Below are 278412 nucleotides of genomic sequence, written 5' to 3' on the forward strand. Positions count from 1 at the left end.
CGTCCAGGTGTACACACTGTTTAACACCCACTTATAAGTAAGAATGTGTGATATTTGTCTGTGTCTGGCTTGTTTCACTTAAGAGAATGGCCTCCAGGGCCGGGCGCGGTGGCGCACGCCTGTGATCCCAGCTACTCAGGAGGCTGAGGCAGGAGAATTGTTTGAACCCAGGAGGCGGAGGTTGCAGTGAGCCAAGATTGCGCCACTGTACTCCATGCACTCCAGCCTGGGCGACAGAGCTAGACTCTGTCTCAAAAAAAAAAAAAAAAAGGGAGAGAGAGAAAGGCCTCCAGTTCCATCCACGAAGCTGCAAAAGATATGATCTCATTCTTTTGCAAAGAATACTATACTATTTATGGCTGAAGAGTATTTTGTGGTGTATGTAAACCACATTTCCACATTTTCTTTATTCAATCATCCATTGATGGACACTTAGGTTGATTCCATAGCTTTGCTATTGTGACTAGTGCTGCAATAAACATATGAGTGCAAGTATCTTATTGATATATTGATCTCTCTTCCTTTGGGTAGATACCCGGTAGTGGGATTGCTGGATGGAATGGTAGTACTATTTTTAGAAACATTCTGTATCTTGATGGAGCCATGGTTAAAAGATGTGTATGCTATCAAGGCTCATCAAACCTTCTGCTTACAGTTTACATACACTTATTTTATGTAAATTACACCCAGTTTAAAAATAGGCCCAGTGCAGTGGCTCACACCTGTAATCCCAGCACTTTGGGAGACCAAGGAGTTCAAGATCAGCCTGGCCAACATGGTGAAACCCCATCTCTACTAAAAATGCAAAAATTAGCTAGGCGCAGTGGCGCATGCCTATGGTCCCAGATACTTGGGAGACTGAGGCAGGAAAATCGCTTGAACCCGGGAGGCAGAGGTCACAGTGAGCCGAGATCATGCCACTGCACTTCAGCCTGAGTGACAGAGTGAGACCCTGTTTCTAAAAATAAATATATAAATAAATAAAATAAGGAGTCAGAGAGCATTTTGACAGAAGAGGAGAAGGTCATGTAAAGATAGTTGCAGAGATTGGATGATTTAGCCACAAACAAAAGAATGCCAGTAGCCACCAGAAGTGAGAAGAAGCAAGAAATGCGTGTGTGTGTGTGTATGTTTGTATTTTCTTTTTTTCTTTTCTTTTTTTTTTCTTGAGACAGACTTTCACTCTTATTGCCCAGGCTGGAGTGCAATGGCGCGATCTGGGCTCACTACAACCTCCGCCTCCTGCGTTCAAGTGATTCTCGTGCCTCAGCCTCCTGAGTAGCTAAGATTACAGGCGCCCGCCACCACACCTAGCTAATTTTTTTGTATTTTGAGTACAGACAGGGTTTTACCACGTTGCCCAGGCTGGTCTCGAACTCCTGACTCAGGCAATCTGCCAGCCTTGGCCTCCAAAGTGCTGGGATTACAGATGAGAGCCACCGTGCCCGGCCTGATTCTATGTTTTATTTCTTTAAGGAACCAGCGTACCCTTTTCCGTAGCAGCGGCACCATTTTATATTCCCACCATCACTGCACAGGAATTTCGATTTTTCCACATCCTTGCCTTGTGGCATACACATCCCGCACCCCAACACCTTCTTAGTGTCTGCTTCCAGAACACCCCATTGGGCGACAGTCAAGCCCCACGGCTGGGTTCCTAACCACTGTGCTTCCCAGATTCCTTTCTGAATGCTCCATCTTCTGAATGCCTTAAAAAAGAAAAAACAGGCCGGGCGCGGTGGCTCAAGCCTGTAATCCCAGCACTTTGGGAGGCTGAGACGGGAGGATCACGAGGTCAGGAGATCGAGACCATCCTGGCTAACACGGTGAAACCCCGTCTCTACTAAAAATAAAAAATAATAATAATAAAAAAAAACTAGCCGGGCGAGGTGGCGGGCGCCTGTAGTCCCAGCTATTCAGGAGGTTGAGGCAGGAGAATGGCGTGAACCCAGGAGGCGGAGCTTGCAGTGAGCTGAGATCCGGCCACTGCACTCCAGCCTGGGGGACAGAGCAAGACTCTGTCTCAAAAAAAAAGAAAAAACAAGGTAGAAAATAAATAAGATTTTCTTCTGTGTGGGATGGTACAGACACCATTGATCTGGTGAACTGGAAGCATAGGTGAATTTTGTTAATTGTGCACTAAGAAAATAGCACCAATTGTTTGTGACAAGGATAAGAAAGCATCATTTTTGTCTGTATGTTGTTATTGGGACAAGATCTCACTCTGTCTCCTGGGCTGCAGTGCAGTGGCATGATCATGACTCACTGCATCCTTAAACGCCTGGGCTCAAGCAATCCTCCTGCCTCAGCCTCCTGAGTAGGTGGGACTATAGGCACGTGCCACCATGCCCAGCTAATTTTATTTATTTTTATTCTTTTTTTTTTTTTTTTGAGATGGAGTCTCACTGTGTCGCCAGGCTGGAGTGCAGTGGCGTGATCTCGGCTCACTGCAACCTCCGCCTCTCAGGTTCAGATGATTCTCCTGCCTCAGCCTCCCGAGTAGCTGGGATTACAGGCACCTGCCACCACGCCTGACTAAGTTTTGTATTTTTAGTAGAGACGGGGTTTCACGATGTTGCCCAGGCTGGTCTCAAACTCCTGGGCTCAAGCAATCCTCCCGCTTTGGCCTCTTAACGTGTAAGCCACTGTGCCTGGTCCCATGTTTGTTTTTTTATTCCTCATTTTACAGAAGAGGTGCATCTGTGTCTCACACAGCCGGGATGTGGCAGAGCTGGGATCTGAGAAGGCTGAGTCCACAGCCAGGGGAATGGAGCAGAGGCTCAGGAGAGACAGAATGGCTGGTGGATGCCAACCTGGAAGTTGCAAAGGGACAGGCCCAGGATAGAGGGGAAGAGCTGGTCACAGCTGGGAACAGGGAGGAAGGAAGGCCATGAGGTGGGTGCGGATGGAGTTCCGGGTAAAGATTGGGAAGGCATGTAATGGACCACGTCACTGCTCTTCCTCTTGGGAGCAAGGAGGCCACCAGCTGGTGTGTCTCAGGCAGGCGTGGGAGGTCTTGGGAGCTGAGAAGAATGGGAGGGCTTCAGTCAGGTTGTGGAAAGTGAGTGGGGATGGTTGATCAAGAATTAGGGAAAGGAGGCTGGGCGCGTTGGCTCATGCCTGTAATCCCAGCACTTTGGGAGGCCAAGGTGGGCAGATCACTTAAGGTCGGGAGTTCGAGACCAGCCTGACCAATATGAAGAAACTCCATCTCTACTAAAAAAAAAAAAGTACTAAAAAATAAAATTAGCTGGGCATGGTGGTGCATGCCTGTAATCCCAGTTATTTGGGAGGTTGAGGCGGGAGAATTGCTTGAACCTGGGAGGCGGCGGTTGCGGTGAGCAGAGATCATGCCACTGTACTCCAGACTGGGTAACAAGAGCGAAATCCGTCTCAAAAAAAAAAAATTTTTTTTGGAAAAGGATGCTCCCAGGACCTGGGTATCTGCTGTGTACACTGTACTACAGTGGCTTATGCTAGCGGAAAACCTCCTTCTCAGGCCATCTGTGGCCCAAAGGCATTCAGAAGATGGAGCATTCAGAAAGGAATCTGGGAAGCACAGTGGTTAGGAACCCAGCTGTGGGCTTGACGGTCGCCCAAAGGGGTGCTCTGGAAGCAGACACCAAGAAGGTGTTGGGGTGCGGGATGCGTAGGCCACAAGGCAAGGATGTGGAAGAATCGAAATTCCTGTGCCGTGATGGCGGGAATAAAAAATGGTGCCCCTGCTATGGAAAAGGGTACGCTGGTTCCTTAGAGCAACGAAACATAGAATCAGGTCGGGCGTCGTGGCTCACGTCTGCAATCCCAGCACTTTGGGAGACCGAGGCCGGCAGATTGCCTGAGTCAGGAGTTCGAGACCAGCCTGGGCAGCGTGGTGAAACCCTGTCTCTACTCAAAATACAAAAAAATTAGCTAGGTGTGGTGGCGGGCGCCTGTAATCTTAGCTACTCAGGAGGCTGAGGCACAAGAATTGCTTGAGCCTGGGAGGCGGAGGTTGCAGTGAGCCGAGATCACGCCATTGCAGTCCAGCCTGGGTGGCAGAACGAGACTCTGTCTCAAAAAAAAAAAAGAAAGAAAAAAAGAAATTAAACATAAAATTACTGTATGACCTAGAAATTCTGCTTCTGGGTATACACACAAGGGATTTGAAAGCAGGGACTCAAAGAGATACTTGTACACCCATGTCTATAGCAGTGCGATTCGTAACAGCCAAAAGACGGAAGCCACTCCAGTGCCCACCAAGAGACGAATGGATAAACAATATGGTCCCTCCGTAGGCTGGGATAGGATTTAGCCTTAAAAAGGAAGGACATTCGGCCGGCGCGGTGGCTCATGCCTGTAATCCCAGCACTTTGGGAGGCCGAGGCAGGTGGATCACTTGAGGTCAGCAGTTTGAGACTAGCCTGGCCAATGTGGTGAAATCCTGTCTCTACTCAAAATACAAAAATTAGCTGGGTGTGGTGGTGGGTACCTGTAATCCCTGCTACTTGGGAGGCTGAGGCAGAAGAATCACTTGAACTCGGGAGGCAGAGGTTGCCGTGAGCCGAGACCATGTCACTGCACTCCAGCCTGGGCAACAAAAGCGAAACTCCCATCTCAAAAATAAAATAAAACAAATAAATAAATAGGAAGGAAATTCTGACCAGTTGCGGTGGCTCACGCCTGTAATCCCAGCAATCCGGGAGGCCAAGGCGGGCAGATCACTTGAGGTCAGGAGTTTGAGACCACTCTGGCCAACACGGTGAAACCCCATCTCTACTAAAAATACAAAACTTAGCCAGGCGTGGTGGCATATGCCTGTAATCCAAGCTAGTTGGGAGGCTGAGGCAGGAGAATCACTTGAACTTGAGAGGCGGGGGTTGCAGTGAATCGAGATCACACCCCTGCACTCCAGCCTGGGCAAAAAGAGTGAAACTCCATTTCAAAAAAAAAAAAAAAATTCTGACATAGGGAAATTCATAGAGACAGAAAGTGAATTACCAGTTGCCAAGGATGGGGGTGGAATGGGGAATAACCGCTTAGTATATGTGAGGTTTCCCTCACATATATTTTCATCCCTTTGACGGTGATGAAAATGTTCGGGAACTTGATAGAAGTGGTGGTTGTACAACATCGTAAATGTACAAAATACCACTAAGTTATTCACTTTAAGATCCTTGATCTTATTTTATGGGAATTTCATATTAATTAAAAAATACACACATACGGCTGGGCACAGTGCCTTGTGCCTGTAATCCTAGCACTTTGAGAGGCCAAGGCAGATGGATCACCTGAGGTCAGGAGTTCGAGACTAGCCTGGCTAACATGGTGAAATCCCATCTCTCAAAAACAATTAGCCAAGCATGGTGGTACGCGCCTGTAATCCCAGTTACTCAGGAGGCTGAGTCAGGAGAATTGCTTGAACCCAGGAGGCAGGGGTTACAGTGAGCCGAGATCGTGCCATTGCACTCCAGCCGAGGCAATAAGAGTGAAAGTCTGTCTCAAAAAAAAAAAAAAGAAAAGAAAAGAAAAGAAAAGAAAATACACACACATGCAAACATTTCTTGCCTCTTCTCACTTCTGGTGACTACTGGCATTCTTTTGTTTGTGATTAAATCACTCCAATCTCTGCAACTATCTTTACATGACTTTCTCCTCTTCTGTCAAAACTCTCTGACTCCTTATTTTATTTATTTATTTTAGAGACAGGGTCTCACTCTGTCACCTAGGCTGGAGTGCAGTGGTATGATCACTGCTCACTGCACCCTTGACCTCCTGAACTCAAGTCATCCTCTTACCTCAGCCTCCCAAAATGCTGGGACTATAGGGATATACCACCATGACTGGCCAATTTGAAATCTCTTTTTAAGAGATGCGGTCTTGCTATGTTGTCCAAGTGGGTCTTGAACTCCTGGCCTCTAGAAATACTCTTGCCTTGGCTTTCCAAAGTGGTGGATTACAGGTGTGAGTCACTGCACCTGGATATGTGCATTATTATTATTATTATCATTATCATTATTGAGATAGAGTCTCACTCTGTCACCCAGGCTGGAGTGCAGTGGCATGATCTCAGCTCACTGCAACCTCCGCCTCCCAGGTTCAAGCGATTCTCCTGCCTCAGCCTCCGGAGTAGCTGGGATTACAGGCATGCACCACCATGCCTGGCTAATTGTTGTATTTTTAGTAGACATGGGGTTTCACAATGTTGGCCAGGCTGGTCTTGAACACCTGACTTCAGGTGATCCACCTGCCTTAGCCTCTCAAAGTGTTGGGATTATAGGCATGAGCCACTGCGCCTGGCTGGTGTGTTATTATTATTTTTCCCAGGACAAAGATATATTTATTTATTTATTTTAGAGACAGGGTCTCACTCTGTCACCTAGGCTGGAGTGCAGTGGTATGATCACTGCTCACTGCACCCTTGACCTCCTGAACTCAAGTCATCCTCTTACCTCAGCCTCCCAAAATGCTGGGACTATAGGGATATACCACCATGACTGGCCAATTTGAAATCTCTTTTTAAGAGATGCGGTCTTGCTATGTTGTCCAAGTGGGTCTTGAACTCCTGGCCTCTAGAAATACTCTTGCCTTGGCTTTCCAAAGTGGTGGATTACAGGTGTGAGTCACTGCACCTGGATATGTGCATTATTATTATTATTATCATTATCATTATTGAGATAGAGTCTCACTCTGTCACCCAGGCTGGAGTGCAGTGGCATGATCTCAGCTCACTGCAACCTCCGCCTCCCAGGTTCAAGCGATTCTCCTGCCTCAGCCTCCGGAGTAGCTGGGATTACAGGCATGCACCACCATGCCTGGCTAATTGTTGTATTTTTAGTAGACATGGGGTTTCACAATGTTGGCCAGGCTGGTCTTGAACACCTGACTTCAGGTGATCCACCTGCCTTAGCCTCTCAAAGTGTTGGGATTATAGGCATGAGCCACTGCGCCTGGCTGGTGTGTTATTATTATTTTTCCCAGGACAAAGATATATTTATTTATTTATTAAATTTTTATTTTTATTTCAGTAGTTTTGGGAGCACAGGTGGTTTTTGTTTACATGGATAAGCTCTTCAGTGGTGATTTCTGAGCTGTTGGTGAACCCATCACCCAAGCAGTGTACACTGTAGCTAATATGTAGTCTTCAATCCTTCACCCCGCCATTTTCCCCACCCAAGTCCCCAAAGTCCATTATATCACTATTTTTTTTTTTTTTTTTAGACAGAGTTTCACTCTTGTCACCCAGGTTGGAGTGCAGGGGCACGATCTTAGCTCACTGCAACTTCACCCTCTGGTTTCAAGCGATTCTCCTGCTTCAGCCTCCCAAGTAGCCGGGATTACAGGCACCTGCCACCACGGCCAGCTAATTTTTGTAGTTTTAGTAGACATGGGGTTTCACCATTTGGCCAGGCTGGTCTCGAACTCCTGACCTCGTGATCTGCCCGCCTCAGCCTCCCAAAGTGCTGAGATTACAGGCGTGAGCCACCGCGCCCGGCCGTTATATCACTCTTAAGCTTTGCATCCTCCTAACTTAGCTCCCACTTATAAATGAGAACATAGGATATTCTCCTTTTCATTCCTGAGTTACTTCACTTAGAATAAAGCTGGCCAGGTGCATCCTTAATAGCTGGGAAATACCTTCGTATTGCTTGCGGCTGTCCCTTTAAAAGCCGGTTGCGTTCCTATTTGGAGAGGTTCATTGGCTGGATGAAATTTGTTTTGCTCACTTTTCATCACAAATCCGTGACGCTTAATTCTGTCCTGTGAAATGCCTGGTGCAGAGTTACAATCTCTTACCTCGTCATGGTCTCCTTTGCTCGGGATGTTTACTGCCTCTTTGATTTTTTTTTTTTTTTTTGAGACAGAGTATCACTCTGTCACCCAGGCTGGAGTGCAGTGGCGCGATCTCGGCTCACTGCAACCTCTGCCTCCCGGATTCAAGCGATTCTCCTGCCTCAGCCTCCCAAGGCACGTGCCATCACGCCAGGCTAATTTTTATATTTTCAGTAGAGACGGGGGTTCACCGTGTTAGCCAGGATGGTCTCGATCTCCTGACCTCGTGATCAGCCTGCCTCGGGCTTCCAAAGTGCTGGGATTACAGGCTTGAGCCAGCACACCTGGTCTGCCTCTTTGATTCTTGCTGAGCTATTTTGTAACTAGAGATGGATGGTTTCAACTCTGCAGGTTTTTACATCAGATATGATGGGGGCAGCTTTTACAGAATTATAACCCCTTGAATGAGAGCTACTCAGTAGGAAATTCCTACCCACCACCTCCACAACAGAATACCAGGTAGCACCAACGTGTTCTGCTGTAGAGACTGGTCTCGTTGATCGTGTCCTTAAACTTCAGAGTCTGGGGAAGAGCAAACACTGTCAAAAGATCATCAGTCTGGGAGGCTGGGGATAGTGGCTCACACCTGTTAACCCCAGCACTTTGGGAGGTTGAAGTGGATGGGTTGATTGAGCGCAGGAGTTCGAGACCAGCCTAGGCAACATGACAAAAACCTTGTCTCTACAAAAAATAGAATAATTAGCCAGGTGTGGTGACGAGCAGCTGCAAGCCAAGCTACTTGGGAGGCTGAGGTGGGAGGATGGCTTGAATCCAGGCCGTCAAGGCTGCAGGGAGCTATGATTGCATCACTGTACTCCAGGCTGGGCAACAGAACCAGACCCTGTCTCAAACAAACTAACAAAATAATCACCAGTTGAAACTTGTAAAAGACAACCTTTATTGCTTAAAAAACAACTTTATTAAAGTGTAATTGACATACAAGAAAACACTCATATTTAAAGTGTACAGTAGGATACTCTTTGCTGTATGTCTACACCTGTGAAAACACCACCGCCATCAGGACAGCAACATATCCATCACCTCTGAAAGTTTCTTTTCTTTTCTTTTCTTTTTTTTTTTTTGAGATGGAGTCTTGCTCTGTTACCCAGGCTGGAGTACAAAGGTGTGATCTTGGTTTATTACAACCTCTGCCTCCTGGGTTTAAATGATTCTCCTGCCTCAGCCTCCTGAGTAGTTGGAATTACAGGCACCCACCACCACGCCTCGCCAATTTTTTTTTTTTTTTTTTGTATTTTTAATAGAGATGGAGTTTCACCATTTTGGCCAGGCTGGTCTCAAACTCCTGGCCTCAAGTGATCTGCTCACCTCTGCCTCCCAAAATGCTGGGATTACAGGTGTGAGCCACTGTGCCCAGCTGAAAGTTTCTAACACTCCTTTGGAACCCCTCCCTCTTCCCCCTCTCCTGGTAGCTTGTGATTTGCTGTCTGTCATTATAGATCAGTTTAATTTTTCTTTTCTTTTCTTTTCTTTTTTCTTTTCCTTTCCTTTCCTTTTCTTTTCTTTTCTTTCTTTTTCTTTTTCTTTTTCTTTTTGATGGAGTCTCGCTGTGTCACCCAGGGTAGAGTGCAATGATGTGATCTTGGCTCATTACAACCTCTGCCTCCTGGGTTCAAATGATTCTCCTGCCTCAGCCTCCCAAGTAGCTAGGATTACAGATGCCCACAACCACGACCACACCCCACTATTTTTTTTTTTTTTTTTTTTTAGTACAGACGGGGTTTCACCATTTCGGCCAGGCTGGTCTCGAACTCCTGACCTCAAGTGATCTGCCCATCTCTGCCTCCCAAAGTGCTGGCATTACAGGTGTGAGCCACTGTGCCCAGCTGAAAGTTTCTACATGCTTGTTTGGAATCCCTCCCTCTTACACCTCTCCTGGCAGCTATTAATTTGCTGTCTGTCATTATGGATGAGTTTGATTTTTTTTTTTTTTGAGATGGAGTCTCACTCTGTCACCCAGGCTGGAGTGTAGTGGCGCGATCTTGGCTCGCTGCAACCTCCGCCTCCCGGGTTCAAGTGATTCTTCTGCCTCAGCCTCCCTGGTAGCTGGGATTACAGGTGCCCGCCACCACACCCGGCTGATTTTTGTAGTTTTAGTAGAGATGGGGTTTCACCTTGTTGGCCAGGATAGTCTCGATCTCCCAACCTCATGATCCACCCACCTCAGCTTCCCAAAGTGCTGGGATTACAGGCATGGAAATGGAATCCTGTACCATGCATTTTTTTTTTTTTTTTTTTTTTTTTTGCCTGGCTTCTTCTAACTCAGCAGAATTTCTAAGATTTTCTGGAATCATGTACCAAGCATTTTTTTTTATGGCCTGGCTTCTTCTAATTCAGCAGAATTATTTTGAGATACATCCCTATTGTTGGATGTATCAATAGTTCCTTCCTTTTTATTGTGAAGCAGTGATTCATGGCATGGTTATATCACTGTTGGTTTATCCAGTCACCTGTTGATAAAAATCTGAGTTGTTTCTAGGTTTGAGCTACTGCACATAATGAAAGCATGGACATTTACGATTGTTTTAATGCAACTAGAGCATCTCAGAGAGGGAAGGGAGTAGAAATGTCTTCCTCTGATGGGTAATAAGGCAAGGTGATTTAAGAAGTCAGGGCCGGACGCGGTGGCTCAAGCCTGTAATCCCAGCACTTTGGGAGGCTGAGGTGGGTGGATCACCTGAGGTCAGGTATTCAAGACCATCATGGCCAACATGGTGAAACCCCATCTCTACTAAAAATACAAAAATTAGGCCAGGCGTGGTGGCTCAAGCCTGTAATCCCAGCACTTTGGGAGGCCAAGACGGGCGGATCACGAGGTCAGGAGATCGAGACCATCCCGGCTAACATGGTGAAACCCCGTCTGTACTAAAAAATACAAAAAAACTAGCCGGGCGAGGTGGCAGGCACTTGTAGTCCCAGCTACTCGGGAGGCTGAGGCAGGAGAATGGTGTAAACCCAGGAGGTGGAGCTTGCAGCGAGCCAAGATCGCACCACTGCACTCCAGCCTGGGCGACAGAGTGAGACTCCATTTCAAAAAAAAAAAAAAAATTAGCCGAGTGTGGTGGTGCACACCTGTAGTCCTAGCTACTTGGGAAGGTGAGGCAGAAGAACCGTTTGAACGCAGGAGGCAGAGGTTGCTGTGAGTTGAGCTTGTGCCGCTGCACTCCAGCCTGGGCGACAGAGTGAGATCCTGTCTTTAAAAAAATGAAAAGGAGTGTGTGCAGTGGCTCACACCTGCAATCCCAGCATTTTGGGAGGCCGAGGCAGGCAGATAACGAGATCAGGAGTTCAAGACCAGCCTGGCCAACATGGTAAAACCTCATCTCTACTAAAAATACAAAAATTAACTGGGTGTGGTGGTGCATGCTTGCAGTTCCAGCTACTCGGAAGGCTGAGTTAGGAGAAATGCTTGAACCTAGAAGGAGGAGGTTGCAGTGAGCCGAGATCGTGCCACTGCACCCCAGCCTGGGCAACATATCAATATTTCATCTCAAAAATAAATAAATAAGAAAGAACTGAAAGTGAAGGAAGCAGGTAGAGAGGTGTTCAGAGGGCAGAGTAGGCAGTGCGACTTGGTGGGGACATCCAGGGTCTGGGAGTGGTGACTCGGTTGATGGAGGCAGTTCACAGCCACAAGAGAGTTTTTGTAGAGAAAGAGCTAGTGGTTGAGATACTCTACGTGGTCTTGGCCAAACATCTTGGTTGAGCAGCAGAACTGGGGTATGAATCCATGCTCCTGGTCACTTGAGGTCAGGAGTTCGAGACCAGCCTGGCCAACATGGTGAAACTCCGTCTCTACCAAAAACACAAAAAAATTAGCCAAACTCGGTGGTGGGCACCTGTAATCCCAGCTTCTCAGAAGGCTGAGGCAGGAGAATTACTTGAACTCGGGAGGTGGAGGTTGCAGTGAGCCGAGATTGTGTCACTATAGTCCAGCCTGTGTGACAGAGCCAGACTCGGTCACTTACACAAAAACACCCCAAAAAAACAAAATACAAACATTATACAATGTGCAGGACGGACTTCCTCAACAAAGAATTATCCATGCCTCAGTGTCCATAGCCCTGAGTTTGAGAAACCCTGTACCAGATGAACTTCAGAATAATTTTTCTATACCCTTTTAGGTATAGATTTTGAATTTTTTTTTTTTTTTTGAGACAAGATCTGGTTCTGTCACCCAGGCTGGAGTGCAATGATACAATCATAGCTAACAGCAGCCTTGAACTCCTAGACTCAGGTGATCCTTCCACCTCAGCCTGTGGAGTAGCTGGGACCACAGGCAGGCACCACCACATTCAGTTAATTTTTACAATTTTTTTTGTAGAGACAGGGTCTTGCTATGTTGCTCAGTCTGGTCTTGAATTCCTGACTTCAGGTGATTCTTTCATCTGGGCCTCCTGAATAGTTGGGTCAACAGGTGGGTGCCACCATGCCTGGTTAATTTTTAAAACATTTTGTAGATTTGGGGTCTTGCTATGTTGTCCAGGCTGATCTTGAACTCCTGGCCTCAAGCAGTCCTCCTGCCTGGGCCTCCTGAGCAGCTAGGTCAACAGGTGGGTACGTAGTGGTTGGTTATATTTACAGAGTACACAAGATGTTTTGACGCAGACATGCAATGTGTAATAATCACTTCATGGAGAATGGGATCTCCATCCCCTCAAGCATTTATCCTTTGTGTGACAAACAATCCAGTTATACTCTTTTAGTTATTTTTAAATGTACAATTAAGGCAGGCGTGCTGACTCACGCCTGTAATTCCAACATTTTGGGAGGCTGAGCCTGGCAGATTACTTGAGGTTGGGAGTTGGAGACCAGCCTGGCCAACATGGTGAAACCCCATCTCTACTGAAAATACAAAAATACAAAAATTAGCCAGGTGTGGTGGCGGGCACCTGTAATCCCAGCTACTCAGGAGGCTGAGGCCGGAGAATTGCTTGAACCCGGGAGGTGGAGGATGCATGAGCCGAGATGGCACCACTGCACTCCAGCCTGGGCAACAGAGTGAGACTCTGTATAAAAAAAAAAAAATTAATAAAAAATAAACTACAATAAAGTTATTATTGACTATTGTGGTTTGCACTTTCACGTTGCAGGCTTCAAAAAGCATGGGTTTATTTGGGTACAGTGGCTCATGCCTGTAATCACAGCACTTTTGGGAGGCCAAGGCAGGAGGATCACTTGAGGTCAGGAGTTGGAGACCAGCCTGACCAACATGACAAAACCCTGTCTCTACCAAAAAAATACAAAAATTAGCTGGGCATGGTAGCGCACTCCTGTAATCCCAGCTACTTGGGAGGCTGAGGCAGAAGAATCACTTGAACCAGGGAGGTGGAGGCTGCAGTGAGCCTAGATAGCACCACTGCACTCCAGCCTGAGCAGCAAGAGACTCTGTCTCAATAAATAAATATATAAATAAATAAGCATGGGTTCAAAATAGGAGTGTGGAATGGGTCTGATCATTCGAACTCTAAGGAATGATGGAATATCATTCAGCCGTAAAAAGGAATAAAGCACTGGTTCAGGCAACGACAAGGATGAACTTTGAACACATTATGCTAAATAAAAGTAGCTAGTCCCCAAAGCTCGCCTATTACATAGCTCCTTTTATATGGAGTTTGCAGAACAGGCAAGTCCACAGAGATAGGAAGTGGATTAGTGGATGCCTGGGGCTGGGGAAGGGAGGTGGGGAATGAGTGCCGATGGGGACAGCGTTTCCATTTGGGGTGATGAAAACATTTTGGAACGAGATGGTGACAACGGTTGCATAACATCGTGAATGTACTGAATATCCCTGAGTCGTACACTTTAAAATGGTTAAAATGATAGATTCTGGCCGGGCGTGGTGGCTCACGCCTGTAACCCCAGCACTTTGGGAGGCCGAGGTGGGCGGATCACGAGGTCAGGAGATCGAGACCATCCTGGCTAACATGGTGAAACCCCGTCTCTACTAAAAATACAAAAAAGCCAGGTGTGGTGCCGGGTGCCTGTAGTCCCAGCTACTCGGGAGGCTGAGGCAGGAGAATGGCGTGAACCCGGGAGGTGGAGTTTGCAGTGAGCCGAGATCGCGCCACTGCACTCTAGCCTGGGCAACAGAGCAAGACTCTGTCTCCAAAAAAAAAAAAAAAAAAAGAGAGATTCTGTGTTACGTGTATTTTACCGTGATAAACAAAAACAAGGAGGTATATTTCAATACTCACAAAAAGCTCTTTTAGTTTTAGATTTTAAATTTCTGGGGCACAAGGTACATTAGGTAGTGGACACACCAGAAGCCCAGACTTCACCACGATGCCATATATCCGTGTAACAAAATTGCACTTGTACCACTTAAATTTGTACAAATAAAAAAAATTCTCATTTCTGACCCTTATGCTGTTTTTTTTTTTTTTTTTTTGAGACAGGGTCTTGCTTTGCTGTCCAGGCTGGAGTGCAGTGGTGCAATCATAGCTCACTGCAGCCTCGAATTCCTGGGCTCCAGCGATCCTCCCACTTCAGCCTCCCATGTAGCTGGGACGATCCGTGCACACCACCACACTCAGCTAATTTTTACATTCTTTGTAGAGACAAGGTCTTGCTATGTTGCCCAGACTGAATGCATGCCTTTTATCTGTTGCATATAATTTCCTCACTTAAAATGTCTGTCTTTTGGATGGATATCACATGTTCTCACTCCTATGTGGGAGCTAAAAAAGTGGATCTTGGACGGGTGCAGTGGCTCATGCCTGTAATCCCTGCACTTCGGGAGGCCGAGGTGGATGGATCACTTGAGGTCAGGAGTTTGAGACCAGCCTGGCCAACATGGTAAAACCCCATCTCTACTAAAAATACCAAAATTTAACTGGACATGGTGGTGGGCACCTGTAGTCCCAGTTGCTTGGGAGGCTGAGGCAGGAGAATCGCTTGAACCCAGGAGGCGGAGGTTGCGGTGAACCAAGATCACACCACTGCACTCCAGCCTGGGTGACAGAGTGAGACTCCATCTCAAAAAAAAAAAAAAGTGAATCTCATAAAGATAGACAGTAGATTGGTCGTTACCAGGAAGGGAAGGAGAAAGAGGGAGATGAAGAGAAGTTGATTACTAGGTACAAATGTACAATTTGATAGAAAAAATAAGACAGTGTTTGTTAGATCAGTAGTGTGACTATAGTTTGCAGTAGCCTATTGAATATTTCAAAATAGCTAATTTTTGTATTTTTAGCAAATATGGGGTTTTGTAATGTTGGCCAGGCTGGTCTTGAACTCCTGACCTCAAGTGATCTGCCTCCCTCGGTCTTGCAAAGTGCTTGGATTACAGGAGTGAATCACTGTGCCCAGCCTCTACACACTATAGTCTTACAATAAAGCAAGTTAGAGAAGAGAAAATGTTGTTTAAAAAAAATCCAGCTGGGCATGGTGGCACGTGCCTGTAATCCCAGCTCCCTGGGAGGCTGAGGCGGGAGGATCACCCAAGGTCAGGAGGTAGAGGCTGCAGTGAGCCCTGATGGTGCTACTGCACTCCAGCTTGAGCAGCAGAGTGAAACCCTGTCTCCAAAAAGAAAAAAAAAAAAAAAAAAAAAAGGAAGAGAAAATCACAAGGAAGAGAAAATACATTTACAATTACAGACCGCTACAATATTTATCATGCCATAAATTTGTTTATAAGATTAATTGTCTGTCTGAAATGGACAACCGCAGCTGTAGAGCTCAATTTATGTTACTTAGCAAGTACTTCAACTTTTTCTTGTCCCGTCTTGACTTTTCTTTGCTTCTTGGGGGCATTTCCAGCTCACTAGCGGCACTTCACATGGGCCTCATGATGTTATTCAATGTTTACGGTATTGCACTAAACACAGTGAAAAATACGCGGGAACCACCAAGAGATCCCTTTTTACTGGGGCACAATTTCCTGGAGAGGCGAACTGCCCGCAGGGAGATAATTAATGTAACTTGACATTTTAAGCAGATAGTTTCAACACTTGCACTCACTCCAGTAGCAACAGGAGGTGGCCATGAAATTATTACAATAACACAATATATGCTGCAGTTAATTTTATGCAGCTATGATTGAATGCTGCATAAAATTACTCTTGACTTGGAATAACACCATGTATGGTTTGTAAGTGTGTGTGTACGTTTTAATACATTTTAACGTTTTGTAACAGATTTGTGTATATTTTATGTTAGCAAATGATAAAATAGGGCTGGACATGGTGGCTTATGCCTGTAATCTCCGTGCTTTTGGAGGTAGAGGCGGGAGGATCACTTGAGTTTAGGAATTTGAGACCAGCCTGGGCAACATGGTGAGACCTCGTCTCTATAAAAAGTAAAAAAATTAGCCGGGCATGTTGGTGCTTACCAGGAGGATCGCTTGAACCCAGGAGTTGGAGTTTACAGTGAGCCATGATTGGGCCACTGCTCTCCAGCCTGGGCAACAGAGCAAGACCCTGTCTCTAAAAGAAAATAATAGCAAAAATAATAAAACAGACTAGTATCTACATTTATTTTATGTATTCATGACATACCTAACTTAATTTTTTTTTTTTTTTGATATTTCTTGGCTACCAAGTTCATCTGGAAATCTTTTCAAACTGTTGCAAATCTCTAAAAATGTTTCCAATATATTTTTTGAAAAACATTCTGTTTAAAAGATGACCTCACTTTGGGAGGCTGATCAGATCACCTGAGGTCAGGAGTTCGAGACCAGCCTGGCCAACATGGTGAAACCACATTTGTACTAAAAATACAAAAATTAACTGCGTGTGGTGGCGTGTGCCTGTAGTCCCAGATACTTGGGAAGCTGAGGCAGGAGAATCGCTTGAACCTGGGACATGGAGGTTGCAGCTGAGATTGCTCCACTGCACTCCAGCGGGGTGACAGAGCGAGACTCTGCCTCAAAAAAAAAAAAAAAAAAAAAGTGAACGGTTCAAACTCATGTTGTTGAAGAGCCCACTGCAGCTCTTACCATGGTTTCACTTTCTCCTCTTTCTTTTCTACAGTTACAGTGAGTGCCTGGTTCAGTTGCAAGAATGCCTTGTCCACTCTCCTCTGAGCCTTTGCTCATGCCTTCCCCTCTACCTGAAACGCATCCCTGTGGCTTCCCTAGGCTGGCTCCTCTTCATTTGCAGACTTAAGCTCAAACCATGTCCTCAGTCAGGTGTGGTGGCTCACGCACCTGTAATCCCAGCACTTGGGGAGGCTGAGACAGGCGGATCTCTTGAAGTCAGGAGTTTGAGACCAGCCTGTCCAATATGGTGAAACCTCGTCTCTACTAAATATACAAAAACTAGCCAGGCATGGTGGCGTGTACCTGTAGTCCCAGCTACTCGGGAGGCTGAGGCAGGAGAATTGCTTGAACCCGGGAGGCGGAGGTTGCAGTGAGCCAAGATCGTGCCACTGCACTCCAGCCTAGGCGACAGAGCAAGATCCGTCAAAAAGCAAGCAAACAAACAAATAAACAAACAAACAAACTCATGTCCTCAGCAGACTCCTCCCTATGCACCTCCCACTCCCCTCAACTCATCACACACTCAATTACTTTAAGGGCTGTCTCCCTGGCTCAGTTGTGAACTCCATAAGGAAATGGGTCATGTTTATTTTGCTCACTGAAAAATCCCCCTATTACTTATTGCTTGTTGATTCTCCCACCCAACAAATATTTATTAAGCAACAGATATGTCAGGCACTGGGTTTAAGCAGTGAAACAAGACCGAAAAGATTTTCACTTTCGGGGGAGGGGAGAAGACACAGAAAACGTTGAATAAGAATTTCAAGGCCAATCATGGTGGCTCATGCCTGTAATCCTAGCACCTTGGGAGGCCAAGGCAGGAGAATTGCTTGAGGCCAGGAGTTCAAGGCTGCAGTAAGCTAGGATTGCACCACTGCATTCCTGCCTGGGTGACAGCAAGATTCTGTCAAAAGGAAAAAAAAGAAAAGAAAAGAAAAAATAGAATTGCAGGTAGAGAGGTAAGCATGCTATGAAAATGAGAGAGAAGGGGCCGGGCACAGTGGCTCAGGCCTGTAATCCCAGCACTTTGGGAGGCCAAGGCCGGTGGATCACCTGAGGTCAGGAGTTCGAGACCAAATACAAAAATTAGCCGGGTGTGGTGGTACATGCCTGTAATCCCAGTTACTGAGAGGTTGAGGCAAGAGAATCGCTTGAACCCAGGCAGGGGAGGTTGCAGTGAACTGAGATCTGGCCATTGCACTCCGGCCTGGGCAACAGAGCAAAACTCCATGTTAAAAAAAAAAAAAAAAAGAGAGAGAGAGAGAAGGGAACAGGGAAACTGGTGGGGAGGATTTGCAAAAGTGTGGTTAGGGATGGCTCCTGGGAGCAGAGATGAAGCCATCCCGCAGTGTTACAGGCAAGGGAGACGCTGGGGCAAAGGCCTGGAGGCAGCAATAGGTTTGGCCTGTTGCATGAACAGTGGGTCCAGCTCCTAGCAAACTATTTATTTAATAAAAGAAGAATGAATGCCTTGGGTCTAGGGTTGTGCTGGGCGCTTTCTTAAGTTTTCTTTCCCCGGTACCTCCCCAGATCGGGCATGCAGGTATCATCAAACCGATTACACAAGTGAAACTGGCCCAGAGACAGTAAAGTAGCTGGTCCAAGACCATACAGGAGTGAGTGGAGGAACCCTCTTCCCATTGAGTTCTGGCTTTCCTATACTGAAAGCCCCTTCCTCTCCTTCAGTAAGGTAGGTGGAACCGCTGTCCCGCCTTGTTGGTGAATGTCGTTGCTAGACGTTCAGACACATATAGGCTGGTCTGCTGAAAATCTGAGAAGTCCACCTGCACCCTATTCGAGGTCTCCGGGGTCTTCTTTGGCCTCTTCTTTGCTCTTTCCGAAGCGTCTGTACATTTTTCCAGGTGTCATTTCTCTAACTTGAACACAGGGAGCGCACTGGGCGCGCGGGCACGTGGCTGTCCCCAGGGGCCTGGCTTGGGTCTCGCCCCTGGGCGGGGGCGCACGCGCGGGCGGGACATCTGGGGGCGCCCACGCGCTCTGGGACGAGTGTCGCTGGCCAGGCCGGGACTGGGGAAAGGCGAGTGAGACACTACTCGCTTGGGGTGCAAAATGTAAGGGAGTGAAAAAAAGAAAGAAAGAAAGAAACGAAAACCACCTCGAGTCACCAAAATAAACATTTTAATGCAGTATTTTTAAAAAAAATCAACAGGAATCCTCCAAAGCCCACTATGAACAAAATAGCAAAATGGTAGAGAAAGGACCTGTGCTGCTGGGTAGGGCCTGTGGGGCGCCTCCGGGGGTCTGAAACTGGAGGAGACTCGGGGCTGTAGGGCCAGCGGATCTGGGGCGCCCCCTCGGTCCAGGCGCGCCCAGGGCCTCCAGCGCGGGGCCCGGCACAGGAGGCGGGGAGGCAGGCGGGGCGGGGCCGTGCGGCACCTCCCTCTCCTGCTCGCTTTCCCTCCCTCTCCTGAGCCTCTCCCGGGCGCAGAGTCCCTTCCTAGGCCAGATCCACGCCGCCTTTTCCCGCGGCCCGCACCGGGCCCAGCTGACGGGCCGCGTTGTTTACGGGCCCGAGCAGCCCTCGCTCCCGCCGCCCGCCCGCCACCCGCCAGCCCAGGTGCCCTCCCGCCCGTCAGCTTGTCCGTTGGTCCGCGCGTCCCTCTGTCCCGGAGCCCGCAGATCGCGACCCAGAGCGCGCGGGGCCGAGAGCCGAGAGACAGTCTGGGGCGCAGCGCTGAGCTCCCGGCCCCGACATCGTGGGACGGGGCCCGGGCCGCAGCGGCCGGGGGTCGGGGCCGCCACTGCGAGGGCCTCCGTTCCCTATTTGTAGCGGGCGAAGCCGCGCGCCTCCTTCCCGGGGCTGCCTCTAGGGCCCTCCCGGGCAGCGAGGCTGCGGCCCGCGGGTCGCCGGCGTGGAAGAGAAGGACGCGCGGCCCCCAGCGCCTCTCGGACGGCCGCCTCAGAGCATGAACCCCGCGGGCCAGCGCCGCGCGCTCTGATCCGAGGAGACCCCGCGCTCCCGCAGCCATGGGCACCGGGGGCCGGCGGGGGACAGCTGCCGCGCCGCTGCTGGTGGCGGTGGCCGCGCTGCTATTGGGCGCCGCGGGCCACCTGTACCCCGGAGAGGGTGAGTCTAGGGGCGCGGGCGTGGACGGGGAGCGCCGCGATGGGGAGAGGACCCCACCCGAGCCAAAATCGAGCCCCGGCTTGTGGACTGAGAACCCTCCCCGGGGGCGGGGGGCGGTGGCCGGGACTGTAGCTCCTGCCTCGCGTGGTGGGGGGGTGGGCGGGAAGCCGCTGACCTTGGCCTTTGCCCGCCCGGGCTCGCGCCTCCGCGCCCCGCGTGCCCGACCTGAGCCCGAGGAACCTTGCCCCAGTGCCCGCCCCGCCGCGGTGGCCTCTCTGGAGCGCTCCTCCGACCCGTGCCCCAGCCCCTCCGAGCCCAAGTCGCTCCGGAGACACGACACGCGTCCTCTTTGGGTCGCGGCCGGGAAGTGGGGTCACTGGGTCTGGAGAGCCCCGTACAGCCCCGGACAGCCAAGTCCCCCGAGCGCATATGGTGTAGGTAGAGCCAAGCGCCCCGAGTGCCTCACCGGTGGGTGACGCTGCCTGGGGTCGGGGACTGCAGAACCCCCCTCTACCCAGCTACCTTGGATTTAGGCTGGTGGCCACCCCGGACTCTAGGTCCATGTTTACCCTTTTGGGTTCTGTTTCCAGATGTCTGGAGGCAAATTCTAAAGCCTTAGCAACAGCACCAATTGTAGCAGAAGTAGTGGCGGTTTTTTACCCTATTTATTGTAATTAGTATCACCGCAAGCCACAGGCTGGTCTATCTTATCTCTCTGGACTGTCGCAGTGGCCCCGGGAGGCGGATACAGTTCTGTACCCATTTCACAGAGGAGTAAACTAAGGCTCAGGTAGGACGCATAACTCCCTTGCCCTGAAGTCAGTGCCAGAGCCAGGACTTGAACCTCTCTGTGTCCCATTCTGCACAAGAATCTGGACTACTGTCCCTTGTCTGCTGTCTCCTTGACCCCTCCTCTCCCCTCAGCCCTGCCCTTTATGAAGGAGCCTTTGATCTTGAATGAGCCTTTCCTTCCCCCTGACCCCATGGGCCCCTCTCCCACGTGTGGGTGGCATCTTCCTTGGGCTTGACAGCAGGCACCTTTGGGGTTGTAAGATAAAGATGGCGCAATCATTTAAGAGAATATAGCCTGAGTGTCCCACTGTGGGGTCTGAGGCCGTGCTTTAAAAATATCTGTTGGGTTACTGTTTCACATTTCTCCATAAAAGGAAATCAGTCGTAATGAGGAAGGGGTCAGGGAGGGAAGGAATTGAAGCTCCTGAATTTATTGATGGGGAACCGAGTGCATGTAAAATCAGAGGTGCTAGAGTGGACCAACCGGGTTTGCTGAGTTGACTCTGTCAATTACATAATGTCTAAAAGCCCTGCGGCCACCCCGCCCCCAGGTGCCTGGTAGACAGTAGGTGCTCAATGAAGGGTGGTGGTTAATTTGGGTTTTTGTTAAGAAAATCCGGCTGACTGTTGTGACTCATGCCTGTAATCCCAGCACTTTGGGAGGCTGAGGCCGGCGGATCAGGAGGTCAGGAGATGGAGACCATACTGGCCAACATAGTGAAACTCCCTTCTCTGCTCAAAATACAAAAATTAGCGGGGTGTGGTGGAGTGCGCCTGTAATCCCAGCTACTTGGGAGGCTGAGGCAGGATAATTGCTTAAACCGGGGAGGAGGAGGTTGCAGTGAGCTGAGATGGCGCCACTGCACTCCAGCCTGGCCACAGGGCGAGACTTTGTCTTAAAAAAAAAATCCAAGACGAGTGGTTTAGAACTATGCCAGATTCTGTGTGTGCGTGTGTGTGGTTCCCTGCTCTTCTGTTCATTGTAGCTTTGGTAATTAATCGTGGATCTGTGCCTGGACTTCCAGGGTCAGTAAATGGATTTACCATTTCTTTTCCCATTTATGGCTTCCATGTGGGCAGGGGTTTATGGTTTGTTGTTGATGTTGTTCACCACTGTATTTTTAGACCCCGGAACGGTGCCTGGCACATAGTAGGTGTTCAGTAAATATTTGTTTTGCAGTGGGGCATGGAAACCCTGGGTGTACTGGGCTCCTTTATCATCTTAAGAAGTTCTTTATTCTCTGCATAATACCTTCCTAAGAATTATAAGAGCAAGCTCTCAGCAGGTGCTGTTCTATTCGCTTTGCATATATAATCTCAGTTAATCCTCACGGCAAAACCCCACGAGGTGTGGTTTAATCATCCCTTTTCACAAGTGAGAAAACTTCATTTGAGGCCAGCAGGCAGCAGGGCTGGGATTGGAATCTAGCTAGTGTGGCTGCAGAGCAATGGTTTCTTAACAAATCTTTGTTCTTTTGAGTCCGAGCCTCCATACCCCCCATGTTTGGAGTAATGGTGAACAAATCCTATCAAATAAATGGGCCGTGATGCCTCTTGAAGGCTTGGGGAGGGGCAAAGAACTTTTCAGATCATTAGATCATTAATCTCTAATGTCAACCAATATGGCCTTTTTTTTTTTTTTGAGACGGAGTCTTGCTCTGTCACCCAGGCTGGAGTGCAGTGGCACGATCTCGGCTCACTGCAACCTCCACCTCCCAGGTTCAAGGGATTCTCCTGCCTCAGCCTCCCCAGTAGCTGGGATTACAGGCGTGTTCCACGATACTGGCTAATTTTTTGTATTTTTGGTAGAGACAGGGTTTCACCGTGTTAGCCAGGACGGTCTCTATCTCCTGACCTTGTGATCCACCCGCCTCAGCCTCCCAAAGTGCTGGGATTACAGGCATGAGCCACCGCGCCTGGCCTTTTTTTTTTTGAGACAGGGTCTCACTCTGTCACCCAGGCTGGAGTGCAGTGACACGATCTTTACTCACTGCCCACTGCAACCTCCACCTTTCAGGTTCACGTGCATCTCCTGCCTCAGCCTCCTGAGTAGCTGCGATTACAGGCATCCATCACCACCCTCGGCTAATTTTTGTATTTTTGGTAGAAATGGGGTTTCGCCATATTGGTTAGGCTGGTCTTAAACTTCTGACCTCAAGTGATCTGCCTGCCTCAGCCTCCCAAAGTCCTGGGATTACAGGCGTGATCCACCACTCCTGGCCCAGTATGGCATTTTGATTGGGATGAAGGGTGGAGGAAAATCAGTGTGATTTTTGTATCTATCTACCTATCTATTCATTTTGCTGTATTTATTTTTGAGATGAGGTATTGCTCTGTTGCTTAGACTGGAGTGCAGTTGGGCAGTGACGGCTCATTGCAGCCTTGACCTGGATGCAAGCCATCCTCCTACCTCAGCCTCCCTAATAGCTGGGCCCACAGGTGCACACCACCCTGCCTGGCTAATTTTTACTTCAATTTGTAGAGGTGAAGTCTTGCTATTTTGTCTGGGCTGGTCTCAAACTCCTGGCCTCAAGCGATCTACCCGCCTTGGCCTCCCAAAGTGCTGGGATCACAGGCATGAGCCACGGTGTCTGGCCTCTGCAGTTATTCTTATTCTTTGCTTCTCTCCTGGAGACCTGCTTCTTGCCCTTCCCCATTCATGCATAGAGACCACAGTGTGTGGGCTAGTGTGTGGGCTGAGTCCCTGGGGGTCCTCACCTCACCCACTCTACCCTTGACTTCCCTTCCTCTTTGGTTCAAGCAGAGCTCTCAGTCTCTGCACTGCTGGCATTTGGGGTTGGGTCATTCTTGGTGCTGGGGTCTGTCCTGCATGTAGAGTGTTGAGCTGCAGCCCTGGTCTCCACCCACTTGGTCCTGGTAGGGCCCCCTTCCACCCAGTCATGACGGCCACAAATATCTTCAGACATTGCCAGGCACTGCACTGGAGGAGTTAACCTTTTCCCTGTCTGAGACATTTACCCATCTGGGCTCTTGCTCTTTGTCCTCTCTTTGTTCAAGAATCTTTGGCTGGGTGCAGTGGCTCACGCCTGTAATCCCAACACCTTGGGAGGCCGAGGTGGGCGGATCCCCTGAGGTCAGGAATTTGAGACCAGCTTGGCCAACATGGTGAAACCCCGTCTCTACTAAGAATACAAAAATTAGCCAGGTGTGGTGGTGGGCCCTTGTAATCCCAGCTACTAGGGGGGTTGAGGCAGGAGAATTGCTTGAACCTGAGAGGAAGAGGTTGCAGCGAGCCGAGATCACGCCACTGCACTCCAGCCTGGGCGACAGAGAGAGACTCTGTCTCAAAAAAAAAAACAAAACAAAACTTCATTTACCCACATGCTTTTTTAGCCTCTAAACACCCTGTACCCTCCGATCCCCATTACCCACCACTGACCTCCAGCCTCCACCCTGTCCAGCTTCCCCCAGCCAGTCCTCCCTGCCCTTGCCATCTCACTCTTTACTCACTATTCTGCCCCCAGCGTCTGGCTTGCATCTCCGCCACTTTACCAATGGCTGTCAAAGTTAATCTCTCATCTCCCAGTTGCGTCTCCTGCAACCTCACCTCACTTGACCCCTCTGGGTTTGATACTGCCAATCCCTCCTCCTGGAAGGCTGAGTTTCCAGTCTCACCTGAGCCTGGGTTCTTGTTTTCTACTGTTCTCTTCTCCTTCTACCTAGGCTAAGATGTTGGCTCTCTCTTCCCAGAGGGTCAGTGTTTCCTTTAATCTTCTCTCAGCTCACTTTTTTTTTTTTTCACTTCTTCGCCCCAGCTGGAGTGCAACAGCATGATCTAGGCTCACTGCAACTTCCGCCTCCCAGGTTCAAGCAATTCTCCTGCCTCAGCCTCCCCAATAGCTGGAGTTACAGGCATGTGCCACCACACCGGGCTAGTTTTTGTATTTTTAGTAGAGATGGAGTTTCACCCTGTTGGCCAGGCTGGTCCTGAGCTCCTGACCTCAAGTGACCCACCCACCTCAGCCTCCCAAAGATCTGGGATTACAGGCCTGAGCCACCGTGTCTGGCCCACTTTCTTTTTTCTTTTTTAAATGTTTATTTCTTTTTAGAGACAGGATTTTGTTCTGTCACACAGGTTGGAATGCAGAGGTTTGGTCCTAGCTTACTGCAGCCTCCAAGTCATGGCCTGGAGCAGTCCTTCCACCTAGGTTCCCCAAATAGCTGGAATCACAGGCAGGTGCCACCGTGCCCAGCTAATTTAAAAATGTGTTTGTAGAGACAGAGTCTTGCTATGTTGCCCAGGCTGGTCTTGAATTCCTGGCCTTGAGTGAGCCTCCCGCCTTGGCCTTCTGAGAAACTGGGATCACAGGCAGGCACCACCATGACTAGCTAAGTTTTAAAATTTGTTTGTAGAGACACAGTCTAGCTGTGTTGCCCAGGCTGGTCTTGAATTCCTGGCCTCAAGTGATCCTCCCGCCTTGGCCTCCTGAGAAACTGGGATCACAGGCGCAGGCACCACCATGACTCGCTAATTTTTAAAATTTTTTGTAGAGACAGAGTCTTGCTATGTTGCCCAGGCTGGTCTTGAATTCCTGGCTTCAGGCAACCTGCTCGCCTCCGCCTCCTGAGTACCTGGGACCACAGGCAGTCACCACCACGCCTGGCTAATTAAAACTTTTTTTTTTTTTTTTTCTGTAGAGACAGGGTCTTGCTATGTTGCCTAGGCTGGTCTTGAACTCCTAGCCTCAAGCAGTCTTCCCTCCTGGGCCTCCCAAGTGCTGGGATTATAGGCATGAGAAGCCATTGCACCCAGCTAAGAAATTTACATAGATCCGACTTCTTCATCTGAACAGGGGTCGGCTAACTATGGCCCTCAGGCCCAATCCCACAGATTTTGTAAATGCAGTTTTATTGGCATGCAGCCACACTCATTTGTCTACTCATCATCTATGACTGCACAAAAATGCCCAGACATGGCAGGTTGAGTAGTGAAAACAGGAATTCTATGGCCAAAATATTTACACTTTGGCCCTTTACAGAGAACGTTTGCTAACCTCTGATCTGGAACAGACACCTTGAGGTTTCATTCATGATAGCATGCCTAATGGCTTGTGTGGTCCCTGGAACAACGTGAATGAAGCGAGTGAAATGAAATGCTATGTCTTTCTCTTTACACTGCAAGACACGTTAAAGAAACGTGTATCCTTTGCTGCACTGAATACACGGATTCCAAGGATGAGAAAAATCACCGTGATGTTGCCTACTTAGCTATGTGTATGATCTTATAATTTATTTATTTAAACAGCTATATTGGTATTGAATAAGGATCTCACGCTCTCAGCCCTGTGTCTAGAACCGAAAATATAACTGGTGTATATAATGAGATTTTTTTTTTTTTTTTTCTCAAGCCTCTCTTGTGTTAATTTCTATTAAGAATACTCCCGGAGGCCGGGAGTGGTGGCTCACGTCTGTAATCCCATGCACTTTGGGAGGCCGAGGTGGGTGGATCACTTGAGGTCAGGAGTTTGAGACCAGCCTGACCAACATGGTGAAATGCCGTCTTTACTAAAAAAATGCAAAATTAGCCGGGCGTGGTGGCGCATGCCTGTAATCCCTGTCTCCTGAGGCAGGAGAATCGCTTGAATCCGGGAGGTAGAGGTTGCAGTGAGCTGTGATCGCGCCACTGCACTCCAGCTTGGGCGACAGAGCGAAACTCCATCTCAAAAAAGAAAAAAAAATACTTTTGGCCAGGTGCTGTGGTTCATGCCTGCAATCCCAGCACTCTGGGAGGCTGAGGTGGGAGGATTACATGTTTCCAGGAGTTTCATATCAGCCTGGGCATCATAGCAAGACCCTGTCTCCACTAACAATAAAACAAAAATTAGCCGGGCGTGGTGGCCTGCGTCTGTAGTCCCAGCTACTTGCGAGGCTGAGATGGGAGGATCTCTTGAGGCTGGAAGGGCAAGGCTGCAGTGAGCTGTGATTGTACTACTGCACTCCAGCCTGGGCAACAGTGAGGTCCCCTCTCTCTCTCTCAAACAAACAACAAAAAGAATACTTTTGGAGTGGCCTGGTTGATGTTTTCCATTTGCAGTGTATTTATGGTTTTTAATTAAAATAGTGACAGGTAATGCATTTTCATTGCAAAAAGAAAAATTACCAAAGTATAGAAAGGAAAAAACAAAAAACAAAAGTCCTTTTCCAAAATCTTGTGTTGGGGCGCAGTGGCTCACACCTGTAACCCCTGGACTTTTTAGGAGGCTGAGGTGGGAGGAACACTTGAAGCCAGGAGTTCGAGACCAGCCCGGGCAACATAACGAGGCATTGTCTCTAGAAACAATTTAAGAATTAACTGGGCATGGTGGTGTGTACCGGTAGTCCCAGCTACTCAGGAGGCTGAGGTGGGAGGATCGCTTGAGCCCAGAAGGTTGAGGCTACAGTGAGCTGTATTCATGCCACTGCACTCCAGCCTGGGTGATAGAGCCAGACCCTGTCTCAAAAAGAAAAGAAATAAAAAAATCTTGTCCCCCTGTCCCCCAAAGCATTCATTCATGTCCAGGGAGGTAACTGTGCCATTGGTTTATGTGTCTTTTTAATGTTTAATAATTTTTTAGGCCAGGTGTGGTGGCCCACTCCTGTAATCCCAGCACTTTGGGAGGCCAAAGCAGGTGGATCTCTTGAGCCCAGGAGTTCAAGACCAGCTTGGGTAACATAGCAAGACTCTGTCTCTACAAAAGCCTCCAAAAAAGGTATCCAGATACAGTGGTGAGCACCTGTGGTCCCAGCTACTAGGGAGGATGAGGTGGGAGGATCACCTGAGCCTGGAAGTCGAGGCTGCAGTGAGCTGTGATTGCACCACTGCACTCCAGCCTGGGTGACAGAGTGAGACTCTGTAACAACAAGAAAGTATTTAGAAAATTATCGTACAGTAAAATAGGCTTTTTAAAGGTGTACCGTTAATGAATTTTAAGCCATGTCTAGAGCTCAGCTCTCTACTGTTCCTTGGCTAAGGAAGGCTGTAAGTTGTATGGCTATTGCCACAATTAGGTTAGAGAATAGTCTCATTGTTGTCCAAACTCCCTCAATTCACCCCTTTATCACTAAACCACCTCCACCCCAACCACAGATCTGTTCTCCATCCCTATAGTTTTCTCTAGACTTTAAAATGTTTTATCTTATAATCAGATTAATATTCCTTTTTCTTTTTTTTTTTTTTTGAGACAGAGTCTTGCTCTGTCACCCAGGCTGGAGTGCAGTGGTGCGATCTTGGCTCGCTGCAAGCTCCGCCTCCTGGGTTCACGCCATTCTCCTGCCTTAGCCTCCCGAGTAGCTGGGACTACAGGCGCCCGCCACCTCGCCCGACTAATTTTTTGTATTTTTTTTAGTAGAGACGGGGTTTCACCGTGTTAGCCAGGATGGTCTCGACCTCCTGACCTCGTGATCCACCCGTCTCGGCCTCCCAAAGTGCTGGGATTACAGGCTTGAGCCACCGCGCCCGGCCTGGATTAATTTTTAAAGTTGAAATTTTAAATTTGAGTCCAGTTGATCCTCATTATTCCCAGATCCCATATTTTCTTTTTAAAATTTAAAATTAAAATTTTTATTTTGAGAGGCAGGTTCTTGCTCTGATATCCAGGCTGGAGTGCAGTGGTGTGGTCCTAACTCCCTACAGCCTCCAACTCTTGAGCACCAACGATCCTCCTGCCTCAGCCTCCTGAGTAGCTGGGACTACGGGCATACACCACCACGCTCGGCTAATTTTTATTTTTATTTTTTATTATTTATTTATTTATTTATTTATTTATTTATTTATTTTTGAGATGGAGTTTCACTCACTCTTTGCCCAGGCTGGACTGCAGTGGTCTGATCTGGGTTCACTGCATCCTCCGCCTCCTGGGTTCAAGTGATTCTCCTGCCTCAGCCTTTCTAGTAGCTGGTGTTACAGGCCTGCCACCATGCCTGGCTAGTTTTTTTATTTTTAGTAGAGATGGGATTTCACCATGTTGGTCAGGCTGGTCTCAAACTCCTGGCTTCAAGTGATCCGCCCACCTCGGCCTCCCAAAGTGCTGGGATTACAGGTGTGAGCCACCATGCCCAGCCTAATTTTTAAATTTTCAGTAGGGATAAGGGCTCGCTATGTTGCCCAGGCTGGTCTCGAACTCCTGGCCTCAAGTGATCCTCCCATCTTGATCTCCTAAAGTATTAGGATAACAGGCATGAGCCAGTGCACCTGGCCCCAGACCCTGTATTTTTCAATTCACCTACTCACTAAAATTTATTTGTAACCCTCGAACCAGCATGTTCAGTGCCTTTCTGGTCATTTTAGGACACTCATAAGTATGAATCTCAAATTTGAGGTCAAGTAAGGGGGCACTCCACCTTTTTGCTTCAGCCCTTATGCGTCAGATTCATACAATCTGTACATTGAGGATTAAAACTAGTCCTTTTTGACCAGGCGCAGTGGCTCATGCCTGTAATCCCAGCACTTTGGGAGGCCGAGGCGGGCGAATCATGAGGTCAGGAGATCGAGACCATCCTGGCTAACACGGTGACACCCTGTCTCTACTAAAAATACAAACAATTAGCCAGTGTGGTGGCGGGTGCCTGTAGCCCCAGCTACTCTGAAGGCTGAAGCAGGAGAATCCCTTGAACCCGGGAGGCGGAGGTTGCAGTGAGCCGAGATAATGCCATTGCATTCCAGCCTGGGCTACAGGGTGAGATTCCGTCTCAAAACAAAAAACAGCAAAAACACCCGAGTCCTTTTTGTGGTTATTTGGTGCCGCATTTTTAGCATTTTTGTGCTTTCAGTTGGTGATGGGCCTGTTTCAAATGCACCCCAGGGCGCTGAAGCTCAGCTCTCTACTGTTCCTTGGCTAAGGAGGGCTGTGACCACCCACCGTTGTGGAGAAAATGCTGTGTGGCCAGGCGCAGTGGCTCACATCTGCAATCCCAGCACTGTGGGAGGTTAAGGCAGGTGGATCACTTGAGGCCAGAGTTCGAGAGCAGCCTGGGCAACATGATGAAACCCTATCTCTACTGAAAATACAAAAATTAGCTGGATGTGATGGCGCATGCCTGTAATCCCAGGTACCTGGGAGGCTGAGGTATAAGAATTGCTTGAGCCCAGGAAGTGAAGGTTGCAGTGAGCCAAGGCGGTGCCACAGCACTCCAGCCTGGGCAACAGAGAACAGAGTGAGACCCTGTCTCAAAAACAAACAAACAAACAAAAAACAAAAAACCAGCACACACATACATACACATACACACACACACACACAAAGGCATGTGTTACATAAACTTTGTTCAGGCATGAGTTCTACTACTGTTGGCCGTGAGTTCAGGGTTAATGAATCAACAATATAGATTCAATAATGTCTTTCAACAGAAACACACATAAAACAAGGCTAGGTATTGAGCCGTGGATAAATGTGCTGTGGCCAGAAGTTCGCAGGTACTTACCCTTGCATTTTCCTGGGAGCAGGCGTTCGTATTTGCTAGTTCAACATTCGAGGGAATTTCACAGAGTCCACCAATAACAAGAATTGGCTGCAAGTGGTTTAAAATTGGTGAATCTGTGGCTCATGCCTGTAATCCTAGCACTTTGGGAGGCTGAGGTAGGTGGATCACCCGATGTCATGAGTTTGAGAGCAGCCTGGCCAACATGGCAAAACCCCGTCTCTACTAAAAATACAAAAATTATCCGGGCATGGTGGCTCATGCCTGTAGTCCCAGCTACTTGGGAGGCTGAGGCGGGAGAATCGCTGGAACCCGGGAGGCGGAGGTTGCAGTGAGCCGAGATTGCACCACTGCCTTCCAGCCAGGGCAACAGAGTGAGACCCCGTCTTAAAAACAAAACAAAACAAAACTGTAGGCTTGTCATTTCCCGGTTAGAATCCTTTGAATGCAAATGCTCTTTTTGTTGTATTTTCATCTGCATGGAAACCGCTGGGTTGGTTACCTTTTGGAAAGTTCATGAGATGTCTAAAAACCCCAGCCTGTGTTTCAATGAGGGGAATCTCTGCCCTCTGCCAACACTGGTGGCAGGGAGAGGCAGCAGTGGCTCTCAGGATTTTATTTATTTCATTTATTCATTTATACTTCTTTGAGAAAGGGTCTTGCTCTGTTGCTCAGGCTGGAGTGCAGTGGCACAGTCACAGCTTACTGCACCCTCAATCTCCTGGGTTCAGGTGGTCCTCCCACCTCAGTCTCCTGAGTAGCTGGGACTACAGGCGTGTGCCACCACGACTGGCTAATTTTTGTATTTTAGTAGGGATGGAGTTTCGCCATGTCGCCTATTATTATTATTATTATTTTGAGTGGAGTCTTGCTCTGTTGCCCAGGCTGGAGTGCAGTGGCACGATCTTGGCTCACTGCAACCTCTGCCTCTGGGGTTCAAGTGATTCTCCTGCCTCAGCCTCCTGAGTAGCTGGGACTGCAGATGTGTGCCACCATGACTGGCTAATTTTTGTATTTTAGTAGAGATGCGGTTTCCCCATGTTGCCCAGGTGGATCTCAAACTCCTGACCTCAAGCCATCCGCCTGCCTCGGCCTCTCAAAGGACTGGGATTACTGGTGTGAGCCACCTTGTCCGGCTGGCTTGAAGGATTATTATTATTATTTTGAGATGGAGTCTTGCTCTGTTGCCCAGGCTGGAGTGCAGTGGCATGATCTCGGCTCACTGCAACCTCTACCTTCTGGGTTCAAGCAATTCTCCTGCCTCAGCCTCCTGAGTAGCTGGGATTACAGGCATGTACCACCACACCTGGCTCTTTTTTGGATTTTTAGTAGAGACAGGATTTCACCATGTTGGTCAGGCTGGCCTCAAACTCTTGACCTCAAATGATCCACACACCTCAGCCTCCCAAAGTGCTGGGATTACTGGTGTGAGCCACCGTGCCCGGCCGGCTTGCGGGATTTTAGAAACGTATTTTGTTTCCAGCAGAACGAGGTTTGCTATTCTGCGGTGCCATGTACAGACCGGCTGTAAGTTCCTGTTGGAGTTCAAAGCGGACTTGTGAGAATGAATGTTTAATTTCACATCTGGCATTTTCTTCCAGTTCCTTAAAAGTAGGGTGTCTCAGGCCGGGCGCGGTGGCTCAAGCCTGTAATCCCAGCACTTTGGGAGGCCGAGACGGGCGGATCACGAAGTCAGGAGATTGAGACCATCCTGGCTAACACGATGAAACCCCATCTCTACTAAAAAATACAAAAAACTAGCCGGGCGAGGTGGCGGGCGTCTGTAGTCCCAGCTACTCGGGAGGCTGAGGCAGGAGAATGGCGTAAACCCAGGAGGTGGAGCTTGCAGTGAGCTGAGATCCGGCCACTGCACTCCAGCCGGGCGACAGAGCGAGACTCCGCCTCAAAAAAAAAAAAAAAAAAAAAAAAAAAAAAAAAAAAAGTAGGGTGTCTCATCAGGTTTATATAAAAGCCCCTGACGTGTGTTCAGGAAGGGCAGGATGCTATCATGAGATTCTTGTTTCCTTTGCCTTTGTGGGAATGTGGAAACCATAGGTACTTTCTAAAAATTACCCTTGTTATCAATGCAGGCAAAAGTAGTCAGACAGGAAGGGACTCAAGACAGTAGGGATGCAACTGCTTTTTTAAAATTGATTTTGAAATCTCATTTATTTTTATCATTAGAGACAGGGTCTTGCTATGTCATCCAGGTTGGAGTGCGGTGGTGCGATTATGGCTCATTGCAGCCTTGAACTCCTGGGCTCAAACAATTCTTGTGCTTCATCCTCCCAGGTAGCTGGGACTACAGGCATGCACCACCATGCCTGGAGAGTTTTATTTTTATTTTTATTTTTTGCAGAGACAAGGTCTGGCTGTGTTGCCCAGGCTGGCCTCAAACTCAAGACCTTAAGTGATTGCCCCGCCTCAGCCTCCCAAAGTACTGGGATTACAGATGTGAGCCACTGTGCCTGGTGGGATACAACTGTTTTCTGACTGCGTGTGTGTGTGTGTGTGTGTGTGTGTGTGTGTGTTGTTGCCATTCTACTCTCAAGGATGTATCCTTTTGTTTCCTTCCAGAAGATCAGAAAAGGGAGGACCTCATATGTTCTCTCCTAATTATACCCAGTTACAGGGTCTCCATACCACCTGTTACAAAGTGCCTTTCTGGTCTTGCAGGACTTCTCTCGTTTTTCCTTCTGTCTTCTGTGTGTCCTGTCTGCTCCTGTCTGTATAAATTTCAGGACTCCTGAAATTGCACAGAAGCCCCCTTCTTTTTTTTTTTTTTCTTGAGACGGAGTCTCGCTCTGTCGCCCAGGCTGGAGTGCAGTGGCCGGATCTCAGCTCACTGCAAGCTCCGCCTCCCGGGTTTACGCCACTCTCCTGCCTCAGCCTCCCCGAGTAGCTGGGACTACAGGCGCCCGCCACCTCGCCCGGCTCATTTTTTGTATTTTTAGTAGAGACGGGGTTTCACCGTGTTAGCCAGGATGGTCTCAATCTCCTGACCTCGTGATCTGCCCATCTCGGCCTCCCAAAGTGCTGGGATTACAGGCTTGAGCCACCGCGCCCGGCCAGAAGCCCCATTCTAATCCTGTGGTTTGATGTTTGATATTGTTAGGATTATAAAACTATGTGATAGACTAGAGGAGTCAGACATTCCAGAGCTCATAGAAGGTGTTGATGTTAGGGTGGCTGTGGGACAGGTGCCCCTCCTAGTCCCTGGCCTTTCATACTGTGTCCCCTGGAGCCCCTCTTTCTTTCTGTTTTTTTTTTTTTTTTTTTTTTTTTTGAGATGGAGTATCGCTCTGTCACCCAGGCTGGAGTGCAGAGGCACGATCTGGCTCACTGCAACCTCGGCCTCCCAGGTTCAAGAGATTCTCCTGCCTCAGCCTCCCGAGTAGCTGGGATTATAGGCGCCCACCACAACATCCGAATACTTTTTTTTATTATTTATTTATTTATTTATTTTGAGATGGAGTTTCGCTCTTGTTGCCCAGGGTTTCGTGCAATGGCATGATCTTGGCTCACCGCAGCCTCTGCCTCCCAGGTTCAAGCAATTCTCCTGCCTCCGCCTCCCAAGTAGCTGGGACTACAGACATGCGCCACAACGCCTAACTAATTTTGTATTCTTAGTAGAGACGGGGTTTCTCCATGTTTGTCAGGCTGGTCTTAAACTCCTGATCTCAGGTGATCCACCTGCCTTGGCCTCCCAAAGTGCTGGGATTACAGGCGTGAGCCACCGCACCCAGCCTTTGTTTTTTTTAGAGATAGGGTCTCACCCTGTCACCCAGCAGGCTGGAGTCATAGCTCACTGCAGCCTCAACCTCTTGGGCTCAAGCAGTTCTCCTCCCTAAGCCTCCTGAGTAGCTAGGAGCACAGATGCACCTCACCACGCCTGGCTATGTTTTGTATTTTTAGTAGAGACAGGGTTTTGCCAGTTGCCCAGGTTGGTCTTGAACTCCCAGGCTCAAGCAGTCCACCTGCCTAGGCCTCCCAATATGTTGGGATTACACGCGTGAGCCACTGCACCCAGCCAACATCTCTGCAATTCTTTGTTTTACTACTTTGTCCTTTAGCTCTGGTGGTAGCTTAGCACAATTCTTTAGGTGCGTCTTTCCTTTACTTGCTGTAAGAGTGCAACCTTATTTGTCTTGAGAGTCCCCCTGGGCCTGGCACAATGTCTGGCCAACTGAGATGCCCAGCAAACGTTTGTTGAGTGAATACAGGAATGATTTCCACGTGGCTGATTTGCCAGGTCTAGAACCTACAATTGATCCATGACGCCTCCATTCCTCCTCACAGAGGTAGATTTGAAAGCTATTCTTGCAGACAGGTGGAGAATCTTAACGATCTCTGACCAGTGTGTCCAAGCTCTAATTTCTGGAGGTAATAAATCTGGGAATGGATTCCATATGGCTCAGATGGGAGACAGAACAGGTATACACAGCCAGACCTCCAGAGGTGGGGATCCAGCCCTGGACCAAATCAAGGTCTAGCTACAACAGGGGTAGGGCTGGCTGGGCACAGTGGCTCACGCCTGTAATCCCAGCACTTTGGGAGGCCGAGGCAGGTGGATAACCTGAGGTCAGGAGTTCGAAACCAGCCTGGCCAATATGGTGAAACCCCATCTCTACTAAAAATACAAAATTATCTAGATGTGATGGCGCATGCCTGTATTCCCAGCTACTTGGGACGCTGAGGCAGGAGAATTGCTTGAACCCAGGTGGCAGACGTTGCAGTGAGCCGAGATCATGCCACTGCACTCCAGCCTGGGCAACAGAGTGAGACTCCATCTCCAAAAAAACAAAACAAAAAAACCAACAACAGCAGCAAAAAAAGTTGCCATCTAACACCACCAGCTCGCCCTTGAATTCTTTCCTGGGTGAAGCCAAAAACCCTCCCAGGGTAGGGTCAATTTTGGGACTTGCCTCTTCTACATCAAACCTACATTTTCAATGATACCCTTTATAAAATCTACATAGACAGATCAAATATTTCTTTCTTTTTTTTTTTTTTTGAGACGGAGTCTCGCTCTGTCGCCCAGGCTGGAGTGCAGTGGCCGGATCTCAGCTCACTGCAAGCTCCGCCTCCCGGGTTTACGCCATTCTTCTGCCTCAGCCTCCCGAGTAGCTGGGACTACAGGCACCCGCCACCTCGCCTGGCCAGTTTTTTGTATTTTTTTCGTAGAGACGGGGTTTCACCGTGTTAGCCAGGGTGGTCTCGATCTCCTGACCTTGTGATCCGCCCGTCTCGGCCTCCCAAAGTGCTGGGATTACACAGATCAAATATTTCTAATGAAAAATAAGCCTCCGTTTCAAGATAGGCTGCCAGGGTAAAGCACACACCACATCTTGTAGGCATCATGGGAAAAAAATCCTGCAGACCAGGGATCCCCAACCCTTAGGCCACAGACCAGTAGCAGTCCATGGCCTGTTAGGAGCTGGGTTGCACAGCAGAGGTGAGCGGAGGGCAGGTGAGCATTGCCGCCTGAGCTCCGCCTCCTGTCAGATGTGTGGCAGCACTGGATTCTGATAGGAGCTCCAATCCGATTGTGAACTGTTTGTACAAGGGATCTGGGTTGCCTGCTCCCTATGACAATCTAACTGATGCCTGATGATCCGAGGTGGAACAGTTTCATTCTAAAACCATCACCACCCATCCCCATCCATGGAAAAATTGTCTTCTATCATTGGTCCCTGGTGCCACAAAGTTGGGGAACACTGCTATAGACTATCTCATTAATCTTTTTTTTTTTTTTAGGATTGATTACATGATGAAATTTTTTGTTGTTGTTGTTTTTTGTTTTTTTGCTTTTTGAGACAGAGTTTTACTCTTTTTGCCCGGGCTGGAGTGCAATGGCGTGATCTCGGCTCACTGCAACCTCCGCCTCCCGCCCGCGTTCAAGCGATTCTCCTGCCTCAGCCTCCTGCGTAGCTGGGATTACAGGCATGCGCCACCACGCCCGGCCAATTTTGTATTTTTAGTAGAGACGAGGTTTCTCTATGTTGGTCAGGCTGGTCTTGAACTCCTGACCTCAGGTGATCCGCCTGCCTTGGCCTCCCAAAGTGCTGGGATTACAGGTGTGAGCCACCGCACCTGGCCTTTTTTTTTATTTTTGAGATGGAGTCTTGCTCTGTTGCCCAGGCTAGAATGCAATGGCATGATCTCAGCTCACTGCAACTTCCATCTCCCGAGTTCAAGTGATTCTCTTGCCTCAGCTTCCCAAGTAGCTGGGATTACAGGCATGAGCCACGGTACCTGACCCATTTGGCATATTTTAGTACGGAGATGGTGGTCAGGCATGGTGGCTCACGCCTGTAATCCCAGCACTTTGGGAGGCTGAGGTGGGCGGATCACCTGAGGTCAGAGTTTGAGAACAGCCTGGCCAACATGATGAAATCTGGTCTCTACTAAAAATACAAAATTAGCTGGGAGTGGTGGCAGGCACCTGTAATCCCAGCTACTCGGGAGGCTGAGGCAGGAGAATTGCTTGAATCCCGGAAGTGGAGGTTGCAGCGAGCCGAGATTGTGCCACTGCACTCCAGCCTGGGCAACAGAGTGAGACTCAGTCTCAATTAAAGAAAAAAAAAAAAAAAGAAAAAAGAAAATATTAGCTGCCACTAGCACCCTCTTCCTCATTGCCTTTCTTTACCTGTACAAAGAGTGGCCATTAACCAGGTACCCATTATGAAGAACTTGAAGCATCCTTCACTCCCACTCAGAGATGTTAAAAGCCGGCAGAAGTCCTTGCGTCTATTTCTGCCGTCATTTCTAACATCCTCTGGGTATTTTCTGTCCCAGGAGTAAATTGCTGTATTGTCTTTCACTAACAGGGACACATACGGCTTTAATGAATTAAGAGTTAGATTCATAGGAGATTTAAAAAGAAAAGCAATTCTTGATTGTTCCCTACAATTATAGCTGTTTAATCTTAACTCATAACAACTTTAGTGAGATAGAATTCACATGACATACAATTCACCCATTTTAAGTGTGCAATTAGGGTGGTTTTGAGTACATTTACAGTTGTGCAACTGTGACCACAGTCAGTTTTAGAACGTTTGCATCATCCTCAAAGAAACACTGTACCCTTTAGCTACCACTTTCCATCCCCCATTTCCCTAGCTCTTAGCAGCCACGAATCTATTTTCTGTCTCTGTGGATTTGCCTCTTCTGGATTTTTTTGTATGAATGGAGTCGGAAAACGTGGCCTTCTCTGTTCGACTTCTTTTATGGAGAAGGTTCATACCTGTAATCCCAGCACTTTGGGAGGCAAAGACTGGAGGATCGCTTGAATTCAGGAGTTTGAGGGCATTCTGGGCAACATAGCGAGACCACTGTCTCTACAAAACAAATTTTTAAATTAGCTGGGCATGGTGGTGCATGTCTGTGGTTCCAGCTACACTGGAGGCATAGTTTTGTTTTGTTTTGTTTTTGTTTGTTTGTTTTTGTTTTTGTTTTTTGTGTGTGTGTGTTTTGAGATGGAGTTTCACTCTGTCACCCAGGCTGGAGTGCAAAGGCACGATCTCAGCTCACTGCAACCTCCGCCTCCTGAGTTCAAGCCATTCTCCTGCCTCAGCCTCCTTAGTAGCTGGGATTACAGGCATGTGCCACCCCACCCAGCTAATTTTTGTAGTTTTAGTAGAGACAGGGTTTCACCGTGTTGGCCAAGCTGGTCTCGAACTCCTGACCTCAGGTGATCCCCTCGCCTCGGCCTCCCAAAGTGCTGGGATTATAGGAATGAGCCACTGTGGCTGGTCTTTTATTTACATTTATTTATTTATTTAGAGATAGAGTCTCACTCTTTCGCCAGGCTGGAGGGCAGTGGTGTGATCTCGGCTCACTGCAACCTTTGACTCCCGGGTTCACACGATTCTTCTGCCTCAGCTTCCCAAGTAGCTGGGATTATAGGCACGTGCCACCACGCCCAACTAATTTTTTTTTTCTTTTTAATTTTTAGTAGAGATGGGGTGTCACCATGTTGGCCAGGATGGTCTCGATCTCCTGACCTCATGATCCACCTGCCTCGGCCTCCCACAGTCCTGGGATTACAGGTATGAGCCACTGCGGCCGGCCTGTATTTACTTTTGAGACAAGATCTTGCTCTGTTGCCCAGGCTGGAGTATAGGGGTGCAAACACAGATCACTGCAGTCCCAGACTCCTAGGCTCAAGCGATCCTCCTGCCTCAGTCTCCCATGTGGCTGGGACCAGAGACACACACCAGCATCCCTAGCTAATGTTTTAATTTTTTATAGAGATGGAGTCTCACTATGTTGCCCAGGTTGGTCTTGAACTCCTGGACTCAAGCGATCCTTCCATCTCTACCTCCCAAAGTGCTGGGATTATAGGCGTGAACCACTGCACTCAGCCTCAGCTATTATGAATAATGCTGCTATAGACATTTGTGTACACGTCTTTGTGTGGACATAAAGTATCATTTCTCTTAGGTAGTTACCTAGGAGTGGAATTGCCGGGTCATATGGCAACTCTTGATTTAATATTTTGAGGAACTACCAGAGTGTTTTCCACAGTGGCTGCACTGTTTTACATCCCCATCAGGAATGCAAAAGGATACTAATTTCTCTACATTTTTTTTTCTTTGAGATGGAGTCTCGCTCTGTCGCCCAGACTGGAGTGCAGTGATCTTGGCTCACTGCAACCTCCACCTCCCAGGTTCAAGTGATTCTTCTGCCTCAGACTCCTAAGTATCTGGAACTACAGGCGCCTGTCACCACGCCCAGCTAATTGTTTTTTGTATTTTTAATAGAGACGGGGTTTCTCCATGTTGGCCAGGCTGGTCTTGAACTCCTGACCTCAGGTAATCTGCCCGCCTTGGCCTCCCAAAAAGCTGGGATTACAGGCGTGAGCCACGGTGCCCGGCCCATTTCTCTACATTCTTTGCACTTGTAATTGTCACTCTTTTTGGTTTTAGCTATCCTAGTGGGGATAAAGTGATACCTCTTTGTGGTTTGCATTTGTATTTCCCTAATGTCCAACAGCCAGTTAATCTTTTGTTGTTGTTGTTGTTGTTGTTGTTGTTTTTGAGACAGAGTCTTGCTCTGTCGCCCACGCTGGAGTGCAGTGGCGTGATCTTGGCTCACTGCAAGCTCCACCTCCCGGGTTCACGCCATTCTCCTGCCTCAGCCTCGTGAGTAGCTGGAACTACAGGCACCCGCCACCAGGCCCAGCTAATTTTTTTGTATTTTTTAGTAAGAGACAGGTTTCAACGTGTTAGCCAGGATGGTCTCCATCTCCTGACCTCGTGATCCACCCATCAAAGTGCTGGGATTACAGGCGTGAGCCACCACCCCCAGCTGTTGTTTTTTTTTAAATCGAGACAAGGTCTCACTCTGTTGCCCAAGCTGGAGTGCAGTGGTATGATCATAGCTTGCTGTAACCTCCTATTCCTGGACCCAAGTGATCCTCCTGTCTCAGCCTCCCAAGTAGCTGGAACTACAAGCACATGCCACCATGCCTGGATATTTATTTATTTATTTATTTGTTTATTTATTTATTTAGAGACAGAGTCTTGCTCTGTCGCCCAGGCTGGAGTGCAGTGGCACAGTCTCAGCTCACTGCAAGCTCTGCCTCCCAGGTTCATGCCATTCTCCTGCCTCAGCCTCCCGAGTAGCTGGAACTACAGGCACCCGCCACCACGCCTGGCTAATTTTTTTGTATTTTTCCTAGAGACAGGGTTTCACCACGTCAACCAGGATGGTCTCAGTCTCCTGACCTCATGATCTGCCCGCCTCAGCCTCCCAAAGTGCTGGGATTACAGGTGTGAGCCACTGTGCCTGGCCCATGCCTGGATATTTAATTATTATTATTTCTTTTTTAGAGTTGGGGTCTTGCTATGTTGCCCAGGCTGACTTTGAACGCCTGGCTTGAATTGATTCTCCCACTGTGGCCTCCCTAGACTGCTGGGATTACAGGCAGGAGCCACTGTGCCCAGCCCTAGTTAACCTTTGAATGCATATTCATGTCTGATTTTGGTTCTGCCATAGCCTGGGGAGACTGGCGGGCAAGTGTTCTTTGTACCTGCAGTGTGTGTGTGTGTGTGTATGTGTGTGTGTGTGTGAGAGAGAGAGAGAGAGAGAGAGAGAGAGAAAGAGAGAGAAAGAGAAATGAAATAATGTGGGACTCAGGGCTGAGAAGCCCAGGGCTGTGGCCCAATCTAAGACTAGGATGCCGGCCAGGCATGGTGGCTGATTGCCAGCCAGGCATGGTGGCTCATGCCTGTAATCCCAGCACTTTGGGAGGCCGAGGCGGGTGGTTCACGAGGTCAAGAGATCACGACCATCCTGGTCAACATGATGAAATCCCAGCTCTACTAAAAATACAAAAATTAGCCGGGCATGGTGTTGGATACTACTCGGGAGGCTGAAGCAGGAAAATCACTTGAACCCAGGAGGTGGAGGTTGCAGTGAGCCAAGATCATGGCACTACACTTCAGCCTGGGCAACAGAACGAGACTCCATGTCAAAACAACAACAACAACAACAACAAACCCCACAAGAATTTCGTAGAAACGAGTAATTTTTTTTTTTAGGGTAAGTATGTCCCAAACATCGCATGGGATATACTTATCCTAAAAAAAAGATTTTTATTGCTTATCTGAAATTCAAATTCAACTGGGCATCCTCCATTTTTATTTGCTAAGTCTGGCAATCCTGCCAGTCGCTGGTGAGTTGCGTGTCCTTGAGTGATGGCCTTTGCCCCTTGGAGCTTCAGTTTTCTCATCTGTGGGATGGGGACAGAGCTTGCTGGGAGGCGTCAGTGGCACACAGGGTCCTGTGACATCTCTGGATGTGGAAGCTGTTGATGTGACTGTGACTGGGAGCCTCAGACTGGGGTTGGGTCCTTGACTAGGAGGGGTAGGGGGCTAGAACTAGCATCCTTGTCCCCTTGAAGCTGCCTCTCAGCCTGAGCTTGGTCCCTGCAGGGTTCCTGCTTGGTTCAGACCCCAGGCAGCCAGTGTTGAGGGGAGGGTGGAGGTTATTCCATAGTTGTGTGCTGGGGCTTTCCTCCAACTTCCTAGCAAGCGACTGTATGTGTGTATGTGTGCGTGTGTTTTCTTGACTTAGCCTAATCCATTTGCTGCATGGAATGTGATTCAGAATTATTGCTACTTTGTTTTTCCCATTTGTTTGCTTTTGCTGTTTTTTGTTGTTGTTGTTTTTCTAATTTGTGCTTCTTTTGTGGGTAATTCTCAGGGTGGATTTTTTTTTTTTTTTGAGACGGAGTCTTGCTCTGTCGCCCGGGCTGGAGTGCAGTGGCGCCATCTCCGCTCACTGCAAGCTCCGCCTCCTGGGTTTACGCCATTCTCCTGCCTCAGCCTCCCGAGTAGCTGGGACTACAGGCGCCCACCACCTCGCCCGGCTAGTTTTTTGTATTTTTTAGTAGAGACGGGGTTTCACCATGTTAGCCAGGATGATCTCGATCTCCTGACCTCGTGATCCGCCCGTCTCGGCCTCCCAAAGTGCTGGGATTACAGGCTTGAGCCACCGCGCCCGGCCCCGGATTTTTTTTTTTTAAGAGGATTTACTATTCTTTAGAACAATCGGTTTTCCTCAAAGATATTGGTGGAAGGTTTAGTGTTTTCGAACAAAATAAGCAGGAGTTATATAGTGAGCCTTATATTCTAGGTGCTGAGGATTGTGGTGTGTGTGTTGGGGAGACGGGGTGTGTGTGTGTGTGCGCGCGTTGGCAGAGAGAAGCCACCTGAAGAGTTTGATTTTGAAAAATGTCAACTCAAGTGTAAGGGACACAAGGAGGAGAAACACCCAAATAGGTATGCTGAGGAAAGGAAATCAGGGAAGACTGTCTGGAGGAGGAGGCAAAATTTGAACTGGATATCTTGAAGCATGATAGGCTGGGTTTAGAAATAGGGAGCTAAGGTCCAAAGCACTTCCCCAGCCAAAAGATAGACTAGCCTAGAGATGCCTAGAGATGACTGTTACATGTTTGGAGGAATAGACAACAGCAGCAGCAACAACAACAAACAACAAAATAGCTGACATTAATGCAGCACTTGGTATGTTTCAGGCACTGTTAGAGTGTTTGCCCTGAGCTGTTTCACTTCTTCTTCCACATAAGCCATGTTACAGAGGAGGATAGGAGTCTTGGAGTTGTGCAAGAGTGGTGGGCAGGCCTGTTTAGTGGGTGCAGGGGATGGAGGGGCAGAATCTTGAGGGGAGTGCAGGGTGATGGGGAGCCATGGAGGGCATTGGGGCCTTGAAAGGACCACCTTCAGGAGAATGAGAACTCAGGGCATTTGTGCAATGGAGATCAGGCTCCCTGGGAAGCTCTCACCACACCCAGGTAAAAGGTAATTAGGTCTTGATCGCAGGCCAGGAGAGCAGTCCGGGAAGGAAAGTCAGCCAGCGAGGTGGGAGGATTGACAAAACAAATACATTCAGCTTTCCTTGCCCCATTTCTGACGCGGGCACCTTTATCCCCGTAAATCATCTCCTGAAGATCTTCAGTGTTGACGCACTGGAGACAGTTTCCCTTTCACCTTCTGCACCTGTCGCGTTACTCAATCCCCTGTAATCCCATTGTCCCGATTGCATCATTTCAGGGGTGATGATTTTAAGGATTTTAACAGGGCTTGCCAAAAGAATTATTTTCTTGGCCTTTTGAAAGTAATTACTTAGGCATGGGCACTTTACAGAGAAAGCCATTCATCCCGGCTGGCTGCAGGGTTTACAGGGCCCGGGATGAAAACACAGGGCCCAGGTTTCACGTCCATGAGGCCGGCTCTGCCCCTGATCCTTCTGACGCATCCACCGTGCGTCTGCTCACCTGTCTTTGCTTACTGTTCATTTTCTCTTCTAGTGTGTCCCGGCATGGATATCCGGAACAACCTCACCAGGTTACACGAGCTGGAGAATTGCTCTGTCATCGAAGGACACTTGCAGATACTCTTGATGTTCAAAACGAGGCCCGAAGATTTCCGAGACCTCAGTTTCCCCAAACTCATAATGATCACTGATTACTTGCTGCTCTTCCGGGTCTATGGGCTTGAGAGCCTGAAGGACCTGTTCCCCAACCTCACGGTCATCCGGGGATCACGACTGTTCTTTAACTACGCGCTAGTCATCTTCGAGATGGTTCACCTCAAGGAACTCGGCCTCTACAACCTAATGAACATTACCCGGGGTTCTGTCCGCATTGAGAAGAACAACGAGCTCTGTTACTTGGCCACTATCGACTGGTCCCGCATCCTGGATTCCGTGGAGGATAATTACATCGTGTTGAACAAAGATGACAACGAGGAGTGTGGAGACATCTGTCCGGGTACAGCGAAGGGCAAGACCAACTGCCCCGCCACCGTCATCAATGGGCAGTTTGTCGAACGGTGTTGGACTCATAGTCACTGCCAGAAAGGTATGCTGGGGATACAGGGTTCTAAGCAGTGTCTAGTGCCTTGTTCTAGAAAGCTTAAAATGTTTATAGCTTAAAAATGTTAAATGGACATTAGGTAGGGGCCGGGGAACAGTGGGTGGTGGCATTCACTAGCCCAGGGAGTGGCAGACTTTTTCTGTAAAGACTCAGATAGTAGATACTTCAGATTTTGCAGGCCATATGGTTTCTGATGCAATGACTCAATCCTGCCATTGTAGTGGGCAAGCAGCCACAGGCACGCATAAACGTGACTGTGGCTTTGTTTCAATAAAACTTTATTTACAAAAACAAGTCGTGGGCCGGATTTTGCTCGAGGACAGCAGTTTGCCACCTCCTGTGCTAGACAGGGAATGTTCTTCTTGCTTGGGAGAGGAAAAGGACTGGAAAACTATAGATTTGTTTTTTTTTTTTTTTAAATAGTTTAGTTCTTATCTGATTATAGAAGTGATATTGCTTATGATAGACATTTGGAAAAAGAAACGTGTAAACGAAAAAAAGCAAAACATTCATCTTATTCCACAATGCATGTCACTGAGAGTACTTTATTGGGGGTTGTTCCTTCTAGTGGTCTTCAGGAATCTGTTGTATCTGCTAAAGGTTTCCTTAACCATTCCTGTTATTGGGCATTAAGACGATTTCCAGACTGGGCGTGGTGGCTCACACCTGTAATCTCAGCATTTTGGGAGGCTGAGGAGGGTGGACCACTTGAGGTCAGGAGTTTGAGACCAGCTTGACCAACATGGTGAAACCCTGTCTGTACTAAAAATACAAAATTAGCCAGGGCGTGGTGGTGCACACCTATAGTCCCAGCTACTTGGGAGGCTGAGGCAGGAGAATCACTTGATCTCAGGAGGCGGAGGTTGCAGTGAGCCGAGATTGTGCCATTTTGCACTACCACCCTGGGCAACCAGAGCAAAACTCCATCTCAAAAAAAAGATGATTTCGGCTGGGTGCGGTGGCTCATGCCTGTAATCCCAGCACTTTGGGAGGCCGAGGCGGGTGGATCACGAGATCAGGAGTTCAAGACCAGCCTGGCCAAGATGGTGAAATCCCATCTCTACTAAAAATACAAAAAAATTAGCCGGGCATGGTGGCATGCGCCTGTCATCCCAGCTACTCCGGAGGCTGAGGCAGAGAATTGCTTAAACCTGGAGGGACGGAGGCTGCAGTGAGCCGAGACTGTGCCACTGCACTCCAGCCTGCGCGACAGAGGGAGACGCCATCTCAAAAAAAAAAAAAAAAAAAAAGATGATTTCTAGTTTTCACAAAGAGAGTGATGAACATTTTAGAGTCAAAGCTTTATCTAGCAGTTATTTCCTTTTTTTTTTTTTTTTTTTTGAGACGGAGTCTCGCTCTGTCGCCCAGGCTGGAGTGCAGTGGCCAGATCTCAGCTCACTGCAAGCTCCGCCTCCCGGGTTCACGCCATTCTCTCGCCTCAGCCTCCCGAGTCGCTGGGACTACAGGCGCCCGCCATCTCGCCCGGCTAATTTTGTATTTTTTTAGTAGAGACGGGGTTTCACCGTGTTAGCCAGGATGGTCTCGATCTCCTGACCTCGTGATCCGCCCGTCTCGGCCTCCCAAAGTGCTGGGATTACAGGCTTGAGCCACCGCGCCCGGCCGCAGTTATTTCTTTAGGCTTGCTTTCCAGAAGTGAAATTTCTGGGTCAGAGGCTCTTGGTGCCGATTGCCAAATGGTGTTCCGGAAACATTGTACCAACGGCCGCTCCTCCTAGCTTTGGAGGAGAGGGAACACCTTGGCCAGCTCTGAGTGTTAACTTGAAAGATCTTTCATAATTTACTGCGGGAGGGAGGAGCTGATGTCGTCTTGTCATTGTTTCTATTTGCATTTCTTTGATTGCTGTCGGGGCTGAACCTTTTAAAACATGTTTGTCATTTGGGTCTTCTCTTCCTGTTCATATCCTCTGGCCATTTGTCTTTTAGTACCTCAGTAGCTTTTGCAAAGTTAATCTGTGTGTGGTTTTCATCAGTGAAGGCTACTAACCCTTTGCCAGTTGTTGTTCAGTGGTTTAAATGCCCTGGGATTTGTTTTGCTGGAGAAGCTTAAAATGTTTATGGAGTTCAGAGCTGGATTTCTGTGTGCCACTTCTGTACTTTACACTTAGAAAGTCTTCCTCTACCCATGAAAGGTTTTTTTTTCCTCTACATTTTATATTTTAATTTAGTTTTTTTTTTTTGAGACAGTTTCACTCTTGTTGTTCAGACTGGAGCGTGATGGTGCGATCTCGGCTCACTGCAACCTCCGCCTCCCGGGTTCAAGTGATTCTCCTGCCTCAGCCTCCCGAGTAGCTGGGATTACAGGCACCCACCACCCTGCCCAGCTAATTTTTGTATTGTTAGGAGAGATGAGGTTTCACTACGTTGACCAGGCTGGTCTCGAACTCTCAGGTGATCCACCCACTTCGGCCTCCCAAAGTGCTGGGATTACAGGCGTGAGCCACCATGCCCAGCCTATATTTTAATAATTATCATTTAAAAAAATTCAGCCTCACTGCTTGAGATCTGTTTGTGTGATTCAACGGGTGTTTCTTTTCTCTTCCAAATAGCTAACTGGGGGCCTCAGACAGCTATTGATTATAGAAATCGACCTCTTTGCCATTGCTTTGGGGTCTGTTTCTGATGTGTCCGTAGATTTGCCTCTCCATGCCACAGAGCCGAGACTGTTCTGATCATGGTAGTTTTATCATGTTTTCATGCTCAAGGAGGCCGTTCCATATACACACATGTTACTGGTTTGTTGTTTCATGGACTTCTTTTCATGTTTCCCTGGGAAGAACTAGAGAACATGCGATGGAGGTGGGAAGAAGTTAAGTAGGTGGCTTGAGGGTTGTATCACAAAAGATAGAAGGGAGGGGAGAAAGGAGGATCTTCTTATCTGAGCCCAACGCTCTGGGGAAGCCACCCAGAGTGAATGAGTCCTTAAATAAATCTAAATAGAATCCTTGGAATTGTCTGTGAGGACTCCCTTGGAGCCCGTAGGATGAATCCTTCCATGGTACATGTTGGATGGTTGGAAATGGGGAGTGGGAGGGTTGGAAAAAGAAAATGGGGTAGTGAAGGGAGGTGGGAGAGGGGACTATTATTTTTTTCATTTTTTTTTTTTTTGAGACGGAGTCTCGCTCTGTCGCCCGGGCTGGAGTGCAGTGGCCGGATCTCAGCTCACTGCAAGCTGAGAGGGGACTGTTACTATTGTACTGTGGAAAAATCCTGAGAACATTGTAGGTCGGGGCAAGGAGAAGCTAAACTATGACCAGAGAGGTTACTTAACTTGCCCAGGGCCACACAGCTAATAAAAGACAGAACTAGGGTTTGTGCCAAATTTATGCAAGACATACACCAAAATAAAAACTATGATTTTTGGGGGGAGTGGGAAGGATATCCCCTCTGTTTAGAAACAAGTGAGCTGCTTCTAACTGGGACACCAGGGGAAACAGTGAACATTCTTTTATTCTGTTACTGAGTTTTCCAAATGTAGGTGCTTGTTTGAAATGCTCTAGGCTTGCCCGTCTTGAGATATAATTTAAGACATTCCTCTATGGATTTAGTTTTGGATCCGTTTTAGACAAGATATCCAGAATGGTGTTATCTGCGATTGAGTCTCCTGCTCCCTGATGGGTTTTTAGTTGCAGTTGTTGTTTGTTTGTTTTTGAGACAGAGTCTTGCTCTGTCACCCAGGCTGGAGTACAGTGGCGTGATCTCGGCTCACTGCAACCGCCGCCCCCCAGGTTCAAGCAATTCTCCTGCCTCAGCCTCCCAAGTAACTGCGATTACAGGTGCCACCACATCCGGCTACTTTTCTTTTTTTTTTTTTTTGTAAGACAGAATTTCGCTCTTATTGGCCAGGCTGGAGTACAATGGCATGATTTTGGCTCACCGCAACCTCTGCCTCCCGGATTCAAGCGATTCTTCTGCCTCAGCCTCCCGAGTAGCTGGGATTACAGGCTGGCTCCACCACGCCCGGCTAATTTTGTATTTTTAGTAGAGACGGGATTTCTCCATGTTGGCCAGGCTGGTCTCGAACTCCCGACCTCAGGTGATCCGCCCACCTTGGCCTCCCAAAGTGCTGGAATTCCAGGGGTGAGCCACCGCTCCCGGCCAACACCCAGCTAAGTTTTGTATATGTTGTGGAGACAGGGTTTGGCCATGTTGGTCAGGCTGGCCTCAAACTTCTGAGCTCAAGCAATCCTCCCGCCTCGGCTTCCCAAAGTGCTAGGATTACATGCGTTGGCCAGTGTGCCTGGCCGTGCCTGGCTGTGCCTGATGTTTTAAGTGAATTAAAAATTGCTTTGCTACTAAGAACCAGGCTTCTTGCGTCCGGGAGGTCGAGGCTGCTCTGAGCCTTGTTCATGCCACTGAGCTCCAGCCTGGGTGACAAAGCGAGACTCTATCTCAAAAACAAAAGAAAACAAAACCAAAAATGAACACAAAGCAAAAGAGTGAAAAGAACCGGGGTTGTTTTTCCAGTACTGGGGGGGTTTTGTCACCCGGAGAAGGTGCGAGTAACACTTCCTGGGGTACCAGGTTCCTGGCATGTGGTGCGTATCTCAGCCACCCATTTAGTAGCAGTATCCCTAGTGGGCCTGCCATGTCCTGATAATAATGTCAAGAAATGATTGTTTTTTGAACTGTCGCCCCTGTCTTTGGAGAGCAACTCAGCTTCAGCTTTCTTTCCCTTCCTCAATTTCTTTTATTGTGGTAAAATACACATAGAATACATTTGCCGTTTTAACCTTTTTTTTTTTTTTTTTTGAGATGGAGTCTCGCTCTGTCGCTCAGGCTGGAGTGCAGTGGCTGGATCTCAGCTCACTGCAAGCTCCGCCTCCCGGGTTTATGCCATTCTCCTGCCTCAGCCTCCTGAGTAGCTGGGTCTACAGACGCCTGCCACCTCGCCTGGCTAGTTTTTTTTTTTGTATTTTTTAGTAGAGACGGGGTTTCACCATGTTCGCCAGGATGGTCTCGATCTCCTGACCTTGTGATCCGCCCGTCTCGGCCTCCCAAAGTGCTGGGATTACAGGCTTGAGCCACCGCGCCCGGCCTTTTTTTTTTTTTTTTTGAGATGGAGTCTTGCTCTGTCACCTAGGCTGGGGGGCAGTGGTGCGATCTCGGCTCACTGCAACCTCCGCCTCCTGGATTCAGGTGATCTCCTGCTTCAGCCTTCCAAGTGGCCGGGACTTATACAGGCACCGGCCACCACGCCCGGCTAAGTTTTGTATTTTCAGGACAGAGGGGGCTTTGCCACGTTGGCCAGGATGGTCTCAAACCCCTGGCCTCAAGTGATACACCCACCTCAGCCTTGCACAGTGCTGGGATTACAGTTGTGTGTCACCGTGCGGGGCCCCATCTTAACCATTTTAAGTATACAGTTCAGCGGCAGTAAGCACGTTCACATGGTTTTGCAACCAATACCACCACCATCTCCCCAACTTTCTCATCCTCCCAAACTGAAACTCTGTCCCCATGAAACCCTCACTCCACCATCTCCCGCTCCCAGCCCCTGGCACCTACCATTCCTATTTTCTGTCTCTATGAATGTGATGACTCTAGGGACCTCCTGTGAGTGGAATCAGACGGGATTTGTCCTTTTGTGCCTGGCTTATTTCACTGAGCGCGATGTCCTCAAGGTTCATCCACGTGGTAGCCTGTGTCGGAAATTCTTTCCTTTTTAAGGCTGAATCATGTCCATTGTATGGAGGGAGCACATTTTGCCTGTTCATTCATCCATCCATGGGCACTTGGTTCCTTTCATATTTCTGCCATTGTGAATCAGGGCTGCTGCCGTTTACACATCTAGCTTTTCAATGCCTGCATTAACCTTGTTGCTGTGGCTTTAGGAGACTTATTTACTTATTTTTTGAGATGGGAGTTTTGCTCCCGTTGCCCAGGCTGGAGTGCAACCGTGCGATCTCAGCTCACTGCAACCTCTGCCTCCTGGGTTCAAGCGATTGTCCTGCCTCAGCCTCCCATGTAGCTGGGATTATGGGCACCTGCCACCATGCCCAGTTAATTTTTTGTATTTTTAGTAGAGATGGGGTTTTACCATGTTGGCTAGGCTGGTCTCGAACTCCTGACCTCAGGTGATCCACCCACCTCAGCCTCCCAAAGTGCTAGGATTACAGGCATGAGCCACCTCGCCCAGCCTTCAGAGGCTTATTTAATGTCTGATGGGATTTTTTTTTTTTTTTTTTTTTTGAGACGGAGTCTCGCTCTGTAGCCCAGGCTGGAGTGCAGTGGTGTGATCTTGGCTCACTGCAAACTCCACCTCCTGGGTTCATGCCATTCTCCTGCCTCAGCCTCCGGAGTAGCTGGGACTACAGGTGCTTGCCACCACGCCTGGCTAATTTTTTAGTATTTTCAGTAGAGATGGAGTTTCACCGTGTTAGCCAGGATGGTCTCAGTCTCCTGACCTCGTGACACCCGCCTCGGCCTCTCGAAGTGCTGGGATTACAGGCATGAGCCACCATGCCCTGCCGTGATGGGATTTTGGAATGCAGAATAGATTGAACTTTCAGAGGATACTCCCCTGTCTTAGGTGACAGAAATGGGCTGGAGAAAACTATCCATCAACCCCTCTTTTCCCCCAGAGTCTTCTCAGATCCTTCCGTGAACATCTGTAATTGCTGTTTTTGTCTTCCACATTTGGCAGCTTCTGGAAGCATCAGGGGAATGGATCAATATTTAGGATGAAGATGCTGGTTTGTCCTTTGGACCTAATTTAAGCAATTCCAAGCAAGATACACCCCTTCTTCTATTTGCCCCTTAAGCAGTGATGCTTTTTACAGAAAGACCAAAGGAAGGCTTTCGATGGTTAAGGGGGCCGGGTATGGAGGCCCCACACCTGTAATCCCAGCACTTTGGGAGGCCGAGGTGGGCGGATCTCTTGAGGTCAGGAGTTCGAGACCAGCCTGGCCAACATAGTGAAACCCTGTCTCTACTAAAAATACGAACATTAGCCAGGCGTGGTGGTGGGCACCTGTAATCCCAGCTACTCAGGAGGCTGAGGCAGGAGAATCACTCGAATCCAGGAGGCAGAGGTTGAAGTGAGCCGAGATCGTGCCATTGCACTCTAACCTGGGTGACAGAGTGAAACTCTGTTTTTTTTTTTTTTTTAAAAAAGAAAAAAAATGGTTAGGGGAATTAAAAGAAAAAAAAAAAAAACAACACATGGCATGTGCTAATGATCCATAGCCTGGACAGGACACCCTCTCTCCATTATCCTGCGATGGATTTGGGGCGAAGATACCAGAATAGGTCCAATGCACGAAGCCCTGCATGGGAAGAGTGGAGACGGGGTCTATGCAGCTCGTTTATTGACTGCCTACTAGGTATCATGTTCTGGGGCACTCAGAGCATAGGAAGAGAGCCAGCCTTTGCCTCCTCAGAGCAGCCAGTCTAGTGGCAAATGCAGATGTTCACGATCAAACCAAGTATCCTCAGAGTAGTGGGAGTGTTAGAGGGAAATCTACATTAGTTCAACCAGCTGGGCACCGTGGCTCACGCTTGTAATGAGGCTCACTTTGGGAGGCCGAGGAGGGCAGATTGCTTGAGCTCAGGAGTTCAAGACCAGCCTGGGCAACATGGAGAAACCCCATCTCTACAAAAAATACAAACATTAGCCAGGCATGGTGGCAGGTGCCTGTAATCCCAGCTACTTGGAAGGCTGAGGTGGGAGGATCGCATGGGCCGGGGGGTGGAGGTTGCAGTGAACTGAGGTCGCACCACTGTACTCCATCCTGGGCGACAGAGTGAGACTCGGTGAGACTCTGTCTTTAAAAAAAAGAAAGAAGTTCCTGGAGGTGGGCAGCACCGGCTTCCAGTCTCGTTTTACCATTGACTGGTCACAAGCTGGCTCAAGCCTCACTTTCTCCATCTGAAAAATGGGCTCATTAGGGGACCCGCTTCTTAGGGTGGTGGTTTGGGGGTTAAATGAGATGGTGCAGGGGGAGGCACTTAACCCAGCCTCGGGTGCTCCGTGAGTGTTCTGGAAGCTTCCAGTTAGTAAGCACCATGGGCCCACCCTATCTGGGCAGACTAGCTTCCAGGTGAGTATCTACCAGGCTCAGCCTCATTTCTGACTTTGGTTTTGAGGCAGGCAGAGGAACGTACATCTTGTGACCTGCTGATGAGGGATGGGTGCCACACCTCCAGCCCTGGAGGGAAGACCACCCTGATTTTCGGGTGCCAGCAGCGTGGGATGCTCTGGAAATTCTCAGCTCTGGGCATTTCGAGGGGACCAGAAGCCACAGGGTTTGCCTGACCAGCTGCTTTAGCCAAACCCACTGGCATTTTCTTTCTGGGAGGTCACCCCAGCTGCTTACTGCCGGCCAGAGGGGTGGGTGAGGTCGGGACATGCTGGGTGCCAGGGGAAACCAGCCCGAGATGCCACATATGGACGTCGGCACCAAAGCAGGAGGCGGAGGCCGAAAGCAGCAAATCCCTCCTCCCTGGGTCTGAGATTACAGCTCCGAGTCAAAGTCTCTGAAAGTGTAGTATTCTGCCTACCACATTAAATATCATGTATTTAAATGTACTAGTTTAAATGCATGCTCTTGGAGGGTTTGATTTTTGGCAGAATTTTTAGCTGCCTATGGAAACTCTCTGCTTTTTTTTTCTTCTTCCATTTAAAAAGTCTTGCCTTGATAGTTTATTTTTTTACATTTTTATTTAGTTTTTAATATTTTTAAAAATTGAGATGGAAGTCTTGCTATGTTGTTCAGGCCGGTCTCAAACTCCTGGGCTCAAAGGAATTCCCCCACCTCAGCCTCTCAAAGTGCTGGGATTACAGGTGTGAGCCACCACGCTGGGCTTACCTTGATTTTTTTTTTTTTTTGAGACAGAGTCTTACTCTGTTGTCCAGTCTGGAGTGCAGTGGCATGATCTCAGCTCACTGCAACCTCCGCCTCCTGGGTTCAAGCAATTCTCCTGCCTCAACCTCCTGAGTAGCTGGGATTACAGGCACGTGCCACCATGCCTGGCTAATTTTTGTATTTTTAGTAGAGATGGGGTTTCGCCATGTTGCCTAGGCTGGTCTCGAACTCCTGGCCTCAAGTGATCCGCCTGCCTTGGCCTACCAAAGCGCTGAGATTACAGGTGTGAGCCACCACTCTGGGCTTGTCTTGGTATTTTAACAATTGAAATTGTCTTTGCAGCAAATGCTGATTTCATGCCAGCCATGGTTCTAGGTGCTTTGATTAGGATATTGCATCCCATCTTCGCAACGATCTTATTTATGGTTGAGGCCACTAAGGCTTCGAGACGTTAAGCAACTTCCACTTCCAACACCGCCCCGCCCCACCACCACCCCACCACGCGTGCACGCACACACACACACACACACACACACAAACACACAGACACATACAGACACACACACACAGACACACAGACGCACACACACACAGACACACACAGAGACACACAGACACACACACAGACACACACACACACACAGACACACAGACACATACAGACACACACAGACACACACAGACACACACACACACACATGCACACAAACACACAGCTACACGCACATACACACGGGTAGTAAGTAGTGGAGACAGGATTTGAACCTGGGTATTCTGGCTCAGAATCCAGGCTCCTTACCATTGTGTCTTATAGATGTCATTGGGGGAAGTTGGTGAAATGCAGGAAACTGTAAAAAGAAAGGAAGGAAGGAGGGAAGAAAGAAAAGGAAGGAAGAAGGAGCGAAGAAAGAAAAGGAAAGAAAGGAAGGAAAGAAGGAAGGAAGGTAGGAAGGAAAAAAGGAGGGAAGGAGGAAGGAAGGAGAAAGGAAGGAGGGAAGGAGAAAGGAAAGGAATGAAGGAAGGAGGAAAGAAAGGAAGGAGGAAGGAAGGAAGAAAGGAGGGAGGTAAGGAAGGAAGGAAGGAAGGAAAAGAAACTGGAGAGGAAATCTAGAATTTGCCCCTGCCAACATGCTTGTTGCCTCTTCTTATCAGCCTTCTCATCTTGTCTTGACTTAGGGCCCCTCCCATCAGACTAAGCTCCCCCGAAGGCAGGGACTTTGTTATATCTCAAGCACCTGTCTAGTACCTGGCTCACAGTTGACAAACAATGACATCCTTAACACTCATCAATAGCTAGTGTTTATTGAGCACTTACTATGTGCTAAGCAATGCCTTAGGGGATCCCACCACAGCCTATGAGGGTTTGTTACCCTCATTTTACAGAAGAGGGAACTGAGGCATGGGTAGGAATTAAGAGACTTGCTCTAGGAGACCTAGCTGGGGAATGGTTTGACTTCAGACTTGTCTGACGTAAGACCTTTGTCCAGTGATCAGCAAACTATGACCTGTGGGCCAAATCCAGCCCGCCAGCTGCTATTTTTGTATGACCTATGAGCTAAGAATTTTTTATTTTATTTTTATTTTTAGAGATGGGGTCTCACTCTGTCGCCCAGGCTGGAGTGCTGTGGGATGACCATAGGTCACTGCAACCTCAGCCTCCTGGGTAGCTGGAACCACAGGCATGCACCACCATGCCCAGCTAATTTCTTTTTATTTTTTTGATAGAGATGGGGTCTTGCTATGTTGCCCAGGCTGGTCTCAGACAGTTGGGTTCAAGCAATCCTCCTGCCTTGGCCTCCCAAAGTGCTGGGACTATAGGCGTGAGCCATAGTGCTTGCTTGGCTTAAGACTGCTTTTTCACATTTTTGGCCAGGCGTGGTGGCTAATGCCTTTAATCCCAGCACCTTGGGAGGCCGAAGTGGGCGGATCACTCGAGGCCAGGAGTTCGAGACCAGCCTGGCCAACATGGAGAAACCCCATCTCTACTAAAAAAAAAGTACAAAAATTAGCTGAGCGTGGTGGCAGGCACCTGTAATCCCAGCTACTCAGGAGGCTGAGGCAGGAGAATCACCTGAACCCGGGAGGCGGAGGTTGCAATAAGTGGAGACTGTACCACTGCACTCCAGACAGGGCAAGACTCCGTCTCTCTATATATGAGCTGGACATTCAGCATTCAGGGATAGAGGCTGTTTCAGTGGAACTTGGGAGCACCACGGCCTCAGGCCCACAAAGTCCAGCTGCTCTTTGCTGGTACTGACCTTTGCTAGTACTTTCCTTCCTTCCTTCCCTCCTTCCTTCCTTCCTTCCTTCCTTCCTTCCTTCCCTCCCTCCCTCCCTCCCTCTTTCCTTCCTTTCCTTCTTCCTTCCTTTTTGAGACTCCTCAAAAAAAGAAAAAAAAAGAAAGGTGAGGTAGCGCATGTAACGCGAATCATGGCCCACTTGAATTTCTCATTCATCTCTCTTCCCTTTTGTGTTGGCAAAGATCTGTTAAAAAAAAAAAAAAAAAAATCTAGGAGAAAAACAAACACAAATCACTGTACTGAAAAAAATTCCATAGTAGCCATAATTCATTTTTCACTCAGATGATTAGCATTTGTTTTTCTTTTTTTTTTTTTTTTTGGAGCTCTCTGTTTGGGTGGAGGAGTGCAGTATATGTACAAGGCAAGGCCCCTCTCCACCCGCCTCCCTCCTCCCACCCCGCCTTTCCCCTTCCAGTGAGTCATCAGACCGGTGCTTCTAGACGTGTTTGGAGCAGAGTACTTGGAAATCATGATGTTCTCCAGATAACAGGGAATATTGATAAATTCCCTTGTGGCGATGTTACTGTCGTCCACGCAGAATACAAGAAAGTGTAACGCCTGCACATGGGGATCCAACAAAAAGAAAAAGATAAGGTGGGGGAGGCCGGGCATGGTGGCTCACGCCAGTAATCCCAGCACTTGGGGAAGCCGAGGTGGGTGGATCACCTGAGGTCAGGAGTTCGAGACCACACTGGCCAACGTGGTGAAACCCCATCTCTACTAAAAATACAAAAATTAGCTGGGTGTGGTGGTGGGCGCCTGTAATCCCAGCTGCTGGGGAGGCTGAGACAGGAGAATCACTTGGCGGAAGTTGCAGTGAGCCGAGATTGCACCATTGCACTCCAGCCTGGCGTCGCAGCGAGACTCTGTCTCAAAAAAAGAAAAAAAAAAAAAAAAAAGGGTGGGGTAGAGCATGTAACGCCAACGATGGCCCACTTGAATTTCTCATTCCTCTTTCTTCCCTTTTAAGTTGTCAAAGATGTTTTTAAAAAAAATCTAGGCGAGAAACAATCACTGCACTGAAAAAAATTCCACGGAAGTTGTAATTCATTTTTCACTCAGATGAGTAGCATTTTTTTTTTTTTTCTTTTTGAGACAAGGGTCTCAACTCTGTGGCCCTGGCTGGGGTGCAGTGGCGCAATCTTGGCTCACTGCAGCCTTGACCTCCTGGCTCAGTGATCCTTGTACTTCAGCCTCCCAAGTAGCTGGAATTCCAGGCACGTACCACCATGCCCGGCTAATTTTTGCATTTTTTGTAGACGTGGGGTTTCACCACGTTACCCAGGCTGGTCTTGAACTCCTGGGCCCAAGCAGTCCACCCGCTTCAACCTTCTTTTTTTTTTTTTTTTTTGTGACGGAGTCTCGCTCTGTCGCCCAGGCTGGAGTGCAGTGGCCGGATCTCAGCTCACTGCAAGCTCCGCCTCCCGGGTTTATGCCATTCTCCTGCCTCAGCCTCCTGAGTAGCTGGGACTACAGGCGCCCGCCACCTCGCCCGGCTTGCTTTTTGTATTTTTTTAGTAGAGACGGGGTTTCACCATGTTAGCCAGGATGGTCTCGATCTCCCGACCTCGTGATCCGCCCGTCTCGGCCTCCCAAAGTGCTGGGATTACAGGCTTGAGCCACCGCGCCCGGCCTTCAACCTTCAAAGTGTTGCACTATATTATAGCTGTGAGTCACGGTGCCAGCCATGATTGGAATTATTATTTATTCATTTATTTATTTAGTGAGATGGAGTCTTGCTTTGTTGCCCAGGCTGAAGTGCAGTGGTGCAGTCTCGGCTCACTGCAACCCCCACCTCCTGGGTTCAAGTGATTCTCTTGCCTCAGCCTCCCAAGTAGCTGGGACTACAGGCGCCCACCACTACGCCCAGCTAATTGTTTTTTTTGTGTGTGTTTTTAGTAGAGATGGGGATTTCTCTATTTTGGCCAGGGTGGTCTCGAACTCCTGACCTTGGGTGATCCTCCCACTTCGGCCTCCCAAAGTGCTGGGATTACAGGCGTGAGCCACCGTGCCCGGCCCTTATTTGTTTATTTTTATTTTATTTTTAAATAAAATACATTTTAAAAATGTGAAAGTTTTTAAACTTTTCACTTTGGAGATGATTGGATTTTGTAGAGCAGGAAAGAACGAGCGTTCTAGGGAGTATGTTTCTGGGCTCCCGGCTCCTCTTCCAGGGGCTGAAGATGAATTGCCGTTGGCATTTGTAGAAGAAGAGATTGTTCCAGATCGGAGTGGCAGGGACGTGCTTTGGTTTGGGTGTCAAGGATCACAAAGAAAGAGGATGAGGTTGGTACGGTGGGTCACACCTGTAACCCCAGCACTTTGGGAGTCTGAGGCAGGAGGATTGCTTGAACCCAGGAATTTGAGCTCAGCCTGGGCAACATAGCAAGATCCCATCTCTTTTTTTTTTTTTTTTTTTTTGAGATGGAGTCTCGCTCTGTCGCCCGGGCTGGAGTGCAGTGGCAGGATCTCAGCTCACTGCAAGCTCCGCCTCCCGGGCTTATGCCATTCTCTTGCCTCAGCCTCCCGAGTAGCTGGGACTACAGGCGCCCGCCACCTCGCCCGGCTAGTTTTTTATATTTTTTAGTAGAGATGGGGTTTCACCGTGTTAGCCAGGATGGTCTCGATCTCCTGACCTCGTGATCCGCCCGTCTTGGCCTCCCAAAGTGCTGGGATTACAGGCTTGAGCCACCGCGCCCGGCCCGCAAGACCCCATCTCTACAAAAAATTTTAAAAAAATTAACCAAGCATGGTGCTGTGTGCCTGTAGTCCTAGCTACTCAGGAGTCTGAGGTAGGAGGATCGCTTGAGCCTGGGACTTGGAGGCTGCAATGAGCTATGATTAGACCACTGTACTCCAGCCTGGGTAACAGAGTGAGACCCTGTCTCAAAAACAAACAACAAACAAATGAACAAAAACAAAAAGAAAGAAAGAAATGAAAAACAAAGACCAGACAAGAAAAAAAAAAAAAAAAGAAAAGAGAAGAGAGGGTGAGAGGGGAGGGTATTCGGGTGGATGAAATGGCAGAGACAAGGCCAAGAGGCGTTTTGTGGGAAAGAGGGAAGAGGGTGCCTCACGCTGGGAAGGGAGGCTTGGACCAGTGCAGAGTCCTTATGGGCTCCAATGCCATCATGAAGGTCACACGGGGGCTGTGTTTAGGAGGGGCTGTTTCCACCAGTGCTGAGTGGACAGCCTTGCTGAGCCAGGCTTTTTGCTGGGGCTCTGCAGCCCTTGCTGAGTCAGGGAGGAAGTCAAAGTAACTATCAGGTTATATAAACTGGGTGGGCAGAAAGTGCTTTAGTGGGTTCAAGGCTGCGCTGCAAGATGGTAGACTAGTTGGCCGTGTGGTCACTTGGCTGCCCCACAGATGATGTCTAAATCTTGAGTGGTGAACATAATGAATTTACAATTCCCATCACTGCCTGGCTTCCTGGAGCCGGCGGGTGCGGGGGCGGGGCCGGGGGGCCGGGGCGGGGAGGCTGAGGGCTATCAGTTGAAACTGACCTTTTGGCCCAATTCTTTTGGGAAGAAGGCGGGTAGAGTTAAAATCCATCGTTATGGAAAGGTGACTTAACTGGTCTGACAAGTTTTTCTTTTTCTCCTTCCTACCTGATATTCAGTGACCAGTTCCTTCCCATGTCACCCGACCCTTTGTCAGAATTAAAATCTGTTCTTTGTGACTGAACATCTGAAATGCCCCCGGGAGGACCCAGGGACGCCAGCAAGCGCCGTGGGTCAGGTCGGGAGCTCAGGTCCTTCTGTGGTCTGTCTCTCTGAATGTGCCTGCGTCAGATAGAACCGTCCATTTCCCAATAAAGGGAGGTGATGTGTGTGCTGGAGTTTCAAAATTGTACCCCTTACCCTATCTCCCCTTTCCTCTGTCTTCGCTCTCTGTTTTTTGTTTTGTTGTTGTTTGTTTGGTTTTGAGATGGGGTCTTGCTCTGTCACCCAGGCTGCAGTGCAGTGGTGTGATCACAGCTCACTGCAGCCTCAACTTTTTGGGCTCAAGCAATCCTCCAGCCTCAGCCTCTCCAGTAGCTGGAACTACAGGTGCACACCATCACGCCCAGCTAATTTTATTTATTTATTTATTTATTTAAGAGATGGAGTCTTGCTATGTTTCCCAGGCTAGTCACAAATTCCTGTCCTGAAGTGACTCTCTTGTTTCAGCCTCCCCATTAGCTGAGACTACAGGTGCGCACCACCATGCCTGGCTCATTTTTTTTTTAACTTTTCTTTTTGTAGACATGGGGATTTTGCTATGTTGCCCAGGCTGGTCTTGAATTCTTAGACTCAAGCAATCCTCCCACTTTGGGCTTCCCAAAGTGTTAGGATTACAGGTGTCAGCCAGCAGGCTGACCTGTTTGCTCATTTTTTCATTTTCCTTTTTTTTTTTTTTTCGAGATGGAGCTTCGCTGTGTCACCCAGGCTGGAGTGCAATGGCGTGATCTCAGCTGATGGCAACCTCTGCCTCCCGGGTTCAAGCGATTCTCCTACCTCAGCCTCCTGAGTGCTGGGATTACAGGCGCATGCCAGCACACCTGGCTGGTTTTTGTATTTTGTTAGTGAAGACAGGGTTTCACCAGGTTGGCCAGGCTAGTCTCAAACTCCTGGCCTCAAGTGATCCACCAGCCTCAGCCTGCCAAAGTGCAGGGATGACACATGTGAGCCACCCCGCTTGGCCTGTTGCTCATTTTTAAATATAAATGATGTCAAGAGTGGGAAGCAAACAAGAAAGCATTAAAAATATTGGTCTCCTCTGCTCCCTGGTTCCCTGTCATCCTGGGGCCTGAGGAGTAGCTGTAGATTGGGCCACCTTCCTCCAATCACAGGTTTGGGAAGTGGACTAAGGTCTCTCAACACACTGGACTTAGCATGATCATCAAATTTGCACTGGAGGGGCCAGGCACAGTGGCTCACGCCTGTAATCCCAGCACTTTGGGAGGCCCAGGCAGGTGGATCACCTGAGGTCAGGAGCTTGAGACCAGCCTGGCCAACATGGTGAAACCCCGTCTCTACTAAAAATACAAAAATTATCCAGGCCTGGTGGTGGGAACCTGTAATCCCAGCTACTTGAGGGGCTGAGGCAGGAGAATCACTTGAACCCAGGAGGCGGAGGTTGCAGTGAGTCGAGATCACGTCACTGCACTCCAGCCTGGGTGACAAGAGCAAAACTTTGTATCCAAAAAAAAAAAAAAAAAAATTACACTGTAGGGCATGTGGTAGATGAAGCCCACCATTGTGAATTACCTACCTAGAGGGTTTAGGGTAGAGGGTCCTGTGGCTTCTTCTTTTTTTTTTTTTTAAAGACAGAGTCTCACTCTGTCACTAGGCTGGAGTGCAGTGGCACAATCTCAGCTCACTGCAACCTCCACCTCCCAGGTTCTAAAGGGTTCCCCTGCCTCAGCCTCCTGAGTAGCTGGGACTACAGGCACATGCCACCACGCCTGGCTAATTTTTTCTATTTTAGTAGAGACGGGGTTTCACCATGTTGGCCAGGATGGTCTCGATATCTTGACCTTGTGATCTGCCCGCCTCGGCCTCCCAAAGTGTTGGGATTACAGGCGTGAGCCACTGCGCCTGGCTGTGGCTTCCTTATCCTAGAAGTTTCTTTGCCTCTCGTTTTGTCCCAGGCAAGGAGGGTCTTGGATCTTTAAGTGACCCCATGGCTTATTGACTGCAGCCTAGAAAGAATGGTTTTTTAATAGGCTTTATTACCAAGTGTTTCCAAGGGCTCATCTGGGGAAGGAAAACATTCTTACTCAAAGGTCTGATAAGGACGGGCTTTAAAGCGCTGGCAGCTAGTCATGCCGACACGCGGTGTGCGAAGTACTGCCTTGTTTACTGACCACCTGCAAAGCCCGTCAGCTGGTGAACAAGGCTCTTGTCTCAGGCTGCCTCATTGGCGGTGATGACGTTAAGGGTTTCCTCATTTGCAAAGAAATTTACTAACCTAGCAGACAGGTTTGATCCAAAGTGGTCAAGATTCCTTTTCTTTAAATTTGTTTCTTTTTTTTTTTTTTTTTTTTGAGATGGAGTCTTGCTCTGTCACCCAGGCTGGAGTGCAGTGGCGTGATCTCAGCTCACTGCAACCTGCTGGGTTCAAGCGATTCTCCTGCCTCACCCTCCTGAGTAACTGGGATTACAGGTGAACACCACCACGCCTGGCTAATTTTTTGTATTTTGAGTAGAGATGGGGTTTCGTCATGTGGGCCAGAATGCTCTTGAACTCCTGACCTCAAGTGATCCACCCGCCTCGACCTCCCAAAGTGCTGGGATTACAGGCGTGCACCACCACACGCTGGCAAATTTTTGTATTTTCAGTAGAGACAGGGTTTCGCCATGTTGGCCAGGTTGGTCTCGAACTTCTGACCTCAGGTGATGCACCCACCTCATCCACCCAAAGTGCTGCGATTACAGGCATGAGCCACCGCACCTGGGCTATTTTCACTTCTTTCGAAGTTATACCTGGGAGTGGAATTGCTGGGTTACTTGGTAATTCTATGTTTAATTAATGGAATCAAGGCTTCTTTTTCATTTTTTTGGTTTTACTTTTAAAAAATTCTATCTTATTATATAAAAAAACCACAGATTCAGAAAGCCACACAAAACAAATAAGTAGCCTAATGGTTCACTCTAACGTGAACACCCTTGTAATCCCTAACTCTGGTTGAGAAATAGTACTTTGCCAGAACAACCCCTCCAAAAGCCATGGTATGGACCACATCCTAGTCACAGCCTAGTCACCGTGCCTGACTAATTTAAAAAATATGTTTTTGCAAAATTAGCCAGGCGTGGTGGTGCATGCCTGTAGTCCCAGCTACCTGGGGGACTGAGGCGGGAGGATCGCTTGAGCCTGGGAGATTGAGGCAGCAGCGAGCCAAGATCATGCTACTGCACTCCAGCCTGGGTGACAGAGCGAGACCCTGTCTCCAAAAATTTAAAAAAAAAAAAAAAAAAAAAGGAAAGAAAAGAAAAAAAAAGATGGAGTCTTGCTGTGTTGCCCAGGTTGGTCTTAAACTCCTGGGCTCGAGTGATCCTCCTGCCTTGGCTTCCCAAAGTTCTGGAATTATAGGCATGAGCCACTGCACCTGTCTGGGTCCTGCTTTTGGTAGTGATATAGAACCAACTTAGTGAAATTCTAGAATTACAGTATCTACTAAGGTAGCCCTGCCAGCCACAGCCACGTGTGGCAATTTAAGTAGAAATTCATTAAAATTAGATATTTGCCCCTCAGTTGTACTCACCATATTTAGACGATGCAGACAGAGAATGTTGCTATCACTGCAAAAATTTGTATTGGGTAACTACCTCTGCCTTAGAACTTTTCATTCCATGATGAAAGATTGTTCTGGAGTCAGACAGGGCTACATTTGAATCCTGTATCTGTTTTGTGACCTTGGGCACATGGTCTAGCTTTTCTGAATGTCTGTTTTCTCTTCTCTCATGAGGACGTGATAAGGGTAACAGTCTCCAAGGTTTTCCTCAACTTTGAACTGCTATATCCCTTCTTTCAATAAAAATAAAAATCCAGTTCCTCTTCCCTACTTGGAGTTTGTTCTTTTTTCCTCTAAGTATAAAATATACCATTGAATGTTTTTTCAACCTCTCCACCCCTTGAGAGTCCCTGGAATAGAGAGGAAGGAGTGGCTTGGGAAAGTTGATCACAACAAAGAGGCTATTATAGGTACATCTAAGCTAGAAGAGGAACAAGGAAGGAGTACAAGTGTTGACCGGGGCTCAGAGTGTCTTGTCTGTGGGTCACCAAGAATGAGGAATATGTCAGCTCCTTCCTGGCTTCTCCTCTCTGGGAACAGAGAACAGTGCATTGCAGCTTAAGTGGAGTAAAATGGGTATGAGTATGGAGGAAGTGGATTAAGGATGTGGAAGGGGCTGTGAGAGAGAACCCCAGCCTGAGTTTGTCTTCCTGGCTCAGCACTGAGTGTCTCAGTCAACACATGAATGCCAGTAATGGGAATCTGTTTGGACTCACTTAAGCCATGGAGGTGGGGGCAGGGTGTTAATTGGGGCAACACAGGGCTTTCAGCTTGTGTCAGCTAGCTTTTGCTATGTAGCAAACCACTCTGAAACATGGAACTTGAAACTTGTATCCAGATTCAATCATGGAGCTTGTATCAGCTAACTTTTGCTGCGTAACAAACCACCCTGAAACAGAGAACTTGGAACTTGTTGTATCCAAGTTCATTCGTGGAGCATGTATCAGCTAGCTTTTGCTGTGTAGCAAACCACCCTGAAACATAAAACTGGGAACTTGTTGTATCCAAGTTCAATCATGGAACTTGTATCAGCTAGCTTTTGCTGTGTAACAAACTACTCTGAAACCTAATGGCTTAATCAACAATCGTGTACTTAGCTCATGATTCTGTGGGGTAGCTGGGCAAGTTTTCTTGTTTAGACCCACCAGCAGACCACAAACACAGGCTCTGTTCTCTCTCATGTCTGGGATCAACCAGTGGGTTGTCTGGTAGCTGAATGGTCTAGCATGGCCTCATTCACATGTCTGGTGGTTTGTGCTGGCTGTCAGCTGGGAGGCCTTGGTTTCCTCTCATCCTCCAGTTGGCTAGTTTGGGCTTAGATTACATGATGGTCTCAGCGTTCCAAGCGTGGCAAGAGATCAATTTCCAGTGCACACATGCCTTTTGAGTTTCTGTTTGCATCTTGTATGCTAACATCCCATTGGCTAAGGTGAGCTGGGGGGAGGGGGGAAGGGAGAATATAGAATTTACCTGTTGATGGAAGAAGAAGAATTTGTGGCCCTGTTGGCCATCTGCCAAAGAACCCTGGAGTGAGAAACAGTGGGGCTCATAAAACATTTTTTAAAAAACCTTTTATGGCCGGGCGCGGTGGCTCAAGCCTGTAATCCCAGCACTTTGGGAGGCCGAGACGGGCGGATCACGAGGTCAGGAGATCGAGACCATCCTGGCTAACACGGTGAAACCCCGTCTCTACTAAAAATACAAAAACTAGCCGGGCGAGGTGGCGGGCGCCTGTAGTCCCAGCTACTCGGGAGGCTGAGGCAGGAGAATGGCGGGAACCCGGGAGGCGGAGCTTGCAGTGAGCTGAGATCTGGCCACTGCACTCCAGTCCGGGCGACAGAGCGAGACTCCGTCTCAAAAAAAAAAAAAAAACCTTTTATTTTAGGTTAATGAGTACAATAACATTTTAATCAGAATTTGGAGCTCAGTTGGACATCAGGACTGCGGATGGTGCGACTGAGGACATTGAATGAGTTTTCTGAGTAGGAATTTAATTTTTATGAATTCCACTTGTTGAATAACCAATTCCTTCCCCCAGTAATTCTTGATGTTTTCTTCATCAGGTATTAAATTAAACCAAAACCATGAATTTGCTTTTGGGATATCCATTCGATTTCAAGTCTTCTGTGTCTTAATCTTACCCCAGTACCATACTGTTTATAGATTTAGAGTATGTGTTTTTTAAGTTTTTGTTGTTGTTTTGTTTTGTTTTTAAAGAAGTGGGGCTTGGCTGGGCGTGGTGGCTCACGCCTGTAATCCAGCACTTTGAGAGGCCGAGGCAGCTGGATCACTGGAAGTCAGGAGTTCGAGACCAGCCTGGCCAACATGGAGAAACCCCGCTACTATAAATACAAAAATTAGCTGGGCATGGTGGCACGTGCTTGTAGTCCCAGCTACTTGGGAACCTGAGGCAGGAGAGTTGCTTGAACCCGGGAGGTGGAGGTGCAGTGAGCCGAGATCGTGCCACTGCACTTGAGCCTGGGTGACACAGCGAGACTCTGTCTTCAAACAAGAATGGGGGCTCACTGTGTTGCCCAGGCTGGACTCAAACTCCTGGGTGCAAGTGATCCTCCTGCCTTAGCCTCCAAGTAGCTGGGACTACAAACTCATACCTGGTAAGAACATGCTTTATAAAGTGGCAAATCTAGTTTTTTTCCCTATTACACCTTTTAGAAGAATGTTTCCTTTTCTGGTTGGACTAAATCTTTCCCTCCTCTTGCCCTCATATAAAACCCATCAAGATATTGATTTAAAATTTTAATTAAAAATGTAACCCATTTCCCATAGAAAAAAAAGTACAGCTCGCTGCCAGCACTTCTTTAATTTTGCATAAACATGTTCTTTGAGTCTGAAGCAAATCTGACTGATTTTCAATGTGAGAAAATATAAAAACGGTTCTTGGAGTTATTTCTACACAGAACTTTTCTCTAATCTTAATGTAACAGAAATGTCTATAATGTTACATTAGGATTAGAGAACAGAGTATTCTTGGGACAAATGGAAAAGTGGGTTAAAATCCATAAATTAAGAAATCAGTAACTTCATATTTTTCCTTTCCAGGCAGGTATGGGATCTCCTTTTCCATTTGCTCAAATCTTTTTTTTTTTCTTTTCTTTTGAGACAGAGTCTCGCTCTGTCGCCCAGGCTGGAGTGCAGGGGCACGATCCGGGCTCACCGCAACCTCTGCCTCCCAAGTTCAAGCGATTCTCGTGCCTCAGCCTCCCGAATAGCTGAGATTACAGATGCTCGCTACCACGCCTGGCTAATTTTTGTATTTTTAGCAGAGATGGGGTTTCACCATGTTGGGCAGGCTGGTCTCAAACTCCTGGCCACAAGTAGTCTGCCCACCTCAGCCTCCCAAAGTGCTGGGATTACAGGCGTGAGCCACTGTACCCGGCCAGTTTGTTCAAATCTTTTATATTGTCCCTTTTTCATCTTTATCCTGTATTATTTTTGTTATGATGGTTCCTGATTTCTGTATCACGGAGTCTTGTCATGTTAGTTATGCCTCCTACGAGTAGCATATTTACCCCGAATCCAGATCCTTTAGTGAAAGTGATTGGTAGGTTTTTAAATCGTTTTATTCATTATATGCAATTTTGTCCTTTACAAATTACGGCCATTTAAAAAAATGATGTCTGCTCAGTTCTGGAAGCATGAAAAAAAAAATTATGTCTAAAAGTCATGCCTCTTGTTTCAGTTTTAAATCTTATTCTATTGACCAGGGCTTCTAGACTAACATTAAATATTTAACAATGGTATTATCTGACATCCATGTTTAATAGATTTCCTAATATAAAATCATCCTTGCTTTCCTGTGGTAAACCCTACTTGGTGGTGATGAATTATTCTTTTAGCATAATGTTGAATTCGATTTGCTAGGTTTGCTTTGTTTCGTTTTTTGAATTCTTGCCATCTGTGTTCATGAGTGAAATTGGGCTATGTTTTTGGTTTGTTTTATTTTGCAATCTCTTCATCAGTTTTGATTATTTATTATGTTCTAGCCACATAAAATGAAATAGCAGGTAACTGAGTATTCATTGACAAGTTTTATGGTGCCATAACTTTTGGGGGGGGGATCTTTGATAGCTTAAAAAACAAATTTAGGCCAGGCACGGTGGCTCACGCCTGTAATCCCAGCACTTTGGGAGGCTGAGGCGGGTAGATCACTGGAGGTCAGGAGTTTGAGACCAGCCTGGCCAACATGGTGAAACCCCGTATCTACCAAAAATACAAAAATTAGCCAGGTGTGGTGGTGCACGTCTGTAATCCCAGCTACTCAGGAGGCTGAGGCAGGAGACTCACTTGAACCCGGGAGGCCAAAGTTGCAGTGAGCCAAGATCTCACCACTGCACTCCAGCCTGGGCAGTAGAGCTAGACTGCATCTCAGAAAAAAGAAAAAAAAAAAAACAAACCCAAAACAGTGTGTGACTGGCTCTGACGTAAGGCAGTCAGACCTTTCCTTCGAAATGGGCCGTGATTCATCTTTATTTTTATAGGGCTGTATCACGTTAGAAGCACTACAGCAGTTTTCATTGGAAATCTAATAATGTTTTTTTTTAATATGCCATCTGGAGTCTGTGTTCCTTGTATGTCTTTACTGTTCATGACTAAGAATGGTGTGTGTGTCTGTGCTGGGGTGGGTGGGTTTGGTAATTTTGCTAACGTTGGCTCTAAGGATCTGTCCTACTTCCCAAAACCTCATTTTTCTCTGCTTTAGTAGTAGACTAACACTGAAAACAGAGTGCTGCTTTTTTAGAGGGGTCCTGATTTGGATTCCTTTTCTTTCTTTCTTTTTAGGCCAAAATTTTCGTTTATAAATAGCTTCTGTGGTACACAACATGCAAATATTTTGGTTTCATGATATTACACCAGAGTTGTAGCTTTTTTTTTTTTTTTTTTTTTTGAGGCAGTCTTGCTCTATCACCCAGGCTGGAGTGCAATGGTGTGATCTTGGCTCACCGCAACCTCTGTCTCCCGGGTTCAAGCAATTCTCCCATCTCAGCCTCCTGAGTAGCTGGGATTACAGGCACCCACCACCACACCTGGCTAATTTTGTATTTTTGGTAGAGACAGGGTTTCACCGTGTTGGCCAGGCTGGTCTCGAACTCCTGACTTCAAGTGATCTGCCCGCCTCGGCCCTTCAAAGTGCTGGGAATACAGGCATAAGCCACCGCACCTGGCTGAACTTTTATTATTTTTAAAAACATTTTTATTTATGGTAAAAGTCACACATAAAATAAAATTTGCTGTTTTTAGAAAGAATGTTTAAAAAGATATGTACCATGTTGCCCAGCACAATGGCTACTCAGAAACACAGCCATAGTATACCACAACCTCGAACTCCTGGGCTGAAGAGATCCTCAAGCTTCAGCCTCCCAAGTAGCTGGGACTACAGGAACACACCACCACATCACCTCCTTCTCCTTCTCTTTCTCTTTCTCCTTCCCCTTCTCCTTCTCCTCCTTTTTTTTTTTTTTTTGAGATGGAGTCTCACTCTGTCACCTAGGCTGGAATACAGTGGCATGATCTTGGCTCATTGCAACTTCTGCCTCCTGAGTTCAAGCATTTCTCCTGCCTAGCCTCCCAAGCAGCTGAGATTACAGGTGCATACCACCGTACCTGGGTAATTTTTGTACTTTTAGTAGCGATGGGGTTTCACCATATTGGCCAGTCTCGAACTCCTGACCTCCAGGGATCCTCCTACCTCGGCCTTTCAAAGTGCTGGATTACAGGCATGAGCCACTGTGCCTGGCTTGTTTTCTTCTTTTTTAAACTTAATGAGTTTAGGCAGGGTTTCTCAGCCTCAACAGTATTAGCATTCTGGGCTGAACCCCTCTCTGTGGTGGGGACTGCCTTCTACATTACAGGAAGCTGAGCAGCATCCCTGGCCTCCACTCAATACCAGTAGCAACCCCAAGTCATGACAACCAAAAATGTCTCCGGATACTGCCAAGTGCTGGGATCACAGACATGTGCCACCATGCCCAGCTAATTTATTTATATTTTATTATGTATTTATTATTTTTGAGACAGTCTTGCTCTGTCGCCCAGGCTGGAGTGCACTGGCATGATCTCGGCTCACTGCAACCTCTGCCTCCCAGGTTCAAGTGATTCTCCTGCCTCAGCCTCCCAAGTAGCTGGGATTATAGGTGCACGCCACTATGCCTGGCAAATTTTTGTATTTTTGTAGAGATGGGGTTTCACCATGTTGGCCAGGCTCGTCTCGAACTCCTGACCTCCAGTGATCTACCCGCTTGGGCAACATAGAAAGACTCCATTTCTACAAAAAAATTTTTAAAAATTTAGCCAGGGGTGGTGGCATGCCCTTGTAGTTCTGGCTACTGACGAGGGTAAAGTGGGAGGATCACTTAAGCCCAGTGAGCTATGATCACACCACTGCACCCCAGCCTGGACAACAGAGCAAGACCTCATCTCTTAAATAAATAAATAAATAAATAAAATAATAAATGAATAAGTGAAAGTAATAAAATGTAAGATACCGTTGGAGTTCTCTTTGTCCTCTTCCCTTGTCATATTCTCCTCCCTTCTTCCCAGAGGTAACAACTCTCTTAAGTTTGGTACATAAACTTCAAGCCAAAAAAATGCATGTTTCTTTTTTTTTTTTTTTTGAGATGGAGTCTCGCACTGCTGCCCAGGCTGGAGTGCAGTGGCACAATCTCAGCTCACTGCAAACTCCACCTCCTGGGTTCAGGCCATTCTTCTGCCTCAGCCTCCCGAGTAGCTGGGACTACAGGCGCCTGCTGCCATGCCCGGCTAATTTTTTGTGTTTTCAGTAGAGATGGGGTTTCACCATGTTAGCCAGGATGTTCTTGATCTCCTGACCTCGTGATCCTCCTGCCTCGGCCTCCCAAAGTGCTGGGATTACAGGCATGAGCCACTGCACCTGGCCTATTTATTTATTTATTTATTTGACACCGAGTTTCGCTCTTGTCACCCAGGGTGGAGTGCAATGGAGCATTCTTGGCTTACTGTAACCTCCACCTCCCGGTTCAAGTGATTCTCCTCCCTAGTAGCTGGGATTACAGGTGTGCACCACCATGCCTGGCTAATTTCTGTATTTTTGTAGAGACAGGATTTCACCATGTTGGCCAGGCTGGTCTCAAACTCCCGACTTCGGGTAATCTGTCTGCCTCAGCCTCCCAAAGTGTTGGGATTACAGGCATGAGCCACCCACCGCACCTGGCATAAATCTTTCTTTAAATCTTTTGCTGCTGTAATTAAGTATACATCATAAAATTTGCCATCTTAACCATTTTTAAGTATACAGTTCACTGGCGTTAAACACTGCCATTTATATTGGAATACACTTTTGAGTATTCTAAATATCTGCATATATTGGGAAGCTAAGCAGTACTATCCCTTAGGAAGTCATTGTGTATTTTGCCCTTAAAGCACATTTCAGTTCTGACTGGCCACACGTGGCTGGTCCTACCCGTAATGGATCTAGTCTTTAAAAATACTCTGCGATCCCCCTCACCATGCACACATATGATATGTTTGTGTGTGTGATTCAAATTTCTACACCTACTGCATGAGTTCTTAAGCCAAATGCTTTTTTTCCTCTCAGCCAATATGTTCTTTAAGTTGATGCCTCTTGATTCAGTAGTGCTAGTTCATTCATTTAAGTGCTACATAGTATCTTGTATGAATAAGCCACATGCTACTCACTAGCTCCCCTAGTGGGAGGCATTGAGATCGTTTCCAGTTTGTTTCTTTTATAAACAATGCGGCAACGAACATCTTGGTGTCCATCCCCTCCTACCCATTTGTGAATGGTTTTCTAGGATTGATGTTCAGAATTGAAGTGACTGGGAATAGGGTGTGTGCATTTTTAAATCTAGTATATACTCCCCAAATGGTCTCCAAGGTGGCTGTGACAGCATACCATTTTACCAGTGGTGCATTAAGGTATATGTCAAATGTGGGCAAGGCTGCAGGAAAATTATGTTAATTCCAGTGCATGGAAATGGGCATCCTATGGTTTTCTTTTGCAGCTCCCTGATTCCTGGTAAGACTGAGACTCTCTCTGTATGCTTCTTAGCCATGTCTTCCTACCTCTTCCTCCTCTTTCCCTGGGAGCTGTTTTGGGGTGGGGGTGGAGCTGGGCCTTTTTCTTCAGGGACTGTGCATGTGCAACTGTCACAAAGAGGTACACAAGGGATTGAAGTGTCGGAAATGCTTTAATGCTGTCGTTGCGTTTCTTTACCCAGCATTTGAATGTGTGCTTTGCTTTGCTTTTCTCACTTGTGGCCAGACAGAAACCCAGTTAGACCAATAGGCATCCAATTTTTTTTTTTTTTAAATCTCTTTGAGGTGCTGATGTTTGTATATCTTCAGTTGCTCTTCTTTAAATCTTTAATTGCTTTTGTAGTAATAGAACATGCATCATAAAATTGACCATCTTAACCTTTTTTCTTTTTTTTTTTTGAGAATGTATCTGTTGATGGACATTTGGGTTGTTTCTGCCTTCTGGCCATTGTAATTAATGCTGGGAAAAACATGGGTCTACAAATACCTGTTTGTGGCTGCCCAAGTTTTGGGGACACATAGTGGAAGCCCATCCCTTCCTGATTCAAGAATGGGGCCCATTGAGGGACTTAGCCCATGGGAGCCTCTGATCCAGTGAGGAACATGGAGGGAATGGAGGGCAATACAAAAGTTCTCTGGCCCGGACCCTTGTGATTCTTTGAAGGCTGAGACGAGAGAGATGAGACTCATGGCTGGGTTCACTTTCCCTTTCCTTTTTTTTTTTTTTTTTCTTTTGAGATAGAGTACTCTGTTGCCCAGGCTGGAGTGCAATGGCATGATCTTGGCTCATTGCAACCTCTGCCTCCTGGCTTCAAGCGATTGTCCTGCCTCAGCCTCTCAAGTAGCTAGAATTACAGGTGCATGCCACCACGCCTGGCTAATTTTTTATAGTTTTTTAAGTAGAGATGGGGTTTCACCATGTTGGCCAGGCTGGTCTTGAACTCATGACCTCAAGTGATCTACGCACCTCAGCCTCCCAAAGTACTGGGATTACAGGCGTGAGCCACTGAGCCTGGCCTCTGTTTCCATTTTCTGTTACATCAGTGGAAAGTTGCATCTCCTGCCTGTGGACGTTTTCTGTGTTGATGTGGAATGTGGCATTTGTCCAGGAACTTGGTGCTTTTTTTTTTCTCTCTCTCTATTATTTCATTTGCTTTTGGATTTTGAGAGATGAAGAACTTCCTTAGTGTGGGAGGGAAACAGTTATGGATTTACTTTGTGATTCTACATTCAATCATGGTCTCTTCAAATGATTTCAGGGCTTGCTTGGCCAGGTCAAGTCTGTTCTAGGAGGATTTTCTTTCTATCCTTCCTCTGGGAAATGAATGAGTATAAAAACATGCCCAAGATGGAGGGAAACCTTCCCTTCTCTTTTTTGCCTTTTTCTTCCTGGTTTTGTACATAACTGAACATTTTGATTTTGGGGTGAGAGGATATTAATTCATTCTCACATTGCTATAAAGAACTATCCGAGACTGGGTATTTTTTAAATTTTTAAAAAGTTAATTTAATTTAATTTAATTTAATTTTCTTTTAATTTATTTTATTTTATTTTTTTTGAGACAGAGTCTTGCTCTGTCACCCAGGCTGGAGTGAAGTGGTACCATCTCGGCTCACTGCAAGCTCCTCCTCCCGGGTTCATGCCATTCTCCTGCCTCAGCCTCCCGAGTAGCTGAGACTACAGGTGCCCGCCACCATGCCCGGCTAATTTTTTGTATTTTTAAATAGAGACAAGGTTTCACCGTGTTAGCTAGGATGGTCTTGATCTCCTGACCTCGTGATCTGCCCGCCTTGACCTTCCAAAGTGCTGGGATTACAGGCTTGAGCCACCGCGCCCAGCCTATTTATTTATTTTTTTTGAGACAGAGTCTCCCTCTGTTGCCCAGGTTGGAGTGCAGTGGCACAATCTCTGCTCACTGCAACCTCTGCCTCCCCGGTTCAAGTGATTCTTCTGCCTCAGCCTCCCAAGTAGCTGAGATTACAGGCACCTGCCACCACGCCCAGCCAATTTTTGTACTTTTAGTAGAGACTAAAAGTTTCCCCATATTGTCCAGGCTGGTCTCGAACTCCTGACCTCGTGATCCACCTGCCTCAGCCTCCCAATGTGCTGAGATTACAGGCGTGAGCCACCGCACCCGGCCTATTTTTTTTGTTTCTATAGGTTTTTAGGGAACAGGTAGTATTTGGTTATATGAGTAAACTAGTGGTGATTTGTAAGATTTTGGTGGGCCCATCACCCGAGCAGTATACACTGAACCCAATTTGTAGTCTTTTATCCCTCACTCACTTCCCACCCCTTTCCCCCTGAGTCCCCAAAGTCTATTGTATCATCCTTTCTTTTTTTTTTTTTTTTTTTTGAGACAGAGTCTCGCTCAGTCGCCCAGGCTGGAGTGCAGTGGAGCGATCTTGGCTCACTGCAAGCTCCACCTCCCTGGTTCACGCCATTCTCTTGCCTCAGCCTCCTGAGTAGCTGGGACTACAGGTGCCCACCACCATGCCCGGCTAATTTTTTTATATTTTTAGTAGAGGCAGAGTTTCCCCATTTTAGCCAGGATGGTCTCGATCTTCTGACCTCGTGATCCGCCTGCTTCAGCCTCCCAAAGTGCCGGGAGTACAGGCAGGACCCACTGTGCCTGGCCTTGTATAATTCTTAAGACTTTGCATCCTCATAGGTTAGCTCCCACTTATGAGTGAAAACATATGATGTTTGGTTTTCCATTCCTGAGTTACTTCACTTAGGATAAGAGTGAGACTGAATAGTGTGTAAAGTGCTGGAATTAGAGGCGTGAGCCATGGTGCCTGGTCAATGTCTGGCATCTTTTCTTTGGTGTCATGTTTTGAGATTCATCCATGGTTTTGCATTTATCAATAGCCTGTTTCTTTTGTGTTGTTCAGTAGTATTCCATTGTGTGGAGAGACAGTATTTTGTTGTAGCTTTTTTTTTTTTTTTTTTTTTGAGGCAGAGTCTCGCTCTGTCGCCCAGGCTGGAGTGCAGTGGCCGGATCTCAGCTCACTGCAAGCTCCGCCTCCTGGGTTTACGCCATTCTCCTGCTCAGCCTCCCGAGTAGCTGGGACTACAGGCGCCCTCCACCTCGCCCGGCTAGTTTTTTTTTTTTTTTTTTGTATTTTTTAGTAGAGACGGGGTTTCACTGTGTTAGCCAGGATGGTCTCAATCTCCTGACCTCGTGATCCGCCCGTCTCGGCCTCCCAAAGTGCTGGGATTACAGGCGTGAGCCACCGCGCCCGGCCTTGTTTTAGCATTTTACTTGTCGACAGACATTTGGGTTGTTTTCAACTTTTGGCTATTATGCATAAACTTGTTATACACAATTGTGTAGGAGTCTTTTATGTGGACCGATGCCTTCATATCCCTTGAGGGCATATCCTGGAGCAGAATGGATGAGTTGTGTAGCAGAAGTGTGTATAAGGAATGGCCAGGCCGGTTGCGATGGGTCATGCCTGTAATCCTAGCACTTTGGGAGGCTGAGGCAGGTGGATCACTTGAGGTCAGGAGTTCAAGACCGGTCTGGCCAACGTGGTGAAACCCCGTCTCTACTAAAAAAACAAAAATTAGCCGGGTGTGGTAGTGCACACCTGTAATCCCAGCTACGTTGGGAGAATTGCTTGAACCCAGCAGGTGGAGGTTGCAGTGAACTGAGATCGCACCACTGCACTCCAGCCTGGGTAATAGAGCGAGACTCTGTCTTTAAAAAAAAAAAAAAAAAAAGGAAAGGCCAGATTGTTTTCCTAAGTGGTTGGAGCTTGTTATATTTCCACCAGCAATGTGTGAGAGTTCTAATTGCTCCACATCCTCAGCAGCACTTAATATTTGTTGTCAATCTTTATTATTATTATTTTTAGAGACAGGATCTCACTCTGTTGCTCGGGCTGGAGTTCACTGCAGCCCTGAACTCCTGGGCTCAAGTAATTCTCCCACCTCGGCCTCCTGAGTAGCTTGGATTACAAGCACACACCACCACACTGAGCTAATTTTATTTTTGTAGAGATGGGGTCTCTACCTTGCCCAGGCTTGTCTTGAACCCCTGGGATCAAGCAATCCTCCCTCCTCATCCTTCCAAAGTGCTCAGATTACAGGCAAGAGCTGCAGCGCCTGGCCCCTTTCACTTTCTTAACAGTATCTTCGAAAAGCAGCTGATTTTTCACAGGGTGTTGTCATTAATTTAATTAGCTCCATGTTGTGGCTCTGAAAATCTTCCATAAGCTCTCGCCCCAGACACATGGACATTTGCAGAATCTTATTTTCTAGAGTCCTGGAAATTTTCTTTCCAGTGAGAGAGTTCGGAGCAATCATTTTAGGATGGTTATTCATCGTCAAACACAAGGAGTAAGAATTTAGGGAGTTCGTGACTGTATTTGGAGAGGGGAGAGCATAGCAGTGGTCTAATGACCTTCTCGGGGTTCTCAAAGGGTGGACGAGCTGCAGGTTGAAACTTGCCTTGCTTTTAGACTGTTGACTGAGTTTATAGTTGAACCAATAAGTGCCAAGGCAGAAGTCAGGGCTGACTGATTACAAGTGATGATTGAATACTGGTCCTCACAACCATCTGTGAAAAGTCTATTTTCAGAAATATTTTTAAGAAAGAATTTTTGAAAAACCCTCGTTTTCATGATGGGAGGCTATGAAAAGCAGTGTTTTGAAATCTCCTCCTTAGATCCTGATACTTGGAACTGTCGATTCTCCCATGTTCATTTTCTCCTGCATAGATTGTACACTTGTGCTTGGCATCCTTGACGATTCCAAAACCCCCTGGGGATCCAGTCCCTGATAGAAAATGGCGTAGTGTTTGTACGTAACCTACACACATCCTCCTGTATACTTTTTTTTTTTTTTGAGACGGAGTCTGGCTCTGTAGGCCAGGTTGGAGCGCAGTGGCGCGATCTCGGCTCACTGCAAGCTCCACCTCCGAGGTTCACGCCATTCTCCTGCCTCAGCCTCCCGAGTAGCTGGGACTACAGGTGCCCGCCACCATGCCTGGCTAATTTTGTTTTGTATTTTTTAGTAGAGACGGGGTTTCACAGTGTTAGCCAGGATGGCCTCGATCTCCTGACCTCGTGATCCGCCCACCTTGGCCTCCCAAAGTGCTGGGATTACAGGCATGAGCCACCGCGCCTGGCCAATTTTTGTATTTTTAGTAGAGATGGGGTTTCACCGTGTTAGCCAGGATGGTCTCGATCTCCTGACCTCGTGATCCGCCCATCTCGGCCCCCCCCGTTTTTTTTTTTTTTTTTTGAAATGGAATCTCACTCTATCACTCAGGCTAGAGTGCAGTGGCACAGTCTCAGTCTCAGCTTACTGCAACCTATGCCTCCTGGGCTCAAGCGAGTCTCATGTCGCAGCCTCCAGAGTAGCTGGGATTATAGACATGTGACACGGCACCAGGTAATTTTTGTATTTTTTTTAGTAGAGCTGGGTTTTCGCCATGTTAGCCAGGCTGGTCTTGAACTCCTGACTTCAGGTGATCTGCCTGCCTCGGCCTCCCAGAATACTGGGATTACAGGCATGAGCCACCGTGCCCAGCTGGGTTCTTTCTTTTTCTTTTAAGACGAGTCTCTCTCTGTCGCCCAGGCTGGAGTGCAATGGCACGATCTTGGCTCACTGCAAGCTCTACCTCCCAGGTTCACGCCATTCTTCTGTCTTAGCCTCCCGACTAGCTGGGACTACAGGCCCGCCACCACACCCGGCTAATTTTTCGTATTTTTAGTAGAGACGGGGTTTCACCATGTTAGCCAGGATGGTCTCGATCTCCTGACCTCGTGATCTGCCCGTCTCGGCCTCCCAAAGTGCTGGGATTACAGGTGTGAGCCACCACACCCGGCCCCTCCTGTATACTTTAAATCATCTTGGTCTGGCAGTGTGGCTCACACTTATAACCCCAGCACATTTGGAAGCTGAGGTGGGAGGATTACTCGAGCCCAGGAGTTCAAGACCAGCCTGGGCAACATGGCGAGACCCCCATCTCTACAAAAAATTTAAAAATTAGTTGGGCGTAGTGGCATGTGCCTGTAGTCCCAGCTACTCGGGAGGCTGAGGCAGGAAGATTGCTTGAGCCGGGGAGTTCCAGGCTGCAGTGAGCTATGATCGCACCACTGCACTCCAGGCTGGGCAACAAAGCAAGACCCTGTTTCCATTTAACATAATAATAGGGGCCAGACGCAGTGACTCATGCCTGTAATCCCAGCACTTTGGAAGTCTGAGGTGGACGGGTCCTTGCTTGAGGTCAGGAGTTTGAGACCAGCCTGCCCAACATAGTGAAACCCCATCTCTACTAAAAATACAAAAATTAGCTGGACGCGGTAGCGCACCTGTGGTCCCAGCTACTAGGGAGGCTGAGGCAGGAGAATCACTTGAACCTGGGTGGTGGAGGTTGCAGTGAGCCAAGATCGTGCCACCGCACCACTCCAGCCTGGGCGACAGAATGTGACTTTGTCTCAAAAAAAAAAAAAAGTTTCTGTCAATAGAGTTGTGTCCACCAATAACAGATTATCAAAAGTAAAGATTAAACACCAAACAAGTTGGCAACCACATTCATGGAAGTACTTTATAGTGGTGATTAAGCGCTCAGATAAATGTGAACCTTGGCGACAACCCAGAAACAGGTTGTGTATCCATTTTGAGCCTCTGTTTTCTCACCTGCAAAAGGTAAAATAATAATCCAAGCTTCCTCCTGGAGTTACTGTGAGGCTTAACTAAGAGACTGCAGGTACGACAGTTAGCACGTAGTAAGCACTCATTTAGAGCCAGAAAGTTACAGCTCAGCTTACGGAGTGTGAAGAAGAAAGCAGTTGAACTTAAACCATGTTAAAAATAAATAGTTGTCGGCCGGGCGCGGTGGCTCAAGCCTGTAATCCCAGCACTTTGGGAGGCCGAGACGGGTGGATCACGAGGTCAGAAGATCGAGACTATCCTGGCTAACACGGTGAAACCCCGTATCTACTAAAAAATACAAAAAACTAGCTGGGCGAGGTGGCGGGCGCCTGTAGTCCCAGCTACTCAGGAGGCTGAGGCAGGAGAATGGCGTGAACCCGGGAGGCGGAGCTTGCAGTGAGCTGAGATCCGGCCACTACACTCCAGCCCGGGCAACAGAGCGAGACTCCATCTCAAAAAATAATAAATAAATAAATAAATAAATAAATAGTTGTCCATATTTGTTTTGTTAGGAACAAAACATAACACACACACACATTTATACCCTGTAACTTTGTATCACTAGAGAACTTTGTTATGAGCCAGAATAAATAGATCTTTCAATAGTTGGGAGAGGCCAGGAGCTGTCACTCACACCTGTAATCCCAGCACTTTGGGAGGGTGAGGAAGGGAGATAGCTTGAGCCTAGGAGTTCGAGCCCAGCCTGGGCAATATAGTGAGACCCCTGTCTCTACAAAATAATATTAATTAACAAGTTATTGGTGGCTGCAGTCCCAGATACTCAGGAGGCTGTGATGGGAGGATTGCTTGAGCCTAGGAGGTTGAGGCTGCAGTGAGTCATGATCGTGTTACTACACTCCAGCCTGGGCAGCAGAGGGAGACCCCCATCTCTTAGAAAAAACAAAAGATGGCTGGGTATGATGGCTTAGGCCTGTCATCCCAGCGAACACGGTGAAACCCCATCTCTATTAAAAATATAAAAAAATTAGCAGGGCATGGTGGTGGGCGCCTGTAGTCCCAGCGACTTGGGAGGCTGAGGCAGGAGAATGCGTGAACCCGGGAGGCGGAGCTTGCAATGAGCTGAGATCCGGCCACTGCACTCCAGCCTGGGGGACAGAGTGAGACTCCATCTCAAAAAAAAAAAAGAAATAAATAAATACATAAATAAAAAGAAAAAGAAAAAACAAAAGATGTTTAGCTTTCCTGGGTGACCCAGTGTTGCAGGGGTTGGCCATCCTTGGTGTAAGGCATAGGATGTGCAGGGTAGCAGGACATCAGAGTGGGCAGTGTGTGGGGTCTGTTTCATTGACAGCGTGGCTCCCAGCACTTGGGGTCGGGGCTTGCTTGTAGAAGTTTCTGAAAAGCTACAGTCATGTTTCATTTCTTTCTCCCCCACCTAGCACATGCCAGGGCACACAGCGTAGTGCTGTGGTTTGGAACCAGGCTTTACCCGTTAGTAGCCGTGGGGCCCTGGGCAAGTTCACTGGAGTTCTCCGGGATCTCTGTTTCTTCTTTTGTAAAATGGCAACTGAAACATATCACAGGCCCGACGCGGTGGTTCACGCCTATACTCCCAGCACTCTGGGAGGCCAAGGTAGGTGGATCACTTGAGGTCAGGAGTTTAAGACCAGCCTGGCCAACATGGTGAAACCCAGTCTCTACTAAAAATACAACGATTAGCCAGGCGCGGTGGCTGGTGCTTGTAATCCCAGCTACTCTGGAGGCCGAGGCAGGAGAATCACTTGAATCCAGGAAGCAGAGGTTGCAGTGAGCCGAGATGGTGCCGCTGCACTTAAGCCTGGGCGACAGAGGGAGACCGTCTCAAAAAATCAACACCAAAACCAAACCCAAAACGTATTACAAGCTTGTGAGGATCAGAGAAGGGGATGTGGGAATAATAAGCATGGTAGTTACGTTGTTGCTAGTATTGTAGTTCTATTACAGCTGTACATTGTGGCCTATTGTAGTTCTATTACAGCTGTACATTGTGACCTATTGTAGTTCTATTACAGCTGTACATTGTGACGTATTGTAGTTATATTACAGCTGTATATTGCGACCTATTGTAGTTATATTACAGCTGTACATTGCGACGTATTGTAGTTATATTACAGCTGTACATTGCGACGTATTGTAGTTATATTACGGCTGTACATTGCGACGTATTGTAGTTATATTACAGCTGTACATTGCGACGTATTGTAGTTATATTACAGCTGTACATTGTGACCTATTGTAGCTGCTGCTGTTCTTTTGCTTGTGTTGAACAGGTTAAATTTTTGCTAGTGTTGCAGTTATATTGCAGTTACACATTGTGATCCTATTGTAGCTGCTGTTATTCCTTTGATTAAGTTTAACAACTGAAATATTTCACATACAATAAAATGCATATGGCTGGGACACAGTGCCTCATGCCTGTAATCCCAGCACTTTGAGAGGCTGAGGCAGGCGGATCACTTGAGGTCGGGAATTTGAGACCAGCCTGGCCAACTACTAAAAATACAAAAATTAGCCGGACGTGATGGTGCGTTCCTGTAATCCCAGCTACTCAGGAGGCTGAGGCAGGAGAATCGCTTAAACCCATGAGGTGGAGGTTGCAGTGAGCCAAGACCAGGCCACTGTACTCCAGCAGGGTGACAGAGGGAGACTCTGTCTCAAAATAAATAACATAAAATAAAATGCACAGGTCTTAAGCATTCAGTTCAAGGAATTTTGACAAAAATTATAGGTACTCATGTAGCCACCACTGAAAACAAAATGGAGAACATTGCCTCATCCCAGGCCTTTCCAGTGAATTCCCAGTACCCCCTGGGAATGAGGTGTTACGATGATTGTTATCACCATTACTGATTATTATTGTTATTGAAGAAGAGAGTAGAGAAAGACATAGTTAGCTTTATGCAAAAAGTAGGGCATAGGAGAGCCTGAGATATGGCTTAAGGAGAGTATTGTTTGGAAAGTTTGGCTGAGTGTGGTGGCTCATGCCTGTCATCCCAGCACTTCGGGAAGCCAAGGTAGGAGAATTACGTGAGCTCAGGAGTTCGAGAATAGCCTGGGCAACATAATGAGACTCTGTCTTTATAAAAAGAAAAAAAAAAAAAAGGAGAAAAGTTTAAGGGGTGTTGGCAGGTTGTCCTAGATGGGGTTTACTGCCAGGAGCAGTTAGGATACAAGAAGAGCAAAAATTTGAGGGTAAAAAGATGCATGGCAGTTTGTTGGGTGGTGGATATATAACCCCAACGTCCAGTGACTTTAAACTTTATTAAGACAACACAGGGCCAGGTGCCGTGGCTCATGTCTGTAATCCCAGCACTATGGGAGGCCAAGGCAGGCAGATAACTTGAGGTCAGGAGTTCGAGACCAGCCTGACCAACAATGGTGAAACCCCGTCTCTACTAAAAATACAAAAATTAGCAGGGCATGGTGTTAGGGACCTGTAATCCCAGCTACTCAGGAGGCTGAGGCAGGAGAATCACTTGGACCTGGGAGGTGGAGGTTGCAGAGAGCAGAGATTGCACCACTGCACTCCAGCCTGGGTGAAAGAGGGAGACTCCATCTCAAAAACAAACAAACAAACAAAAACCAAAAAAAAACCAAACACCACAAAGCATTTGAACGAAAAAAACAGCATTTGCAGATGCAAATTCAGGATCCGAAACTAATTTTTGCCCCCCCCCTTTGCTGAGCTGCCAGGATGTTCCAGGGAGATCCCTCCTTTCCCGTTTCCTCCGTGGCACACAGGCTGTGCCGAGTAAGTGGGCAGTGGTGAGTTTCTGGAAATCAGTGAGCTGGTGTGGCTCCTGGCTCCTGGCTCCTGGCTCCTGGCTCTGGCCAAGGGAGTTGACTTCCCTGAGTCTGCGCCAGGAGGGGAGGCTGGAGGCTTTTAAAGGCGGCAGCTCCGCTGTAGACACGTGCCTCTTTGGCACTGGCTTTGTTGAAAACGCTTTTCCTAGATAGTCTCTCTTTTGCACAGACCTCCGAGGTTCTTCCGCACGCAAAAGGGTCTTGCTGCAGGAGGAACAGTCTGACCTAATCTCTCCTAGAGGAGGCCTTGAGCTAATATTTCTTTTCTTTTCTTTTCTTTTTTTTTTGAGATGGAGTCTTGCTCTGTTGCCCAGGCTGGAGTGCAGTGATATGATCTAGGCTCACTGCAAGCTCTGCCTCCCGGGTTTATGCCATTCTCCTGCCTCAGCCTCCCGAGTAGCTGGGACCACAGGTGCCCGCCACCTCGCCCAGCTAATTTTTTTGTATTTTTAGTAAAGACGGGGTTTCACTGTGTTAGCCAGGATGGTCTCGATTTCCTGACCTCGTGATCCACCTGCCTTGGCCTCCCAAAGTGCTGGGATTACAGGCGTGAGCCACTACGCCTGGCCTCCTTTTTTTTTTTTTTTTTTTTGAGGCGGAGTCTCACTCTGTCGCTCAGGCTGGAGTGCAGTGGTGCAGTCTTGGTCCACTGCAATCTCCCCCTCTCTGGTTCAAGTGATTCTCCCTGCCTCAGCCCCTGCAAGTAGCTGGGATTGCAGATGGCCACCACCACACCCAGCTAATTTTTGTATTTTTAGTAGAGATGGGGTTTTGCCATGTTGGCCAGGCTGGTCTCGAACTCCTGACCTCAGGTGATCCACCTGCCTTGGCCTCCCAAAGTGCTGGGATGACAGGCGTGAACCACCTCACCCGGCCGAGGTAATATTTCTGAAAGGTGGAGTACCATGCTGTGAGTTAGAGGCTTGGTGTGGTTTATCCTGTCATCGCCTCAGTGACCTCACCAGATGGACACTGTTAGGATTCCTAATTTGCAGAGGGAGAATTTCAGGCTGACAGAAAGGTCAGCACCGTGCTCAAAGTGATCCAGCTGCTACTAAGATGAACTGTAGCCTTTGCTCTGAGCTCACCGCCTGACCTCAGTCTAGAGCTGGGAACCTTTCTCTCCCTCATTGCTACACCTGATCAATTACTGAGTCCCATCCCTTTAACTCCTTACATGGCCTTCAAATCCATCTTCCCTATCTAAGCTGCCCATTCATTGACTTGTGCCTTTTGTCCATCTGTTAAGAGCCAGGCACTGTGCTGGGCTCTGAGAATGTAGCTGAGAACAATATAGATAAAAGTTCTGAGCTGTGTACGGTGACTCATGTCTGTAAACCCAGTGCTTTGGGAGGTTGAGGCAGAAGACTTCCTTGAAGCCAGGAGTTTGAGGCTGGCCTGGACAACATAGCAAGACCCCGTGGTTAAAAAAAAAAAAAAAGAAAGGAAAAAGAAAAATTAGCTGATCATGGTGGCACTGACTTGTAGTCCCAGCTACTTGGGAGGCTGAGGTGGGAGCATCACTTGACTCCAGGAGTTCGAGGCTGCAATGAGCCATGATTGTGCCACTGCACTCCAGCCTGGGCAATAGAGCAAGACCCTGTCTCAAAAAAAAAGAAAAAAAAAAAAAAGACTGTAAATGTATCCTCCAGAGTAATGGTTCTTTTTCAATTTTTAAAAGCATCCTTGCTTTGTTTATGCTTCCAAAAGTTTAAAAACTGTAGCCAAGTTCCAAGAAAGTAAAAGAGAAGCAAAGGAAAAGGAAAATACAGACCCAGAGGCCCTTTATGGGTTTGATTGTATGTGAAGTCCATAAAATGATGGAGAGAAGGAGCATCTTGACAGTATTTACTTGTACTCTCCTATGTCATAGATTTCCTCTCCATTTTCCCAAGGGTTCTTTCCTATTCTTAGAAATGTTTTGTGATTTTCCTTCAGACACAGTTTGTCTACTTCTTGTAAGCATTGTTCTTAGATTGCTGGCTTTGTATCTATCACTCCCTCGCTCATCTGCCTATCTATCTATCTTATCTATCTATCTATCTATCTATCTATCTATCTATCCATCCATCCATCCTTCCATGCATCCATCCATCCCTCCATCCACTTGCTCATCTGCCCATCCATCCATCCATTCATCCATCCATCCAGTCCATCCACCCACCCACCCATCTATTATCCATCCATCTATCCATCCATCCATCCATCCATCCATCCATCCATCCACCCAGTCCATCCACCCACCCACCCATCTGTTATCCATCCATCCATCCATCCATCCATCCATCCATCCATCCCTCCGTCCATCCATCCACTCACTCATTCATCCATCCACTCACCCATTCATCCATCCACTCATCCATTCATTCATCCATCTATCCATCTATCCAACCATCCATCCATCCATCCACTCACCCATCCATCCATCTATTCACCCATTCATTCATCCACTCACCCATCCATCCATCCACTCACCCATTGTCCATCCACTCACCCATTCATTTATCCACTCACCCATCCATCCATCCACTCATCCAGTCACCCATCCATCTATACATCCACTCATCCATTAATCCATCCATCCATCCACCCACCCAGACATCCATCCATCCATCCATCCATAAATCCATCCATTCCTCGCATCCATTCATCCACTCACCTATCCATCCATCTATTCACCCATGCATCCATCCACTCACCGATTCATCCATCCACTCACCCATTCATCCATCCAGCCATCCATCCATCCATCCCTGATCCACTTGCTCATCTACCCATGCATGTATCCATCCATCCATCCATCATCCATCCATCCATCCATCCAGTCCATCCACCCAGCCACCCATTATCCATCCATCCATCCATCCATTCCTCCATCCATTCATCTACTTACCTCTCCATCTATCCACTCACCCATCCATCCATCCACTCACCCATTCATCCATCCACTCACCCATTCATTCATTCACTCATCCATCCATCCATCCATCCCTCCCTCCATCCACTTGCTCATCTGCCCATCCATGTATCCATCCATCCATCCATCCATCCAGTTCATCCACTCACCCACCCATCTATTATCCATCCATCCATCCATCCATCCATCCATCATCCAGTCATTCCTCCATCCATTCATCCACTCGCCTATCCATCCATCCACTCACCCATCCATCCATCCACTCACCCATTCATCCATCCACTCACTCATCCATCCATCCATCCATCCATCCATCCGTCCATCCGTCCATCCACTCATCCAGTCACCCATCCATCCATACATCCAGTCATCCATCCATCTACCCACCCAGACATCCATCCATCCATCCATCCATCCATCCATCCTTTTATCTACTTTCCCAATAATCCACATACCTGTCCCTCCATCTTTTCCAACCACTCACCCACCAATCTTCTCATCCATCTATCCACCCATCCATACATCCACTTATTCATTCATCACTCCACCCACCCATTCATCCACCCATCCATGTATCCATTCATCTCTCCATCTATCCATGTGTCTATCATCTAATATAAGGGAGATGTTTTGAAGTATTAAAAGTGATTATTTTGTAGAACAGGGGACAGGGATCGTGTTTTCTTTACTCACTGCTACCTTATTAAATGCTTACTAGTTCTAAAAGCCTTGCAATTGATTCCCTTCAATTTTCCAACTCTATAATTGCAGCATCTGCAGATAATGATGACTTGTTGCCTTTTGCCAATAATTAGACCAGTTATTGCTGTTAACCTTGTTATGGCAGGAACTTCCAGAACAGTGTTCAGTGACGCAGCTGAATATGGTCAGCCCAGTCTCATTTCTGATTTGAGTGAAATGCCTCAATTGTTTTACTGCAGAGGATAATTATATAATTGTTCATCCTCTTGACCTTCCTGTCTTTAGCCTCACTGAGTAAATGGGGTGTGATCGTGAAATCTTGATTGTCTCATAGATGCAAGAGACATAAATGACATTTGTCTGTGTATAATGACAGCAGATTTATTTTGCTAAGCTGTTAAGCTGTTAAAATAAGCCTTTAAACCCCCGCCTCAATTTGCAAGCAGAGTGGAATGTTGTTTTGTTGCTTCCGGCCAAATGTCGCTATTCGTTTTAGAGCAGCTCTTGATGGAAAGTCTGGTGGACTGTAGGTCTGGATACTTGCCGGACCCTGTGTCATCACTAAAGTTAGGATGCATTTCAGAACCACCCGGTACCACAGTGAACAGAGACAAATGGCCTTAGTGAGCAGGACCCATGGGGCCCTCTGGGGCTGTTTCTTGTGCCCCGAGAGAGGCCCTAGATTTGGGACAGTCTGATTTATGCCCCCTCCTTTTTTTTCTGGGTGATGCTGCCCTGGTTTCTGTGTTGAAATATGACCTTAGTGTGAAGGTTCCGGTCTCAGACCATCCTGTTTCTGGTATGTTAAGAAACAGAAAAACACCTTTTAGAACACAATGTTAACCATCGAGGATACATATCAGTGTTCTGGAAAAACAAAAACAAAAGCAAAGCAATTTATACCGCGACTGTGGTTTTCATCAGGGTGGGCTGCCTTTCCAGTCCATAACCTTGTGTGGCTTGATGAAGAACTCGTTTTGTAATTTGCAAGGGCATCTGCAATAGCTGCTGGTCCTCTTGGTGAAAGGGGAGGACCCACATTAGGTCTAAGCTGGCTGGAGTCGATGCAAAACTCTCACAGGCTTTGGAAAAAGCACGTGATCTTTCGACGAGAATGCAAATGTTGACCGGGCACAGTGGCTCACGCCTGTGATTGCAGCATTTGGGGAGACGGAGGCAAGTGGATCGCTTGAGTCCAGGAGTTCGAGACCAGCCTGGGCAACTTGGTGAAACCCCATCTCTACAAAAAAATACAAAAATTAGCTGGGTGTGATAGTGCATGCCTGTAGTCCCAGCTACTTGAGAGGCTGAGGTGAGAGGATTGCTTGAGCTCAGGAGGTTGAGGCTGCAGTGAGCTGTGATTGCGCCACTGCACTCCAGCCTAGGCAACAGAGCCAGACCGTTTTTTTAAAAAAAATGCCAATGTTTGCTTGATTATTCAGCTGGTATTTAACACACAGTTCTTTGTTCCAGAGGGACTGTCCAGCAACAAATAGTGAATTCATTAATTTTTTACACCTATTGAAAATAACTGGAAAAGGTATATGCTGGAAAACTCAGTGTTCTAGAAACATTCATGTTTGCTACCCCAAGAGCAAACATCATGGAATGCCTGATGCTTAGTGTTAAGAGGAGGGAATTCCACACAGCCTGTAGCTAGCTTTTCTTATTTCATTGGTGTCCAAGACAAGATTTGAACTGTTTACTAAAGGAAATTAGCATAATAAGTCTCCTCTGGCATATATTTCCAGCATCCAAGTAGAGCTGCTGAGATCTTGCTCAAGAGTAGCAAAATCGGCAGGAGGAGGAGGGCATTGGTTTTTACATCAGCTTTAACAATTTATCAGCCATTTTTGCAATTTGGAAACCTGTTTGGGGTATGGGTGTACCGAGATGGAGCCAGGCTGTTTCTAGGACTCACCTCCTCCTTCAGGCTTTTTTTTTTTTTTTTTTTTTTTTAACAGGGTCTGGCTCTGTTGCCCAGGCTGGCGTGCAGTGACGTGATCATGGCTTACTGTAGCCTTGACCTCTTGGGCTCAAGCAGTCCTCCCACTTCAGCTTCCCGAGTAGCTGGGACCACAGGTGCACACCATCACGCTTGGCTAATTTTTATATTTTTTTGTAGAGATGGGGTCTTACTCTGTTGCCAGGGATGGTCTTGACCTATCAGGCTCAGGCAACTCTCCTGCCTCTGCCTCCCAAAGTGCTGGGATTACAGGCAGGAGCCACTGCAGTTGGTCCTCAGACATTTTTTTTTTTCTTTTTTCCTTGAGTCGGAGTCTCGCTCTGTTGCCAGGCTGGAGTGCGGTGGTGTGATCGCGGCTCACTGCAACGTCCACCTCCTGCGTTCAAGCAATTCTCCTGCCTCAGGCTCCTGAGTAGCTGGGACTACAGGGACATGCCACCACGCCCAGCTAATTTTTTTGTATTTTTAGTAGAGATGGGGTTTCACCATGTTGGCCAGGATGGTCTCAATCTCTTGACCTCGTGATCCTCCTGCCTTGGCCTCCCAAAGTGCTGGGATTACAGGCGTGAGGCACCACGCCTGGCCAATCCTCAGACATTTTTTAATTTTCTTTTTTCAGTGTTACAGTCAGCCATTTGCAAAATGAGACTTCCCCCTAACTTTGCGTCCAACTCAGAGACGTTGTCATCTTGGCTTTGATGTGGTGGAGAAGAGGGGCTTCCCATTCTGCGACGAGGTTTGTCCACCTGGGTCCGGTGGACACTGGGGCTGGATTGTTCTCTGGGGCGGGGCCATCCTGGGCACTGCAGGGTGCTGAGCAGCATCCCTGGCTTCCACCCACTCCATGCCAGGAGCGCCGCCCCCAAGGCATGGCAAACACTAATGTCTCCAGACACTGCTAGGTGTCTCCTGGTGAGCAGAATCGCCTCCATTTGAGGACCCCTGGACCAGGGTGCTGGAATGGGGGTGAGGGGTACTCTGCAATTATTCTCTGCTCTTTTTTTGAGGGGATGGGAAATGGAAACCAAGAGCCTATCATCAGCCAAATGGCTCTGTGGCTTGACACTGCAGTGCTACCAACAAAAACCACGTCCCTAGTCTTGGGGGACCAAGGAATCTGGGGGAATATGATTATAGTCATGTAATAAGGGTGGGTTTATGTATTATTCAAGTGCTGGGCTGGGGAGTCAGGAATAGCCGCAGGGAAGAAAATAGACAGGTCCTTCTCTCCTGGAAGCCCCTCGTGAAACACCGAATTGGTGACATGGTACACTGGAGAATCAGAGGGTGTGACTCAAGCATTTTGGCTTGGTGGTGGGGGGTGGGTGGGGGCGGGCCAGGCACTCAAGCACCCTAAGCTAATCTGGAGAAAGTGTCGGGGAAGGGGAACATCAGTGTTTCTCCCTGAGGAATCATCTTACGCCCATGATGGCAACTGGTCCACAGTAACATTGATGGAGCGAGCATCTTCTTATGGCTCAGTCACTCAATAGCTGTGTGGCCATGGGCAGGTTACTGAACCTCTCTGTGCCTCAGTCTTCTCCTCTGTAAAATGGTAACATCTAGGATTGTTGGGGGGAATAAATGGTTAATAATTGGAATAGTGCTGGGTGCACAGAAGCTCTAAGTGTTATAGCATGTGGCCACAGCCTCCCCTGTCCCCTCCTCTCTCCTGTCTCCTCTTTGCTGCTGCCCTGCTGCCTTGATGGGATACTCCCCGTCTGTCTCTGTTTGTCTGTCTGTCTGTCTGCCTGTCTCATCCCCTTTTCTTTCCTCTGTTCCCCCACCCCCACCACCGATGCAGTTTGGACCAAGTTTTCTTCAGCCAGCTAATTTAGAGACAAGGAGAACCTGGATATTTAATGGGGGCTTGGGGGACTTCCTTACAGCCGCAGGTCCCTGTGAAAAGGGCCCTGGATGATCTCTGCAAAAGCCCACCTGCTGTTGGTTAGCCAGGACCATCTCCACTTTCAGACACCCGCTTCATCCAAATACTCTTTGCTGTATTTATAACCACAGTGCATTTCCTCGGGACGCACATCTTATGGCTTCTTGGCGCCTTCGCCCAGGGTGCACTGCCTGGGCCATCGCCCTCCGGCACAGACAGTGTCTTTCTTTGTGTGTTCTCCTTCCTCTGGTGGAGATGTGGCTTGGTCATCTGGAGTGGGGCCGTCAGAAGTCGCCTCGGCTTCGTGGAGTCTCGCTGTCCCCATGGCAGAAAGCTCGGCCACACACCCTGGTGTCTCGACACCTTTGAGCTGCCCGTGAATGGGTTTTCAGAGCTTCCCGTGTTTACTTCGCTGCATGCCTCTGTTTGTGCTCTGGAGAAATTCTTGGCAGAGGAAAAGCCAAGTGGAAAACAGCCGTGCTTGGTGTCAGGGCTTGAGGTTGAGGGAGAAAGACTGAAACGGAGATTTGCATGAACTGTTTTGCGCATGTGATAAGACTTTGTCTTAAAAAAAAAAAAAAACAAAAAAACTGGCCTGGTGCGGTGGCTCACTCCTGTAATCCCAGCACTTTGGGAGGCTGAGGCAGGCATATCATGAGGTCAAGAGATCGAGACCATCTTGGCCAACATGGTGAAACCCCGTCTCTACTAAAAATACAAAAATTAGCTGGGCGTGGTGGTGTGCGCCTGTAGTCCCAGCTACTCGGGAGGCTGAGGCGGGAGAATGGCTTAAACCCAGGAGGCAGAGGTTGCAGTGAGCCGAGATCATGCCACTGCACTCCAGACTGGTGGCAGAGCGAGACTCCGCCCGTCTCAAAAAAAAAAAAAAAAAAAATTGTGTTCCAGTCTGTTCTGGTGACTTAGAGGAGGGGGAAGATGGGAAATTTTGGGTTTAATAAGTAGCATCTATCAGGTTAAGGGCTTTGAAGCACCTGGGAACATCCACAAGTTACTATTTATTGAGCACCAGCTGTATACAGTTATTGAGCATGCATTGTCTCCCAAGCACATCTTTTCACAGAGCTAGGATTTGAACCCACAGTCTCTCTGGCTTCAGAACCCTAGCTTTTCCTGCTATACTTTGCCTTCCAGAGGAAGGGAATTTTGTACTGGGTTTTGAAGGGTGAATAGGAGTTCAATGAAGAAGCAGCACAGTCTGTGCTAACCTTGCCTTCCTGATCCTCTTAGAGTTGGCCAGAAGCTACTATCTGGAGGCCAAAATTGGGTCACTAGGGTGACCAACCCATCACAGGGCCCTGGATTTTCTCTGCAAAAGCCCATCTGCTGTTGGTTACCCAGGACCATCACAATGTGCCCAGGTCACCCTACATTTCACCCAAAAGCAGAATTTTACACCAGAGCCTGGACACTGATTGAATTTTCTTTAACTCATTTCTGTCAATGGTTATCTCCAAAAATACTCCCTTGTGTCTTTATGCTGGGCTTCTTTCTCTAGATACTTCCATTTCTTGGTTTGGGTGAAAATCAAATGGGGTAATTAATGCTTGTGATATATAAAGTGTAGTGTGTGGCACATGGTAACCTCTTTAGTTTTAGCCTGTTGTTTTGTTTGTTTTGAGTCTTGCTCTGTCACCCAGGCTGGAGTGCAGTGGCGCAATCTCAGCTCACTGCAACCTCCGCCTCCCAGGTTCAAGTAATTCTCCTGCCTCAGCCTCCCGAGTAGCTGAGATTACAAGCACACACCACCACACTGGGCGAATTTTTGTATTTTTAGTAGAGATGGTGTTTTGCCACGCTGGCCAGGCCGGTCTCAAACTCCTGACCTCAGGTGATACTCCCTCCTTGGTCTCCCAAAGTCCTGGGATTACAGGCATGAGCCACAGTGCCTGGCCAGTTTTAGCCAGTTTTTCATTGGCCTCCCTCTTTGCCTTTTTTTTTTTTTTTTTGAGACGGAGTCTGGCTCTGTGGCCCAGGCTGGAGTGCAGTGCCCGGATCTCAGCTCACTGCAAGCTCCGCCTCCCGGGTTGACGCCATTCTCCTGCCTCAGCCTCCCGAGTAGCTGGGACTACAGGCGCCCGCCACCTCGCCCGGCTAGTTTTTTGTATTTTTTAGTAGAGACGGGGTTTCACCGTGTTAGCCAGGATGGTCTTGATCTCCTGACCTCGTGATCCGCCCGTCTCGGCCTCCCAAAGTGCTGGGATTACAGGCTTGAGCCACCGCGCCCGGCCATAATCACCTCTTAAAGGCTGCACCTCTCAGTGCTGCCACATGGGGAATTACACTTCAACGTGAGTTTTGGAGGGGACAAATATTCAAATCATACTGTTACCAGTAAAATTTAAAATATAGTAATAATAATGGCCAATGTGTGGCGGGCTTACCAAATACTAGACCCTGTGCTAAGTGTGTTTGATATCTATTATTTTATTTAATTTTCTTGGTCACTGCATAACATATGCTGTTAGTCCCAGTTTTTCGAATCGGCATAACAAGACCGAACCTACCTAGAGTTGGCACAAGTTGTAAAAATAGGATTCGCAGCCGGACACGGTGGCTCACACTTGTAATCCCAGCACTTTGGGAGGCCATGGCAGAAGGATCACCTGAGGTCAGGAGTTCGAGACCAGCCTGGCCAACATGGCGAAACCCCGTCTCTACTTAAAATACAAAAATTAGCCAGGCGTGGGGGTGCACCTGTAGCCCCAGCTACTCGGGAAACTGAGGCAGGAGAATCGCTTGAACCCAGGAGGCGGAGGTTGCAGTGAGCCAAGATCGTGCCACTGCACTCCAGCCTGGGTGACAGAGCGAGGCTGAAAAATAAAATAAAACAACAAAATAGGATTCACTTTTGCCAGCAACTTGAAAAGCAGGCAAACACAAGACTACTCATCTCTGGAGAGGAGGCATTCAGATATGCCTACTCAGCATTCCTGGAGATAGAACCAGATTTTGCGTGGGTTAGAATCATATTTTGCCTGGAAAGCCACTCAGACCTCACTGTGCGGACTCTTCCCAGAGCCAGCTTCCTTTATTCCTTCAGACTCTTATGATTGGCTCAGGGGAAGGCACAGGGCTCAGACTGGGCCAATCAGCTTTCTTAATTCCTCTAGCCTCCATGATTGGTTCAGGGGTGGGCATGTGACCCCAGAGGGTTCCATAAGATTCAGTTCTGGGACGTTGGTGGGAGTGATTGAAAGAGAGATTTTTTCCTTGCTAGAACTGTGAAGCTATAATCCAGGTGCTACCATGTAGAGACCACCTGTCTCAGACTTCTTACACCATAGAAGGAAGCAGGACTGAGACAAGGAAAGGGAGAGAGATGGGGTGCCCATGACATCATTTGACACCTGGATGTAGCTATACCTGAAAGCATGCTTGTCCTATGACTTTTTAAATGAGCCAGCAATCATTTTTTTCTCTTTTTTTCATTTTCTTTCTTTCCCTCCTTCCCTCCTTTTTCTTTCTTTTTCTTTTCTTTTTTTTTTTCTTTCTTTCTCTTTGCTTCCTTCCTTCCCTCCCTCCTTCCTTCCTTCCTTACCTCCCTCCTTTCCCTCCCTCCCTCCCTCCCTCTCTCCCTCTCTCTTTCTTTCTTTTTTTCTTTCTCCTTCCTTCCTTCTTTCCTTCCTTCCTTTCTTCCTTCCTTCCTTCCTTCCCTCCCTCCCTCCCTTTCTCTTTTCTTTCTCTCTCTTTTTCTTCCTTCCTTCCTCTCTCTCTCTCTCTCGCCTGCCTGCCTTCCTGCCTTCCTGCCTTCCTTCCTTCCTTCCTTCCTTCCGTCCTTCCGTCCTTTCGTCCTTTCCTCCCTCCCTTATCTCTCTCTCTCTGTATAACAGCTTTCTGTTCTCACAAACGGAGAGAGGTCTTGCTAATCCAAGACATGACAATCAAAGCAACATGTGAAGCCCAGAGAGCCTCAGAACTCCCCTCAATGGTTTCCATCCCTGGGGGTGGTCAGTGGAAGTAACTGGAGCCCAGAGCTTCAAAGGCCAGTGTAGAGGTTGGGAAGGTTGTGGTCAGGAGAGAGTGATATATCTGGTCCCTGCAACAGACACCCCTGCAGTTTGATCCTGGATCCTGGGTAATTTCCCCAGGTCCTGGGAAGCCTAACAAAGCCCCTACTCAGATGTTGGACTGCAAGTCCTTTGTGTTTGTTTGTTTTTAAAATCCACTTTAAATATGTCTGAAAACCACACACAGAGTGACTGCTGTGCAGAAGAGAGAATGGTTCATGCCTTCTTTGCTGCCACCAACAAGCCAGTTGCCTACTTCTCTGACATGGGACCCTTGGCTGGAGCTCACTGGCTGCCTTCCCGCTGCCTCTAAGCCTCTGCACTTGCTGTTCCCTCTACTTACATGCTTTTCCCTGTGATCCTTCCTCATATGATTTCCTCAGATTATCTTTGCTCAAACAACAGACAAGGGCTGGTCCACGCCTGTAATCTCAGCACTTTGGGCGGCCAAGGCAGGTGGATCACCTGGGGTAAGGAGTTGGGGACCAGCCTGGCCAACATGGCAAAACCCCACCTCTACAAAAAAGTAGCCAGATGTGGTGGCGGGTGCCCGTAATCCCAGGCACTTGGGTGACTGAGGCAGGAGAATCACTTAAACCCCAGAGGTGAAGGTTGCAGTGAATGGAGATCGCGCTGTTGCACTCCAGCCTGGGCAACAGAGCGAGGCTCCGTTTCATAAAAACAAACAAACAAACAGAAAACAACAAAACAAAAAACAAGAGGCAAGAAGTTCAGTGTGCAGAATCTCTGAGAAGAACCCATGGTTGTTAACCCCAGGTCTGCCCCTTTTGAGCAGGGTGACGTTAGGCAGCTAATTTGATTTCTCTTAGATGAAATTTCCTCACTCCATGCTTATTCAACCGCAGTACTGAGGACATTTGGGGCTGGATTAGTCTCTCCGGTGGGGGCTGTCCTCGGCATTTTAGGGTGTTCAGTAGCATCCCTGGCCTCTCCCCACTAGATGCCAGTAGCACTCCCACCCCACACTGGTTGCGACAAGCAGAAATGTCTCGGAGACACTGCCAAGCGGCCATCCCGGGGTGTCAGTATTTCTCTCCTTCCCCCTGTGTTTTCCTACGGAGGCAGAACGTGTTTATTTCTTTGCTCACCGTTTTGCAATCTCTCTTCCCCCACCACAAGGCAGGGACTCTCCTGTCTCCGTCGCCATCCCATCCTCCCACAGTGGAGAGAGCTTTTAGGACTCTTCTGAGCAGCAGATTCTTGGGTGCAGCCTTCTGTTTCATTCCTGGGGATTTATCTCTGCTGAGTGATGGGTACACGTGTGAGAACTCTTCGTATCACCCTTGCAACTTTTCCGTTTTGTTTTTACAAAAGGGAAAAAAAGAAGGCCGGACACGGTGGCTCACGCCTGTAATCCCAGCACTTTGGGAGGCCGAGGCGGGTGGATCACGAGGTCAGGAGATCGAGACCATCCTGGCTAACACGGTGAAACCCCATCTCTACTAAAAATATAAAAAATTAGCCGGGCGAGGTGGCGGGCGCCTGTAGTCCCAGCTACTTGGGAGGCTGAGGCAGGAGAATGGCATGAACCCGGGAAATGGAGCTTGCAGTGAGCCGAGATCGCGCCACTGCACTCCAGCCTGGGCGACAGAGTGAGACTCTGTTTCAAAAAAAGAAAAAAGAAAAAGGTGAGAGATATCACTCGCTGACTGCTACCGAAACATTCTGTGGCTGGGAGGGGAAAATACCGGGAAGGGTGAATATGGTCGGTTGAATGATGCCTTTCCCTTCCCCCAGAGATGCCCACATCGTAATCCCTGTCACCTGTGAATTTGGTACCTCACTTGGCACAAAGCTCTTTACAGATGTGATTAAGTTGAGGATCTTGAGATGGGGGATGATCCTAGATTATCTGGTGCACCAGATGTCATCACAGGGACCCTTTTCAGGGAAAGAGGGAGGCAAGAGATCAGAATGCTATGGCCAAGATAAAGAGTCTGCCCTAAAAGCTGGATTTTCTCTGGAGCCTCCAGAAAGAACCAGCCTTTGGTGACATCTTGATTTTAGCTGTGTAAGACTCATTTTGGGCCGGGCGCGGTGGCTCAAGCCTGTAATCCCAGCACTTTGGGAGGCCGAGATGGGCGGATCACGAGGTCAGGAGATCGAGACCATCCTGGCTAACACAGCGAAACCCCGTCTCTACTAAAAATACAAAAACTAGCTGGGCGAGGTGGCGGGCACCTGTAGTCCCGGCTACTCGGGAGGCTGAGGCGGGAGAATGGCGCAAACCCGGGAGGCGGAGCTTGCAGTGAGCTGAGATTCGGCCTCTGCACTCCAGTCCGGGCGACAGAGCGAGACTCCGCCTCAAAAAAAAAAAAAAGACTCATTTTGGGCTTTTCACCACCAAAACTGTGAGAAAATAGGCAAGGCATGGTGGCTCATGCCTGTAATGCCAATGCTTTGGGAGGCCAAGGTGGGACGATTTCTTGAGGCTAGGAGTTTGAGACCAGTCTGGGCAACATAGGAAGACCCCATCTCTACAAAACAATTAGCTGGGCTTGGTGGCACACATCTATATTCCCGGCTACTTGGGAGGTTGAGGTGGGAGGATTGCTTGAGCCCAGGAGTTCGAGGCTGCAGTGAGCCATGACTGCACCACTGCACTCCAGCCTAGGCAACAGAGTAAGATCCTGATGCAAGAGAAAATAATAAATGTATGTCGTTTTACATTTGTGGGCATTTGTGACAGCAGTAGTGGGAAAAGGATACAGTGAGAAACCCAGCATCTGAGCCTGGAAACTCCCTCTGGGCAGGTCTCTAGCCAGAGGCCAACAGAAGTTGGAGCAGAGGCTTGGTGAGAGGTGGATACGGAGCCCCAGCATCCTGGTGGCCTTGCTGTGGCTTCTGGGGACACCTGCAGTGGATCCCTTAGATTGCAGCAGTTTGTTCCTTCCTAGACCCCCTGGATACAAGGCACCTGCACTTTAGAACCCAGAGCCCAGGGACATCCCCTGTGGTTCCCTGTTGCCCTCTGGATATCTGTCCTGCTACTATGCACCTCTCCCCAACGCCTGGTACACAGTGGGAGTTCAGGGGCTGTCTCATTTGTACCACATAACATCACGGAGGTCCAAGATGCCATGCAATATTCTGTTTAGGATTTCAGGGTCACAGTCAGTTACTTCCATCTTCTTTTTGTCTTTGAGACAGAGTCTCACTCTGTTGCCCAGGCTGGAGTGCAATGGTGTGATCTCAGCTCACTGCAACCTCTGCCTCCTGGATTTAAGCGATTCTCCTGACTCCGCCTCCCGAGTAGCTGGGATTACAGGTGCACACCACCACACCTGGATAATGTTTTGTATTTTTAGTAGAGATGGGGTTTCACCATGTTAGTCAGGCTGGTCTTGAACTCCTGACCTCAGGTTATCCACCTGGCTTGGCCTCCCAAAGCGCTGGGATTACCAGCGTGAGCCACTGCACCCGTCTTGCTTCCATCTTCTTAGCCACTTTTCCCTCAGGTGAGACCATGAGATTTGGAACCTGTTTCAATTCCCATCAGAATTTCCCAACAGAGCCGGGGCTTTGTGATTCAAATATGTTCAGAGAAGGAAGCAGAAATGAAGGATGTTACCAGAAAAGTAGGCTCGGGGCTGGGTGCAGTGGCTCACGCCTGTAATCCCAGCACTTTGGGAGGCCAAGGTGGGTGGATGACCTGAGGTCAGGAGTTCGAGACCAGCCTGGCCAACACGATGAAACCCCATCTCTACTAAAAATGACAAAACTTAGCCGGGCATGGTGGCACGTGCCTATAATCCAAGCTACTCGGGAGACTGAGGCAGGAGAATCACTTGAACCCAGGAGGTGAAAGTTGCAGTGAGCCAAGATCATGCCACTGCACTCCAGCCTGGGTGACAGAGCAAGACTCCATCTAAAATAAATAAATAAATAAATAAATAAAAGGAAGCTCAGTAGTTTTTAGGGGCTGCTGGCATTTCCAAGCTGTAGGCATTTTGCTTTGAGTCTTTTTCTGTCTTTCGAGTCATCCTGAAGCGGAACCCAGAGAGGACTGAGTGGGTGGAGCGGGTGGTGGTGGGGACGGCTGTCTGCTCTGCTGGAATTGACAGTCTGGGAGATCATTGTGGTGTTTTTGGAGTGATTCTTAACCCCAGATATAGACAGTGACACAAGGGGCATAAATACGAGGAACAGTGACCTTCCCTGGTGTCCTTGTTTGAAGCATTTGACCATCTGGGCGAGGCCTGGGAGCGCCTGAACTGACTGGTGCTTCCATGAACAAGCACAGACTCAGAGCCCGTGGTCCTGGGTTCGAATCCCAGTTCTTCCACTTCTTTGCTGTGTGACCTTTGTCTACAAAAAATAAAAATTTAGCCAGTCACAGTGGCGTGTGCCTGTAGCCCCAGCTACTTGGGAGGCTGAGGCGGGAAGATCCACTGAGCCCAGGGGTCGAGGCTGAAGTGAGCTATGATTGCACCACTGCACTCCAGCCTGGGCAACAGAGCCAGACTGTGAAGAAATAAATGAAGGGAGGGAGGCAGGGAAGAAGGAAGGAAGGAGGGAGGGAGGGAGGGGGGAAGGAAGGAAGGAAGGAAGGAAGGAAGGAAGGAAGGAAAAGGAAGGGAGGGAGGGAATAAGGAAGGAGGGAGGGAGTGAAGAAGGAAGGAGGGAGGGAGGGAAGAAGGAAGGAAAAACAGAGGGAAGAAGGAGGGAGGAAGAGGAAGAAGAAGGAGGGAAGAGGAGGGAAGAAGGAGGGAAGAAGGAAGAAGAAGAAGGGAGGAATGGGGGAGGGCGGAAGAAGGGGAGGGAGGGAAAAGGAAGGAAGGAGGGAGGGAGGAGGGAGGGAGGGAAGGAGGGAGGGGGGAAGAAAGAAGAAGGAGGGAGGGAGGAAGAAGGAGGGAGGGAGGGAAGAAGGAGGGAGGGAGGGAAGGAAGGAAGGAAGAAGGGAGGGAAGAAGGAGGGAGGGAGGGAAGGAGGGAGGGAGGGAAAGAAGGAAGAAGGGAGGGAGGGAAGAAGGAAGGAAGGAGGGAGGGAAGGAAGGAAAGGGAGTGAGGGAGGAAGGGAGGGAGGGAGAAAGGGAGAGAAGAAGGAAGGACAGAAGGAAGGAAGGGAAGAAAAAAGGGAAGGGAAGGATCTTTGGAACTACTGAACATCTCTGTTTCCTCATCTATAAAAAGAGGGATAAATCATCATCACACCTTCCTCTATGGTCACTGAGTGGATGAAATAAGACGGCATTTGCAAATCCCCTAACGCGTACCTGGTCCCTGATTTTGTTCCGTGGGCTGCAGCGATGACGGAGGTTTAAAACTCCCAGATGCTGTGTTGAAATCTCCCACGTGGACACCAGTCCACCAGCAGAGAACGTCATTTTTCCATCCTGGGTAAACAGGGTAGAGAGGAATGAGGACCTCAGGCCAGGTGAGACAGACCTCGCTCGGTGACCTTGGGAAGGCTTTTAACTTTTAACTTTAATGGTAACGTCTGGTTCCCTCCGGTTAGGCAGTCGGGCCGCCGTCTTGTCTTGAAGTTTCTGTTGCCTTCCGTCGTGGGTTTATTTGTTCAGCAAATGTTTATGGAGGGGCCAGCACAGGGGGTAATGAGAACTCGAGTTCTGCGAGGACGTGTGAAGAAACAGGTTCCGAGCCCCAGGGAGGAAAGAAGAGGTGACTGCCTCCCTCCGGGGAAAACGTCTCTTCTCATACCTGGTTCATTTCTTAAATGGAATTTCCCCCTTCAGATGAGTAAGGAGTTTAGTCACAAAGAGAAAACACCTTCATCACGAAGCCATCCTTCAAAGGCATTTATTGAGAAGCTGGTTCATAGACTTCTCACTCAGGTTGCCTAACAGCCAACCTGTCTGGGTTTTGGGAAGTTAAAGTGTCTATATCCCATTTCTCTCTCCTTCTTTCCTTCCTCCCTCCCTCCCTCCCTCCCTTCCTTCCTTTCTTTTTTTGAGACAAAGTCTTGCCCTGTCGCCCAGGCTGGAGTACAATGGCACGATCTCGGCTCACTGCAACCTCTGCCTCCCGGGTTTAAGTGATTCTCCTGCCTCAGCCTCCCGGGTAGCTGAGATTACAGGCATGCACCACCACGCCTGGCTCATTTTCTGTATCTTTAGTAGAGATGGGGTTTCACCATGTTGGCCAGGCTGGTCTCAAACTCCTGACTTCAGCCTCCCAAAGAGCTGGGATGACAAGCGTGAGCCACCGTGCCCAGCCAGTTCTGACTTTTTAACTTGTGATTTGACTTTTCCTGTCTAAAGTCTTTCCCTGCTGGTCACGAGTTGTTGAAGATGTTGCTTTTCTTCGTAGACAAATAGAGAAGCCCATGCACTGTGCTGTGGATGCTAATACTTTGAAGATGTGCGAATGATCTGCAACCTTTGCTGCAGAAATCATCCTTCTGAGATGCTCTTTGGCTCCATAAATAAAGGACCTGTAGGAGAGAATTTATTTTGAGCCTTCCTTGGGGAGAGAAGCAAAGGGAAAGTGAATGCTGCGTAATCATTCTTCACATGCTTTATGGAGGGTGGGTTCCTGCAGTGCCCTGTAGTGGTTGAAAGCATCTTCATTGTTATTCTAAGCCTCACATTTTAAACAGAGCTGAAAAAGGACTCTAATTGCTGGCCTGGGATCCTTGTGTGCTGTAGGAATTCACTGAGGGGCCGGGGCTGAAGAGGCTGCTAGAGGGTGGCATAGAAGGAGATGGAAATTTCTGACTGGGCACAGTGACTCACACCTGTAATCCCAGCACTTTGGGAGGCCGAGGCAGGTGGATCACCTGAGGTCAGGAGTTCGAGACCAGCCTGGCCAACATGGTGAAACCCCATCTCTACTAAAAATACAAGAAATTAGCGGGGCGTGGTGGTGGGTGCCTGTAACCCCAATTACTTGGGAGGCTGAGGCAGGAGAATTGCTTGAAGCCGGGAGGCGGAGGTTGTGGTGAGCCAAGATCATGCCATTGCACTCCAGCCTGGGTGACAGAGTGAAACTCCGTCTCAAAAAAACCCAAACATAAATTAAAAGAAAATATTTCTCGGTACGGACCGCGCTTGGCTCAGCCTGTAATCCCAGCACTTTGGGAGGCCGAGGCGGGCGGATCACGAGGTCAGAGATCGAGACCATCCTGGCTAACACGGTGAAACCCCGTCCTACTAAAAATACCAAAAAAAAAAAACTAGCCGGGCATGTGGCGGCGCCTGTAGTCCCAGCTACTCGGGAGGCTGAGGCAGGAGAATTGCTTGAAGCCGGAGGCGGAGGTTGTGGTGAGCCAAGATCATGCCATTGCACTCCAGCCTGGGTGACAGAGTGAAACTCCGTCTCAAAAAAACCCAAACATAAATTAAAAGAAAAATATTCTCGGCCGGACGCGGTGGCTCAAGCCTGTAATCCCAGCACTTTGGGAGGCCGAGGCGGGCGGATCACGAGGTCAGGAGATCGAGACCATCCTGGCTAACACGGTGAAACCCCGTCTCTACTAAAAAAATACCAAAAAAAAAAAACTAGCCGGGCATGGTGGCGGCGCCTGTAGTCCCAGCTACTCGGGAGGCTGAGGCAGGAGAATGGTGTAAACCCGGGAGGCGGAGCTTGCAGTGAACTGAGATCCGGCCACTGCACTCCAGCCTGGGCCACAGAGCCAGACTCCGTCTCAAAAAAAAAAAAAAAAAGATAACAGTGAAGGGGGAATTATCCACCCCAAGTCTGAGTCTGTGACTTGGGAAACAGCCCCAGCATTACCAGGTGTTGAATTCGTGAGAATAAAAGGAGAAGGTGTGTAGCCCGTGACCCAGTCCTGCCCCAGACAAACCGATCTTCCCTCCAAAGCTCCATTGGCAGAAGGAGTGTTTTCGTTGCCTCTTGCCCAGAGTATCGCCCCTGATAAGCGTTGTGGATTGTTCCAGATCGCGTTGACGGGGACGGCTTCCTAGTTCGCGGCTGCCAGCCCTGACCCTGCAGCTTTCAGTTCTGTGGGAGCGGAGGCAGCTGTTGAGTGGTTTACTCTGCCCCCTGTGTAAATGGGGTCGTGCATGTTTTGGTTCCAGAGGGGTCACCGATGGTGCACCTTTTTGTTGTTGTTAATTTAATTTGTTACTAATAATAAAATCCGGAACTTACCTGACCCCCAAAGTCCCAGGTCGTTAAAAATGCTTGGTGGAATGCACGTCCTTTTCCAATGCCGGCTCCTTTGGAAAACACAGAGGATGGAGTGAAATCCTTACCTGGATTGTACCGGCAGTTGGATGACAGCATCATCTCCTGAAAACGGAATTTAGCTTATTGCTAAATAAGACAGCGCAGTGCCTCGCACCTGTCATCCTGGTACTTAGAGAGGCTGAGGTGGGAGAAATTCTTGAGGTCAGGAGTTCAAAACCAGCCTGGGCAATACAGAAAGAACTCCGTGTCTACTAAAAATATAAAAATTGGCTGGGTGTGGTGGCGTGCACCTGTAGTCGCAGCTACTCGGAGGCTGAGGCGGGAGAATCGCTTAAGCCCAGGAAGTCGAGGCTGCAGTGAGCTGTGACTGTGCCACTGCACTCCAGCCCGAGCAGCAGAAAGAGATCCTGTTTCAAACCAACCAACCAGCCAGCCAACAAGCAGACCCCAAGGGGACCATTTTTCCGGAATTACCTGGTTGTATCAAGAACAGTTTGATCAACACCTGTAATCCCAGCACTTTGGGAGGCTGAGGAGAGTGGATCATTTGAGATCAGGAGTTTGAGACCAGCCTGACCAACATGGTGAAACCCTGTCTCTACTAAAAATACAACAATTAGCAGGGCATGGTGGTGGGTGCCTGTAATCCCAGCCCTACTTGGGAGGCAGAGGCAGGAGAATGGTTTAAACCCAGGAGGCAGAGGCTGCAGTGAGCTGAGATTGTGCCACTGTATTCCAGCCTGGGCCATAGAGCAAGACTCTGTCTCTGTCTCTCTGTCTGTTCTGTCTGTCTGTCTGTTTGTATCTCTTTCTCTCTCTCTCTCTCTCTCTATATATATATAGAGATATATCTATCTATCTATCTAATCTATCTATCTATCTATATATATAGTCTCACTGTGTCACCAGGCTGGAGGGCAGTGGTGTGATCTTGGCTCACTGCAACCTGCAACTCCCTGATTCAAGTGATTCTCCTGCCTCAGCCTCTCGAGTAGCTAGGATTACAGGCACGTGCCACCATGCCCAGCTAATTTTTGTATTTTTGTGTTTTTAGTAGGGATGGGGTTTCACCATGTTGGCCAGGATGGTCTCCATCTCCTGACCTCATGATCTGCCCACCTCAGCCTCCCAAAGTGCTGGGATTACCTGCGTAAGCCACTGCACCCAGCCTAATTTTTGTATCCATAGCAGAGACTAGGTTTTGCCATGTTGTCTAAGCTGGTCTTGAGCTCCTGGGCTCAAGCGATCCACACACTTGGGCCTCCCAAAGTGCTGGGATTACAGGTGTGAGCCACGGCCCCCAGCCACAGCTGTTGTTTTCTCACTGGCTTGAGAATTGTTCTCTTAAGCTGGTCAAGGTTATGACGGTTTGTGTGGCCTGTGCACGTGTGTGTGGTCAGATCCCATTTGTCTAAAGCAAAGTTTCTATTTGGGTATCTGCTGTTTAATTTTTCAGGGATTTTTTTTTCCCGGTTGCTAAGGAAAGGTACATTAAATTTTATCTTTGCATCCTGTAGAACTCTTTGTGAATAATACACAGCCAGAGGGAAGATAGGCTGAGGAAACTGATAGGAAGGAAGCTCAAGGGGGCGATTTCTATGTGAGAACCAAGAAACACCTTTGATCTTTAGATTTCAAGTGGGAAATTCAAGGTGAGGTGGGTGTGGAATTAGGAGTAAACCCAAGAAGACCGAATGGGCGGTTCCTCTGGCAGCCACAGAATGGTTACGTGGCATGAGATCAGTGACACCTCAGAGGGGTTGTTGTCTTGGACTTAGACGAGTTCCAAGAAGCAGAAGTTCGTGAGCCAAACATGAGGTGGTTTTCTAAGGGGTACAAGGGCTGGAAGTGGGGCCAGCTCTTAACCACAAATCCCTTTCCATGCCCAAGGCCAAGCTCCTTGTAACTCTTTTCTTTCTTTCTCTCCCTCCCTCCTCCCTCCCTCCCTTTTTCCTCCTTCTCCCTCCTCCCTCCCTTCTCCTTCCCCTCCCTCCCTCCCTTCTCCCTCCTCCCTCCCTTCTCTTCTCCCTTCCTCCCCCCTTCTCCCTTCCTCCCTCCCTCCCTCCCTTTCCTTCTTCTCTCTCTTCCTTCCTTCCTCCCTCCCTCCTTTCTCCTCCCTCCCTCCCTTCCCCCTCGCTCCCCTCCCTCCCTCCCTTCCCCCTCCCTCCCTCCCTTCTCCCCTTCCTCCCTTCATCCCTTCTCCTCTTCCTCCCTCCTCCCTTCCTCCCATCCCTTCTCCTCTCCTCCCTCCATCCCTTCTCCTTTCCTCCCTCCCTCCCTTCCTTCTTCTTCTTCTCTCTCCTTCCTTCCTCCCTCCCTCCCTTCCTCTCTTCCTCCCTCCCTTCTTCTCTGCTCCTTCCTTCCTCCCTCCCTCCCTTCTCCTCTTCCCTCCCTCCCTTCTTCTCTCTCCTCCTTCCTCCCTCCCTCCCTTTCTCCTCCCCTTCCTCCCCTTCTCCTCTCCCTCCCTCCCTCCCTTTCCCCTCCTTCCTCCTCCCTCCCTTTCTCCTCCCCTCCCTCTCCCTCCTTTCTTCTGTCTCCTTCCTTTCCCTTCCCTCCCTCCCTCCCTTCCTTCTCCTCCCTCCCTCCCCCCTCCCCCGTCCGTCTCTCCCTCCCTGTCTCCGTCTCTCCCTCCCTCCGGCTCTCCCTCTCTTTCCTTCTTTCCCTTCCCTTCCCTTCCTTCCTTCCTTTCCTCCCTCTTTCCTTCCTTCCTTCTCAAACAAGGTCTCACTCTGTCATCCCGGCTAGAGTGCAATAGTACAATCATAGCTCACTGCAGCCTCAAACCCCTGTGCTCTAGGGATCCTCCTGCCTCAGTCCCTCAAGTAGTTTTTAAACTTGCTTGTAGAGATGGGTCTTGCTATATTGCCCAGGCTTGTCTTGAACTTCTGGTCTCCAGCGATCCTCCTGCCTCAGCCTCCCAAAGTGCTGGGATTACAGGCATGAGCCACTGCCCCGGCCCACTCTTTCCTTAGCCAGGCTAGGGAGACATACATGGGCAAACTCATGCTTATTGAGATGGTTTCTTTATTCTCGTGATATTTTCCCTCTTTGCAACTTCCTTGTGCCCTCCCCAGCCTTCTCTTAGCATCTGTGTGTGGGTGAAGGGGCTTTGCTATACCTTCTGCTTTGGGTCTCATTCATTTAATTTTTTCTGTTTTGAGACGGAGTCTCACTCTGTCACCCAGGCTGGAGTGCAGTGGCACCATCTCGGCTCACTGCAACCTCTGCCTCCTGGGTTCAAGCGATTCTCCTGCTTCAGCCTCCCGAGCAGCTGGGATTACAGGTGCCTGCCACCATGACTGGCTAATTTTTCTATTTTTAGTAGAGACAGGGTTTTATCATGTTGACCAGGCTGGTCTCGAACTCCTGACCTCAGGTGATCTGCTTGCTTCGGCTTCCCAAAGTGCTGGGATTACAGGCGTGAGCCACCATGCCCAGCCAGGGGTCTCATTCATTTTAGTTGGAGCCCAAATTCCCTGGTGGTTCAAGTTCCCAGTCATTCTCAGCGTTCTATAATCATAGGCCTTACAGAGCAGTGCACCCAATGGTCCTCAAATTATGGTTTCCTTAGGAGGCTATTAAATCCTGATTTCTGAGAAGAAAATTGGGGATTTTGTGTTTTCCCTTTTAGACCTGAGTGTTCTGTTACTGTGGGTGAGCTCTTCTAGAAACTTCCAAGTGGTTTCAAAGGGGATTTAGGTGTTGTCAGGAAGTGTGGTTGACAACGTGATATTTGGGCTTTAGAAAAACAACATGTCACCTGTTTTATTTATTCCTTGATAACTTTTTGTTTGTTTTTGTTGTTGTTGTTGAGATAGAGTCTCAGTCTGCCGCCCAGGCTGGAGCGCCGTGGTGCAATCTCTGTTCACTGAAACCTCCTCCTACCAGGTTCAAGGAATTCTCATGCCTCAGCCTCCCAAGTAGCTGGGATTACAGCGTGCCACCACGCCCGGCTAATTTTTCTGTTTCTTAGTAGAATTTTGGTATTTTTGTACACTTTTTGTATTTTTTAGTTTCATCATGTTGGCCGGGCTGGTCTCGAACTCCTGACCTCAAGTGATCCACCCGCTTTGGCTTCCCAAAGTGCTGGGATTACAGGTGTGAGCCACCCTGCCTGGCCTTCCTTAATGACTCTTTTGGGTTGTGTCCTTTTAGGAAAGAGGAGAATGCAGGGTTGATGGGAATGTGGAGACACTGTGGGTTCAGATCCCAGATGCACAGATAGCAGTGTCTGGTTGTGATCCTCCTGGGCTCGGTTGTGGGATCCTGGAGGGCAGTTTCCACCCCTGTGCCTGGCCAGGGGCTGCTTGGCACAGATCGGGTTCATATTTGCGTTTGCTGAATTGAATGGAGCGAGGTGATGGGTTGGACTGAGAGGATCAACTGCCTGGAAGGACCAGTTACCAGTTCGGGTCACCAGCAACAGCAGCTCTGCCTCCGGTACCTGGACGATTTGGGAGCAACACACAAAAGTGGGGACAAACACAGTTTTCCCAAGAATGCATCAAAGTTTTCAAAGAATGCATCAACAACAACAACTACTACAGTTGCTCAATGCACACTTTGAATTCCATCATTTAATCCCGAGGCCAGCAACCTTTTTGACGCCAAAGGACTGATTTTGTGGAAGACAATGTTTCCACAGACTGAGCCGGGGTCGGGGGTGGGGGTGATTTCAGGATGATTCAAGCCCATTACATTTGTCGTGCACTTTATTTATATTATATTACATTGTAATATACAAGGAAATAATTGTATAACTCACCATGATGTAGAATCAGTGGGAGCCCTGAGCTGGTTTTCCTGCACTAGATGGTCCATTCTGGGGGTGATGGGAGACAGTGACAGATCATCAGGCATTAGATTCTCTCTTTTTTTTTTTTTTGAGATGGAGTCTCACTCCATTGCCCAGGCTGGAGTGCAGTGGCGTGATCTCGGCTCACTGCAATCTGCCTCCCGAGTTCAAGCGATTCTCCTGCCTCAGCCTCCCGAGTAGCTGGGATTACAGGCACTCACCGCCACACCCGGCTATTTTTGTGTTTTTAGTAGAGACGGGGTTTTACCATGTTGGTCAGGCTGGTCTCGAACTCCTGACCTCATGATCCCATTTGGTGGTGATGGGAGACAGTGACAGATCATCAAGCATTAGATTCTCATAAGAAGTGTGCACCCTAGATACCTCATGTGCACAGGTCACAATAGGGTTCATGCTCCTATGAGAATCTAATGCTGCTGATCTGACAGGAGGCGCAGTTCGGGTGGTCATACGAGCGATGGGGAGTGACTGTAAATACAGATGAAGCTTCCATCGCTCGTCCACCACTCACCTCCTGCTGTGCAGCCCTGTTCCTAACTGGCTGGTTTGAAACTAGACTGGGCAACATGGCCAAACCCCGTCTGCACAAAAAATACCAAAATTAGCTGAGTGTGGATCATAAGTGTGTGCCTGTAGTCCCAGCTACTTGGGAGGCTCAGGTGGGAGGACTGAGTGAGCCTAAGAGGTGGATGGAAGCTGCAGTGAGCTGTGATCACACCCACTGCACTCCAGCCTGGGTTACAGAATGAGATTCTGTCTCTCAACTCCCCAAGGGTGGGGGACCCTTGGTTTAATCCAACCCTCTCCTCACCATGAAATAAAGGAAGTTGTGGGTGCTATTTTGTGCATCATCCCTTCTGGTACTCAAGTCAGCCCAAGGTACTTCGATGGTTCCCTTCTGCACATGGGGAAACTGAGGCACAGAAAGCAGAGTCACGTGACCAGGAAGTCGCTCTGTCTGCTTGAAACTCAGGTCTGCCTGATACCATAGGTCCTTGCACTCCACATGCTGGCGATGGAAGCTGTGGCTCGCAGGTCTGAAGGGAGAGCCTCAGACAGTGTCTCACTCTGTCACCCAGGCTGGAGTGCAATCATAGTCTACTGCAGCTTTGACCTCCTGGGCTAATCGATCCTCCCACTTAGCCTCCCGAGTAGCTGGGACTACAGGTGTGCACCGCAATGCCCACCTAATTTTTGTATTATCTGTAGACATGGTGGTGGGGGGGGGGCGGACTTGCCATGTTGCCCAGGCTGGTCTTGAACTCCTGACCTCAAGTGATCCTCTGGCCTCAGCCTTCTCAAGTACCGGGATTACAGGCATGAGAGAGCCACTGTAGGACGCCAAGAGAGCAGATTTGGACAATGTAGAATTTCTCTGCACTCCCCCTACTGTCCCCATCTTAGGCCTGACTGCTGCGGGACTGACAGGCATGGCTGGCTGTCCATCTGTTCCTTAGTTTGATTGCATAGCAGAGATGAGGAAGAAAGGCAGAAACTGAGCTAGAAAGTTGGCATTTGGCGCTCTGGGTTTTCAATGCACGAAAGTAACACTTTGGTTTTTATAGAATAACCTTCTGAGGAAATTAACAACCTAGGCATTTCAGCCCCCTGTGAACTTGCTTGGAGCATGGTCACAATTTGTAAGGAAATGTTCTTGCATGCCCCATGCTGATTTCTCTCTGTCTACCCTCTAGGCTGTGGAATGGTCTGTTTTAACCACTAGCTTGTATCTGGAGCTCAGATGGTGCCGGACACTCCGAAGGAGCTCAGATCTGTTGATGGAAGCCACTAGAGAATGGGACAAGCAACAGGAGGTGTTCTGCTGCCTAGTAAACTTTTCTTTCTTTCTTTCTTTTTTTTTTTTTGAGACGAAGTTTCACTTTTGTTGCCCAAGCTGGAGTGCAGTGGTGCCATCTTGGCTCACCGCAACTTCTCCCTTCTGGGTTCAAGCGATTCTCCTGCCTCAGCCTCCCAAGCAGCTGGGATTACGGGCACCTGCCACCATGCCCGGCTACTTTTTTTTGTATATTTAGTAGAAATGAGGTTTTGCCATGTTGGCTAGGCTGGTCTCGAACTCCTGACCTCAAGTGCTCTGCCCGCCTCGGCCTTCCAAAGTGCTGGGATTACAGGCGTGAGCCACCGTGCCCGGCTCTTCCCATCTTTCTTACATGATGATATTCAGCAGCCAGTCTGATAGGGGAGCACTGTTTGTCTTTATTTCCTTATTGCATTTTCCCCGCATAGGTGCCGGCATCAGTAGCATAAATCCAGGTAGAGCTGGGAAGTTCCAGCTGTCTGGGCTGTTTGCTCTGGTGGACAAAGAGCAGCTGCAAGGTGGGGCTGATTAGCCAGTGAAGTCTGAGGATCCAGAGGGAAACTTACTCCTTTCTTTTGTTGAAATCAGCATGGGCAGGAAATGGATATTTCCCCCAGTCAGAGAACTTTACATGTTTTTCTAACAGAATAGCAGTGTCTGAGGTGTATACATGGGGAGTGGCCCCCCCAGGAAAACGAGGCCATGAGGCTTCTGGCGTGGAGATGACACATGGAGCCTCTCTTAACTTCTAGAGGGGAAAACAAAGCAGTCATTCCAGGCTGGGCGACGTTTGTAATCCCAGCACTTTGGGAGGCCGAGGCAGGTGGATCACCTGAGGTCAGGAGTTCGAGACCAGCCTGGCCAACATGGTGAAACCCCATCTCTACTAAAAATCCAAAAAAACAAAAAACAAAAAAATAGCTGGGTGTGGTGCTGGGCACCTGTAATCCCAGCTACTCAGGAGGCTGAGGCAAGAGAATTGCTTGAACCCGGGAGGCAGAGATTGCAGTGAGCCGAGATCACACCACTGCACTCCAGCCTGGGTGGCAAGAGTGAAACTCCGTCTCAAAAATAAATAAATAAAATAAAATAAAATAAAATAAAAAATAAAAATTAAAGCAGTCAGCCTGGCTTTTAAGAACCCACAGAATCAGGAAGTAAGCTAAAAGTCATCTCCCTTTTGTCACGATGGAATTTGAAATAGGTGCATTTTCCTTCTGACTTATGATTCTGTTTCACGGTGCCTCTGCAGAAATTCAGTATGTCCCCATGGGCACCTGCGTCCTTCAGGATTTGAGGAAATTTTCTCCATTCCCTGTCCCTGTCCTTAGACTCTGCCAGCTCGTGCATGTAGCAGCTCCCAGGAAAAGTGTCGACCTGTGCACATTCAAGACTGCCATATACTTGTTATTGAAAAGCCATCAGTCATGTGAGCGGAACTTTTTTATGGCTGAGATTGTCCCCAGGGAAACCCGCCTTGCAATTCAGACCTTCCACGGAGATCGATTCCAAACTCTCATCCCGTTCCCACTTCCTTGTTCCCATGGAGGCTGCGGTTCTCTCTCTTTGTGCCTCTTGCAGATGGTCATACCTGTTTCCAAAAATGACACAGAAAACTTCAACATGTGGCTAAATTTGAACAGAGAAAAATAAGCAAAGAATTCAAGGCGCAAGGCGTTTTCAGGGGGAGAGGGAGAGCTTTTGCATGGTTTGAAGGGATGATCTTTAATGAGTTGAGGGTCACCTAGAATAGAATTAAACTGTTAGAGAGCAAATTGTTGGAAATGCAACGAGAAACTTTGGAGAAGACTCCAACACAGCCTTGATCTGGGAGATAAGACTCAGGTAACAAAAAGTTTGAACAACATGGTTAATAAGATTGTGGTAACAGATAGGACTGAACTTTGCACTCTGCAAACAATATACATTTTAAAGTGTTCTTGGAATAGTTAGAAAAAGTAATCATCTGTTAAATCTGAAAAAAAAAAAAACAAAAACAAAAACCCCAAACCAATGCTTTCCATAAAAGCAGACATTGTACTGGCTCTGATCTCTGGCTGCAAGTAAGCATAACTGGAAATTAATTTTTAAAAGCTTAACTAGGCCAGGCGCGGTGGCTCAAGCCTGTAATCCCAGCACTTTGGGAGGCCGAGACTGGCGGATCACGAGGTCAGGAGATCGAGACCATCCTGGCCAACACGGTGAAACCCCGTCTCTACTAAAAAAATACAAAAAACTAGCTGGGCGAGGTGGCGGGCGCCTGTAGTCCCATCTACTCCGGAGGCTGAGGCAGGAGAATGGCGTAAACCCGGGAGGTGGAGCTTGCAGTGAGCTGAGATCCGGCCACTGCACTCCAGCCTGGGCAACAGAGCGAGACTCCGTCTCAAAAAAAAAAAAAAAAGCTTTACTGAACAAGCACGCAGGAGAGACTCCTACCACTTGATAATTAAAAAGAAAATGAAAACCAAAAAAACAAAAATCCCAAAAGGGCCGGGTGCCGTGGCTCACGCCTGTAATACCAGCACTTTGATCCCCTGAAGTCAGGAGTTTGAGACCAGCATGGTCAACGTGGTGAAACCCCGTCTCTATTAAAAGTACAAAAATCAGCCGAGGGTGGTGGAGCATACCTGTAATCCTAGCTACTTAGGAGGCTGAGGCAGGAGAATCGCTTGAACCCAGCGGGCAGAGGTTGCAGTGAGCCGAGATCACACCATTGGACTCTAGCCTGGGCAACAAGAGCTAACCTCCATCTCAGACAAAAACAAAAACAAAAACAAAAACACACAAAAAAAAACCAACCCGTAAGTCTTAAGTTGGAGGCTGAAAACACTGCAAGGACAGCCTATTTTAAGATGACAACGATGTGAACATGGAGACAAAGGCAGACGTTTAAATGATGATAGAGAAAATTTGCTTGATAGTTTATTATAAAGCTATAGAGAGAAATCACAAAAGTGAGACGATGGGCTGGGCGCGGTGGCTCAAGCCTATAATCCCAGCACTCTGGGAGGCCGAGACGGGCGGATCACGAGGTCAGGAGATCGAGACCATCCTGGCTAACACGGTGAAACCCCATCTCTACTAAAAATACAAAAAATTAGCCGGGCGAGGTGGCAGGCGCCTGTAGTCCCAGCTACTTGGGAGGCTGAGGCAGGAGAATGGCGTGAACCCGGGAGGCGGAGGTTGCAGTGAGCTGAGATCCAGCCACTGCACTCCAGCGTGGGCGACAGAGCAAGACTCCGTCTCAAAAAAAAAAAAAAAAAAAAAAGTGAGACGATGAATATTGTAAATAATAAATTAGCACAAACGAACCGATTAGAAAACAAATAGAACTGACAAAATCAAAAAGCTGGATCTTTTAGAGCGATGCTGCTCACTAGGGGTGGCCACAACCCCTGCGAAAATTAAATTAAAAATTCATTTTCTCAGTCACATGAGCCAAGTTTCCAGTGCTCAGGGTCCATGTACGGTTAGTGACTACTGAAATGGATAGAACAGACACAGAACTTTTCCGTCACTGCCGTACTTTGGTTGGACAGTGCTGTTTTAGAGAGGAGAATCAATAAAATAGAAAAACTAAGACAAAGGAAGGGGAGAGAACAAATATTATAGATAAAATTAAGATGAAAATAGATGTAATTTATTTATTATTGATTGATTGAGACAGAGTCTCACTTGGTCACCCAGGCTAGAGTGCAGAAGCTTAATCTCGGCTCACTGTAATCTCTGCCTCCCGGGTTCAAGCGATTCTCCTGCCTCAGCCTTCTGTGTAGCTGGGATGACAGGTGCGTGCCACCACACGCAGCTAATTTTTGTATTTTTAGTAGAGAAGGGATTTCACCCTGTTGGCCAGGCTGATCTTGAACTCCTGACTTCAGGTGAAATGCCCACCTCGGCCTCCCAAAGTGCTGGGATTAAAAACAGGTGTAATTTAAATCCATAAAAATTTGTAGGCTGGGTGCGGTGGCTTAAGCCTGTAATCCCAGCACTTTGGGAGGCCGAGACGGGCGGATCACGAGGTCAGGAGATCGAGACCATCCTGGCTAACACGGTGAAACCCCGTGTCTACTAAAAAATACAAAAAAAACCCAGCCGGGCGAGGTGGCAGGCGCCTGTAGTCCCAGCTACTCGGGAGGCTCAGGCAGGAGAATGGCGTAAACCGGGAGGTGGAGCTTGCAGTGAGCTGAGATTGCGCTACTGCACTCCAGCCTGGGTGACAGAGCAAGACTCCGTCTCAAAAAAAAAAAAAAAAAAAAAAAAATTGTAAAGACAACTCTACTAACAATTTTGGAAATATTAAAAATAACTTCATTTACTGATTCAAGTGTGACTTTTATTTAGATTGTTTCTCTTTACCAGAAATTGAGGCTCTGAATTTGCCCCAGAGAATGGCTATGCCATTCTCTCTCATAAGCTGTACTCTCTCATTATCAGTCATTTCTAAATAGCCTGTAAAATTTATATGGACTCCAAAAGCAGGAAACATCGGTAGGTTGAAACTCAACAACTTTTAAAAAGTGACTCCTGTACTTAATTGCATAAAATGTATATTACCTACATGAATGAGAATAAAAACTTCCAAAGTACCCCCAACAAACAGGGGTTTTTGCACCTTACCATGAGTAGCTTTCTGGAGCAAGCTGGAGTGGTTCAAGATGTGACTCGGCAACCACAAACACAACCATTTTTGTGTGGAAGTGTGGCTCTTCACCCTTTTTTTTATTTTGAGACAGAGTCTCACTCTGTTACCCAGGCTGGAGTGCAGTGGCGTGATCCTAGCTCACTGCAGCCTCAACTTCCTGGACTCAAGCCTCAGCTTCCCAAGTAGCTGGAACTACAATCATGTGCCATCATGCCCAGTTAAGTTTTATTTTTTTTTAATCTTTAATTTTTTTAAGAAATGGAGATGAGGTCTTGCTATGTTTCCCAGTCTGGTCTTGAACTCCTAGGCTCAGGCAGTCCTCCTGCCTCAGCCTCCCCAGTAGCTGGAACTGCACTTGTGTGTCATCATGCCCAGCTAATTTTAAATTTTTATTTTTATTTTTTATTTTTTTTAAGAGATGAGGTCTTGCTCTGTTGCCCAGGCTGGTCTTGAACTCTTAGGCTCAAGCAGTCCTCCCACCTCAGCCTCCAAAGTGCAGCCTCTATATCTTAAACTCCACACCTCAGACCCAGATTGTCCACATGTGAGCACTTGTCTTTTTGGTTTGCTGTTTCTCTCGTGAGTCGTATCCAGTTGCCCAAGGTGGAAAGTTGGGTGTCATCCAGTAGATAAGTCCTGGCAGCTCCACCTCCCTGATGGCTTCAGAAGCCAGCCTCTTCTTTTCTGTTTCCTCTGCCTCTCACCTTCCTCATCCGTCTCGTCTATCATAAGCCAGAAAAGTGACCCCCAAGTGTGAATCCGATGGTGTTCTTTCTGCCTGACATCTTTCTTTGGCTTCTCCTGTGGGGTAAAGGCCAAGCCCCTTGGTTCCCTGTCTTTCCTCTGTGGTCTAATCTTCTATTCCTCTCACCCTGTACTTTGCCCTTCATCAACTCTGAACTGTTTATAGTTCTCTGAACATAGCCCGAGTGATTCACACATTTGCATGTACTGTTCTTCTCCTGCTGTGATAAAGCAACAGTCACCTAATCCCCGCCCCCCCATTGCATTTTTTTTCTACAAGGTTTATTATGCACCTACTGTGTGCATGGCTCTTGGATGCTGTAATAAGCAAGACAGACACCATCTTTCCCTTCACAGGGCATATGTGTCTTGTGCATACTGGGAGGGCAGGGACAGGGTCTCCATCCATTTCTGCATTCCAATGCCAAGAGGGTGTCCGATCTGGGTGGGTCGGGGGTAAGGAACAGGTAAACATAACTCACAGTGTAACACCGTGTTACAGCCAAGTGGGGTACCTCAGGCCTGTGATCGCAGCACTTTGGGAAGCCAAGGTGGGAGGATTGCTTGAGGCCAGGATATTGAGACCAGCCTAGGCAGCATAGACCTCCTCTCCACACACACACACTGTGTGCAGTGGCACACTCCTGTAGTCCTAGCTCCTTGAGAGGCTAAGGCGGAAGGATCACTTGAGCCCAGGAGTCCTAGACTGCAGTGAGCTATGATGGTGCCATTGTACTCCAGCCTGGGCCAGAGTAAGACCCTGTTTCAAAAAAAACCCAAAAAACAAAACAGAACAAATCAAACAAACTCCTACTCCCCCAAACTCCATGCCACACCCTCTCCCGTCTCTCTGGGAGACCTGGGTTCGAGTTCTGACAGAGCTGGTTATTGGCAAAGTAGCCATTCTGTGCCTCAGTTTCTCCAACTCTAATGGAGATGATTGAATAATTGAGTTAATATGACCTCACTGATGGATTGGACCGTGTCTGCTGCAAACATAATACCCATTTTAAAGTGTATTCATGTCTGTAATCCCAACACTTTGGGAGGCTGAAGCAGGAAGATCACTTGAGGCCAGGAATTCTAAACCAGCCTGGGTAACGAGTCCCCATGTCTACAAAAAATAGAAAACAATTAGCCAGGCACCGTGATGCACGCCTGTAGTACCAGCTACTCGGGAGGCTGAGGTGGGAGGATGGCTTGAGCCCAGGAGTTTGAGGCTGCAGTGAGTGATGATCACGCCACTGTACTCCAGCCTGAGGCGACAGAGTGATACCCCCCTCCACCCAAAAAAGTGTATTTATGGGGGTGAATGTTAAATGAGAATGTCCACTAGCTGCCTTTGTTTACTGGAACCACAAATTCAATGGGGATACACAAGTTTTCAAATGCATGGGGAAATACTGGCTGGAGGTTACCCCAAAAACGTAGCCTGTGGATTTTAAGAATGTATTTATGAGGATGGTTCTCGTTTTCTGGGCGAGTGGTGGGTGAGAATAGAGGGTGCACTGGCCCGGGGAGTTCGGAGATGCGAACCCTCCCCCCTGCAATGGGGGGAATTTTCCTGTGTGACCCCAGTGAGCCGCTGCCCCTTTCTGGGCCCCTCCCGAAGGAGGCCTAGGGTCAGGGGGGCCCTCGGCGGTCCCGGGCGCTGCCACGCGGTGACCCGATCTCCTCCCGGGCACACGCCCAGCGCCGCGCACAGCCTAAACCACCTTGGTGGATGCTTGATGAGCCCTTGCACGCTCGGTTTCTCCTTTTCCCTAGCTCTTTCCAAAGTTCCATCCGTGGCTGACTCGACCTGCGGGGTCGGCAGCCCCGAGGAGCCCTCCCAGGGCGCCCGGCGGCGTCCACTGCCGGAGCGCAAGTCGGGTGAACGGAGCCCGGCGCAGCCGGGGGGGCGGGGCCAGCGCCCCGGCAGCACGCCCGCCTATTGGCTGAGCGCGAGGGCGGCGCTGCGGCCGCCGCAGCTGCCCGGCCTGGATTCCCCGGAGCGGAGCGCGCCCCGGGCTTTGTGCTGCGCGGAGGCCTCCGGCTCAAGGGGGCGGGGCCTTGAGCGCCCAGGGCTCCCTCCCCCGCCCCCATGGGCGCACACGCACACACATACACACTCCCACCATGGACACACACACACTCCCACCATGGGGACACACACACACACACACCCCCACTCTGGAACCGACCAATCCTGGGGTTGTAGAGACACACGCGCACACACACAAGCACAGACATACACACATTCTCTTTCTCTCGTTCTCTCACTCTCTCTTCCATTCTGGAACCGACCAATTCTGGGGACACACACACACACACACACAATTCTGGGGACACACACACACACACACTCTCTCACTCTCTCTCTCTCTCTCCCACTCCCACTCCCACTCCCACTCCCACTCCCACTCTGGAACCTACCAATCCCAGGGCTGCTCTAGCGTGGAGGCCCCTGGGACCCCGCCTCCTTCCGGGCCTCTCCGTGCGCGGTATATCTCCGAAGAGATCCGCAGCATGCAGAAGGCCCGCCCCCGTTGACGGACTCACTCCTTCCTCACTCACTGGCTGGCTTACTCACTCTCTCTTGGAACAGAGCAAGCCTGAGGCTGACGAAGCAGGAAGGCCCCCTGGGACTCCGTTCCCTTTCTAGCCTCTGTATGCGCCGTATGTCTCCAAAGAGCTGCGCGGTTCGATTTCAAAGGCGTCAGCGCGCGTGGGGCCGTATAGTCAGACAAGGAAAAGGGGCGCTTCCTCGCTTCAAGGACACGCGCTCCTGCGGTCGTCGCTACTGACCACCCAGTTGTCAAAAGTTCACCCCCTTGGCTGCCCCCAACCCCTGCCCCTTCGCCATTAAATCATTTACTAGATTCCAACGAGAGGAATTTGGCTCCGGGGAGTCGAACCTCTGAGGTCAGGGTCCGGGGCAAGTGTGGGAGAGAAAGGCCTTGAATGGAAACAAAATAAATTAAGGAGTTTATAAAACTCACACTCATAGGGAGAGCCGCGGGGCCCTGTGGTCAATGTACCAGCAGGCCCATGACGCAACTGTTCCGTTTGGAAATTTCTGGAAAGCAGTAATTTTTGGAATCATAAATCTTGAGTATTTTTTTTAAACGACAGGCTTTGGAAAGAATGTAACAAAATGTTATTAACATATGTGGGGCTATCGAATCATTTAATGGTGGTTTCTGTATTTTCTGTTTTGTTTTTTACCACATACCTTCTTAAGAAAAACCCAAACTAATTTGAACTTAAAAAGGGAGGCAAAGAAAAAAGTGTCAGCGACTGGATTTTTGTGCGCAAGTCATTTAACAACGCAGCGCTGCGTCTCCTGTTTCTCTGGCTTTTAACCTTGCTTTGGACAAATTGGTCGCTTTTTGTTTTGATGTAGTTTCAAGCTTACAGAAAAATTGCAAGATTATATCTAGATCGATAAATTGTTTATGTTTTATTCTATTTGTTCTATTACCTTTCTAATATATTTATGCACACACATTATATACATTTTTTTCCCTGAACTATTTGATTGTCAGTTGTAGGCATGATACATACTCCTTAATTCTTCAGTGGATATTTCCTAGAACAAGAAAGTTCTCAGGCGGGGCGTGGTGGCTCACGCCTGTAATCCCAGTACTTTGGGAGGCCGAGGCAGGCTGATCACGTGAGGTCAGGAGTTCCAGACCAGCCTGACCAACTTGGAGAAACCCCGTCTCTACTAAAAATACAAAATTAGCTGGGAGTGGTGGCGCATGCCTGTAATCCCAGCTACTTGGGAGGCTGAGGCAGGAGGATCACTTGAACCCAGGAGGCAGAGGTTGCAGTGAGCCGAGATGGTGCCATTGCACTCCAGCCTGGGCAACAAGAGCGAAACTCCATCTCAAAAGAAAAAGAAAAAAAGAAAAGAAAAAGAAAGTTCTCTTACCAATGAATGGTACTGGTACCGTGGTCAAAATCAGGAAATTAACATTGATACAGTATTTGCATCCAATGTCTTCTATAATCTCATCTGTTGTCTCAGTATTGCCCTATATAGATTTTTTTTTTCCTAGGCGAATATTCCAGTCTAGGATCACACTTTGCATTTGAATGCTACTGTCTCTTTAGTCTGCACAATTCCTGAGTTTTCTGTGTCTTTCACAACGTTGGCTTTTATTTAGTTAGTTTTAAATTTTTTTCGAGGCGGAGTCTCACTCTGTCACCCAGGCTAGAGTGCAGTGGTGAGATCTCGGTTGACTGCACCCTCTGCCTCCTGGGTTCAAGCGATTCTCCCCCAGCCCCCGAGTAGCTGGGATTACAGGCGTGCGCCACCGCACCCAGCTAATTTTTGTATTTTTAGTACAGACGGGGTTTCACCACATTGGCCAGGCTGGTCTTGAACTCCTGACCTCCAGTGATCTTACTGCCTTGGCCTCCCAAAGTGCTGGGATTACACGTGTGAGTCACCAAGCCTAGCCAACACTGGCATTTATGAAGAGCACAGGCCAGTTATTTAATAGAATGCCCTCAAGCCTAGGGTAAGTAATGTATGGAAAGAAAGCTACACAAATACTGTCTTTTTCAGTGCATCATAATGGGAAACGTGTTGTTGCCTTGTGCCACTATTGTGGGCGATGTTACTTGAAGTATTTTTAACTAGAATTTTTAAGAAGTACATTTCCCATAAGACTCAGTACCCAAGACATGCATATACCTGAATGAGAAGTTTCCCACAACAAGATTTACTCTTGCCATTTTCTTGTACTGTGGGAGTTTATTCTTTTTCTTTTCTCCCTGCAGGAGGGGGTGCTGCTGGGGGCTGAGGACAATGCTAAACCTGAATGTCTCAAGGACAGGGATGGGGTTTCTGTATCATCTATGTTCTCATGCTTGTTCAGTTAATACGAGAACTGGTTTCCTATGATTTGGCACACTGGAACATTCGACATATGTTTGTTGAATGAAGAAAAGTAAAAAGAGAAATGCTAGCAATTTGTTGAATAGTCCATAAAAGAGCAAAGCTGGCCTGGCGCAGTGGTTCACACCTGTAATACCAGCACTTTAAGAGGCCGAGGTGGATGGATCACTTGAGGTCAGGTGTTTGAGACCAGCCTGGCCAACATGGCAAAACCCTTTCTCCACTTAAACAAACAAACAAAAAAATCAGTTGGCATGATGGTGCGTGCCTGTAGTCCCAGCTACTCAGGAGACTGAGGCAGGAGAATCGCTTGAACCCAGGACGTGGTGGTTACAGTGAGCCAAGATTGCAACACCGCATTCCAGCCTTGGCAACAGAACGAGATTTTGTCTCAAAAAAAAAAAAAAAAAGCAAAGCTATTATTAAAACACACTCCACACTTCACCCCTGAGCCCCATATTTATTTTGTAGTAAGGCAAAGATAATTTTTTTTTTTTTTTTTTTTTTGAGATGGAGTCTCATTCTCTCGTCCAGGCTGGAGTGCAGTGGCACGATCTCAGCTGACTGCAACCTCCGCCTCCTAGGTTCAAGCAATTCTCCTGCTTCAGCCTCCCGAGTAGCTAGGATTACAGGTGGCCACCACCACGCCCAGCTAATTTTTATATTTTGAGTAGAGACGGGGTTTCACCATGTTGGCCGGGATGGTCTCGATCTCCTGACCTCAAGTGATCTTCCTGCCTTGGCCTCCCAAAGTGCTGGGATTACAGGCATGAGCCACCACACCCGGCCAGCAAAGATGATTTTAAGAAAACCTTTGTAAAAGCTCTCACCGATGCCTGTCAGCTGTTTTATGCGTCATTATTAGAATATTTGGGAGTAGAATCATGTGACTGATCAATAACATTGTTTACTGTCTAGCAGAGGCTTTTGAAAAACGTATTTCCTGGCTGGGCATCGTGGCTTACGCCTATAATCCAAGCAGTTTGGGAGCTCAGGGAGAGCGGATCTCTTGAGCCTAGGAGTTCGAGACCAGCCTGGGCAATATTGTGAGACCTCATCTCTACCAAATGTATATATACACATACAAAAATTAGCCAAGCATGGTGGTGTACGCCTGTAGTCCCAGCTACTCAGGAGGCTGAGGCAGGAGGAGCACTTGAACCTGGGAGGTGGAGGTTGCAGTGAGCTGAGATCATGCCACTGCACTCCAGCCTGGGCAACAGAGTGAGACACTGTCTCTAAATAAATAAATGAAAGAAGAAGCTACTTGAAAAAAAAAATTGTATTTCCAAATATATGTCAGTTTTGACAGGATAGTACACATACATGGTAAAAAATAAAAATAAAATAGGGCACTTTTTTATGTCCCTTTTAGAGGGACGTATGTCCCGTGTGTCCTCCCCTTCTCCCCCACCCCCTGGTTTTTTTGTTTGTTTTTTTGAGATGGAGTCTCACTCTCTTGCCAGGCTGGAGTGCAGTGGCGCGATCTCAGCTCACTGCAGCCTCCGCCTACCGGGTTCAGGTGATTCTCCTGCCTCAGCCTCCCGTGTAGCTGAGACTACAGGTGCGCGACACCATGCCCAGCTAATTTTTATATTTTTAGTAGAGACAGGGTTTCACCATGTTGGTCAGGATGTTCTGGATCTCCTGACCTTGTGATCCGCTCGCCTTGGCCTCCCAAAGTGCTAGGATTACAGGCGTGAGCCACCGCATCCGACCTGGATCCATTGCTACACTGAATATAATGCACCTAAAATCCAGCAATGCTGTTGGCCAGGTGTGGTGGCTCACACCTGTAATTCCAGCACTTTGGGAGGCCAACGTGGGAGGATTGCTTGAGGCTCGGAGTTCGAGACCAGCCTGGGCAACATGGCAAAACCCCATCTCTACTAAAAATACAAAAAGTAGCCAGGCATAGTGGCAGACGACTGTAATCCCAGCTACTCAGGAGGCTGAGGCCTTGGCCTCCAAAGTGCTAGATTCCCAGTGCGGGGCACGGTGGTTGACATATGTGACCCCAGCACATTGGGAGGTCAAGGCAGGAGGATCACTTGAGGTCAGGTTTGAGATCAGCCGGGGTAACATAGCAAGACTCCATCTCTACAAAAAACTACGAAAATGTTAGCTGAGTGGACTGACACGTACCTGTTATCCAGCTACTTTAGGATCATTTGAGGCCAGGAGTCTGAGACCAGCCTGAGCAACATAGTAAGACACTATCTCTGCAAAAAAATTGTCAAACTGTAAGCTTGGTGAGCTGCTATGTGCCTGTAGCCCAGCTACTTAGGAAGCTGAGGTGGGAGGATGGCTTGAGCCTGGAAGATCAAGGTTGCAGTGAGCTGAGATTGTGTCACCGCACTCCAGCTGGGGCAACACAGCAAGACCCTCTCTCCAAAAAAAAAAAAAGAAGAAAAGAGAAAAATTGCCAAACTGTTTTCCAAAGTAGCCGTCCCATTTTGTATTCCCACTGTACATGTCTCTTTGCCTTCTCTACAAATGAATTAGACTCTTTAGACACTGTGTTGCACCTTGATATTTTTCAAGTTAATGCTATGTTGGTAGTGATTCCAACTTCTCAATGCATAGAGCTATCTCCATTTCTACAGCTGCATACGATTCCGCCTCCTTGACCCACAGTAATTTATTTCCTCAGTCTTCTGTTTTGGATCTCTAGGTTGTTTTCTGTCTTTTGCTGTTAGAAACACAAATGGCTAAGTTCTGACAGGGCAGAGAATATCCCCTTCCAGGCATTGACGTGGACGTTGGGTCTCTTGTCTGCAGGGTAATTCCTAGAAGTGGAAATACTACGTCAAGGCTGAACGTGGTGGCTCACGTCTGTAATCTAGCACTTTGGGAGGCCGAGGTGGGCGGATCACCTGAGGTCAGGAATTCAAGACCAGCCTGGACAACATGATGAAACACCATCTCTACTAAAAGTACAAAATTAGCTGGGTGTGGTGGCGGGTGCCTGTAATCCCAGCTACTCGGAAGGCTGAGGCAGAAGAATCACTTGAACCTGGGAGGCGGAGGTTGCAGTGAGCTGAGATCGTGGCACTGCACTCCAGCCTGAGGGACAAGAGTGAGACTCCATCTTGGAAAAAAAAAAAAGAAAAAAGAAATACTGCATCAAATTGCACCTGCCTCTTGGTGCATGTTCCTCCTCCCTTTGCTTTGAACTGTTTCCCTGAAGCAAATTGGTGTTTCTGTGACTCCCTCTGTCTAGGAAAGTGGTCCTTTAGTGGGGACATTGTTTTTCCTGGGGAGGGTCCACCAGAGGACTCTGACACAGCGATCTCCTTTCCCCTCCATCCATTTAGTTAGATTTTAGTCTCCGATCTTCTCAGCAGTGTATAGTGGAAAAGCCACCGCAGCTGAAAGTTTCAGGAAGGCGATGGTTGCTTCTGTTTGCTCGCCCAGGAGCTTTTGGGAGGTTTAGGGAGAACTGGGGGAAAATTGGGACAAGCGGCTCAAGGTGGCTTTGAAGGGGAGACAATGGATGGACACAGAACTTGCATTTTTGGAGAGGGGAGGTCTGGGTAGATGTTTCCTACACACACAGCACGCACTTGTGCGCAGATGTGAGGGAGGGATAGCTGCCAGACGGTTTGGCATTTTCCTGAAAGTCTGCCATCTTCTCTGGCAGACACAGCCTGGGCTGCTGACTGTCCCTACCCCAAACCAGAAGTTGGGCAGGAACGGACAGTTGGGCTATTAAGTGTCAACGAGGGGGATCAGGTCAGGGGCACAGGGAGAGGAAAGTCAAGCCCGTCCTCCAGCGGGGGCTGTTTTTCATCTTGCACGACACGTGGCTTTCATCATGTCTTCACTTTGCGGTCTGTCTCACCAGAAGAGGCTGCTGTTTTGTGGCTGCTTCGCTTGTGTCATGCCCTTTCCCCACCCTGGGCTGCTTGTGATTTTCCCTTTCTTTCCTTCTTTTCTTTACTTCCCTCCCTCCCTTACTCCCTCCCTTCTCTTTCTTTTCTTTCTCTTTTCCTTCTCTATCTCTTTCTTTTTCTTTCTTTCTCTTTCTCTTTTCTTTATTTCTTCTTTCTCCCTCTGTCTCTTTCTTTTCTTTTTTCTCTTTCTTCTTTCTTCTTTCTCTTTTCCTTTCCTTCTCTCTTTCTCTCTACTTCCTTCCTCTTTCTTTCTCCCTCTTTCTTCTTTCTTTCTCTCTTTCACCTCCCTCCTTCCTTCCCTCCTTCTTTCCTTTCCTTCCTTTCTTCCTTCCTTCCTTCCTTTCCTTCCTTCCTTCCTTCCTTCTTTCCTTCCTTCCCTCCTTCCCTCCCTCCCTCCTTCTTTCTCTGTTTCTCTTTCTTTTCTTTTTCTCTCTCTTCCTTCCCCCTTCCTTCCCTCCTTCTTTCTCTCTTTCTTTCTCTCTCCCTTCTTTCCTTCCTTCCTTCCATCCTTTCTTTTTGATGGAGTCTCGCTCTGTCGCCCAGGCTGGAGTGCAGTGGCGCGATCTCGGCTCACTGCAAGCTCCGCCTCCTGGGTTCACGCCATTCTCCTGCCTCAGCCTCCCGAGTAGCTGGGACTACAGGCGCCCGCCACCACGCCCTGCTAATTTTTTGTATTTTTAGTAGTGACAGGGTTTCACCGTGTTAGCCAGGATGGTCTCGATCTCCTGACCTCGTGATCCACCCACCTCAGCCTCCCAAAGTGCTGGGATTACAGGCGTGAGCCACTGCGCCCGGCCCTCACTCTCTCTTCTTTTTAAAGATAGGATCTTGCGTTATTGCCCAGGCTGGAGTGCAGGGTGCAGTCACAGCTCACTGCGGCCTCAAACTCCTGGGCTATAGCAATTCTCCCACCTCAGTCACCCCAGTAGCTGGGATTAGTAGCGTGCACCCTCAGACCCGGCTAATTTTTTTATTTTTGTAGAGACAGAGTCTGGCTATTTTGCCCAGGCTGGTCTTGAACTACTGGACTCAAGAGATCCTCCCATGTTAGCCTCCCAAAGTGCCATTACATGCACAAGCCACTGAGCCTGGCAGGCTTGTGATTTTCGTGTGGAGCTTTTCACATTCTCTCTAACAATTCATGTTCAGAGGAACCAGTATGGGGAGCAAGAGTATGTGGAAGCGTCCAGAACCAGTTTAGAGGACTCCCACTCAGCTAGGGGGTGCAGTGGCCACCCCGAGTAGCCTGCCTTTCTCTTTCTTGCCTTCCCTTCCCTACTCTTCCCTTCCCTTCCCTTCCCTCCCCTCCTCTCCCCTCCTCTCTCCTCCCCTCCCTCCCCTCCCTCCCCTCCCTTCTGTTTCTCTCTTTCTCTCCTTCTCCTTCTCCTTCTCTTCTCTTTTCTTTCTTTTTGAGACAGAGTCTCATTCTCTCTCCCAGCAGTGGCACAATCTCGGCTCACTGCAACCCCTGCCTCCCGGGTTCAAGCGATTCTCCTACCTCAGCCTTCCGTGTGGCTGGGATTATGGGTTCGTGCCACCATGCCTGTATAATTTTTGTATTTTTAGTAGAAACAGGGTTTCACCATGTTGGCCAGGCTGGTCTCAAACTCCCTGCCACGGCCTCCCAAAGTGCTGGGATTACAGGCAGAGCCACCACACCTGGCCTCTATTTTCTTTAAATTGACAAATAATAATTGTATATGTTATGTATTTTTGGGATAGCATGTGATGTTTTGATATCTGTTTACATTGTAGAATTATTAAATCATGCCAATTTAAAAGCTATTGCCTCACATACTTATTGTTTGATGGTTAAAAAAATCTACATTTTTAGCAATTTTGAAATGTCCTGTGCACTGTTACTTATTAGAGCAACTATTGTGTCCACTACATAACTAAAGCTTATTTCTCCTAAGTGAAATTTTGTACTGTTTGATCAACATCTCCCTACGGAGTTGGAGACACCTGGAATGGGTTTATAGTGTTCCAAGGATGGTCTTCAAAGAACTGGTTGGGCGTGGTGGCTCACGCCTGTAATCCCAGCACTTTGGGAGGCCGAGGTGGGTGGATCCCGAGGTCAGCAGTTCAAGACCAGCCTGGCCAACATGGTGAAACCCCATCTCTACTAAAAATACAAAAATTAGCTGGGTGTGATGACAGGCACCTATAATCCCAGCTACGCAGGAGGCTGAGGCAGAGAATTGCTTGAACCAGGGAGGTGGAGGTTGCAGTGAGCCGAGTTCGCGCCACTGCATTCCAGCCTGGGCGACAGAGTGAGACTCTGTCTGAAAAACAAAACAAAACAACACCACCACCACCACCAACAACGAAACACCAAAGAATACAGGTCAGCATGTTTATTTAACCCATTAGTGAGGGAACAGCAGGATTATAAAGCCAAAACATGTATAGTCACTGAAATAAGAAGGCAATGTTAGCTATGAGGCTGCTTAATGTCCCATAGGACAATAAAACTGTAATCTATGGCTGGGTGCAGTGGCTCAAGCCTGTAATCCCAGCACTTTGGGAGGCCGAGACGGGTGGATCACGAGGTCAGGAGATCGAGACCATCCTGGCTAACATGGTGAAATGCCGTCTCTACTAAAAAATACAAAAAACTAGCCGGGCGAGATGGTGGGCGCCTGTAGTCCCAGCTACTCGGGAGGCTGAGGCAGGAGAATGGCGTAAACCCGGGAGGCGGAGCTTGCAGTGAGCCGAGATTGCGCCACTGCACTCCAGCCTGGGCAACAGAGCGAGACTCCGTCTCAAAAAAAAACAAAAAAAAAAAAACAGTAATCTTTGGGGATGATTTTTTCTTTTTTTTTCCTTTTTTTTTTTTTTTTTTTTGTTTTTGGTAGGGAGAGATGGGATCTCACTCTGTTACCCAGGCTGGTCTCGAACTCCTCCTGCCTCAAACAATCCTCCTGCCTCAGCCTCCCAAAGTGCTGGGATTACAGGCATGAGCCTCCATGCCCAGCTGAGAGTATCTTTTCTCTGAGATGAAAATAATTTGCAGCATATCTGTCTGTAAGTTAGCACTAATTTCCGTGAGTCTAGTCCCTAATAGAAATAGTGAAATCGGCCAGGTGTAGTGGTTCATGCCTATAATCCCAGCACTTTGAGAGGCCAAGATGGGCAGATCACTTGAGGTCAGGAGTTCAAGACCAGACTGGCCAACGTGGTAAAACCCCGTCTCTACTAAAAATACAAAAACTATCCAGGCATGGTGGCGAGTGCCTGTAATCCCAGCTACTCAGGAGGCTGAGGCAGGAGAATCGCTTGAACCTGGGACACAGAGTTTACAGTGAGCGGAGATTGCACCACTGTACTCCAGCCTGGACTACAGAGCGAGACTCCATTTCAAAAAAAAAAGAAAGAGTAAAATCAATTACAGGTATATTTAACTAGCGCAGGTTGATAAACTATCTGGCCCATCACTTGCTTTTATAAATAAAGTTTTATTGGACCCAGCCATGCCTCTTCACGTACGTATGTCTATAGCTGCTATCATGCCATCATGGCAGAGTTGAGTAGTTTCAACTGACACCGTATGTCCTGCAAAGCCTCAAGTATTTGCTTGTGGTCCTTTACAGAAAAAGTTGACCAACTCCTGTGCTGGAAAATGAAATAGCTCAGATGAGCCTGTCAGACAGGGCTCCAACACAAGATTGCAAAGTCTGGCAGCCTCTGGCCTTGTTTGCAATGGTTGGATAATTTTTCTTCCCATTGTCTAGGCCTGAAGGACTTATGTGTTTGAGAGGTTTGTGTTAGGCCATTGATGACGCCTCTTTTGAATGAAAGGGCTGACCCTCTGAAGTGGCTCCAGCCCGGGAAACGAGCGCCTTCCTCTTGTGTGCGTGTCCTTGCCAAAGCGCTGGGACTTTGCAGGCCCTAGGTAATTGTTGTCTGCCTTGTATATTGCTTCCTCCAATTGAATTTCAGCCCTCAGGTTCCCACAGACAGATCGGTGTTAATGATGTTGATAATTGTGATAATTATAGATACCCTCTGTAGTTAATTTCTATCAAGCCTAAAAATATCTCTATCAAAGAATCTGATGTGTTACCGACGTTATCCTGTTTATTTCTTGCAACAGCCTTAAGAAGGAAGCAAGGGACTCTTATTAACAATCCCTCCCCCAGCCTTTTTTTTTTTTTTTTTGAGATGGAGTCTCGTTCTGTCACCTAGGCTGGAGTTCAGTGGCACAATCCTGACTCACTGCAAACTCCTCCTCCTGGGTTCAAGCGATTCTCCTGCCTAAGCCTCTCAAGTAGCTGGGATTACAGACAAGCATCACCACACCCAAAAAAATAATTTTTGTATTTTTAGTAGAGACGGGTTTCACTATGTTGATCAGGCTGGTCGTCTTGAACTCCTGACCTCAAGTGATCCACCCGCCTGAGCCTCTGAAAGTGCTGGCATTACAAGCATCAGCCACTGTGCTTGGCCCTATTAGAACTTCCTAATTCTTGTGTTTTTTTTTTTTTTTTTTTGGACAGAGTCTCTCTCTGTCAACCAGGCTGGAGTGCAGTGGCGTGATCTCAGCTCACTGCAACCTCCACCTCCCAGGTTCAAGGGATTCTCGTGCCTCAGCCTCCTGAGTAGCTGGGATTACAGGCGCCTGCCACCATGCCTGGCTCATTTCTGTATTTTTAGTAGAGACGGGGTTTTACCATGTTGGCCAGGCTGGTCTCGAACTCCTGACCTCAAGTAATCCACCTGCCTCGGCCTCCCAAAGTGCTGGGATTACAGGTGTGAGCAACCGTGCCCAGCCCCAGGATAATATTCAAGAGTGATCCATGCCATAAGGAAAATGTAGTGAGATAACGTGTTAGCTCATGAATGGAGAAGGAGGGGCAACTTCTGCTGGGGAGGTCAGGGAAGGTCTGTATAAGGACCTGAAGGTTGCAAAGGATCGAGCCACAAGGGGACAAAGGACCAGGATGCTCCACCCAGAACAGCTTACACAAGGTCCTAAGGTAGGGCTGAGCCTGGGTGTGTGTGGGTGGGAGGTGCAGAAAGGAGGCCAGCCTGGGAGAAGGACTTAGCAAGACTGGCAGGGATTAGACCCCCCAAGGCCTATAGGGAGTCTGCTTTTATTCTCTATGCCTGCACGGTCTAGTGTAGGAGATGGCAGTCATCTGTGGCTAGTAAACATTGGAATTGTGTCAGGCGCAGTGGCTCACACCTGTAATCCCAGCACTTTGGGGAGCTGAGGTGGGAGGATCGCTTGAGCCAGGAGTTCGAGACCAGCCTGGGCAACATAGTGAGACCCCATTTCTACAAAAATTTAAAAACTTAGCAGGGTATAGTGGCGCATGTCCATCGTTCCAGCTACGCAGGAGGCCAACCAAGGTGGGAGGATCACCCGAGCCCAGGAGATTGAGGCTGTAGTGAACTGTAACCATGTCACTGCACCTCAGAGCCTAGGGGACAGAGCCAGACCCCATCACACACACAAAAAAGAAATCGTTACACGTTTTATCCATGTGACACAATATCACATGTACCCCATAAATGTGTAAAACATTGTGTATCAATGTAAAACTTTTTTAAAATTTTAAACTGAAATTAAAATGAAATGTAGTTGAAAGTTTGGTTCCTTGGTAAAAATTGGAACCCTGGTACACTGTTGGTGGAAATTTAAAATAGTGCAACTAGGCTGGGCATAGTGGCTCATGCCTGTAATTCCAGTACTTTGGGAGGCAGGTGGATCACTTGAGGTGAGGAGGTCGAGACCAGCCTGGCTAACATGGTAAAACCCCGTCTCTACTAAAAATACAAAAAAATTAGTGGGGCGTGGTGGTGAGCACCTGTAATCCCAACTACTCAGAGGCTGAGGCAGGAGAATTCCTTGAACCCAGGAGGTGGAGGTTGCAGTGAACCGAGATCGAGTCACTGCACTCCAGCCTGAGTGACAGAGTGAGACTCCATCTCAAAATAAATAAATAAATAAGTAAAGAATAAATCCTATATTATTCCACTTATATGAGGTTCCTAGAGTTGTCAGAGTCAGACAGAAAGTAAAATGGGATGCCGGGAGCAAAGGCTCACACCTGTAATCCCAGCACATTGGGAGGCCAAGCCAGGAAGATCACGAGGTTAGGAGTTCAAGACCAGCCTGGCCAACATGGTGAAACCCCATCTCTACTAAAAATACAAAAATTAGCTGGGCGTGGTGGTGGGCATCTGTAATCCCAGCTACTCTGGAGGCTGAGGCAGAAGAATCGCTTGAACCCGGGAGGTGGAGGTTACAGTGAGCTGAGATCGTGCCACTGCACCCCAGCCTGGGCGACAAAGCAAGACTCCGTCTCAAAAATAATAATAATAATAATAATAATAAAGTAAAAAGAAAGTAAAATGGGAAGTGCCAGGAGCTGGGGAAGAGGGTGCGTGTGAGTGTTTCATGGGGACAGAGTTTCAGTTTGGTTAAGATGAGAAAGTTCTGGAGATGGGTGGTGGTGATGGTCGCATAGCCACGTGAAAGTATTTAATACCACTGAACTCTACATTTAGACATGGTTACAATAGTGAATTTTATGCTATGTGTATTTTACCACACTTAAAAAAAAATCGGATTTCCTAGTTGCACTAACCACATTCAGAAGCCACAGGTGAGAAGTGGCTACTGTGTTGGACGGCCCAGATAGAGAACATTTCCGTCATTGCAGAAAGTTCGACCGGACGGTGCTGCTCACATATGGATGTAGCTTCTAGGGCCACTTCTGTTCCCTGAGTTTGGCTGGTGGGATCCACTATGCTGAGAATCACAGTCTGGGGATTTGGGGTGAAGAATACGCCTCAACTTTTTTTCTTTTTTTGTTTTGTTTCATTTTTTTGTTTTTGTCTCCCTCTGTCACCAAGGCTGGAGTGCAGTGGCATGATCTCGGCTCCCTGCAACCTCCACCTGCCAAGTTCAAGTGATTCTCCTGCCTCAGCCTCCTGAGTAGCTGGGATTACAGTCGCCTGCCACCATACCTGGTTAATTGTTTGTATTTTCAGTAGAGACGGGGTTTCACCATGTTGGCCAGGCTGGTCTCGAACTCCTGACCTCAGGTGATCTGCCCACCTTGGCCTCCCAAAGTGCTAGGATTACAGGCATGAGCCACCACACGCAGCCTTTTTTTTTTTCTTTTTTTATGGAATTTTGCTCTTGTCGCCCAGACTGGAGTGTAATGGCGTGATCTTGGCTCAGTGCAACCTCCATCTCCCGGATTCAAGTGATTCTCGTACCTCAGCCTCCTGAGCATCTGGGATTACAGGCATGCTCCACCACATCCGGCTAATTTTTGTATTTTTAGTAGAGACAGGGTTTCACCATGTTGGCCAGGCTCGTCTCAAACTCCTGACCTCAGGTGATCCACCCACCTCGAGCTCCCAAAGTACTGGGATTACAGGCGTGAGCCATGGCACCCAGACACTTTTGCATGTTTAAGTAATTAAAATGTCTCCTCCATTAGACCTTGTGCTTGCTCCCAAAGGCAGGGTCTGCAGCTACTTTTTCCCCATAGTGGTTACAGTATCTAGATTAGTGCAAGCAAATGTCTGTTGAAGCAATCAGTGGTTTGGGGGCAAGTTACTTAACCTCTCCATGCCTCAGTTTCCCCATTTGTAAAACAAAAAAATTAAGGAGATAACAGTGTGTCTACTTCACATGTGGGGTGCAGTAGCATGCTGGAGTTGGCTTGCTAGAGCCAGTGGTCAAATTCAGGTGATTCGTGAGCCATTTGTTAGACATAGATATGCATAAAAGCTACATAAACCTACAGTTAAACAAATGACATTAAAAACCGAAGTTTTTTTTTTGTTTTTTTTTTTTTTCTTTTTTTTTTTTTATTATACTTTAAGTTCTAGGGTACATGTGCATGACGTTTATATCATGTATAACTCCCCAATGCAATCCCTCCCTCCTCCCCCCTCCCCATGATAGGCCCCAGTGTGTGATGTTCCCCTTCCTGAGTCCAAGTGATCTCATTGTTCAGTTCCCACCTATGAGTGAGAACATGCGGTGTTTGGTTTTCTCTTCTTGTGATAGTTTGCTAAGAATGATGGTTTCCAGCTGCATCCATGTCCCTACAAAGGACGCAAACTCATCCTTTTTTATGGCTGCATAGTATTCCATGGTGTATATGTGCCACATTTTCTTAATCCAGTCTGTCACAGTTGGACACTTGGGTTGATTCCAAGTCTTTGCTATTGTGAATAGTGCCGCAATAAACATACGTGTGCATGTGTCTTTGTAGTAGAGTAATTTATAATCCTTTGGGTATATACCCAGTAGTGGGATGGCTGGGTCATATGGTACATCTAGTTCTAGATCCTTGAGGAATCGCCATACTGTTTTCCATAATGGTTGAACTAGTTTACAATCCCACCAACAGTGTAAAAGTGTTCCTGTTTCTCCACATCCTCTCCAACACCTGTTGTTTCCTGACTTCTTAATGATTGCCATTCTAACTGGTGTGAGATGGTATCTCATTGTGGTTTTGATTTGCATTTCTCTGATGGCGAGTGATGATGAGCATTTTTTCATGTGTCTGTTGGCTGTATGAATGTCTTCTTTTGAGAAATGTCTGTTCATATCCTTTGCCCACTTTTTGATGGGGTTGTTTGTTTTTTTCTTGTATATTTGTTTGAGTTCTTTGTAGATTCTGGATATTAGCCCTTTGTCAGATGAGTAGGTTGCAAAAATTTTTTCCCATTCTGTAGGTTGCCTGTTCACTCTGATGGTAGTTTCTTTAGCTGTGCAAAAGCTCTTTAGTTTAATTAGATCCCATGTGTCAATTTTGGCTTTTGCTGCCGTTGCTTTTGGTGTTTTAGACATGAAGTCCTTGCCCATGCCTATGTCCTGAATGGTACTACCTAGATTTTCTTCTAGGGTTTTTATGGTATTAGGTCTAACATTTAAGTCTCTAATCCATCTTGAATTAATTTTCGTATAAGGGGTAAGGAAAGGATCCAGTTTCAGCTTTCTACTTATGGCTAGCCAATTTTCCCAGCACCATTTATTAAATAGGGAATCCTTTCCCCATTTCTTGTTTCTCTCAGGTTTGTCAAAGATCAGATGGCTGTAGATGTGTGGTATTATTTCTGAGGACTCTGTTCTGTTCCATTGGTCTATATCTCTGTTGTGGTACCAGTACCATGCTGTTTTGGTTACTGTAGCCTTGTAGTATAGTTTGAAGTCAGGTAGCGTGATGCCTCCAGCTTTGTCCTTTTGACTTAGGATTGTCTTGGTAATGCGGGCTCTTTTTTGGTTCCATATGAACTTTAAAGCCGTTTTTTCCAATTCTGTGAAGAAAGTCATTGGTAGCTTGATGGGGATGGCATTGAATCTATAAATCACCTTGGGCAGTATGGCCATTTTCACGATATTGATTCTTCCTATCCATGAGCATGGTATGTTCTTCCATTTGTTTGTGTCCTCTTTGATTGCACTGAGCAGTGGTTGTAGTTCTCCTTGAAGAGGTCCTTTACATCCCTTGTAAGCTGGATTCCTAGGTATTTTATTCTCTTTGAAGCAATTGTGAATGGAAGTTCATTCCTGATTTGGCTTTCTGCTTGTCTGTTACTGGTGTATAAGAATGCTTGTGATTTTTGCACATTAATTTTGTATCCTGAGACTTTGCTGAAGTTGCTTATCAGCTTAAGGAGATTTTGGGCTGAGACAATGGGGTTTTCTAAATATACAATCATGTCATCTGCAAACAGGGACAATTTGACTTCTTCTTTTCCTAACTGGATACCCTTGATTTCTTTCTCTTGCCTGATTGCCCTAGCCAGAACTTCCAACACTATGTTGAATAGGAGTGGTGAGAGAGGGCATCCCTGTCTTGTGCCAGTTTTCAAAGGGAATTTTTCCAGTTTTTGCCCATTCAGTATGATATTAGCTAAAAACCGAAGTTTTTAAATTAACAAAGGTATTTAAAAGTAACAAATACTCAAAACTCACCACCTCCTAATAGCATACAATGTTTTCCTATTATCTGTGCTGTTGAGGTTATTTACTACTTTTGTGTCAATAGTAGATACATTTTGTATATACTTATAAATACTATTTAAAGGAATGCTACTATGTATCTCTTGCCAGCTGTATGTTTAGTAACTTCATGTTGGTAGCCTGAAATCCACCACTGGTAGGAATATTTACACCATGGAAATTGGCAAATGCTATATAAATTTGGGACCTCCTGTCCCCCTCCCTCAGGCACTTGTTAAACATTGACAAGCACACCAATGGTTTGGAGGCTTAAACCAGTTAATAGATGTGTCTGGCATGTGGGTAATGATGTAGAAATGCTGCTTTTATTGTTAGTATTTGGTTGGCTCTCAGTGTCTGATCCAGAATTGCTGCATACGCAGACAGGAATTGGACAAAGCCATTGACCAGCTGTTTTATTTATTCATTTATTTTCTTCTCTCTCTCTCTCCAGTTTGCCCAACCATCTGTAAGTCACACGGCTGCACTGCCGAAGGCCTCTGTTGCCACAGCGAGTGCCTGGGCAACTGTTCTGAGCCCGACGACCCCACCAAGTGCGTGGCCTGCCGCAACTTCTACCTGGACGGCAGGTGTGTGGAGACCTGCCCGCCCCCGTACTACCACTTCCAGGACTGGCGCTGTGTGAACTTCAGCTTCTGCCAGGACCTGCACCACAAATGCAAGAACTCGCGGAGGCAGGGCTGCCACCAGTACGTCATTCATAACAACAAGTGCATCCCTGAGTGTCCCTCCGGGTACACGATGAATTCCAGCAAGTGAGTTCTGGATGTGGGTCCGGGGGGCAGCTGAGAGGAGAAGGAACGTGGGGTTGGTTGTGACAATGCCTCCTGTTACAACTGTGTGCAAACTCAGGGTTAATTGGCTATGAGTGAGATCTCTGCTCTCAGATGCTACTTTTGCACCATGTTTTGGTCCTGGGCTTGGGAGCAGGAGTTGACTACCTTTTTCTCTAAAGGGCCAGATAGTATATACTTCTGGTATTGTGCCCACCATTCTTTCTTTTTTTTTTTTGAGATGGAGTCTTGTTCTGCTGCCCAAGCTGGAGTGCAGTGGAACGAACCCGGCTCACTGCAACCTCTGCCTCCTGGGTTCAAGCGATTTTCCTGCCTCAGCCTCCTAAGCAGCTGGGACTGCAGGTGCCTGCCATCATGCCTGGCTAATTTTTTTTTTTTTTTTTTTTGGAGACAGAGTCTTGCTCTGTCACCCAGGCTGGAGTGCAGTGGTGCGATCTCGGCTCACTGCAAGCTCCACCTCCCAGGTTCACACCATTCTCCTGCTTCAGCCTTGCAAGTAGCTGGGACTACAGGCGTCCGTCACCACACCTGGCTAATTTTTTGTATTTTTAGTAGAGACAGGGTTTCACCGTGTTAGCCAGGATGGTCTCGATCTCCTGACCTCATGATCCGCCCGTCTCGGCCTCCCAAAGTGCTGAGATTACAGGCGTGAGCTACCGTGCCTGGACAATTTTTGTATTTTTAATAGAGACAGGGTTTCGCCATGTTGGTCAGGCTGGTCTCAAACGCCCAACCTCAGGTGGTCCACCTGCCTCGGCCTCTCAAAGTGCGGAGATTGCAGGTGTGAGCCACCGTGCCGTCTGGCATTGTGGACCCCAGTTCTAAGCTTTCTGTGCTTGACTTCAGAACGAGAAAACATAATAAGACAGAGTCCTTGGATTTCCCTAAAATCCTCCACGTGGCCTCTCCTCACTGATGTAGCTTCATCATTGTCACATCAAGGATATACCAAGGTCTTTTGTGTCTTCCCTGGCCTGTAGCCTGGTGGTGTGCCAAGATTAGCCCAGAACATACTGTCTCCAGGAGGAAGAGACTCACTTCTGCATTATTCTCAGGGCTTTGCTGTTCTCTGCAGGACAGTATCATCAAACCATTTCCTGCCGTTTGGGTGAGAAATAGCTGGGTTTTCTCTCTTCGGCAGTGAGTCAGATTTCCTACGCACATCACAGACTTTCTTTTCGCGCTGTTAGCTTCTTCCATGAGCTATTTTGGGGCGGTAACTGAGTTGCAAAAATCTGTTTCCTGGTTTTTGTTTTGAGGTTTTATGTTTTGTTTTAAAAACACACACACGCACATACCACAAAACAACACAAAAACAAATCAGAAACAGACACATGTCAAGAGGCCTTGAGCTGACCTGCTTATGTAAAGTATCTTCCTCTTCAGACTTGAGAATTAGCCAAGCGAGAGGGTTGTGGTGGGAAATTTTATTTCCCTGGGTGGAGAGGGCGGGAAGGAAAACAAACTGTAATTTCAGTTCTTGTGACCCTTTCTTTGAGTGTTTGTGAAACCTGTAAGTACAATATGTTTTGTTTTGCTTGTTGTTGATAAAAACCTACCAACAAAACCTTTTGGCTTTATTGACCAAAAGGGTCTATAAATCACCTTTGCATACCAGACAGACTTTTTTTTTTTTTTTTTTTTTTTTGGCCAGTATATTCCCAAGATTGAGGAAATGACCATATTCCTTTTGATTCTTTTCTTTCTTTTTAAAATTGCATTTGAAATTAAAAAAAAAAATGGGTTAATATCTCCTGGCAAGACATTTGTTTAAAAGACATTGGCCTTAAATAAAAGGCATTTTTGCCTCACCTTAACTACGGCCTAAGAAATATAGCAACCTCCTTTGATTTTCTCACTGATGATGTAGGAGATGCTAAAACAAAAACTCTGAGAAACTGACAGCACATCTTTGGCATCGGAGACCATTCCTGAATGGAAGAAAACAAAGGAGAGGATGGTGCATTGTCGCAGTATGTTATTGCGTAGGTTTAAAAAAATTAATATTTTTTTGGTGAAGCTTTTAATTAATTAATTTATTTATTTATTTATTTTGAGACAGAGCCTCACTCTGTCACCCAGGCTGGAGTGCAGTGGCGTGATCTTGGCTCACTGCAACCTCTGCCTCCTGGGTTCAAGCAATTCTCCTGCCTCAGCCTCCCAAGTAGCTGGGATTACAGGTGTGAGCCAACAAGCCCGGCCAATGTTTTTTGTTAGTGCTTTTGTATTTTTGAGATGGAGTTTCATTCTTGTTGCCCAGACTGGAGTGCAATGGTGCGATCTCGGCTCACTGCAACCTCAGCCTCCCGGGTTCAAGTGATTCTCCTCCCTCAGCCTCTGAGTAGCTGGGATTACAGACATCTGTCACCATGCCCAGTTAAATTTTTTCTTGTATTTTTAGTAGAGACAGGGTTTCACCATGTTGGCCAGGCTGGTCTCGAACTCCTGACCTCAAGTGATCCACCCGCTTCGGCCTCCCAAAGTTCTGGGATTACAGGTGTGAGCAACCATACCTGGCCTGAAGCTTTTCTTTTTATCTTATGAAAGACTTTATAGTACTGTGGCATTTTCAAATGTGGTTTGTTATCAAATAGGGCCAGATGTTTTCTTCCATTCTGGCGGCTTTTCTGGGAAAGAGTTCTTGATGTTTTCAGAGCAGAGTTCTGGGAACTCATGTGGATTTGTTAAAAGGTCTCAGCCAGGCGCAGCGGCTCATGCCTGTAATCCCAGCACTTTGGGAGGCCGAAGTGGATGGATCACCTGAGGACAGGAGTTTGAGATCAGCCTGGCCACCATGGTGAAACCCCATCTTTACTTAAAACACACAAAAAAAATAAAAAAATAAAAAATTAGCTGGGCGTGGTGGTGCATACCTGTTATTCCAGCTCCTCGGGAGGCTGAGGCATGAGAATTGCTTGAACCCAGGAGGCAGAGGTTGCAGTGAGTTGAGATCACGCCATTGCACTTCAGCCTGGGTGACAAGAGTGAAACTGCATCTCCAAAAAAAAAAAAGATCTCACCGTCTACTGTCATTCCAAAGTACCTGCTGGGATGTAATAGCGCAGTGCTGCTTCCTGAGATGAGGAGGACCAGATATTTGTGATGGATAAATTTTCAATGAGTATGGGACATCCATTGAGAAGAGGAGAATGACCTAAAATCCTTGACTCTTCTTGGCCTCTCTCACTTCTTCCTGTTAAGCTGAGGTCTCAAATTTGTCTACAACTCCATCTACTTCACCATCATGTCTGACCCAGTCCCCTTGAACAATCTCTTTGCTCCTGCTTCCATTCTAGTGACACTGGTTAAAAGTGGCCACCGGTGGCTCACGCCTGTAACCCCAGCACTTTGGGAAGCCGAAGTGGGTGGATCACCTAAGGTCAGGAGTTCGAGACCAGCCTGACCAACATGGTGAAAACCCATCTCTACTGAAAATACAAAAATTAGCCAGGCAGTTGGCCAGGTGTGGTGGCTCAAGCCTGTAATCCCAGCACTTTGGGAGGCCAGACGGGCAGATCACAAGGTCAGGAGATCGAGACCATCCTGGCTAACACGGTGAAACCCCCGTCTCTACTAAAAAATACAAAAAACTAGCCGGGTGAGGTGGCGGGCGCCTGTAGTCCCAGTTGTTCGGGAGGCTGAGGCAGGAGAATGGCGTAAACCTGGGAGGCGGAGCTTGCAGTGAACTGAGATCCTGTCTCAGTTCAGAGTCTCCTGTCTTAGCCTCACGAGTAGCTGGGATTACAGGCGCCTGCTGCCATGCCTGGCTAATTTTTTTTTTTTTTTTTTGAGACAGAGTCTCTCTCTGTTGCCCAGGCTGGAGTGCAGTGGCACCCACATGGCTCACTGTGGTCTCAACCCCCTGGACTCAAGAGATCCTCCTGCCACAGCCTCCTGAGTAGCTGGGACTATAGGCACATACCACCACACCTGGCTAAAAAAAAATTTTGTAGTGATAGGGGTCTTGCTCTATTCCCCAGGCTCATCTTGAACTTCTGGGCTTAAGCGAGCCTCCCACCTTGGCTTCCCAAAGTGCTGAGATTACAGGGCCTGAGCCACTGCACCTAACCAGCTTATAAACTTTGGGAGTGTATCAGCTAGCTCTTGCTGTGTAACAAAACCACCTCAGTGCTTAGTGGCTTAAAACACTCCTTTAGGAGCTCTGATGATTTTATGTGTTGACCGAAGGTTTGTCTGGCCTGGGCCTATTTAGCTATGGCTATTGGTTTAGGAGAGAGCCTCTTGTGTCTTAGATGGTCAGCAGGGGTCTCTCTCCATAAGTCTCTCACTCCAGCAGCCAGGAAGGACAGACCTCAGCGTTCAAGTGCTTTTCAAGCCTCAGCTTGTATCACGTTTGCAAATATCCCATTGGCCAAAGCAAGCCATATGGCCAAGCCCAGATTCAACAGGTGGGAACACAGACTCCACTTCTTGGTGGGAGAGGCTGCAAAGAACTCGTGGCCATTTATAATTTCCCACTGGGAAAGCATATTATTGGCTTTGTTCACTCATGTATACTGGCAGCTGAGAACAGGGGTTGGCCAAGGGCCAGATAGTAAATATTTTCAGCTCTCAGGGCCATATGGTCTCTGTTGGAGCGACTTAACTCTGCCTTTGCAGTGTGAAAGTGGGGTTAGACGATATACTAACCAATAAATGTGGCCATATTCCAATAGGATATTATTTGCAAAAACAGGTGGCCAACTGGATTTGGCTCCCAAGCCACTGTTTGCCAACTCCAGGCTTAGAGCATTGCCTGCCACATAATAAGAATAGAGGCAATAAAAGAAGTCAAACAGGCCGGGCGCGGTGGCTCAAGCCTGTAATCCCAGCACTTTGGGAGGCCGAGACGGGTGGATCACGAGGTCAGGAGATCGAGACCATCCTGGCTAACACGGTGAAACCCCGTCTCTACTAAAAATACAAAAACTAGCTGGGCGAGGTGGCGGGCGCCTGTAGTCCCAGCTACTCGGGAGGCTGAGGCAGGAGAATGGCGTAAACCCGGGAGGCGGAGCTTGCAGTGAGCTGAGATCCGGCCACTGCACTCCAGTCCGGGCGACAGAGCGAGACTCCGCCTCAAAAAAAAAAAAAAAAAAAAAAAAAAAAAAGAAGTCAAACATTCGGTCACTGTTTTGTTTCTGCCTCAGCTGTTCTGCCACTACCTGGGTGTACTGCAGCACCGTTCTGACACCATCCTCCTCCAAAGTTAGCATCAGACTCCACAAGTTTAAGCCTCAGCCTTTCATGACATTTCCCTTACTTCAGACACTGGCAGCATCTTGGGGATTCCCCCAGCCACCCACACTTCTGATTAACTGGCTCTAAATTGGGGGAGGCCCACAAACTCTTTGGGTTTGATAATTTACTCGAAGGAACTCAGAGAACTAAAATAAACCTGGCCAGGTGTGGTGGCTCATGCCTGTAATCCCAGCACTTTGGGAGGCTAAGGTGGGAGGCTCACTTGAGCTCAGAGGTTTGAGACCAGCCTGGACAACATAGCAAGACCTCATCTCTACAAAAATTTAAAAACATTAGCCAGGTGTGGGGGTGCATGCCTGTAGTCCCAGCTACTTGGGGGGCTTAAGCAGGAGGATTGCTTGAGCCCAGGAGTTTGAGGCTGCAGTGAGCTGAGATTGTGCCAGTGCACTCCAGCCTGGGTGGCAGAGCAAGATCTTGTCTCAAATTTAAAAACCCTGCTATACAGTTATAGTTTTATTATAAAGCATACACATAGGGCAAGATCTGGGAGAGTTCTAGACACAGAATTTCCATATTCCCTCCCTGTGGCAACAGCATATATCACCCTCTTGACATACTGACGTGTCCACCAGCTGGGAAGTACTACTGAGCTTTGGTGTCCAGAGTTTTTGTTTGTTTGTTTGTTTTGAGATGGAGTCTCACTCTGTCACCCAGGCTGGCGTGCAGTGGCACAATCTTAGCTCACTGCAATCTCCACATCCCAGGTTCAAGCGATTCTCCTGCCTCAGCCTCCCAAGTAGCTGGGACTACAGGCGTGCACCACCATGCATGGCTAATTTTTGTATTTTTAGTAAAGACGGGGTTTCACCATGTTGGCTAGGCTGGTCTTGAACTCCTGACCTTGCGATTCACCTGCCTCAGCCTCCCAAAGAGCTAGGATTACAGGCGTGAGGCACTGCACCTGCCCCCAGTGTCCACAGTTTTAATTGGAGTCTCCTTCCTTCTGTGTGATCGATGGAAATCATTGGCCATGTGATTAAACACTGCCATTTCCAGCCCTCTCCTCTCCCTGGAGGTCAGGTGACTAAAAGCCCCAACCCTCCAATCACAAGGTTGGTCTTTCTGGTGACCGCCCCCCACCCTAATGTTATCTAGGCCCCCACCATAAGTCACCCCCAACATTCCTAACCCTCCTAACAAAAGCATTCCTATGACTCAGAAAATTCCAAGGGTTTTTGAAGCTCTATGCCAAGAACCAGGATGAAGACCAGATACATTCTTTATGATACTACAGTCACAAAAATCATTCTGAAGAGTTGAATACACAGGGGTGTGAGAACAACGGCAGCAGCAACAACGATGCCACCGATAACAAGTGACTCTTGTAGCAATAGATAAAATTATGTTCTGTGTGCGAAGTGCTTTTGTGGTATGCATCATTGAGTTCCTCATCACAAGCTGTGGCATTAGTGTTGTTATTTTCAGATGAACACACGGAGACTGTTAACAGTTGGGAATCTTGTGGTTTCATGCACCAGAACTCCAACTCAAATTGGCTTAACTGGCCTGGCATAATGGCTCACACCTGTAATCCTAGCCCTTTGGGAGGCCGAGGCGGGTGGATCACCTGAGGTCAGGAGTTCGAGACCAGCCTGACTAGCATGGAGAAACCCCATCTCTACTAAAAAAATTAAAAAATAAAAATACAAAATTAGATGGGCATGGTGATGCAGGCCTGTAATCCCAGTTACTCAGGAGGCTGAGGCAGGAGAATCGTTTGAACCCGGGAGGCGGAGGTTGCAGTGAGCCGAGGTTGTACCAGTGCACTCCAGCCTGAGCAATAAGAGCGAGACTCCATCAGAAAAAAAACAAAAAACAAAAAACAAAAAAAAACCTTGACTTAACCAAGATTAAAGGAGTTTGTTAGTGCCCATAACCAAAAAGTTCAGGGAGTTGCTTCAGGCATAGCTGTATCAAGAAGCTTAAGTAATGTACCTGATCAGTCTCTTCCATCTTTATTTTGCTCTTTGTTGGTTTTCTTTTCAGGCAGCTTCTCCCTCACCCTTCACCCCATGCTAGCAAGATGGCAAAACCCTTAGATACTCCAGAAGGAAGACAATTTCCCCTTCCTGCATGTTCTAGCAGAACCCTCACTGCGCTGACTTAAGTCCTGTACCCATCTCTGAGCCGCCACGGGAATAGAAGGTGGTGCTCAGCTTGTCTTGGATCTTGTGTCCATCCTGGATCTAGAAAGGCTTTGGAAGCCAAGAGCTGATCTCAGGGACCGCGTGTTGGGGGAGGACTGGCTCCCAAAGGACTCCTGGAGGCTGTGATGGCATCAGGCTGCAGGTTGGCAAAACCAAAGGTTGCCCAAGTCGTTTGCTGTTAAACATGGAGTCATGTTACAGCCATACTTGCATCAAATCCCACACACAACAGCAAATGTCCTGTCTCCTTGGAGTAGCAAGTTGAGTTCTGCCACGTTGGGGTAACAGTGTCAGTTCTGCCACATCAGGCCCATCAGCTCAAGGTAATGAATGGCACATTCTCATTACCACGTGCATTTGTCCATTTCTGCACTGCTATAAATAAAAACCTGGAGCGGGGCGTCGTGGCTCACGCCTATAATCCCAGCACTTTGGGAGGCCGAGGTGGGTGGATCACCTGAGGTCAGGAGTTCAAGATGAGCCTGACCAACATGGAGAAACCCCGTCTCTACTAAAAATACAAAATTAGCTGGGTGCAGTGGCTCACACCTGTAATCCCAGCACTTTGGGAGGCCGAGGTGGGTGGATCACCTGAGGTCAGGAGTTCAAGATGAGCCTGACCAACATGGAGAAACCCCGTCTCTACTAAAAATACAAAATTAGCTGGGCGTGGTGGTGTGCGTCTGTAATCCCAGCTACTTGGGAGGCTGAGGCAGGAGAATCGCTTGAACCCAGGAGGTGTAGGTTACGGTGAGCTGAGATGGTGCCATTGCACTCCAGCCTGGGCAACAAGAGCAAAACTCAGTCTCATAGGGAAAAAAAAAAAAAAAAAGAAATACCTGGAACTGGGTAATTTATAAAGAAAAGAGATTTAATTGGCTCATGGCCCTGCAGGCTGTACAGGAAGCATAGCGGCTTCTGCTTCTGGGGAGGCCTCAGGAAACTTACAATCATGGGGGAAAGTGATGGGGAGGCAGGCACATCTTACACGACTGGAGGAACAGAGAAAGGAGGAAGGTGCTACATTTTTTTTTTTTTTTTTTTTGAGACAGAGTCTTACTCTGTCACCCAGACTGGAGTAAAGTGGCATGATCGTGGCTCACTGCAGCCACCGCCTCCTGGGTTCAAGTGATTCTCCTGCCTCAGCCTCCCGAGTAGTTGGGATTGCAGGTGGGCACCACTACACCTGGCTAATTTTTGTATTTTTAGTAGAGACAAGGTTTCACCATGTTGGCCAGGCTCCCAAAGTGCTGGGATTACAGGCGTGAGCCACTGCGCCTGGCCTGGAGGACATTTTTAATTGCCACAACTTATGGGAGGGATGCTACTGGCATCTCGTGAGTGGAGCCTAGGGATGCTAATAGCGTCCAATGCACAGGATACCACCCCCACCACTGCAGTGGAGAGTTACTTGGCCCCAGATGTGAACAATGCTGAGGTCAGAAGACCTTGCCGTCGCATGATGGACTCATGCCATCACTTGAGACCCTGCATGGTACGCTGTCTTCCCAGGCTGATCTCGAACTCCCAGGCTCAAGCAACACTCCCTCCTTGGCCTCTCAAAGTGCAGAGATGACAGGCGGGAGCCACCACGCCTGGCTCCAGAGTCTACAATTTTAACAATCAAGCAATATGCCCTATGGTAGATCGGCAGACTGTGTTTTCAGAAATATTATCTCAGGCAGAAAGGGCCAGGTGCAGTGGCTCACACCTGTAATCCCAGCACTTTGGGAGGCTGAGGCGAGTGGATCACTTGAGGTCAGGAGTTGGAGACCAGCCTGGTCAACGTGGTGAAACCCCGTCTCTACTCAAAAATACAAAAATTAGCTGGGCGTGGTTGTGGGCACCTGTAATCCCAGCTACTGTGGAGGCTGAGGCAGGAGAATCTCTTGAACCCAGGAGGCAGAGGTTGCAGTGAGCTGAGATCGCACCACTGCACTCCAGCTTGGGCAACAGAGCAAGACTCTGTCACATGCACATACAAAGAAATAGCATATCAGGCAGAAAGATGCCAGAGATGTCTGAGGGACTTTGAACACCCTTATCCCTCTCTCTCTCTGCTCTGTCTTAGCTTGCTGTGCACCCCGTGCCTGGGCCCCTGTCCCAAGGTATGCCACCTCCTAGAAGGCGAGAAGACCATCGACTCGGTGACGTCTGCCCAGGAGCTCCGAGGATGCACTGTCATCAACGGGAGTCTGATCATCAACATTCGAGGAGGCAGTGAGTGCTCTCTGGGGGCGCATCGGGGTGCCTGCTGGGCTCCATGTCCATTTTCTTCCCCGCTCACAGCTCAGAGAAACATGGAGAAACCCCATCTCTACTAAAAATACAAAAAACTTCGCCAGGTGTGGTGGCACATGCCTGTAATCCCAGCTACACAGGAGGTTGAGGCAGGAGAATTGCTTGAACTCAGCAAGTGGAGGTTGCGATGAGCTGAGATCGCGCCACTGCACTCCAGCCTGGGCGACAGAGTGAGACTCCATCTCAAAAAAAAAAAAAAAAAGAAGACCAGGCACGGTGGCTCATGCCTGTAACCCCAGCACTTTGGGAGGCTGAGGTGGGCGTATCACTTGAGGTCAGGAGTTTGAGACCAGCCAACATGGGGAAACCCTGTCTCTGCTAAAAATACAAAAATTAGCTGGGCATGGTGGCACATGCCTGTAGTCCCAGCTTCTCGGGAGGCTGGGGCAGGAGAGTCACTTGAACCTGGGAGGCAGAGGTTGCAGTGAGCTGAGATCGCACCACTACACTCCAGCCTGGGCCATAGACCGAGACTCCATTTCAAAAAAAAAGAAAAGGAAAGAAAAGAAATACCATGTCAGGCAAAAAGGCATTCCTTTGCTTATTTCTTTAGCAAACATGTATTGAATACTCACAGTGAGTAAGGTCAAGTCCTTACCCCGCTGGATTTTTGCACATAAGTAAATCAACAGATATTTTAAGTTCAGGTGGTGGCCTGTGCTGTGAAGGGAAGTGCAGCAGGGTAATAGGTGGAATGGAAATGGGCAGCTTTTCCCTATAAAGGGCTCTGTCATGAATATATTCAGCCCTACAGGCCGGGCAATGTCTGTCATAACCATTCAGCTCTACTGTTGTAATATGAATACAGCCATAGACCCATGTCAGCTAGTGGGCATGGCTTTGTTCCAATAAAACTTTATTTTACAAAACAGGTGGAATTTGGCCAGTGGGCTGTCATTGGTCAGCCTCTGAAATAGAGAATAAAAGGGATTGCTTTTTTTTTTTTGTAGTTTTAGTAGAGACAGGGTTTCACCATGTTGGCCAGGCTGGTCTTGAACTCCTGACCTCAAGTGATCCACCTGCCTCACCCTCCCAAGGTGCTAGGATTACAGGCATGAGCCACCAGCACCTAGCCTGGGGTTGCTATTTTAGAGAAGTCTCTGGTGTGGGAAAAGAGGGTTTGAGATGATGGTGGAACAAGCCAAGCAGCTATATGGTGGAAATAGTATTCTGAGCAACAGAGGCAGCCAGTGCCAAGGTCCTGGGGCAGAAGTATGCTTGACCCATTTAAGGAATGCTAAGAACTACAGATTGTGTTCTAAGCATGATGAGGTTTTGTTTGTTTGTTTGTTTGTTTTGTTTTGTTTTTTGTTTTTTTTGAGACGGAGTTTCTCTCTTTGTTGCCCAGGCTGGAGTGCAATGGTGCGATCTTGGCTCACCACAACCTCTGCCTCCTGGGTTCAAGCAATTCTCCTGCCTCAGCCTCCCGAGTAACTGGGATTACAGGCATGTGCCACCACACCTGGCTAATTTTTTTTTGTATTTTTAGTAGAGATGGGGTTTCTCCATGTTGGTCAGGCTGGTCTCGAACTCTCGACCTCAGGTGATCCGCCCACCTCGGCCTCCCAAAGGGCTGGGATTACAGGTGTGAGCCACCGTGCCTGGCCAGCATGATGAGTTTTAAGCTGGGTATGTCCAATCATTTACAGCCTGAGGGTTATCTTCTCACCGTGGAGAATCATGAGAAGATTGAAATATATCTATAGAAACCCACTGAATATTCTCTCATTTCCTTAGATAATCTGGCAGCTGAGCTAGAAGCCAACCTCGGCCTCATTGAAGAAATTTCAGGGTATCTAAAAATCCGCCGATCCTACGCTCTGGTGTCACTTTCCTTCTTCCGGAAGTTACGTCTGATTCGAGGAGAGACCTTGGAAATCGGGTACGTGGGCCTGAATGCTAACTAGGAAGTTCAGGCATTAGAAAAACTTAAGGATTTTTTTGGCCAGGCGCGGTGGCTGATGCCTGTAATCCCATCACTTTGGGAGGCTGATGCGGGTGGGTCACTTGAGGCCAGGAGTTCAAGACCAGCCTGGCCAACATGGTGAAACCCCATCTCTACTAAAAGTACAAAAATTAGCCAGGTGTGGTGGTGCACACCTGTAATCCCGGCTCCTTGGAAGGCTGAGGCAGGAGAATAGCTTGAACCTGGGAGACAGAGGTTGCAGTGAGCCAAGATCACACCACTGCACTCCAGCCTGGGTGACAGAGCAAGACTCCGTCCACAAAAAAAAAAAAGAAGAAAAGAAAAGAAGAAGAAAAACTTAAGGATTTAAAAAAAAAAAAACAAATGAAAGTTATGTGGCAAAACCTTGGGAGAAAAGAACTTGGAATGTGCCTAGAGGTCCATCCAGCCAAAAATTGCAAAAGCTGTTTTATAGTCATTCTTGAGAAACAAAAGTGGGAGCAGCCCAACCTTGGTGCCTGTCCTCCAAGGGCACAGGCTGGAATTTTTGCTAAATAGGGCATCCGGCTGTTTGGGCTACATTGTAAGTAGAGTTTAACATGCATAAAATGGACATTTCTTCTTAGTCCCAGTTGTTCATCCTAATTTCTGGGATGGGCTCCATCTCAGTGTATTCCAATATATTCCAGCCTTCTCCTTGAGGTCCTAGAAACTCTGTTAGTAAAAGAGCAGAAACTCAGACTAGCTGTGTTTCACGCAGATCAAGATTGACTCATAGGCAGGAGGTCTGTGGAAGACCCAGGTTCTTTCCATCTTTGTGCTCCTCATGGTCACAAGATGGCTGCCTCAGCCCCAGCCTCACATCTGTAGAACAGACAGCCAATGGGGAAAGGGACAAAAGGACATGGTAATCAACATGAGCTGGTAAGTGATTCGAGAAGGAGGTCTAAACAATATAATTTAGACTATATTGTCCGCTGGAGTGCACTCCAGCGGACAATGTAGTCTCTGGGCAACAGAGTGAGACTCCGTCTCAATTTAAAAAACAAACAAACAAACAAAAACCTTCAGTGGCTCCTTTCTGCTTATTAAGGACGGTCACACATTCTTGGTCTTGATCTGGCATGCAGTATACTAGAGGGTCTGGTCTATTGCAACTCCAGCTATTTCCTGTCACCTATTGGCCAAAACAGGCTACTTTGCTCTTCCCTGAGCTCAGCTTGGGTGCCTCTGTGTCATCAGTATTTCCCCTGTTTGCAGAAATTGGTTTCTGCAAAACCTATTCCTCAGTCCATCACAGACTCACCACCCCCCTTCAAGACTGAGCTGAGCCTCCTTCCTGGCCATGAAAACTTCCTCAGCTTCCCCTGTTATCCCCATTCGACAAAGATATGTTGAGTATGTGCCAAGCAAGTGGAGAGGATTAGGGATATAGCACCGAACAAGATCAACTCCAGGCATGGCCATAGCATCTTAGAGCTGTAGAAGACCAGCTGTTGAATGACTAGATGTATGTGTTATTTCCATAGGAACTACTCCTTCTATGCCTTGGACAACCAGAACCTAAGGCAGCTCTGGGATTGGAGCAAACACAACCTCACCATCACTCAGGGGAAACTCTTCTTCCACTATAACCCCAAACTCTGCTTGTCAGAAATCCACAAGATGGAAGAAGTTTCAGGAACCAAGGGGCGCCAGGAGAGAAATGACATTGCCCTGAAGACCAATGGGGACCAGGCATCCTGTAAGTCACTGGTCCCCAACCTTTTTGGCACCAGGGCCCGGTTTAGCGGAAGACAGTTTTTCCATGGATTGGTGGGGGGTGGGGATGGTTTCGGCATGATTCAAGTGCATTACATTTATGGTGCACCTTATTCCTATTATTGTTACATCGTAATGTATAATGAAAGAATTGGACAACTCACCATCAGGTAGAATCCATGGGAGCCCTGAGCTTATGTTCCTGCAACTAGATGGTCCCAGCTGGGAGTGATGGGAAGACAGTGGCAGATCATCAGGCTTTAGATTTTCATAAGGAGTGTGCAGTCTGGATCCCTCATGTGCACAGTTCACAATGGGGTTCATGCTCCTATGAGAATCTCATGCTGCCGCTGATCTGACAGGAGGCAGAGCTCAGGTGGTCATGCGAGCGATGGGGAGTGACTGTAAATACAGAGGAAGCTTCCCTTGCTTGCCCACCACTCACCTCCTGCTGTACAGCCCTGTTCCTAACAGGCCATGGAGCAGGACTGGTCTGTAGCCCAGGGGCTGGGGACCCCTGCTGTAAGTGGTCCACAAACCAGATAATGTGGCTCTCCTCTCTCATCCATCACAGTGGCCCCCCGGGGGTGTTATTTCCCTCTAACAACCCATTGTGTGATCGGCTTTCTTACTGAGGGCAGACTCTGCACATTTATTAATATTATCACTATGCTTACTGCATGCAATATAGTACCTGATACGGGGTGAGGTCATACGAGCACTGAATGAATGGATGAATGAATGATGGATGAATGAATGAATGGATGAATGAATGCTGGATGAATGAATGATGGATGAATGAATGAATGGATGAATGAATGATGGATGAATGAATGAATGGATGAATGAATGACATCTTCTTATATGTGTATCAGGCTGATGCTGAAGAGTTCAGAGTTGAGTCAAATACCTATGTCAGTCTGCATGTCCCGGGAAGTGACTGCCAAATTGAAGTTTAGGAGTGCAGAAAATGTATAGAGAGGGTAATACCCATGAAATATGAAAGAGAGGAAGAGCTTCCTTTTTTTTTTTTTTTTTTGAGACAGAGTCTTTCTCTGTCACCCAGGCTGGAGTGCAGTGGTGCGATCTTGGCTCACTGCAACCTCCTCCTCCTGGATTCAAGTAATTCTCTCGCCTCAGCCTCCAGAGTAGCTGGGACTACAGGCACATGCCACCATGCCCGGCTAATTCTTTTTGTATTTTTAGTAGAGACAGGGTTTTGCCGTGGTGGCCAGGGTAGTCTTGAATCCTGACCTCATGTGATCCTCCCGCCTCGGCCTCCCAAAGTGCTGGGATTACAGGTGTGAGCCACCACGCCCAGCCATGAAGAGCCTTTTGACAATAGCGTGGATCTGACCTCTGTGAACAGAGAGCAGGAAGGAAAGAGGATAGGGCTGGGAGAGCCTCAGACAGTGGTGTATCCCTGAGTCTTGTCCAAACCCAGAAAGAGCTCAAGGCCACAGTTGTCTGCAGGGAAGTTCTGCATTGCAATGGAACGGCCAGGCATCCACCAAGCTCAGTCACAGGTGGAGGTTGTCCAGGGAGAATCAGGTCTTGGCTGGAATGCTGTAGCGGGTCGTGCAGCTGCAGGCTGCCTGCTGACTGCACTTCCCTGACAGATTCTGAGCAGTGAGCTGCCAGGGGCTTCTGTGACACCTCCATGGGGAGTTAGCTACTTATGTCAAAATGTAGTGCAAGGGCCGGGGATGGTGGCTCACGCCTGTAATCCCAACCCTTTGGGAGGCCGAGGCGGGCAGATCACTCGAGGTCAGGAGTTCGAGAGCAGCCTGGCCAATGTGGTGAAACCCCATCTCTACTAAAAAAATAAACAAAAACTAGCTGGGCGTGGTGGTGGGTGCCCGTAATCCCAGCTACTTGAGAGGTTGAGGCATGAGAATTGCTTAAACCTGGTAGGCGGAGGTTATAGTGAGCAGATATCGTGCCACTGCACTCCAGCCTTGGCAACAGAGCAAGAATGTCTCAGAAAAAAAAAAAAAAAAAAGTACAAGAAGAGAGAATGAGGTTGGGGTGAGGTTTAGGAGAGGGTTTGCCTTCTAGGCAGAGAGAATTACTTAGATGCGTCTCTCCAATGTCTAATGGTCTGCAGGCTCTCTAAAATCACTTGGCATGGGTTTATTTGCACTGGCGTTGCACCTCCTTCCAGGTCAGTCTTAGAAGTCCACGTGTGAGACAACATTGTGTCAGGACAAACATTATCCTTGGAAATCCCTTCCTCCAATACCTGTTGGCCAGTTGTCCTTCTCACGCGGGCACAGATCGCCCTTATTCAGTTGAGTGTCTGGCTGAGTCAAGTCATTGGCTTACGTGAGCATGAGCGGCCAAGTTGCAAAACCGTCTCTTGCCTTTGAATCTCCCCCCATTCATACTCAGCCAGGCACGAGGGGAGGAGACCCTTAGGGGAAATAGCAGCCCGACCTCTTCCTTCTCACAGTCCCTCCAGGAAGTGTGGGGGTCCCAGGCTTTGGTCTGAGACTACACTGAAATAGCTTGTTTTTGCCTTTTGTTTTAACTTTTCTAGGTGAAAATGAGTTACTTAAATTTTCTTACATTCGGACATCTTTCGATAAGATCTTGCTGAGATGGGAGCCGTACTGGCCCCCCGACTTCCGAGACCTCCTGGGGTTCATGCTGTTCTACAAAGAGGCGTAAGTGGAAGAGATAGACCTTGCAGAGGCGAGGGCCGGCTGGCTCTGTGCTTGCCTCGTTTGTGCCCCAATGTGCCCCTCTCGGGTTCCTCTCTATCTCCCTCCTCCTCCTGGAATAAATACCTTAGGTTCCTTTTTACAGTCTCACCGGTCAATGGTATGCAAAGTCAATACTGTCTGCTTTTATCAAATGCTGAAAATGGAAGCAGGCAGCTTTCGTAGAAGGCCGGACTGGCCAGTTTCCTGGGGCAGTATTCCATTTTGCCTGGCCTGTGTATATCTCATCAGACATCCTTTGTAGTCAGGAACTCAGTCTACTGAGCGGATGTTATCAAATGTATTGCTTATCTATTTTTCATTTTTTTCCCCAACTTTTTTTTTTTTTTTGAGATGGAGTCTCGCTCTGTTGCCCAGGCTGCAGTGCAGCGGCACGATCTTGGCTTACTGCAACCTCTGCCTCCCGGGTTCAAGCAATTCTCCTGCCTCAGTCTCTTGAGTAGCTGGGATTACAGGCGTGCACCATCACACCCAGCTAATTGGTGTATTTTTGGTACAGATGTGTTTTGCCATGTTGGCCAGGCTGGTCTCAAACTCCTGACCTCAGGTGATCCGCCCACCTTGGCCTCCCAAAGTGCTGGGATCACAGGCATGAGCCGCCACACCTGGCCAGTAGTAATATTAATAATAGTTCTAGCCCCCAAGATTGACCTTGTGCCTTGCTGAGAACTTATACACAGTCTAATCTTATCAATAACTTGCGAGGAAATTCCTGCTATTACTGTTATTACAGATTGAGTATCCCTAATCTGAAAATCTGAAATCTGTAATGCTCCAAAATCCAAAGCTTTTTGAGGGCTGACCTGATGCTCAACGGAAAAGCTCATTGGAGCATTTCAGATTTCAGATTTTTAGATTCGAGATGCTGAACTGGTACAATGCAAATTAACTAGTAAAATGCAAATATTTCAAAACCCAAAAATATCCAAAATCCAAAACACTTCTGGTCCCAATCATTTATTTATTTATTTATTCATTTTTAGACAGAGTCTCGCTCTGTCACCCAGGCTGAAGTGCAGTGGTGCGATCTCGGTTCATTGCAACCTCTGCTCCCGAGTTCAAGCGATTCCCTTGCCTCAGCCTCCAGAGCAGCTGGGATTACAGGCGCCCACCACCATGCCTTGCTAATTTTTGTATTTTTAGTAGAGATGAGGTTTCACCATGTTGGCCAGGCTGGTCTCGAACTCCTGGCCTCAAATGATCCACCCACCTCAGCCTCCCAAAGTGCTAGGATTACAGGCGTGAGCTACCATGCCTGGCCAAATCCCAAGTATTTTGAATAAGGGATGCCCAAGCTGTGTTTTTGCATTGAGATGTCAGGGTTGGCGGTTCCTTTCTCTTCGGCTGTTCCCGAGTTATTTTTTCTTGCAGCATAAGATTGTTGGGTGAGTAAGACGTGACCCTACAGGATGTAACTTCCCAGGCCTCATCTGCACGGTGCTCAATGTGACGGTCTTTTTTTTTTTTTTTTTGAGATGGAGTCTCGCTCTGTTGCCCAGACTGGGTGCAGTGGCCGGATCTCAGCTCACTGCAAGCTCCGCCTCCCGGGTTTACGCCATTCTCCTGCCTCAGCCTCCAGCGTAGCTGGGACTACAGGCGCCCGCCACCCCGCCTGGCTAGTTTTTTGTATCTTTTAGTAGAGACGGGGTTTCACCGTGTTAGCCAGGATGGTCTCGATCTCCTGACCTCGTGATCTGCCCGCCTCGGCCTCCCAAAGTGCTGGGATTACAGGCTTGAGCCACCGCGCCCAGCCGTAATGTGACGGTCTTATAAAGGTAACCGCCTTCTGCTGTTTTGTCTTGAAAGCCCTTACCAGAATGTGACGGAGTTTGACGGGCAGGATGCGTGTGGTTCCAACAGTTGGACGGTGGTAGACATTGACCCGCCCCTGAGGTCCAACGACCCCAAATCACAGAACCACCCAGGATGGCTAATGCGGGGTCTCAAGCCCTGGACCCAGTATGCCATCTTTGTGAAGACCCTGGTCACCTTTTCGGATGAACGCCGGACCTACGGGGCCAAGAGTGACATCATTTATGTCCAGACAGATGCTACCAGTGAGTGTGTCTTGGGAATGTGAATTTGTCTGTGATTCAGACCTCTGGCTTTTAACAGGCTGGTGCAGCGAGGTTGTATAAAATATTCCTTGATACGGTTATTGGCTTTTTTTTTTTTTTTTTTTTTTTTTTTTTTTTTTTTGAGACAGGGTCTTACTTTGTCACCCAGGCTGGAGTGCAGTGCAGTGGCGTGTTCATGGCTCACTGCAGCCTCAAACTCCCAGGCTCAAGCAATCCTCCTGCCTCAGCCTCCTAAGTAGAAGGAATTATCAGAGTATACCACTATGTGTGGCTATTTTTTTTTTTTTTTGAGACAAAGTCTGGCTTCGTCACCTGGACTGGAGTGCAACAGCACAATCTCGGCTCGCTGCAACCTCTGCCTCCCGGGTGCAAGTAATTCTCCCATCTCAGCCTCCTGAGTAGCTGGGACTGTAGGCATGCACCACCGCAGCCAGCTAATTTGTGTATTTTTTGTGGAGATAGAACGTTGCTTTGTTACCCAGGCTGGTCTTGAACCCCTGGCCTCAAGTGATCCTCCTGCCTTGGCCTCCCAAAGTCCTGGGATTAGAAGTGTGAGCCACCTCGCCCAGTCAGTTATTGGCTTTTAAAGGAACTGAGTATTGAGGTTTATAGTTTCAGATGAGGCAGTAACAACAAGCCACTTGATGGGAATATTTCTATTTTTCATCCTATTATGAAAAATTTTCAAATATTCACAGCATAGAAAGAACAACAACCCCACAGGCGGCCGCCTCCCAGCTTCAACCTTTGGTCATTTTTGTTTCATCTCGATGTCTTTTCCCTCTTCCCACTTGTTACTTCTTTTTGTTTTGTTTTGTTTTGACCTGGGGTATTTCATAGCAATTTAATTATGTTTTGTTTGTTTGTTTGAGATGGAGTCTCACTCTGTCACCCAGGCTGGAGTGCAGTGGCGCCATCTGGACTCACTGCAACCTCCACCTCCCGGGTTCAAGTGATTCTCCTGCCTCAGCCTCCCAAGTCGCTGGGATTACAGGTACGTACCACCATACTGGGCTAATTTTTGTTTTGTTTTGTTTTTTTGAGACAGAGTCTCACTCTGCTGCCCAGGCTGGAGTGCAGTGGTGTAACCTCAGCTCACTGCAACCTCCCCATCCCGGTTCAAATGATTCTCCTGCTTCAGCCTCCCAAGTAGCTGCAACTACCAGGCGTGCCACCCATGGCCAGCTAGTTTTTTTATTTTTAGTAGAGACGGGTTTCACCATGTTGAGCAGGATGGTTTCGATCTCTTGACCTGCAATCCGCCCACCTTGGTGGTATTACAGGCATGAGCCACCATGCCAGCTTTTTTTGTTTTGTTTTGTTTTGTTTTTTTGAGACAGAGTCTCACTCTGCTGCCCAGGCTGGAGTGCAGTGGTGTAACCTCAGCTCACTGCAACCTCCCCATCCCGGTTCAAATGATTCTCCTGCTTCAGCCTCCCAAGTAGCTGCAACTACCAGGCGTGCCACCCATGGCCAGCTAGTTTTTTTATTTTTAGTAGAGACGGGTTTCACCATGTTGAGCAGGATGGTTTCGATCTCTTGACCTGCAATCCGCCCACCTTGGTGGTATTACAGGCATGAGCCACCATGCCAGCTTTTTTTGTTTTGTTTTGTTTTGTTTTTGAGATGGAGTTTCGCTCTTGTTGCCCAGGTTGGAGTGCAATGGTGCTATCTCAGCTCACTGCGACCTCCACCTCCTGGGTTCAAGCAATTCTCCTGCCTCAGCGTCCCGAGTAGCTGGAATTACAGGCATGCGCCACCACGCTTGGCTAATTTTGTATTTTTTTTTTTTGTAGAGACAAGCTTTCTCCATGTTGGTCAGGCTGGTCTCAAACTTCCGACCTCAGGTGATCTGCCCGCCTTGGCCTCCCAAAGTGCTGGGATTACAGGCGTGAGACACCACGCCCAGCCATTTTTGTATTTTTAATAGAGACAGGGCTTTCACCATGTTGGCCAGGCTGCTCTGGAACTCCTGACCTCAAATAATCCGCCCACCTTGGCCTCCCAAAGTGCTGGGATTACAGGCGTGAGCCACTGGGCCCAGCCTGAGTATATTTTTGTAAAACCTAAGTGCTTCTCTTACAGCAGTAGTTCCCAAATGGGGTTAACTGCTCTTCCAGGGAACAGTTGCCAGTCAATGTCTGGAGACGTTTTTGGTTGTCACAGCTGTGGAGATGAAACCACTGGCATTTCGTGGGTGGAAGCCAGAGAGGCTGTTTCATGTCCTGCAGCACACAGGATGCACCCTCCATCATGACAAAGAATTATGCAGCCCCAAAAGCCAATAGTGCTGAGGATGAGAAAGCCCATCCTATAGGCTCAAAATCAGCTTTTTTTTTTAGACAGAGTCTCGCTCTGTTACCCAGGCTGGAGTGCAGTGGCGCAATCTCGGCTCACTGCAAGCTCCACCTCCCGGGTTCACGCCATTCTCCTGCCTCAGCCTCCCGAGTAGCTGGGACTACAGGTGCCCACCACCACACCCGGCTAAGTTTTTGTATTTTTAGTCGAGACGGGATTTCACTGTGGTCTCGATCTCCCAACCTCATGATCCGCCCGCCTTGGCCTCCCAAAGTCCTGGGATTACAGGCATGAGCCACCGTGCCCGGCCCTTTTCTTTTTTTTTAACGGAGTTTCGCTCTTGTCTCCCAGGCTGGAGTTCAATGGCGCGTTCTCGGCTCACTGCAACCTCCGCCTCCCAGGTTCAAGATTCTCCTGCCTCAGCCTCCCAGGAAGCTGAGATTACAGGCGCCCACTACCATGTCCAGCTAATTTTTGTTTTTTTAGTAGAGACAGGGTTTCACCATGTTGGCCAGGTGTGGTCTCGAACTCCTGATCTCAGGTGATTCAGGTGATTCGGCCACCTGAAGTACTGGGATTACAGGCATGAGCCACTGTGCCTGGCCTCGAACTCAAACTTTATAAATCACCCTATCTTCTTCAGTTAATCCCCTCTCATCCTATATCTTTTAGTGATACCAAAAGACTTACAGTTTTCAGAAACTTCTAGCTCCCAGGTGTTTGGACTCCCTCCCCACCCCCAGCTCCCTCACCCACCTCCGTTACTTTGGGTTTTTTGGGTTTTGTTTGTTTGGTTGGTTTTTTTTCTTTCTTTCTTTCTTTGAGAAAGGATCTTGTTCTGTCACCCAGGCTGGAGTGCAGTCGTGCGATCACAGCTCACTGCAGCATCAGCCTCCTGAGTTCCAGCGATCCTCCCATCTCAGATCCCAACTAGCTGGGACCACAGGCATGCTTCCTCATGCCTGGCTGATTTTTATGATTTTTAGTAGAGACAGGGTCTTGCTATGTGACCCAGGCTTGTCTCAAACTCCTGAGCTCAAGCAATCCTCCTGCCTCAGCCTCCCAAAGTGCTGGGATTACAGGTATGAGCCACTCTGTCAGCCGCCTCCATTCTTGAGGGGAAGGTTTTGCAGACTGAATGCCAGGTCATCGACACCATCCAGTGGCTTCAAGTCTGCCCCATGACTGGGTTCTATTAAGGACAGATGTTAATCGGAAAAATGTGAGTATTTGTCTCTTCCCACTATTGTCTCTTTCCCCAGCGGCATCTGCCCATTGGCCAGAACAGAGAGAGTTTAGCTCATAGTCAGAGAGCGTTAGTGTTTGTTGCAGAAATGGATAAATGAATGCTCACATAATCTGGGATGTGAAGGGGCTACTGCTTGGTATCCCGTGCCCTGATTGGATGAGGATTCCCTGTATGTCTCCAGTTTTCTCCGATGTTAAAAAACACTGCGGCGGCCGGACACGGTGGCTCACACCTGTAATCCCAGCACTTTGGGAGGCCAAAGCAGGCAGATCACCTGAGGTCGGGAGTTCGAGACCAGCCTGGCTAACATGCCAAAACCCCACCTCTACCAAAACTACAAAAATTAGCCAGGCATGGTGGCGGGCGCCTGTAATCCCAGCTACTCAGGAGGCTGAGGCAGGAGAATGGCTTGAACCTGGGAGGTGGAGGTTGCAGTGAGCCAAGATCATGCCACTGCACTCCAACCTGGGTCACAGAGCAAAGACTCTGTCTCAAACAAAACAAAACAAAACAAACAAAAAACAAAAACCAAAACCGAAACAAACAAAAACAAAACAAACAAAAAACAAAAACCAAAACCGAAACAAACAAAAACAAAACAATACAAACAAAATAAAACAAACAAAACAAAAAACATAACAAAAACACTGCAGCAAACATCCTTATGATGGCTTTTTTTTTTTTTTTTTGAGACAGAGTCTTACTCTGTCACGAGGTTGGAGTGCAGTGGCACAATCTCGGCTCGCTGCAACCTCCACCTCCCGGGTTCAAGCCATTCTCCTGCCTCCCGAGTAGCCTCCCGAGTAGCTGGGACTACAGGCGTGCACCACCACGCCTGGCTAATTTTTTTTTTTTTTTTTAACTTTTAATAGACACCGAGTTTCACCATGTTGGCCAGGATGGTCTCGATCTCCTGACCTCGTGATCTGCCCACCTTGGTCGCCCAAAGTGTTGGGATGAGTGCCCTCATGATGTCTTTAGTGTGTCCCCCGCATCCGCCCACCAGCTTTTTGTGCACACTCTTTCTCATGATGTACCCATTTCCTTTCTCTTTGGCAGACCCCTCCGTGCCCCTGGATCCAATCTCAGTATCTAACTCATCATCCCAGATTATTTTGAAGTGGAAACCCCCCTCCGACCCCAACGGCAACATCACCCACTACCTGGTTTTCTGGGAGAGGCAGGCGGAAGACAGTGAGCTGTTCGAGCTGGATTATTGCCTCAAAGGTGAGTGCGGGCAGCTGTGCTGGGATCGGTGGGGTTTGCCCACGTGTAACTGATGCACTTTGCTTCACCTCTAGGGAAGCAGCCATCCCTTCCCGGGTCTCAGTGTCGGGAGCCACACACACGCTCCGTTCTATCTCATACGAAAACATACATACGTGTTTTTATCTATTTATTTATTTACTTTATTTATTTACTTTTTTGAGATGGAGTTTCACTCTTGTTGCCCAGGCTGGAGTGCAATGGCGCAGTCTTGGCTCATCGCAACCTCCGCCTCCCGGGTTCAAGCTCTTCTCCTGCTTCAGCCTCCCAAGTAGCTGGGATTACAGGCACGCACCACCACGCCCAGCTAATTTTGTATTTTTAGTAGAGACGGGGTTTTCTCCATGTTGGTCAGGCTGATCTCAAACTCCTGACCTCAGGTGACTGCAGGTGATCCACCCGCCTCGGCCTCCCAAAGTGCTGGGATTACAGGCATGAGTCACCACATCTGGCCTTTTTTTTTTTTTTTTTTTTTGAGACAGGGTCTTACTCTGTCACCCAGGCTGGAGTGCAGTGGCATGATCTCTGCTCACTGCAACCTCCACCTCCCAGGCTCAAGCAATCCTCCTGCCTTAGCCTCATGAGACTGGGATACCACAGTTGTCCACAGGTGTGCACCAGCATGCCTAGGTAATTTTTTTTTTTTGGAGACAGGGTCTCACTCTGTCACCCAGACTGGAGTGCAGTGGTGCGATCTCGGCTCACTGCAACTTGCACCTCCCAGGCACAAGCGATTCTCCTGCCTCAGGCTCCTGAGTAGCTGGGACTACAGGCGCCTGCCAACACACCCGGCTAATTTTTGCATTTTTAGTAGAGATGGGGTTTTACCATGTTGGCCAGGCTGGTCTTGAACTCCTGACCTCAAATGATCCACCCGCCTTGGCCTCCCAAAGTGCTGGGATTACAGACATGAGCCACTGCGCCCAGCCCTGGCTAAGTTTTAAACTTCTTTTTGTAGAGATGGAGTCTCCTTATATTGCCCAGGCTGGTCTCAAACTCCTGGCGTCAAGCAATTCACCCGCCTCAGCCTCCCAAAGTGCTGGATTATAGGCTTGAGCCACTATGGCTCATATATACACCTTTTTTTTTTTTTTTTTTTTTTTTGAGACGGAGTCTCGCTGTGCGCTTTGTCTCCCAGACTGGAGTGCAGTGGCGTGATCTTGGCTCACTGCAAGCTCCGCCTCCCGGGTTCACACCATTCTCCTGCCTCAGCCTCCTGAGTAGCTGGGACTACAGGCGCCCGCCACCTCGACTGGCTAATAATTTGTATTTGTAGTAGAGACGGGGTTTCACCGTGTTAGCCAGGATGGTCTCGATCTCCTGACCTTGTGATCCGTCCGCCTCGGCCTCCCAAAGCGCTGGGATTACAGGCGTGAACCACAGTGTCCGGCCTACATACACATTTTTAAACATCGTAACACAAGCACACACTCTGAAGATTTGTGTCAAAACCAGATTTTCCCCATGTCTTGGTACCATTTCCCTCTGCGATTTTCTCCATTTCCCTCTCCTTCATTCTCCCTCCCTATCTTCCTTGTCCTCTTCATCCCTCCTCACACTGATGGGGATGCAGCTGTGTTAACCCATACAAGGCTTCCGTGCAAAGCTAGAAACCCACTAATGGTTATTGACAAAGTCAGGGAAGGATTTTGGCCCCACTGAGATCCCTTAGTTGTAAGGATCGAAGGCAGCAAAAATCGATTATCTCATATCCCCCACCCCACACTGTCAATTAAAAATGTCCACCAGGCTTGGCGCTCATGCCTGTAATCCCAGCACATTGGGAGGCCAAGGTGGGTGGATCACTGGAGGCCAGGACTTTGAGACCAGCCTGAGCAACATAGCAAGATCCCATCTCTACAACAATTTTTAAACAATGGTGGTATACACCTTTAGTCCCAGTTACTCAGGAGGTCCAGGTGGGAGGATCTCTTGAGGCCAGGAGTTCGAGTCTGCAGTGAGTTGTGATTATTCTACTGCACTCCAGCCTGGGTGACAGAGCAAGACCCTGTCTCTATAAAAAAAAAATTATACAAAATAAAAAAATATAAATGACATTAAATGCATTCACAATGTTGTGCAATCATTTTATTGTATAAAAATTATATTTATAAATATAACTTATAAATAATTATATAAATAATTTATGACAAATTTTTCAGTCTTAATCTTGTTTACTTAATGGACCGCCATCCATCTGAAGGAAAATGGATTAATATTTGAAGTCTCAAACTAGCATGTGTACATTAGTTTAAAATTTTTATATTATTATTATTATTAATTATTTTTTGAGATGGTGTCTTACTCTGTCACCCAGGCTGGGGTGCAGTGGCTTGATCTCAGCTCACAGCAACCTCCACCTGCCGGGTTCAAGCGATTCTTGTGCCTCAGCTTCCTGAATAGCTGGGATTACAGGTGCTGCCACTACACCGGCTAATTTTTTTGTTTTTAGTAGAGACAGGGTTTCATCATTGTTGGCCAGGGTGGTCTTGAACGCCTGACCTCAAATGATCCACCCGCCTCAACCTCCCAAAGTGCTGGGATTACAGGCGTGAGCCACTGCGCCCGGCCCTAAAATTATTTTAACATTGGGTTTTTTAAAAACCCATCAAACTGGAGAAGGATCTGTCACTTTTTTCTTTTTCTTTTTTAAGATGGGGTCTCATTCTGTTGTCTAGGCTGGAGTACAGTGGCACAATCATAGCTCACTGCAGCCTCGAACTCCTGGGCTCAAACGATCTTCCCACCTCAGCCTCCTGAGTAGCTGGACTACTCAGAACTATAGGCCTGAGACACTACACCTGGCTAATTGTTTAAAATAATTTTTTAGGCCGGACGCAGTGACTCATACCTGTAATCCCAGCACTTTGGGAGGCTGAGGCGGGCGGACCACCAGGGGTCAGGAGTTCGAGACCAGTCTGGCCAACATGGCAAAACCCCATTTCTACTCAAAATACAAAATTTAGCCAGGCATGGTGGCATGTACCTGTAATCCCAGCTACTCAGGAGGCTGAGGCAGGAGAATTGCTTGAGCCCGGAAGGCAGAGGTTGCAATGAGCTGAGATCGCACCACTGCACTCCAGCCTCGGCAACAAAAGTGAAACTCCATCTGAGAAAAAATATATAATAATAATAATAATAATGTTTTAGAGGTGGGGGATCTTGATATGTTGCCCAGGCTGGTCTCGAACTCCTGACCACAAGTGATCCTCCTGCCTCAGCCTCCCAAAGTGCTAGTATTACAGGCATGAGCTGCTGCACTGGGCCCATTTCTGTCTTTGGTTTTGGTTTCCTTGTGTGTCTTGCTGTCTTTTTCTTGAGATATTTTCTGTTAGTGATATCCTTAGTCCACGACCCTGGAGGAGAAGGCCAGGGGGCCGCTGGCAAGTGAGGTGTGGCTGAGGCCGGGAGCTCAACATTTGCTCTTGGCTCCAGCCCTGACCTACTGAAGGGCTTTGGCCACATTCCCAAGCAAGTCACCGTCTGCCTCCTTTTTGGGAGAAGGGGCGGGGGAACAGATGATCTCTGGGAGCTGTCCCAGCTCTAAGCTCATATGCTATATGTGTGTGTGTGACATCATCCCCGCCTGAACCGAGGGTTGCAAACGTGATTTATCTCCTTCGATGCTTTATATAACTCCGGGGTGAGTCCAGTCATCAGCTCCGCTCTAAGCTGTTGGCCCTGCATTCAAGTAACCAGAACCACCCGTGAGAGCTGCCACCAGCAATGTCACTCAAAGCTTTCTTTCTTTTTTTTTTTTTTAAATTCCGAAAGTCTAAATCTCTAATTACCAAGGGACCGTTTAAACATGGTTTTATTTGTAATTGTCGCAAAGTTAATATCATTAAAAGGAAACTCACTAAGGACAAATTCTGTGTGATTTCACTCCTAGGAGGTCCCTAGAGTCCTCAGATTCATAGAGACAAAAAGTAGAATGGGGAGTGTCAGGGACTGGGGAGGGGACGGGCTGGGGACAGAGTTTCAGTTTGGGAAGATGAGAAAGTTCCGGAGATGATGGTGGTGATGATTGCACAACACTGTGAATGCACTTAATACCACAGAACTGTGCACCTAAAATGGTTGAGATTTACTGGGCACAGTGGCTCACGCCTGTAATCCCAGCACACTGGGAGGCCGAAGTGAGTGGATCACTTTGAGGCCAGGAGTTCGAGACCAGCCTGGGCAACGTGGTGAAACCCCGTCTCTACTAAAAATACAGAAATTAGCGGCCGGGCGCAGTGGCTCACGCCTATAATCCCAGCACTTTGGGAGGCCAAGGCGGGCGGATCACGAGGTCAGGAGATCGAGACCATCCTGGTTAACATGGTGAAACCTTGTCTCTACTAAAAATACAAAAAATTAGCCAGGTGTGATGATGGGTGCCTGTAGTCCCAGCTACTCGGGAGGCTGAGGCGGGAGAATGGCGTGAACCCGGGAGGTGGAACTTGCAGTGAGGTGAGATCGCGCTGTGGCACTCCAGCCTGGCAACAGAATGAGACTCCATCTTAAAAAACAAACAAACAAAAAAAAGATTGAGATGGTAAATTGGTAAATTTTATGTGACATTTATTTTTCCACAATTTAATACACACACACACAAATAAGCTTACAAACCCTTCCTATTAATATCACTAGTGTATGTGCTGTTATCGTAAAATAGACATCGCATACAATTTATTATTGTAACTGTGTTTAAGGGCACAGTTTCGCTGCATCAAGTGTGTTGCCGTGGTTGTGCAACCATCACCACCATCATCTCCAGAACTTTCTCAACTTCCCAAACTGAAACTGTCCCCATGAAACACTCATTCCCCTTGTCCTTCCCCCAGCCCCAGCACCCACCATCCTCCTTTATGTCTTTGAGTCTGATGACGCTAGAGACTTCATTATGCTTAATTTTTCTTTTTTTCTTTTTTTTTTTTTTTGAGACGGGGTCTCGCTCTGTCGCCCAGGCTGGAGTGCAGTGGCACAATCTTGGCTCACTGCAAGCTCCGCCTCCTGGGTTCACGCCATTCTCCCACCTCAGCCTCCCGAGTAGCTGGGCCCTACAGCCACCCGCCACCATGTCCGGCTAATTTTTTTGTATTTTTTGGTAGAAACGGGGTTTCACCGTGTAGCCAGGATGGTCTCGATCTCCTGACCTCGTGATTGCCTCGGCCTCCTAAAGTGCTGGGATTACAAGCGTGAGCCACCGTGCCCGGCCCATTGTGCTTCATTTTTCTAATCTCAGAAAAACCACAGTGTACCAGGTTTCCTGCAGTGGATATTAGGAAGAGGTAGCAGGTATCAGGAATGATGCCTGTGCCTGAACAAATATCCTTTCCTCTCCAAATAATAATAATAATAATAATAATAATAATAATAATACCAGGAGCTTCCCTTATTCAGGCAGTTCTACATTTTTTTTTTCCATCTGTATTGCTGTAACTAGCTCCCATCAGAGTTAACCCAGGCAGGTTATTCTATGTCTATTTATAAACATAAGAAGTATTTTCCAGTCTCTTGGAGGCTTTTAAAGCTGTATAAATACTTGGGTGTCCGAGTCGATACTCACCATTCACAGGAAGGTACTTGATACACGATTTAGAGCTTATTGTCTATCCTGGAGGCATTAAGGAGGAGAGAACGATGGAATTTCCTTTGCTCAGCAGTCACCAGGCACCAAGCAAGGTGGCAGCAGGGGAGGTGACTCTCTAGGGGCTGTTGCAGATTTTGCTTGTAAAGAGCTGTGTCCGTCCATATTAGTGGCTGAACCAGAGGCGTAATTGTGCTTGCACCATGGGTCATAAGAACCCTGGAATTTGACTTCAGGGATTAAGACATGACCAGCTGCGGTACTTAAGTATTGTAGGCTGGGTGCGGTGGCTCATGCCTGTAATCCCAGCACTTTGGGAGGCCGAGGCGGGCAGATTGTTTGAGCTCAGGAGTTTGAGATCAGCCTGGCAAACATGACAAAACTCCGTCTCTACCAGAAAGAAAAAAAAAAATTGGCCAGGCATAGTGGCTCACGCCTGTAATCCCAGCACTTTGGGAGGCCAAGGCAGGTGGATCATCTGTGGTCAGGAGTTCGAGACCAGCCTGGCCAACATGGCGAAACACCATCTCTAATAAAAATACAAAAAAAAATTAGCCAGGCGTGGTGGTGCATGCCTGTAATCCCAGTTACCCGGGAGAGCTGAGACAGGAGAATCGCATGAACCCGGTAGGCAGAGGTTGCAGTGAGCCAAGATTGCGCCACCGCACTACAGCCTGGGCGACAGAGCAAGATCCCATCTCAAAAAAAAAGAAGAAGAGGAAAAAAGAGAGAAATAGTATTGTATTTTTAGGACTGCTACCTTTATAAGCTACTGGTGTTCTTCATTTATTAATTTTTAAATTCCCTTTCTGTACATATTTGACAGATTCCTTCCTCTGTCTCCTCTCATGCCTTTAGGTCAGGGTTTCTCTACCTTGTGTTTTTGATATCTGGTGTTGGATCATTCTCTGGGGTGGGGCTGTCCTGGGCATTTCAGGGTACTGAGCAGCATCCCTGGTCTCCACCCATTCCATGCTCCAGGAGGATGCTGCAGCGAGGTCCTGACACCTAAAAATATCTCCAGATGTTGCCCAATGTCCCTAGTGGGAGAGAAAATCGCCCCCTGGGTGAGAACCATATACTGATCAAGTCAGTTTTCTGGACCCCTTAGAATTCCATGTGGAGGCCCAGTGTGGTGACTCGGGCCTGTAATCCCAGCACTTTGGGAGTCCGAGGCGGGCTGATCACATGAGGTCGGGAGTTCCAGAACAGCCTGGCCAATATGACAAAACCCTTCTCTACTAAAAATACAAAAAGTTAGCCGGGCGTGATGGCATGCGCCTGTAGTCCCAGCTACTTGGGAGGCTGAGGCAGGAGAATGGCTTGAATCCAGGAGGTGGAGGCTGCACCGAGCCAAGATCGCACCACTGCACTCCGGTCTGGGTGACAGAGCAAGGCTGTCTCAAAGAAAAAAAAAAAAAAAGAATTGCATATGGAATTCTACTCTGCCCTCCCATCTTATTTGTGTGGTTGATTAATTGATTGATTGATTGATTCATTCATTCATTCATGCAGCTGTGACCTGGCTCCTTCTCCTTCTTCTCTTTCTTCTTTCTTTTTCTTCTTCTTCAACGTGATTTCACTCTGTTGCCCAGGCTGGAGTGCAATGACCCCATCTCAGCTCACTGCAGCCTCGACTTCCCAGGCTCAAGCAATCCTCCTACCTCAGCCTCCTGAGTAGCCGGGATTGCAGGCACACACCACCATGCCTGGCTAATTTTTGTATTTTTTGGTAGAGATGGGGTATCATGATGTTGGCCAACCTCATATTGAACTCCTGGGCTCAAGTGATCCCCCCGCCTCGGCCTCCCAAAGTGCTGGGATTACAGGAGCGAGCCACCGCGCCTGGCCAGACTTTTTTTTTAATGTGCCAAGAAAATTCCTGTCCTGGGGCCTTTCCACTGGGTTTCTGCTATGTCTGAATTGCTTTACACCACAATATGTGGATGGTGCTTTCCTTTGCTGAATTCAGGATGTCTCAGCGGTGACTTTCTTTGAGATCCCTCCATGAAAATGGCACCCCCAGACACCCTCTGTCCTTTTACCCCAACATCTGACCCGTGACTGTGTATTTACTAGTTTATTGTAGACTGTAAGTCCATTGAAGACACAGGCATTGTCTGGTTACCTTATAATCTTCAGTCCTGTGATTATGGCGTCTGGCAGTCGTTGCTTTTTTTTTTTTTTCTTTTTTGAGATGGAGTCTCTCTCGTCGCCCAGGCTGGAGTGCAGTGGCGCGATCTCGGCTCACTGCAAGCTCCGCCTCCAGGGTTCACGCCATTCTCCTGCCTCAGCCTCCCGAGTAGCTGGGACTACAGGTGCCCGCCACCACGCCCAGCTAATTTTTTATTTGTTTGTTTGTTTGTTTTAGTAGAGACAGGGTTTCACCGTGTTAGCCAGGATGGTCTCGATCTCCTGACCTTGTGATCCACCCCCGTGGGCCTCCCAAAGTGCTGGGATTACAGGCATGAGCCACCGCGCCCGGCCAGTTGTTGCTTTTTTTTGAGACAGAGTCTCGCTCTGTCACCCAGGCTGCCGTGCAGTGGCGCCATCTTGGCTCACTGCAACCTCTGCCTCCCAGGTTCAAACGATTCTCCTGCTTCAGCCTCCTGAGTAGCTGGGATTATAGGCACCTGCCACCACACCCGGCTAACTTTTGTATTTTGAGTAGAGACGGGGTTTCACCATGTTGGCTAGGATGGACCTCCTGACTTCAAGTGATCCTCCCGCCTCAGCCTCCCAAAGTGCTGGGATTACAGGAGTGAGCCACCGCGCCTCTCAGTTTCTATTAGGTTGGTGCAAAAGTAATTGTGGTTTTTTTGCCATTACCTTTAATGGCAAAAGCTGCAATTACTTATGCATTAACATAATAAAACATGTTGACATGCCCTTCTCAGATGACACTCTAGACACAGATATGTTATGTATTTATTTTTTTGAGATGGAGTCTGGTTCTGTCACCCAGGCTGGAGTGCAGTGGCGCCATCTCGGCTCACTGCAACCTCCACCTCCCAGGTTCAAGCGATTCTCCTGCCTTGTCCTCCTGAGTAGCTGGGATTACAGGCATGCACCACTACACCTGGCTAATTTTTGTATTTTTGGTAGAGATGGGGTTTTACCACATTGACCAGGCTGGTCTCGAACTCCTGACGTCAGGTGGTCTGCCTCCCTCGGCCTCCCAAAGTGCTGGGATTACAGGTGTGATCTGCCCGGCCTGTTTTTATTGGTTATTTTACTTTATTTTTAGTAGAGACAGGGTTTCACCACATTGCCCAGGCTGGTCTTGAACTCCTGGGCTCAAGTGATCCTCACACCTCAGTCTCCAAAAGTGCCAGGATTACAAGTGTGAGCCACTGTGTTCGGCTATATTTTTAATCTTTGAGACAGGGTTCTACTCTGTCACCCAGGCTGAAGTGTAGGGGCGCAATCACAGCTCACTGCAGCCTCGGCCTCCTGGGCTCAAGCAATCCTCTCACCTCAGCCGCCCACGTTAGCTGGGACCACAGGCGTGAACCATAGTGTCTGGCTTTTTTCCAAAGCGGAACTTGAATCTAGGCTGTGTCTCAGCTCGGCCTCTCTGAGAAGGTGATCCCTCTTCACTGTATGTGTGTGTGTGGGGGGGGGTGGTGTGTGGCCTGGGTGTTTGTCGTGTGTGTGTGATTTGTGTGGTGTGTGTGTGATTTGTGTGGTGTGTGTGTGGCATGGGTGTGTGGTGTGTGTGTGATTTGTGTGTGCTGTGTGGTGTGTGTGTGATTTGTGTGGTGTATGTGTTGTGTGTAATTTGTGTGGTGTGTGTGGTGTATGGTGTGTTGGTGCATGTGTGGTGTGTGTGTAGTGTGCGTGGTGTGTGGTGTGCGTGGTGTGTGTGGTGTATGTGTGGTGTGTGTGTGGTGGGTGTGTGTGGGGGGTGTGTGGCATGTGGTGTGTGTGATGTGTGTGTGGTGTGGTGGCTGTGTGTGGGTGTGTGGTGTGTGTGGTGTGTGTGTGTGGTGGGTGTGTGTGGATGTGTGTGGTGTGTGTGTGGTGGGTGTGTGGTGTGGTGTGTGTGGGGGTGTGTATGGTGTGTGTGTGGGGGGTGTGTGGTGTATGATGCATGTGTGGTGTGGTGTGTGTGTAGTGTGTGTGGTGTGTGGTGTGTTGGTGCATGTGTGGTGTGTGTGTAGTGTGCATGGTGTGTGGTGTGTGTGGTGGGTGTGTGTGGGGTGTGTGGTGTGTGGTGGTGTGTGTGGTGGGTGTGTGTGGTGTATGTGTGGTGTGTGTGGATGCGTGTGGTGGGTTGTGTGGTGGATGTGTGTGGTGTGTGTATGTGTGGTGTGGTGGATGTGTGTGGGGTATGTGGTGTGTGGATGTGTGTGGTTGTGTGTGGTGAGTGTGTGTGGTGGGTGTGGATGTGTGTGGTGTGTGTGGTGTGTGTGTGTGGTGGGTGTGTGTGTGGTGTGTGGATGTGTGTGGGGTGTGTGTGTGGGGTGTGTGGTGTGTGTGGTGTGTGTGTGTGGGGTGTGTGGTGTGTGTGGGGTGTGTGGGGTGTGTGTGTGGTGTGTGTGTGTGGTGTGTGTGTGTGGTGGTGTGGTGTATGTGTGGTGTGTGTGGTGTGTGTGTGGGGTGTGGTGTGTGTGGGGTGTGTGTGTGGTGGGTATGTGTGGATGTGTGTGTGTGTGGGTGTGGATGTGTGTGCGGTGTGTGTGGTGTATGTGTGGTGTGTGGGGTGTATGTGTGGTGTGTGGGGTGTGGGGTGTGTGTGTGGTGTGTGTGGTGTATGTGTGGTGTGTGTGGGGTGTGTGTGTGTGGTGTGTGTGTGTGGTGTGTGTGGTGTATGTGTGGTGTGTGTGGTGTGTGTGGGGTGTGTGTGTGGGGTGTGGTGTGTGGGGTGTGTGTGTGGGGTGTGTGGTGTGTGTGTGTGGCGTGGGTATGTGTGGATGTGCGTGTGTGTGTGTGGTGTGTGTGTGTGGGGTGTGTGTGGTGTGTGGGGGTGTGTGGGGGTGTGTGTGTGTGGTGTGTGTGTGTGTGTGGTGGGTATGTGTGGATGTGCGTGTGTGTGTGGTGGGTATGTGAGGGGTGTGTGTGGGGGTGTGTGAGGGTGTGTGTGTGTGTGGGGTGTGTGTGGGGGTGTGTGTGTGGGGGTGTGTGGTGTGTGTGTGGTGCGTGTGTGTGGATGTGTGTGCGTGTGTGTGTGCGTTCAGCCGCAGAGACGTGAGCCTCGCTTTTCTGTTTCTTTCTCCAGGGCTGAAGCTGCCCTCCAGGACCTGGTCTCCACCATTCGAGTCTGAAGATTCTCAGAAGCACAACCAGAGTGAATATGAGGATTCAGCCGGTGAATGTTGCTCCTGTCCAAAGACAGACTCTCAGATCCTGAAGGAGCTGGAGGAGTCCTCGTTTCGGAAGACGTTTGAGGATTACCTGCACAACGTGGTTTTCGTCCCCAGGTCAGGACTTGGCGCTGGGCTCTCTTAGTGGGTGCCAATTGGCTTGGTGCTGGTCATTGCTTAGCGACCCAGAGGTAGTGGGACCCAGAGACGGCAGAAGGGTGGGTGGAGTCTGAATGCAGCCCTGTCGTGGGTGGAGGAAGAGATCTTGGAATTTCGAAATTTCGAGCGGCATTTTATCAGGAAGAGCAAATAATCACACAAAAGGGGAAAAATGGACAAAACTCAGCATTTGCTTTTCTTACCTCTCCCAAGCTGGTCTCCATCTGAGTTCCAAAACAAACACCATTAGATGTGTAAGGCTTTCCTCTCTCTTTCTCTTTTATTTTTTTTTTTTTATTTTTTGTAACAGAGTCTCCCTCTGCCGTCCAGGCTGGAGTCCAGTGGTGCAATTTTGGCTCACCACAACCTCCCCTCCCTGGGTTCAAGTAATTCTCGTGCCTCAGCCTCCCAAGTAGCTGGGACTACAGGCACATACCACCACGCCCAGCTAATTTTTACATTTTTAGTAGAGACAGGGTTTCACCATGTTGGCCAGGCTGGTCTCGAACTCCTGACCTCAGGTGATCTGCCTGCCTCGGCCTCCCAGAGTGCTGGGATTATAGGTGTGAGCCACTGCGCCTGGCCATGATGATTGAGGCTTTAGCTGGGTGCAGTGGTGTAAGCCTGTGGTCCCACCTACTTGGGAAGCCGAGGTGGTCGGGTTGCTTGAGGCCAGCCTGGGCAACATAATGAGACCCCATCTCTACAAAAAGACAATTTAAAAATTAGCCAGGCATGGTAATGCATGCCTGAACTCCTAGCCCATGGGGAGGCTGAGGAAGAAGGATCACAAGAGCCTAGGAGATCGAGACTGCAATGAGCAGTGATGGCGCCACTGCACTCCAGCCTGGGTGACAGAGCGAGACCCTGTCTCTAAAAAAAAATTAAAAGGGCCGGGCGTGGTGGCTCACGCCTGTAATCCCAGCACTCTGGGAGGCCGAGGCGGGCGGATCACAAGGTCAGGAGATCAAGACCACGGTGAAACCCCGTCTCTACTAAAAATACAAAAAACTAGCCCGGCGTGGTGGCGGCGCCTGTAGTCCCAGCTACTCAGGAGGCTGAGGCAGGAGAATGGCATAAACCCGGGAGGCGAAGCTTGTAGTGAGCTGAGATCGCGCCACTGCACTCCAGCCTGGGCAACAGAGCGAGACTCCGTCTCAAAAAAAAAATTAAAAGTATCTTTTCAGATGTTTACCAATGTTATTCACCCGAGCAGACTTTTCTCCCAGAACCATCAATGCCTAAGAATTCTCTTTTTTTTCTTTTCTTTTTCTTCTTTTTTTCTTGCATGTTCCCCTATGACCCCGAGTCCAAAAGAATGTTCAGTGGGACAGCCCAGGCATTGAAGTGGTTACTGTTTCACCTGTTAAAAACAAAATGTTGGCTGGGCGCAATGGCTCCCTCCTGTAATCCCAGCACTTTGGGAGGCCAAAGTGCGAGAATCAGTTGAGGCCAGAGGTGGAGACCAGCCTGAGCAACAGAGTGAGACCCTATCTCTACTGAAAAAGGAAACAAAAATAGCCAGACATGGTGGTGCATGCCTTGTAGTCCCAGCTACTCTGGAGGCTGAGGCGGGAGCATTGCTTGAGCGCAGGAGTTGGAGGCTGCTGTGAGCTATGATGGCACCATTGCACTCCAGCCCAGGCAACAGAGCAAGATCCTGTCTCAAAAAGGAAAGAAAGAAAGAAAGAGAGAGAGGGAGAAGAAAAAGGAAAGAAAGAGAGAGAGGAAGGGAGGGAGGGAGGGAAGAAGGAAGGAAGGAGAAAAAGAAAGAAAGAGAAAATGGGCCGGGCGCGGTGGCTCAGCCTGTAATCCCAGCACTTTGGGAGGCCGAGACGGCGGATCACGAGGTCAGGAGATCGAGACCACCCTGCTAACACGGTGAAACCCCGTCTCCACTAAAAAATACAGAAAACTAGCCGGGCGAGGTGGCGGGCGCCTGTAGTCCCAGCTATTCCGGAGGCTGAGGCAGGAGAATGGCGGAAACCCGGGAGGCGGAGCTTGCAGTGAGCTGAGATCCGGCCACTGCACTCCAGCCTGGGCGACAGAGCGAAACTCCGTCTCAACAAAAAAAAAAAAAAAAAAAAAAAAAAAGAAAGAGAAAATGAAAAGAAAAAGGATGAAAGAAAAAAAGAAAGAGAAAGGAAAGAAAGAAGAAAAAGAAAGAAAGAGGAAGGAAAAGAAAAGAAGGAAGGAAGGGGAGAGAGGGAGAGAGAACAAAAGAAAGAGGAAAGGAGAAAGAAAGAGGAAAGAAAGCAGAAAGAGAGAAAGAAAGAAGAAAGAAGGAAAAGAAAAAAAGAAAAAAGAAAAAAATGCTGCCAGACTTGGAGAACTGACTGAGTCAGTTGTATCTACATGTAGTCACATTTGTCATCCCAGGGCCACCTCCGCAGGCCATCTCTGGGGAGAATTTTCTCTGATTTCTTCCCCGTCCCTTGCCGGGCCCCTGCACCTGCTGGCAAAGATGTAGCTCCCTCCCTCGAGCAAGTGATGGGAGCAAGTGATCCAGGTTCAAAGCCAGGGTGCCCTTACTCGGACATAATGTGGCAACCAAGTGTCAGAGCCCAGTGGTCTGTCTAATGAAGTTCCCTCTGTCCTCAAAGCAGTTGGTTTTATTTCCACAGAAAAACCTCTTCAGGCACTGGTGCCGAGGACCGTAGGTATGACTCACCTGTGTGACCCCTGGTGCCTGCTCCGTGCAGGGCTGGTGGTGTGCCAGGCAGATGCCTCGGAGAACGCAGGGGTTTCTGTGGCTTTTTGCATGCGGCGGGCTGCTGTGCTGGAGATAGTTGCTTCACAAATTCAGAAATCCAATGCCTTCACTCTGAAATGAAATCTGGGCATGAATGGTGGGGGGAAATCTTCACTAACACACTCTTGCTAAAACATAGAAGCACATGAGTGCTTCCTGGGTACCTCCTCCCTGCCTTGTGTTTGCAGCCACTGTTGGCTCACTAAACATCTCTTTGCACCTCCTGCGTGCATTTGCAGAAGTGGGTGGGGGTCCCCGGAGTCTGAGCTCCCCGCGGCTGGGTGCCCCGACCCAGCAACTCCTATACCATGAAGGAAGGGTGATCTGGAAACAGAATATTTTCATGAAAGGATGACAGGATATGAACAAAAGAACACGGTGTCGCTCACTGAATTCTACAGAGGAGCGTCAGGGACCTTCCTTCCTTCCTTCCTTCCTTCCTTCCTTCCTTCCTTCCTTCCTTCCTTCCTTCCTTCCTTTCTTCCTTCCTTTCTCTTTCCTTTTCTTTTCTTTCTTTCTCTTTTTTTTTTTTTTGAGACGTAGTTTCACTCTTGTTGCCCAGTCTGGAGTGCAGTGGTGCAATCTTGGCTCACCTCAACCTCCACCTCCCAGATTCAAGCGATTCTCCTGCCTCAGCCTCCCAAGTAGCTGGGATTACAGGCACGCGCCACCACGCCCGGCTAATTTTTGTATTTTTAGTAGAGACGAGGTTTCTCCATGTTGGTCAGGCTGGTCTCAAATTCTCGCCCACCTTGGCCTCCCAAAGTGCTGGGATTACAGGTGTGAGCCACCGCGCCGGGCCAGGGACGTTTCTTTTCAACTCGTGTCTTTTTTTTTTTTTTTTTTTTTGAGACGGAGTCTCGCTCTGTCCCCCGGGCTGGAGTGCAGTGGCCGGATCTCAGCTCACTGCAAGCTCCGCCTCCCAGGTTTACGCCATTCTCCTGCCTCAGCCTCCCGAATAGCTGGGACTACAGGCGCCCGCCACCTCGCCTGGCTAGTTTTTTTTTTTTTGTATTTTTTAGTAGAGACGGGGTTTCACCGTGTTAGCCAGGATAGTCTCGATCTCCTGACCTCGCGATCCGCCTGTCTCGGCCTCCCAAAGTGCTGGGATTACAGGCTTGAGCCACCGCGCCCGGCCTCAACTCGTGTCTTACGAGAACGAAGCAGTAGGGTCCTGGGAGAGAGGAAAACCTTGGAGAACTTGGGAGAAAGGCAAGGAGATGTTACCCGTTGTGGGCTTTTGGGAGGAACAGGAGGTGAGACTAGAGAGGCAAGTTGGGACCACTTGGAGGGATTTTCTTCCTTTAGCAGAGCGTTTATTTTTTTCCAGGCACCTGTGTGGCCTGATATGACCTCTAGTGGCCATTTGCAATACTATCTGTGGCCAAGAAGGGTCTAAAAATGTGTGGGCTTGGTCCAAAGTGGATCTTAATCTCAGTCCTGCTATTAATAATATTTTGGGGCCACAGCTGGACGTGGTAGCTCACGCCTGTAATCCCAACACTTTGGGAGGCCCAGGCGGGGCAATCACTTGAGGCCAGGAGTTCGAGACCAGCCTGACCAAGATGGTGAAACTCCATCACTCCAAGAAGTATAAAAATTAGCTGGACGTGGTGACACACACCTGTAATCCCAGCTATTTGGGAGACCGAGGCAGGAGAATTGCTTGAACCCTGGAGGTGGAGGTGGCAGTAAGCCGAGGTCTCGCCACTGCACTCCATCCTGGGTGACAGAGCAAGACTCTGTCTCAAAAATAATAATAATAATAATAAATACATAATAGTAATTAATAATAATAAATCATATTTGGGGTCAGATTATTCTAGGGCATGGAAACTGTCCTGGGCAGTGTCCAGCAACACTAAGCAGCATCACTGGCTTCCACTCCTCCGATACCAGTAGCATGTCTTTCCCCCAAAGTAGTAATAACCAAAAGTATCTTCAGACGTTGCTACATATCCCCCTGGGGGATGGGAACAGAAGGACCCTTGGTTGAGACCACGAGTTTAGTGTGGGATTGTTGGGTAATGAAATGCTGCCTAGGGTGGGCACCGTGGCCCAGCACTTTGGGATGCCCAGGCAGGCGGATCACCTGAGGTCAGGAGTTCGAAACCAGCCTGGCCAACATGGCGAAACCCCATCTCTACTAAAAATACAAAACTTAGCGGGGCCATGGTGATACACGCCTGTAATCCCAGCTACTTGGGAGGCTGAGGCAGGAGAATCGCTTGAACCCAGAAATTGGAAGTTGCAGTGAGCCAAGATCACCTCACTGCACTCCAGCCTGGGCAACAGAGCAAGACTCTGTCTCAAAAAAAAAAAAAAAAAAAAATTCTGCCTATGTAAGAAGTAGAACACTCGGTTGATGCTTTGTCTTTTGCCACTTCATGGTCTTTTTGGTTATAATCTTTTTGGTATATAAACCCATTTGGCCTATTTGATGAGCCCGTTTTACATCTCTGGTTATTCAGGTATCAATTTCTCAGTAGTTATTCATGAAGCACCAGCGTCTTGGTTATTTTCACAAGACCCATTGCATGTATAGAAATTATTTGAATCTTGCTCATATGGATATATCTTTGGCTTGATAAGTGCTGGAGCTGTTTTCTTTTCCATTCTAGAATGTTGTTGGTCTTTTAATACAAAAAGACCACAAAGAAAATCTTAACAAATGCCCCCAAAGTAGGATTTGTTTTCTGACCACACATTTTCTGATGACGTTGCAATAGAAACTAAAAGTTAATTTCAAAAGTTTAAACAGAAAACTTTACTTCTTGGGGGTTAAAAGTTAAACACTTGCAGGCTGGGTGCAGTGGCTCACACCTGTAATCCCAGCACTTTGGGAGGCCAAGACTCCTCACGAAGTCAGGAGTTTGAGACCAGCCTGGCCAATATGGTGAAACCCTATCTCTACTCAAAATACCAAAATTAGCCAGATGTGGTAACGTGTGCCTGTGGTCCCAGCTACTCGGGAGGTTGAGGCAGAAGAATCACTTGAACCCGGGAGGCAGAGGTTGCAGTGAGCCGAGATCAGGCCACTGCCCTCCAGCCTGGGCAACAGAGCGAGACGCCATCTGAAAAAAAAAAAAAAAGTTAAAAAGTTAAACACTTACATATCTATTGGGTCAAAGCAGAAATGGAAACTTCCATTGAAGTCCTTTTGGAAAATAGTGAAAACGTGAATATCACACACCTTCACTTGTAGAATATTGCCAAAGCTTGGCTTTGATATTAGTTAGCGGACTTAAATGGATTGATACATTAAGAAATAAACTTTAAACTATAAAATATAAATGTATTAGACAGGAAGGGAAAAGCAATAACAGCTAAGTCTATGGTAAACATAATCAAAGGGAAACACAAACCAGAAGGAAAGAAGATGACATAACACTAGTGTCTGAAGAAAATTTTAATGTGTTAAAGTTCTTTTGACAACTATGCACTTGGCTCAGTTTGAAAGTTTCAGCACAGGCCGGGCGCGGTGGCTCAAGCCTGTCATCCCAGCACTTTGGGAGGCCGAGACGGGCAGATCACGAGGTCAGGAGATCAAGACCATCCTGGCGAACACAGCGAAACCCCGTCTCTACTAAAAAATACAAAAAACTAGCCGGGCGAGGTGGCGGGCGCCTGTAGTCCCAGCTGCTCGGGAGGCTGAGGCAGGAGAATGGCGTGAACCCGGGAGGCGGAGCTTGCAGTGAGCTGAGATCCGGCCACTGCACTCCAGCCTGGGCGACAGAGCGAGACTCCGTCTCAAAAAAAAAAAAAAAAAAAAAAAAAAGAAAGTTTCAGCACGGTGGGAAAATTTGACTTGTCTAAATGGATTCAAAAAGAAGCAGAAAAATTAAGTGGTTATGAACCTTGGAAAAAGATATGTGTCAATTAATTTCCTCAAAAAAGTCCCTTTGCCCGGAGAGTTTTATAGACACGTTCTTTCAAGTTCTGAAAGAGCATCTATTTCCTATAATATAAAAACTATTTTAGGGCATAGAAATCTATAAAAATTATCCCAGTTCATATTATGAAATGAACATAACGCCCTTAAAGAACTTGACAAAGAGGCTGGGCATGGTGGCTCATGCCTGTAATCCCAGTACTTTGGGAGGCCAAGGTGGGCAGATCACAAGGTCAAGACATTGAGACTATCCTGGCCAACATGGTGAAACCCTATCTCTACTAACAATACAAACATTAGCCAGACATGGTGGCACATGCCTGTAATCCCAGCTACTTGGGAGGCTGAGGCAGGAGAATCGCTTGAACCCGGGAGGCGGAGGTTGCAGTGAGCTGAGATCACCCATTGCACACTCCAGCCTGGCAACAGAGTGAGACTCCCATCTCAAAAAAAAAAAAAAAACTTGACAAAGATACTGCACTGAACAAAAGCCACAGGCCAAGCTAATATGTGACATTAGATTCAAATGTCCCAAATAGAACACTGCACTGGCAATATTGTTTATCTCCAAAATGCAAGGATGGTTTAAGATCAGAATATTTGATAACATCATCTATTTCATCAAGAGGTGCAATAAGGAAGATCATATCTATTTCAATAACCTTAATTTAAAATTCCTAACTTAGAGAAAGGGGAGGAAAAAAAAAGAGGCCTCTCATAAAACTAGTAATAGAATATTTCTTCTACAAGATAAATGTTACCTAGGTTAAACCAACAGCCAAGCTAACGTCATTCTTAAAATTATTCTTAGTGTACTTAGGAACAAAACAAGGAAACCCCATCTCATCATTGCTAATTAACATTTCTCTGGGCATCCAGCCAATGTAATAAGACAAGAAACAGAAATTAGAGTTGTAAAGAATGGAATGTGGGAAATAAAGTCATTGCTATTTGCAGAGTGTCTAGCTCAAGGGTAGGCAAACTATGGCCCATGGGCTAGCTGCCTGTTTTTGTAAATGAACTCTTATTGGAATGCAACCCCACCCACTTGTTTACACATCATCTAGGGCTGCTTTAAGCTACAATGACAGAGTAGTTGTGACAGAGGTCATTTGGCTTGCAAAACCCAGAATACTTATTATCTGGCCCTTTACAGGAAAATTTTGCTGACCCCTCTTCTAGTGTGTCATTGAAAACCCAAGAAAGTCAATTATGAAACTTTTAAAATGAGTTAGAGTTTGGGAAAGTAGGTACAATAGAAATAAGTAAAAAAGACTGTAGATATACAAGCAATAATTAGAATATAAAATAAGGAAAAAGATCCCTTTCCAAATTGCCATAAAACCTTAGCACAACTCATAATAACCCCATCTAGAATGATTTGTAAGGGAACAAATTTTAAAATGTCACTGATATATTAAATTGTATAAATAAACATGAAAGCCTGTATCAAACCATTTAAAGAAAGCTTTACTGGCAAATGGAAAAGAGTAAGTTGTGTAGCATGATACATAAAAGGTTAATATCCTTAACGAATAAACAACACAGGAGTAAGGAAAGCACAAGAAATTCATGGAAAAACAAAGGACAAGGAGGGGACAATTCTTTGGAAAATCACAGAGAGCCAATAAAGGAAAAATGAAGTCCAATAATACAAAGATCCGCAAATAACATAGTCGAGTGATAGCATATTTTTAATCTCTTGGGTTAAAAATCTAGACAAACTTAACAAACACAGAAAGAAAAAAAAAAAAACTTAAGGCTTAAGGTTGCTGAGATTGTCCTGGAATGCAGTCTCATGGCCTGCTGGTGGAACCACAAGTCAATATAGAGTTTCTGGACAACCATTTAGCTGTAGATATTAAGAAGCTTAAGGAGTTTCTTATCTCCCTGTACCTAGTGATATTTTCCTCTAGGAATCTACTTTGGGGAAGTAATAAGACAATCAGATAATGATCAAAGGAATATTTTTTTTTTTTTTTTTTTTTTTTTTTTTTTTTTTTTTTTTTTGAGGCGGAGTCTCGCTCTGTCTCCCGGACTGGAGTGCAGTGGCCAGATCTCAGCTCACTGCAAGCTCCGCCTCCGGGTTTACGCCATTCTCCTGCCTCAGCCTCCCGAGTAGCTGGGACTACAGGCGCCCGCCACCTCGCCAGCTAGTTTTTGTATTTTTTAGTAGAGACGGGGTTTCACCGTGTTAGCCAGGATGGTCTCGATCTCCTGACCTCGTGATCCACCCGTCTCGGCCTCCCAAAGTGCTGGATTACAGGCTTGAGCCACCGCGCCCGGCCCCAAAGGAATATTTATAACAGCAAAAAAAAAAAAAAAAAAGGGAGCTGGGCGTGGTGGCTCATGCCTGTAATCCTGGCACTTTGGGAGGCTGAGGTGGGTGGATCACTGAGGTCAGGAGTTCCAGACCAGCCTGGCCAACATGACGAAACTCCGTCTCTACTAAAAATACAAAAATTAACTGGGTATGATGGCAGATGCCTGTAATCCCAGCTACTCAGGAGGCTGAGGCAGGAGAATAGCTTGAACCCAGGAGGTGGAGGTTGCAGTGAGCCGAGATTGCACCACTGCACTCTAGCCTGGGTGACATGAGTGAAACTCTGTCTCAAAATAAATAAAATAAGGACGATGGTTAAGTGAATGACGACTCATGTAGTAAATGGAATATTTTACAGTCATTCATCATTTACCAAGTTTTCTGCAGGGAGCACATGCTACTTCTGTAGGTGATGGGGGGAAACCCTAACATTAAAAAGGAAAAAATCCCAAAATTCTCTCCTAGTTAAGATGTTATGTTGAAAGGAAAATATTTAATAAATGCTTCCAATGTAACAAGTAAACAAAGTTTACTTATAAAACAGGCTTGATGCTCATCATGTTCACACATAATTTTTTTTTTTTTTTTTTTTTTTTTTGAGACGGAGTCCCGCTCTGTCACCCAGGCTGGAGTGTAGTGACCGGATCTCAGCTCACTGCAAGCTCCGCCTCCCGGGTTTACGCCATTCTCCTGCCTCAGCCTCCCGAGCAGCTGGGACCACAGGTGCCCGCCACCTCGCCCGGCTAGTTTTTTGTATTTTTTAGTAGAGACGGGGTTTCACCGTGTTAGCCAGGATGGTCTTGATCTCCTGACCTCGTGATCCGCCCGTCTCGGCCTCCCAAAGTGTTGGGATTACAGGCTTAAGCCACTGCGCCCAGCCCACACATAATATTTACAGGGAAAAAATTGCCCAAAGGAAGCACTGGGCTGTGGATTTATAAGTGATTTACATTTTCTTTTTTTCTTTTTCTTTTTTTTTTTTTTTGAGGCAGAGTCTCGCTCTGTCGCCCAGGCTGGAGTGCAGTGGCGCAGTCTCGGCTCACTGCAACCTCTGCCTCCTGGGTTCAAGCGACTCTCTTGCCTCAGCCTCCTGAGTAGCTGGGATTACAGCTGTACACCACCAGGCTCAGCTAATTTTTGTATTTTCAGTAGAGACAGGGTTTCCCCATGTTGGCCAGGCTGGTCTCGAACTCCTGACCTCAGGTTATCTGCCCGCCTGGCCTCCCAAAGTACTGGAATTACAGGCGTGAGCCACCTCGCCCAGCCTACATTTTCTCCTTTATCCTTTTTTCTTTGTATTTTAAAATTTGCTAGCTATCAACATTTGTTGTTTGATGTATCTTTTCAAGGGATGGGGAGAAGTGTGCTGATTGCACAGATGTTTCTTGGAGTTAATCTTCCTGACCTGAGTGCTGTGATTCCTTTTCTAAGAATTACAGCTTCATCGCTCAAATTATGCAGGTGCCCTGAGCAGTCAGAAGAAGGAGAAGATGTATTTTTTCCTGTTTAAACTGACGATGTCGATCAGTAGCTTGGACCATTGAGCAAATGCCATTTGGCAGGGCTTCCTGAAAAGCTAGACTCTTACATGCTTTTGGTGTCTTATTTTTGTCACTGACCCTGGCTGGCCTATTTATCTGCAAAATGAGGAACCTGAAATCGAGCATGTCGAGGGGAATATCGGTGTGTGTCTACTATTGATGGTCTTAGAAGCACTCATCCCTCACGAGGTGGGCCTGCTCTAATCCTTCAGATGCTCACAAGGGCATCTTGAAAGCTGCCCTGGGTGGTCATTCCTGGCAGTCTGCATTGTAATCCATGTTCCCCAGCGCTGCACCCTCCTGCACTCTGATCTTTCTTCTTCATCGAGCCTTTTAATTCTCTAGCGTCATTTAAAAAAAAAAATGATGGTGATGGTGTGATCATGCATGTCCTACTGGCATTCCAGGCCATCTCGGAAACGCAGGTCCCTTGGCGATGTTGGGAATGTGACGGCGGCCGTGCCCACGGTGGCAGCTTTCCCCAACACTTCCTCGACCAGCACGCCCACGAGTCCGGAGGAGCACAGGCCCTTTGAGAAGGTGGTGAACAAGGAGTCGCTGGTCATCTCCGGCTTGCGACACTTCACGGGCTATCGCATCGAGCTGCAGGCTTGCAACCAAGACACCCCTGAGGAACGGTGCAGTGTGGCAGCCTACGTCAGCGCCAGGACCATGCCTGAAGGTGGGGCTGCTGCCCTGGGGTCCGAGTGTCATGCGATGGGACACCCAGGCTGACCAAAGACAGATTCTCCACCCTCTGAGCAGTGCATATCTGTATGTTACCTTATTGGCCTTTTTTTTTTTTTTTTGAGACAGAGCCTTGCCCTGTCGCCCAGGCTGGAGTACAGTGGTGCGACCTCAGCTCACTCCAGCCTCTGCCTCCTCCATCAAGTGATTCCTTGCTTCAGCCTCCTGAGTAGCTGGGACTACAGGTGTCTGCCAGCACGCCCAGCTAATTTTTGTATTTTTAGTAGAGATGGGGTTTCACCATATTGCCCAGGCTGGTCTCGAACTCCTGGGCTCAAATGATCCACCCACCTCAGCCTCTCAAAGTGCTGGGATTATAGGCATGAGCCACTGAGCCTGGCCTTTTTTTTTTTTTTAATGAGATGAAGCCTTGCTCTGTCACCCAGGCTGGAGTGCAATGGCGCAATCTTGGCTCACTGCAATCTCCGCCTCCCTGGTTCAAGCAATTCTCCTGCCTCAGCCACCCGAGTAGCTGGGACTACAGGTGTGTGCCACCACACCTGTATTTTCAGTAGAGACAGGGTTTCACCATGTTTCCCAGGCTGGTCTCCAATGCCTGAGCTCAAGTGGTCCACCAACCTTGAACTCCCAAAGTGCTGGGATTACAGGCATGAGCCACCATACCGGGCCATATTTTTAAATTATAAGAGTCATAGGCAACCATTATGTAAACTTTAGAAAATACACCACTGTACTGCAGCCTGGGTGACAGAGCAAGACTCCATCTCAGAAAAAAAGTTATATGCAGAAAGTAATCCATTTAATCTTCCTAACAATCCTGTGGGATGAGTTTTAGATGTCCATTCTCTGATGAGGAAAATGGGATGTGGGAAAATGATGTCACCAGCCCAAAGTTGCACCATGGGCAGGTGGCAGAAGTGGGATCTGATCCAACAGTTACATTCCTGCCTCTCACTTCCTCTCCTTACAGCCAAGGCTGATGACATTGTTGGCCCTGTGACACACGAAATCTTTGAGAACAACATCGTCCACTTGATGTGGCAGGAGCCGAAGGAGCCCAATGGTCTGATCGTGCTGTATGAAGTGAGTTATCGGCGATATGGCGATGAGGTAAGGTGCTTGACTCTTGGGCACGCCCCTTCACGCTTCAGCACGCCCCTTCAGAGTTGCCCTTGGTACCTCCTTCCTCTGCTGAAATTCTGATTCCAGTGCTTCTCTCATCAGATACTGTGCTATTAGCACTTAAAGCCTTGATACTTGACTTCCCAGGAAGATGGGTCAGAAATGCCAACCTACAAGTTTGTTAGTTTTCTTAGTTTCTCACATTGCTTTTCAGCTGTGTCTTCTAAGCTGAATGATGTCTGTCTCCCACCACGACAGGAAACTCATTTCACTTTAGAAGGAGTTATTGAGTCTTAAAACCTTATACGTTGCTGGGCATGGTGGCTCACACCTGTAATCCAAGCACTTTGGGAGGCTGAGGCAGGCAGACCACTTGAGGCCAGGAGTTTGAGACCAGCCTGGCTAACATGGTGAAACCTCGTCTCTACTAAAAATACAAAAATTAGCCAGGTGTGGTAGTGGGTGCCTGTAATCCCAGCTACTCAGGAGGCCAAGGTGGGAAGCTGAGGCAGGAGAATCACTTGAACCCAGGAGGTGGAGGTTGCAGTGAGCCGAGATTGGCCATTGTACTCCAGCCTGGGTGACAGAGCGAGACTCTGTCTCAAAAACAGCAACAACAGGCCGGGCACGGTGGCTCATGCCCGTAATCCCAGCCCTTTGGGAGGCTGAGGCAGGCAGATCACGAGGTCAGGAGATCGAGAGCATCCTGGCCAACATGGTGAAACTCTGTCTCTACTAAAAATGCAAAAAAAATTAGCCGGGCGTGGTGGCGGGGGCCTGTAGTCCCAGCTACTCGGGAGGCTGAGGCAGGAAAATGGTGTGAACCTGGGAGGCGGAGCTTGCAGTGAGCCAAGATCATGCCACTGCACTCCAGCCTGGGCGACAGAGTGAGACTCTGTCTCAAAAAAAAGAAAAAAAAAAACCGCAACAACAACAACAAAAAACCTTATAAGTTACTTTCGTTGGATGCTTCCATTCAGCCAGACACCATGCAAGTGCTGGGTGAATGCAGAGATGCACAAGACACAGAATCCAAGATAAACAACCCAAAAGAACCCAAACAGTTGCTAAACTATTCCCAGAGCTCACCGTATGTCCCAAACACATTTAGCACGTTACACACAGTATCTCATTGATCACATTTTATTACCTCTAGGAAATTTTGAGAGGCCCCGTTATTTTTATGGACAGCCAGGCAAAAGAAAAAAAAAAAAAGGTGCTGTTAATTCTAATTTTATTTTTATTTTTTCCTAGAATATAGATCCTGAGCACTATTAAGTGTTTGTAAGATGCATTGCTTGTAAGATGCACTCCAATTTCAGAAATGCCAAAATGCAAAAATAATATACCTGTTGAGATTGAGGAAGTACAATACATCCTCACATTATCCCCGTGAGCTGGGTACTGAGGCTTCCAGAGTTTAAGCTGCTGCATAAAACCTGGAAGAATAGAATCAGAGGCCGGGCGCGGTGGCTCAAGCCTGTAATCCCAGCACTTTGGGAGGCCGAGACGGGTGGATCACGAGGTCAGGAGATCGAGACCATCCTGGTCTACACGGTGAAACCCCGTCTCTACTAAAAAAATACAAAAAACTAGCCGGGCGAAATGGCGGGCGCCTGTAGTCCCAGCTACTTGGGAGGCTGAGGCAGGAGAATGGCGTAAACCCGGGAGGCGGAGCTTGCAGTGAGCCGAGATCGCGCCACTGCACTCCAGCCTGGGCGACAGAGCAAGACTCCGTCTCAAAAAAAAAAAAAAAGAATAGAATCAGAATCCAAATGCAAGGCTGATATTCGAATCCAGATTTGCCAATTTTTTTTTCCATAAAGGTTTGTATAGTAAACATGTTTGACTCTGTGGCCAGATGATTTCTGTTACAACTACTGAATTCCACCATTCTACTGAGAAAGCTGCTATGGGTGATATGTAAATGAATGGGTGTGGTTGTGTGCCAATAAAACTTTATTTACAAAAACAAGTGGTGGGCCAGGTTTAGCTGGTGGGCCAGGGTTTGCCAACAACTAACAGAGGCTACAGCAAAATGTCTGATTTCCTGGAACTTTGAGAGAGAGTCCTCCTATAACCAAGTGGACCTCCCTCTGTTTACCCCTCCTGGGACCACATCTACTCTTGGCAACCAAAGATTTTGGCTTTGACAATAATTTAGAATTGAGATCTGTACACTATGGCTTGTGGGCCAAATCTGGCTTGCAGAACATTGTAAAGAATGTGCAACAGGACTGAGGTCAGGACGTCAAGACCAGGCTGGGCAACACGGCGAAACTCCATCTCTACTAAAAATACAGAAATTAGCCAGGCGTAATGGCAGGTGCCTGTAATCCCAGCTACTCCTCGGGAGGCTAAGGCAGGGAGAATTGCTTGAACCCGGGAGAGAGAGGTTGTGGTGAGCCAAGATCGTGCCACTGCACTCCAGCCTGGGTGACAGAGCAAGACTCTGTCTCAAAAAAAAAAAAAAAAAAAAAAAGAATACACAACAGAGGCTATATGTGGCCCTTCACAGAAAAAGTAAACTTTCAAAACTAGCAAGTGTCCTTACTGAAATTGTCATTCTGGGCCTATTTTGGGGCCCTATTTGCTGAATGAATGGCTTGATTTGCCTTTGTTAACATTCGTTTTTAAAATAAAATTCCTTACCATACAAAGCACAGCTAGTTTTTAATTGGCACAAATGTGCATATGCCTCTAATCCATATTCTTCAGTTACTTTCTTCTGCCTTTTGATGTCTCTGTCCACAATAGCCTTTGGAATTATGATTTGTAGTTGCTACATAGAGTTTAATCTCATGATTGGGGTATCATTTATTTTTGGGGATTTGGATTGCCTCTGGTTTTTACCGTTTTAGGTAATACAGATTTTATCTGGAAAGCAGTTTCACTTTTTGGATCGACAGCTTTAGTTACTGTTTCAGTCAGTTCTTGCTGCGTGACAAACTGCCCCCAAAGGTCCTGGTTGAAAGCAAAGACATTGGCCGGGTACAGTGGCTCACGCCTGTAATCCCAGCACTTTGGGAGGCCGAGGCGGGTGGATCACGAGGTCAGGAGTTTGAGACCAACCTGACCAACATGGTCTCTACTAAAAATACAAAAATTAGCCGGGCATGGTGGTGCGTGCCTGCAATCCCAGCTACTTGGGAGGCTGAGGCAGGAGAATCACTTGAACCTGGGAGGTGGAGGTTGCAGTGAGCCGAGATCACACCACTGCACTCCAGCCTGGGTGACAGACTCTGTTTCAGGCAAAAAAAAAAAAAGACATTTATACTTTCTCTCAATTCTGCAGGTTCACTGGGTGATTCCTTTGTCATGGGCCAGTTTGGCTGGAGCTGGATGGCCTCATTCACGTGACTGGGGCCTCAGCTGGGGACACTCGGAGCTTTTTCCGCATGTGTTCTCTCACTGCCCAGCGAGCTAGCCCAGGCAAGGAAGGACATGTTCCATATACAAACACTTCTCAGGACTCTGTTCACATCACATTTGCTAGTGTCCCTTTGGCAAAGTGAGCTCGTGGCTAAGCCCAGAATGAGGAAGTACAGTGCATCCTCTGAGTATCTCAGTGAGCTGGATACTGAGGCTTCCAGAGTCTCATAGACACAGAAAGTCATGATTCCCTGGGGGCTGTAATTGCAAAATTTATTAATATATTATCCTATATGTATTAATCCTGTAGGTCCTAAGGAAATCATTCAAATTTGGGGCAGGGAACAAAGCTCTATGCACAAGATTTTCATCAGTAGCAAAATATGCAAACCACTAGACATCCATCCACTGGAGAATGGCCACATGGAAGATGGGGCATCCATAGAATTGGTGGATGAAGAGCCATTTAAAACGATGTTTGGGGGCCAAGCATGGTGGCTCCTGCCTATAATTCCAGTGACTCAGGAAGCTGAGGTGGGAGGATTGCTTTGAGGCCAGGAGTTTGAGACTGGGCAACATAGCCAGACCCCATCTCTGCAAAAAAATTTTCAAAATTAACTAGGTGTGGTGGTCTGTGCCTATAGCCCCATCTGCTTGGGAGGCTGAGGAGAGAATTGCTTGAGCTCAGGAGCTCCAGGTTATAGTGGGCTATGACTCAGTCACTACACTCCAGACTGGGTGACAGAGCAAGAACACTCTGTCTCCAAAAAACTAAGATAAAATGTTTGGAATGACCTTTGTTCGGTGTAATGTAGAAGTTAAAATTACACGCTCTGGAATTTAGTTCCCTTGTGTTATCCCCCAGCAGTTAAGAATCCCCCTGTATCCAAACTAGTTTATGATAGAGGAAAAGCTTATTAGCTCCCAGAGCTGAACAACTGAGGAGCTTCAGGAATGGCTGGATCCAGGATTCCTTTGGGTCGGTTGCATCTTTTTTTTTTTTTTTTTTTGAGATGGAATCTCGTTCACTCTGTCATCCAGGCTGGAGTGCAGTGGTGCAATCTCAGCTCACTGCAACCTCTGCCTCCCGGGTTTAAGCGATTCTCCTGCCTCAGCCTCCTGAGTAGCTGGGATTACAGGCACCCACCACCACACCTAGCTAATTTTTGTATTTTTAATGGAGATGGAGTTTCACCATGTTGGCCTGGCTGGTCTCGAACTCCTGACCTCAGGTAATCCACCTTGGCATTCCAAAGTGCTGAGATTACAGGTGTGAGCCACCACACCTGGCCTGAGTGGGTTGCATCTTAAGGCTCCTGGCAGTGAGCCCAGTAGCCCCTGGCTGTCCACCTGTGGTTGTAGTAGTTCCAAACCTCATTTCTTTGCAGTGCCAAACCCAGAGGAAGACAGAGTGCATCCCAGCATTCCCAGCTAGACTGAGGTCATGTGACACCCAATGCCCAATCATGTGACCAGAGGAATGCTGTATGCTGATTGGCTTGGGCATGAGGGATTTTTTTTTTTTAAATTTAGAAACAGCTTTATTGAGATGTAACTTACATACTATAATATTCACTCCCACCACGTGCTAGAGAGAATTTTGTAAATGTAGTAAAATTATATTCCAACAGTATAAATTGCGTACATAAAAATAAAGTTTTAGGCTGGGAGCAGTGACTCACGCCTGTAATCCTAGCACCTTGGGAGGGCAGATCACCTGAGGTCAGGGTTCAAGACCAGCCCGGCCCAACATGGTGAAACCTTGTGTCTACTAAAAATACAAAAATTAGCTGGGCGTGGTGGTGTGCTCCTGTAGTCCCAACTACTTGGGAGGCTAAGACAGGAGAATCGCTTGAACCTGGGAGGCAGAGATTGCAGTGATCCAAGATCACACCACTGCACGCCAGCCTGGATGACAGAGTGAGACTCCATCTCTCTATATATATGTAAATAAATAAAGTTGTACATCACTTTTTTTCTTGATCAAAGCAATGCTAGGTAATTAAGGAAATTGTTGGCATTAACAGAAATGTGTCTATGAAAAGGTTCTTAAGAAGGTGACTGTAACCTCACATTCTCCTTTCATTTTCTCCCCATCTCTGCTTCTCTCTAGGGTGAACAGAGTTGGTCTGGGTGGGATTGGGGTTGTGCTGTGTGGGGCAGAGGCTGTTGGGGATTTGTGGTGGGACTTCCTAATAGTGACCCTTGGGTCACAGGAACAGGAGACACAGGCCAGTCAAAGGCATGGGAAAAAGCTAGGAGAAGTTAGGATTCGAGTTAAATCCAATGCCAACAGGGTGACCAGTTGTCTAGGTTTACCCAGGACTGAGGGCTCCCTGGGACGTGAGATTTTCAGTGTCCACACTCAGAAAGTTCTGGGTGAACAGGGACAAGTTGGACACAGAAGCAGGAAAAAAAATCAAGGAGGATCTGCAGTGGAAACAGGCATTGTTCACTCTGCAGAATCTGTATCCTTGCTGTCAACACTGTCCTGACCTTCCTTTGGAAGCTGCTCCTCTCCCTTGAGTGGCTCTCACCTCCCACCCTCAACGCCACCCTGGTACCAGGACAGAACACAAAACTCAGCCCCAAATTAGCCGTGACAAAAATACAGATCAAGAGCACAATGCGATACCACTTCGTGCCCACGAGCATGGCAAAAACCAAAAAGATGGACAGTAATTAGTGTTGGTGAGGGTGAGGAGAAATCAGAACGCTCATACGTTGCTGGTGGGAACATAAAATGGCACAGCTGCTTTAGGAAAGAGTTTGGCATTTCTTTCTTTTTTTTTTTTTTTTAGTAGAGACGGGGTTTCACCGTGTTAGCCAGGATGGTCTCGATCTCCTGACCTCGTGATCCGCCCGTCTCGGCCTCCCAAAGTGTTGGGATTACAGGCTTGAGCCACCGCGCCCGGCCGACTTTTTTTTTTTTTTTTGACAGAGTCTATCTCTGTAGCCCAGGCTACAGTGCATTGGTGCAATCTCGGTTCACTGCAACCTCTGCTTCCTGGGTTCAAGTGATTCTCCTGCCTCAGCCTCCTGAGTATCTGGGACTACAGGAGCCCACCATCACACCCGACTAATTTTTGTCTTTTAGTAGAGATGGGGTTTCACCATGTTGGTCAGGCTGGTCTCAAACTCCTGATCTCGGGATCCGCCTGCCTTGGCCTCCCTAAGTGCTGGGATTACAGGTGTGAGCCACTGCGCCCAGCCGGTGAGTGTTATGTTTTTTTTTCTTTTGCTGGTTTCATAAACAAAGCCACCTCTGGCTATTTAATTGCATTTTTTTCAGTATCTCCCTTAAAATAATTTTTTTTTTAGAGACAGAGTCATGCTGTGGCATGCACCTGTCATCCCAGTTACTCAGGAGGCTGAGGCAGGAGAATCGCTTGAACCCAGGAGGCGGAGGTTGCAGTGAGCCAAGATGCCAAGATCTCACCACTGCATTCCAGCCTGGGCGACAAGAACGAAACTCCGTCTCCAAAAAAAAAAAAGAAGAAGATGCGTTTCCCCTTTGTCCTGGATAGCAGCTACCTTGGGTTTCTATATTTGCTTATTCGTCCCTCTCTACTCGGTGACTCATTCCACTTGGAAGAAACTTTGGACTGGAGTTCCCTGCCCCCACCCCTGCCATCAGACTGATTTGTTTTCTTGCTGTTACGGTCACATGATAAACACGGGGTTGTTGGCTTTTTTTTTTTAAAAAAAAAACCATTTATTTCTCTTCTCCACTCTCCACCCCCCTCCTAAATGTTCCAGCCTGGTTCTCTGCATGCACTATTAGCTTGGAACTGTTTCGAAAACTTTTCAGAGTTTTGGCTCGATGCTTGCAGGTTTCATGGTCTTATTCCCGAGAGCCTCCTGTCTCTTCTCGGAAGTTCTCGTTTTACCTCTAGTTACATGCTTATCACAAGGTATGTTTTGCACTTTGCGAATCTCCATTTGGGTGGATCCCAGCTGTTTTATCCCCACTGTTTTATTTATTTATTTATGTACTTATTTTATTTTATTTTGAGGCGAAGTGTACCACGTTTTCTTTTTCAGACAGTCTTGCTCTGTTGCCCAGGCTGGAGTGCAGTGTCGCGATCTCAACTCACTGCAAACTCCGCCTCCCGGGTTCCAGTGAATCTCCTGCCTCAGCCTCCCGAGTAGCTGGGATTACAGGCACTTGCCACCACGCCCAGCTAATTTTTGTATTTTTAGTAGAGACAGGGTTTCACCATTTTGCAAGGATGGTCTCGATCTCTTGACCTCGTCATCTGCCCTCCTCGGCCTCCCAAAGTGCTGGGATTACAGGCATGAGCCACACTGTGCCTGGCCTTCAACTCTTTTTATAATGAGTAAAAAAAAAAAAAAATCGAAAGGCAGCACCGTGGCAAAGAAAGAGTTTTTTTATTTGTCCTTAGACATTAAGCCCATTTATCCATTTGGTTCTGATGCGACAGAGGCCGGGAGTTGCAGGGAAAGGCAGGAAATCTGGCATAGGCCCTGCAGATCCTTCATTTCCATCCTTTTTTAATTTTGCTGGAGACATGGCAAAAATATTCTGCCGTAGTCTTAAGGAGAAGTTATAAAGCCAGACAGTTCTCTTTTTTTTCTTTTTTCTTTTTCTTTTTTTTTTTTAAGACGGAGTCTTGCTCTGTCACCCCGGCCAGAGTGCAGTGGTGTAATCTCGGCTCACTGCAAGCTCCGCCTCCCGGGTTCACGCCATTCTCCTGCCTCAGCCTCCCGAGTAGCTGTAGAGCCAGACAGTTCAAGAGCTGGCCCTGCCACTTTGCAGCTATGAGACCGCAGACAAACCATATAATCTCTTAAACCAGGGGTCAGTCAGTAAACTATATCCCATAGGCTAAATGTGGCCTGCTGCCTGATTTGTAATGATTTGTGAGCAGGGAGTCACTTTTGCATTTTATTTATTTATGTATTTATTTTTGAGACGGAGTCTTGCTCTGTCGCCCAGACTGGAGTGCAGTGGCACAATCTCGGCTCACTGCAACCTCCGTCTCCCGAGTTCAAGTGATTCTCCTGTCTCAGCCTCTGAGTAACTAGGATTACAGTGTGCGCCACCAAGTCCAGCTAATTTTTGTATTTTGGGTAGAGACAGGGTTTTACCATCTTGACCAGGCTGGTCTTGAACTCCTGACCTCAAGTGATCTGGCCGCCTCAGCCTCCCAAAGTGTTGGAATTATAAGCATGAGCCACCACGCCCTGCCCACTTTTGCATTTTAAAATGGTCAGGGAAAAAAACAATCAAAGGAAGAATAAGGAGAGATGTGAATCAAAGGGTGCAAAGTTTCAGACAGGAGGAATACGTTCTTGGAATCCATTGCTCTGTACACGAATGGTGACTGTAGCTAATAACACATATTGCAAAATGGCTAGAAGAATAGATTTTAAATATTCTCACAACAAAGAAATAAGTACATGAACTGATGAGCATTTAATTAGCTTGTTTTAATCATTCCACAATTTATACTGTATCATAACTTTACACTGTACCCCATACGTGTATACCACTGTTATTTTTATTTTTGTTTGTTTGTTTTATAGACAGGGTCTAGCCTGTCACCCAGGCTGGAGTGCAGTGGAGCTTTCATAGCTCACTGCACCCTTGACCTCCTGGGCTCAAGTGATTCTGCCACCTTAGGCTCCTGAGTAGCTGGGACTACAGGCGCGAACCACTGTCCCTGGCTAATTGTTCTATTTTCTGTGGAAATGGGGTCTCACTATGTTTCCCGGGTTGGTCTTTAATTCCTGGGCTCCAGTGATCCTCCCATCATGGCCTCCCATAGGGCTGGGATTACAGGCATGAGCCACTGTGCCAGACCTATGTGACTGTTGTCAATTAAAAATAAAACAAATGATTTTTAGAAAGATAATATTATAGAAAATAATATTAATAGAAAATAGATAATAGGGCCAGGCGCAGTGGCTCACACCCGTAACCTCAGCACTTTGGGAGGCTGAGGTGGGCAGATCACTTGAGGTCAGGAGTTTGAGACCAGCCTGGCCAACATGGTAAAACCCTGACTCTACTGAAAATGCAAAACTAGCCGGGTGTGGTGGTGGGTGCCTGTAATCCCAGCTATTCAGGGGCTGAGGCAGGAGAATCACTTGAACCTGAGAGGTGTAGTGAGCCGAGATTGCGCCATTGCACTCCAGCCTGGGCAACTCCGTCTCAAAAACAAAAGAAAAAAGAAAAAAGAAAAGAAAAGAAAAGAAAAGAAACCATCAGGGTCTAATGCTCGGCTTCTGGCTTATGAAGTTTGGCCCTTTCCAGTAATGATAATCTCTTTATCTATATCCTTATCCCTAGCACTGTGGTTATAAAATTCAGCAATTCTCAAAGTCACTTGAGTGTCTTAGTCTGTGCTTTGCTGCCTTGGCATCATTTCTGAGCAGGATCCTGGCTATGAGCTCTCTGCTAGGGGCGGACACTCCCAAATGTGCAAAACTCAGCCACCCTCCTCCTCCTCCTCTCTTCCTTCCAGGAGCTGCATCTCTGTGTCTCCCGCAAGCACTTCGCTCTGGAACGGGGCTGCAGGCTGCGCGGGCTGTCGCCGGGGAACTACAGCGTGCGAGTCCGGGCCACCTCCCTGGCGGGCAACGGCTCCTGGACGGAACCCACCTATTTCTACGTCACAGACTATTGTAAGTCTCCATGGCAGCCTCAGCTAGTTGGGGCTGTGCTAAGCACTGAGCATGGTGGAACATTTAAGAGGATAACATGGAGAGGCCACAGGTGCTGGTCCTGGCCTTGACTGTCCCGCCTACCAGCTGCCGCTGTGTGACTGGGGCTAGGTGCTTGCTCTGTCTGATCCTGCACTTGATGCTTGTTCTGGAGTGCAGTGGCACAATCTCAGCTCACTGTAGCCTCCACCTTTCAGGTTCAAGTGATTCTCCCACCTCAGCCTCACAGTAACTGGGACTACAGGTGCACACCACCACGCCTGGCTAATTCTTGTATTTTTAGTGGAGATGGCATTTCACCACATTGGCCAGCTGGTCTCAAACTCCTGACCTCAAGTGATCCACCCACCTCAGCCTCCCAAAGTGCTGGAATTACAGGTATGAGTCACCACCATGCCTGGACTGATCCTGCACTTTAAAAAAAAAAAAAAAAAAAAACTTCTATTTTTGTTTCAGAGGTACTTGTGCAGTTCATTATATAAGTAAATTGTGTGTCATTGGGGGTTTGCCATACAGATAATTTTGTCACCCATGTCATCAGCATAGTACCACATAGGTCATTTTTTGATCCTTTCCCTCTTCTCACCCACCACTCTCAAGTAGGCACCTGTGTTAGTCTGTACTCACACTGCAATAAAGAAATACCTGGCTGGGCACAGTGGCTTACACCTGTAATCCCAGCACTTTGGGAGGCCGAGGTGGGCCGATCACGTGAGGTCAGGAGTTTGAGACCAGCCTGGCCAACATGGTGAAACCCCATCTCTACCAAAAAATACAAAAATTAGCTGGGCATGGTGGTGTGCACCTGTAGTCCCAGCCACTTGGGAGATTGAGGTGGGAGAATTGCTTGAACTGGGGAGGCAGAGGTTGCAGTGAGCCGAGATGGCACCACTGCACTCCAGCCTGGGTGACAGAGTGAGACCTTGTCTCAAAAAAAAAAAAAAGAAAGAAAGAGAGAGAAAGGAAAGAAAGAAAGAGAGAAAGAAAGGAAGGAAAGAAAGAAAGAAGAAAGAAAGAGAGAAAGAAAGAAGAGAAGAGAAAAAGAAAGAAAGAAAGAGAAAAGAAGAAAGAGAGAGAAAGAAAGGAAAGAAGAAGAAAGAAAGAGAAAAGAAAGAAGAGAGAGAAAGGAAAGAAGAAAGAAAGAAGAAAGAAAGAAAAAGAGAAAAGAAAGAAGAGAGAGAAAGAAAGGAAGAAAGAAAGAAAGAAAGAAAGAAAGAAAGAAAGAAAGAAAGAGAGAGAAAGAGGACAGACATGGTGACTCACGCTTGTAATCCTAGCACTTTGGGAGGCCGTGGTGGGCAGATCACGAGGTCAGGAGTTTGAGACCAGCCTAGCTAATATAGTGGAACCCTGTTTCTACTAAAAATAAAAAAAAATTAGCCGGGCATGGTGATGTGTGCCTGTAATCCCAGCTACTCGGGAGGCTAAGGCAGGAGAATTGCTTGAACCCAGGAGGTAGAGGTTGCAGTGAGCTGAGATCACACCACTGCACTCCAGCCTGGGCAACAAAGTGAGACTCTGTCTCAAAAAATAAAAAAAGAAAGAAAGAAATAGTGAAAGAGAGAGAGAGAAGAAAAAGAAAAAGAAGGAAAGAAAGGAAAAGAAAAGAGAAGAGGGAAAGAAGGAAGGAAGGAAGGAAGGAAGGAAGGAAGGAAGGAAGGAAGGAAGGGAAAAAGAAAAGAAAAGAAGAGAAGAGAAAAAAGAAAAGAAAAGAAGCCTGAGACTGGGACTTAGTAATTTATAAAGAAAAGAGGTTTAGGCCGGGCACGGTGGCTCAAGCCTGTAATCCCAGCACTTTGGGAGGCCGAGACAGGCGGATCTAAGGTCAGAGATCGAGACCATCCTGGGTAACACGGTGAACCCCGTCTCTACTAAAAAAAAAAAAATACAAAAAACTAGCCGGCGAGGTGGCGGGCGCCTGTAGTCCCAGCTACTAGGGAGGCTGAGGCAGGAGAATGGCGTGAACCCAGGAGGCGGAGCTTGCAGTGAGCCGAGATCGTGCCACTGCACTCCAGCCTGGTGGACAGAGTGAGACTCCGTCTCAAAAAAAAAAAAAAGAAACTTTCAATCATGGTGGAAGGCGAAATGGGAGCAAGGTGTTAAGACGGGGGGTGGTGCTGTACGCTTTTTAAACCACCAGATCCCATGAGAACCCACTCATTATACAGTACCCAGGAGGGATGTTGCTAACCCGTTAGAAACCGCCTCCATGATCCAATCACATCCCACCCGGCCACTCCTCCAACATTGGGAATTGCATTTCCACAAGAGCTTTGGGTGGGGACACAGATCCAAACCATATCAGTCCCGGTGTCTACCGTTCCCTTCTTTCTGTCCATGTGTGCTCTGTGTCTTACTCTCACTTATGGGGGAGAACATGAGGTAGTTGGTTTTATGTTCCTATGTGAATTCAATTAGCATAATCACCTCCAGCTCCATTCATGTTGCTGCAAAGAACGTGATCTCTTTCTTTTTTATGGCTGTGTAGTATTCCATGGTGTGTATGTATCACATTTTCTTTATCTGGCAATCCTGCACTCCCTCATCTGTACATGGAGATAATAACAGAACCACTCCAGGAGGTGGAGGAACATTTTAATGACACAAATGTTAAGTGCCTGGCCCGTTGCTAGCATCTCCATCTTTGTTATTAGAGTTTTTCGGCTGGGTGAGGTGGCTCACACCTGTAGTCCCAGCACTGTGGGAGGCTGAGGCAAGAGGATTGCTTGAGGATAGGCATTAGAGACCGGCCTGAGTAACATAGCGAGACTCCGTCTCCACACAAAAATACAAAAATTAGCCAGTTGTGGTGGCGCATGCCTGTAATCCCAGCTACTTGGGAGGCTGAGACAGGAAGATCACTTGGGCCCAGGAGTTTGAGGTTGCGGTGAACTGTGATCGTGCCACTATACTCCAGCCTGGGTGACAGAGCAAGACCCTGTCTCTAAAAAATAAAAATCAAAAGAATTTTACATCTGTCAAAAGTCACGCTGGGATCGAGACTAGCTATATAATTTGCAAGACCTAGTGAAAAATGAAAATGCAGAGCTCCTTGCTTTAAAATTATTAAGAATTTGGCCGGGCGTGGTGGCTCACGCCTGTCATCCCAGCACTTTCGGAGGCTGAGGCGGGAGGATCGCCTGAGGTCAGGAGTTTGAGACCAGCCTGGCCAACAAGGTGAAACCCCATCTCTACTAAAAGTATAAAAATTAGCCAGGCATGGTGATGCACGCCTGTAATCCCAGCTACTCGGGAAGCTGAGGCAGGAGAATTGCTTGAACCTAGAAGGAGGAGGTTCCAGTGAGCCGAGATCGTGCCACTGAACTCTAGCCTGGGTATCAGAGCAAGACTCCGTCACAAAAATAAGTAACTAGATAAAGATTAAAATAAAATGAATAAGCATTTCAGAGGGGCAGCAGCAGAGCATCAAACTGACAGTATGGGGTCCTGCATCCACTGCCTGAGATGTGGGAGGGGTGGAAATGAGCAGTGATTTGGGAGTGGGGGTGGGGAACAGTGTGCTACCAGAATTCTGACCTCTGAGCCCACTGCCTGGTCCTACTGAACCTACGGGACTGTTGTGGGACTGCTGGAAAAATCAGGGTGTGGAAGAGTAGCAGAGAGGTTCATGGACAAGGGAGGGGGAAAACAGGGTGGCCCACCCTTTCCAGGAGTGGATGTGATTTTTGGTGTGAACTTTGTTAGGAACACACTGATATGAAACATATATTTTCTTATTCTATTTCAGTAGATGTCCCGTCAAATATTGCAAAAATTATCATCGGTCCTCTCATCTTTGTCTTTCTCTTCAGTGTTGTGATTGGAAGTATTTATCTATTCCTGAGAAAGAGGTGAGTTGAGTGAGTTCAGTGGTGTGCTGGGAACCATTGGTTCTCTGGGGGAAAATATGCCTCGATATAGGTATAGGTATATGTAAGTTTATTATGAATTTTACTGATATAGGATGTGTAATGTGCAATTTACAGATAATTGTCATACTACGATATATACAACTCTTTATTGTAAATTCCCTCTAGCCAGTTGATTCTTACAGAATGTTTTTGTTGACTTTTAAATTTTTTTTGCCCAAACCTTTATATCCAAAGCCAACCTATTATTGCCATTAATTAAACAAGTATAGCTCCAATGTGAATGTTGATTAATTTTTCAAAATTTACATGAAAGAGTAGGACATGGCTGGGCACAGTGGCTCACGCCTGTAATCCTAGCATTTTGGGAGGCCAAGGCGGGTGGATCACTTGAGGTCAGGAGTTTGAGACCAGCCTGGCCAACGTGGTGAAACCTCATCTCTACTAAAAATACTAAGAAATTAACCGGGCGTGGTGGTAGGCACCTGTAATCCCAGCTACTCAGGAGGCCGAGGCAGGAGAATTACTTGAACCCTGGAGGTGGACGTTGCAGCTAGCCAAGATCCCGCCATTGCACTCCAGCCTGGGCAACAGAGTGAGACTCCATCTCAGAGAGAAAAAAAAAAGAGTAGGACAAAACTGAAATAAGACATATATGTTCATCTGTGATATGAGTGACGTCTTTGCTGAGTCATATAATAATTTTTAAATACCAGAAGAACATTTTCTTAATGTTTTATGCCAAGTGCAATGTCACAGTTGCAGACATGACACGCTTTGAAGTTTAATCTACATGATTAAACATTTTTCTCGGCCAGGCGCAGTGGCTCACACCTGCAATCCCAGCACTTTGGGAGGCCGAGGCGGGCGGATCACGAGGTCAGGAGTTCGAGACCAGCCTGACCAACATGGTGAAACCCCGTCTCTACTAAAAACACAAAAATTAGCAGGGTGTGGTGGTGCATGCCTGTAATCCCAGCTCCTCAGGAGGCCGAGGCAGGAGAATCGCTTGAACCCGGGAGGCAGAGGTTGCAGTGAGCTGAGATCACACCATTGCACTCCACCCTGGGCAGCAGAGTGAGACTGTGTCTCAAAAACAAAACAAAAATATTTTTCTCATCACTTTCTCAAGCCTGGACAAACAACAGAACAACAAATCCAGTCCCAAGTTATAGCATTTGCCAGTTTTTGTAATGTAAATATTCCCAGCATATCTAATTTCAAGCTGTAGACATAATAGTACTGAGTACAGTGTCGGAAAGAGATACATAATAGCTCCCCATTGAATTCACCCTATGGATACAATATGGTGTATAAATGATATAAGGTAAATAACCTCAACTGCATTGATCATAGTAAAATGGAGTATGAGAGTTAGAAAGTGATGAATTTTGAACATGTATTGTCTTTGCTTTTAGGGTAATTTATTTAATTGTAAGCCTCTATAATTTACATTTTTTGTTCTATTTGGAAGGCATTGTACAATTTAATCTTTAATAATGCTTGTATTTAATAACTGGCTCACTCGTTTCCTGAAAATTTAATAATTGTTTCTCATCAGTCGGGATGAGCTCGCTGTAGAACAGTACTGGGTGAGTGGCTTTTAAGTGTTACATAGACGGCCATAAATTGTAATAAAAGCCAGCCAGAGCCCTGCATGGTTGTGCACATCTGTAATCCCCACCACTCGGAAGGATGAGGCAGGAGGATCACTTGAGATCAAGAGTTCAAGACCAGCCTGGGCAACATAGTGAGACCCTGTCTTTACGAAATTTTAAAAATTAGCCAGGTGTGGTGGTGAGTGCCTGTATTCCCAGCTATTCAAAAAGCTGAGGTGGGAAGATCTCTGGAGCCCAGAAGGTCGAGACTGCAGTGATCTATGATTAAACCACTGCCCTCCAGCCACAACACAGCAAGACTCCAACTCTGAAATGTGGAAAAAAAAAAATACCCAGGGAGGGATGAGTGCTGCTGCCATGTTGATGCACTTAAGTACTTGTCTGATGGGCTTCCATTCAAAACATAAAGGTCCCCCATCCCTGCTCTAGACTGCATCTAGAATTATGGGGATTCTGCTGGTAAGGGCTGCCATTTGCCTTGAGGAGTCTTGTATGAAACCCCTTTCTGGAGACCTGCAGAGTCCCATGAGAACCTCAAGCTAATGTGCCTCATTTTTCTCCTCCAGGCAGCCAGATGGGCCACTGGGACCGCTTTACGCTTCTTCAAACCCTGAGTATCTCAGTGCCAGTGATGGTAAGTACCATCCCTGCCCTGTGAGTGACCAGTACCCTACTCAACAGCTTCCTTTGCCTTCACCATTGACTGAGAGTGAAGGATGGGTTCCCCAGGGAGGCCAAGAAAAGCCCTCTTAGTCATTTGAGCTTGCCAAACTGCCCTTGCTGCAGAAACCTCATTACCGTGTGCATGTGGACACATGGTATTTGGCACCTGCCTGGATGGGCTCATCTAGGTGGTCTGGGACCCTTTGATGGGGTCGACAACTTGGGCTGGGCTCAGCTGGGCGGTTCTTCTTCTGGTCTTGCCTGGCTTCACCCATGTAGCTACATGTTGGTGGTGTGTCAGCTAGCACTTGGTAGTCTTAGATGATTTCACTCACATGTCTGGTGGTCGGCAGGCTGGGTGGTCCCAACGTGGGGGCCTTAAGCTGGGGGAGGCTGAGCCTCACTCTGTCCATGTGGCCTCTTAGGCTCCAGCAGGCTGGTAGGCTTCATTGCATGGTACTCTGTCCTAGTTGCAAGGGAGGGCAAGCTCCAGGGTAATAGTCCATTCCGAGTTTCTGCTTGGGTCATTCCTCCTGATTCCCATTGACCAAAATAACTTACAAGGCCATGCCCAGGGCCAAGGGATGGTGAGCTCTTCCTACCTTTTCATGGGAAGAGCTGCCAAGTATCCTGGCTTTTTTTTTTTTTAACCCCCAACCTATTACAACCTGTCTTCCATCCCCTTGGCACTTTGCAGAAACAGTAGTCTCAGGTGGGAAGTAGCAGCATTCCATGGCAAGGGTCTGAAATCAGACAAGAAGGATGGGGATGCAGGTTTGTCTCAGAACACATTGGCCAGGATCTTGAACCGGTTGTGGCTCCTTCCTTGAGTCTCTGCCATGCCGTCTCCATGGGTGCAGATGCCTGTCCTGTTCTCAGTGATACGCCCAGTGCCTGGCGTGGGTCCTGGATCACAGAACTCACTTCATGAGTGTTTTCGAGGGGATTTGAGTGAGGGCTTGGGTGGAAGGTGGCTGCAGACCCCCAAGGGGTCTGCCAAAGATGCTGTGTAGATAAGTGAGAAGTAGTGTTTCCATGCTCTGTGTACGTGCCGGACGAGTGGGAGGTGCCTCGAGAGAAGATCACCCTCCTTCGAGAGCTGGGGCAGGGCTCCTTTGGCATGGTGTATGAGGGCAACGCCAGGGACATCATCAAGGGTGAGGCAGAGACCCGCGTGGCAGTGAAGACGGTCAACGAGTCAGCCAGTCTCCGAGAGCGGATTGAGTTCCTCAATGAGGCCTCGGTCATGAAGGGCTTCACCTGCCATCATGTGGTGAGTCCAGTGGGGATGGGACACAGGCTGGCTTTCCTGCCCCTTCCCTCTCTCTGCCTCCTCCTCCTGCACAGAGTGACACAGGACACTGGGTGTAACCTCCTGCCCAACCCCCACTCCACTACCCATCCTAAAGGTGCGGGGAGGGATCGTTCCCTTTCCAAATCACATCCTCTCCCACTTCACCTGGAACCAGACTCTATCACTGTCTCATCACTTTCTGGAATGCTTCATTGCTTTCCAGACTCTTTCATCACTTTCTAGAATCTTCTATCATTTTCTGGAATCTTCTACCACTTTCTGGACTCTTCCATCATTTTCCAGAATCTTCCATTGCTTTTTAGACTCCTCCATTTCTTGCTTTTTCCTGGCTCCTTTGTAACCCAGGACCACAGAGAGGTCCACCTCATACCACCTGCCATCATTCCTACTCTCCCTTGAAGGCAGCACAAACTCTTCCTGCCTTTCTGCTCCTTTGTTTCTCTTTGAGTCCCATGTGCTTTCATCCTTGCCACACATATTTGTGGGGCATTTAAAACCGTGCTCTTATCCCTGTGATACAGTGGATTCCTGCCCCTGTAGAGCTTCCAAAACAGCAGGTGGAGATAGACTCCAAAACCTTTATTTTTATTTATATATATTTTTAAGACAGAGTCTCTCTCTGTCGCCCAGGGTGGAGTACAGTGGCGTAATCTTGGCTCACTCAACCTCTGCCTCCCGGGTTCAAGCAGTTCTCCTGCCACAGCCTCCTAAGTAGCTGGGATAACAGGAGCCCACCACCGCACCCAGCTAATTTTTGTATTTTTAGTAGAGATGGGATTTTGCCATGTTGGCCAGACTGGTCTCGAACTCCTGACTTCAGGTGATCCACCGGCCTCAGCCTCTCAAAGTGCTGAGATTACAGGCGTAAGCCACTGCCCCCGGCCGACTCCAAACCCTTTATACATTAGGAGAAAATGCTATGGAAACATGAAGAAAGAGAGGAAAGAAGGGTTGGACAAGGGTGTATTTGAGCAAAGACTTCAAGGACATGAGAAGCTGGGCCCTGTGGATGTGGCAGGGAACAGAGAGCCAGGCAGAGAGAATGGTTAAAATACAACGGCCTGGCCGGGCGTGGTGGCTGTAATCCCAGCACCTTGGGAGGCTGAGGCAGGTGGATCACCAGAGGTCGGGGGTTCAAGACCAACCTGACCAACATGGAGAAATCCTGTCTCTACTAAAAATACAAAAATTAGCGGGGTGTGCTGGCGGGCGTCTGTAACCCCAGCTACTTGGTAGACTGAGGCAGGAGAATTGCTTGAACCTGGGAGGTGAAGGTTGCAGTGAGCCGAGATCACGCCACTGCACTCCAGCCTGGGTAAGAGAGCATGATTCCGTCTCGAAAATTAAAAAAAAAAAAAAATACAAAGGCCTATCTGTCTGCTCCCCTAGACCAGGGCTGAGCACACTGCATCCAGGCCACAGGGTGCTGTATGTGACATAGACACCAGCAGGGAGAACCTTGGTGAGTTGAATCACGGACCCTCCTCCAAGAACCCTGGTTGCTTGCTCTGCAGGTACGCCTCCTGGGAGTGGTGTCCAAGGGCCAGCCCACGCTGGTGGTGATGGAGCTGATGGCTCACGGAGACCTGAAGAGCTACCTCCGTTCTCTGCGGCCAGAGGCTGAGGTGAGCTGCCTCGGGGGGACCCAGCGGGATACTCGGTGGGGCACCCGCTCCCGGCCTCCTCGAATCCCGGTGCTGCTGAAACACCAACCCCATGTTTCGGTTTTAGAATAATCCTGGCCGCCCTCCCCCTACCCTGCAAGAGATGATTCAGATGGCAGCAGAGATTGCTGATGGGATGGCCTACCTGAATGCCAAGAAGTTTGTGCATCGGGACCTGGCAGCAAGAAACTGCATGGTCGCCCATGATTTTACTGTCAAAATTGGAGGTTCGTGTGGCTTTCTGCTTTGAAAACATAACAACCCAGGCCAGGTTTGATTTCAGAAGGAAGTTGTCTATAATGAGCCGCTAGGTCTTTTCTGATAGTATAAAAGGAGCAAGATACTTCTTTTTGTTTTTGGTTTTTGTTTTGTTTTGTTTTGTTTGTTTGTTTTTGTTTGTTTTGAGATGGAGTCTTACTCTGTCGCCCAGGCTGGAGTGCAGTGGTGCAATCTTGGCTCACTGCAACCTCCGCCTCCCAAGTTCAAGTGATTCACCTGCTTCAGCCTCCCGAGTAGCTGGGACTACAGGTGTGCACCACCACACTTGGCTAATTTTTGTATTTTTAGTGGAGACGGGGTTTCACCACATTGGCCAAGATAGTCTTGATGTCCTGACCTCGTGATCCTCCTGCCTCGGCCTCCCAAAGTGCTGGGATTGCAGGCGTGAGCCACCACACTGGCTTTTTTTTTTTCTTTCTTTCTTTTTTATGAGATGGAGTCTTGCGCTGTCACCCAGGCTGGAGTGCAGTGACAGGATCTCGGCTCACTGAAACCTCCACCTCTCAGGTTCAAGTGATTCTCCCGCCTTAGTCTCCCAAGTAGCTGGGTTTACAGGCGTGCGCCACCACACGCAGCTAATTTTTGTATTTTTACTAGAGACAGAGTTTCACCATGTTGGCCAGGATGGTCTCAAACTCCTGACCTCAAATGATCCAGCTGTGTTGGCCTCCCAAAGCACTGGGATTACAGGCATGAGCCACGGTGCCTGGCCTGGGCAAGATTTTGGATGACCACTCCCCCCATAGGCTGTCATTTAATTGCATGTATTGATAAACTCATTTACCCATTCACTTCTTTAAAAGACATGTTTGTAGGACCGGGGGCCCTGCCTGTAATCTCAGTGCTTTGAAAGGCCAAGGTGTAAGGACTGCTTGAGTCCAGGAGTTTGAGACCAGCCTGGGCAACATAGTGAGACTCCATCTCTATGAAAAATTTTTTAAAAAGGGGTGTGGTGGTGCACATCTGTGGTCCCAGCTACTCAGGAGGCTGGGGTGGGAGGATTGCTTGAGCCCAGGAGGTGGAGGCTGCAGTGAGCTGTGACTACATCACTGCACTCCAGCCTGGGCAATAGTGAGATGCTGTTTCAAAAAAACAAACAGGGCCGGGCGCGGTGGCTCAAGCCTGTAATCCCAGCACTTTGGGAGGCCGAGACGGGCGGATCACGAGGTCAGGAGATCGAGACCATCCTGGCTAATACGGTGAAACCCTGTCTCTACTTAAAAATACAAAAAACTAGCCGGGCGACGAGGCGGGCGCCTGTAGTCCCAGCTACTCCGGAGGCTGAGGCAGGAGAATGGCGTAAACCCGGGAGGCGGAGCTTGCAGTGAGCTGAGATCCGGCCACTGTACTCCAGCCTGGGTGGCAGAGCAAGACTCCATCTCAAAAAAAAAAAAAAAAAACAAAAAAGGAATAGAGAGGGGACCAGAGCAGCATGAGATGTGAGGTCGAGGAGAGAGGCAGAAACCAGACCCAGAAGGACCTTGTATGTCACAGCAAGTCATCTTGACATTATCTTACATTAGCAAGGGGCAGCAGGAAGTGATATGATTCTATTTATGACTCAAAAAGACATCTGGCCAGGCGCAGTGGCTCACACCTGTAATCCCAGCACTTTGGGAGGCTGAGGCGGGCGGATTACTGGAGGTCAGGAGTTCGAGACCAGCCTGGTCAACATGGTGAAACCCCGTCTCTACTCAAAGTACAAAACATTAGCTAGACATGGTGGCAGACAGCTGTCATCCCAGCTACTCAGGAGGCTGAGGCAGGAGAATTGCTTGAATCAGGGAGGTAGAGGTTGCAGTGAACCGAGATCGCACCACCGCACTCCAGCCTAGAGGACAGAGTGAGACTCCATATAAAAAAAAAAAAAGAAAGAAAGAAAAAGAAAAATGTAGCTTCTTTGTCATTTGGTACCTTCTTTTCCCTCCCTTTAAATAGTAGCCCATCTTCCCCCTTCACTTCCCTATGTGCACCCTCAGAATCCCTTCTTACTGGATTTGGCTACCACCCAGGGGAGCGCACACCAGGGCCAGGGGAACCCCTCTTAGGGCTCTGTGAGAGGTGGGGCAGTCAAGATGGCAGATGGTAGGACCAAGGTGGGAAGTTAAGAGCATGTGAATTGTTTGTGTTGTCAGACTTTGGAATGACCAGGGACATCTATGAAACGGATTACTACCGGAAAGGGGGCAAGGGTCTGCTGCCTGTGCGGTGGATGGCGCCGGAGTCCCTGAAGGATGGGGTCTTCACCACTTCTTCTGACATGTGGTGAGTTGTGTGTGGAGGGGTGGATGGACGCTGGGCTTGAATTCCAGGTGCTAGGAACAGCCAAGAGCGGGGAAGGAAGCCTGCCAGCCTCCTGGACTCTCCATCAGGGAAAGGAAGGCAGCGTCCTGTCTGAGGACCTTCCCGTGGCCACTCTTATGTCCTGATGAATCCTGGAGGCATTGTGAACCCCGAAAATCTTAGACAGGTCTCAGTTAATTTAGGAAGGTTATTTTGCCAAGGTTGAGGACGCGTGCTCGTGACACAGCCTCAGGAGATCCTGACCACATGTGCCCAAGGTGGTCAGGGCACAGCTTGCTTTTATACATTTTAGGGAGACATGAGACATCAATCAACATATGCAAGATGAACATTGGTTGGGTCTGGAAAGGCGGGACAACTCGAAGCGGGGAGGGGTCTTCCAGGTCATAGGTAGATAAGAGACAAATGGTTGCATTCTTTTGAGTTTCTGATGAGCCTCTCCAAAGGAAGCAATCAGATATGAATGTTTCTCAGTGAGCAGAGGGGGGACTTTGAATAGAGTGGGAGGCAAGTGTGTTCAAGCAGTTCCCAGCTGGACTTTTTCCTTGAGTTTAGTGATTTGGGGGCCCCAAGATTGATTTTCCTTTCATAGCATTTATGGACTGCAGCATGAATTGTTTTATTAACTGGCCAACCATGTTCTAGCAAACCAAGAGATGTGTTTGCGTGTTTGTGTGTGTGTGTGCGTTTGTGTGTGTATTTGCATGTGTGTGAGTGCGTGTGTGTGTTTGTGTGTATGTGTATGTGTTTGCGTGTTTGTGTATTAAACGTGTGTGTGTTTGCGTATGTGTGCTAGTTTGCCTGTGTGCGTGTGTTTGTGTGTGTTTGCATGTTTGTGTGTTTGCGTGTGTGAATTTGCATGTGTGTGCACGTGTGTGTGTATTTGCATGTGTGTGCACACGTATGTGTTTGCCTGTTCGCGTGTATGTGTATACATATGTGTGCATGTGTTTGTGTGTGTATTAAATGTGTGTGCCTGTGTGTTTGCATGTTTGTGCATGTGTTTGCGTGCATGTGTGTACATGTGTTGGCGTGTGTGTGCTAGTTTGCCTGTGTGCATGTGTGTTTGTGTTTGTATGTATTTGCGTGTGTGTGCACGTGTTTGCGTATTTACATGTGTGCACACGTGCGTTTGCATGTGTGTGTGCTAGTTTGCGTGTGTGTGTTTGCCTGTGTGTTTGCGGCATGCATTTGCATATGTGTTTGCATGTGTGTGCTAGTTTGCCTGTGTGCGTGTTTGTGTGTGTTTGCGTGTGTGTGCGTGTGTGTTTGTGTGTGTGTGTGCATGTGCATGCGTTTGCATATGTGTTTGCATGTGTGTGCTAGTTTGCCTGTGTGCGTGTTTGTGTGTGCGTGTGTGTTTGCGTGTGTATGTGTGTGCATGTGTTTGCATGTGTGTGTGCGTGTGTGTGTGTGTGCATGTGCATGTGTTTGCATGTGTGTTTGCGTGTGTTGTTTGCTAGTTTGCGTGTGTGCATGTGTGTTTGCGTGTGTATGTGTGTGTTTTTGCGTGTGTGTGAATGGTTTCTTTGTTACTACTCTCAACTGTCATTGACAGGTCCTTTGGCGTGGTCCTTTGGGAAATCACCAGCTTGGCAGAACAGCCTTACCAAGGCCTGTCTAATGAACAGGTGTTGAAATTTGTCATGGACGGAGGGTATCTGGATCAACCTGACAACTGTCCAGAGAGAGTGTAAGTGTAGAAAGGGTTTGAGGTGTGTGAGGTGTTCATTGAAAGGGTATTGCCCTTTACACGTGTGCTTGGTCTTGCCTTTCCTATGTCTACACGCTCACCGTGTTTGCATGCTATATGTTACAGGTGTGTTTGTGTTTGCATAGCTTGTCCTTACATGCGTGTTTGCATTTGCATATTGCATGGTGGTACACACACTTGAGTTTCCATATGTGCTACATGTATGCTTGTTTGCATATTATATATTTACATAGGTATTTATGTTTGCATACTATATGTTTACATGTGCATCAGCGTATCATGGCACATGTACACCTTGTTTACATATCTTTATAAGCACACGTGTTTACATATGTGCTTGTTTACATAGTATGTCTTTACTGGCATGCTTGTGTTCGCAAATCCTAAGATTTTCTTTCATATTGTATAGTTGGAATGTTGCACAAGAAACCCGTAGCGGTAGTTATCTTGGGAGAAGGGAACTGGAGACCTGGGGTCGGGGGAGTGAGACCTATGTTTGGCTGTTAATTATTTATACGCTGAAAATTTTGTCAGGTGGCTGGGAATGGGTGGCTCACACCTGTAATCCCAGCAGTTTGGGGGACCGAGGCGAACAGATCACCTGAGGTCAGGAGTTCAAGACCAGCCTGGCCAACATGGTGAAACCCCGTCTCTATTAGAAATACAAAAATTACCTGGGTGTGGTGGTGGGCACCTGTAATCCCAGCTACTCAGGAGGCTGAGGCAGGAGAATTGCTTGTATCCGGGAGGCAGAGGTTGCAGTGAGCAGAGACTGTGCCATTGCACAGCAGCCTGGGTGACAGAGCGAGATTCTGTCTCAAAAACAAACACAGACACACAAAAATTTTGTCAGGCATACATATTATGTATTCCCCCCTCCAAATGTACATATATATATATTTAGATGAAGTCTCCCTCTGTCACCCAGGCTGGTAGAGTGCAGTGGTGCAATCACAGTTCACTGCAACCTTGAACTCCTGGACTCAGCCTCCTGGCTCAGCCTCCCAAAGTGCTGGGATTACTCTTGATCCAGTTTTGAAATGAGGCAACCCTTTTCAAAACCATCTTTCGGCTGGGCACGGTGGCTGACGCCTGTAATCCCAGCACTTTGGGAGGCCGAGGCGGGCAGATCACGAATTCAGGAGACCAAGACCATCCTGGCTAACACGGTGAAACCCCGTCTCTACTAAAAATACAAAAAATTAGCCGGGCATGGTGGCAGGAGCCTGTAGTCCCAGCTACTCGGGAGGCTGAGGTAGGAGAATGGCATGAACCTGGGAGGTGGAGCTGGCAGTGAGCCGAGATCGCGCCACTGCACTCTAGCCTGGGTGACAGAGCGAGACTCTGTCTCAAAAAAAAAAAAAAAAAAAAATTCAGGCTGGACAGGATGGCTCATGCCTGTAATCTCAGCACTTTGGGAGGTTGAGGCAGGAGGATTGCTTGAGCCCAGGGGTTCAAGGCTGCAATGAGCTATGATTGTACCACTGCACTCCGTCCTGGGTGACAATGTGAGAAACCCTGTCTCAAAAAAAAAAAAGAAAGAAAGAAAGAATAAAAAAAAGTGGCCAGGCATGGTGGCTCACACCTGTAATCCCAGCATCTTGGGAGGCCAAGGTGGGTGGATCACTTGAGCCTAGAGTTTGAGACCAGCCTGGGCAACATAGCAAAGCCCTGTCTCTGCAAAACATAGAAAAATTAGCGAGGCATGGTGGTGCACACTTGTGGTCCCAGCTACTTGGGAGGCCAGGTGGGAGAGGATTGCTTGAGCCTAGGAGGCAGAGGCTACAGTGAGCTATGATCATGCCACTGCACTCCAGCCTGGGTAATAGAATGAGACCCTGTGTCCAAAAAAAGAAGAAAAGCAAAAAGAAAACACCATCTCTCAGAACCTCTAGCATTGCTATTTCTGCCTTGACAGTTGTCCACACACACAGCCAGCATCTGAAGTGAACACATGTGGTCCGTGGGTGTTGGCTGCAGGGACGAGGGCGGGGTTGGGAGGATGCTTGGCTGGGCCCCTAGACTCACCCAGGACGTGTCCTTCTGCCCCGCAGCACTGACCTCATGCGCATGTGCTGGCAATTCAACCCCAAGATGAGGCCAACCTTCCTGGAGATTGTCAACCTGCTCAAAGACGACCTGCACCCCAGCTTTCCAGAGGTGTCCTTCTTTCACAGCGAGGAGAACAAGGCCCCCGAGAGTGAGGAGCTGGAGATGGAGTTTGAGGACATGGAGAATGTGCCGCTGGACCGTTCCTCGCACTGTCAGAGGGAGGAGGCGGGGGGCCGGGATGGAGGGTCCTCGCTAGGTTTCAAGCGGAGCTACGAGGAACACATCCCTTACACTCACATGAACGGAGGCAAGAAAAACGGGCGGATCCTGACCTTGCCTCGGTCCAATCCTTCCTAACAGTGCCTACCGCGGCGGGGACGGGCAGGGGTTCCCATTTTCACTTTCCTCTGGTTTGAAAGCCTCTGGAAAACTCAGGATTCTCACGACTCTACCATGTCCAATGGAGTTCAGAGATCGTTCCTATACATTTCTGTGCATCTTAAGATGGACTCGTTTGGTTGCCAATTTAACTAGTCCCGCAGAGGATTTAACTGCTGCCCCTTTTGGAGCAACAACGGTTTCAAACCAGGATTTTGTGTTTTTTCGTTTTCCCCCCCTCCCCCCAGCAGATGGAAAGACAGCACCTGTTTTTACAAATTCTGTTCTTTTTTTTTTTTTTTTTTTGCTGGTGTCTGAGCTGCAATATAAAAGATAAAACTTCTTGTCTGTGGAACAAAAGTTCGAAAGAAAAAACAAAACAAAAACACCCAGCCCTGTTCCAGGAGAATTTGCAGCTTTACAGGTTGAGCTTCAAGAAGGCTTTTTTTTTTTTTTTCCTCATCCAGGCTGAAGGATTTGTTTTTCTTTTTTTTTTTTCTTTACAAGATCAGTTCCTCAAATTGACCAATAGCTGCTGCTTTCATACTTTGGATAAGGGTCTGTGGTCCCGGCGTGTGCTCACGTGTGTATGCGTGTGTGTGTCCAGTCAACACGGCTGATGTGTGTGCAAAGTATCCTCGCGGAGTTGATGCTTTGGGAATTGGCTCATGAAGGTTCTTCTCAAGGGTGCGAGCTCATGTCCCCCTCTCTTCTTCCTTCTTATTGACTGGGAGACTGTGCTCTCGACAGATTCTTCTCGTGTCAGAAGTCTAGCCTCAGGTTTCTACCCTCCTTTCATGTTGGTGGAAAGATACTTTTTGGGAGCCAAGGGAGGAACATTTCATTTGGAGTGATTATGAATCTTTTCAAGACCAAACCAAGCTAGGACATTAAAAAAGAAAGAAAGAAAGGAAAAACAAAATAGAAAAAGGAAAAAAAAAAAAAGGAAGAACTGAGATGACAGAGTTTTGAGAATATATTTGTAACATATTTAATTTTTAAAGTCTCTGGTATTAGCCTCATAAGTTATTGACCATTCCCCGGGGTTGGCGGGGAGTGGAGACATGAGTTGGTCTGCCTGTTGTGGGGCCGGGAAGGGGAGGGAGTGAGGCACAAGTGGCCTCTTTGTTTGGTCTTAAAGGCATCCATTTCTGGGAATGAAGCCACGTTCGCTGCTAACACTTTTGGACGCTGTGAGGCCACGTGGAGTGTGTGGGAGACTAGGTTTTGTGGATGGTCTGGTTCAGGTACCAGGTCTGCTGGAAGGTTTCTGTTTAGATAAGCTGGTAGCTACCTAGCTCTGAGCCTGCCTTCAAGAACACCTGTGTTCATCCTCTGGTTCTCTGTGTGTACTTCTCGTGGCGTTTCCTCTCCTGGGTGTGAACATCCTACCGTTATTGTGCAAACACAAGAACATCAGATCCCAAAGAGCAACAACCTGGATGCATTTTGGGAACATCTAAGCAATATAAGAGAGAGGTGCACTGAGAGTACGTCTTGGTCCCCTCCACCCTGAGAGCATCCGACGGTCCTCAGTACTGAACTCCCGGAAGCTGCTCTGAGCCCGGTGACCTCATCCGGGCCAGGTGTGGTGCCTGAGCAGAATGCGCAGACACTTACGATGTTGCAGTCCCTAAGAGAGTAGAGTCTGGAGGAGAAACTGTGAAAAAGACCTTTCGCACCACCAAGAACTTCCGAATGGGCGTGAATCCACCGTTTCTTCTCTTTGCGAAAAGAACCACCACAGCTGCTCAAAGAACACAGTGAACTCATCACTTCGCTTCATCAAAAAATCATCACCCATGCGTTATTCCTGAGTGCATTTTCTTACAACTTTTTGACTGCTTCCTTTTCTTCTCTTAAGAGTTGTGGGCTTAAGAATGGGATCGAGTCATAATGGCAACCTCCAAGCCCTCTCAATTCTTGATTAAGAACACAGGTAGACACGAATCCCAATTGTCTATTGCTGTCTTATTTATATGATTCGAGAAATTACAGCATGTAAAAATATTGCTGAGACGCCTCAGTGATTGGGTACAAGGAGTAAGAGTACAGAAATTATTTTTGCCAAATTTATTTTGTAAATATGAGGGTCTGTACGTAAATTAAAAAAACAAACACGTAGATCTAGGTATTTTGTTCTCTTCCTAGTAAATTTGTAGTGGTTGTATACTACACTAGCTGCAATTTTCACATTTTTCTAATTCAGAAAGGTTTTTCTTATATTAGGGGGAAAAGTATTTATTTTAATATATAAAATCACTCTGAAAATCACTCTCATAAAAAACGGAGCGCATGTAAATTTTTATCAAAGAAAAATAAACAGGTGAATGGGGGATAGTGATTTTTGTTTTTCAGCACAGTCTACCTCAGTGTATTGTTAAGATGTGATTCAATCACAGACATCTTTGAGATTTCAGAATTCTACCTGGAACCGGTCTGAATCAGGGAACGTGTGTATCAGCTGATTCGAATGCCAGGGACCAGCAAGAATTTTGAGGGAGGGAGTTGGGATGGAGAAGGTATGGCCTTTATGTGAGCATAGATCCTTTTCTTCCTGGCTGGTAATACTCTTCTCTGAATTTAATCTTCCTTTAAAAAAAAATCCTCCATCTATTGTCACTATGTTCCCCAAGCATAAACTAAGTTCCAGGCCATCATGATGTATCTGATATATGAGGTACGCCTGCAAGGTGTACCTTCCTTTGGTGAGAGATGGCTGCTGGGGCAAAGACAGGCTTTGATTCAGAACAAGCATTCCCACCTGTTCCATGGAATTCCCCTGAAGTGAGCACAAAGGTGCCCTGGTCTCCCCGATGATTTATTCCAACTCCTTTCAGGCTGGTGATACACCTCACACACAAACACCTAATACAATCTCTTTTAAAATTCTCCAAGTGGGATGGGAGCATGTGCGGGAAATTCCAATCCAAAACCCATGAATGTGCTGAACACTTTTTTTTTTTTTTGCAACAACGCACCGTGGACCTCTGTGTTGGGGTTTGATTGACCTCAAGCTGATATTGTTGAACCTTGTGCAGCTTTGATAATCCATGCAAGAGTCTAGGCAGGGCCAGTGGGGCCCAAATCTTGCTGCTCTTGTACTTTTAGGCACTGCCCTTGCAGACTCGCCTTTCTCCACCTGCCCTGGAGAAAGGTAGGGTACTGGGCCTGCCCCTTGCAAATGGGGTTCACCAGTTTCATTTATTTGACTCTATTGCCACAGTGAAAAGAGCAAACAGCTATTGGGTTGCAAGCCTCTTTTGACATTAGGAAATGCTGACTTTGTAACAATAAAACTTTGGTCCTAGAAAGACATGGTTGTCTGGGGGTTTGTAGTGTTAAATTACAACAAAAAGCAACAAAACCAGCTTAAGGTAACACTTTTTGTTGCTTGTTTTTAAAGATGTCTCACTATGATTAAAACCCTTTTCATTAATGTAGTGAAAGCCACACAGGAGTTTCTTCTTTCAGGAGGAGAATACTAAGCACGTCACTTTCTCTCTGCATTGGTGATGTCAAATACGCATCAGAAAATGTTCAGGTTTCGGGAGCTGTCCTAGGTGCTGTTCCGTCATTGGAAGTAGTCAGAAGGAGAAGCACTGCTGCTTGTCTGGATATAGGCTGAGGACGATGGAGAGAAGCTGTGGGAACTGACATAAGGATCTGCACAGGTCATCCTGCGACCCTGGGGACTATGTTACCAATTGATGGACAGATCTTTCACTGTATCCTACCAGGGCAGGTAGTCCACCAAGAAATGTGTTTATTGGGTTGGGAAGTGTTTATCTGTAGTCCTCTGTAACACTTGTGGACGAGCAGGAGCATCATCAGGGGTATGACTTGCACTGGCCATCCTGATAAATGGGTGTGCTGTAGTCCCAGCAGTAATCATTTCTCTACTTCACAGTGGGTGGAAGTTTAGGGTTAAATGTCCTTTGCATGCCACCTGGTGAGTCCTTGACACCTGAGGCTCTTCAGAAACTATGGTTTTGTTGAGGATGGGGAGCAGGGAATGCCGATTTTATATTCGTGGTACACATAGAGGGGTGTCACTTCAGAAAATCTTCTAGCATGTTCTTCAGAATATTAATTTATATGAGAGGTGAGGTTGGAAATGAAAAGAACAGGTCAGCACTTTTTTTTTTCTCCCTAGAACATACAAAAGAACATGGTGGACTTTCAGGGGGCTGCAACAGAAGGTGACTATCTCCTTAAGGGTCCTCAAGAAATCGGGCTGGGGGAAGGGGACACAATGGCTTTTTGAGCTTACTGTTACCTTCTGATCCCAGTCAATGTCCAGAACCAGCCACCAGCCAAATTTCTATCTGGGTGTGGGCCACTGAAAATCCTTGTTAAAAACCAGATCATAAATCTGGGGCTCTTGGTCCCATTGGAGAAGGAAGGAAGAACCTCAAAATAAGTGTGCATCCATGCACACATTCAGGAACAGCTTGTTTAGTCTTTACACTTTGCCTCAAAGTTGCTGCTCTCTTCCCTTTGTGTGCCTGGGTGGCCTCAGCCCTGCGTGTTGGCAACGCAGGATCAAATGTGCTGCAGCTTTTGCAGAAAACAACTCAGAAACACAAAACCCACCAACAGCTCAATTATTATTTTTTCAATATTTTCCTACAAGAGCCAAGTAGCACCATGTACAGAAGATGCCTTTTTTTGGAATATTGAAATCGTTCTGCATGTAAAATATGGGATAATGACCTGTTTATATTAAAATTCTGATTAAATTATCTGAGAATACGCTTGTTTTTGTGTGGTGTCCCAGTAAGGACCTGTCGTGTGGTGGGAGGATGTGTCTATGAGTTGGGTTGTGTTAAGGAAAACTTCTTGGAATCTGTGGGTACCTTTTTTTTAGAGGAGAAAAACCTAGATTCTTCCACACATGAAAAGAGAGGTTAAATAATTGCTACCAGCGGAGTTGATGACTCGCAGGGACATACGGGTATGACCAAACTGGCCGTTTGAATATTGCACTATTTCCATACCATTTGGTAAGTAAGCGCTTCCCCAAGGGCTCCCAGACCTCCCCATGGTGCAACCACTCAAGGATTCACTGCGAGAATACCAATGAACCTTCAAGATCTTGCTCTATTCTGACATGCGGGAAACTCACACATTAAATACTGTCAATGTCATCCCGGGAGTGGAGACCTGTTCCCAGGTTGGGTGGACAGGTGAGTGACCATGGGTTCGACCATGGGATTGAAAGCCTTTTGAATAGTCTTGAGCTATTTATGCACAGTGTGGAGTGTAGTGGGTTAGGAGACAGACTCCTCACCTTCTGTTCCTTGAGTGCTTTCGAATGAGTCACATCACATGTTAACTTTTGCTACAGCCCTAGAACTTAGTGGCTTAAAACAGCAACCATTTATTTCTTTTCTTCTTTCTTTTTTTTTTTAATGTGTGTTTGTTTTTTCAGATGGAGTCTCACTCTGTCGCCCAGGCTGGAGGACAGTGGTGTGATCTCGGCTCACTGCAACTCTGTCTCCTGGGTTCAAGCAATTCTCCTGCCTCAGCCTCCCGAGTAGCTGGGATTACAGGCATGCACCACTATGCCCGGCTAATTTTGTATTTTTAGTAGAGACGGGGTTTCACCATGGTCTCAAGCCAGCCTGGCCTCAGGTGATCCGCCCACCTCGGCCTCCCAAAGTGCTGGGATTACAGGTATGAGCCACCACATCCAGCCTTATTATTATTATCATTATTATTACTACTTTTATATTTTTAGTAGAGATGGGTTTTCGCCATGTTGCCCAGGCGGATCTCAAACTCCTGATCTCAAGTGATCTGCCCGCCTCGGCCTCCCAAAGTGCCGGGATTACAGGCATAAGCCACGGTGCCTGGACTATTTCTTACAGTTCTATGTGTTGGTTGGGTAGTTCTTCCAGGAACAGCCTCGCTCCTGTGCTGAGGCCTCTGCTGGGAGAGCCAGGATTGCTTGTCTTCCAGGAGGTTCAGGCTTGTTCGTATGGTGGTGGTTGCAAGGACACCCAGTCGTAAGAAACAAAAAGCTCCCAAATGCAAATGTTTTCCAAACTTCTGCTCATGTGGTATTTGCTACTGTCCCGTTGCCCAAAGTAAGTCCCATGGCCAAACCTGGAGTCAGCTTTGAAGAGGACTGTCCAAGGATGCAGATAAAAAGTGATGTGAACCAACTAGAGTCCAATCCTGCAAAATCTTCCACTCCTTTACCCTCCTATCATTACTATTATTATTTTTAATAATGTAAAGGGGGGTCAGGTGTGGTGGCTCACGCCTGTCATTTCAGCACTTTGGGAGGCCGAGGCAGGCCAATCACAAGGTCAGGAGATTGAGACCATCCTGACCAACATGGTGAAACCCCGTCTCTACTAAAAACACAAAAATTAGCTGGGTGTGGTGGCGTGCGCCTGTAGTCCCAGCTACTCGGGAGGCTGAGGCAGGAGTATCACTAGAACCTGGGAGGAGGCAGAGGTTGCAGTGAGCTGAGATCACGCCACTGCACTCCAGCCTGGCGACAGAGCAAGACTCTGTCTCAAAAATAAAAAAAAATAAATAAATACTGCTACTATCGATAATAATATAAAGGTAGTTCTCACTTTAGCCTCGTATTATTATTATTATTTCCTTGTGTTTTAGATGGGAGAAATAGCAGTATGGATGATGACAAGGATAATCCAGTCATCAGAGGGAAAAGAGATGAAGGCAGGGGATTACTAGATCCATGTCCTTAAGCAAACAAGTGACGATGAGATCGACGGCACAGGTGGAGGGGTTGACCTTAGCTAAAGTACAAAGTATGTGGGCTGTGGAATCTCTCCCTCCCAAAGGCAATGGAACTCAATTCCCCACCCCCTCCAGGCAGTCTCTGGATTTCTTCAGACCACCTACCTCTAGCTGGCAGTGTTCTGAGCTGGGCCATCGAAAGTTGAGGTTATCGAATGTGGGTTTCCCCATGATCCTGGGAGCTTTCCAGAGCCTGCATGAAAGTCGCCTCTGAAGTCTTCCCATTCCTCCAAACTCTGGCCCAGAGTTCTGCAGTATGGGGTTGTTGAATTAGCCTGAAGAGACACAAAGCAACTAACTGCTAAATTAGCCAGGCATGGTGGTGCACACCTGTAGTCCCAGCTACTCAGGAGGCTGAAGAGAGAGGACTCCTTGAGCCCAGGAGCTGCAGGCTGCAGTGAGCTATGATTGTACTACTGTACTCCAGCCTGGGCAACAGAGTGAGACACTGTCTCTAAAAATAAACAAAAAACCTCAACTAAATAAAATGTGTATGTTTTCTCTTGTTAATCTGTCTGGTTTTACAAAGGGCGGTGGTCCTAACCCTGGGCTCTGGAATCCCGACGTTCGTTCGAGCTCTTGCCCCTCCTCCTTTCTGCTCCCAGTTCTCTGCCATCCAGCTAGCAGGCTGATCATGGCCCACAGAGGCCCTACCCTCTTATTATTGATGATAGACCTTACTTGATATGACCATGGCGAAGATTAAATGAGGTAACATTGATTTTTCATGCTCCCTCCAGGATGGACGTTCCCATATCCCCAACTCCCTCCAAGTTCCCTGTTCTCCAAGAAATTGATGCTACTGTTTATTGGCTGTGGTGGCAGCGTAAGTTGGCTTCCTTGGGTTTGTGAAATTCAATATAAGTCTCTTGGAAAATTGAAAATGCTTTTCTCCCAAGGAGAGCTCATCAAGGAAGGCATCAGTCTGAGGGAGGGTGGATGGCCGTGTGGTCTCTGCGCAGAGGAGCCACTTGGATTCCTCAAAACCCCCGGCTGAGTGATCACAGCACCATTTGGAAGAGTTGCTGGGGACGTGGCCTGGAGTGGGGAGTGTCTGCACTGGGTTCCTGGAGCTTCCTCCTGGGCCTTGGGTGCTTAACAGAATCCCACTTATTAAAAACAAAGGCGCGTCTGTCTAAGCCACACCCAGGCCTCCTCAGTGAGCATCTATGGGGCAGGGCCTGGGAACTTACATTTTAACAACTTCCCCTTCCCCCTGGTGGACTCAGCTGACTCAGGACAAGAACACATTCTGCCTTTGCCTGTGTAGGGGATCAAAATAGGCCACTCCAAAGTATGCCCCTTTTGACCAGGCACGGTGGCTCACACCTGTAATCCCAGCACTTCGGGAGGCCAAGGCAGGCGGATCACCTGAGGTCAGGAGTTCAGACCCAGCCAGGCCAACATGGTGAAACCCTGTCTCTAACTAAAAATACAAAAATTAACTGAGTGTGGTGGTGCATGCCTGTAATCCCAACTACTTGGGGGGCTGAGGCAGGAGAATCGCTCGAACCCAGGAGGAGGCAGAAGAATCACTTGAGCCCGGGAGGCGGAGGTTGCAGTGAGCCGAGGTTGTGCTACTGCACTCCAGCCTGGGTGACAGAGCGAGACTCTGTCTCAAAATAAATAAATAAATAAATAAATAAATAAATAAATAAATAAAAATAAATAAAAAGTAAAAAAAGCACAACAAAAACACTTCACAACAACAAAGTATGCCACTTTGACACATTTGTTATTTTGAGTTAAAGATGCTTGAAAAATAGCAAATGCAAGAAGGACACTCTGGCTTGCCTTTTTCTTTTTTTTTTTTTTGAGACGGAGTCTTGCTCTGTCGCCGGGGCTGGAGTGCAGTGGCCGGATCTCAGCTCACTGCAAGCTCCGCCTCCCGGGTTCACGCCATTCTCCTGCCTCAGCCTCCCGAGTAGCTGGGACTACAGACGCCCGCCACCTCGCCCGGCTAGTTTTTTTTTGTATTTTTTAGTAGAGACGGGGTTTCACCGTGTTCGCCAGGATGGTCTCGATCTCCTGACCTCGTGATCCGCCCGTCTCGGCCTCCCAAAGTGCTGGGATTACAGGCTTGAGCCACCGCGCCCGGCCGAAAGCAGGAGATGAAATTACCATACTACACTTTGTCCAACCTAGTACATAAGCATTCAGCTCCAACTGCTTCTTTAGGTCTTCATTTTTCTTACAAAGGCTCCCATGCACATGTAAAAATTGCTAAATGAAGACCAGGCATGGTGACTCAGGTCTGTAATTCCTCCACTTTAGGAGGCCGGGGCAGGAGGATCACTTGAGGCCAGGAGTTCAAGACCAGCCTGGGCAACATAGAGAGATCCTATCTCTAAAAAAATTTGTTTTAAATTAGCCAGGCACAGTAGTGTACACCTGTAGTCCCTGCTACTTAGGAGAATGAAGAGGGAGGACTCCGTGAGCCCAGGAATTGCAGGCTGCAGTGAGCTATGACTGTGCCACTGTACTCCAGCCTGGGCGACGGAGTGAGACACTCTCTCTAAAAATAAACAAAAATCCTCAACTAAATAAAATGTGTATGTTTTCTCTTGTTAATCTGTCTTATATCAGTCCCAGTCAGAGACTCTAAGAGGGTGAGAGGGAAAGGTTACTTCACCTGACCCCCAAAATATTATATTTGTCTTAGTGGTTCAAGTGAGCTCCCAGAAGCCCTCTGCCTCATTTTGAGCCATGGCTCTCCTGTGATTAGTTGTATGAATCTCCCTAGGTATGAGGATGAAAGTAGTCCCTGTTTCTTCGGGCTGTTGTGGGACATAAAATAAATTTGTGCTGTGTGTAAAGCACTTACACAGGGCATGGCTAAAGTAATTGACGGTGACAAAAACCAGAACATGGGTTTCCTATGGAGGGGTAATGGGATATTGGTAGCAAAGGGGTACATGGGAACTTTCTGGGGCGATGTACCTTGTTCTGTACCTTGACTGAGGTAGCAATTACACAGGTATATGCATTCATCAATTCACTGAGCTGTACGCTTAAAACCTATCCCTTTTATTGTATGTAAGTTATATCTCAGTTAAAAGAGGTACACAGTAAGCACTTAGTATGTGTCAGTTGTTGCTTCCACCAGCATTATCATCATCACCATCGTCATAATTATCACCATCATCATCATCATAATCACCATCATGATCGTGATGACCATCACCCTCATCATTATATCACCACCATATCCACCACTGTCATCATCACCATCATCATTATCACCGTCATCACCATCACCACCATACCGTCATCATCATCACTATCACCATCGTCACCATCCTCATCACCATCGCCACCACCCTCATCATCATTATATCATCATCACCGTCTCCATCACTGTCATCATCATCACCATCATCATTAACATAATCACCACTATCACCATCATCACTATCACCATATCATCATCATCAGTATCATCACCATCCTCATCACCATTACTATCATCACCATCACCCTCATCATTATATCATCACCATCTCCATCACCACCACCATCATCACCATCACGACCATCACCACCATCATCACCATCATCACCACCATCATCATCACCACCATCATGATCACCATCATCACCATCATCACCACCATCAACATCATCACCATCATCACCATCACCATCATCATCACTATCATCATCACCATCACCATACCATCATCATTATTGCCATCATCACCATCTCCATCACCATCATCATCATCACCATCCTAATCACCATCACCATCATAACTATCATCATCAGCACCATCAGCACTATCACCATACCATCATCATCATCACCATCATAACCATCTCCATCACCATCATCATCATTACCATCCTCATTACCATCACCATCATCACCATCACCCTCATTACCATCACTATCATCGCCATCATGGTCATTCTTACCATTACCATCATTATCTTTATCATTATCTGATGCCTCAGGATAATTTCCAGTGCTGGATACTACCCTTGGATCTCTGCCTCCTTCTTCCACCCTTCTAGAAGAAAGAAAAGCTTCTCTTTCTTCTCTTTCCCTCTTCCCTGCTCTCTTTCCTCTATCTTGTTCAGTGTGAGCCTCTTTTTTGCTGCCTCCACCCTGGTTTCCCCTTTTCACTTCTCCCTCTCATTCCCTTCCTCTCTTTGTATTTATCTCACTGTTTCCCCTTGTGTTTTGATTATTTTTGTTGTTTGCTTGCTTGTTTCTTCATCACCTTGCTTCCTCCTTGTTTCTGTCCTACTTTCTACTTCTTTCCACTCTTTTATCTCTGTTTTATCTCTTTCAAGTCCTCTTCATCCTCTTCTCCCTCTTCTGTATCTGCCTTCTGCTCTTTTCTCCTATTCTCTTCATCTTTCTCCTTCTGTGTGCTTCGCTTTGTGATCAGTTCTATTTCTGCCTCTCTTCGTTTGTGCTTCTCTAACTCTTTTATTCCCTTCTCTCTCCATCCTCACCATCTACTCCCCTCCTGCACCCACAACGGCTCCCTCACTTTCTTTTATTCTTTCTTTCTTTTCTTCTTCTTTTTTTCTTTTTTGAGATGGAGTTTCACTCTTGTTGCCCAGGCTGGAGTGCAATGCCACAGTCTCAGCTCATTGCAACCTCCCCCTCCAGGGTTCAAGTGATTCTCCTGCCTCAGCCTCCTGAGTAACTGGGATTACAGGCACCTGCCACCATGCCCAGCTAATTTTTTTGTATTTTTAATAGAGAACGGATTTCACCATGTTGGCCAGGCTGGTCTTGAACTCTTGACCACAGATGATCTGCCCACCTCAGCCTCCCAAAGTGCTGGGATTACAGGCATGAGCCACCATGCCCGACATACTTTATTTCTGTTTTACATTATTTCTCTATCTCCTTACCCTATCTTTCCCTCTGTCTTTCCTTCTATGTAGGACTTTTCTGTCTTCCCATTTTTTTTCTCTATTTCCCCCTCTCCTCCTCCCACTCTTGTCTTATTTTTCATCTCTCGCTTTGCTTCCCTTGTGTCTGTTCTTTAGTTTCTCTCCTTCTTGGTCACTCTCTCTTAATTATATCTCCAATTTTGGCCTCACTTGTTTCTCTTTCTTTGCATGTGTGTTTCTGCCACCCAATCTTTCTGTCACGCTATAATCTGGGCTCTGCTTTTCTTTCTCTCTCATTTCACCTTCCTCCTCCCATTCATATCTCTGATCTCCTCCCCCTTTTCTATCATTCTGCTTCTACCTGTACTTCTCTTGGGGCCTTTTTAACCTATTGACATTTGTAATTTCATAGATGTTTGTCTATTGCCTTCTCTTCATCCACCCACCCATCTGTCCTTCCTTTCTATCCATCCACCCACCCATTTGTCTGTATATCCATCTTGTCTGTCCATTCATCTATCTATCCACCTACCTGTCCATTCATCCACCCACCTATCCATCCATCCATCCATTTATCCATCCACCTATCCATCCATCCATCCATCCATCCATCCATCCATTTATCCATCCACCTATCCATCCATCCATTCATCCATTCATCCATCCATCCATCCATGCATCCATCCATTCATCCATCCATCATCCATCCCTCTTCCTGCCCGTCCATCAATTTATCTATCTGCCTGTCCTTTCATCCAAGGCTCCTACCCAGTGGTAAGACTCTGACAGGCTGAGAAAACAAGGCAAAGGCTTTGGTTTCATAGACCACAGTCTCACAACCAGAGGAGGAACTCTGGCTGGGCTCTGGGTTAGAATGCGGATGTGGGTTGCTGAGACAGTCAGACTTGGGAGCCGGGAAATGCAAATTCTGGCCTCGGCTCTGCTCCATGTGTGTTTTGCATGACCACAGATGAGACAGTGGTCGTCAGGATAGTACACAAGTGAGAGAAAACATCTTCAAAGTACTCCACAAAGAGGGAAGCAATACTTTTAATAGGGCTGACATAGCTGGTGGGTGGTTTAGACTATGAGTCCATGGTCTAATGTTCTCAACCGTTGATCTCCAGCCTTCTTGGAGGCTGTTGACCCATCTCCTAAAGCATAACCCCAACCTCATGAAGCTGACTCTGCTGCCTGAGATTGTGCCCTCAAGGTGACTCCCCTAGAATCTTACACCCCAAGCACCTCTAGAAGCCATTGTTATAATCCAAGACCCAAAGGATGCCACTATAGTGGAAACTCTAGTGGATTCACTTTACTGGATGCTGGGGTGGGTGTTCTGGGAGGCCACTGTGTTGGAGTCACTGTAGTGGATTCTGTAGTGGATGTGGCGATTGCTGTGGTGGATCCACAATGCTGTAGTGGAGGTAGCAGACACTGTAGTGGAGGTAGCAGATGCTGTAGTGGAGGCAGCGGATGCTGTAGTGGAGGTAGTGGATGCTGTAGTGGAGGTAGTGGATGCTGTAGTGGAGGTAGCAGACGCTGTAGTGGAGATAGTGGATGCTGTGGTGGAAGTAGTAGATGCTGTAGTGGAGGTAGTGGATGCTCTGGTGGAGGTAATGGATGCTTTAGTGGATGCTGAGCAGAGGTAGTGGATGTTGTAGTGGAGGTAGTGGATGCTCTAGTGGAGGTAGTGGATGCGGTAGTGGAGGCAGTGGTTGTTGTAATGGAGGTAGTGGATGCAGTAGTGGAGGTAGTGGATGCTCTAGTGGAGGTAGTTGATGCTGTAGTGGAGGTAGTGGATGCTGTAGTGGAGGTAGTGGATGCTCTAGTGGATGCTGTAGCAGAGGTAGTGGATGTTGTAGTGGAGGTAGTGGATGCTCTAGTGGAGGTAGAGGTTGTTGTAGTGGAGGTAGTGGATGTGGTAGTGGATACTCTAGTGGATGCTGTAGTGGAGGTAGTGGATGCAGTAGTGGAGGCAGTGGTTGTTGTAGTGGAGGTAGTGGTTGTTGTAGTGGAGGTAGTGGATGCTGCAGTGGAGGTAGTCGATGGTGCAGTGGAGGTAGTCGATGCTGTAGTGGAGGTAGTGGATGCTGCAGTGGAGGTAGTTGATGGTGCAGTGGAGGTAGTCGATGCTGTAGTGGAGGTAGTGGATGCTGTAGTGGAGGTAGTGGATGCTCTAGTGGAGGTAGTGGATGCTGTAGTGGAGGTAGTGGTTGTTGTAGTGGAGGTAGTGGATGCTGTAGTGGAGGCAGTGGATGCTGCAGTGGAGGTAGTGGATGCTCTAGTGGAGGTAGTGGTTGTTGTAGTGGAGGTAGTGGATGCTGGAGTGGAGGTAGTGGATGCTGTAGTGGAGGTAGTGGATGCTCTAGTGGAGGTAGTGGATGCTGTAGTGGAGGTAGTGGATGCTGTAGTGGAGGTAGTGTTGTTGTAGTGGAGGTAGTGGATGCTGTAGTGGAGGCAGTGGATGCTGCAGTGGAGGTAGTGGATGCTCTAGTGGAGGTAGTGGTGTTGTAGTGGAGGTAGTGGATGCTGTAGTGGAGTAGTGGATGCTGTAGTGGAGGTAGTGGATGCTCTAGTGGAGGTAGTGGATGCTGTAGTGGAGGTAGTGGATGCTGTAGTGGAGGTAGTGGTTGTTGTAGTGGAGGTAGTGGATGCTGTAGTGGAGGCAGTGGATGCTGCAGTGGAGGTAGTGGATGCTCTAGTGGAGGTAGTGGTTGTTGTAGTGGAGGTAGTGGATGCTGGAGTGGAGGTAGTGGATGCTCTAGTGGATGCAGCAAGAGCCATGGCACATCCACTGTTGTGGATGTTGTCGTGCACCACCCAGATCAACCCTTCAGAACCAAGTGCTCACTTTTCCAACTTCCAGGAAGGTTGTCTTCTGGAAACTTGAAAACTGAGTCCCTCTTCCGGAAGTTTCCTAGGCTTAAGGGAGTTATTTTGTCCAATGTTATTCCTCCTCCCCAGAGAGCAGCCACATTTGATGGTTGATGTGGGGTACAACAGGTTGGTCCCCATGCCTAAACAATGCTATGAATTCAATTGTGCACCCCCAAATATATTGAACTCTTGGTCCCCAGGACCTCAGAATGTGGCCTTATTTGGAAATAGGGTTTTTGGGGTTTGTTTGTTTGTTTGCTTTTGAGATAGAGTTTCGCTCTTGTTGTCCAGGCTGGAGTGCAATGGTGCAATCTCAGATCACTGCAACCTCCGCCTCCTGGGTTCAAGCGATTCTCCTGCCTCAGCCTCCCAAGTAGCTGGGATCACAGGCATGCGCCACCATGCCCGGCTAATTTTTTATTTTCAACAGAGACAGGGTTTCTCCATGATGGTCAGGCTGGTCTCGAACTCCCGACTTCAGGTGATCTGCCCGCCTCGGCCTCCTAAAGTGCTGAGATTACAGGCATGAGCCACCACACCCGGCCTCGTATTCATTTTTTTTTTTTTAAGATGGAGTCTCACCCTTGTTGCCCAGGTTGGAGTGCAGTGGCATGATCTTGGCTCATTGCAACCTCTGCCTCCTGAGTTCAAGCGATTCTTCTGCCTCAGTCTCCCGAGTAGCTGGGACTACTGGCATGTGCCACCACGCCCGGCTAATTTTTTTTGGTATTTTTAGTAGAGATGGGTTTTTGCCATGTTGGCCAGGCTGGTCACAAACTCCCGATCTCAAGTGATCAGCCCATCTTGGCCTCCCAAAGTGCTGGGATTACAGGTGTGTATTCACCTTTTTAAATATTCTGTAGTAGAAGTGTTTTTCAAGATAATTAGCCTGCCATACTGCAGACAAGTCTCCTTGTCTCATATTGATCTTTTCTTCTTATGGGCTTCTTCCCAGCTGAGTCAAATTTGTTTTACATTCCAGAGAAGAAAGTGAAGACCATCGATTTTGAAACTTCCATTGCTCACTGTGATCCGTGATCACAAAGGGAGTGGCTATCTTGTCTGTGGAGATGAAGAGATTTCCCTTATTCAAAGTGAGTAATTGTAAATTGCGTTTTAGGAGACCAATGTAACGTTGTTAATGGAAGGATTAAATGCTAAGTGGCTCACGTGTCTAATTGGTGATTATTGTGTTCAGAAGATAGACACATGTTAGCCATCAGGGCAATCATTTGGAAAAGAGGTGAAAGCCATCGAGGAATGAAAGTCATTGAGGAAAAGAGATTAAAGTCATTGAGCCCGGTTACAGCCGGGATCGGTGGGTCACACCTGTAACCCCAGCACTTTGGGAGGCCGAGGCGGGCGGATCACTTGAGGCCAGGGGTTTGAGACCATTCTGGCCAACATGGTGAAACCCCGTCTCTACTAAAAATACGCAAATTTGCTTGGCGTGGTGGCATGCACCCGTAATCCCAGCTACTCGGGAGGCCTGCCAATGCATTGTTCTTCATGGAGGGAGTAAATGCTAATTGATTCACATGTCTAATTGGTGATTATTGTTTTCAGAAGACGGACATCAGGGCAATCATTTGGAAAAGACCTTGAAGCCACTGAGGACTGAAAAGGAGATTATTATGCTGTTTAGCACCAAGATGTGCTACAGTTTCTAAGTTTTACCGTGTTGTGTGCGTTGTGAACAACCAAACCAGCCCGGAAGGTAACTGCGTCCCTTTAAATCCAATAGCCTGTAACCAGTTTTCAAGACGAGCTGCCATCGCACTAGGATCCCAGTTTCCTTTTAGGCGCCTCATGTCTATTAGGAACCCCTGTGGTCAGAAGCAATAGGAAGACACATCCCTCATAGTGATGTTTACACAGAGTTTTCCCATTGTTTTGCTTTTGTTTTGTTGCTATTTTGTAAGTTTCCATAAATATTCTGGTATACCATCTTGATACACAGGGTATCCAGGGGAGAATTTTCTTTGGTGTTTTGTAGCTCTGGTTTGGGACCTCTGGTTAGATGGCATGTAGTTGAAAGAGAAAGAAACTCCTTTTTTGTAAGCCATCCTGTACCCTAAGAAGAATCAGTGTCTGCCGGTGTGAACCCCAAATATCCGAGATAGGTCTCAGTGAATTTAGAAAGTTTATTTTGCCAAGGTTAACGACGTGCCTCTGACACAGCCTCAGGAGGTCCTCATGACGTGCCCAAGACGGTCAGGGCACAGCTTAGTTTTGTACATTTTAGGCAGACATGAGCCATCTATCAATATATATAAGATGTACATCGGTTCCGTCCAAAAAGGTGGGACAACTCTAAGGTGGAGAGGGGGACCTCCAAGTCATAGGTAAATGGTTGCATTCTTTTGAATTTTTCTTTTCCTTTCTTTCTTTTTTTTTCTGAGACAGAGTCATGCTCTGTTGCCCAGGCTGGAGTGCAATGGCGCAATCTCGGCTCACTGCAACCTCCGCCTCCCAGGTTCAAGACATTCTCCTCCCTCGGTCCCCCGAGTAGCTGGGATTACAGGTGCCCACCACCACGCCCAGCTAATTTTTTGTATTTTTAGTAGCGATGGGGTTTTATCAGGTTGGCCAGGCTGGTCTTGAACTCCTGACCTCAGGTGATTTGCCCACCTCAGCCTCCCAAAGTGCTGGGATTACAGGTGTGAGCCACCACGCCCAGCTTTTTTTTTTGAGACAGAGTTTCACTCTTGTTGCCCAGGCAGGAGTGCAGTGGCATGATCTCCGCTCACTGCAACTTCCGCCTCCCAGGTTCAAGCAATTCTCCTGCCTCAGCCTCTGGAGTAGCTGGGATTACAGGTGCCCGCTACCACACCCAGCTAATTTTTTGTATTTTTAGTAAAGACAGGGTTTCATCATGTTGGCCAGGCTGGTCTCAAACTCCTGACCTCAGGTGCTCCTCCTACCTCAGCCTCCCAAAAGTGCTTGGATTACAGGCATGAGCCACTGCACCCAGCCTCTTTTAAGTTTCTCATTAGCCTTTCATTGAATGCACAATTTATGGGAATACTCACTTAGGTCTTAGTCTGGCTTTGTGAAACAACAGGAGACTTCAGGTGCGATGGCTCATGCCTGTAATCCCAGCACTTTGGGAAGCTGAGGTGGGCAAATCACTTGAGGTCAGGAGTTCGAGACCAGCCTGGCCAACGTGATGAAACCCCGTCTCTACAAAAACACAAAAATTAGCCGGGCATGATGGTGCACGCCTGTAATCCCAGCTACTCGGGAGGCTGAGGCAGGAGAATCGCTTGAACCTGGAAGGCAGAGGTTGCAGTGAGCTGAGATTGTGCCATTGCACTCCAGCCTGGGTGACAGAGTGAGACTCAATCACAAAAAAAAAAAAAAAAAAAAGAAAGAAAGAAAGAAAGAAACAATAGGAGAGAGGAAGTCATCAGATACATGTTGGTCTCATGTAAACAGAGAGATGACCATGAGTTCTGCCTGTCCTTTGTCCACAAGGAATTTCCTCATGGGGAAGTTGTGAGGGGGCTATGTAGTTTTTTTTTTTTTTTAATCGTTGTAACTATCTTATTTAGGAATAGTGTGGAAGACACGTTTGCCCCATGCAGTTCCCAGGTTGACTTTTCCCTTTGGCTTAGTGATTTTGGGGGGAGATTTATTTTCCTTTCACACTGGCTACAAAACACAAATTCTTACCCTGAGTTAAATGGAAGGGAAACCATTTTGGTTTGTGGATTTAGGGTGGTGCAATACTGCCATCTTCAGGGCATAGTTTGAAATAAAAAAGAAAGGCACTCGAGATGTGCCAGCCATCGGAAAAACCGACGAAAGTATTAGAAACTCCTCCCTCAAAGAGGCCAGGGAGGCCTGGCGCGGTGGCTCATGCCTATAATCCCAGCACTTTAAGAAGGCGAGGCAGACAGATCACCTGAGGTTGGGAGTTCCAGACCAGCCTGGCCAACATGGTGAAACTCTGTCTCTACTAAAAAATACAAAAATTAGCCAGGCATGGTGGTGCGTGCCTGTAACCTCAGCTACTCAGGAGGCTGAGGCAGGAGAATCTCTTGAATCCAGGAGGCGGAGGTTGCAGTGAGCTGAGATGGCACCACTGCACTCCAGCCTGGGCAACAAAAGAGGCCAGGGAGACCACAAAATCAAGATAAGGACGTTCTTTTGGATCTTGACTTGGTTCTTTCATTCTCTTTCGCTCATAGCGCAATGGTTAGGGGTACTCATTCTGGAGTGAGACTATCCCATTTAAATCCCTTACCAGCTGGGTAACCTTAGGTAAGTTACTTAACCCCTCTGTGCCTTCACGTCTCAGTTTCCTCATTCGCAAAACAGTGTTATCATGCAAGTCCTCCAAAAAGCAAACACCAAAACAGGATTCCGGTGTGAGGATAAACAGGTGAGGGACCAGAAGTTCTCAGCGCAGTTCAGAGAAAGTGTCTGCCAGGCCTATGGGGTGTCGCTATGCAAATATCACCAATGAGCATTCATTGGGGGCAGACAACATGCAGCTGTTGCCGATGGAGCAGCCCTCGCAGGGGATGGTGGCAGGCCCAGAGCAACAGGACCAGGAGGGCAGGAGGACCTGAAACCACTGGAGAAGTTCATTCTGCTCATCAATATAGAGCTGATTTATCAAGGCAGGAGAATTGCAATAGAGAAAGAATTCAAAACATGCACAGTGGCCGGGCATGGTGGCTCACGTCTGTAATCCCAGCACTTTGGGAGGCCGAGGTGGGCGGATCACGAGGTCAGGAGATAGAGACCATCCTGGCTAACATGGTGAAACCCCGTCTCTACTAAAAACACAAAAAATTAGCCGGGCGGTGGCGGGCGCCTGTAATCCCAGCTACTCGGGAGGCTGAGGCAGGAGAATGACGTGAATCCAGGAGGCGGAGCTAGCAGTGAGCCGGGATCGTGCCACTGCACTCCAGCCTGGACGACAGAGCGAGACGCCATCTCAAAAAACAAAAACAAACAAACAACAAAAAACATGCACAGTCCGTTAAATGGGAAACCTGAAAATTTGGAGGCTAGGGTTTTTTAAAGATAGTTTGGTGGGCGGGGCCAGGGAACAGGTGCTGCTAATTGGTCCAGGACGCCTAGAAATAGACAGTCCTTGTGCACTGAGTTTGTTTCTGGGTGGGGAGCCACAGGAATCATCCGGTCATCAGAAATGCAAAAGCCTTTATTTATTTATTTATTTATTTATTTATTATTTAGAGTCTCTGTTGGGAAAAGGGCATGTTGGGAAAAGGCTTGTGGGGGTGCCTGTATAAACTGCCCATAAAAGTATGGGACAATAAGTTGTGGAAAGCCACAAGAAGCCTGTGAGGAGGAAAGCCTCCTAGTTGCCATCATGTTCCCATGCTCAGAGCGAGACCCGCGCTCTTATCTGTAAACACTGTGTTCAAGGAGAAAGACACTCCTTTGAAACACTGGAATGTGGACAGACATGCAGGCTCCTAGCAAAGCCGCTCCCACCAGCTCTCTCCGATAAGTTAAAGAGATATGCTATTTGAGCATCAAAGAAGATTCATTTAAACCGCCATTACTAAAGACTACGCCTATGACGCGCTGCCTCCCTTTCACTGTTTTGCCTTGAACATCTGCTTCTTAGATCTAAGTGACTGTACTCAATAAATAGTGTGGAGACCAGAGCTCTGAGCCTTTTGCAGCCTCCTACCTCGCATCTGGCCCCCTGGCTCCCCACTTTTACTCTTGTCTCTTCTCAATCTTTTGTTGCCACCAGACTTCAGGTACCCTACAGGTGGTGTTGAGGCTACTCCCCAACACTCCCTTGCTCTGTTGCCCAGGCTGAAGTGCAGTGGCGCAATCTTGGCTCACTGCAATGTCCACCTCCCAGGTTCAAGCAATTCTCGTGCCTCAACCTCTTGAGTAGCTAGGATTACAGGCGTGCATCACCACGCCTGGCTAATTTTGTAATTTTAGTAGAGACAGGGTTTCACCATGTTGGCCAGGCTGGTCTCGAACTCCTGACCTCAGGTGATCCACCCGCCTCAGCCTCCCAAAGTGCTAGGGTTACAGGCATGAGCCACCATGCCTGGCCCAAAAGTCTTAAATGACATCTCAAAAGGTCAATCTTAGCTTCTACAATAGTGATGTTATTTACAGGAGTAATTGGAGGGGTTACAAATCTTGTGATCACCTGAGCAAGGGCTGGTAATCCTTAACGAAGTCTACATCTTAGCAGAATTCAGGCCCCGCGCCTAATCCTAACTTGGTGGTCTCTTAGTTTTATAAGGCGGTTTAGTTTTAGGAAAGGCTTTTATTATTTAAACTATAACTAAATTTTCTCCCAAGGTTAGCTTGGCCCATATCTAAGAATGACCAAGAAAAGTTTGGAGGTTAAAGGAGACATGGAATGGGTTAGGTCAGATGTCTTTCACTATCATAATTTTCTCACTGTTAGAATTTTTGCAGAGGCATTTTGAGGCCCTGCAGGTGACTCTGGCCATGTTGACAGCTTCGGGCTTAACCATCCACGGCCTCTTCCCCACCGCAGTCCCCTGACCTCCCTTCCCCTGCTCCCAAGAAAATGGGGCTGACCTCCCTTGCCCTACTCCCAAGAAGACAGGTACCGGCTCAAATTCAGCGTTTTTCGCCCGCCCAGCTCCTCCCACAAGGCCTCAGCTCCTCCCACTCGGCATTGGCTACTCCCACTTGGCTTCAGCTCCTCCCACGCGTCCTCGGATCCTCCTACCCAGCCTCGGTTACCCTCTTCGACCCGCTCTAGACCTCGGTTTCCAGGGCCCTGCCTCGGTTCGCCCGCCCCTAAACCCCTACTAGCTCCCGGCTTCCGCTCTTTCTGCCTAGCTCGGCTCTCGCCCCCGCCCTCGCCCCAGGTGCCACCCTCCCTTCGCCCTCTCGGCCCCGCGACCTCCCTCCCTTGGCTCCGGTGCCGCCGCTTTTCGGCCCAGCTCGGCTCCTGCCGCCCGGCCTCGGCTTCCCCCGCCCGGCTTCGGCTCTCTCCGCGCCCGGCTTCGGCTCTCTCCGCGCCCGGCTTCGGCTCTCTCCGCGCCCGGCTTCGGCTCTCTCCGCGCCCGGCTTCGGCTCTCTCCGCGCCCGGCTTCGGCTCTCTCCGCGCCCGGCTTCGGCTCTCTCCGCGCCCGGCTTCGGCTCTCTCCGCGCCCGGCTTCGACTCTTTCCGCCCAGCCTCGGCTTTCCCGCCCGTTCTCGCTTCGCGTCCCACCATGGCGTAGTCTGTGCCTTGCTGTCTCCAACCTGAAACTTCCCCTCCCTCCGCGCCTGGTTATGGCTCGGCTTCTCCGCCGCCCTTCCCGCTGCTTTTGGGCCCGGCGCGGCTCCTCCCGCCTGGCCTCACTCCTCCCATTGGCCTTGGCTCTTCCGGTTCCTCTCGGCCGACCTCGGCTCCCACCACCCGTCTTTGGCTCCCCCCCGCCCAGCCTTGGCTTCCCCGCCGCTCCTCGACTCGGTTCGTTCTGTTCGGCTTTCTGCTCCCGGCCTCGGTTTTCTCCGATTTCGCTGCTTCAGTTCGGCTCTTTCCGCCTCTCCACATGGCACCCTGGCCTCCGCGTGGCACTAGGTCTGGTTGGGTCCTCGTCTTAGTCGGGGGAGGTTGCACTAACTGAGTTCCCGTCATTATGATATGGAGGTGTCAGTGTCTCCACATCCTGGCCAATCTGTTATCTTTTTAAAAGAAAAAACTTCCCGATCCATGAAAAAGGGAATCTCAATGTTTTACTTCCCATTTTTCTTAGGAGAGCCACTTGTATTTCTGTGAACTGTTCTTAGCATTTGCTCCTTTCTCTAATTTAACTCTTGGTCTTTCTCTTACTGCTTCGTAGGAGTTCTTGAATAATAACAAGTTATGAGCACTGTTCAAGCATGGAAATAATTTTTGAAAAAATGTACAGGAGCATTCATCAGTAACATTTTACTGTACTTTGTCATATACATCTCCGTGTCATCCATCAATTCATCTTTTTAAATGCATTTTGAAGTAGGTTGCAGATAGCTTATTTATCATTAATAGAGTTCAAAATTTGGGGCTGAAGATCTTCTAAGGTGGCTCATCCCCTGGCTAGCAATGTGGTGCTGGTGAGTTGGTTACTGGTTAGGGGGCTGCTTGAGTCTCCTCACGGCATGGCGGATGGCTTCCCCTAGAGAAAGAGCAATAGAAGAGACCAAGGAGGAAGCTTCAGTGTGTCTTATGACCTAGCCTCAGATGTCACATGCAGTAGTGCTGTATTGATTGTATGGGTCATGTATGATTCAATATTGGAGGTGGGGTACACAGGACAGGAATGTCAGGTGGCAAGGGTCTTTGGTAAGCATCCTGAAGACTAGCCAACACACCCACCTTTCCTCTAGACCACCTCTTTTCATCAGCCCGGAATCTCTTTTTTTGTGTGCTGGAGTGCCTGATCTGATTGTAGCTGTTTGAGGCATCTGGAATTCATGGCCGGTTTTAGAATAACTTGGAAGGTCTCCTTTCCCCCTCTTCGCTTTTTTGACCCTTCTCCCCTTTCTCTACCTCTCAGCCTCACCCCCAGCTCCGGTCTTTCTTTGCTTCTAGTGAGCGAGCAGGAGATGCTCTGAGAGTCAACTGGGAATGCAACCGATAAGGGTCTGCTGGGTGCAGGAAATGTTGGAAGGTTTGCTTGCTGGGCTATACCACCTCCGTATTATGAGAGCTTGTCAGGACTACCATTGTCTTCCATGTTCTGAGACTGGAGTACCCAACATTCCCCTAGCAGGGAACACTTGGCTTGATAGGGCTCTATCTGTCTATATTGTGAAGGTAGAGATACTCATATTGCAAGGGGAGGCTGCAAGAGTTGCCTGCTGGGGTTATGATTATTCCTTGTGTTTGGAATAAAGGAGGGGTCACCACAGGGGCAGTCATCTCATGTTGGGGGAGACAGGGGATTTGCATTCTGGGCCTCCCTCATTTATGTTAAGGGCGTTGCTTGCAGATGCTTCTATCAACTCTTACTTTGGGATAATTTCTATCAACTCTTACTTTGGGATAATGGGAAGAGAGAGTTTTCTGGGGTATGAGTTTGCCACTTACATTGTAGAATCTGGGGGCTGCCTGTTGAGATTCTGACTATTGCTTGTTTTGGGTGTCATTGCTGGGGATACTTAGAGTCTTGGAAAGACAAGGGATGCACGTTGCAGCAGTATTGGGTAAGAAAGGTGGCATTTGCTGGAGTTCCTTTTTTTTTTTGAGACGAAATCTTGCTCTGTCGCCCAGGCTCGAGTGCAGTGGTGCGATCTTGGCTCACTGCAACCTCTGCCTCCCAGATTCAAGTGATTCTCCTGCCTCGGTCTCCTGAGTAGCTGGGACTACAGGCACATGTCACCACGCCCGGCTACTTTTTGTATTTTTAGTAGAGACAGGGTTTCGCCATATTGGTCAGGTTGGTCTTGAACTCCTGACCTCGTGATCCGCCCACCTCGGCCTCCCAAAGTGCTGGGATTACAGGTGTGAGCCACCGCGCCCGGCCCCGGGATTCTTAAAGTAAGTGCCCTCAGGATCAAGGTTGGTCCCATTGCCTGGAGAAACTGACAAGAGGAAGATCAGTGGGACAAACTGTAGACAGCCCTTTCTACCCGAACAAGTCTCAGAGATGCAGTTGATGCTTATCACACTCCTTTACTTGCACCTTCTGGTGTCCCTTCACCCTTGACTAAGGTGAAAATTCTAGATTTCCTTCTCACCTAGATCCTGCTGGTCTAGGTGGCTTACCTGGAGAGCCTCTCCAGGTCCTCATGCCTACGGGTTCTTCACCATGCCCTTCTCAAGATGTAGCTGGTGAAATTTTTTTTATCTTTCAAATTGGGGAAACAATAGCAAGAGACATCCCAGTGGATTTCCTGAATGCCAAATGTTTTCCTCCCTGCACTCATCAGATAACGGCAGCCTCAGATTCTAATGGATGACAGCATTAATTACCTAAGCCAGTGTGGTGACTTCTTTCCTTGTGTGCTGGTCTCATAGAAGTCAGTTTAACATCTGATGAGACTCTTCCTGTGTCTCTTCGTGGAAGTGTTCCCCTCGGGGAACCAGGTCCTTTAGGTTACTTCTTTTTTTTTTTTTTGAGACGGAGTCTTGCTCTGTCACCCAGGCTAGAGTGCAGTGGTGCCATCTTGGCTCACTGCAACCTCCGCCTCCCGGGTTGGAGCGATTCTTCTGCCTCAGCCTCCTGAGTAGCTGGGATTACAGGCACCCGCCACTGTGCCTGGTTAATTTTTGTACTTTTAGTAGAGATGGGGGTTTCACCATCTCGGCCAGGCTGGTCTCGAACTCCTGACTGTGATCTGCCCACCTCGGCTTCCCAAAGTGCTGAGATTACAGGGGTGAGCCACTGTGCCCAGCCAGGTTAATTATTTCTTGTGCTTTCCTCCCCAATGGCTCTATCCCTCATCCTATACAGGAAACACTGGTGTTGGCAACTATGTTAGGCTTCAGCGGGGAATATCAATGCATGGACAGTACCCCAGGGCAGCAGAGCAACTGATGGAATTCCTGGGCTTGGATATGAACTTTCTATCCAGGTGATGGGCATGAGTAGATTCCGAGAAGCAAAAGGAGTGACCAATACTGGATTATCTTCCATTCGTCCCAGCAGATCCACCTCCTCTACCCTGCTGTGCTTGGGATGATTAGTTGCTATGAACAGAATCAACGAAATCCCTTACCTTATTGGCTTTTGGTTGAGTTTGGCAAATGGGGAACCCAAGTATGGTATCAGAAGAATGAAGGATAAGGAGGGCTCGCCCTGGCTTTTTTTTTTGACATGGAGTCTCACTCTGTCACCCAGGCTGGACCATGGCATGATCTCGGCTCACTGCAACCTCCACCTCCCGGGTTCAAGCAGTTCTCCTGCCTCAGCCTCCCGAGTAGCTGGGACTACAGGCGCATGCCAACCACACCCGGCTAATTTTTGTATTTTCAGTAGAAAATGGGTTTCATTCACCATGTTGGCCAGGCTGGTCTTGAACTCCTGATCTCAAGTGATCCACCCGCCTCGGCCTCCTCAAGTGCCAGGATTATAGGTGTGAGCCACTGTGCCCGGCCGGCCCTATTTCTTGCAGAACTCGAGGCTGGATGCTGCCCCTCACTGACCTCCTGTCAGCTCGTGGAATGCGGCCCTCTCCTCGCTTGAACAACAACGTTCAGTTGTTCCCTTCCTTTGTCCCTTCAGGTTTACGGGTGTCCTATGATCTGCCATTTGTTTGGAAGCTGGAGAACCAAGAAAGCTGGTAGTCTAGCTCCAGTGCAAGCTCAAAGACCTGAAAACGGAGTCAACAGTGTAAACCCCAGTGTGAAGTCTAAAGGCTTGAGAACAGGAGGGCCGATTTTGTAAGTAGCGAATCTGTCTGAAAGCTGGAGAACCAGAAGCACCCATGTCTGAGGTGGGGAGAAGACCGATGTTCCATTTCAAGTACCTTTTTTAGTTTATCTACATCCTGTTCACAATTCTGAGTAGTCCCTTGATAGAAACTGCACTTGAGGCTGGGCACGGTGGCTCAAGCCTGTAATCCCAGCACTTTGGGAGGCCGAGACGGGCGAATCACAAGGTCAGGAGATCGAGTCCATCCTGGCTAATACGGTGAAACCCCGTCTCTACTAAAAATACAAAAAACTAGCCGGGCGAGGTGGTGGGCGCCTGTAGTCCCAGCTACTCGGGAGGCTGAGGCAGGAGAATGGCGTAAACCCGGAGGGTGGAGCTTGCAGTGAGCTGAGATCTGGCCACTGCACTCCAGCCTGGGCGACAGAGGGAGACTCCGCCGTCTCAAAAAAAAAAAAAAAAAAAAAAAATGCACTTGAATCATCCCAGTTGACGTGTGTCAACTGTTTCCTGCTGGGACTCTTGATATTCCAACTTCCTGAACATGTAAGGAAAAGTCCTAACAATGACCTATAAAACCCCACAAGATCAGGATCTGCATCTCTGATTACCCTCTAATCCCGAATCCCTGTTTTACCTGAGTCCTACTGGCCTCTGTGCTGTGGGTCTTTGCGTGCCAGCAGTGCTCTTGCCACAGAAATTCACATGACTCAAGTTCCCACTCAATCAAGTCTCTCCTCAGATGTTCCTTAACTGGGGCCTTTCCCTTCCTATGCTATACAAAATAGCAAGTCCCCAGCCCTCCATAACTCTCTCACGGTGCTTTATTTTTCTGCGTAACACGAATATTGTTGATTTTTTTCTTTTTTTTTTAGACGGAGTCTCACTTTGTCACCCAGGCTGGAGTACACTGGCGTGATCTCGGATCACTGCAACCTCCACCTCCGAGGTTCAAGCGATTCTCCTGCCTCGGCCTCCTGAATAGCTAATTAGCTGAGATTACAGGCGTGCGCCACCACGCCCGGCTAATTTTTTTGTGTTTTTACTGGAGATGGGGTTTCACCATGTTGGTCAGGCTGGTCTCAAACTGCTGACCTCATGATCTGCCCGCCTCAGCCTCCCAAAGTATTGGAATTACAGGCATGAGTCACAGCACCCAGCCATACTGTTGATTTTTCTAGAATTCACCCCTCCTCATTAGGATGTAAGTGCCTCAATGGCAAAACTTGAGTTTCATTCACTGCTGTAGACATATCTCAAACAGTGCTTAACCACATGGAATGTACTTAATAAACAGGCTAGTGGTTATGAGCATGAACTGTCTGGATTCCAGTCTGTGCTCTACCACTTGCTAGCTGGTGAACTCAGGCAAGCAACCTAAACATTCCATGCCGGTTTTCCCATCTGTAAGTTGGAGATAGTAATAGCACATACTTTGCAAGCTTATAGTGAGTATGCAGTTAATGTTCATAAGGCACTTTGGAAGAGTGCCTGGTCCATAGGATGGGCTAGTGAGATGTTTGATCTCTTTTTGTTAATATATATTTTAATGTTACAGTTCTTTGGTATGAAAAGGTATGGCCCCTACTGAAAATAAATAAATTCACAAGAAAATGTGTAAACCTCTACACACCTAGTTACATTACACGTAAACATATATAAAGCAAAAATGACAGAATTACAGAAATAATTTGTTAACCCACCATGCTAGTGGAAGACTTTAATATACCTCTATCACTAAGGTCGAGAGAAAAAAATAAAGTACATATTGAAAAACACTATTAGTTTGAGTACGTATGTCCATCCTGTATCCAAAAATTAGATACATAGTATACTGTTTTCAAAGAATCATGGAGCACTTATAAAAATAAACCAATAAACAGGATTAACAGTTAGATACTGCATTCACCTGGAAGCTAACAGAACACCACCCCGCCACCACACACACACACACTCACTCTCTCTTTGGTTTTAACCAATTAGTGGTTACTTGTGATCATGTAAGAAGTCTAGTAATATGCAGAACAGAGCCCATGCGGCCAATCAAAGGTTTTTGAAGAACTCAAATCATTGTGATTTTTTCGGCACTTCTGTTTTTTTTTTTGAGACCGAGTTTCACTGTTGTTGCCGCGGCTGGAGTGCAATGTCAACCTTGGCTCACTGCAACCTCCACCTCCCAGTGGCAAGCGATTCTCCTGCCTCGGCCTTCTGAGTAGCTGGGATTACAGGCATGTGCCAATACGCTTGGCTAATTTTGTATTTCTAGGAGAGACAGGGTTTCTCCATGTTGGTCAGGCTGGTCTCAAAACTCCCCACCTCAGGTGATCCTCCTGCCTCGGCCTCAAAAAGTGATGGGATTACAGGCATGAGCCATACTGTGATTTTTATCATCGTAGTGAAAAAAAAAAAAAAAAAAAAGGCTCTTTTAACTCTATGCTTTGTGTCCACTTTCCAAAAGAAAGAATGAAAATAGATGAGAATAAGCCAGACGGTGTCTCACCTAGTGCGTTAATCCTACTTCTTGTAGCCAGCAGAGTGGGACAAAGCCTGTCTAAGCTTCAGGAAAGCCTAGTACACTGTCTTTTTTTTTTAGATGGAGTCTTACTCTGTTGCCTAAGCTGGAGTGTGGTTGTGCGATCTTGGCTCACTGCAACCTCCACTTCCCAGGCTCAAGCGATTCTCCTGCCTCAGCCTCCCAAGTAGCTGGGATGACAGGCACCTGTCACCACACTCGGCTAATTTTTGTATTTTTTTTTTTAGTAGAGACGAGGTTTCACCATGGTGGCCAGGCTGGTCTTGAACTCTTGACCTCAGGTGATCTGCCCGCCTTGGCCTCCCAAAGTGCTGGGATTATAGGCATGAGCCATGGCGCCTTTTCAATACTGTTTTGAAAATACAGTATTGAAAATACATTTTCAATACTGTTCATTGACAACTTGTTTTTTTCGTTAAATAGGGAGAATGAACATTAAGAAACAGTATTTGTGCCAGGCATGGTGGCTCATGCCTATAATCCCAGCACTTTGGGAGGCCGAGGTAGGTGGATCACGAGGTCAGGAGATCGAGACCATCCTAAGACAGTGAAACCCCGTCTCTACTAAAAATACGAAAAATTAGCTGGCCATGGTGACGGGCACCTGTAGTCCCAGCTACTCGGGAGGCTGAGGCAGGAGAATGGCAAGAACCCAGCCTGGGTGACAGAGCGAGACTCCATCTCAAAAAAAGAAAAAAAAAAAGAAAAAAAGAAACAGTATTTGCTATATTAGGACAGAAAGAGAAAACAATCAAAGTCAAAAAGTCCATGTACTCTTGACAAAATGCTATTAGATTAGAAAAAAATATATCAAATATTGTCTGATTTTTTTTTTTTTTGAGACGGAGTTGTGCTCTTTTGCCCAGGCTGGAGTGAAGTGGCACAATCTCAGCTCACTGCAATCTCCGTTTCCCAGGTTCGATTGATTCTCCTGCCTCATCCTCCTGAGTAGCTGGGATTATAGGTGCCTGCCACCACACCCGGCTAAACTTTGTATTTTTTTAGTAGAAGCGGGGTTTCACCATGTTGGCCAGGCTGGTCTCGAACTCTTGACCTCTGATGATCTGCCCGCCTCAGCCTCCCAAAATGCTAGGTTTATAGGTGTGAGCCACAATGCCTGGCAAATACTTTTTTTTTTTTTTGAGACGGAGTCTTGCTCTGTTGCCCAGGCTGGAGTGCAGTGACGCAATCTTGACTCACTGCAAGCTCTGCCTCCTGGGTTCACGCCATTCTCCTGCCTCAGCCTCCCGAGTAGTTGGGACTACAGGCGCCCGCCAACACGCCCGGCTAATTTTTTGTATTTTTAGTAGAGACGGGGTTTCACCGAGTTAGCCAGGATGGTCTTGATCTCCTGACCTTGTGATCCACCCGCCTTGGCCTCCCAAAGTGCTGGGATTACAGGCGTGAGCCACTGCACTGGCCTCTAATTTCTGTTATAACAAACTAGATCACTCAGGAGCTGTTTGGAAATACCTTTCTGAATATTTGATGTATTGATGTTTTAGAATTATAATAAATATACTATATATAAAATGAGGTAATAAGATTTTCAGGACAGCTATAGCCATAAATACTTAAAAGATGGAAAATTAATGAGCTAGTGGCCCAACCTACAAATGAGACACTGATGAAGATAATTCTACATACATAGCACTTATACCTTTTGTTCTCAGTATAAGTTATCATGTGGCCACTCAGATAAGAGGTGAGGCATCCTAACATCAGTTACGTTCCTAGGGTTTCCTCTATGAGTTCTCTCATGTGTAAAGGGAGGAATCACTGAAAGATTTTCTGAAAATAATACACTCATGGGTACTGCATCCAAGGAACATTTTCATATTTTTCCTAATGTAAGAGGTATCACTGAAAATATTCCCTCATCCTTTATCTTAAGAAGTTCTGGCTGGGAGTGGTGGCTCGTTCCTATATTCCAAGCACTTCGGGAGGCTGAGGCAGGTGGATCACTTGAGCCCAGGAGTTTGAGGGCAGCCTGGGTAACATGGTGAATCCCCATCTTTACAAAAACTAGACAGGCATGGTGGTGCATGCCTACAGTCCCAGCTACTTGGGAGGCTGAGATGGGAGAATCCCAGGAGGCAGAGGCTGTAATAAGCCAAGACTGCACCACTGCACTACTGCCTGGGCACAGATGAAACCCTGTCTCAAAAAAAAAAGAAAAAAAAAATTAAAATAAAATAATATATAAAATAAAAAATTACCTCCACTGATTTCATGGCAAGCTTTCCAGATGGTTCCGAATGTCTACTGTTCATACCTTGTGTGGTGTTCTTCCGCATTGTATCAGGATTGGTGTGTGTGACCAATGTAACGGGGACATGAAAACACCTCTCTCTGAGGCTAAGTCATAAAAGACATTATGCTTTCTGTGTTGGCTCCTTTAGATCACTGGCTTTGGGGAGAAGTCGCTTCCATAAAGAAACTTAGCCCTGTTGAGAGGCCTACGTGGTTGGGAAGTGCAGGTCCCTTGGAAACAGCTAGCATGCACTTGTCAGGCATGTGAGTGAGCCATCTGGAAGTGGTCCCTTCACCAGTACAAATTCTGGATGATTATGGTTCTGCTGACATCTGGACTGTAACCTCTTGAGAGATCCTGAACTATGGAGCTACATTGTTTCTGAATTCCTGACCTACAAAAACTGTGAGATAAGTGTTTGTTGTTTGAAGCCACACAATTTTGTGGGGTAATTTGTTACACAGTAGCAGGTAATTCATACATCTGGTGAAGAGTTCTTTCATGTTATCTGAGGCATGAAAGATCAATGAATGCTTTTCCCACAGTTACTGAATTCACATCTGCCTAATATGCCTTCTCATATGCACAGAAAGGTACGAGTTACTTGTGAAGGATTTCCCACAATAATTACATTCATGGGGTTTTTTTCCAGTGTGAGTTCTCATGTGTTTCCTAACAGATGAGAGAACATTAAAGGCTCTTCCACAGTCTCTGCACTCATAGGATTTCTCTCCATTATGTATTCTCCTGTGAACTGTAAGAGAAAAGCTATTGGTGAAGGATTTCCCACACTCATTACATTTGTAGGGCTTTTCTCCAGTATGAGTTCTTACGTGCTGTGTCAGATTCGAGCTCCTCCTGAAGGTTTTCCCACAATTGTGGCATTCGTAAGGGTTCTCCCCTGTATGAATGCTATAGTGCAAAGAAAGAGATGACCCTGTGCTGAAAGCCTTTCCACACTGATTACATACATAATGACTCTCCCCCATATGAACTCTCTTGTGCCTTGTGAAGATTGACTGAGTGCGGAACTCACGACAACACTGGTTACATTTGTAGGGTTTTTCTCCGGTGTGAATTCTCAAGTGCGGTCTGAGGTATGAGGAATTGCTGAAGGTTTTCCCACAGTCACTGCATTTGTAGGGTTTCTCCCCATTGTGGATTCTCTTATGAACAGTAAGGTAAGATTTGCTGCTGTAGGATTTCCCACATTCATTGCAGTCGTAGCGTTTTTCTCCAGTGTGAATCTTCTTGTGCCGCAAAAGGGAAGATTTTGTGCTGAAGACTTTAAAACACTCATTGCATTCGTGGAATTCTGCTCCGAGATGATTCCTCTCCTGTTGATTAAGAGATGACTAATAAGTACCATTTATAATATTTTTATTTATTTATTTATTTGAGACGGAGTCTCCCTCTGTCGCCCAGGCTGGAGTGCGGTGGCCAGATCTCAGCTCACTGCAAGCTCTGCCTCCTGGGTTTTACGCCATTCTCCTGCCTCAGCCTCCGAGTAGCTGGGACTACAGGCGCCCGCCACCACGCCCAGCTAGGTCTTTTTGTATTTCTTTTTTTTAGTAGAGACGGGGTTTCACCATGTTAGCCAGGATGGTCTTGATCTCCTGACCTCATGATCCGCCCGTCTCGGCCTCCCAAAGTGCTGGGATTACAGGCTTGAGCCACCACGCCCAGCCCATTTATAATATTTTTAACATTGAATGCTGTCAGAGGAATTTCCTCTCCTAGGAATTCTGTTGTGTATCATAGTATTGGAATTAATGTTTTTGCCACTATGAGTGCTGGTACATTGCTTCTGTCAGTTTGAATTCTTAGCATTTAAAAAAGATGGATTCTTTCCGCAAGTCTTTATCATATTCACAGTGTATTTTCCGATAAATTTAAGGCTAATTTCTTTTTCAAATACCCAATATCTGACTCAGATTACTGGAAATACTTACTTGTGGGAATTCTCAGGAAAAACACGTTTGGGGCTAATGCTTTTTTCCAAATTCAAAATAATTTCACAGTATCTCTTTGGAGACATGACTTTCTCTTGGAAAAATGACACTTTCCTTTAATAAAGCCACTCTTTCTTTTTTTTTTGAGACAGAGTCTCGCTCTGTCGCCCAGGCTGGAGTGCAGTGGCGCGATCTTGGCTCACTGCAAGCTCCGCCTCCAGGGTTCAAGTGATTCTTCTGCTTCAGCATCCCAGGTATTTGGGATTACAGGTGTGCACCATCACACCCGGCTTTTTTTTTTTTTTTAGTAGAGACGGGGTTTCACCATATTGGCCAGGCTGGTTTCCAACACCTGACCTTGTGATCCACCCGCCTCGGCCTCCCAAAGTATTGGGATTACAGGCATGAGCCACTGCGCTTGGCCAACAAAGCCAGTCTTTGTGGCTTTTCTCATGTAGGGCATTCTCCTACCATGAAAAAAACAGAAATCACCCATGTTAGTCTTACCATTTCCATATTTCTAGATTGTTCTTTTTGAAAAATATGCAGCTCAGGAGTTAACCCGTTGGCTTTAAGCGGATTCTCCACATCTGAAACAAGTTAAAAAGAAATTTAAGTTGATAGAAAAGAGGCAAATTTAAGTTGATGGTGAAATGGTAAAATGCATACATGGGTGAAGGCAGAATCTGAGAGGTGAGGGTTTTTGAGAAGGGATTCCATGAAAGATACGGCTGTGACAATTTTAGGCAATGTTTAAGAAAGACTCTAGGAAGACTGAGATTGATGTGGACAGAATGAAGGAATTGTCAGGAAGGCAAGGTAGACTGAAACTGATCAAAGAGTTCATAGGAGACTTAAATTTCAGAAAAAGAGACATGTCTTTTTTTCTCCCCTGAGGCCTAAGTAAAGTGCGAGATGACAGAAAGTTACAGTCATGAAAGTACGTGGGGCGGGGGCTCAGACCAAATGTTCTTGGCCTTCTTGGGAAAAGGGGCATTTACGCAGTTCTCTGACTGATATTTCCTAATGTATTATAATACTCCCATCTTCTCAGTCCCTGGCCAGAGCTATTCCTCACAAGGACTTATATCCACCTGGTGCTCACCTGGACATGCACCTGGGAAAATTCCTCTCTCTTCTGTCATCACTTTATCTTCTTGCTCCAACTGGGAGATCAGACCAGGTTTATCAACTTGGTTCCCTGTACATGGAGAAAAGACACATGATGGAAGAGGACTGTGCAGCAGACAAGCTCCCCATGAAACTGCAATCAGTTCTGAAGGTGAAGAGGTGTGACTTCAGGAGCAGAGGAATAATTAGGCCAAAATTGAAGAAATATAGCAACTGTCTTTCACACACATACACAAAATCACAAGCAATATCTAGGGTGGTTGCAGGATAACTGGTCCCAGAAGCCCCTGTCCAGGTTTAAATACAGAATCTGAAAGCCCAGAAGATTTAGCTACAGAGAATATACAGTCAGGGAAAGAAGGAGATCTTCATTTCGTGTGGATAGCATTAGACAGACAGCTCCATGAGGGTGGGGACCACGTTGCATTCTTCACTGTACACCCACATCCCAGCACAGAGCTAGGAACAGAGGTGCTTACGAAGGACTTAAAAGAAGTGATGTTGGTGAAAGTAGTGGAGTAGGGAACTCCCCAACTTCATCCCTTCATAGAAACAGTAAGTAAATGGGCAAAAACAGAACCAGCTTCATTGGAGCTCTTGAATGTTATCAAAAGTTTACAGCCACAGGAGAATGCCTAATCGAGACAAACAGCCGAATCAGGGTAAGAGGGATTTGTGACATTTTAACTGACTCTAGCCGCACACTCTATTCCCCATTTGCGTTGAAGACAACAACCTGTGTTTCTAGTACTGAAGGGAACAGAATGCACCTTATTCTCAAAAACCTGTGGTTGGTTGTTCTGACCTGTCTGCTGGCTCCCTGATGGGCTGGATCAAAGGGCTTCCCTTTATTTATCAACTCCAAACTCTCCCAGGTCTGAAGAGGCTACACCTATGGAAGCTGGAGGGTGGAGAGGGAAGCGTGTCCCAACACATCTAAAGGCAAATCAGCCACTGCTGAAGGGGGCAAGGGAAAACTGTGAAGCAAACAAGACTAACCAAAAAACCTGGGAGGAGAAGTGGGGAACAAGATGCTCGGGGGAGTAGAGCATCTTCCCACACCTTTTTTATCACCCCCACAAGATGGAGTCTTACTCTGTTGCCCAGGCTGGAGTACAGTGGTGTGATCTCAGCTCACTGCAACCTCCGCCTCCTGGGTTCAAGCAATTCTCCTGCCTCAGCCTCCCAAGTAGCTGGGATTACAGGCATGTGCCACCAGGCCTGGCTGATTTTTTTGTATTTTTAGTAAAGATATGGTTTCACCATCTTGACCAGGCTGGTCTCGAACTCCTGACCTCAGGTGATCCGCCCACCTTGGCCTCCCAAAGTTCTAGCATTACAGGTGCGAGCCACTGTGCCCAGCCCTCCACACATTTCTAGAAGGCCATGTTCATACCCAGGGAGCAACACATGCTCAGAGAAGATCTGAGAAGGCACCAAGCCCTTACCTTTGACTGACCTTCAGGCTCTGCATAAGAAGGAAGTGAAGGCTAAGTCAGAGTTGTAAAGTGCTTTAGCTGAGTTTTGAAGGCATGCTCCAACATGTAATTCAGATCCATCGGTAAAGACTGGTCATCTTTTGGGTTCCAGGTATTTAAGAAAATCTCTGACAAATTAATCGCAAGCTGAACATTAAGCTAATAGAACAGAGACTTCAGTGGCCACATATGACAAATATAGACATTACAAAATTCGTTCAGAAATGTCACAAAACAAAGAAATAATACCAACTACAACAAACCTTGGGGAGGGGGGAAAATCAGATTTAAAGAACTGCCGTATTGTAATATTCTGAAAGTAGTTTTCAGCAAATAAATTATGAGGCATGTAAAGAAACAAAAAAATGGGCTGGGCGTGGTGGCTCATGCCTGTAATCCCAACAATTTGGGAGGCTGAGGTGGGCGGATCACGATTTCAGGAGATCGAGACCATCCTGGGTAACACGGTGAAATCCTGTCTCTACTAAATATACAAAAATTAGCCAGGTGTGGTGGTGGGTGCCTGTAGTCCCAGCTACTCGGGAGGCTGAGGCAGGAGAATGGCATGAACCCGGGAGGCAAAGCTTGCAGTGAGCCGAGATTGTGTCACTGCATTCCAGCCTGGGCATCAGAGTGAGACTCCGTCTCCAAAAAAAAGAGAAAAAAAAAAAGAAACAAAGAAATGAAACTGCATTATAGGAAAAAAGAAATTAACAGAAATTATCCACAAGGAAACCCAGTCATTGGATTTGTTAGGCAACAACTTCAACTATTTCAAATATGCTCAAGGAGTTCATGGAAACTGTGTACAAAGAACTAATGAAAACCATGAGGATGAATTCTCACCAGAGAAAAGCATAAAGAGATGGAAATTATAAAAAGGAGCCAAATAGGAATTTTTAAATGGAAAAGTATATATTATCTGAAATGAAACATTTACTTGAGGGGTTCCTCAGAAGATGTGATCAGGCAGAAGAAACAACAGTGAACTTGATGCCAGGTCAATTAAGATTGCCTGATCTGTAGAGCAGAAATTAAAAATCAAGGGGAAAAAAATGAGCAGAGCCTAAGAGACCCGGAAGACACCATCAAACATCAGAATACACATAATGGGGGCCGGGCGCGGTGGCTCAAGCCTGTAACCCCAGCACTTTGGGAGGCCGAGACGGGCGGATCACGAGGTCAGGAGATCAAGACCATCCTGGCTAACACAGTGAAACCCCGTCTCTACTAAAAAATACAAAAAAACTAGCCGGGCGAGGTGGCGGGCGCCTGTAGTCCCAGCTACTCGGGAGGCTGAGGCAGGAGAATGGCGTGAACCCGGGAGGCGGAGCTTGCAGTGAGCTGAGATCGGGCCACTGCACTCCAGCCTGGGTGAAAGAGCAAGACTCTGTCTCAAAAAAAAAAGAATACACATAATGGGAGCTGCTACTGGAGAGGAGACAGAGAAAGGAGCAGAAGGAATAGATGGAAAAATTGGCAAGGTGCGGTGGGTGACGCTCTAATTACAAGACTTTGGGAGGCCGAGGTGGAAGGATCACCTGAGGTCAAGAGTTCGAGACCAGCCTGGCCAACATGGTGAAACCCTGTCTCTACTAAAAACACAAAAATTAGCCAGGTGTGGTGGTGTGCGTTTGTAATCCCAGCTACTCAGGAGGCTGAGGCAGGGAGAACTGCTTGAACCCAGGAGGCAGAGGTTGCAGTGAGCTGAGATCGTGCCAGTGTACTCCAGCCTGGGTGACAGAGTGAGACTCTAAATAATGATAAAAAAAAAAAAAGGAGGCTGGGCGCGGTGGCTCAAGCCTGTAATCCCAGCACTTTGGGAGGCCGAGATGGGCGGATCACGAGGTCAGGAGATCAAGACCATCCTGGCTAACACGGTGAAACCCCGTCTCTACTAAAAATACAAAAAACTAGCCGGGCGTGGTGGCGGGCGCCTGTAGTCCCAGCTACTCGGGAGGCTGAGGCAGGAGAAGGGCGTAAACCCGGGAGGCGGAGCTTGCAGTGAGCTGAGATATGGCCACTGCACTCCAGCCCGGACGACAGAGCGAGACTCCGTTTCAAAAAAAAAAAAAAGGAATACATGGAAAAATAATGGCCAAACATTCCCAAATTTGATGGAAATTATAAGTCTATACATCAAAGCAGCTTAAGGATCTCCAAATAGGATACACTCAAAAAACTCACACTGAGATACCTTAAAATTAAACGGTCAAAAGCCAAAGACAAAGAGAAACTCCTGAAAAATAGCAAGGCAGAAATAAGTCATCATGTACAAGATTAACAGCTGATTTCTCTTCAAAAACCATGGAGGCCACAAGCCAGCGGGATGATGACATACACCAAGTACTAAAAGAAAAATATCAACCGAGAGTTCTATCTCCCACAAAACTGTCATTCAAGATAGTGAAAAGGCAATCCATTGAATGGGAGGAAATATCTGAAAATGATGTATCTCATAAGGGTCGAGGATCCAGAACATATAAAGAACTTTTACAACTCAGTAACAAAAAGGCAAACAATGCCCCCCAAATGGAAAAAGCACTTGAATGAACATTTCTTCGAAAAAGATGTATAAATGGCCAACAAGCACAAGAAAAGATGACCAATCTCATCATTTTTTTTTAGGGAATAGAAATAAAAACCCCAATGAGACAGACACCCACAAGAATGGCTATCATCATTTTTTTAAAAAAAGGAAAAGAGGCGAATGTTGGTAAGGATGCAGAGAAATTGTAATACATTGCTGGTCTCATACATTGCTGGTAGGAATGTAAAATGGTGTGGCAGCTGTAGAAAAGTTTGGAGGTTCCTCAACACATTAAACATAGAATTAACACAGGACCCAGCAGTTCCACTCCTAGGTAAATACCCAAGAGAAAACAGGTGCTCAAGCAAAATCTTGTACATGAATGTTTATAGCAGCACTACCCACATTAGCCAAAACATGAGAACAGGCTAAATTTCCATCAGCTGATGAACTGATTTTTATAAAAAGTGGTATATACACATAATGGAACAATATTTAACCATAAAAAGAATGAAGTTCTGATATGTGCTACAACACGGCTATACTTTGAAAACATCAGCCAGGCGTGGTGGCTCATGCCTGTAATCCCAGCACTTTGGGAGGCTGAGGTGGGTGGATCACTTGAGGCCAGGAGTCCCAGCCTGGCCAACATGGTGAAACCCCATCTCTATTAAAAATACAAAAATTTGCCAGGCGTGGTGGTACATGCCTTTAGTCCCAGCTATTCGGGAAGCTGAGGCAGGAGAACAGATTGAACCTGGAAGGTGGAGGTTGCAGTGAGCTGAGATCACACCACTGCACTCCAGCCTGGGCAACAGAGCAAAACTCCATCTCAAACAAACAAACAAACAAAATACAGAAAACATTATGCTAAGCAAAAAGTGAGACACAAAAGACCACATGTTATATGATTCCATTTATATAAAATGGCAAGAGTAGGGCCAGGAATGGTAGCTCACATCTGTAATCCCAGCACACTGGGAAGCTAAGGCAGGAGGATCACCTGAGCCCAGGAGTTTGAGACCAGCCTGGGCAACAGGCAAGACCCTATCTCTACAAAAAATAAGCAAATCAGCTGGGCGTGGTGGTGCGCACCTGTGGTCCCAGCTACTCAGGATTGTGCCACTGCACTATAGCCCGGGTGATGGAGGGAGACACTGTCTAAAAACAACCTCCTCAAAAAGAAGAGACACATCTGTAGAGACGGAAAGGTTAGTGGCTGCCAAGCTGTTCGGGAGGGAGAAATGGGGAGAGACCACTTCATGACTACGGGGCTTATTTCTGGCATGACAGCTATGTTCTGGAATTAGTGGTGATGGCTGTACCACACGGTGAACCTACGAAAAACCACCGAATTGGGCACTTTAAAATAGTTTAAATGGTGACTTTTGTGTCCTGTGTTACCTCAATTCAAAAAAAAAAAAGAGAAACAAGACTTACTTCCTGAGTCATTAAATAAATGCAGGAATGACATTAGGCTTACCCAGGGAGGCCAGGTTCCGGAAGTTCTCCAGCATCACGTCCCTGTACAGTGTCCTCTGGGCAGGGTCCAGCAGCGTCCACTCCTCCTGGGTGAACTCCACAGCCACATCCTCGAAGGTCACCAAGCCCTAAGGCATTGCAGACATCACAGCTTAGCCAAGGACCACCCCCACCAACGTGCACAGGAAGAGGGGCCAGCAGAACAGAGCCAGGGCTAGGGAAACCTGAGCACGAGATGTGGGGTGGGGTTCCGAGCTCCCCTCCCTGGCTTCTGAGCTCAGCCCTCAATGCTTGTCTCTTTAGGCCACTCCCAGGCCCAGTGTCCAGTGTCCAGTACCACAGAGCAGCCGTCTTTTCTCACTCAGACTGGGGGCTCCTGTGATCTCACTTCCCTCGGTCTCCAGGGGAGCACGGACGAGCCCGTGACACGGCAGAAATCAGAGAAACACTTGGTAAGTGAAGGAATGATTGTCATGTCTTTACTTGGCTTTCCCTTAAAACTCTCAGGAGCACGTGATGTACTTAGGGACCCTGGAGGGAGCTCTGAACCTGCAGTACATGTTGACACACACTGTTATTTTCCAGGCAGCCCTCACTCAGAGATCCTGGGATGCCTGAGGAGCGAGTTTGGCCGTGAAGGTCCAGGCCACTGAAAGGCATTGAGTCCAACCTTCTGGCTGAAGGAATTATGATCTGGAAAAAGGAACATCTAACTTACCTTTAGCCGGCGTGTCAGGAGTTCATCAACCAGCCCTCCACCCTCTGTGTGTCCTTCTCGCTGAGAGGCTGGGAACGGGGAAGACAGAGCTGGAGGAGGAGAAATGAGTCCCAGGAATCCAGACCGGCCCTGTGCCCACTCACACACCTGGAAGCTCCCCCACCTGCCTGCGACTGACCATGTCCCCATGCATACACAGTCACCCACAAAGCATCCACCTCTACTGCACACAAACACCCACGGACAGCAATCCAAGGAAACCAGAGCATGGCCCTGCTGCATCCACGCCAGGTAACAGGGCTCAAGGTCTGACTGCACTTGGGGAAGGGATTATTCCCACTTCACAGATGAGGAAACTGAAGTTCCAAGGGTGTCACTGTGTTTTTATCAGGTTCACAGAAAGAACTAAAGGGAGAATTCAAAAGTTCCAGCACATTCACCACAGAGGCGACATCCACAGACACCCAAACGCCTAAGTCCCAAATCCCGAGAGCCGCCCGATCAGATACCGAGGACCTCTGGGCCCTGGGGCGCCACTCCTGCCTCACCGGCACTGCCCAGCTCACTCCTGTCCCATGCTGTGGGTCAGAGCCTTTCAAGCCTGGACTCTGAGAAATGCCAGGACCCCACGACTCACCAGCAGTCGGGGGCAGGACGACGGCCGCCATCCTGTGACTCCGACAGCAACAGGGCAGCCGGGAAGCAGGACGCTCCTCCCTTATTCCGCAGGGCAGCCGGGAAGCAGGACGCTCCTCCCTTATTCCGCAGCGCTCTCAGGAAAGCACTCTGGAAGAAACGGGAACACTCTGCCTGGGTCACCCCTCTCCAGCCCGTGCCCTGCCTCGGTCACCCCCTCTCCTGCCCGTGCCCTGCCTCGGTCACCCCCTCTCCTGCCCGTGCCCTGCCTCGGTCACCCCCTCTCCTGCCCGTGCCCTGCCTCGGCCACCCCCTCTCAGCCCGTGCCCTGCCTCGGCCACCCCCTCTCAGCCCGTGCCCTGCCTCGGCCACCCCCTCTCAGCCCGTGCCCTGCCTCGGCCACCCCCTCTCAGCCCGTGCCCGGCCTCGGCCACCCCCTCTCAGCCCGTGCCCTGCCTCGGCCACCCCCTCTCAGCCCGTGCCCTGCCTTGGCCACCCTCCCTCCTGGTTTCCACCTTCCCCAGCTCGGATGTCACTGCCCCCATTTCGGTTGACTTTCTCCTCCCCACCCCGGACTCTCGCGCCAGCCCAGCAGAGCTCCAGCCATTTTCTATCAGAGACCCTAGACTCCTACAACTTCTAAGAATCGATCTGTAAGATACACAAATAGAAGAGTCGTGTGAGGTTATTCACTGTGGCATTATAGTGCACCCATTAAAAAAAGAGAGATCTCTAGATATCAACAGATTATTATCCTCAGTACATTGAAGGGGAAAAAAAGTACCAAAGAGTATATATGGAATGTTTCCTTTTTTACAAGAAAAGAAGGGCTGTGTGTGTGTGTGCGTGTGTGTGTGTATACACACAAAGATGAAAGTGGCCAGTGGGTCGTGGTGGCTCCCGTCTGTAATCCCAGCACTTTGGGAGGCCAAGGCGGGCGGATTGCGAGATCAGGAGATGGAGACCATCCTGGCTAACGTGGTGAAACCCCAGCTCTACTAAAAAATATATTAAAAATTAGCCGGGCGTGGTGGCACACACCTGTAATCCCAGCTGCTCAGGAGGCTGAGGCAGGAGAATGGCGTGAACCTGGGAAGTGGAGCTTGTAGTGAGCCAGGATTGCGCCATTTGCACTCCAGCCTGGGCAGCAGAGCGATACTCCGTCTAAAAAAACAACAAACAAAAAAAGAAAGTGGCCAAGGGTGTGCATGTGGGAGGGGTTGGCGAGGGGGGCACAGTCTGGAGTTAGAGACCTGTAAGAGTGAGTTTGGGCCAGGTAGACAAAACAGAGCTGTGGAGGGTGGATGGTGCTCGCTATTCATGGAAGGCAGGGCCACTCAGTCTCTCTAGGAATTTGTATTGAGATGCAGCATTCAGGCCCTGGCGTCCTAGATCTCTTGCCCAGGGAATTTATCCTGGGTGGCCCCCATACCCCCAATGTCCGAGGAGGGAAGGATTGGGAGAGGAGTGAATGGAGAGCCATTCCCCACAGGCCAGTTGTTCGCTGGTACTTGGAGCCAAGCAGAGATGGGCGGCTCTTTCCCATTCCTGCCTGCAGCCTCACAGCCCCCACCCCCCACAGCCCCCACCCCCCAATACAGCTGCCAAGTGTCTCTGACATTTGGTCTCTGTGGTTAGCAGAATAACACCACCCCCAAAATTCACATATACATGTGAAAAGTTTATATATTTGTACTTATATGTAAAAGCCTGAGTTTTAGTATTATGACATGCAAGAAAATCTGTATTATGGCTGGGCGCAGTGGCTTACGCCTCTAATCCCAGCACTTTGGGAGGCCGAGGCGGGCGGATCACCTGAGGTCAGCAGTTCGAGAACAGCCTGGCCAAGTTGGTGAAACCTTGTCTCTACTAAAAATATATTTAAAAAATTAGCTGGGCATGGTGGTGGGCACCTGAAATCCCAGCTACCTGGGAGGCTGAGGCAGGAGAATCGCTTGAACCCAGGAGGCGGAGGTTGCAGTGAGCCCAGATCGTGCCACTGCACTCCAGCCTGGGCGACAGAGTGAGACTCCGTCTCAAAAAAAAAAAAAAAAAAAAAATCTATTATTTCTCTGTAGTTCCACGTATTTCTAGTTGTTTATGAGTGAGGTCTTCCAGCAGCTGTGTTGCACAAACGGTAGACAAGAGAATTTTGCATAGGTGAGCCCCTGGTGGGTCCGCCCCCTTTTCCCTCCCAAGTCCAAACCAGGCGTAGCATTTCCTCACCCAGTTATTCCTCTCGAATCCCTTCTCCAGCCCTTGGGTCCCGACGCTGACCCTTCATTCACGTTTTACTGATGCCTGCCCCAAGCTGGGTGCTGCAGATGGACGGGAGGAAGATCCCTGTCAGCTAAGAACTGGCTTTCCGGGACTGGGACACACACAGACCTACTGCTGCATGTCAGAGTGATATGTGCTGTGGCAGAGGGGTGCGTGGCAGCCAACCCAGGATCTGGGAGGAAGGGGACTGGGAAGCCTGGGAAGGAAAAACACTAAAAACATTTGAGTTGAGTCTTGAGAGTCGAGGTAGGGTCCTGCTCAGTGGGACGTGCACGTGCAGAGGCAGGAAAGCAAGCGGCTGAGGCCACCAGGTTCACAGTTTAGAGCACGTGGACAAATAAGGGGCCAGAGGACAGGGGAAAGGTTGTGTTTCGAAAGGTGTTATCAAGAGTGGTGAGGAGCCTGGAGGTGAGAGGCAGTGCAGAGCCAGCAAAGGCTTTTCAGGCAGGGGAGTGACTGAAGCAAATTTATCTTTCTTTATTTTGAGACAGTCTCGCTCTGTCGCCCAGGCTGGAGTGCAATGATGAGATCTCAGCTCACTGCAACCTCTGCTTCCCAGGTTCAAGCGATTCTCCTGCCTCAGCCTCCCAAGCAGCTGGGATTACAGGCGTCCACCACCACGCCCGGCTACTTTTTGTATTTTTAGTAGAGACAGGGTTTTGCCATGTTGGCCAGGCTGGTCTCGAACTCCTGACCTAAGGTGATCTGCCCGCCTCAGCCTCCCAAAGTACTGGAATTACAGGTGTGAGCCACTGCACCCGGCTGTATTTTTACTTTTAATTTTTTTTGAGATGCAGTCTCGTTCTGTTGCCCAGGCTGGAGTGCAGTGGTGCCATCTTGGCTCACTGCAACCTCCACCACCTGGGCTCAAGAGTCACCACACCCAGCTAATTTCTGTATTTTTAGTACAGACGGGGTTTCACCATGTTGGCCAGGCTGGTCTTGAACGCCTGACCTCAGGTGATCCACCCACCTCAGCCTCCCAAAGTTCTGGGATTACAGACAGACTTGAGCCACCACTCCTGGCCACAAATTATCTTTTACAACAGCCGTTCTGGCTTCATTGCAATGGACAAATGGAAGAGACTAGAACAATGCCGCCCAGCAGGGCTTTCTGGGATGATGGAAATGATCTTAATCTTCGCTTTTCAATAGGGGCATCAGCCATATGTCGCTGTCAAGCACTTGAAATGTGGTTAGTGCAACTGAGAAGCTGAATTTAAAATTTCGTTGAATCTTTTTTTTTTTTTTTTGAGACAGAGTCTCGCTCTGTGGCCCAGGCTGGAGTGCAGTGGCGCAATCTCGGCTCACTGCAAGCTCCGCCTCCCAAGTTCACGCCATTCTCCTGCCTTAGCCTCCCGAGTAGCTGGGACTACAGGCGCCCGCCACCTCGCCCGGCTGGATTTTTTGTATTTTTAGTAGAAACGGGGTTTCACCGTGTTAGCCAGGATGGCCTCAATCTCCTGACCTCGTGATCTACCTGCCTTGGCCTCCCAAAGTGCTGGGATTACAGGTGTGAGCCACAGCACCCGGCCAATTTTATTGAATCTTAATTGGTCTAAATTTAAATTTAAACAACCACATGGACTAACAGCTACCTTATTTATTTATTTATTTATTTATTTTTGAGAAAGTCTCGCTGTGTCGCCCAGGCTGGAGTGCAGTGGCGCGATCTCGGCTCACTGCAACCTCCGCCTCCCAGGTTCAAGCAATTTTCCTGCCTCAGCCTCCTGTGTAGCTGGGACTACAGGTGCCAGCCACCATGCACAGCTAATTTTGTATTTTTACTAGAGATGGGGTTTCACCATGTTGGTCGGGCTGGTCTCAAACTCCCGACCTCAGGTGATCCGCCCGCCTCAGCCTCCCAAAGTGCTGGGATTACAGAAGTACAAGGAATTACAAGGGTGCACCACCGCACCCGGCTTAGCAGCTACCTTATTATACAGCACAAGTCTACAGGCTGACAGGCCAGTTAGGAAAAGAAAAAAATAAAAGAAAAATTGAGATATCTTAGAAGGTTGGAAAAAAAATTTGAAAATAGCGTTTACATGTTTATTTTGTGTACTGATTTGCATATAGCTATATTTACTGACTTACACACATACTGTCACACACCCCTTAGTATCCTTCTCTTGAATAGAAGCCATCAAACAAATAATTTTTAAAATACCCTCACTCGTGGCTCATGCCTGTAATCCCAGCACTTTGGGAGGGAGTTGGGCGGATCACCTGAGGTCAGGGGTTCAAGACCAGCCTGGCCAACATGGCAACACCCTGCCTGTACTAAAAACACAAAAAATAGCCGGGCATGGTGGTGCACCCTTGTAATTCCAGCTACTTGGGAGGCTGAGGCAGGAGAATCACTTGAACCTGGGAGGCAGATGTTGCAATGAGCTGAAATCACACCACTGCACTCCAGCCTGGGCAACAGAGTGAGACTGTCTGAAAAAAAAAAAAAAAAGATACCCTCACTCTCAGTAATTCCTTGTGTTTACAACCTGAGCACAGGAAAAATCCATTCGCAGTTTTTCTACACAGTAGAGTATTGCAGCTTACAAGTTCTACACGGTACTCACCTGATCATATGGAAATCCATGGATCAGTGAGGATAGGTGAATCTTGAGGCTGGTTTCAACACAAATCTGAGCTAGAATGATACTTTTCTTGTCTGAAAAAAAAAGGGCACAAAAATGGCTTACGAGGCCTTTTGTAGGGAGTAATATGTATGTATAATAAAATGTATTTATTGAGAGTAACACAGTTGTTGCACAGAAAGACCACCCCATTCACTTAAAAACATTGATTTAGGCCAGGCACGGTGGCTCACGCCTGTAATCCCAGCACTTTGGGAGGCAGAGGCAGGTGGATCACAAGGTCAGGAGATGGAGACCATCCTGGCTAACACAGTGAAATCCCCTCTCTACTAAAAATACAAAAAAATTAGCCGGGTGTGGTGGCGGGCGCCTGTAGTCCCAGCTATTCGGGAGGCGGAGACAGGAGAATGGCATGAACCCGGGAGGCGGAGCTTGCAGTGAGCCGAGATCGCATCACCGCACTCCAGCCTGGAGCAAGACTCCGTCCCCCCAAAAAGATTTAAATAATAAGAACCCAGGCTACTGGCTCTGCCTGAATTCCCCAGATTCCTATCCGGCCATTTGCTCCCTAAAATGGGACAAGGGGCTTAAAACTGTTTGCATTTGACTTGCTTAACTCATTTGGCTGGAGATTTTATGGTGACTCCAGATGCTCTAATTCGTAACTTTAGGTCTTATAAGTGACTCAGCTGAATTCTAAATAATTTCCACAGTGCATTTAGGACTGCAGAGATTTTAATGCCCTCCATCAGGGTTTCCCAACCTGGGCACTACTGACATTTGGGGCTGGATGAGTCTTTGCTGGCGGCGGCTGCTTTACGCGCTGCAGGACGCTGAGCTGCTAGAATCCCTGTCTCCACCCTCTAGATTACAGTAGTAGCACAGTCCCTTCTAGCCTCCATTTTGTGACATTCAAAACCGTCTCCAACTATAGCCAAAAGTCCCCTGGGGCGCATAATCGCCCCGTGTGAGGGCGACAGGGGCGCGGGGCCCCGACACCGGAGGAAACAGCAGCTTCGGGCTGAACTGAGGGTACAGCCCGAGGCCTCAGGGGCAGAAACCCGGCTCCCGGGAGGGATGCAGGGACCGCGGCTGGGACCCCTCTCTGGACTCGGACTCACGGAAACCCAGCACCTCTCCCGGCGACCGAAAGACTCTCTCCCAGTCGCTGCAAACGCTGCTCTTCTCACAACACACACCTGCAATTCCGCTTCCGGTCTCCGGCTAGCGGCGCTGCACCTCCGCTTCCGGCTTCAGCTGGTCCCAACCCAAAATGCGGCGTGTCCGGGGGCCCCGGGTTCAGGCTGCAGGTGCAGCGGGCGGGCGGGAGCAGCGGCTGCGCACCCCAACCTCGGGCCGAGGTGTTCCAGTTTCCTTAGTTATTAATAGAACAAGGTTGGGCCCTGGCCAGGGATAGCCGCGGAGGCGGGGTTGTCCTGGCGCAGGTCTGTGGTAGGGTTGGAGGCGGAACTAGCTCCTGAGCGGGACTGCGGGCGGTACCAGGCTTGGAGGCGGGGCTGAGTGTGGGCGTGGGCCAGTTCCGGGGCCGGGAACCAACTCTGGGGCGGGGCTGCGGGCGGTACCAGGCATGCGGGCGGGGCTAACAGGTCAGAGACTTAGGGGGCGGGGTTGTGGGCGGGCATTAGGTTTGATGGGCGGGTCTGGCGGGTTAGCATCAGGTTTGGTGCGAGAGTATGTGGACCAGATAAGGCAGTGATGGGGCATGGAATGCGGTTGAGCTAAGTGGCTGAGAGGGCAAGGCTTTGGGGAGGCCAGTTTTTGGGTGTAGGGCTTCTTGTGGATTTTAAAACTGTTCAGGTAGCAGGATGCAAAATGAACTCAAGTTTACTTCAGTCCTTTCTCCACATTCACTGCCTGTTAAAATGATATAGCCACACATTTACGGCTTGTGTGCGTCGTTTGTTTGTTTTGAGACAGGGTCTCACTCTGGCCCAGGCTGGAGTGCAGTGGTGCAATCGTAGCTCACTGCAGCCTCGACCTCCTGAGCTCAAGTTATCCTTCCGCCTGGGCCTCCCACACCACCAAGCCTGGCTATTTTGTATTTTTTTGTAGAGAGGAGGTCTGTATTGCCCAGGATGGTGTAGAACTCATGGCCTCAAGTCATTCTCTCCCACCTTGGCCTCCCAAAGTGCTGAGATTACAGGTTTGAGCCACACCACACCCAGCCTTTTTTGTGATTTTGAGCTTTCTAATTTCTTTCAAAAATGGGATCATGTATGCATCTTTCTCCCATCCAGAGGGGGACGAGGGGAGGGAGAGCTAGGGAGGGATGTCTCCAAGCGAAAGCCGAAGCTGATGAATTGTCTTGTGCACATCTGGATCTATTGAAAAGAGAATTACATTTCTGGTGGAGAAAATAGGTATTGGATTCATAGGAAGAAATAAAAAAGGAAATTTTAAAATTTAAGAGATCAAAAGAAAAAATGAAAAAAAATTAACATACTACTTGTTACATCTCTGGCTAAGGTTTAGATGCTACAGATGGTAAATATGGATGTCATAAAATGATAAACATTGAATTTTGATTTATCCAGATTCCTTAAATGATTATGTTTGGTGAGGAAAATTAATTTTACAGTATGTAAGAGTTATGTGCGGCCGGGCGCGGTGGCTCAAGCCTGTAATCCCAGCACTTTGGGAGGCCGAGACGGGCAGATCACGAGGTCAGGAGATCGAGACCATCCTGGCTAACACGGTGAAACCCCGTCTCTACTAAAAAATACAAAAAACTAGCCGGGCGAGGTGGCGGGCGCCTGTAGTCCCAGGTACTCGGGAGGCTGAGGCAGGAGAATGGCGTGAACCCAGGAGGCGAAGCTTGCAGTGAGCTGAGATCCGGCCACTGCACTCCAGCCCAGGCGACAGAGTGAGACTCCGTCTCAAAAAAAAAAAAAAAAAGTTATGTGCTAATTGTTTCGGAGAAGAAAGTAATTCAATATAGTCTAAAGCTAATAAATGAAAAAGCAGGATAAATACCTAACTTACAAATATGTAATTACTATCAGGAAAAAAAAAAGTTGATTCCAGGAGCAAGGCTACAGGGTGAGGAAGAGAGCTTTTCATTGCGAAAATTAAGGTATTATTTGAGATCTATGTGTGAACACATACAGCCTGAATTTGTATGCAAAAGGAATCGCTAAACCCTAGGAAAAAAATATGAATATGATTCACTTTACAACAATAGAATGTATTTGAAAACTCTGGAATTCAATAATTAAAAGGAAAAAAACCCAAACACCCTATGGCCATCCTAGTGGACAAATGAATGGGACATTACTTTCCAGCCTGCATGGTAATAAACAGTTTTACATACATTATCCGTAAATGTTTTCACAGAGACCTACAAGGAAGGTGTTAGTATCACTATTTATAGATGAAGAAACATATGGTGGTCTGTGTGCTAAATTGTTCATATTTCATAGTTCTTAATGTTGTTTTATTTAGAAGTTTGTAATTGGATTTTTAAAATTAATAAAATAATATGTACTCATTCTCACAAATATAGAGTATGTAAAACACAATTCCCTTTCCTGGTCAGGCACGGTGGCTCATGCCTGTAATCCCAGCACTTTGGGAGGCCAAGGTAGGTGGATCATTTGAGGTCAGGAGCTGGAAACCAGCCTGGTCAACATGGTGAAACCCCGTATCTACTAAAATAACAAAAAAATTAGCCGTGGGTGGTGGCACATGCCTGTAATCCCAACTACATGGGAGGCTCAGGCAGGAGAATTGCTTGAACCTGGGATGCGGAGGTTGCAGTGAGCTGAGATCACGCCATTGCACCTCCAGACTGGGCAACAAGAGTGAAACTCTGTCTCAAAAAAAAAAAAAAAAAAGCTGGGCACGGTGGCTCAGCCTGTAATTGCAGCACTTTAGAAGGCCGAGGTGGGAGGATCACGAGGTCAGGAGATCGAGACCATCCTGGCTAACATGGTGAAACCCCGTCTTTACTAAAAATGCAAAAAATTAGCCGGGCATGGTGGCAGGCGCCTGTAGTCCCAGCTACTCAGGAGGCTGAGGCAGGAGAATGGCGTGAACCCGGGAGGTGGAGCTTGCAGTGAGCCGAGATCGCACCACTGCACTCTAGCCTGGGTGACTGAGCGAGACTCCGTCTCAAAAATAAAAAATAAAAAAAACTAAAAAAAATTAAAGTAAAAAATAAAATGAAATAGAATAAAACTCCTTTTCCCTTGTCTAATATGAGCTTGAGGTGACCATTACTATAGTCCCCATCTATGAAAAATTAAACTTATGCATGTAATAATATAATTTACTACATAAATACTAGAAAAACATTTTATCACAATATATATTCCTATGTTTAGAGTTTTAAAATAATTTTACAAAAAAACTATGATACTATATACTAATTTTTCTGGAGATTACTTTAAAAAATTAACAGACTGTGGACTTTTTTCCAGGTAGATATGAGTGTTTAGCCAAGTCTTAAATAAGTGGTATGGTATTCCGATTAATTGCTGTACCAGAATTTATTTGATCACTCATCTACTAACACATAGTCATATTATACAGTCTTTTTCTTTTTTTATATTTTTAAAAAAGAGGCAGGGTTTTACTATGTTCCTCAGGCTGGTCTTGAACTTCTGACTTCAGGTGATCCACCTGCCTCGGCCTCCTAAAGTGCTGGGATTACAGGAGTGAGCCACTGGACCCAACCAAATAAATCAGATTTAATATATAGACAAAGATGGATGCGTACCTATAAAAAGTATTGTTAGAAAGTTTAATTTACCATCTAATTTCTAATTTGACTGACAGTAATAATATATATATTTTTGAGACAGAATCTCTCTGTTGCTCAGGCTGGAGTGCAGTGGCTCCATCATGGGTCATGGTAGCCTCGAATTCCTGGGCTCAAGTGATCCTCCTGCCTCAGCCTCCTGAATAGCTAGGACTACAGGTGCACACCACCACACTCAGCTAAATTTTAAAATTTTTGTAGACGTGGGGTCTTGCTATGTTGCCCAGCTGGTCTTAGGCTCCTAGCCTCAAGTGATCTGCTCACCTCGACCTCCTGAGTAGCTGGGATTACAGGTATATGCCACCATGCCCAGCTAATCTGTATTTTTTTTTCTTTTTCTTTTTTCTTTTTTATAGAGATAGGCTCTTACTATTTTGCCTAGGCTGGTTTTGAACTCCTGGCCTCAAGCAATCTTCTGCCTTGGCCTCCCGAAATGCTGGGATTATAGGCATGAGCCAACACTGCTCCTGACCTGGTCCTTGTACTTTGAAAAGGGCATGACATGAATGAATATGTTTAGTACCTCGATTATGGTGGTGGCACCACAGCAGTGCACATATGTCCAAACCCATCAAAATGTATACATTTATTATTTATTTTTATTTTTGAGACCGAGTCTCGCTCTGTCACCCAGGCTGGAGTGCAGTGGCAGAATTTGAAGGGCAGGCTCCACAATTCTTCCACCTTCCGACCCAGGAAGTAAGAAAAAAAAAAAAAAGATCAATCCAGAATTTACTAAAGTAAAAGTGTTCTGTGTATTGGAAAGGGTTCACTGTCTTAAGGAAGTGTTGGAAACCAGATATTTCTCTCTTTTGGTGCGAAAGAACATTCTTTAGTAAATTCTTTCTTTATATCTCTAGCATCTGACAGTCAATGGTCTCTGTTTTGTTTTGTTTGTTTGTTTGTTTTTGAGACGGAGTCTCGCTCTGTCGCCCAGGCTGGAGTGCAGTGGCCGGATCTCAGCTCACTACAAGCTCCGCCTCCCGGGTTTACGCCATTCTCCTACCTCAGCCTCCCAAGTAGCTGGGATTACAGGCGCTGCCACCACGCCCGGCTAGTTTTGTAGTTTTAGTAGAGACAGGGTTTCTCTATGTTGGTCAGGCTGGTCTCAAACTCCCGACCTCAGGTGATTCATCTGCCTTGGCCTCCCAAAGTGCTGGGATTATAGGTGTGAGCCTGGTCTCTAGATGCCCCTGAGAAAGTCATATTCTAGGATGGGGTACTTCTCTGTGTTGTGGAATTCCTGGCCTCCTGTAATCCTGCAGCTGTGAATGGTCAGCAGTCACTAGTCTCAGCAGCTGAGGGAGGGAGGCATTAGCCATGGACAGGACTCTGGGTCGAGGCTCACAGCATCCACTGCTCCTTTTCCTTTATCCCCATCCTTGCTATTGTTAATAATGTTGACTGGGCACACGTGTGTAATCTCAGCACTTTGGGAGGCCAAGGCGGGAGGATCACTTGGGGCCAGGAGTTCAAGGCAAGGCTGGGCAACATAGTGAGACCCTGTCTCTACCAAAAAAAAAAAAAACCCAAAATACAAAATTTAGCCAGGTGTAGTGGCATGCGCCTGTAGTCACAGTTCCTTGGGAGGCTGAGGCAGGAGGATCACTTGAGCTCAGGCGGTTAAGACTGCAGTGAGCCATGATCATACCACATGCCACTGCACTCCAGCCTGGGCAACATAGTGAGACCCCTTCTCAACAGCAACAGCAAAATTAGCCGGGTGTGGTGGCATGCATCTGTAGTCCCAGATCCTTGGGAGGCTGAGTCGGGAAGATCACCTGAGCCAGGCGGTCGAGACAGCAGTGAGCCATGATTGTACCACTGCACTCCAACCTGGATGGCAGAGTGAGACCTTCTTTCCAAAATAATGATAGTAATAATCATCATCATTGTCACCATCATGATCATTTCATGATACAGGGAATTCCCTAGGATCTGCTTGTAGCTCTCATGGATATGTAAGCTCAGTGTCCACCTTTCCCTTTGATGGGATGTAAGAGAGTGGCATTAGGGGAGACCCAAATATTTCTCTCCCCAGAATTCACAAACTCCTTATCCGTGGTCTTCTGTAGCACCCCAGGAGAGCTCCAGTCTTGGTCGAAGATACTGACGTGGTGCCTGGCATGATGGCAACAGTTTTGTTCTGTGCCTAGTGATTGTAGTTAGGGATAGTCTGTCTTCCCGCAGAGAGCCACGGAAAGGAGCTCTCCAAGGTCCTTAGGTCACTGGGAAAGGCATCCCACAGATGGAAACCCAGAGACGGGCTGGGGACACATGGGGATTCTTGTTGATCTCTCTATATAATAATACATATAATACATAATATAATTATATAATATAAATTATATATACATTATATATTATATAACTTACATATATTTAATATATAATTACATTATATAGAATTGTATAATTATATTATGCATAATTGTATATACTTGTATAATATATAATTTATATATAATAATATAAATATATAAAATATATAAATATAATTTATATATTATGTTATATTTAAATATAATTTTATATTATATATGATTTATATATCATATTATAAATTATATACAAATATATTATATTACATATAATAAATATATTTATTATGTATATTACATATTATATATAATAATATATTAATTATATATAATGTATATTACATATTATATATAATTTATGTATGTTGTATATAATTTTATATTATATATAAATATAATTTATATATAATATATATAAAATATATAAAATATATAAATATAATTTATATATTATGTTATATTTAAATATAATTTTATATTATATATGATTTATATATCATATTATAAATTATATAACAAATATATTATATTACATATAATAAATATATTTATTATGTATATTACATATTATATATAATAAATATATTAATTATATATAATGTATATTACATATTATATATAATTTATGTATGTTGTATATAATTTTTATATATATATATAAATATAATTATATAATATATAATATATCAATTATATAATATAAAATACATATATTATAAATATATAATACGATATATTATAACTTATGTATTTATTTAAAAATTATATATAATTATAATTATATATGTATTTTGAGATGGAGTCTCAAATATTGTATATTATATTATATATTATATATTATAGAAATATAATATATATAAAATACAATATATTATAACTTATGCATTTATATAAAAATTATACATAACTATTTATAATTATATATATATATTTTGAGATGGAGTCTCACTCTGTGGCCCAGGCTGGAGTGCAGTGGCACGATCTTGGTTCACTGCAATCTTTGCTTCCCGGGTTCAAGCGATTCTTCTGTCTCAGTCTCCCGAGTAGCTGGGACTACCCAAAATACAAAATGTAGCCAGGTGTAGTGGCATGCGGCTAATTTTGGTATTTTTAGTAGAGACAGGATCTCACCATGTTGCCCAGGCTGGTCTCAAACTTCTGATCCACCTGCCTTGGTTTCCCAAAATGCTGGGATTACAGGTGTGAGCCAATGTGCCCATCCCTATTTATAATTATATTATAGCTATTTTATAATATATAATTATATGTAACATGTAATTGTATAATATAAAATGTATTTATAATTATATATGAATTATATATGTATCTTTAGAGACAGAGTCTTGCTCTGTTGCCCAGGCTGGTGTGTGGTAGCACTGGTTGATAGGCACTTCCTACCACCCTAACTCTGCTGGAGTGAAAACAAGCAGTAGCTTCCACCTAACCCGAGATGCATAAAATAATTGCCATGAAGTATTCCATTCCGTGTTTTGATCAATGATAAAGAGAAAGAGGTAAGGAAACTCAAAATGAAACAGCGGGCACAGACCTAGTATGTGTATATATTTATGCGGTACATGAGATATTTTCATACAGGCACTCTGATAACCACATCAGAGTAAATGGGGTAAAAATGTTTAATTAAAAAAAATTTCTTGGGATACGTACCAACTTCGCCTTGGGAATGTATATTATAGGGAGAAAATGTAACGACTAAACACTGAACAATCCTTCAGGCTGGGTTAATTGAATTTATCCATTGGTTGAAAACTTAGCTCCTGGGTACAATGGGTTCAGTATTAGGGTAATCCATAAACTACAAACCTAACCCCCACCATTAAGCAATGTATCCATGTAACAAACATGTATATGTACCCCCAAATCGAAAATTTTAAAAAAAGAAACAATTTAAAAATGAAAATGTAGTACATTTTAAATAAATTATGTAATGTATTCATTTCATTTAAACTTACATAATTTCATTTCATTTTTTAAGGATTTCATTTGAAATTATATTATAATTTTTTTTTTTGTTTTTGAGACAAAGTCTCACCCAGGCTGGAGTGCAGTGGCACGATCTTGGCTCACTGCAACCTCTGCCTCCTGGGTTCAAGGGATTCTCTTGCCTCAGCCTCCCGAGTAGCTGAAATTACAGGCGCCCGCCACCACGCCTGGCTAATTATTGTATTTTTAGTAGAGATGAGGTTTCGCCATATTGGCCAGGCTGGTCCCCAACTCCTGACCTCAGATGATCTGCCTTCCTCCACCTCCCAAAGTGCTGGGACTATAGGCATCAGCCACAGCGCCAGGCCAAAGATTAAATTAGAATTTAATATAAAAACTAATTAATGGCCGGGCACCATGGCTCATGCCTGTAATCCCAGTACTTTGGGAGGCCAAGGTGGGCAGATTGCCTGAGGTCAGCAGTTCAAGACCAGCCTAGCCAGCATGGTGAAACCCCATCTCTACTAAAAATACAAAAAATAGCTGGGCATGGTGGCAGGCGCCTGTAATCCCAGCTACTGGGGAAGCTGAGGCAGGAGAATCACTTGAACCTGGGAAGCGGAGGTTGCGGTGAGCTGAGATCCCACCATTGCACTTCAGTCTGGACAACAGAGCGAGACTCCGTCTCAAAACAAACAAGCAAACAAACAAACAAAACCCCACAACTAATTAAAATCATGGCAAACAGAAACTGAGGTGTACAACGACATGTAAAGGTTTCCTTCCTCATCCCATAAAACCCAATTTCTCACCACAAAACCATCCACACCTTACACTTGTTGCCTTTCAAATACTTTTAATAAACAACAGGTGGGGAAGGAAAAAGTGTGACAATTCAGAGTCGGAAAGAGGATGGGCATTAAAAGAAAGGGATGCAAAACCCAGGACTGCACTTCATCCACCTGTCAGCATTTCTGCCTGCCTGGCCAGCCTGTCTGCCTGCAAGGCCCTGGCCAGTCTCTCCCTGGCTTTCTTCACCCTCCTGGCCTGTCTCCGGATATCTGCACGAGTCACCAATTGGTCAGAGAGGGGCGGTGGGAGCTGACAACCCACTCCTGGGGTTGGCCCCCCTGCCACAGCTGGAAACTTCCCAGTGGTGGGCTCGGGCAGCCTGTGCACACGCTCAGCTCCAGTCCTGTCCAGAGATTCACCGGCCATCCCCGGTGCGAGGATACTTAAGACGTTCTCCAACTGCAGTGGACTTGAACCTTCGCCTTGGCTGCTGCAGGGCTGCAGGGCCTGCATTCTCCGGTAGGCGCAGAGTTGCTGTGGCTTCTCCAGGTGCTCCTCCCCTTTTCTGCGTCTGACCTGGTTGTCAGGATGAGACCTGATCCTTGTCACCGGCTTCGGGAAGATGCAGCTGGTGAGTCTCATGGGGAGAGCAGACCTCGCAGCTCGTCTCCGATGGGCCTTGGCCATGTGGATTTCTCGTTTCTTCTGTAAAGCCCAGGGCATCATGTTTCTTTTGAGCTTCCCCTTTCAAAAGAAAAGAAAAGGTGACATTTCAACCAAATGGAGGCTGGAGAAGCTCAGCTCTGGGGGGGCTTCTCTCAGCTCAGTGGAATCTTCCCACCAGCCTCTCTGTCTGGGGAAATGTGTCTCAAATGGCACCGTACATCCTCAGCACCCGCAGGGTGTGTTAAACTCAGATCTCTGGACCTGAACCCAAGTAAGTCTGGGGTGGACCCTAGAGTCTGCATTTCTCCACGTGATGCTGATGCTGCTGGCAGGAGTTCCAGGCACTGACACTGGGTCCTGGGACCTCATCGGGCTGATGCGAGTCAAGGACTAAATGCTCAAGGTCATGACCGAGGGCCAGTTCCAGACCTTGTCCCTCTTCATCCTCCTCGGAGGACACCCGTCCTCTTCTCTTCCCTGCCACTGTCAGCTACACGCATGCTGGTGCCTCCTAACCTATCCCCAACAGGACACCGGGATCCCAGACTTCCCTGTGAACCAAGACCTCACATCTCTCTGCATCTCTTGCTGCTGTGCTTCAGGACACACCATCATTTTCATAGCTCCTTGACTCCCTGGTCTCCAAAGACATGGTGCCCTTGCCAACCCTTAAATACTCACTGCCACACCCAGATCCCATCTTCACCTGAGCGCCTCCTGCTCCTGAAGAAAAACCTCAAAAACACCATGTTCGCTTTCTGTTTCTGATAAGCTCAATTAACTAGAGTTGTACCATGAGGGAATCTTTTGATGATATACTGGGAAAGATGATTAAGTTCTTCCTAAGATTTGAAATCCTTTCTCGCTCTAACTCAATTGGAAGAGTCTAGTCCCATAAAGCTGTTTCAGATACAGACTTTATCAGGGCACTTTCTACTTTAAAGCCTTCGTTTCTGTCCTTCTCATTTCACTTCTGTTGTCCTGGCATCCAGATTAACACTACCCCTTACACGACCTAAGATGTTCCCCTTTGGAGGGAAAATTGCTTAGTCCCCTTAGTTACAGGGCACCTATGATGTGCCAAGCTGTACAGTAGAACCCCTGATCCAGAAGTAAACTTTGTAAGGCGCCGTTCTGTTGATTTTCATCTTGGTGAGAAGGAAGACGTAATAAACACACTAAAAATAAATTTCTGATAGAATATCAGATATAATTAAGTTCCATGATGAAGAAGGGAGAGACAGAGAGGGATGGAGGGAGGAGAAACGGAGAAACAGAAAAGAAAGAAATTCACTACAATGTATCGTGACAGTGAGTTTAGGGGACTAACTAACTAATCATGAAATTTAACTGGAGAACTATTTTTTTAAAGGGACCAAGCAATTTCTGGTTCAAGAACTTTCCAGAGAGGGAGACAATGTGAAGACTGCAAGGCCAAATAATACTTCTTCCCCTTCCTAGTGATGTTGGATTAAAAAATAAAAATCGAAGCTATTATCCCCATATAGTTTCATGGGCAAAAATGAGAATACTTTGAATATTATTCAACAAATATTAACACCTAAGGTATAACTTTCCACAACATCTAGTTTTAAGAACAACTCACTGCGAACTGTAAAGATGTTTTACAGAAAGAAAAAGGACACAAATGGACATTCTTGTGGTCAATAAAAATCCTGTACTCACCAGAACAGGTGGTCTTGGCAAAAAGGTGAACACAGGCTCTCCCATAGCTGTAGAGTTTCTCTTGCTGACCCCACTCTTGAGATGCAGCCAGCCCTTGGCTTGCTGGAAAATGCAGTGACTTCTGCATCTGGTTCTCCTTTTTATAGAGAAAGGGAGTGATAATGCAATCAGTGGATAATCCACAGGGAACACCCTGTCTCCGCCCATTGGATTTGAGGCATTTCTAAATCTTTATACAGAAACCAATGTGTTACCTACACAGAGTGTTAGTAGATAAAGAATTTAATACGTATGTGCGTGTGGCGGGGTGGTATTCCTAGGCTTTGCCTTAAACGATTAATGAGTGTTCCTTTTGCCTTTACTTGGCTGACTTTGAATTAAATATGTTTATTATTTTGTTGTTCTATGAACTTGCTACTTACAGCCATACAAATCTGTGTAGTTATGCTCATAATTAAATCATATACTCTGATACAATTGCTTACTTGAACCCCTCCCACAAAATGCTAATACTTTAGAACACTTTTAATATCAGCATTTTAGATATGTTTCCTTTTTCTCCCAGTCTTCCAAACATCTTTGAATACTTTCTATAGAAATAGAAATGGAATTGTCTATATACATAAATGTTCATGTAAATTTTGATTTAATAACAGAAACTAACGACCATTTAAATCTTCTTCAAGAAAAGAAAGCCCAAAACTTTTATTCACAATCCTATAGAATATGTCACACAGTTGTTGCAAAGAAATTATTACTTTGGCTGGGAGAGGTGGCTCACGCCTTTAATCCCAGCACTTTGGGAGACCGAGGCAGGTAGATCACCTGAGGTCAGGAGTTCAAGACCAGCTTGGCCAACATAGTGAAACCCCGTTTCTACTAAAAAGACAAAAATTACTCGGGCATGGTGGCACATGCCTGTAATCCCAGCTACTTGGGAGGCTGAAGTAGGAGAATCGCTTGAAACTGGGAGGGAGAGGTCGCAGTGAGCCAAGATCACGCCACTGCAGTTCAGCATGGATGACAGAGTGAGACTCCATCTCAAAATAATAATAATAATAATAATAATTCTATTTTATGCATTTACATTTAATATAATTACCAGTACATTTGAAATTGTTTCAGTCCTCTCAATTTTCCTAGGTTTTGACTTAACTGATTAATGAATGTTCCTTTTGCCTTTACTTGGCTGACTTTGAATTAAATATGTTTATTATTTTATTGTTCTATGAATGAACTTGCTACTTACAGCCATACAAATCTGTGTAGTTATGCTAATAATTAAATCATATACTCTGATACAATTACTTACTTGAACCCCTCCCACAAAATGCTAACACTTTAGAACACTTTTAATTCTCGTTTTAGCTTTTTCTGACTTTTGTATTACCATTGTCATGCATATTAATTCTACATCAAGCAATATGCACTAATACTTGCCTACAGATCATCTTGTCCGTCCATCTTTATTCTTTCTGCATTTCTGGCATTCAATCTGGGATTATTTCCCTGTGGACTTGAGAATTCATTCTAGTATTTTCTTTTCTAATTCAATGCTGCTAACAACTAACTGTTTTCCTTTACACCTTTATTTAGGCATCTTTATTTGGGGGCAATATTGCTGTTGGATATAGGTGTCTGGATTGATAAATTTCTTTTAGCATGTTAGAAACGGTGCTCCACTGATGTCTATCTCATTTTATGTGTGTTGAGATGTCAGCTGTCAGGCTTTTCCTTGCTTCTTTGGTTTCTGCATTCTCTAAACTCTTTCTCGTTGTTGTTGGTTTGTAGGCCACAGTGTAGCTCATTATTGCTTCCTGTGTATTTTCTCGGCCTAGAGGGTGTGGGGTTAATTGAATCTGTGGTTTGATGTCTTTCATCAGTTTGGAAGGTGCATGCGTATCCTTCACTTCTGATATCCATTCTTCTCCAAGTTCTCTCTACTCTTCTTTTAATCACATCCCACTTGTCTCTGAATTTTCCAGTGTTGTTCATCTTGTGCTTTGGTGGAAATATTTGCTCTTGAACTCTGTTCCACTTTGCTAATCTACCTTTTTTTCTAGGTTCAATCTCATTTTAATTTCTTTTCCTTCTTTCTTTCTTCCTTTCCTTTTCTATCCTTTTCCTTCCTTCCTTCCTTCCTTCCTTCCTTCCTTCCTTCCTTCCTTCCTTTTCTTCTTTCTTTCTTTCCTTTCTCTTGAGACAGAGTCTCACTCTGTCACCCGGGCTGAATAGCAGTGGTATGATCTTGGCTCACTGCAACCTCTGCCTCCCAGGTTCAAGCAATTCTCCTGCTTCAGCCTCCCAAGTAGCTGGGACTGCAGGCACACGCCATCACATCCAGCTTATTTTTGTATTTTTTGTAGAGACGGGGTTTTGCCATGTTGGCCAGGGTGGTCTTGAACTCCTGACCTCAAGTGACTCACCTGCCTTGGCCTCTCAAAGTGATAGGATTACAGGTGTGAGCCACTGTGCCTGGCCTAATTTCTTATATTCTTAGTTTCAGTCCTAAATATAAAACACAGTAAATAGCTTTAATTAAAAACTAGGTAGAAGAACAGCTTCACAGTCAATGAGGAGACAGTCTTTCTTCTTCATACAATAAAACTCTAAATAGAAAGGAGAATATTCAAATGTGAACCAGTTAAGATACATTAAGAGCAACTATTCATTAAAATACACCAGTAAGAGAGAAAGGGCGGAAAACCAGTGTAGGGGAAGAGGTTTTGATTCTGTACCCCCAGGAAAATACATCAAGCCAGAGTATATAAAGAATAATGTCAAACAAACAGAGAAAAATAATGAAAACACACTTGAAACTGGGTGAAAGACTTGAATGAATCCTACACAAAAGAATATAAACAAGTGACCGTAAAAAATTATTATTATTATCATTTTTTTTTTTTGAGACGGAGTCTTGCTGTGTCGCCCAGGCTGGAGTGCAGTGGCCGGATCTCAGCTCACTGCAAGCTCCGCCTCCCGGGTTTACGCCATTCTCCTGCCTGAGCCTCCGGAGTAGCTGGGACTACAGGCGCCCGCCACCTCGCCCGGCTAGTTTTTTGTATTTTTTTTAGTAGAGACGGGGTTTCACCGTGTTCGCCAGGATGCTCTCGATCTCCTGACCTCGTGATCCGCGCGTCTCGGCCTCCCAAAGTGCTGGGATTACAGGCTTGAGCCACCGCGCCCGGCCTTTTTTTTTTCTTTTGAGACGGAGTCTTGCTCTGTGGCCCAGGCTGGAGTGCAGTGGCCGGATCTCAGCTCACTGCAAGCTCTGCCTCCCGGGTTCCCGCCATTCTCCTGCCTCAGCCTCCCGAGTAGCTGGGACTACAGGCACCCGCCACCTCGCCCGGCTCGTTTTTTGTATTTTTTAGTAGAGACGGGGTTTCACCGTGTTAGCCAGGATGGTCTTGATCTCCTGACCTCGTGATCCACCCGTCTCGGCCTCCCAAAGTGCTGGGATTACAGGCTTGAGCCACCGCGCCCGGCCTAAAAAATTATTATTATTATTGTTATTGTTATTTTGAGGTGGAGTCTTGCTCTGTTACCCAGGCTGGAGTGCAGTGGCATGATCTTGGCTCACTGCAACCTCTGCCTTCTGGGTTCAAGCGATTCTCCTGCCTCAGCCTCCTGAGTAGGTGGGATTACAGTCTCCAACCACCACATCCAGCTAATTTTTGTATTTTGAGTAGAAACTGGGTTTTACCATGTTGCCCAGGCTGGTCTAGAACTCCTGACCTCAAGTGATCTACCCGCCTTGGCCTCCCAAAGTGCTGAGATTACAGGCATGAGCCACCGCGCCCGGCCTAAATGACCAGCAAAATTTGAGCAAATGTGTAACCCCTTTAGCTTTGGGGAAATGCTAAAAAAATAAAAATTACAATGAGATACCATTATACAGGCATCAGCTTAGCTAAGGGGAAAAACACAGAAACACCAAGTAAGTGCTGACTAGACTATGGAGGGACCAGTCTTTCCTGTAAGGATTGTGGGAGTTTGAATTGGAATAACCACTTTGGAAAACTATATGGAAAGATGTATTAAAACTGTACAGGGCCAGGTACGGTGGTTTACGTCTGTAATCCCAGCATTTTGGGAGGCAGAGGTGGGAGGATCGCTTGAGCTCAGTAGTCTGACAACAAGGAAGACCTTATCTCTACAAAAAATAAAAAATAAATATTGTCAGGCATGGTGATGTATGCCTGTAGTCCCAACTACTTAGGAGGCTGAAGTGGGAGGATCACTTGAGCCCAGGAGATCAAGGCTGTAGTGAGTTATGACTGAGCTACTGCCCTCCAGCCTGGGTGACACAGCAAGACCCTGTCTCAAAAACAAAAGCTGTAGGCTGGGCACAATGGCTCACACCTGTAATCCCAGCACTTTAGGAGGCTGAGGTGCGTGGATTACTTGAGGTCAGGAGTTTGAGACCAGCCTGGACAACATAGTGAAACCCCATCTCTACTAAAAATACAAAAAAAAGGAGCCAGGCGTGGTGGTGCAGGCCTGTAGTCCCAGCTACTGAGGAGGCTGAGGCAGGAGAATCGCTTGAACCCAGGAGGTGGAGGTTGAATTGCCACATGTCTGAATGTTGTTGACTGAAGATACAAAGTATCTTCTATGATTGCTTTAGAAAGAAGCTGGAAATTCACAATAAAAAGAATGCTGGAAAATTCAGATGTGGAAATTAAATAGCAGACTCATAAGCAGCCAATGGTTTAAACAAGAATGCATGGCTGGGCGCAGTGGCTCATGCCTGAAATCCCAGCACTTTGGGAGGCCGAGGCAGGTGGATCACCTGAGGTCAGGAGTTCGAGACCAGCCTGACCAACATGAAGAAACCCCGCCTCTACTAAAAATGCAAATAAAATTTAGCGCTGGAACCCGAGAGGCGGAGGTTACAGTGAGCCGAGATCAGGCCATTTCACTCCAGCCTGGGTGACAACAGTGAAACTCTGTCTCAAAAAGAAAAAAAAAAATCCTTGTGGCCGTCACAGCTTTATTCATTCACCTTAGAAATACAGTTTGTTAAGACGATGATATCTTATTTACTCATTGACTTTTTTCCAGTACAAGTTTAATACTTATTAAAGGAGTTTCTTTCAGATGATGGGGAGAATGGCAACAGGTAGTAGGATCTGCTGAAGGCAAGAGGCTTCACTGTGATGATGGAGCCCCGCACCTTGGTTTCCCGCAGCCCAGGATCTGGTAGCAGACCATGGTATCATCGCACCTTTGTTCCTACAAGGATGGGACGTGGTCTGCCTCATCTCCCGGGGACATCAGGAGCGCTTTCCAGACTCCGGGTGATCGGGGAATAGCTCCCAGTATAGCCTTGGGCTAGTGTCTTCCTGACCCATGAACGCCCCATGGGGTGGTCTAGTGAGGGCCTCTCCCTGGAGTCAAGGGCCAGAAATGAGTTTATCAGGCGTTCTAGTTCTATGGAAATGAGAAACGGGGTCTCCTGTCATCATTCACACAGTATTAGTGTCGTCTTCAGCCCCACAAAAGTCTGTCCGACAGATGGCAGGCCCCGGCCACCATGGTGTAGACAGTGACTCCCAGCTCCACCTGCCCACCAGGGTCCACTGTACTTTTGTGTCCAGAACAGTTCCGAGGCTGCGTAAGAGGAGCTCCCACCACAGGGGCTCAGCTTTCAGTCTACGGTGAATCTGGTATCCAAGCCAGAGTCTGTTGTTTCCATGTCGTGCTCAGCCTCCTCAGGGAAGTTCCCTGGCTTCAGAACCCTGTAGATAATTTTCCTCTGGAAGCCTCACTGCACGGAATACCCTATTTGCTGGAACTTGCCCTGGGCCTCTTCCCCCTTCAAGGAGGAGAACTGGAGGGCGAAGTCGGATAGCTCTCTCGAGCTGGCTTAATCCACGACTAGGAACAGCCTGCTCTGGGCGCCAGCCACGGGAGTCTGATGATCTTTGGGCGATGAAGGGCCTTCATCATATGGACCCTGCAGTACAGACGCTGGAGGCTGCAGGAGCCCTGCTGCCCTGTTGGGGTGATCTCCACAGCCATCTCGATCCCAGTGAGAATGTGCTGGGCCAGCTGCCTTGAGTTCTGCAAAGCCGCCCTGGCTGATGACCTTGAGGAGCCTATGATCATCAGTAAGGGTCTCCTCGGAGGTAGAAGTGGTCCCAAGGCCCCGCCGGGTGGAGACCTCCCAGCTACACATCTCAGCTAGGAATGCCAACTGAGAATACTACCCCTACAAACTTTGCTAACGAGAAGCAAAAATGACAGGGCTGGAGGTGTCTGATGACATGTGCGGGCGACCTCTGGTCACTTCCATGCCAGGGACAACATTCGAGGCCAACTCCACTGTGGCTGCACCCAGGAGCCAGATGATGTCACCAGGAATCACCTCTCCCCGCCTCTTGCCTCTGCTGACTTCCCTCTGAGTTGATGTCATTCCCAGGTGGGCTCTTCCTCCCACAAGGTGACAAGATGGCACCCACAGCCCCAGGAGCCTAACGGAAATAGATCTTCTCCTCCCGGATGTTTCCAAGACATTGGCCTGACCTTTGACACAGAGTGTGTCACATGAGCAGGCCTTAGCCAATCACTGTGGCCAAAGAGGACGGGATCTGCTGATTGGCCAGATTGAGGTCATGTGGCCCCTGTCTCCATGGAAACTTGAGAACTGCTTAGTTGTTTTCAGTTGGGAGACGGTGTGATCGCTGAGAGAAGTGATTCAGGCTCAAAAGCTCACTACAACTGGATATCCAACTGCAAAAGAATGATTTTGGACTCCTACCTCACAGGATATAGAAAAATGAATGAAACAACAGCTAACAAGGGGCCAGAAAGTGCTAGTCTGCTGCCGTGTATGATACACAAACATCAACTCAAAATCGACCAGTGTCGTAAAGATAAACTTTGAAACTAGAAAACTTTTAGAAGCAAACAAAGGGTAATATTTTATGATCCATATCTAAGGTCATAAAAACCCGCAGTGATTTTAGAGATGACACCAAAAGTACAAGAAAAAAACAAAGCAGATACATTTCAGTTCACTATTTTTTACGCTCTGTTTTACAAATGTGTAATGATATATGCACACGCATGATATATGCATACACACATGATATATGCACACACACGATATATGCACACACATAATATATGCACACACATGATATATGCATACACACATGATATATGCATACACACACGATATATGCACACACCTGTCTGGTGCCACAAGTTCCCCTTTTGCTCAGACTTATGGTTTTGCAGACACTTCAAAGGAAACATTGATGTTCCCTTTTATTTTTGTCTTCTTGCTCCTGAAGCTTCCCCTCCATGTGTGCAATATGACTGATGCCAACTTCTCTTTCTTTCTTCTTTCCTTCTTTCTTTCTTTCTTTCTTTCTTTCTTTCTTTCTTTCTTTCTTTCTTTCTTTCTTTCTTTCTTTTCTTTCTTCCTTCCTTCCTTCTTTCTCTCTCTCTCTCTCCCCCCTCCCCTCCCCTCCCCCTCCCTTTCCCTCTCCCCTCTCCTCCCCTCCCCTTCCCTTTTCTGAGACAGAATTTCACTCTTGCTGCCCAGGCTGGAGTGCAGTGGTGTGGCCTCAGCTCACTGCCACCTCTGCCTCCCGGATTCAAGCGATTCTCCTGCCTCAGCCTCCAGAGTAGCTGGGATTACAGGTGCCCGCCATCACACCTGGCTAATTTTGTATTTTAGTGGAGATTTAGTGGGGTTTCACCATGTTAGCCAAGCTGGTCTGGAATTCCTGGCCTAGGTGATCGACCCGCCTCGGCCTTTCAAAGTGCTGGGAATACAGGCAGGAGCCACTGCTTCCAGCCTATTTTTTACATTTTAAATCAGGCAATTATAATACATCAAACATCTATATTCCAATCACCCAGAATGGACAATTACTGACATTATATTTACTTGGAGTCTTTTAAAAATAACATTTTACAAACAAGTAGTTTCCCATTGGCTCCCCAGACAATCCAATTTCTCTCCTCCCTGTTTCCCAGAGCAGGCAAATATCATTATTTATTCGGTGTATATATGTCTATTCTGAATTTCGTACACGTACAGTATATACATCCAAATACATATTAATAATATTTAAACATGTATTAATATACAAAGCACATATATCCATTAACATTACCTAGCATCGTTTAGTGCATTTACATTTTTACATATATACAAAATACGTATGCTTGTTACGTTTGATCCTCCTTTTTGGTTAACTTGTTCCTTAAAGATGAATCCAACTGGGCCCAAGGCGGGCGGATCACCTGAAGTCAGGAGTTCGAGACCAGTCTGGCCAACATGGTGAAATCCTGTCTCTACTAAAAATACAAAATTAGCCCGGTGTGGTGGCTGGCGCCTATAATCTCAGCTACTCAGGAGGCTGAGGCAGGAGAATTGCTTTAACCCAGGAGGCAGAGGTTGCTGTGAGCCAAGATGTGCCACTGCACTCCAACCTGGGAGACAGAGCAAGACCATGTATCAAAAAAAAAAAAAAAAGAGTCCTTTTGTACTGGAAACCTAATGCCCTATATTATAATTCATAGCCAAGCACAGAGTAATTACTTGTTTGCACCCAGCGTTCTAACCACAGGAAGGGAATGGGGGAAGTGGGTTTTTGCAAGAACATGCCTTGAGGTGCACGCCTCCACACAGCTAAACAATCTAGTTTGGGAGGTAATACTCATAGGTGTCCAGGAAATGAGGAACAATCAGATGGCACATAATTAAAGCACCACATTTTATGATGCAGATCATTTAAGAAATGTGGGAGACTGGATACAGCAGCTCACGTCTGTAATCCCAGCACTTTGGGAGGCTGAGGCGGGTGGGTCACCTGAGGTCAGCTGAGTTCTAGACCAGCTTGGCCAACATGGTGAAACCCTGTCTCTACTGAAAATATAAAAATTAGCCAGGTGTGGTGGCGGGCACCTGCAATCCCAGCTACTCTGGAGGCTGAGGCAGGGGAGTTGCTTGACCCCAGGAGGCGGAGGTTGCAGTGAGCCAAGATCATGCCACTGTACTCCAGCCTGGGCAACAAGAGCGAAAACCCATCCCCCCCCAAAAAAAAAAGAAAGAGAGAGAGAGAAAGAAAGAAAGAAAGGAAAGAAAGAAAGAAAGAAAGAAAGAAAGAAAGAAAGAAAGAAAGAAAGAAAGAAAGAAAGAAAGTTGGGATCAGTCATATTGCACACATGGAGGGGAAGTTTCAGGAGCACGAAGACAAAAATTAAAGGGAACATCAATATTTCCTTAGAAGTGTCTGCAAAACCAGAAGTTTGAGCAAAAGGGGGAACTTGCATACCAGACAGGTGTATGCGTATATCATGTGTATGTGTGTGTGTTGGGTTGCGGCGGGGAGGAATTATTGCTGTGAAATGGAGAAACTACTAGAATCTCTCCCCCACCCTCACAGCCCTGATTCCTTTCAGTCAAGCTTCCTCCAGTCCCCTGTAAGAATCTGGAATCCTCTGTGCCCTGGGGCTCTGCATCTAGGGTCCTACATCTAGGAGAAAAACACGAGATGGAAAACATGTTTGAGGGTCATCCTCTCCACCCCCAGGCACTATGATTTCATCCAAGTCCACGGATAGCAAGACCCCAGGGACCCCTCCTCTTGGGTGCATTTGGTCCCAAGCCCGTGTCAATAAGCCATTTGCACAAACGCCATTTGGGATGATGCCAGGCAAGGTGTGAGGTAAGAGGATCAGAAGGGCTCATGCTAATCAGGACTCAGCCAACAACATTCCGGCATCACACCCTTTAAAGTTCAACATGGCAGGGGAGCCGCCTCACACACCCAGGGCACAGGGCAGCTGCAGAACATTCCCTGTGCGACCCGCACACATCTGCACGCCAATCCCGTGTGCACGAGCACCCGCAAGTGCATGCATCCCCCATTGCCTGGGAAGAAACATTCACAGTGCATTCAGAAAGTCCAAATGAGTAGCTCAAGATCAATGTAGAATTCAAGCTGCATTATTGGGTTCTAAAATGTGATCTCCTGCCTTATTTCTTAGTTTTTTGTTTTTTTTTTTTTCACCTTGGTAATCCCACGGATCAATATATCCTGACGATTCATTTCTTCACCTGCAGTATTGCGTTCCTCCATTATTTATGGTTTTATGAAAACATGGGTCTAGGTGGGGAATTCCTCTCTTTTCTGACCTAAAGCAGAGGATAATAACTGAAAATCACACCTACATTCCCCACCACCCAAAACATCAATGACGAGGCTCACACCACCAGACCTCTAAGGCTGTGGAATACAGGGGATTTTCAGGGCAGTGAAACCATTTTGTATGACACAGTGATGATGGATACAGGTTATTACATATATTTCGAAACTCAGAATGTACAAAATAGTCAACTGAAATGTATCTACTTTTTGTTCTTTTGCTTGTAATTTGGTGTAATCTCTAAAATCACTATGGGTTTTCATGACCTTAGATAGGGGTCATAAAAAAATTACTGTTTGTTTGCTTCTAATAGCTTTCTAATTTCAACGTTTGTATTTACAACACTGGTCGATTTTGAGTTGATTTTTGTGTATCATACACTCCAGGAGACTAGCACTTTTTGGCCCCTTGTTAGTTGTTGTTTTATTTTTTCTATATCCTGTGAGGTAGAACGCCTCATAAACACATTTCTGGTCCTCATAAACACATTTCTGGTCTTTCTTTTGCAGTTGGATATCCAGTTGCAGTGACCTTTCCACCCCGAACCTGCTCTCTCAGCCATCACACGTCTCCCAACGGAAAAAACAGCTAAGCCACTCTCAAGTTTCCATGGAGACAGTGGCCACATGACCTCAATCTGGCCAATCAGCAGATCCCATCTTCTTTTTCCACAGTGATTGGCTAAGGCCTGCTCATGTGACACACTCTGTGCCAAAGGTCAGGCCCTTGTCTTGGAAACATCTGGGAGGAGCAGATCTATTTCCGTTAGACTGCTGGGGCTCTGGGTGCCATCTTGTCACCTTGGAGGAAGGGCCCACCTGAGAATGACATCAACTTAGTGGGAAGTCCGCAGAATCAAGGGGCCGGGAGAGGTGATTCCTGATATCATCTGGCTCCTGGTTGCAGTCACGGTGGAATTGGCCTCGAATGTTGTCCCTGGCATGGAAGTGACCGGAGGTCGCCCTCACATGTCATCAGACACCTCGAGCCCTGTCATTTTTGCTTCTCGTTAGCAAAGTTTGTAGGGGTAGTATTCTCAGTTGGCATTCCTAGCTGAGATGTGTAGCTGGGAGGTCACCATGCTGCGGTTCCTTGGGACCACTTCTGCCTCTGAGGAGACCCTTACTGATGATCATAGGCTCCTCAAGGTCATCAGCCAGGGCGGCTTTGCAGAACTCAAGGCAGCTGGCCCAGCACATTCTCACTGGGACTGAGATGGCTGTGGAGGTCACCCCAATAGGGCAGCAGGGCTCCTGCAGCCTCCAGCGTCTGTACTGCAGGGTCCATATGATGAAGGCCCTTCATTGCCCGAAGATCATCAGACTCCCGTGGCTGGCGCCCAGAACAGACTGTTTCTACTAGTGGATTAAGCCAGCTTGAGAGAGCTATCCGACTTCACCCTCCAGTTCTCCTCCTTGAAGGGGGAAGAGGCCCGGGGCAAGTTCCAGCAAATAGGGTATTCCGTGCAGTGAGGCTTCCAGAGGAAAATTATCTACAGGGTTCTGAAGCCAGGGAACTTCCCTGAGGAGGCTGAGCACGACATGGAAACAACAGACTCTGGCTTGGATACCAGATTCACCATAGACTGAAAGCTGAGCCCCTGTGGTGGGAGCTCCTCTTACGCAGCCTCGGAACTGTTCTGGACACAAAAGTACAGTGGACCCTGGTGGGCAGGTGGAGCTGGGAGTCACTGTCTACACCATGGTGGCCGGGGCCTGCCATCTGTCGGACAGACTTTTGTGGGGCTGAAGACACACTAATACTGTGTGAATGATGACAGGATATCCCGTTTCTCATTTCCATAGAACTAGAACGCCTCATAAACACATTTCTGGTCCTTGACTCCAGGGAGAGGCCCTCACTAGCCCTCATCATGGGGCGTTCCTGGATTAACATGGATCAGGAGGAGACCCCAACTAAGACCATACTGGGAGCTATTCCCTGATCACCCGGAGTCTGGAAAGTGCTCCTGATATCCCCAGGAGATGAGGCAGACCACGTCCCATCCTTGTAGGAACAAAGATGCGATGATACCATGATCTGCTACCAGATCCTGGGCTGCGGGAAACCCGAGGTGCGGGGCTCCATCATCACAGTGAAGCCTCTTGCCTGCAGCAGATCCTACTACCTGTCGCCATTCTCCCCCCGACCCAAAAAAAAACTTCTTTAATGAATATTAAACTTGTACTGGAAAAAGGTGAATAAATAAACAAGATATAGTCACCTTAGTCAACTCTCTGTTTCCTTTTTTTTTTTTTTTTTTATGGAATCTGTCTCTGTCATCCTGGCTAGAGTACAGTGGCATGATCTTGGCTCACTGCAACCTTCACCTCCTGGGTTCAAGCGATTCTCCTGCTTCAGCCTCCCAAGTAGCTGGGATTACAGGCATGCGCCACCACGTCCGGCTAATTTTGTATTGTTAGTAGAGACGGGGTTTCTCTATTTTGGTTAGGCTGGCCTCGAACTCCCGACCTCAGGTGATCCACCCGCCTCTGTCTCCTAAAGTGCTGGGATTACAGGCGTGGGCCACCGCGACTGTCCGGCAAACTCTCTGTTTCTAAGGTAAGTAGATAAAGCTGCGACCTCCACAATAGGGATTTTTCTTAGTATCATCAAACTACACTTGCCATTCTTTTATCCCTGTGGTATCATTTGTCTCCACTAGGGGGAGAAAGGAGTTAAAACTTCATGGTTCTTTAATCCCATACACATAACATGAAATAAATTTGCCTTTTTATAATCCGAATAATTTATGGTGTGCAAGAATATGCAGATCCATTTACTCAAGGAATATTTATTGACCATGTACAATACGCTTATCCTCCCAGAACATTAGTTGAAATAGTACTGAAAAATTGGAAAGTGTATTAGAATTTAAAACACTGTATAAACGTTTTCTGTATCCCCCGAACCAAAATTATTAATATTGTAATTTCCTGTTTGTTTTTGTATTTTTGTAAGATTTATTTTTTATTTTTTATTATTTTTGGAGTCACGTTTTTGCTTTGTCTCCCAGGCTAGAGTGCAGTGGTGCGATCTTGGCTCACTGCAACCTTGACCTCCTGGGCTCAAGCGATTCTCCCACCTCAGCCTCCTGAGTAGCTGAGAATACAGGTGCGCACCACCATGCTCAGCTCTTTCCTGGTTTTAGTGGAAGCAAATTCATCAATAATATTTTTAAAATCAACTTCTGGGAAGAAAATGAACCATTAATTAAATATATATTTATATTTAAATATATTTCTATATATATATGTGTGTATATATAATGTGTGTGTGTGGTGTGTGTATATATATATATATATTTTTTTTTTTTTTTTTTTTTTTGAGATGGAGCCTCGCTCTGTCACCCAGGCTGGAGTGCAGTAGCACGATCTCGGCTCACTGCAATTTCAGCCTCCCAGGGTCATGCGATTCTCCTGCCTCAGTCTCCCGAGTACTTGGGACTACAGGTATGTGCCACCACGCCCAACTAATTTTTGTATTTTTAGTAAAGACAGGGTTTCACCATGTTGACCAGGCTGGTCTTGAACTCCTGACCTCAGGTGATCAGCCCACCTTGGTCTCCCAAAGTGCTGGGATTACAGGCGTGAGCCACTGTACCTGGCCGTTAACAATATTATTCAGCCTTGAAGGAGATCCTGCCATTTGTGACAACATGGATAAACCTGAAGGACATTTTCCTAAGTGAAATAAACCAGTCACAGAGAGACAAATACTACATGATCTCACACGTATATGGAATCTCAAAAAACCATCAAATACATGGAAACAAGAGAATAGAATGGTGGTTACTGAGGTGGTGATGGAGTAGAGGAGATAGAGGTCAAGGGGCACAAAGTTGCAGCTATGTGTGATGAATAAGTCCAGAGATCAGGTGTATAACATGAGGACAATAGTTAATATTGTATTGTGAAGTGGAAATTTGCTAAAATAAATTTTGGATACTTTTGCACACACACAAAAGGTAGCTACACGAGATAATGAAAATGTTAATTCACTTAACTATAGTTATCCTTTCATTATATCGAAGCATCCTGTTGAACATCTTAAATATAGACAATAAAAACAAACACATTAAAAATGTCTGCATAGAGAGGTGCCCATGTGTCCGTTTGCCTCAGTGTCCATTACGAGCTGGCAAAGCACTGTCAGATTTTGGAACTGGTTATTTTCTTTATCATGAATTTTCTTGCATTGAATTTTTTTTTTTTAAGACAGAGTCTCACTCTGTGGACCAGGCTGGATGCAGTGGCACAATCTTGGCTCACTGCAACCTCTGCTTTGCAGGTTCAAGCGATTCTCCTGCCTCAGCCTCCTGAATAGCTGGGATTACAGTCCTGTGTCCCCATACCTGGCCTTTTTTTTTTTTTTTGTATTTTTGTATTTTTGTTTTTTTTTTTGTATTTATTTTTCGTATTTTGTATTTTGTATTTTTTGTTTTTTTTTTTGTATTCACATGGTGAAATGGGGTTTCACCTGAGTGGCCACGCTGGTTTTGCATTGAGTTTTTAAAATATTGTATTGAAACAATATTTGCCTTGCTTACTTAATTTTTAGTGCCTCCTTAAATTTTGTACCTGAACTGGGTGCTTCTCTCCTCTTGCCCTAGTCCGAGCCATGATTATTATTTTATTTTATTTTATTTTATTTTATGATGGGGTCTCGCTCTGTCTCCCAGGCTGGAGTGTAGTGGCGTGATCTTGGCTCACTGCAACCACCTCTTCTGGGGTTCAAGCGATTCTCCTGCCTCAGTCTCCTGAGTAGCTGGGGTTACAGGTGCCTGCCACTACGCTGGCTAATTTTTGTATTTTTAGTAGAGAAATAGGGATTTCACCATGTTGGCCAGGCTGGTTTCGAACTTCTGACCTCAGGTGATCCACCCGCCTCGGCCTCCCAAAGTGCTGGGATTACAGGCGTGAGGCACTGCACCCGGCCTTAACCTACTGCTCCCGGCCTATAAACTTTTTAAGGCTGATTTTTAGCCTGCTTCTAGGAAAGGGGACATTATCCACATCTCTTCCTTTAAACACTCCATTTTTCTTTTTTTTTTTTTTTTTAAATTTTGAGACAGAGTTTCACTCAGTCACCCAGGCTGGAGCGCAGTGGCGCGATCTCGGCTCACTGCAAGCTCCACCTCCCAGGTTCACGCCATTCTCCTGCCTCAGCCTCCCAAGTAGCTGGGACTACAGGTGCCCACCACCACGCTCGGCTAATGTTTTGCATTTTTAGTAGAGACGCGGTTTCACCACGTTAGCCAGGATGGTCTCGATTTCCTGACCTCGTGATCCGCCCGCCTCGGCCTCCCAAAGTGCTGGGATTACAGGCTTGAGCCACCGCGCCCGGCTACATAGAGTTATTTTCTATTGTCAGTCCTACTAGTTAAGAAGTTACAAAGCCTCGATACAAGAAGACGAGACATAGACTTCAGGTCTCCAGAAAAGAATGTCAGAAAGTGTGGGGCCATGTTTTAATACCATCTCAGGCACCAAGCACACTTAGCATAAGAGGTTTGTTAGAAACAAAGGTGACAATATTATCTAAGGGCATAATTCTGTTGGTGCCCAGTGAACCGGCAAGAAAGATCATATGTATGAACCACTGAACACAACCTTTTAGGCATCAAGTCTGGGCTGCCATTCTGATAAAGCCCAGGTTCTAAGCTCTGATTCCTATATCCCATTCTTTCCAAGTGGACCACCTACACCATATTTCCAGCCAGTTCACATACTGAACACCACTATTTCAAGGCACGGGAAGTTGGCTGAGACAGAATTCCTTTTAAATGACTGGCAAAGGAGGAAGTGATATTTGTGTTTTGTGATTCACTTCCACGTGTTGGTCGAAGAATGGTGTTTTCTTCTTTTCTTGAAGTAAGAGTTTCCTCTTCTATGACAGTTGATAAGAAAGCTAGAATAAGCAGAATCAGGACCGAAGTGTGTATTAATTGGTGACATGGGAAGAAACAGCTGCCCCCTCAAATGAGTTAAATAAGGGCGGTTTAATGAAAGGACTGTTTATTTAGGTGGGGGTAGGGCTAAGGGAAATCAACAGAGGATGGTGAGGCACCCTGGGATTAGCAATGTGGGTGATCTCTTACCACTCATTGACTTGAAGGCATGAAGGGAGGGAGCATTTATAAGAACCTGGAAAGGGCTTTAGCCTGCAGCAGAAAACCCCAACCACTGCCCAAATGTGCAATGCTGCGGGGGAAGAGGAGGCTGGAGAAGTAAACACCACATCTCTTGCTGCACCAGCTCTCTTTTCTTCTTCCAGGGCTAACACTGGTCAAATCCAGCTTCACAGCAGAGCATGCAAGTGCCTCATGATCCAGAACATACAGGGAAGCCTTTCAATGCACAGGGCTGGTTGTAGAAGGATGGAGAACAGGTGTTTTTCACAATTGCCCAAAGTGAATTGTTAAATGCTTGTTAAAGTTTGGGAAATGACCAGGCCATATCAAATGTTCCTAGACCGAACATTTACTCCCTTGGGTTTTGAAATGGGCTGGTTTCTGTGATGGTGGCAGTGTACTGTACTGCTCTACCGAGGCAAGGTGAGATACCTGACGTAGAGATTAGAGAGGAAGGTCATCATTTTCCTATCCGATGGCTTCTGCTTTTGTTATTTCTTAATTTGTTCACTGCGGCTCATGAGTCATGCTGCTGTCTGTATC

The 278412-nt window shown here is 47.4% G+C and overlaps 3 protein-coding genes, 1 long non-coding RNA gene and 1 pseudogene across 16 annotated transcripts; 3 read left to right on the forward strand and 2 right to left on the reverse strand.

Moving 5' to 3' along the window:
• Positions 1-19290: 19290 nt before the first annotated feature.
• Positions 19291-208698, forward strand: INSR (insulin receptor). 4 transcript variants are annotated; one of them, XM_033200527.1, is made up of 22 exons: positions 19291-19898; positions 42943-43494; positions 131303-131624; positions 141141-141289; positions 143108-143252; positions 144806-145020; positions 147577-147703; positions 149567-149817; positions 154445-154612; positions 165448-165649; positions 168316-168351; positions 176607-176881; positions 177878-178017; positions 187893-188052; positions 191840-191942; positions 194146-194213; positions 195271-195515; positions 197072-197182; positions 197289-197448; positions 199636-199765; positions 201363-201497; positions 203573-208698. In XM_033200527.1, the coding sequence occupies exons 1-22, from the start codon at positions 19799-19801 to the stop codon at positions 203925-203927; spliced, it is 4149 nt and encodes a 1382-aa protein (XP_033056418.1). In that variant the 5' UTR covers positions 19291-19798; the 3' UTR covers positions 203928-208698. The 4 variants fall into 4 exon arrangements, with proteins under 4 accessions (XP_033056418.1, XP_033056419.1, XP_033056420.1 ...); XM_033200528.1 differs by having other exon boundaries at positions 191843-191942; XM_033200529.1 differs by lacking the exon at positions 168316-168351.
• Positions 87313-88527, forward strand: LOC117076718 (annotated as a pseudogene).
• Positions 208699-235068: 26370 nt separating the features above from the next.
• On the reverse strand, positions 235069-250855 carry ZNF557 (zinc finger protein 557). 10 transcript variants are annotated; one of them, XM_033196902.1, is made up of 9 exons: positions 250577-250855; positions 249360-249451; positions 244620-244653; positions 244505-244580; positions 243868-243935; positions 243151-243277; positions 237634-237729; positions 237036-237118; positions 235069-235913 (listed from the first exon to the last, which is right to left on the reverse strand). In XM_033196902.1, exons 4-9 carry the CDS (start codon positions 244533-244535, stop codon positions 235131-235133), a joined length of 1188 nt encoding a protein of 395 aa, XP_033052793.1. In that variant the 5' UTR covers positions 244536-244580; positions 244620-244653; positions 249360-249451; positions 250577-250855; the 3' UTR covers positions 235069-235130. The 10 variants fall into 10 exon arrangements, with proteins under 10 accessions (XP_033052793.1, XP_033052791.1, XP_033052790.1 ...); XM_033196900.1 differs by having other exon boundaries at positions 235069-235916; XM_033196899.1 differs by having other exon boundaries at positions 243868-243956.
• An 8381-nt stretch (positions 250856-259236) lies between these two features.
• LOC117075067 (putative methyl-CpG-binding domain protein 3-like 5) lies at positions 259237-261698 on the reverse strand. Its single transcript, XM_033197091.1, has 2 exons — positions 261567-261698; positions 259237-259958 (listed from the first exon to the last, which is right to left on the reverse strand). Exons 1-2 carry the CDS (start codon positions 261609-261611, stop codon positions 259377-259379), a joined length of 627 nt encoding a protein of 208 aa, XP_033052982.1. The 5' UTR covers positions 261612-261698; the 3' UTR covers positions 259237-259376.
• A 6375-nt stretch (positions 261699-268073) lies between these two features.
• LOC117075697 lies at positions 268074-273964 on the forward strand. The gene is made up of 2 exons (XR_004434089.1): positions 268074-268485; positions 272246-273964. It is a non-coding gene; the product is annotated as an uncharacterized LOC117075697 (long non-coding RNA).
• The last annotated feature ends 4448 nt before the right edge of the window (positions 273965-278412 follow it).

The sequence above is a fragment of the Trachypithecus francoisi genome, unplaced genomic scaffold (genome assembly GCF_009764315.1).
Source record: "Trachypithecus francoisi isolate TF-2019V2 unplaced genomic scaffold, Tfra_2.0 Lachesis_group5, whole genome shotgun sequence".
Lineage (NCBI taxonomy): Eukaryota > Metazoa > Chordata > Mammalia > Primates > Cercopithecidae > Trachypithecus > Trachypithecus francoisi.

Excerpts from the sequence above, each read along its gene's own strand:
- ZNF557 (XM_033196895.1), bottom strand. The coding sequence starts at position 244,149 with ATGCAGCAGGGCCATGCTCTGGTTTCCTTGGATTGCTGTCCGTGGGTG. Across the intron at positions 237,730-243,150 it reads CCGGAACCTGGCCTCCCTGG|GGAACCAAGTTGATAAACCT; the intron begins GTAAGCCTAATG and ends CTCCATGTACAG. Across the intron at positions 237,119-237,633 it reads TTTCCCAGGTGCATGTCCAG|ATGTGGAGAATCCGCTTAAA; the intron begins GTGAGCACCAGG and ends AACTTGTTTCAG.
- INSR (XM_033200527.1), top strand. The coding sequence starts at position 19,799 with ATGGGCACCGGGGGCCGGCGGGGGACAGCTGCCGCGCCGCTGCTGGTG. Across the intron at positions 154,613-165,447 it reads GCTGGATTATTGCCTCAAAG|GGCTGAAGCTGCCCTCCAGG; the intron begins GTGAGTGCGGGC and ends TTCTTTCTCCAG. Across the intron at positions 199,766-201,362 it reads ACCACTTCTTCTGACATGTG|GTCCTTTGGCGTGGTCCTTT; the intron begins GTGAGTTGTGTG and ends TGTCATTGACAG.
- LOC117075067 (XM_033197091.1), bottom strand. The coding sequence starts at position 261,611 with ATGGGAGAGCCTGTGTTCACCTTTTTGCCAAGACCACCTGTTCTG. Across the intron at positions 259,959-261,566 it reads TGCCAAGACCACCTGTTCTG|GGGAAGCTCAAAAGAAACAT; the intron begins GTGAGTACAGGA and ends TTCTTTTGAAAG.